The sequence below is a fragment of the Silurus aristotelis genome, assembly GCF_946808225.1.
Source record: "Silurus aristotelis genome assembly, chromosome: 2".
Taxonomy (NCBI): Eukaryota; Metazoa; Chordata; class Actinopteri; order Siluriformes; family Siluridae; genus Silurus; species Silurus aristotelis.
The window spans coordinates 4,409,996-4,647,495 of record NC_139575.1 but is presented as its reverse complement, the minus strand read 5'-3'; the positions used below and the strand labels follow the sequence as shown (position 1 = coordinate 4,647,495).

At 39.9% G+C, this 237,500-nt stretch overlaps 4 protein-coding genes across 7 annotated transcripts in view; all 4 read left to right on the top strand.

Annotated features, from left to right (window-relative positions):
• The first annotated feature begins 2,247 nt into the window (after positions 1-2,247).
• On the top strand, positions 2,248-18,971 carry ttll3 (tubulin tyrosine ligase-like family, member 3). Of its 2 annotated transcripts, XM_083562895.1 has the most exons (13): positions 2,248-2,343; positions 3,251-3,304; positions 3,422-3,525; positions 8,181-8,340; positions 8,930-8,979; positions 9,884-10,012; positions 10,104-10,218; positions 10,306-10,419; positions 11,800-11,992; positions 12,360-12,508; positions 13,436-13,679; positions 16,586-17,021; positions 18,122-18,971. In XM_083562895.1, the coding sequence occupies exons 1-13, from the start codon at positions 2,301-2,303 to the stop codon at positions 18,827-18,829; spliced, it is 2,499 nt and encodes an 832-aa protein (XP_083419021.1). In that variant the 5' UTR covers positions 2,248-2,300; the 3' UTR covers positions 18,830-18,971. The 2 variants fall into 2 exon arrangements, with proteins under 2 accessions (XP_083419021.1, XP_083419022.1); XM_083562896.1 differs by lacking the exons at positions 2,248-2,343; positions 3,251-3,304; positions 8,930-8,979.
• Positions 18,972-33,691: 14,720 nt separating this feature from the next.
• On the top strand, positions 33,692-167,767 carry col7a1 (collagen, type VII, alpha 1). 3 transcript variants are annotated; one of them, XM_083562324.1, is made up of 120 exons: positions 33,693-33,990; positions 50,208-50,278; positions 52,685-52,865; positions 58,141-58,297; positions 59,028-59,121; positions 60,059-60,217; positions 60,301-60,458; positions 65,794-65,923; positions 66,060-66,179; positions 69,151-69,306; positions 70,060-70,179; positions 71,902-72,051; positions 74,885-75,004; positions 76,156-76,284; positions 76,528-76,653; positions 78,301-78,447; positions 79,219-79,353; positions 79,644-79,910; positions 80,013-80,156; positions 80,686-80,814; positions 81,895-82,041; positions 82,124-82,249; positions 82,777-82,923; positions 83,055-83,174; positions 83,258-83,407; positions 89,814-89,950; positions 90,094-90,220; positions 90,306-90,449; positions 93,032-93,207; positions 96,866-96,895; positions 97,037-97,063; positions 99,252-99,296; positions 99,421-99,516; positions 101,358-101,429; positions 103,693-103,728; positions 103,832-103,885; positions 104,090-104,158; positions 104,368-104,481; positions 105,404-105,430; positions 105,530-105,583; positions 106,066-106,137; positions 107,271-107,330; positions 107,620-107,655; positions 107,742-107,786; positions 109,743-109,778; positions 109,953-109,997; positions 110,083-110,118; positions 110,205-110,237; positions 110,324-110,356; positions 110,979-111,050; positions 111,177-111,236; positions 112,807-112,842; positions 112,931-113,011; positions 113,179-113,214; positions 114,393-114,437; positions 114,526-114,597; positions 115,120-115,164; positions 115,261-115,296; positions 115,791-115,832; positions 115,958-116,038; positions 116,130-116,165; positions 117,169-117,204; positions 117,320-117,400; positions 120,844-120,879; positions 121,006-121,077; positions 121,327-121,371; positions 122,151-122,186; positions 122,275-122,310; positions 125,882-125,986; positions 126,124-126,189; positions 126,801-126,836; positions 126,924-126,959; positions 127,074-127,121; positions 127,437-127,472; positions 127,550-127,663; positions 128,247-128,456; positions 129,397-129,432; positions 129,522-129,566; positions 129,686-129,793; positions 131,105-131,176; positions 131,255-131,299; positions 133,144-133,179; positions 134,681-134,716; positions 137,027-137,071; positions 137,250-137,282; positions 137,404-137,466; positions 140,845-140,880; positions 140,961-141,041; positions 141,135-141,203; positions 142,466-142,501; positions 142,629-142,688; positions 144,076-144,120; positions 144,240-144,275; positions 144,363-144,398; positions 144,492-144,551; positions 146,544-146,669; positions 146,916-146,987; positions 147,098-147,133; positions 147,247-147,306; positions 147,985-148,029; positions 150,293-150,328; positions 150,412-150,447; positions 150,544-150,600; positions 151,689-151,760; positions 151,849-151,920; positions 154,189-154,224; positions 154,370-154,450; positions 156,765-156,818; positions 156,899-156,952; positions 157,069-157,131; positions 157,989-158,051; positions 158,170-158,286; positions 161,262-161,339; positions 161,429-161,482; positions 162,453-162,501; positions 163,640-163,723; positions 165,260-165,388; positions 165,540-165,569; positions 166,912-167,085; positions 167,171-167,767. In XM_083562324.1, exons 2-120 carry the CDS (start codon positions 50,215-50,217, stop codon positions 167,200-167,202), a joined length of 9,303 nt encoding a protein of 3,100 aa, XP_083418450.1. In that variant the 5' UTR covers positions 33,693-33,990; positions 50,208-50,214; the 3' UTR covers positions 167,203-167,767. The 3 variants fall into 3 exon arrangements, 2 of the variants coding, with proteins under 2 accessions (XP_083418450.1, XP_083418451.1); XM_083562325.1 differs by lacking the exons at positions 133,144-133,179; positions 163,640-163,723; positions 165,260-165,388; ... (1 more) ...; positions 166,912-167,085; positions 167,171-167,767 and adding exons at positions 132,778-132,813; positions 162,648-163,563; XR_014536885.1 differs by lacking the exons at positions 133,144-133,179; positions 150,293-150,328; positions 150,412-150,447; ... (16 more) ...; positions 166,912-167,085; positions 167,171-167,767 and adding exons at positions 132,778-132,813; positions 149,227-149,318 and having other exon boundaries at positions 33,692-33,990; positions 147,985-149,036.
• Positions 167,768-172,366: 4,599 nt separating this feature from the next.
• LOC310718365 (G-protein coupled receptor 22) lies at positions 172,367-179,749 on the top strand. Its single transcript, XM_083527135.1, has 2 exons — positions 172,367-172,552; positions 176,025-179,749. Exon 2 carries the CDS (start codon positions 176,100-176,102, stop codon positions 178,221-178,223), a length of 2,124 nt encoding a protein of 707 aa, XP_083383261.1. The 5' UTR covers positions 172,367-172,552; positions 176,025-176,099; the 3' UTR covers positions 178,224-179,749.
• Positions 179,750-237,299: 57,550 nt separating this feature from the next.
• The window catches only part of ip6k2b (inositol hexakisphosphate kinase 2b), an 8,524-nt gene continuing 8,323 nt past the window's right edge, over positions 237,300-237,500 (top strand). The window contains exon 1 of the mRNA XM_083563556.1: positions 237,300-237,500. This exon is cut by the window's right edge and continues 519 nt beyond it. The gene's annotated coding sequence lies outside the window, so the exon portion shown is untranslated.

The following is a 237,500-nucleotide window of genomic DNA, read 5'->3' as shown; positions in this document are numbered from 1 at the left end:
TACCGGGGCTTGAACCCCAGACCTTCCGATCGGCAACCCAGCGCCTTAACCTGTGTATATATATATATATATATATATATATATATATATATATATATATATATATATATATATATATATATATATATATATATATATATATATATATATATATAAATGACCATTTTGCATTCAATGACTCACACACTGAACTGATGCTGAGATGTTTTTGGGGGTTCAAACTATTCAGGTGAAACCAGTAGAATATACTTTGATCAACATGAACATAAACAACTGATAATGTAGGAAACAGCAGACACTCATACACAATCCATTAAATGATGTACAAAAGCGTTCGCGATTTGATCAAAGCGAGTAATTTTGAGAATTTCATTTCTCTCTCCAAAGCACCTGAGAAAAACTGTATCATCAAAATCTTCTGAAAATCAGGAAAACACGTGTGTTAGTGAATCTTTTTTATCTTGATGGGGTCTCTGGGGAAGTGGTTAAGACTCTGGGTTACAGACCAGAAGGTCAGGGGTTTAATCCCTAGTATCACCAAGCTGCTACTGTTGGGCCCTTGAGCAAGGCCCTTAACTCTCTCTGCTCCGGGGGGTCAGCTGTATTAGGGCTGACCCAGTGTGTATTTGCTGATTATTTCCACTCAGAAATCTTTACATGCATGAGTGTGTTGTGGGTTCGGTGCACGTCTCATGCCTACACACAGAGGACAGGATTTGAATAGGAAAATGTGCAGGTCTGCAGATTTGTGTGCATGTGTATGAGCTTTCCGTGGAAATAAACCAACCTGCAGTGATTTGAATACGAGTTTCGGCTTCGAAATCAGTGTTTCAGTCCAACAACAAACCAAACTACACATGAGCATAAGAATAATGTGTGCTTTCCTTTTAAATATATAATATTCCACATTTAATTCCTACAGTATGTAGCGCGTTATAATGCACTCCACTCGAAGATGTTCCACTGGATTTTGGAGTGTGTTTGTGGAGATTTGTGTGAGATTTATTCAGTCACAAGGATAAAGTCATGTACTGATGAAGGTGAAGAGGCCTGGGGGTGCAGTCAGCGTTCACATCCATCCCAAAGGTGTTCAATAGGGATGAGGTCAGAGCTCCATAGCAGATCTTCATGGAGCTGGCTTCCTGTTCCACCCCATCCATAAACCTTCTCCTTGGTCTTCCTCTTTTCCTCCTACCTGGTGTCTCCATCCTCAGCATTCTCCTACTGATATACCCCATGTCCCTCCTCTGCACATGTCCAAACCATCTCAATCTCACCTTCCTCACCTTGTCTCCAAAACGTCCTACATGTGCTGTCCCTCTAATAAACTCTTTTATAATCCTGTCCATCGTCGTCACTCCCAATGAACATCTCAAGATCTTCAGCTTGCTACCTCCAGCTCCACCTCCTGTCTTTTACTCAATGCCACTGTCTCTAAACCATACAACATCTCAGGTCTCACCACAGTCCTATAAACTTTCCCTTTCACTCTCACAAATACTCTTCTATCACAAATCACTCCTGCTATCACTCTTCTCCACCCACTCCACCCTGCCTGCACTCTTTTCTTCACTTCTCTAACACACTCTCCATTACTTTACACTGTTGACCCCAGGTTCCTGAACTCCTCCACCTTCTCCACCTCTTCTCCCTGCAACCGCACCACTCCACTGCCCTCCCTCTCATTCACACACATGTACTCTGTCTTACTCCTACTGACTTTCATTCCTCTTCTCTCCATCATGTACCTCCACCTCTCCAGACTCTTCTCCACCTGCTCACTACTCTCACCACAAATCACAATATCATCCGCAAACATCACGGTCCAGGGAGACTCCTGTCTATATATTTCTCTATATATAGATATATATTTATTTATATTTTTAATTATTGTGTACATTATATAATAATAATAATTATTATAATAATAATTATAATTATAATAATAATAATAATAATAACAATAATAATAATAACAACAACAACAATAATAATAATAATAATAATAACAATAACAATAACAATAACAATAACAATAATAATAATAAAAATAATAATAATAATAATAATAATAATAATAATAATAATAATAATATATCATAAAGTGCCATTTTTATTCTTGTTTCCTGGTTGGGGAGCGACACCCGGAAGTGTAAATCGTTTGCACGACGTCTGAAATCGAATGGCGTCTGCGTTGCTTGGAGATCGTTGCCACAGCAACGCTTAAACAAGCCAAGCGCGAGCCTTGCAGCAGGTAAGAGAGGCAGAGTATAAAAGCGGATCCCGGAGTGAAGAAGGGCATGAAAGTAGGGCGAAAACCTGGAGAGGATCCGGTAATGAGAAGTGAGTCAGGTGTGTGTGTGTGTGTGTGTGTGTGTGTGTGTGTGTGTGTGTGTGTGTGTGTGTGTGTGTGAGTTCTAATAACAGAAACACGTGGCTTTGTTTAGTCTTTGCAGATTCAGGAATAAATCATTTCACCTGTGGGCTTTGCATTGATTAGTGCATGAATTGATTGATTGATCTCTTGATAGTGTGGTGTTTGCACGTGAAGCTCCACACGTGCAGCATTACGTTCCTGATGTTCCACAACCACATTGTTTAAGCTTTGCCTCCCTGTACTGATTCTTAGGTGACACCCAATCACAGGTACACGTGTCCTCTGGGTCAGATGTGTTCCGCAGATCCGATTACTCCAACCAAATCTGTTCACCGAGCGCGTCCACCAGAACCTGTTTATTCATTTTTAATTACCATCTCCACCTTCAACCTGCTCTGTCCTGAAGTCTGAACGCTTTTCCAGACTCTGAGGTTCTGACTCTGGAGACTCCTTCCATCCTAGAAATCTATTAAACTATTCATTTAGTTGTGTTTTATTTGCAGAGCTCCTTCAACATCTTGTCCCAAAGAAGCAGAGATAAAGGGGTTATAAAATATGAATTCATGTGTTGATCTGTATAAGATCTTCTACTCCAACACATCATGTCTTTCTGGAGCAGGGGACGAATTCGCAAACCATGCGACTAAGCAAACCATGTCAATCGTCAGCTTTGTTTATGTAAATCTCTAAAACCCCGACCAGGAAGTTCTCAGGAGGAAGCAATTATTGTTGCATTTTCAAACGTGGTCTTCGGCCCTGACCGCTCACTTGCATCGACTCACACCGAAACCTCACATTCACGTGACTCGTCCACATGTATAATAAACAACACGCTACGTTTGTGCTCTGACACGTTTTTTTTAATTGGTACAGAACTGAAGGATGATGCGGATCCTCGGCACGTGAGCGTACAGCAGCACACACCGGGTAAAACACAACACACACCTGCAAAGCACAATTTACACACTGCATACAGACGTGTGTGTTAATCAGGTGTGTGTGTGTGTGTGTGTGTGTGTGTGTGTGTGTGTGTGTGTGAGATAGGGTCTCCTCAGCAGGCCAGGGTACGAGGAAGCCGTGTAAGATTTCCTTCGATACACATCGAAAGACTGAGAACAGCCAAAGCTCTAGTGGCCAAAGCTGTAAAGGTCAGTGTTTATATTTCATTATAATTCTTTATTTAGATATAAATCTTTTTTTTTTTAGAACATAATTCGATACATTTCTATTGAAATCCTGTTTAGGAAATGAGCAGCATTTCAGTGTCATTTATACAAAAGGTTTGATCCATTTGCTCGACGTTATTTATTTTACCGTGGTGCCTCCGAAAGCTCGATTCTGATTGGCTGGAAGGAAGGTGTGAGTACACAGTTAGTTAGTTTATATTTGTCAATTTTTTGTTTTATTTATTTTGTATCTTTAACAATGGACATTGTCCTAAAGCTTTACAGACCTAAAGAGGTTACAAAGTTCAAATTTATACGTTTTGCTCCTTGAGTTATTCAGTGAAAAAAAAATCCTTGAGATGTTAGAAACCTTCAGAGGAACCAGACAGATTCCCTCAGATTCCTCATCCTCATCAGTCTCCGCGATGAATAAGCCATTGCTTGAAACCCTAACGCTTTACCACAATTAAAAACGATTCCTCGTTTGCTTCTTACAAGCGCAAATATCAGCATTCAGATTTCAGTACGAAGTGGGCGGAGCCATTTGTCTTTGACAGTTCCTCGACCTCAGCTACATCAGCTTACCATAGTAACATCTAGTTTCAGTTCCATGCACAGTGAGACAAATTCCTTTCGACCTTACTGAGATACGTGCATGTGGATGAAGTGGGAGAAAGTGGAAGCAGAAGAAAATGTTGAAATATAAAAAAACAACAACAACAATAAGAAACAGAACAGCTTCATTCTGAAGGAGGGATTCAGTCGAGTCAATGATTTCATAGCACTAATTTATCTCTGGATGCGATTTTAAGCGTCAGCATTCCAGATCTAATCATTCGTATTTAAATAAATAAGGAAAATTTTACTTTAACTGGTCAGTGCTGAGAAGTGAGTGACCATGGTGTAATAGTGTATGGTCATTACATCATTGTAATCATCTCTGCTTCATCTCAGGTTATTCTTCAACTCCACATCGTGCAGTGAAACGAAATGTTTATTCTGAGGAATATGAATGAAAATTAAAGTCGTTTTGAATTTGATCAGAGGTCTAGTACACATCCTTCACTCCAGTAGAAGTGCAGATACTCATGTTTTAAAAGACTCTGGTGAATGTTGAAGTTCTGACTACATTTTTACCCTCAAGTTATAGTAAAGAAGTTTGTGCTCTGACATGTTCTTCAGTAAAAAGTAGTGATTATTACTACCTGTATTAGTGTCACGCTGGAGACTGAACCTCACATCGTATTATTATATTAATACAAAATCATTTCAAACGTTGTTCACTAATGAATATATATAGTCTGAAGATCCACCATGTAGAACACAAGCAGAGAAAAGATGATGATGATGATGATGATGATCAGGTGATCAGGAACGTCTCTGTTTTCAGTCATGTTTTCATCACTGACTCCCTCTGTCTCATCCACGTTAACCACACGTTAACGCTCATTGTAAGCTTGGTAAACTAGTCTGGTTTAGAAATGTGAGAAGTACAAAGTACAGATATTTGTGTAAAAATGTAATGAAGTAAAAAGTTGTCCAAAAAATTTTAAAAGTCCACCTCTAAAATTTTATGAATGCAACACATCTGAAAAAATCAGGACAGGAAAAAAGTAAGTGTTAATACAAAGCAACAGCTGGAGGAATATTTTAGTTACTAATTAGGTTAATTGGAAACCGTTCATATACAGTTACTATAGTTACAGTTATACAGTCCTAGTTTTTTTTCACCACAAAGACTGCATAAGACTGTAGAAAGAACATCACTTATAATCTTATACACCAGTACTCATGTTAGGGGGAGTGGTAGCTCCAGCAGTTAAGGCGCTGGGTTACCGATCAGAAGGTCGGGGGTTCAAGCCCCGGTATTGCCAAGCTTCCACTCCTGGGCCCTTGAGCAAGGCCCTTAACCCTCTATGCTCCAGGGGCGCCGTATCATGGCCGGCCCTGCGCTCTGACCCCAGCTTCTAAGCAAGCTGGGATATGCGAAGAACACATTTCACTGTGCTGTAATGTATATGTGACAAATAAAGGCTATTCTATTCTAGTTCTCACTCTCCAGTGTTCTGTATTGTTGAAAGATTTATGATCAAACTCTTGGTGTCACCCAAATGAGGATGGGTTCCCCTTTTGAGTCTGGTTCCTCTCAAGGTTTCTTCCTCATTACATCTAAGGGATTTTTTCCTTGCCACAGTCGCCACGGCTGCTCATCAGGGATGAATACACACCATTCACCTTAACTGTTGATTTCTGTAAAGCTGCTTTGAGACAATGTCTGTTGTGAAAAGCGCTATAGAAATAAACTTGACTTGACTTGACCATGGAGATGCGTTCCGATGATCCCATTGTAACTTGAAAATATATTGTAAGTCGAGACATGGCCTAACCTACCCAGGAGTCTTATAGAATGGGGATCAGTATGGCGTAGTATACTGTTAAATCATAATAATTCAACCTCGGCCTCCATAGAACGTATATTGTAATCTACACTATATAAATGCTCTGTCAGTGCTGTGACTTGAACCCTAGTTGCAAATGAGAGAGTCAGTAAACAACAGAACGGGATGAATTTGAGTGCGAAGACGAACTCGAATGTTGTTGGAATCCAAAAAAATGTAAACATTAGGAGAACATGATCCAGATGTTATTCATTCAAATGACAGAAAATATTCAACTAATAATGCAGAGGTTCTCCTCATAAAATTGCAAACATCTATCAAAAAGACGGAAAAAGGGGAAAAAAAATCACAAAACTCTCCAGAGGCACTGGGGAACAGGGCAACTTTTATTATATATACGAAAATTTACACACACTTGGAGAACACGAACACGAGACATATATAATGGGAGAACACTGCCCTCTGGTGGTTAAAACACATTATAACACAATATCTATAGTAACAGCTCTATCACAGGGATTATTTTTTTTCATGTCGTACTCTACACATAAAGAGATTAAAAAAGATATGGTGAGTTTTTCTTAAAGGACATGTTTATTAGACATTTATAAAAGGAGACTCCAGTGTCAGTGCTTTTTTGCTCTTTTTCAAAAGGCTGTAAAGAGAAGGATAAACATATACAGTGAGGAAAATAAGTATTTGAACACCCTGCTATTTTGCAAGTTCTCTCACTTAGAAATCATGGAGGGGTCTGAAATTTTCATCGTAGGTGCATGTCCACTGTGAGAGACATAATCTAAAAAAAAAAATCCAGAAATCACAATATATGATTTTTTAACAATTTATTTGTATGATACAGCTGCAAATAAGTATTTGAACATCTGTCTATCAGCTAGAATTCTGACCCTCAAAGACCTGTTAGTCTGCCTTTAAAATGTCCACCTCCACTACATTTATTATCCTAAATTAGATGCACCTGTTTGAGGTCGTTAGCTGCATAAAGACACCTGTCCACCCCATACAATCAGTAAGAATCCAACTACTAACGTGGCCAAGACCAAAGAGCTGTCCAAAGACACTAGAGACAAAATTGTACACCTCCACAAGGCTGGAAAGGGCTACGGGGAAATTGCCAAGCAGCTCGGTGAAAAAAGGTCCACTGTTGGAGCAATCATTGGAAAATGGAAAAAGCTAAACATGACTGTCAATCTCCCTCGGACTGGGGCTCCATGCAAGATCTCACCTCGTGGGGTCTCAATGATCCTAAGGAAGGTGAGAAATCAACCAGAACTACACGGGAGGAGCTGGTCAATGACCTGAAAAGAGCTGAGACCACCGTTTCCAAGGTTACTGATGGTAATACACTAAGACGTCATGGTTTGAAATCATGCATGGCACGGAAGGTTCCCCTGCTTAAACCAGCACATGTCCAGGCACGTCTTAAGTTTGCCAATGACCATTTGGATGATCCAGAGGAGTCATGGGAGAAAGTCATGTGGTCAGATGCGACCAAAATAGAACTTTTGGGTCATAATTTCACTAAACGTGTTTGGAGGAAGAAGAATGATGAGTACCATCCCAAGAACACCATCACTACTGTGAAGCATGGGGGTGGTAGCATCATGCTTTGGGGGTGTTTTTCTGCACATGGGACAGGGCGACTGCACTGTATTAAGGAGAGGATGACCGGGGCCATGTATTGCGAGATTTTGGGGAACAACCTCCTTCCCTCAGTTAAAGCATTGAAGATGGGGCAAGGCTGGGTCTTCCAACATGACAATGACCCGAAGCACACAGCCAGGATAACCAAGGAGTGGCTCTGTAAGAAGCATATCAAGGTTCTGGCGTGGCCTAGCCAGTCTCCAGACCTAAACCCAATAGAGAATCTTTGGAGGGAGCTCAAACTCCGTGTTTCTCAGCGACAGGCCAGAAACCTGACTGATCTAGAGAAGATCTGTGTGGAGGAGTGGGCCAAAATCCCTGTACTTCTCTATTATTCATTTCAGGACAGAGAAAAAAAACAAAACAAAGACACTGGAAAATGTCATGGCAGGTCGATCACCCCACCTTGTTGTGGATTATTTTTCTAAAACAACACACCGCTCATAGTTATAATAAATAGTAGTCTAGCACCTGCTGGTCTAGGGTCTGTTCTTCTCGTTAATTAGATATAAGGAATAAAGAAATAATGTTAGGAGAAGTTTGACATGAAGGTCATGCTTCGTTATGATTCCACAGGAAAAGAAAGTGTTCTCGGTGCAGGGGCCCTATCCTGTAATCCGCGCCGCTCTCAGGGCTCGGGGCTGGGTGGAGCGACGGATGCCTCTGCAGTCCTCATGGGGTCATCAGCATGGAAACCAAGAAGCCACTGAAGATACTGACAGCAGCAATGATGACGGTAAGAGATCATCTGTTGGTGTGTGTATGTGTGTGCGGGTGTGTATCAAAAAGTTCAGAAACCAGCTCTGTTTACATTTAAGTACTTTATTTATACACTATCACCAAAATAGTGCCCTTGCACAGCAAGACAGTGCTCCCAGAATTCCTGCGTTCATCTTAAGGGAATGGCCGAAGTCCACAGGAGCTGACGATCATCATGCACAAGTTGCCGAATAGTTCCGATATTTTCCGGGGGGGGGGTTGAGTTCTTCGAAGGTCTTCCTGATCTCTTAAAGCGCGCGACACCTTAAACACCTTGAACGACTCGACTCGTCGCAGCGTCAAACGCACGTCAACGTCTCTGTGGCAGATTTTTCCTGGTTTTACACAGAAGTTCACGTTTGCTCTTCGTTCTAAATCGCTGATGAAATCGGAGACGTGGTCACGCACGCAGTCAGAATAGCATCAGTTACACCATTGGTCTCAAAACTTTTTGGTACCACCTCGTGTGTGTTATTGGCCTTTTTATTAATTAATGGTCTCAGGCTCCCTACAGAGAGTATGTCATCATCGGTGTCTTTTTTTTTTTAATCTCTGTGCATGTCCAGACCAAGGACAGGAGAGAGACAATAACACTGATGACTTGTACAACCTCATGGTGAGTTTCAGAGGCTTTGAGCACCTCGGTGACACCCTACAATTATTCACTTCACCTCTAAAGCAAAATACAGCTCCTTCATCTACCAGCTTTTTAGCCTATTTTAATATCTTATCATTGATTCTAGATACTTTATGAACATTGGAATATCGTAATATTCTCAATTTAACACGATGTAAGTCTCTTTTCTTGCTTGCCCTGGACTGATTGGTCAAGAAGTAAGAAATGCGTGTGTTTTTTTAGCATAGTGACGCAAATGAAACATTACAGAAGTCAGGGTTCCATATTCACGACTAATAGGTCACATGATCACGCACAGGTCAGAGTACCAACGAAGACAAAGCAGGAAACTAGAAACTGGAGGCTGTTAATGTATGGTAAATGTGATGGGATGGGATGTTGGACCTGAAAAGTTTGTGGACACCTGACCATTAGATTGGTCCTCCATTTAAAATGAACTTCCACTCATCTGGGAAGATGTTCCACTAGATTTTGGAGTGTGCTTGTAGAAATTTGTGTTCATCAACCACAATGGTGTTAGTGAAGTCAGATACTGATGTAGGTGAGATGAGGCCCGGGGTGCACTGTTCAATAGAGCTCTATAGCAGGAGATCTTCCACTCCAACCCATGTAGCTTTGTGTACAAGCGCATTGTCAAGCTGGAGCAGGTTTTGATCTCTTCAAAGTTCAAACGAAGGGAAACATTTGAAAAAAAATGAGAAAACGTCCCATACAATTGTGTGGTAACAGTTTGTTGAAGAACCATGGCTGGAAAAGACCACCAGAGACTGAGCTAAATATTTCAGCATTCTGAGTTAAACATGCAATACAAAAGCCTATAAATTAATAAACAAATACAAATTCTCATTCAGGTCTGTTTTTATTACCCCCCCCCCCCCCCCAGTCTCGTCTAGCACAAAACGAAGTGACCTATTTCTACTGGACTACAAAGAGAGACACAGTCGACAATCTGTTATTACAAAAAGACCAGATGACTAATCACTACACAAAAGCAGAGTCCTTCACCACCAAGGTTCCTCATTCAGTTCCTCTCATACCCATTCAACCTGAATCGGATTCACTGCGTACATGACATGAAGCCAGATTGTGTTCTTCTGTCTCAGGTGGGCTTGTGCGTGAGTTTGAGGAACCTGCAGTGGTTCGACCCGACGGACCCCGACACCTTCTTTCCACGCTGCTACAAGCTCGGAGCAGTGGACGAAAAGCAAGCATTCACTGGTCAGCACCTTTGATATTGCTCGTGAGCTACATCATGCAGAATGCAGCCCCGGTGCAGGTCATTAAACTCTGTTCTGTTCTCCGCAGATGACTTTAGACGTACTGCATGCACAAGCTTGCTACGGTATGTTGTCGAGAGAGCCGCAGGGCAGGTGGAGGATGACAGAACGGGCGAAATCCATCATGTCCAACAGCCTCAGGGTAGGACACTCACCATCAAAACCACACACATGGGGTGGGTCAGGGCATTGGTAACTATAGGGGATGGGGTAGATCAGGGGTCAAGGCTCTGGGTTACTCAGCAGAAGGTCAGGGGTTCATGCCCCTGTATCACCAAGCTGCCACTCTTATGGCCCTTGAGCAGAAGAGTAAAGTACATGTGACAGGTATAAAGCACCTTTCTTTCCCTAAAAAAGATTTACAGATGTTCTGGCTGTAGATTAAAGTAGACCAACAACCTTGAGAGGAGTCAGAATGTCAGGAACAGTTCTGGGATGAAAGTCTTCATCAGCAGCAGCTCTTTGATTAGAATCTATTTAAAATAAATACTTGTCACATGTACTTTTCAGCACAGTGAAATTCATTCTTCGCATATCCCTGCGATGTTAGGAATGTGACAGTGCAATTGGCGATTGGCGATTTCGACCTCCATTCAGTAACCCAGAGCGTTAACCACTGAGCTACCACTTCCCCCATAGTATCTAAAATATAATAAAATATGCCTAGCTGTAAGAAAAGTCTGAAAATCAGTGCTGTCATGACAAAAAAAATAACTAATAAATAGTGTTTATTGTGTTAAAGCTATCAGCTGTAAGATTATCTAGCTAATGATAGGCTAGTCATGTTCGGTGTCACAATGTAGCAAATAAATGGCTAATGCTGAATTAGCCTAGCGTATCACTAGCTGATACTAAGATACAACATTTGACCAGTATTTAGAGGAAAACAAACTCTCAGTGTCAAATGGTTAAAGTAAGGGTAAATGCTAATCATTTATAAGAAAGCGGTAGCTTGGTGGTTAAGGCTCTGGGTTGCTGATAGGAAGGTCAGGTGTTGAAGCCCTGGTATTGCCAAGCTGCCACTTTTGGGGCCCCTGAGCAAGGCCCTTAACTCTATGTGCTCCAGAGGCACCATAACATGTCTGACCCCAGCTTCCAAATATCACTTAGATATGCGAAGATTGAATTTCACCTTGCTGTAAAGTACATGTGAAGAGTTTAAAGAATCTTTCTTTCTTTAATTGGTTCCAAAACTGGAGAACCTAAACGCCTGGTCCTGATTCTCTTGTCCCCATCCTGATTCTGTTTTCTGAACCTGAACCTCCTGAACTTTAAAAATGATAAATCTATAATGAATAGATATTTTGGGTCACCCAGATGAGGACAGGTTCCAATTTAAGTCTGGTTCCTCTCAAGGTTTCTTCCTCATACCATCTCTGCTCACCACTATTGCCACTGACTCACTTATTAGGGATAAACTGATCTGCACTAAAATATAAATATATATTATATAACCTATTAAACCCTGTAAAGGAACAGTGTCCATTGTTAAAAGCGCTAAAATTCTTTCGTGTGTGTAAAGATCTGGACAAGCAACATAAACCGCAGACTAGGCAGAAGGTCGGAGTCGGACTGATCGAGACGGCACTGCGGGTGTGTCAGGAATATCTTAACAGCCTGGAACACAGCGACATAGACGTATCCTTGGAAACCCCGCCAATTCTCTCAGAGCAACAGTGGACAGAACTTATCAACAGCTACTACCTGGTCATTCAGTAAGTACAATATTAGAGGCAACGGTATCATAAAACTATCATAATTAACTATCGTAGAGATGTTTTATTCCATTGGGCATTTGGTGCACCAAGTTCTAATAAAGCTTCATTGGGGCAGGATTTCCGCTGCCAGAGTGGAAAACCTTTCTGTCGTCCATTTCTACCAAAATCTATAGACATGAGCATTTTTAGAGCTGTGTTTTAATGAATAATGAGCAATCTATAGGATGAAAGTGGCTAAAATGTTGACCTATTTGGCAGACATATTATCCAACATCTGCATCTCAGACTTTAAGCTAAGGATGGGAAGTGGGATGTGGTAACTCAACTCCATTCTCTTTTTTCTCCCTCGTTTCTGTTTCTGTAGCAAAGGCGTGAAAATACAGGAATGTACCCGGTACGCAGAGCGCTGTCAGTCCATGCTAGCGCAAATGCAAAAGATCTGTTCACAGCTGGAGATAGATGGAGTTAATAACATCTGGATCATTAAACCAGGGGCGAAATCAAGAGGCAGGGGTGAGTGAAGAGAATGTGTGTGAGATTGAATTTTTTTCCTGATTGAAAAGGTCAGAGTTGAGGTCGGAGCTCTGTGACAGGAGATCTTCCACAAATTCCAACCAATGTAAAGCATATCTTCTTGGAGCTAGATTTGTGCACAGGAGCATTGTCATGTGGAACAGGTTTGGGTCTTTTGGGGAAAACTTTCAGAGATGTCCTATACAGTTGTGTGCCTCTAATGTTGTGGTAGATGTTTAAGGAAGAACCACATATGGCTGGAAAAGTCAGGGGTCCCAATACTTATCATTTTTAGCACACCAATAGAATGATATTAATGACTCACTGAGTGATATCTATTAAAATGATCATGAGCCCACAATCTTCTTTTTGTGCAAAAAATTGCACAAATAAGGCCAAGAGTTTCTTCATCATTTATTCCTCTCTAAATGGAGTTTTGACCATAAAGCGCCAATCGAAAGAAGTTTAAAACAGAGCGAGCGCTCGACACTTCTAACCTTTCTCTCGCTCCTTTACATTCAAAGCACTTTTAGCAGACTGGCATTAGCGTTAGCAAGGTTTCCCAGTCTGGGCTTCACCTGTAACAAGGCGAGTTTTGACATCTTGTCTAATCCATGTCAAATAATTTTGCTTAATTATCTTCATTATAATGCAGATAAGTATTCTTGCTTAATTATCCGTAGTTAAGTAAAAAGGAAATTATTTGACTATAAAATGTAGTGAATTTAAAGTAAAAGTCTCCATAAATAGAAACACTTCATTAAAGTACAGATACACAAAAAAGCAACAGTATAGTATAAGAATTCACTGCTGTTTTCGAGTTTATTTGGATTTCCCTAATGCTAATCAAAACTGTAGATCTAACACACTGTGTGTGTGTGTGTGTGTGTGTGTGTGTGTGTGTGTGTGTGTGTGTGTGTGTTGTAGGTATCGTATGTATGAACAGGCTAGATGAGATCCTGGATTTAGTAGACAGCGACCCAACTCTGATTAAAGACAGTAAGTGGGTGGTGCAGAAGTACGTAGAGCGCCCCCTGCTGATTCACGGTACCAAGTTCGACCTGCGCCAGTGGTTCCTGGTGACGGACTGGAACCCTCTGACAGTGTGGTTCTACCGCGAGTGCTACCTGCGTTTCTCCACCCAGCTCTACTCCACACACAGACTGGACAGGTAAGAGAGACACACACATAAGGGTGTAGGAGAAAATCAATACACGTGAGTATCGTGATATTTTGCTTGGCGATACTGTATCAATTCTGAAATATCGTAAAAAAAAATTCGCAAAAGATTCATGGCAGTTGTTTAGTTTTGAGTTTATATCTTACATATTCTTATTCTTATTCATTTTTATCACCACATTATCTGTGTAAAGCTGCTTTGAGACAATGTTCATTGTTGAAAGTGCAATACAAATAAAAAATTTTTGAATTGAACTTCTGCCAGAAGAAGAAGAAATTAAACACTAGTTAGCACCCAGATCGTGCTTCTACTACTAGTCTGTGTATACAGTGAGGAAAATAAGTATTTGAACACCCTGCTATTTTGCAAGTTCTTCCATTAGAAATCATGGAGGGGTCTGAAATTGTCATCGTAGGTGCATGTCCACTGTGAGAGACATAATCTAAAAAAAAAAATCCAGAAATCACAATGTATGATTTTTTAACTATTTATTTGTATGATACAGCTGCAAATAAGTATTTGAACACCTGAGAAAGTCAATGTTAATATTTGGTACAGGAGCCTTTGTTTGCAATTACAGAGGTCAAACATTTCCTGTAGTTTTTCACCAGGTTTGCACACACTGCAGGAGGGATTTTGGCCCACTCCTCCACACAGATCTTCTCTAGATCAGTCAGGTTTCTGGCCTGTCGCTGAGAAACACGGAGTTTAAGCTCCCTCCAAAGATTCTCTATTGGGTTTAGGTCTGGAGACTGGCTAGGCCACGCCAGAACCTTGATATGCATCTTACAGAGCCACTCCTTGGTTATCCTGGCTGTGTGCTTCAGGTCATTGTCATGTTGGAAGACCCAGCCTCGACCCATCTTCAATGCTCTAACTGAGGGAAGGAAGTTGTTCCCCAAAATCTCACAATACATGGCCCCGGTCATCCTCTCCTTAATACAGTGCAGTCGCCCCGTCCCATGTGCAGAAAAACACCCCCAAAGCATGATGCTACCACCCCTATGCTTCACAGTAGGGATGGTGTTTTTGGGATGGTACTCGTCATTCTTCTTCCTCCAAACACGTTTAGTGGAATTATGACCCAAAAGTTATATTTTGGTCTCATCTGACCACATGACTTTTTCCCATGACTCCTCTGGATCATCCAAATGATCATTGGCAAACTTAAGACGTGCCTGGACATGTGCTGGTTTAAGCAGGGGAACCTTCCGTGCCATGCATGATTTCAAACCATGACGTCTTAGTGTATTACCAACAGTAACCTTGGAAACGGTGGTCCCAGCTCTTTTCAGGTCATTGACCAGCTCCTTCTGTGTAGTTCTGGGCTGATTTCTCACCTTTCTTAGGATCATTGAGACTCCACGAGGTGAGATCTTGCATGGAGCTCCAGTCCGAGGGTGATTGACAGTCATGTTTAGCTTCTTCCATTTTCTAATGATTGCTCCAACAGTGGACCTTTTTTCACCAAGCTGCTTGGCAATTTCCCCGTAGCCCTTTCCAGCCTTGTGGAGGTGTACAATTTTGTCTCTAGTGTCTTTGGACAGCTCTTTGGTCTTGGCCATGTTAGTAGTTGGATTCTTACTGATTGTATGGGGTGGACAGGTGTCTTTATGCAGCTAACGACCTCAAACAGGTGCATCTAATTTAGGATAATAAATGTAGTGGAGGTGGACATTTTAAAGGCAGACTAACAGGTCTTTGAGGGTCAGAATTCTAGCTGATAGACAGGTGTTCAAATACTTATTTGCAGCTGTATCATACAAATAAATAGTTTAAAAATCATATATTGTAATTTCTGGATTTTTATTTTTAGATTATGTCTCTCACAGTGGACATGCACCTACGATGACAATTTCAGACCTCTTTATGATTTCTAAGTGGGAGAACTTGCAAAATAGCAGGGTGTTCAAATACTTATTTTCCTCACTGTATATGTTTAAAAAATAATTAAAAAAATGACCATGTCAGGTACAATGATACTAATTGTGTTGTACTGCAATACACTTGATGCCACTGAGGTGTGGTGGGTAATGCTGGCACAGGTTTCATGGTATGGGCAGGTGTTAGGGTTAGCAGTGGCGGCGCTATAATATGTTTTGTGTATCTGTCCCACACTGTCATTTGTTGACTGTTTGCACTACAACTTACTTTAATGTTTAGCTCTGTGTTTTGTTATGTAACTCTATGTTGTGTGATGTAGCTCTATTTTGTTTAATGTAGCACCAGGGCTCTGGACAAAAACGTCTCATTTCACTGTGTACTGCGTCAGCTATATATGGTTCAAATGACAGTAAAATCTTCTTGACTTGACTCAACAGTGTCATTTTTTAGATGCAATTCATGCCAATGTAGATCTCACTGTGTTTAATTTTATTTTTTTTGCAAAGGTTTGCATGCGATTTTGTGTTTTTAATGACAGATTTCCCAAAATTATATCCTATTCCTAAAATACAAAAATATCCCAATATATATTGCCTTGCTACCAGTATCACAAAATATCGTATCGCAACCCCCCGTATCGTGATGCGTATCGTATCGCCAGATTCTTGCCGATACACAGCTCTTATCTGTGCCTGAATCACAGCGCTATAGTGATTTTTTTGCAGTCATTTCAAGCTTAAAACATTTGATCATGTATTTTGAAATACATGATCAAAATTTGTAAAAATCTTCTGCCAATAGCATAAGACTAGTAAATAAATTCTGCCGTTGATCTGTGTTTGCGAATTCATTGAATCTAGAATCTAGTTTCTTCATTTCAGTTTTCTATCATTAGGCTCCGCCCCTGTTTTTTCCCTCCAAAAAAAGACCAAAGTCCAGGTTTAAATTGTTTCATTCACTGGCTGCAAATGATCCAGTGCTAATCCATGATCTCCTTCTTCCTCGTCTCTCAGCTCTGTCCATCTCTGCAACAACTCTATTCAGAAATATCTCCAGCCGAGCGCAGGTCGTGACCCATCGTTGCCTGCCGAAAGCATGTGGTCGTGCGGCGAGTTCCGCTCCTGGCTCACGGCTTCGGGTCGAGGAGGTCTGTGGGAGGAAGTGGTGCTTCCGGGCATGAGAAGTGCCGTGATCCAGACTCTCCTCACTGCGCAAGACAGCGTGGAGCCACGCAAGGCCAGCTTCGAGCTCTACGGCGCAGACTTTCTCCTGGGGCGTGACCTCCATCCCTGGCTGCTGGAGGTGAACGTCAGCCCCACCATGTCCTGCTCCACAGCCGTCACTGCCCGACTCTGCCCCGCTGTCCAGGAGGACACACTGCGAGTGGTGCTGGACCGACGCTACGACCGCAACACAGACACTGGAGGCTTCCAACTCATATACAAGCAGGTGAATGATTACACACGTTATACGCAAACCGAGTGACATAGAGCATTACTGAGCAAGTCAAAGCTCAGTGAATAGACAAGGATGACAAGTGTGAAATCAGGATTAGCTAATCCTTTCTATCCACTTATAGTTTCACTTACAGGATGTTCAAGACGACACGAGCCAATGTGAATATAAAGGCAAATGGTTTGTGTCAACTCTAATGTATTATATGGATAAAATATTGGGTGACCTGATTTTTTCAGCCATTTGTGCTTCTTTCACAAACTCCTACCACAAGGGAAGAAATGTTCAATAGGAGGGAACTAAGAGACTCAAACCCAGGTCTCTTCTACAGAGCTCTGACCCTACTGAACATCTTTGGGATAAATGTGAATGCTGACTGCACCCCAGGCCTCCTCACCTCACCTACATCATCAGTACCTGACTCTACTAACACACTTGTGGCTGAAAGAAATCTCACACAAATCAAATCAAAGCAAAACTAATATTATTTGTCACATACACAGTCATACAGAGTGCAACGACATAGAATATAAAAAAAGTATAACGAAATATAAGAGTAGAAAGTAGAACTATGAAGTATAAAATATAAGAATTAAAAAACAAATATATATATATATATATATTTATATATATATATATATATATATATATATATATATATATATATATATATATATATATATATATATATATATATATATATAATACTTTAAAATATATACACTATATTTCCAAAAGTATTGGGTCACCACATCTAGTCCCAATTTGCTCTTATATTTCCCTCCACACTTCTAGGAAGATGTTCCACTTAATTTTGGTGTGTGTTTATAGATATTTGTGTTATGGATATGGATAAGTGTATTACGAAAGTCAGGTGCTGATGTAGGTGAGGAGACCTGGGGTGCAGATTTTTGCCGATTTCTTCGGACGACACGTTTTTACGCACAATTTTATTTACAAATGATGATGATTTATTATTAAAGGATCCTTTACTCGAATAGAAATACATGCAGTGTGTGTATACGATGTGCATTGTATGGTTTGAAATCATTATAAAAGGGCACTCTTTGTATGTTCTCCTCATGTTCCTCCAGGCCGCAGTGGAAGTTCCTCAGAGCTTGGGCATCAACCTTCTGGTGGAAGGAGCTCAAATCAGACGTCCATGTTCATCTCGAACTAGAAAATTTAACAGGTCTCGGTACGAATCTCTGCACAAATCCAGACGTGTTCCCCAATCTCACAAGTGTCCTTCAGGTAAGAAGAACCAGTGTGAGGAAAAGAAGGAAGAAGAGGAAGAGGAGGAGGAGAAGAAGATGATGAAGAAGACCTGGCCACCCGTCTCCGCCCGAAAGGTCACAATGCCGAGATCATTAACTTTACAGCCTGTGATTGAGAAAAGACCCCCGAGACATGCTTTACCTTCGCCATCACGTCCTTCTAATCTGTCTAACCATCATCAGCTTCACACTCCACACACACATCATACACACGTGCGCACCGAGCCGACACACACCTACATTTGCACTTCCAGGACCCAGAGACGTGTGCTTTCTCTGAAACGACTTGAACTTTCGCTGGAGATAGTCAGTATGCAACCCGGGACCTACTGCGAGGGCTTTTCCCACCAGAACGCAAGCACACACACTGCTCGTCATGCAGCTCAGCCTGTCCTACACCTGAACCAGTACTTCTCACCGCTCCAGCGACAACAAGCAGAGGTGCACAGGAACAAAGCTCACGTGGCCTTAAGAGACTGTACACGCCAAAGCCCGAAAAATAAAGGTGCAATTTCAAAAACGTGATCAACCAAACATTATTGGACTTCACAGAATTAAAATAGTAACATAATCTGAGACGTCTACGGTTTAGGAGGAATTTTATGGTCTGTGTTCATGTTGCATTCATTCGTTTTTTTTATTTATTTTTATTTTTTAAAATAAACAATTGAGGAAACCGTGCACAAAATATATCAAATTCGCCTTATTTATATTTTCTTGCCATTTTGTGTTGTGACTTTGAGTTATTTGGGTTTGTGGGACAATTGTGGGATGTCAAATATCCTATCAATTTATTTCAATTTAATTCATTTTAAATTGTGGAGCACTTTAAACAACAAACATGGTCTCAAAGCAGCTTTACAGAGATGAAACAGTTGAAAAAAATGTGTCCCTAATGAGCGAGCCAGTGGTGATTGTGACCAGGAAAAACTACCTGAGGAAAAAACCTGGAGATGAACCAGACTTTAAAGAAAACCCATCCTCATCTGGGTGGCATCGAATGTCTATTCATTACAGTTCCATCATTATCGATGAGGGATTAAATGCAACCTATGGTCCTGAGCAATATTGATCATATTTAGTATTGTGAGATTTTAATGATGATTACACTTCGTGATATTACAGTTTTTACCAATTGCTTACACACATTTTCAAACCCAAGTCTCCCTTTTTCAAAACTCTACACACAATTCTCAAAACTGCACACACAAAATGCAAAATAGCTCACATCTCCTTCAAAATGCAACACTGCGTTCAAAATGCCATAAACACGTGTCAGAATGAAGCATTTGAATCAAATGGCAAACACTTCTTTCATAATAATACATTTCTGGATATACCATGTAAACACTGCTGTTCTAAATCTAAAGCTCTTTGGTCTTTCATAGACTTATATCTACATTTAAATACGATGTTCTACAGTGAAAGTAACCTGCTGAGAGGGGTAACTAGTACACTGGAAACGCCAATGCAATGTAGAAACAGAAAATATTTATTAGGCCAATAATTACTGTCGTATACATTAGCATTCAACAAAACAATAAGCATGTAAACCAAAAGTATATTCTTTACAGTAGAATACAGTAAATTGTGTGTGGGGTCCTGGTCCAGGAATTGGCAGGGGGGAGGGGGGGTGCAGTCCCCAGTGCTAAGCTTCATCTCTTCTCCGAGCTGGGTCTGGCCACAATACTTCGTCCACATCACAAGCTACATTTTCTCTTGCCAAACATCGAGGGGAAGTATCTCCTAGCATGGCGCATCCAACCTTGAACAGAGGCAACCTCTATGTCCCCACATGTGTCCTCCATTGCCTGGAGAAGTGGCATGCGGGCCAAGGGTTGGCGATCATACACTTTCCAGCGCCAGGCTGAGAAGAATTTCTCTATGGGATTTAGAAAAGGTGAATACGGGGGTAGGTACAAAATTACAAATTGTGGATGGGTGGCAAACCAGTTTTGGACCAGAACAGCCCGGTGAAAACTAACATTGTCCCATATAACCACGAACCTAGCAGGCGCCTGATCTGGATCAGGGACAAGCATTGTGTAAATTGCATCCAGAAAAGTGAGTATATGGCCGGTGTTGTATGGACCCAGTGTGGCATTGTGGCATTGTGATTTTGAGTAATGGCAGCACACATGGTTATATTACCCCCACGCTGTCCAGGGACATTGGTAATTGCCCTCTGTCCTATTACATTTCGTCCACGGCGCCTGGTTTTGGTGAGGTTGAAGCCAACCTCATCCACATAAATAAGTTCATGACGAATTACATGGGCATCCATCTCCAATACTCTCTGTAACAGACAAAATTATATACAGATGAGTAAATATGGCATGTCTGAAGTACTGGAAGTAGTGTTGCATACATACCTTTACAAAGTCATATCGCAGATTCTTAACTCTGTCAGAGTTTCTCTCAAATGGCACCTTGTAAAGTTGTTTAATCGTCACTTGGTGCCGTTGGAGGATGCGTTGTAGTGTCGACAGGCTTACAGCATTGATGTTGTTGAATATGGTGTCATTACTCAAGATATGCTCTCTTATCTCTCGAATCCTAATTGCATTGTTGGCCAAAACCATATTTATAATTGCAGTCTCTTGTACATCTGTAAACATGCGTCCTCGTCCTCGATGATGTCTTAGCCACTCTGTACAGAATTCAAACACAGTATGTGTCCAGCATAGGAACTGTAAGACAGCATGATAACCAACCTCATTCATTCAATGCAGTGTAGTAAAATATTTTTGGATTGCTTACACACTAAAATTAAAAGTAGTACACTATTAGCAATACCTTACACTCAAGAGGCAAAACATCAGCCCATATTTGCACAACTATAAGCACAATGTCAACCTCACACTTGTTGCAAAACTCTACACACAGTGATTTGCAAAACACTAAACACATTTAACATACATTACACACAAAAATCTATCATGAAGTCACCTCCTTGCAATACCAAAGCACTGACTGTCAAATTACTGCACCGTCCAACCAATTGGTTCAACACAGTCATCAGGTGTGCAAACACTTGTTTGCTTAATTGCAGACACACCAATCAGGTGTATAAGCACTATAAAAAGCAGCAGATGAGTTCATCGGTCTTCAAGCACAATGGAAAGAGTCAGAGAAAGAGTAAGACGAGGAGGAGAACAGGGAGGAAGGGGAGGAAGAGGAGTCAACAGAGGAGGAAGAGGAGTCAACAGAGGAGGAATCAACAGAGGAAGAGGAAGAGATGAAGGCCATGCTGGAGGTAGAGGTAGAGGAAAAGGAAGACAAGAAGGTGCTCAAAGAGGACCGAATCTGACAAATGAGATCCGCGCAACACTGGTTGACCACGTTGTCAACCACGGCCTGACGCTGAGGGAGGCTGGACTGCGAGTACAGCCAAATCTAAGCCGATACACAGTGGCAAGTGTGATAAGAACATTTTGACTGGAAAATAGGTATTGTAAAAATATCATCATATCAAAATCATCTGCACGGTTTCAGTAACTGCTCACAGTAATGTATTCTATGCACTATCAGCACTTCTGTTACCTTTTCCTGTGAAATTACTGTACTATTGTATACTGTTTTCTTTTGCTACATAGGATTGAGGGTCAGGAACGACAAGGGGGAAGGCCTCCTATGTTCACAGAACAGCAAGAGCAGGAGATAGTGAACATGGTTTTGTCCAACAATGCTATAACACTCAATCAGCTCCAAGCTAACATTGTCAATAACCATGCCAGTTTCAACGATATCCATCAGGTCTCAACATCAACACTGGCACGCATCCTAAAAAAAAGACATCTTCAAATAAAGCAAATTTATCGAGTGCCTTTCGAGCGCAATTCCGAAAGGGTGAAACGACTGCGGCATGATTATGCAGAGGTATGTATTCACTTTAGCAGTGTGTTCTTGCATACTGTCTCATAATCTTTTACTGTACTGTAATATGTATACTAGATCTACACTAAACTACACAAATTTGCATGACACTGTTTTTCAGATAGTTTTACAAATGGATGGAGAGGAGATTCAGCATGAGTTCATTTACGTAGATGAGGCTGGGTTCAACCTGTAGAGAACACGAAGGAGGGGAAGAAACATTATTGGCCACAGGGCTATAGTCAATGTCTCAGGGCAACGTGGGGGTAATATAACACTCTGTGCAGCCATTACACAGAATGGGGTCCTCCACCGCCATGCCCATATGGGCCCTTACAACTCAGCACTCATACTTACATTCTTGGACCAATTGCATGACATAACAGCAGCAAATCAAAACGATCATATGCAATACATTGTTGTCTGGGACAATGTGTCTTTCCACCGCTCTGCTCTGGTTCAGAACTGGTTTCAGCAACATCCACATTTCACCGTCCTATATCTTCCACCATACTCTCCATTCCTCAACCCTATAGAAGAGTTTTTCTCGGCATGGCGGTGGAAGGTAGATGATCTTCATCTCCAGGCTGAGGTACCCCTCATCCAAGCCATGGAGGAGGCCTGTGACCAGATGGAGGTAGCAGCAATGCAAGGATGGATTCGTCATTCAAAACGTTTCTTTCCAAGGTGTCTTGCTAATGACAACATTGACTGGGATGTTGATGAGATTCTTTGGCCAGATCCAGCTAGGCGAAGAGACAATGTCTAGTTCGTTTTTTTTTTTTTACAGTGAACTTACAGTACAATACGTGAAGTGACGTTTTGTTACAGTATTATGAATCTACATGCCAACAATTTGGGCATGTTGACAAATAAATGAGTTTCTTCAGTCTGCAACATTGGTCTTGTGCAGTGTTTGGTTTATTTTTTATTATATTTGTACTTTATTGATGGTAGCCTATTTAATCATAGGGAAGTAGAAGTGCTAAAAGTGTTTTAGGTTTATCACAGCAGAGTGTAACTCGTGCAAACAGAGTATAGTAATGTGAAACGTGTGTGTTTCATATGATAACAAAGTGTGGTTTTTACACAGAAGTGTATAGTTTTTACAAGAGTGTTTAATTATGCAAGGGATCTGTAGTGTTTTGCTAATTGGGTGTGTGGTTGTGCTAATTGTGTGTAGTGTTTTAAAAACACGGGCCCTGTTTTGAAAATCGTGCTTAAGCAATCCAAAAAAAACTGTAAATGAATGGCTTAGAGTTAAAAATGTTTATGCAATACTGTGCAGTCATACGTATTTTACAGTACATTACTATAATGCTTAAATAGTCATTACATAGTTGCATACCTGTTCTCATTTCTGAAGGTTCGAATTATGGACGCCACTGTAAATCGACTCAAGTTGGGCTGGACTCTCAGTCCAGCCTCTCTCATGGTCAAACCATGGTTGATTACATGATCAACAAGTGTTGCCCTAATCTCATCAGAGATGGCTCTCCTTCCTTCTCTTATTTGCCCTCGTCCTCTTCTTCCTCTTCCCCTTCCCCTTCCTCCTCCTCCTCCTACTCCTCTTGCTCTCTGTTCATTGTTAGCATCCATTGTTCAAAACAGGTAATCTGATCTTTGACCTATTTATATTAGGCCTATCTATACTACTGTAAAGTAAAGCAGTGATTGGTTAGTGATCAATTAAGCAATTAGTGTTTGCAGATGTGTCTTTGTGACCTGGTGACTAAGTGTAGCATTTTGATTGGTTGTGTTTGGAAAAGGAAAGCAAGTTACTTCCTGATAGATCTTTGTGTTTTAGATAGAGAATTGTGTGTAGTGTTTTGAAAAAAGTGTTTTATGCAATTGAAGGCTGAGTCAAAGGCTGAGAAATAGCTTATGGTTTTGAAGATTTGGCTTTTAGTTTTGCACTTTGAGGGAGAGGTTTCAAAAATCGTGTGACATGAAAAGATTTTGTGTGTAAGCAATTTGAAAAAACTGTAAACGAGTGGAGAAAATGAACAAATAAGTAATTTTCTCTTTTTACCGCTTTCAATGCTAAATCAGACAAACGAATTAAGGTGGCATTAGTAAAGATAAAGTTTTTATTGTGAATAAAAAAAACTAATGAACACAACGGATCTTTTAGTGCAATGCTCAGTGTTTAATTTGTATTATTTCTTTTTTATTTATAAATGTTTTCCTATTTCTATAAAAAAAATTTGCAGTTTATTTTATTGATCTATTTATTTATATATATATTTTAAAACATCAGCTTACATTAAGTACCGCTTTCAATGCTAAATCAGACAAACGAATAAAGGCATCATTAAATTTTTTTTATTGTGAATTAAAAAAAACGAATGAACACAAAAACGGATTGTTTAGTGCAATGTTCAGTAATGAATTTTTTTTCTTGTTATTTCTGTTAAAAACAATTGCAGACATTCTTTTTTAATTTTTTTATTGATCAATTTATATATATATATATATATATATATATATATACACACAATTTTCATAGTCATGAAAATAAAGAAAACTCTTTGAATGAGAAGGTGTGTCCAAACTTTTGGTCTGTACTGTATGTATATATATATATATATATATATATATATATATATATATATATATGTAGAGAGAGAGAGAGAGAGAGAGAGAGAGAGAGAAAGATTCACAGTCCATAAACTGTGTGTTTCTTTTTGAGAAAATGAAAAACAGAAAGCCCCACTCATCCTTTCTTTTCATCCTTCTTTCATGTTTACCAAGTCAATAACTATTTAGCATCCTTTTCAATGCAGCAGTGTGTGTGTGTGTGTGTGTGTGTGTGTGTGTGTGTGTGTGTGTGTGTGTGTGTGTGTTTGAGGTGTGAGAGAGAGAGAGAAAGAGAGAGAGAGAGAGAGAGGATCATTATGAGATCTTTGTATTTGTCTTCTCGTGTTCTCACGACTTTCTAATCCCTTGTTCTAAGATTTGTCTTATCCTTCCTCCTGACAGGAGCTTACACAGCTTGTGTGTGTGTGTGTGTGTGTGTGTGTGTGTGTGTGTGTGTGTGTGTGTGTGTGTGTGAGAGTTTGTGTGTGTGCTCTAAAGCACACGACTCCCCAGTGTCTTTTTAAAATAAAGAACAGAATGTGTGATCTCTGTCTCGATTAGTTTTTTTATAAGTTAAAAGATATCTAAAGATTTTTAAAGGCGATCCAGCGGCCGAGCTCACATTCGGAACGCCGGATCCAGAACATCCTAAAACCAGAAAACAAGTGATGAAGAAAAGCTTGAAGGAGTGAAGAGAAGGAGGAAAAGGATGGAACATATTTGATTTAAGGGTCTAAAATAAGCCCTTAAGCCTCAGACACACCCCTAAATACCTACCTGTCCGAGTGATGAATAACAGCCTGACCTCTGATTGTGTGTGTGTGTGTGTGTGTGTGTGTGTGTGTGTGTGTGTGTGTGTGTGTGTGCGTTTGTGTGTGTGGTGAGAGGTAGTATGAATGCAACACACAGGTAATAATCTTGTAGGCATAGTGTGTTATAAATCAGACACAATGTTTACAGCATTATTTAGTGTTACTCTGAGTGCTGGAAGGGCAAAACGATTGACCTGCGAGGGGTTTGAACGTGGCAGGATGTGTGAGTGTGCGCACTTGTGTGTGTGTGTGTGTGTGTGTGTATATGTTTGTGTGTGTGTGTGTGTGTGTGTGTGTGTGTGTGTGTGTGTGTGTGTGTCAGACATTCCGCTTTCTGACTCATCCTAAATAAAATTCCACGCTTTCCAGGGTTTATAGAGAACAAATAGAAAAATAGACAGACAGACGGACAGACGGACAGACGAACAGACAGACAGACAGACAGACAGACAGACAGACAGACAGATAGATAGATAGACATCACAGCATTACAGTCTGTTTCTCTGCTTCCTGATTTATCACTTATTCTTCTTGTCTCTATCAACATCTGCCTCACTGCTGCCTGCTCACGCACAACAGAATGCAGCCATGTGTGTGTGTGTGTGTGTGTGTGTGTGTGTGTGTGTATACACTACAGTTTATTCTGCAATAAACTATTGATTTTTTCTCACATTTTATTCAAAACCGATTAAATGAAATCAACACTGCATAATAATAGTAATTATACCAATAACAATAATTATTATTAATTATAAATAATTAAAAATGATACATAATACATTTAAATTATCTATCTATCTATCTATCTATCTATCTATCTGTCTGTCTGTCTGTCTGTCTGTCTGTCTGTCTGTCTGTCTGTCTGTCTGTCTGTCCGTCTGTCCGTCTGATTTGATGCTGAAATTATTCGTATTGTCCCAGAATTCTGAATTCTGAATTCCGCCGAACTTCTTCTCACACACATCCAACAGCCTCAACATCTCTTCACACAGGAACATTCTTGCAGACATTCTGTCAGTATCAGATCCACACTTTCTGCTTAAGTATTTTGCAGAATGTTTTTTCAGTGAAATTTCATCCCGCAGCACAGGCACGTCCAAACTAGTCGAGTTAAAGCTTAAGTAGTCTGATGAATGCCTTACATGTGAGATGGGGAGGAATGGCCTCCAGGCCTGGATTCCTGATGAGTTCAGATGCTTGGGTGTGGTGCAAAGGTGTGACTCTGTATCAGATTCAGGGAGTCTATCAAGTTTTCATGGATCACCAGGAGGCATAATTGTTCATGAGTGTAGACAATCATTACTGTTTATCTAATGTTGCTTAAAGGTGATTGATTTAAAGGTGGAATTTTATTTAAAAAACTGTTTTTATTTATTTGATGAAAACAGACTTGGCATTTTCATATTTTTTGTGTTGTTTATAACTAAACATTTTTCGTAATATTAGTAAACTTTGTTCATAAATATGCATCATGTAATACTGCTGCAACAAATACAAATATTAATAATTATATGTATGATATAATGTATTTTTCTTTCTATTCTTTCTATTCTTCCTCTTCTTCCTCTTCTTCTTATTATCATTATTATTGTTATTATTGTTGTTGATAGTGGTAGTAGTTAAAGTGTATGTAGTGGTATAGGAATAACACATGCACATGCGTTACAGTTTTTCCCAGTCGCTTTTGGAGCGTTTCTCAGATCTGAAATGAAATTCTCAAAACTACTTGTTCAACCTCCACTTCATTTAGTCACTCGTGCTCATCATAAGAACATTTCTTGTTGCTTTGATCAAATTGCGAATGCTTTTGTACATCATTTAATCGATTGTGTACGAGTGTCTGATTTTTCCTACATTATCAGTTGTTTATGGTCATGTTGATCAAAATGTATTATACTGGTTTCACCTAAATGGTCTTAACCCCATCCATCCATCCATCCATCTTCTCCCGCTTATCCGATGCCGGGTCGCGGGGGCAGCAGTCTAAGCAAAGATGCCCAGACTTCCCTCTCCCTAGACACTTCTTCCAGCTCTTCCGGAGGGACACCAAGGCGTTCCCAGGCCAGCCGGGAGACATAGTCTCTCCAGCGTGTCCTAGGTCTTCCCCGGGGTCTCCTCCCAGTGGGACACGCCCGGAACACCTTCCCAGGAAGGCGTCCAGGAGGCATCCTGGACAGATGCCCGAGCCACCTCAGCTGACCCCTCTCGATGTGGAGGAGCAGCGGATCTACTCCGAGCTCCTCCCGAGTGACTAAGCTTCTCACCCTATCTCTAAGGGATCGCCCAGCCACCCTGCGGAGGAAGCACATTTCGGCCGCCTGTATCCGGGATCTTGTCCTTTCGGTCATGACCCAGAGCTCATGACCATAGGTGAGAGTAGGAACGTAGATTGACCGGTAAATCGAAAGTTTCGCCTTGCGGCTCAGCTCCTTCTTCACCACGACAGACCGGTACATCGACCGCATTACTGCAGAAGCTGCACCGATCCGTCTGTCAATCTCCCGTTCCACCCTTCCCTCACTCGTGAACAAAACCCCAAGATACTTAAACTCCTCCACTTGCGGCAGGAACTCCCCACCAACCTGAAGTGGGCAAGCCACCCTTTTCCGACTGAGGACCATGGCCTCGGATTTGGAGGTGCTGATTCTCATCCCAGCCACTTCACACTCGGCTGCAAACCGTCCCAGTGCATGCTGAAGGTCCTGGTCTGATGAAGCCAACACGACAACATCATCTGCAAAGAGCAAAGACGAAATCGTGTCGTCACCAAACCGGACACCCTCCGACCCCTGGCTGCGCCTAGAAATTCTGTCCATAAAAATTATGAACAGAACCGGTGACAAAGGGCAGCCCTGCCGGAGTCCAACATGCACCGGGAACAAGTCTGACTTACTGCCGGCAATGCGAACCAAGCTCCTGCTTCGGTCATACAGGGACCGGACAGCCCTTAGTAAAGGGCCCCCGACCCCATACTCCCGGAGCACCCTCCACAGGCCGCCGCGAGGGACACAGTCGAATGCCTTTTCCAAATCCACAAAGCACATGTGGACTGGTTGGGCAAACTCCCATGAACCCTCCAGCACCCTGTAGAGGGTATAGAGCTGGTCCAGTGTTCCACGGCCTGGACGAAAACCACATTGTTCCTCCTGAATCCGAGGTTCTACTATCGGCCGTATTCTCCTCTCCAGTACCCTGGCATAGACTTTCCCAGGTAGGCTGAGAAGTGTGATCCCCCTATAGTTGGAACACACCCTCTGGTCCCCCTTCTTAAAAAGAGGGACCACACCCCGGTCTGCCATTCCAGAGGCACTGTCCCCGACCGCCACGCGATGCTGCAGAGGCGTGTCAGCCAAGACAGCCCCACAACATCCAGAGACTTGAGGTACTCAGGGCGGATCTCATCCACCCCCGGTGCCCTGCCACCGAGGAGTTTCTTTACTACCTCGGTGACTTCAGCTTGGGTGATGGACGAGTCCGCCTCTGAGCCCTCAGCCTCTGCTTCCTCAATGGAAGATGTGACGGCGGGATTGAGGAGATCCTCGAAGTATTCCTTCCACCGTCCAACGACATCCCCAGTTGAGGTCAACAGCTCCCCACCTCTACTGTAAACAGCATTGGTGGGGCACTGCTTTCCCCTCCTGAGGCGCCGGACGGTTTGCCAGAATCTCTTCGAGGCCAGCCGATAGTCCTTCTCCATGGCCTCACCGAGCTCCTCCCAGGCCCGAGTTTTTGCCTCGATAACCACCCGGGCTGCAGTTCGCTTGGCCTGCCGGTACCCGTCAGCTGCCTCAGGAGTCCCACAAGCCAACCAGGCCAGGTAGGACTCCTTCTTCAGCTTGACGGCATCCCTTACTTCCGGTTTCCACCACCGGGTTCGGGGATTGCCGCCTCGACAGGCACCGGAGACCTTACTGCCACAGCTCCGAGCGGCCGCTTCGACAATGGAGGTGGAGAACATGGTCCACTCGGACTCAATATCTCCGGCCTCCCTCGGGATCTGGTCAAAGCTCCGCCGGAGGTGGGAGTTGAAGATCTCTCTGACAGGAGGCTCGGCCAAACGTTCCCAGCAGACCCTCACAGTACGCTTGGGTCTGCCGAGTCTGTCCAGCTTCCTCCCCCGCCATCGGATCCAACTCACCACCAGGTGGTGATCAGTTGACAGCTCCGCCCCTCTCTTTACCCGAGTGTCCAAGACATACGGCCGCAGGTCAGATGAAACGACCACAAAGTCGATCATCGACCTGCGGCCTAGGGTGTCCTGGTGCCACGTGTACTGATGGACACCCTTATGCTTGAACATGGTGTTCGTTATGGACAAACTGTAACTAGCACAGAAGTCCAATAACTGAACACCGCTCGGGTTCAGAACAGGGGGGCCGTTCCTCCCAATCACGCCCCTCCAGGTGTCACTGTCGCTGCCCACGTGTGCATTGAAGTCTCCTAGTAGAACGACGGAGTCCCCAGTCGGAGCACTGTCCAGCACCCCTCCCAGAGACCCCAAGAAGGCCGGGTACTCTATACTGCCGTTTGGCCCGTAGGCACACACGACAGTGAGAGACCTATCCCCGACCCGTAGGCGCAGGGAAACGACCCTCTCGTTCACCGGGGTAAACTCCAACACATGGCGGCTGAGCTGGGGGGCTATAAGCAAACCCACACCAGCCCGACGCCTTTCACCATGGGCAGCTCCAGAGTTGTAAAGAGTCCATCCTCTCTCGAGGAGTGTGGTTCCAGAGCCCAGGCCGTGCGTAGAGGTGATCCCGACTATCTCTAGTCGGAACCTCTCAACCTCACGCACAATCTCAGGCTCCTTCCCCGCCAGCGAGGTGACATTCCACGTCCCTAGAGCTAGCTTCCGTGTCCAGGGATCGGGTTGTCGAGGCCTCCACCTTCGACTGCTGCCCGATCCTCTTAGCACCGGCCCCTTACGGTCCCTCCTGCAGGTGGTGAGCCCACTGGAAGGCGGCCCCACGTCGCTCCTTCGGGCTGAGCCCGGCCGGACCCTGTGGGGGAAGGCCCGGCCACCAGGCGCTCGCATACGAGCCCCAACCCCGGGCCTGGCTCCAGGGTGGGGCCCCGGCTGCGCCATACCGGGCGACGTCACGGTCCCTGATGTAGTATCTCTCATAAGGGGTTTTGAACCGCTCTTAGTCTGACCCGTCGCCCAGGACCTGTTTGCCTTGGGAGACCCTACCAGGGGCATATAGTCCCGGACAACATAGCTCCTAGGGTCATTCGAGTACTCAAACCCCTCCACCACGTTAAGGTGGCAGTTCAAGGAGAGGGGTCTTAACCCCAATTAAACTGGTTTAAACATTTTGCATTTAATTGGTCTTAACCCCAATTAAATGCAAAATGTTTAAACCAGTTGTCAAAATTTGTCGAGCTCTTCTTCTTCACAGTTCTATTAAAATTTTTTGGTAAATGTGTCTTGAGTTGATGAATTGTGCAGATTGAACCTTGAATGTCAATAATGAAGGGGCGTGTTCACTTTCAGGTCAACCGATAATCAACTAGTTCTCTAAAATAGGTCAAGACTGAATCTTTTGAAATTCTACTGTAATTGGTAAATGTATATAAAAAAGCAAAACACAGATTTACAATTGTTGAAAATGGATGAACAACTAGGAAACGAACATGCTCAAGAGCCAAGAATAAGGATGCAGCTGGAAGGGTAAGGAGGCAAAATAGAGGAAGAGGAAGAAGAGGCCAGAGACACATTTCAGATGAAATTAGAGCCACTATTGTGGACCATGTTGTCAATCATGGCCTCACAGACTCAAATCTGTGCCCCGACAGACTGGGACGTCAGGGGGTATAGTAAGATTGCACTGTATAGTGCGGCATGCACAGTTCTGCTTAAGTAAGAAGTGTTTCCTATGTTAACCTTTTTGAATTTTTCATTTGTGTCTTTTTATTTTCTATCACAATGACATTTTCATGTTTAACCCTCAATTGCTAGTTGTATAAAATGAGATTCTAGTAAGTCACTCTGGATAAGTACATCTGCCAAATGCCGAGAAACTCTCCTTTGTTCAAATGTAGAGATTTTCAACAGACAAAAACATCTCAAGGTTATATAAGTGATATTTGTCCACGAAGGAGAGTGATGGAGTGTGGCATCAGATGACGTAGCTTCCATAATCACCCAATCTACATCCAGTTGGGATAATGTGGGACAAGTTGGACCTGAGAGTGAAGAAAAAGCAGCCAACAAGCACTCAAACAATCCGGGAAATCTTTACAAACTTGAATTTGATGAGAACGTGAACTGTCATCAAAGCTAAAGGTGGCTTTGAAGAATGAAATACAGGTAGTCGTTTACTTACGATGGAGATACGTTACGACGATCCCATCGTAAGTCAACAATATCGTATGTTGAAGATGGTGCTATGACAGTGACAGTGACAGCCTGATTTATAATTTTCATTTTCTGCTCTAAAATAAAAGAGATTTTGGGTTGTTTAACACGTTTTAGTTTACTACTTAATTCCAGATGTGTTTTATAGTTTGGATGCCTTCAGTATTAATGTACAGTGTTAGAAAATAAAGAAAAAACTGTGAAGGACAAGGTAATATATTTATATATTAGGGCTGTCAAAATTAAAGTCAAGTCAAGTTTATTTCCATTGCGCTTTTCACAACCGACATTGTCTCAAAGCAACTTTACAGAAATGAACAGTGAAGATGAATGGTGTGCATTTATCCCTAATGAGCAGCCGTGGAAAAACTCTCTTAGATGAAATGAGGAAGAAACCTTGAGAGGAACCAGACTCAAAAGTGGAACCAATCCTCATTTGGTTGACATCAAGAGTTTGATCATAAATCTTTAAACAATACAGCAACTCATAAAATAGCTGAACATTTGTGATCATCACAGATCCAGCATCAGCTTCTCCATGCCAGAGCCTTTAAACACTCCAGGAGGTCCAATGTCAAAACTCCACACATGTAGTGGGATCCAATTGGCACTGGTACGTCTCTAGGTGGTTCAGGAAGTATGCGAGTTCGGCATCTACTTCTTCAAAGGTCCATGATCTTCATGAGGTGGGACGTGACTGGAGCTGGGCAACCTCAGGAAGCCTCGGGATGGGGAGAGAAAGAGAAGCAGTGGAGAGGAATTAGCGTAGCTGCTGTTCATGATATTAACAGCACAAGTTGATAATGTGCATGTGATCAGATGTTCTGGAGCACAAGGTTATGATGTGATGTGTGTTATGTGTAGGCTTTGCTAAAAAGATACGTTTTTAATCTGCACTTAAACTGGGAGAGTGTGTCTGAGCCCCGAACACTGACAGGAAGACTATTCCAAAAAATGAAAGTGTTAATCACGCGTTAAAGCAAATTCATTTTAACGGCACCAATTTTACTGACGTGCGATTAATGCAGTGTGGATTTCTGTTAGACATTTTTATTAAATATCATTAAATAAATATAAAATAAAAACCTTCAACGCAACACACATTTATTCACAATGTCCTTTCTTTACTCAGATATGAAATAAATTAACTCCACCGTAAAAAATATTTAAATCACTAAACATCTGTTTTATTGATGCACCGTCACAAATCAAGCACCAAAATCAAGAACAAATCCGGCGATTAAAACCGTCCGTGTGGAAACATAGCAAAAGTTCGGTTTGGTGTCCTGATGATTTACGTAATTTACTGTAAAACACCATAATTACTTTAAAACATGTACAAGAACATTTAGTCTTCATGGTTTATGTTGAGTTCGGTTTCACTAATAATAAACACATTTGCATAAAGCGATCAATATTTGTCACATGTTGATTAGAGCATTAAAAACTTAAAAGTATTCATTTAAGGAACATTAGGAACAGATACAAATGTGCGATTAATTTGCGATGAATCACGAGTTAACACACTCACAAACACAAAAACACACACACACACACACACACACACACACACACACACACACACACACACACACACACACACACACACAATAAGAATGTAAGCTAAAGGTTTAATGAAAGGTGATTTTTTTTTTACCTGAGTGAAAAAAGGCGGGAGTGCGACGTCATCGTCTTTCCAGCCACCGGATTGGCTGAAGGGTAATTAAGGCACGCGGCGTCCTCAGGGACTCAGAAATGATCCCCATAAGGGAAAGAGAAGAAAAGAGGAGGAGAAGGAGGCTTAGCTGAAGGCACCCGGACAAGTCTGGGCTTCAGTCCCTGAAAGAGCAGCAGCAGTGCAGCTGAAATATCCGTGTATATGAGCCTGAAGTTTCTGCAAAGAAAAAAAAAAAAGGAAAGAAAAAAAGAACCCTTACCTGGATGAAGGTGCGCGCGCAGCACTCTCAGCGCTCACCTGTGTGAGAAGCTCGGCTCTGTGAGAGGATTATTGTTATTATGCTTCAGGACAGCTGAGGTCGAGTTTACACCTTTCACAGGTAAGTTCCAGCTTCAGGTGAAAGTTTGTGGAAGGAAAGTGCAGTAAAAGACAGAAGACAAGTCGCTTCCACACCTTTAATTAGAGGGGCATGTGTGGGGTAATAGGGGGCAGTTGGAGTTCAGCCAAGTCAGATGATTTATGAGGGTAAATTTATGAAACCGTAGGCTATATATTTATTTATATATAATACACACACACACACACACACACACACACACACACACACACATATATATATATATATATATATATATATATATATATATATATATATATATATATATATAATTTTTATATTACAATAATTAGGGGCAGTTAAGTAAGCTGTAAGCTTCAGACTCCAGAATGCACAAAAATATATAATTAGTATCTATCTATCTATCTATCTATCTATCTATCTATCTATCTATCTATCTATCTATCTATCTATCTATCTATCTATCTATCTATCTATCTATCTAAAATGGGTTTAAACTTTTACCAGGTTGTATAAGTAATCATTTATATTTGCCCAGTAATTCACACAGTAAAGTTAATCAGGGGCAATTAATCTAACTTCAGACTCCAGAACTTTCCCCTCAGATGCACACACACAGAATCAGCATGATCTTTTGTTCACACAGTTGAATCCACGGTGCATCGTTCATACAATTGTTAATGATTTAGGCATCAAAAGTAACAAGTTGATTTGTTTCACTTCGACGACTGTGTTTTTCTGTTGATTATATATTCTATTCATTATCATAAAACCAGGTTTCCATTTACGTTTATTCAATTCAGTTTTATTTGTACGTAAACATTGTTTCCAAGCTGCTTTACAGAATTATATCGAGTGCTAATACTATGTTATTGTTATAAATATGTCCCTAATGAGCCAGTGGTGATAGTGGCAAGGAAAAACTCCCTGAGAAGACATGAGGAATTATGGTTTCATTATAGTTGGTTTAAAGACTTTTGAATGCAAAAGAGTTAATGCTAATTTTGATCCACTGTAGCAGACTGTTGATATTAATTACAGTCCAAATCTAGCTTATGTCCGAAGAAAAACCTTTTAGGCTGGTCATGAGGAACTGTTCTTGGCTGCACAGAGTGGTCTCCAAGTTTTGGCACAAAACCCAGAGTGGTTACATTTATTCATCTAATCTTTAGCAATTTAGGGTTAAGGGCTATGTAAGGTTGGTTGTGCTGGGATCTAAACTCACAACCTTCCAATTAGAAGTCTAACATTTTTTGCACCAAGCTACCACTTCCCTGTGCGAGCTCACATGGTCAACCTTCATCCAAACGTACATGATATTCTAAGACAGATTAAACCCACATGTCCTGGTCATATTCCAAACAGAAACAATATTTAGGTTTATTTTTTCACCCTAACCCAGTAATGGCTTTGTTTGGTGTGAGAGAAGATGATGTATAAATATCTAAAGGTAAAGAACATACTTTTGCAGAAAAAAGGAGAATGCTTTTATAGTGGAAGTCACTTAAAACTTTATTTACATTGTCATCATGGCTCAAGTTACCTAATCATTTTCCTAAAAAATGTTGTAGCCTTTGAGACCCTTTAATGATTGTTTTTGTTGATTTGATAGTTGATCGTGTTGAAATTGGAATTAACGAGTATAAAAAGAGGAAAACAACACTTCAGTGTTTGAGCCACAAAACAATTTCTATGTACACTGCTTTAATTAAAGAAATGTACTAAATTAGTAAGTTAAATTACTATACTGATTATTAGTATTATTTTACAGTAAAATGAGAACAGTATGTTTGGATTCTGATTAGTCAGAAGGCGTTGATTTGTTTATATCATATTACATTATAATGCACTTGTTCTAATGAAGAACATTACATTATGTTACAATTTCTTGTAACAACATCATCTTAGCATTTATGGAAGGAGTCTCCAGTGTCGTTGTTTTCTGTTTGGGCTGAATCACGTCCTGTTATCCAATCACGTGATTTGTTGAGGCAAAGTCACATGACTGTTAATGCCCATTTTGTTAATATGCATCGCTACTTATCGAATAAAAAAAAAATGTACGTATATGTTTTTATGCAGAAGTTTTTATGCATTTTATGCATTCATACAGCATTTTTGTTTTAAAGGTGATATCACAGAAACATAGCTACAGTAAGTGGTAGCTCAGTGGTTACAATTTGTAAGATGTTTTGTAATTTGTACTCATGAGTAGGGCTGCAACTAACGATTATTTTGATAATTGATAAATTGGATGATTACGTTTGAATAATCAATTATTTAAATAAAAAATACTAACATTTAAAAGAATTTTGCTTAGTATAACTACATATGAAACTGTAAGTCAAGGAATTCAGAAAAATGCAAAAGCTATTAATGGTAATTGCAGATGGCAAGTTGACAACCATGATTAAAAAAAACCCAATATTTTTCCGACAATTGTTGTAAAAAATATATATTGGTGTGCAAATGCATAGGCATTCGCTGAAAACAAGAACAGTGACTAAAATGTGATTGTTTACTGCTGTTGTTATTTGCTGCTTTTAGATCTAGTGTTTAATTGAATCATTACGACGTCGTGAGCGAACTGTTAGTTCAATCTGATGCTCACAGCAGAACAGATCCAGTGCGATTTCCCCAAAGTTACAAACAGTTTACACAATAGCGCTTCATTACACCATTTTCACATGATGAGAATTAAACAGTTTCTGCTCACCGTGCTGATGTTTCACTTTCATCCGTCACACCAGTTTTCTATTCACGTGCTCATGCATCACTGTGGTTATTCCATCCCACACAAACTCAGGTTTGCATAACTTGCAGGTTACAGTTTTCTTTGTTGCGTTCACTATAAAATGCACTCATATAAATTAAACTCATGACCTTCTGATCAGAAGTTCAATGTCTTATCTACTGAGCTACCACTTTCCTTTTATTCATTTTTGCTGCCAGTTTTTTTTAACCTTAGCTACACTTTGACTCAAATCAGACTCGAACCCACATACCTTAGCTCTGAAAGCACATACAGTAACAGTAAATTTTTGCTTAGAGTTCAACTAAGAATTTCACCCACATATAATTGCTTACCCAAGTATTTTCCCATGATCCCCCTCCCCAAGTTTGTGTACTATTTGTGCTCTTTAGCTAATTACCACTTCGTTATGAAGTTGCATTAGAAGAGCGAAAACAGGAATGTGCCGAGTCTCAGTCAGACCACAGAGTCTGTTTGTCTCAGATCCATGTGGTTTGTGGGTTTTAGGATCAGGAATGGGGGTAATAAATGTTTATACAGTACAATGCAACGTGATGCTCTCCTGAAGGATTCTGCAAAATTCACAAACTAGCACTTTATTTTGATTATACTGACATTTATTTTTTAAAAGCTGACATTTGGGAGCACTTTGTGTTCTGTAAGTTTCTATTATTTGCAGGTCCTGATAAACAAAGATGGAATACTTTGGCAACATATCGGAGAACGATACTTCTGATACGGCAAAATAAAAAAATATATATATTTCTAGAAACCTTTTGGTTACATCCTGTCCTACTGCGCCTGATCAGATAGTAGGCGGTGGATGTAAGTAGGGCAGTGGGTTGGAGGTTATTACTTCTACCGATTGTCCAACAAACAAAATAATGATTGGCACATACAGGAAGTGAGGACACAGGACTGAAATCCACTTAGAAAGGAGAAAATGGACAGTTCCAAAGGAATAAATCAAAGCACCAACGCAAAACTAGCCAACTATACAAAGTAATAACAAAAGGCATAATACAGGAGGTGGCTTTTTATCTGCCTTTTTAAATACTGTGTCTTCAATTTAACTGTGTTCGACAATACATAATAAAATGAAGATAAAGGCACAAACTTAACTCTTCTCAGGAAGAAAGGAAGGAAGAGAGAACGGTTTCGTTTTGACAATATTTTTAGACTTTCTGGTTTGTTTGTTTTAGGGCTGCTGCTATTGATTATTTTAGTAATCAAGTTTTCTAACGATTTTTCCATCAATTAATCAAGTGATCAGATAAGTGTTTCTTTATTAAAGAGCAACACTAAATAAGAGAGAGAAAATTAGACGGGTCTCTTAAAATGAACGTCATTTGTTTTTGTTTTTAGAAGAATTTACATTTTTGTTGCTGCAATTGCATACAATAACATCTGTGAAAACTGAACACTTTTAGTGCATTTAATAGCCATAATTCAAAATATATATCAAAATACAACCACAGTTGTGTTCAAAAAGTCCCTCCACGTAGAGAAGTTTATAGGAAACAATTATTTTCATGAAGTTAATAATTATTCTCACTTACGTATTTATTTATTAAAACTCGCATAGTATCGCAATGGGGTTTTCTTGTCTACGGAAAAGCTGCTTGAAATTTTCCACGTACAAAATCCGTGTATTTATCGCCAGCTTACCTGCTTCATGACATTAAGAACAGTAACCGCACTGCGTGTTGCATGTTTTAGTTTGAAATGATCCCAAACTTTGAAAACTTTCTTGCATTTTCTGGGCCAAATTAATTTGATTCTATGAATTTCTGTTAAGTTACTCGAGGAAACGTCACAGCCCTTGTTTGTTTTTAGGGGTTATTTGTGCCATATGTAAATTTGGGGAGGTGATTGTGGTAGTGGTTAAGACTCTGGGTTACTGATTGGAGGGTTGAGGGTTTAAGCTGCCACTCATGGGGCCCTTGACAAGGCCCTTAACCCTCTGTGCTCTAGCTGTGCTATAACATGGCAGACCCTGCGCTTTAAACCCAGCTTCCTACATTGCGATATAAAAGGGCAAAAACCCTATAAATAATACAAAATCATATCTATTGCTATTTTCTCCAGAACGTCCTTGTGTCCTGCTAGCAACTCTTCCTCGGCTCGGTACTGGGTCATGACCCGATGGTTCGGTACTTCTGTACTTAAATAATGTGTAAGGGAGAACCCGGGAGGCAAAGGGGCTTCCACAAGGGCTTCATTATACTGCTATTAATCTGAAGGCTGTGTTTTTGTTTTCTTGTCCTCCAATTGGACAACTACTGCCAACTAGTTAATGATGATTGGCACATGGTACGGCCTACAGCAGCACAGCCAGAGACAGAAGAGCAACAAACTGAAGAAGAAGATCAGAGGGTGGACACAATGGCAGGCACGCTGACATGAATGTGAATATGGGTGTTGAAAGATTATAGATTTTGAGATCCTGAAAGTGTCTGCTTCATGCTTCTTTCACTTCCATGAAGAAAACATTCACAAACTACTGTAGATTATTAAATTATTATTGTACTGGCTCGTATTGCGGTCGAGGCATGCCTGGACGTATAATACATCGGCATTCGTGTTGCCGTCCATATGACGAGGATGAAGTGCACATGAAGAGAAGTGTGTGTTTATCCAGCTTACTGTCTCACTGTTATGTGACAACTTGATATTAAGACATATAAAACATTGGATGATATAAATGCTTCTGCATTCGAATTGAGTTGTATTTAGACTACAATTATTATAGATTACAATTATCTTAATTGCCTCATACCCACCAATGGTGCACTATATGGACAACAGTATAAGGACACATGACTTTTCCTGCCATATGTGGTTTTTTCCCCCAAAATGTTTTCCTTCACTTGAAGTAGGAGACCCAAACCTGTTTCCGCACGACAATGCCACTGTGCACAAAGCTCTATTAACATCTGCTTTACATGGGTTGGAGAGGAAGATCTCCTGATTTAGAGCTCCAATTTTTTTGAACACCTTTAGGGTGAATGTGCTCACCTACATCAGCACCTGACTTAACACCCATGTAGCTGAATGAGCACAGATCTCCACAAAACCAAATGGACAAACTGCCCAGATGAGTAGAGGTTTTGTCTCATATAGCCAAACAAAACAAGTCCAACAACTGGAATTTACACAGAAATCTAAACCCTGCTCCATTAGAAAACATTATTTAAAAGCAGTCTATATTTAGAGCAAATCCAGTGTGGAACAGAGTTGAACTGTGTCTCCAGGCCACATTCTGCTCTTGTGATCTTCATTGTCTAAATGTCCAGCAGCTGTTGTTCAGTCTCTCTGACTCTTCTGGTTCTGTGCGTTAGCCTCGTATTGTCTCTGTCCTTATTTATTCACTTCCTCGATTCATTACTCTTCTCACTCCCACACTTACTCGTAGAAATATGTACAGCAGATGCAGTTCTGCAGCAGAGGAAATGCCGCCTCCTCTCGCGCTCTCTGTAAGCTGTACACAATGATCTGCTGTTCATTTACACTCCTTTGCTAAGGACCATCGGCTTCCTGAGGTCAGTTGAATCTGTGTTGTGGGTTTATACAGTATAATAACGCTAAGTACGTTTCCTGTTTGTGACAGTCCCGCTAATATTCAGCTGCTGTCTCAAAGAAGACGTCTGTGATCCTTATGAATGAATGCATGCCGAAATACGAAAGCTGTTTTGCCAGACGTGCATGCACACAAACACACTTTCAGTTGAATACCTCATGAACAAACCTGATCAGAGTTACATTATAGTACGATCATTACATTCACAATTGCACATGCACGGACCGACGTGCAGCTAAATTCTGGTATTTATGAAATGTATACACACTAGAGAACCATGTTTTTCAAGATGACCACGTGGAACAAAAAAAAAGAGAGATCCCTTAGAGTGATTACTGTAGCAATCATGATTATAGGTAAGACACAAAGGTGATATTTATATCCAGATAGGCCAAGTGTTATTTATACATTAAAAGCTTTAGTCTTGAGGATTCTCCTAATCATTTGTTAGCTTTAACTCAACCATAGGCAGAGAGAACTGAATCAGAATATTTTATTGATATCACAGAGAAAGGGTTGGGTTGCAGTTGCACACAGTAAAATTAAAGATACAGTATATATAAATAAAATATAAGAAATGTTAAATTAAATCTACATAACAGATTATAAGTATAGATGCTGGTATTTCCATTATTATTAAGATATACTAGGGATGCACCGAAATGAAAATTCTTGGCCGAAACCGAAAACCGAAAAAGAGGAAAGCAAGGCCGAAAACCAAAAACCGAAACACCGAAAGAATTATGCCAATTATTATTACCATTGCATTTATGGCTATGACCGTGTACTAAACTTACTAAAATCAAAGCATTTCAATTGCATAAATTAAATATTAAAGTTTCAAAGAATATATCAATTACAAATTATGAAAATATTGATTTATAGCACATTGCAACAATGCACAAGATAAAAATAAATCAAAATTCAAACTTAAATGTTGAACTTAAATGCACTGATGTGTACATTAAATAATAATGTACCGGCCCTCTGGCCTGCTGAAAGGTTGTAAAATTAAATATGTTCTTTCATAAAAACAAAGTGCATTCAGAACAAGTGCAACTGTTTAAAGATACAACAATACAACACTATCACTGGGAAACTTCCTGCCTTTTCAAAAACGTCCACCACAGACGGAGTGCGCATGCTCGGAGGGGTTTTGCTTTTCTGTGCGTTTGCGTTCCTCTCATATTCAGCATGGCGATTGGATGTTTGGATTTCAGGTGATAAATTAAACCCGACGTGGAGAAGGTTTTTGCAGACGCACCCCCTCTTGAAATTTCGGCATCACGTTTTGCAAATCGCTATCCGTGGATCTTTCTCAGATATACTGAAATACGTCCACACCGCAGACATGTTGTTTTAGACAGGCACGTGCAGGCAGCGGTTTCTGTTTGCGTCATCACAACAAACTGAAAATGCACTTTTGGGCGATTTTCGTCCGAAAATTTTCGGTGGCCGAATATTCGGTGCATCCCTAATATATACTGTATCAAATGTGTAGCAGCAGTGAGACAGATTGTAGAAAAGTCAGACTACAATGATGCATTTACAGTTACTGCAGAAAAATGTGCACAAAAACACAAAAGTGCTTTGAGTATCAATGTAAAAAATCAACATTGAAACCAACAATTTATTAACAAATGATTAATCAATTATACAGTATGTTACCACATATATACACAAGTATTGGGTCACCTGGTCATAAGTACGGTATGTGATTTTTGAGTATTGCATTCCACATTTAGTACCAGTTTCCTCTTCTCTATTTCCCTCCACTCTTTTATAAAGATGTTCCTCTTTATTTTGGAGTGTGCTTATGGATATTTGTGTTCATCAGCCATAATGGTGTTAGTAAAGGCATTTACTGATGTAGGTGAGGTGAGGAGACCTGGGGTGCAGTCAGCATTCACAATCATCCCAAAGGTGTTCAGTAGGGATGAGATCAGAGCTCTATAGCAGCCACTCAAGATCTTCCTCTCCAAACCATGTAAACCAGATCTTCAGCTCTCTTTGTGAACAGGGGCTTCCAGGGGTGCAACCAGATCTTCAGCTCCCTTTGTGGAGAGGGGCTTTGCCATGCTGGAACAGGTTTGGGTTTCCAAGTTCAAGTGAAGGCAAAATTTTATTATAAAGACGTCCTGTACAATTCAGTGCCTCCGGCTTTGTGGTAACAGTTTGGAAAAAAAACATATATAGCAGGAAAGGTCAGGTGACCCAATACTTTTGGAAATATAGTGTATACACTACTTTATATCTTAAATTTTACTGACACACACACACACACATATATATATATATATATATATATATATATATATATATATATATATATATATATATATATATATATATATATATATATATATATATATGTCAGTAAATGTAAAGTGACCATAAACTTGGAGGAGTTCAGAGTGGGGAGACTTAAACCTTGAAAGGATGTAGAAACTCTTTTTATTGCTGGGCTCCAAACTGGTGACCAACAACCGTAAAACTGACATAGAAAGTTGTCAAAACAGAGTGAAATAGAAAAAAGCAGATTTAAAATATTCAGGACTCACCACCATCACATACTTCTGACAAATGTTTATCATTATTTCTTTGTAATGTGTTTAAATGTTTCTGTTGACTGAAAAGAGGTTGCCATTTATAAGCCGGTTTAGGAGTCATTGTGTTATTGTGTCCCCTAACTATCAGTAATCCATTACAAACACCATATTTTACCATTTAGTCTCCATATGCTTTTCTTATAACTTCCATACCTCTGTTCCACTGAATGGACATAGTCAAGTCAGGAACTGATGTCGGTGAGGTGAGGAGGCCTGGGGTGCTTGTGCATCACTGTGGTATTTCCATCCCACACAAACTCAGGTTTGCATAACTTCCAGGTTGCAGTTTTCTTTGTTGCGTTTACTATAAAATGTTCTTAAGCCTTGGATGACTTGGGCTGCACACTTTTTTCCTGCTGCTGGTTGACTCTGCAGTCTCTGCCATTTTTGCTAGCGGCGGTGTTGTCTTACCGTCACGCTAAACCGTAACTAATCCATAACGGCTTTCATTTACAACGAATTTCATTATCGATTATTATTCATTTTATTGATGAGTTGTTGCAGCTTTGGTGGTTTTCCAAATTATTTCAAAGGTGTTCAATATGGTTGGGGGCTGGAGATCTTTAGCAGGAGATCTTTCACTCGAACAAGTGCAAAGTATTCCTCATGGAGTTCTGTTCCTGCACAGGGGCATCGTCATGCTGAAAAAGGTTTCGGTCTTCTAGTCCAGAGACATCCTATACAATTGTGAACCTCTACCTTTGTGGCAATAGTTTGAGGAAGAATAGAGGGTCTAAAATGAGACCAAGTTAGATTGGTGTCTCTAGCCGAATGAGGGCACAGGATTTGAGAGGACACAGTGCCAAGAACGTTCACATAAATTGTGAAGGACACTGTGTTTCAGTTTCGAATGCCTTTAAAGGTAAATAAAACGGACATACATCCATTGTTTCTCTCAGACTAACTTTGTGAGCTAGAGATTCAGAGTTAAGACCCATCAGCTGAAAGACGTGACTATTTCCATGTATTTTTCTGTAAACCCTGTCTGATTGTCTTGCCCCTGTTTACTGAAGATACACAATTACATCACTGACATTTATTTATTTACTCATGCTCAGTTACGTAGCTCCAGGTGGAAAGATATTTGGGGCTAACAAAAAAAATCTTAATTTTCATCCCGTTGTATTACAATTGTACATTATAAAAAAAAAAAATTCATAATATTAAATGACTTGAATGGTTGAGTTGCCATCACTCTCTTTATTCCTCCAGAAATTCTTTTATACTTATTTCAAAGTCTACACAAATCCCCCCTTTTCTTTTCTTTCCTTTATCTTTCTTCTTGGTTTTTTTTCCAAACTTGGACAGTTGATGCGTAAAAAAGCTTCAGGTTGTTCGCTCCATGTACCAGCTGTCCTTTTTCTTTACATTGTGTTCATTCTATTTTGTCGAAATATCTTTTGTATGTTAAAAAAAAGTACAGTGTGTTTATGGTGAAGCTTTTTTCTGTAAAAGGACGCTTGTAAATACAAGACAACAGTGCACGGTTGAATATCAGAGATTGCGTAGGGAGACTCAGGTGTTTTACATGTCCTTCACTATAGAGAACAGGTTTAGCATCAGATCAGGGATTACGATGTGCAGTTCTGTTGTTATTGTCACCCAGTTTAAATGTGCATTTCGTTCACACACAGCATACTGCATATTTTATTTGCATATACTAAATAACATACATGGCTGCGTCTCTACTAACAATAATCTGTTTTTTACGTTTTTTTGTCCTGAAAATGAAATGAAGGCCACGCTGTGATTACGGCAGTGATTACAGTAGTGATACAGCAGTGATTACAGGAGTGATACAGCAGTGATTACAGTAGTGATACAGCAGTGATTACAGGAGTGATACAGCAGTGATTACAGTAGTGATACAGCAGTGATTACAGGAGTGATACAGCTGTGATTACAGTAGTGATACAGCAGTGATTACAGGAGTGATACAGCAGTGATTACAGTAGTGATACAGCAGTGATTACAGGAGTGATACAGCTGTGATTACAGTAGTGATACAGCAGTGATTACAGGAGTGATACAGCAGTGATTACAGTAGTGATACAGCAGTGATTACAGGAGTGATACAGCAGTGATTACAGTAGTGATACAGCAGTGATTACAGGAGTGATACAGCTGTGATTACAGTAGTGATACAGCAGTGATTTCAGTAGTGATACAGCAGTGATTACAGGAGTGATACAGCAGTGATTACAGTAGTGATACAGCAGTGATTACAGGAGTGATACAGCAGTGATTACAGTAGTGATACAGCAGTGATTACAGGAGTGATACAGCTGTGATTACAGTAGTGATACAGCAGTGATTACAGTAGTGATACAGCAGTGATTTCAGTAGTGATACAGCAGTGATTACAGGAGTGATACAGCTGTGATTACAGTAGTGATACAGCAGTGATTACAGTAGTGATAAAGCAGTGATTACAGGAGTGATACAGCTGTGATTACAGTAGTGATACAGCAGTGATTACAGTAGTGATAAAGCAGTGATTACAGGAGTGATACAGCTGTGATTACAGTAGTGATACAGCTGTGATTACAGTAGTGATACAGCAGTGATTACAGGAGTGATACAGCAGTGATTACAGTAGTGATACAGCAGTGATTACAGGAGTGATACAGCAGTGATTACAGTAGTGATACAGCAGTGATTACAGGAGTGATACAGCAGTGATTACAGTAGTGATACAGCTGTGATTACAGTAGTGATACAGCAGTGATTACAGTAGTGATAAAGCAGTGATTACAGGAGTGATACAGCTGTGATTACAGTAGTGATACAGCAGTGATTACAGTAGTGATACAGCAGTGATTACAGGAGTGATACAGCAGTGATTACAGTAGTGATACAGCTGTGATTACAGGAGTGATACAGCAGTGATTACAGGAGTGATACAGTAGCCGATTTCTGGCGGTCCTTATTTTGACCGGCGCTTAAACTTCCTATAACCTCTATTTTTCCATGAGAATATGCATTGGTGCTGGAATGGAAATACAAGTACAACAAGCAAACAATAAACAAACAAAAGATGCAGAAGTCCTCTGAATTATTTATTTCTATGTACAGTATCTCACAAAAGTGAGTGCACCCCTACCATTTTATAATATGTTCTTAAGGGACAATACTATAAAAATGAAATTAGGATATATTTTATAGTCAATGTGCAGCTTGTATAGCAGTGCAGATTTATTTAAAAAACAATGTACACCTTCATGTCAGTCATTCGAGGTCACTGTATATCTGTCTCAGGCATTGAACTCTGTTGCCCTCTACTATGAGTTTCACCGAACTTTAAATATAAAAAATAGGGCATTAGTTAAGCAGATTACAGAGTCATGGTTTCTATTTATTACATTTTTCTTTTAAATGATAAAATAATCAACGAGAGTAATCATAACAACTTTTATTTCAATATAATGTTTGGTTTAATGCATCATTTATTTTTGTCTCTCAATTAAAACATACTGTTTTAAAACATATATTTAAGATGAGGCACTTAATTTAGGTCACATTACATTCACATTTATGGCATTTGGCAGATGCAGTTACTCATTCATGCAACTGAGCAGCTATTGGGTTAAGGGCCTTGCTCAGGGGCCCACGGGTGATAGCTTGATGTCCCTGGGAACACTTTCCTCACTTTCCTCACTTTCCTCACTATTCTCGAATTAAACACAAACCCCATAAAAACAATATCAAAACTCTTTCTGCCCTTTAAAACCGACTGCAATAAAAACTAAATAAAGTCTTTAAGACTTTAATAATCCTGATTTCTATTATAGTCTAAAGAATCTGAGCTGAAAGAGGAGGAGCTAAATCACAGGTGTGTATCCTGTGGAGCATCAAATGTAAAGCCTCAGAATTATTGGCACCCTTTGTTAAAAATGAGCAAGAAGGTTATGCATTAGTAATTAGCTTCATTGTATACTAACCATCTGAGAGAGAAACTTCAGTAAGTTCTTTTCTTTTCTTCTCTTTTCTTTTTTTCCTTTTCTTTCCTTTTCTTTTTGGTCTGAAAGAGGCAGATGTAGAGGACAGGATGGTATGGAGACGGTAGCAGCTGAAAGAAGAAGATGACTTTACTTTACTTCACTACACAATTCCATTTGCCAAATAATACACTTGAAGTCACTTGAAGAAAATGGAGAACACAGATTTGGCTTGAGATATCGCATTATACATTACATGAGCAAAAGTTTGTGGACACCTGAGCATAATATTGATGTGTGCAATTTAATCTCCATTTGCTGTTATTATAACCTTCACTCTCCTGGGAAGATGTTCCACTAGATTAAGATTTTGGGTTTTGGGGTGTGTTTGTGGAGATTTGTGCTCAATTAGTAATACAAGTGTGTGCGTAAATTCAGGAACTGATGAAGGTGAGGTGAGGAGGCCTGGGTTGCAGTCAGTGTTCACTAGGATTGGAGCTCTATAGCAGGTGATCTTTCACTTCAATCTAAGGAAAGGATATCTTCATGGAGCTGGTTTTATGAGGAATGGCCTGCTAGAGTATTGGGTTTCCTAGTTCAACTGAAGGGAAAATGTGGACGATGCATGATAGAAATGGTCAAACACTTTGTGTAGGTCCTGCTGTGTTTGGCAAAAGAATCTACAGATATAAAGATATTCAGTCCAGATGTGGGTTTACCAGATGCATTCCATACCTTGTGTGCTTCCAGCTATGAGAAAGAATCTGATACATGAAGTGCATACATTTATGATTTATATGATTGACAGATAACCTTTAACATACACAGAAGCAAGCTTTATAGATTGACACACACACACACACACACACACACACACACACACACACACACACACACACACACACACCTACACACACACACACCTATGCTCTTACATACTTTCATACTCATGTCATGTCTTGCCATGGCCGTGGTGTTTGTGGGTACAGTGCTCAGCTCCTGACCCCAGGTGTATTGAGACGCAGCCCTCAGCAAAATCGTGTTCAAACCGCAGGTGCAAAAGGAAGGGCAAAGATGGTAGTACATTGTAGAACATTATTAAGTCGAGGATAAACTAACAATTTTCTGAATATTATTATAAAAAAACAAAAAGCAAGTACCAATACAAGACTAGGGAAACTGGGCACCAGGTGGTAATACACCCTGGTTGGGATGCCAGTTTATAAAAAAGCCAGCATGCACACACACTTACTGTATATTCACACACTCTTTTACAGCCAGATGCATTTTAGAGGAGCAAATCAGTCTTGTGGCATGTTTTTGGGAGGTCTGAGGGAACCGGAAAACCTCAAAGAGTCCCCACAAGGGCATAAATACATAAATACTCCACACAGTCATTACAGACGGTATGAGCCTCTGTTATATTTGGTTTAGGTCCACGAGTAAACAAGAATGCTGCTGAGTGTATCCTGTACTCATTTGAACTGGCGTATGTGATGTAATAACAAATGAAGTAGCGGCAGTAGTACAGCTGGTACTGAAATCACATCTCTGGGTGCTATTTAAGACCCTAATTAAATATTAGCATCAGTCTTTATCTTTTAAAGGAGACATAACACACAGTTTCGGCCAATCTCATGGTAATCTTGAGTACTTACAGAGTAGTGTTTAGAAGTCAACCGATAATGACCACGTGAAAGAAGTTTGTTTGAAATCTTTGCAAATTTATTACAAATAATAAAACAAACAAACAAAAAATCCTATGTACATTATCACAAGCATGTCAGAGCACAAACCGAGACATGAAGTCCAAGGAAATGTCTGTAGACCTCCAAGACGCCCTTTATGACATCACGAAGGGCCATACTTGAAAAAAACTTTCCGAAAAGTATATGAACTGTGTATTTGGCACATAAATACTCCCTCGTACATCTAAATAGCTCAGAATGCATGAAATAGCATTAGACCCCTCCCCTCTTCGTTTTGAAATAAAGCCCCCGTCTACAATCACGACGACATCCTGGTGTGTGGAGAAATTATTCATCCAGGTGAACATAATATACATAGTGTGTGTGTGTGTGTGTGTGTGTGTGTGTGTGTGTGTGTGTGTGTGTGTGTGAACAATACTGCTTACACTGCAACTGTATAAACTCAGGATCAAACCACTGAGCTTGAAGCTCTGAGGTGGCAGTGTGTGTATGTGTATAGGTGTGTGTGCATAGGTGTGTCAATATCATTGGGGATAATGGTTGTTGTAACCCGACTATTATGCTACAGGTTCAGACTTCTTGATCACCTTGAGGGCATCAAACCAAATCAAACACTCCAGACTTATTAGGAGTTTCTGTACATCAAAGGTCATGGAGTTTCTCTCCAGACATACGAGTCATAGGAAAAAGATTCCAAGTTACTCATTATACGTCTCAGAATCCGGTCTTTGAAGGTTTGATGACACGTTTATGTACGTGCACGTCTGTCGGAAACTATCCTCCTTTCACTGCACCGGGAAACAACAGGATATTGTTCATCTCAGCCTGTTATTTCTTTACGAGCTTGTGTTTGTTTCAGACTTAGTCTAATCTTTGTTTTGACTTTAAGGCAAAAAAAAATCACAAGAGAGCACATGCTTCTGAGACCTGACAGCCTGTAAGGCATGGTATACAATCATGACAATGGCAAATGTTCATCTATGTGCTAAAATATTGCCATATTTGTTTATAGTGAATTCTGTATGTGTTGATTTTTATTCCCAAATTGATCATTGTCTCAATGTACATACCCTGCACAAACTGTACAGTTATTCTCTTCATCTTAATTTATTATTCTTTTATTTTTCTAGTTTTTTTTAATAGTTTTTCATATTTTCTATTGCACCAGCACACCATGACAAATTCCTTGTACATGCAAACCATGTACTTGGCAATAAAGATGACACAAATCACTCCTGCTATCACTTTTCTCCACCCACTCCACCCCGCCTGCACTCTTCTCTTCACTTCTGTAACACACTCTCCATTACTTTGCACTGTTGACCGCAGGTACCTTGGGCTTGGGACACTAAGAGTGCACTGGCTTGTGCAACACTAATGGCTGGGTTGGTAAATTAACTAATAATTTTTTTATTTAGAACAGTCGCTTTACTTATACTAAGCTACACCATTGGGACAAATGTTTGTGGACACTTGACCATTCCAGAAGAGTGGAGGTTATTATAACAGCAAAGAAGGACTAAATGTTGAATAGGATTTTCAGTTATTCTTTACAGGCCCTGTGAAGAGCTTCGAAAACGTAATCTGTATCTGTAATCTGGAAGTACGGGAATCTTACGATATACTAATCCTGTGTGTGTGTTTGTGCAGAGAAAAGATGTGGCACCGGACGTTGGTGGCCGTAGTGTTGCTGTCCCTCCCAAACAGATCTACAGCACAAGGTAACGACTTTCGAAGTTCGCCAGCTGTATTTGTATTACATGATACCATGGAAAAGCTGTGTACATGTGCTTCTCGTTTTCAGCCTTTCATTTGAACTCCTTTAGTCACATTTTACAAAAACATGTTCTCAACGTCTTTTATATTATCCTTCGCTAATCACGTTACATTTATTACTGATTACACACAAGCCACTTTTATACATGTTACAGTAAATACAAGCAAATTAGTATTAATTTATAGTAGTGGTGTAACCTTATAACATAATTCACGGCTCGTTACGTGCTTTGGTTTTTAAATCACAGTTTGCTTTAATTAAGGTATGGTTGGTGGGAAAAAATGCAAAACACAAAAATTGCTTAGCATTTTTTATTAAAACAACTTTATTATTATTATTAACATTTGTGAACATCAACAGTTGAATTTTTTTTTTAAAGCAGTTGTAAATAAAATGCCTGCTTGGTTTAAATAAATCATTAACATTATTACAATGACTAAATTGAGTAATCGATTAAATAGACACAAATAAAATTGATTAAATACATTTTAATAAATGAAAAAATTTATTAAAGCTGTTTAAATTTGTTGGGCCCCATTTGGATAATACAGATGTTTCTAAAAGTGTGTGCATGTGGATGTTTGTGTTTTACATTTAATATTGAATTTTCTAAAGATATGATCTACTTAACTGTTTTTATTTCAGCATTCTTTAACAAATGTCTTCTTGTAAGATAGTTATTTATTTATTTAATGTATCATTTTGTAAATGAATTAATTCCTTCTGTCCTTCATTTATTTATTGATTTATTTACTCCCTTGATATTTGGGATTTTTAGGAATTTGTCCTTTTAAAAGAAATTCATGAAGCTGGACATAAAACACAAAACAATCCATATCTCCAGGCTGTCGAAAAAACATTGGCGATGCCAGAACATTTCACACATGCGCAGAACAAAACCTGAGTTTTCACATTTTTTGAAGTACAAATTATGTTTACTGTACAGATTGAGTAGCCACTGACACAACGTGCGAGGTGGAGACTAAAACAAACTTGTGGTCCACCACTTAATATCTTCATTCAGGCACAAGGGTGTTAGAAAGGTCAGGTAGGTCAGGTGAGAAGGCCTGGGGTTTCAGTTAATCCCAAAGTTGTTCAGTAGCATTTAGGTCAGAGTTCTATAGCAGGCCACATAAAGCAGATCTTCATGGAGCTGGCTTTGTGCACAGAGGCATTATCATGTTAACACAGGTTTGGCTCTCCAAGTTCGATTACTATATTCTTCTATATTCAAAGACATCATATATTCAATTCAATTCAATTGATTTTTATTTGTAATGCGCTTTTAACAATAAATATTGTCTCAAAGCAGCTTTACACAGATAATGTGGTGATTAAAAGTGAATATGTTCTTTATAAGTAAGTTTGTCCCTGATGAGTGAGCTGGTGGCGACTGTGGTGAAGGAAAAACTCCCCGAGATGGCATAAGGAAGAAACCTTAAGAAGAACCCGACTCAAGAGGGAACCCATCCTCATCTGAGTTGCACCGAATGTCCATTTATAGCAGATATACGATGTTGCGGGGTACAGTGATGATGATCAGAAGCGAAAAGTAGTCCTGAGTCAATGTAGCAGACTGTTGACATTAACTCCAAAACCATCCTCAAAGCTCCCGTTCTTACTCTGGAATTTCATGGAATCACCCATGGTGTTGATAAGAAACCGTCCCAAGCTGCACAGAGTGGCCTCCAGTCGAAGAGAACACTATCCAGAGGCAGACCTGGACGAAGTGGGAAGATCCACGGAGGGGAGAGGGGCAGGAACAGTGGTCACTGGAGCCTCAGGAGCATGTTTAACTTGACCGAGAGAGAGAGAGAGAGAGAGAGAGAGAGAGAGAGAGAGAGAGAGAGAGAGAGAGAGAGAAGAGGGTGACAGGAAGAGATGGATATGGATTATTAAGTGTCCTTATTGTTGTATGAAAGTTAATGTCACTGTGCAGTTTGGACTCCGGCAAGACTCGCTATGGCAGCATAACTAAAAGGGAGAAACAGAAGGTAACACAGACATGAGGGATCTCTGGGATAAGAGACGACCCACCACACCACCGTCAACAAACCTGAGTGAACGTGTGAATGTGAGGAGACGACAGCGTACAAATATCCCAGTTCACCAAACACTCTATATCAATGTTCCCTTCAGATCTAAACCTTTACCTAAGAAGAAATCTACTGATCAAAGGCTTGACTGAATAAATATGTTTTCAACCTCGAATTGTGTGTCTCCTATTGTATATTGTTTTTTCTCCTACAGTTTGGGGAAAAAACACATACAACTGGAAATGTCAGGTGTCACAAAACTTTAGTCCATATAGTGTATGTGTTGTCGATGTGGCTTCTTTCTCCGCATGCAGGAACGTGTAATAATGTCGGTGCTGCGGATATCGTGTTCCTGGTGGACGGGTCATCCAGTATCGGACGTACCAACTTTGCCCTCGTGAGGAGTTTCATGGCAGGGATTATCAGACCCTACGCCACAGCAGTGGGAGCCACTGGTGTCCGAGTCGGAGCTGTACAGTACAGCGACACTGCAAGGTCTGTGTGTGGATAAATATTTTACTTCGTTTACTTCTCTCTCACATGTGCTTTCATTTTGACTTACATTACAATCCAGACCTGGTACCATACAGTTAATAATAAATATGCCTTGTATGTCCCGTGTTTAAGTGATCTGATTACACAAACCACAATTTTTAAACATACATTCATCTCATTAAATAGTAAAAAGAATGTTGTTTTTTTTTACAGTGGGACTTTAGTTATTAGGCTAAAACTACGCCTCTATTAACCTTTTTTCTAGAGGTAATAAAAGAGATTGGCATTGAAACACACTACAGAAATGCCTCATCTTACATCATTAATGTGTTCCAAGACTCAAAGTACTTAGACCCCAAAAACTCTACAAACACCCCATAATGCTTTTACTACAATCAATAGCTTATACAGAAGCATATGCTCTGACTTTTCACCCATTTCACTTTATTCATGGTGTTTTATGATGGCCACCTTATCTTCCAATGATACAGCATGATGCTTAGTAGCACCAGCACGAGCAGTAGGAACTTTCATCATAGCCACGTTAATAAATAAGTCCAAATAACACCTACACAAACCAACGTGCTGGTACTGTAGGGCCTGACTGTTTAGGTGATTTATTCTTATTTTTATTCATTATTATTCATTATTTTGTATACAGTATATGTGACAAATTTGTCATTGTCATTTTTTTTCTTCTTCCATTTGATGCATAATACATTCATGTTTAATTAGCAGAAGTTAAGAGGGCCAATGATCACACACCTCATTTTATATTTCAGCAAATATACAGGAGATTAATACGTAGATTATATATTAGGTTTGTATTATCATTGTGATTTTCTGAAGCCTGAAAGTTACTAATCATAAGAGACTATTTGTTTGCTCTGAGTTGCAGCCCATGACTGTGGAGAAAGAGATCCTGGTACTTGAGAAATGTCGGTGGCTGCAGCTACCCCAAACCCAATACGGTGGTTTAACTCAGACTTCACATAGACAGGCAGTTGGAAGGGCCCGGTCCAACTAATTGGCAAGTCAAGTCTTGCCCTGGATAGGGTTGGCTTAGGGTCAGACAAATGATATGTACTTCTAGTTTTATTTTGCCAAGTATATAAACCCTGTATCCTTGGTGCATAACCAAAGGGTTTCCATGGGTCTGTGCGTCCCCTTGTTGGACTCAGAGGTGGGTGGGGAGCAGAAGTGATAAAAAATAATCAACATAAATATGATAGAAAAAACCTAAACAAAGGATGTTGGATCAAAACCAGGATGACGACTAGCACTGTCTGTGTGTCCTCTCGAAAAAACAAGACAAAGTGAAGTTTTATACTTCTGGAATTCCTCTTGCCTGACATGTCCCTGACATTTACAATACAAAAAGGTGTATCCGGCATTTCAGGTACAGTGAAAGATGTAAAAAGTTACAGTAGAAATTACCAGGAAAATCCATGCCAAGAATCTGATGTGTGTAATCATTCTAGCAAATATTCCTATTAAGGCCTATTGCCATTCTTAACTAAACAGTAGTAAAGGTGTGAGCCAAACTAGGCAAACCCCAGCATTTATATGGATAAATTCGAAATTACATCTGAACTGAAACAACAAGATGTAACACATATTAAAAAAATAAAAAAGAGGAACACCAAAACAGGCATTGAAATGACAGAAAATACAATCTATCTCAGGCATAGCTTATTTCCAACTTCAGAACTTCCCCCCTTGTTTTTACCAACCCTGATAATGAGCTTTAATACCACCCAGTACAACTGTAATGGAATAAAAGTGAATTTTGCAGAACTACAACACTTAAAATCTGTCTTAAACCCGACTGCCTTTTGCCTTAAAGAGAACCACCTTTTCTCAGATAGCTGATTCTCCCCAAAAAATTACATAACCTTTAAGTTGCATGGCCCACCTAAGGTATTATAGGAAGACGAAACCTTGAGAGGAACCAGACTCAAAATATAACTCATCTTTATTTGGGTGACACCAGGAGTGGGTTTATAAATCATAAAAACATTGCAAACACCGGAGAGTAAGAAATATCATGAGCACCAGAGTATGTCATTATGAGTAATGTTCTTTCTACAGTCTTATACAGTCACTTGAAGTTGTGGAACCAGGTGCTCCTGGGGAGCTCATAAATTAGCTTAACTTTTGAGATTCTAGATTCAACACCACCTCCTCCATGCCATTAAATGTTCAGTGATGGAATTGTGAGTTGTCAATAAAATGGGTTTAAATGATCTAAAACAAAGACTGTATGCATGCACTTCTGCTTCCTGCAAACTCTCCACCCAGATCCAGAGCTCTTTATCGAAAAATAACCCATCAAAGTCCTTTATGAAATACATTTTCAGGACTTTATTTTGATAAACTATCGTTCATTCCACTGTTAAGAAAAAATCGACACAAAAAATTGACTACTGTCAAAAATAAAATGGGCTTCAGACTATACTACTGTTTTGCCCCTCTACAAAACTTTTTACCGATCCCAGCTGGATTACAGAAGTGTAGTCTATGCCTCTGCCAGGAAATTCTACACCAAAACATTGGATATAGTTTAACTCCCTTGGAGTTAGTTGTCCCTTCAGGAAACTCACCTTGCACTTTGTAATTAAACTGAAGACAAAATAAAATAATCCAGTTTATACTTTAATTTGCTATTCTCACTACCTACAACTGTACGAAGCCAGACCTACGTTCATTAGACCAATTTGGATACAAAAATAACACATCTATAAACATCTCTAGGTTATGTATGTAACCCTGATCCCTCTGGGAATCAGGGTTACATACATAACCTAGAGATGTTTATAGATGTGTTATTTTTGTATCCAAATTTAACATTTGTGTATTAATTAAACATTCTGGCATCAACATCAAAAACGCTTTAAATCACGTGTGTAATCTGTCCAATGAAACAGTGCGGCATTCTAAAAGGTACAAAGGGAGACAAGAGGACTCATAAGAGGATAAGATAGCATCCACAATCCACCTGTTGAGGTCTGCTTTTTTGCAGGAAGTCCCTTTTTTATAGGGACTGTAGTAGACGAACAGCTGCTATGACTTTCTCCACAGCTCCGTTCTGTGGATGTAGCTCTGGACACAGCCGGTTAAGATTCCCTGATCTGGGGCCTGAAATGGAGAAGGATAGAATGCCAGAAGCACAACGGGTTGTGGGGGAACCGAGGGCACCTTGGAACAAACCCTGGTCTGGGGTAGAGAAAGATACTGGCCATGCCTTGGATACATTCCAGGAGAGATGGGGCCATATCTTTACTGTAAGAAATTTACAAGGGCACCTTGGGCAAGGGTTTAAAGGAAGACTTGGACATGGCCTCCAAAACAACAGACAGGTCCCACACAGGCACTTTAGGTCGCACCCGAGGCCCCAGCCTCCGAGTGCCATGGAGGAAAAGTTTTACTAACAGTATCAGGGTTAACGAGCCAACCTCTTGGGTGCGCACAGGAAGGATGGCACTGTGTACTAAGGTGCATGCTGCCCTCCACAACAAAGTCCCCTGACCCTGGCAGTGAAAGTGGCGATGCTCTGTCTCTGGGCAAGCAGCCCCGTGAGAGCGTGCGAGGGAGGAAGTGCTGGAACGCCACCGACTGCCTTTTTGCTTCCTGGAACCTGTTAATGACCATATTCACAGCATCGCCGAAAGGCCAGTAGGTCCTAGGGGGGCATCCAGCAGAAAGGCTCTGTCCCTGTCAGGAAGATCTGAGCCAAAGGGTGAGCCAAAGGTGCCTCTCAGTGGCTACCAGGGCTGACATTGACCGGCCATTGGCCCTAGCGGTCTCTTTAGTGGCCCCGAGAGCCAGGTCTGTGGCACGACGCAGCTCTCAGACATTGTCAGCGCTCGTAATATCTTCCTTGTCCAAATCAACCTGATAAGCCTGATAAGGCCGAGGAAGTCCAAAGGGGCGTGGTGGCCAGTGCCTGGGTCTTAAGGGAAGATGCAGCACCCAGGGAGAGAATGCCAGCATTCTATTTAAAGTAGACTCCCCAAAGAGACAGAATTATAACATTGTTTTTTTTTTTGCTGGACACCAAGCCAATTGTAACTGTATAGCAATGAACAGGCAGAGATTCTATAATGTACATTTCCATGTGTAATGTTTTTTCTTTAGCGGTTTGTCATGTACAACAATCTTATCATCAACCACAAGAGTGTTAATTACCATCTCAGTTCTGTCGATGTGCATGTGTATTATTACTTATCTATTGGCAACAACATGTAGTGTTACTTATTTAAACATTGTGCAATATTATATATTTACTTTTACTTCCTTTCATAATGTATATTTATAGATATTTTATTATATCGAAACTCTATTTGTGTATTCTATTTCGTGTAAATATTTTGTAAACCATTTGTGACTAAAGTTGACTCTGAGAAACAGTCAAGAATTCCAGGGTCTGTGTACTGCAATGTACCTGTGAAAATGGCAATAAACTGGAAGCGTAAAATTACTGCTAAAAAAGAACTTAAAATGGGAGTCCCAGAGTGTAAAATCCCACCATACAACCACAAACTCATAACCATGGAACCGGTGCACACACAGCAAGCCACATCGAATCAATCTATAAATGAAAGATGATTCCCTAAATTTTATTTGTAATTCAGACATGACCAGATTATATACACAATATACCGCAATTGACTTTCCAGGCTCACACTTGAGCCAAGAAAGTTTAGAAGAACCACACCCATGTGACCACTGCAAAACAAACGGCCATCAAACATACTGTATATTGATAGACTGCAATGCTTAATAACAGAAGACAGCATTTTTACTTAGAAAGGAAATATATATAGGAAATTTCAATTTGTATCACCAAAGAAAATACTAGAATTTCTAGAGTATTAAAAAGAACTCCAAATAACTACTGATTTGCAATAATTCCCCTTCGTTTACTTACTTTGATTCGGGAAAATAGCTATTGATGCTGGCATGGCATGAAAACAACAAACCATTTCTATCTCTATTGGAACGAGTATATGTATATATATAAGTAACACACTATACATCTTTTTGGGAACTTGATTATGAAACTGCACATATTTTTTCGCACATTTTTTCCATGTCTGTGTGTACATGATTCTGACTCTGAAAAACATCATGTTGTTTGTTTATGTAGCAACTTCTCATTTTCTACCTGATTCAATCATTCAGCAACGTGAGAATGAAAAATTCAGTAAAAAAATACATTTTAGTTCAGCGTTACTCTGTGCTGGTGAAATATCTGTTGCTCTTTTGTTCTCAGGGTGGAGTTTACATTCACTACGTATCTGCGTGGCACAGAGCTGCTGAGTGCTATCGAGAACCTCAACTATAAAGGAGGAAACACTCGCACTGGAGCCGGGCTTAAGTACATAGCAGATAACTTCTTCAACCCCAGAACCACCAGAGATGTGCCTAAGGTGAGCCGAAGATCTCTTTCTTTCTCTCGCGTTCTAAATAATGTTTATAGAAATACATAGTTTATTTTTTTAACGCGTGTTTTTTGAACTAATATCTTTTACCCTAATTACCATTATTTATGTATGTAGTATGTAATATCACTGTCACATTGCATGTGTCATATATCAATATTTTAGGGCTGTAAATCAATTTAAATATTTAATTGCAATTAATCGCATGATTGTTATGAGTTAACTCGTGATTAATCGTAACTTAATCACACATTTTTATCTGTTTTAAATGTACCTTAAATTAATACTTTACAAGTTTTAAATATTTTAATCAACATGGACATGGACAAATATTGAGCCTTTATGCAAATGTATGGTTATTATTAGTGAAACCAAACTAATTATGGTGTTTTAAATTGCGTAAATCATCAGGACACCAAAATCAATAATGCATTAATCGTCTGCTAATAAAATTAGCATCCATATTTGTCCATGCCAATGTTGATTAGAGTATAAAAAACTTAAAAAGTATTAATTTAAAGTACATTTATTATGTACCTTAGATTAAAAGATGCGATTAAGTTGCGTTAAATAATGACAATCGTGCGATTAATCGTGATTAAATACTGTAACCGATTGCCATAATTGCTGATATAATTCATAACTTGCGACATAGTGCGACATAATTTATCATTTTTATTAACATTTTTTTCTTCTTTTTTCTTTTCTTTTTTTCAAGCTTGCGATTCTCATCACAGATGGGAAATCCCAGGACAATGTTCAGGATCCTGCTGAGAAACTGCGCCGCTTAGGAGTCAAGATCTTTGCTGTCGGTGAGAACTGCAACTCAAATGGGTTTTTATCAATCTGATACTAAAACTATGCATATAAAACAACAATTTATTTATTTATTTATTTTTTACAAATCTGTTCAAATTTAACATGCTAGAAAATCGCTTACAAATAAAATAAAATATAAAGTCTATACCTATAACACTTTATTAATTTATTATTATTATTTATGAATTAATTCTGCAATTAAAATTTGTTTTATATTTGTGACAAGATCGGACCTGGCTTGGTCATTTTTATTCTCTAATATATATATATATATATATATATATATATATATATATATATATATATATGCTTTGCATATTAATTTTTTTGTTTTGAAAATGTAAAATAATAAATGATGCAATAAAAAACATTTTTTATTCCAAATGTAAAATATTTAAGATTCACCTCTTTCATGGTTTCTTGTCATCCTCTTTTGTGATTTTGAGTTATTTGGGTTTGTGGGACTCCTGAACAACCTGGATATAAAATATCTGATCAACCATCAGCCCATAATTTATTTGTGGCTTCATCTCACATTCTGGATTTAGTTTAGTTAAATTTCCTTTTACTTTCAGGTTAGAATTGGATGATATTATTGGTTTGGAAATATTGTGTAATTTTGACCATATTTCTTATTGTGAGATTGTGATTACTATTAAACCAAAAGAGAAAATTAATAAATAAGACATTTTCTCCTTTGTTTGTTGCTCGTATTTTTTTTGTTTCTCTTTTAAATATTAAACCACAAAGGAATGAAGATGTTTGAATTGATCTTTATTTTCAATTGCGAATTAAAAAAAGGAACGAATGCAATGCACATACTGTATCTTTGTTTATCAGCTTTGATCAGATCATTACTATCTCTACTTTTTCAATCTTTTTACATTTTCTTGTTTTGATTTCCTTATTGTTGTTGATGATCTGCTTCAGGTATAAAGAGTGCAGATCAAAGAGAACTCGAGCTCATCTCCTCACCTCCTCAGAGTGAATTCACCTCCTTTATTGAGAAGTTTAGGGATCTCAGCTCTCTGCTGCCCAATCTGTCTCCACGTGTCTGTTCGGCGTCTGGAGGCTCCTATTCCAGTGACGGTATTCAGAAACAAACCCTGTCATTCTTTATGCTTTTAAACACATAATAAAAAACTCACATCGGTGTCTGCTTTTATTCTCAGATGTCTTCATCGGCCCGACTGACTTGAAGGTTGCAGAAGTGACCTTCAATTCGATCAGGTTCGAGTGGACGGCTGCAGGAGGACCTGTTAACAATTATTTGGTCCAGTACACACCACTGTCAGGTCTGGGTCAGCCTTTAACTGCAGAGCTAAGACAGGTAAGAGTGGGTTGGGACTGATGCATGAGAAATACAGGTTACATTTAATTTCCTTGTCATTGGATTTGTTTCCTGAATGAAGGACTGAAGGGTTTTCTGGGCCTTGAGCTGCCATGTGATTAATGCTTCTTGTCGTGTGTGTGTGTGTGTGTGTGTGTGTGTGTGTGTGTGTTACTCTCAGTAATGGCTAAGATGATTTCTCCTTTTTACACTTTTTGGAACTTTCTGACCCATTTTCCAGTGTATAAATAGGATCAGGACACGCCCACTTCTGATTTAAATCAGTAAGAATAGATAAAAAAAAAATAATTGAGTTTTCATCTCTTTCAAATGCAAACAGTTTAAACCATGTCTACTTATAAATATATTCCAAATATAAATATAAAAAAAATGGCTTAAGCTACGCCTTCTACTGGGTCAAATTATTGTAGAAAAGATTTTAGAAGATTTAATTGATTCAGCCCATGTCCACTTCTGTGGCAGGTTTGGTTATAGATTAAAAAATATAAAATAGGTTTAAGCCACGGCCACTTATGATTTAAATCTGAATATAGATTTCAAAAAATTGTATTATCGTAGGCCATGCCTTCAACTGGGTCAAACTGTAAAAGAGATTTTGAAAAATTCTTTTGGTTCAGACCATTCCTACTTTTAGACCAGATTTGTTTAAAGATTAAAACAGTTCAAAAAGGTTTAAGCCACGCCCATTTCTGATTTAAATCCAAATCTAAAAAAAAATGCCCTTAGGGCACACCTGCTACTGGGCCAATTGTAAAAGAGATTTTTAAAATAGTCACACCCACTTCTGGATCATATTTGGTTAAAGATTTACAATTGGTTAAAGTAAACAATTACAGTAAATTACAGTATCCCACAAAAGTTAGTACACCCCTCACATTTCAGCAATCATTTTAGTATATTTTTTCAAAGGATCTTCTTATTTTTCTTTCGGCTGCTCCCATTAGGGGTCGCCACAGCGGATCATCCGTCTCCATACCACCCTGTCCTCTATATCTGCCTCTTTTACACCAACTACCTGCATGTCTTCCCTCACCACATCCATGAACCTCCTCCTTGGCCTTCCTCTTTTCCTCCTACCTGGTGGCTCCATCTTCAGCATTTTTCTACCAATATAATTCATGTCCCTTCTCTGCACATGTCCAAACCATCTCAATCTCGCCTCCCTCACCTTGTCACCACAACATCCTACATGTGCTGTCCCTCTAATAAACTCATTTCTAATCTTGTCCATCCTCGTCACTCCCAACGAAAACCTCAACATCTTCAGCTCTGCTACCTCCAGCTCCACCTCCTGTCTTTTACTCAATGCCACTGTCTCTAATCCATACAACATCGCAGGTCTCACCACAGTCCTATAAACTTTCCCTTTCATTCTTGCAGATACTCTTCTATCACAAATCACTCCTGTCACTCTTCTCCACCCACTCCACCCTGCCTGCACTCTTTTCTTTACTTCCCTAACACACTCTCCATTACTTTGCACTGTTGACCCCAGGTACCTGAACTCCTCCACCTTCTTCACCTCTTCACCCTGCAACCGCATCACTCCACTGCCCTCCCTCACATTCACACACATGTACTCTGTCTTACTCCTACTGACTTTCATTTCCCTTCTCTCCAGCGCATATCTCCACCTCTCCAGGCTCTTCTCAACCTGCTCTCTACTCTCACCACAAATCACAATATCATCTGCAAACATCATAGTCCAGGGAGACTCCTGTCTGACCTCGTCCGTCAACCTGTCCATCACCACTGCAAACAGGAAAGGGCTCAGGGCCGATCCTTGATGTAGTCCAACCTTCACCCTGAACCAGTCTGTCGTACCTACTGCACACTTTACTGCCGTCACACTGTCCTCATACATGTCCTGCACCACCCTCAAATACTTCTCTGACACACCTGACTTCCTCATACAATACCACAACTCCTCTCTCGGCACCCTGTCGTACGCTTTCTCTAAATCCACAAATACACAATGCAGCTCCTTCTGTCCTTCTCTATACTTCTCCATCAACATCCTCAAAGCAAATAAGGCATCTGTGGTGCTCTTCCTCGGCATGAAACCATACTGTTGCTCACAGATGGTCACCTCTTCTCTCAGCCTGGCTTCCACTACTCTTTCCCATAACTTCATGGTGTGACTGATCAACTTAATTCCCCTGTAGTTACTGCAGGTTTGCACATCTCCCTTATGCTTAAAGATCGGTACCAGCACACTCCTTCTCCATTCCTCAGGCATCCTCTCCCCTTCCAGAATCCTGTTAAACAATCTGGTTAAAAACTCCACTGCCATCTCTCCTAAACATCTCCACGCTTCTACCGGTATGTCATCTGGTCCAACCGACTTTCCATTCTTCATCCTCTTAATCGCTGCTCTCACTTCCTCCTTACTAATCCTATCTACATCCTGCTTCACCAACTCCACATCCTCCAACCTTCTCTCTCTCTGATTTTCCTCATTCATCAGCTGCTCAAAATACTCCCTCCATCTTCTCAACACACTCTCCTTACTAGTCAACACATTTCCCTCTCCATCCTTTATTGCTCTAACTTGCAGTACATCCTTCCCAGCTCGGTCCCTCTGCTTGGCCAATCGGTATAAATCCTTTTCTCCTTCCTTAGTGTCCAACCTCTTATACAGTTCCTCATATGCCTTTTCCTTGGCTTTCGCCACATCCCTTTTAACCTGCTGCCGCATCTCCTTGTACTCCTGCCTACTTTTCTCATCACTCTGTCGATCCCACTTCTGTTTTGCCAATCTCTTTCCCCTAATGCTCTCCTGCACTTCCTCATTCCACCACCACGTCTCCTTGTCTTGCTTTCTATTTCCAGATGTCACACCAAGTACTTTTCTAGCTGCCTCCCTCATCACTCCTGCGGTAGTTGCCCAATCATCCGGCACCTCTTCACCACCACCAAGCCCCTGTCTGACCTCTTCCCTGAACCTCACACTACACTCTTCCTCCTTCAGTTTCCACCATCTTATTCTTCTTTCAAACCTTACTTTCCTCCTCTTCTTCTTCGCCTCCAAAACCATCCTACAGACCACCATTCGATGCTGTCTAGCTACACTGTCCCCCGCCAACACCTTACAGTCTCCAATCTCCTTCAGGTTGCATCTCCTACACAGAAGATAATCCACCTGTGTGCACCTTCCTCCACTCTTATATGTCACCCTATGATCCTCCTTCTTCTTAAAATACGTGTTCACCACTGCCATTTCCATCCTTTTAGCAAAATCTACCACCATCTGCCCTTCCACATTCCTCTCCTTAAAACCATACCTACCCATCACCTCCTCATCACCTCTGTTCCCTTCACCTACATGCCCATTAAAGTCTGCCCCAATCACCAATCGTTCTTTCCTAGGTACACCATCTACCACTTCATCTAATTCACTCCAGAATCTTTCCTTCTCCTCCATCTCACAGCCAACTTGTGGAGCATAGGCACTGATGACATTTATCATCATCCCTTCAACTTCCACCTTCACGATCATCACCCTATCAGAAACTCTCTTCACCTCCACTACACTCTTACTGTACTCTTCCTTCAGAATCACCCCTACACCATTTCTCTTCCCATCCACACCATGATAAAACAGTTTAAACCCACCTCCAATGTTCCTGGCCTTACTCCCTTTCCACTTGGTCTCCTGAACACACAACACATCTACCTTTCTCCTCTCCATCATATCAGCTATCTCTCTCCCTTTACCCATCATAGTACCAACATTTAAAGTACCAACCCGAACCTCTACTCTCCTACACTGCTCCTTTTCCTGCCGTCTCTGTAGACGCCTTCCTCCTCTCCTTCTCCTCCTTCGGCCAACAGTAGCCCAATTTCCACCGGTACCCTGTCGGCTAACGATACCTGTGGCGGTCGTTGTTAACCCGGGCCTCGACCGATCCGGTATGAAATTCTCATTTGTGATCCGCATATTTGATTTGGCACATGTTTTACGCTGGATGCCCTTCCTAACGCAACCCTCCCCATTTACCCGGGCTTGGGACCGGCACTAAGAGTACACTGGCTTGTGCCCCCCTAATGGCTGGGTTTATTTTTTTTTTCAAAGGATAATACTATAGAAATGAATTTTGGATATATTTATTTTTTCAAAGGATAATACTATAGAAATGAATTTTGGATATATTTTAGTGTAGTCAATGTGCAGTTTGTATATCAGTACAGATTTATTGTCCTCTAAAAATAACTCATCATACAACCTTTTTGTCTAAATAACTGGCAATAAAAGTAAGTACACCCTCAGTGATAACAACTGTACGTCGTGTAACCGTGCAAAGCCACATTCTGCACATTCTGCAATGTCGTCTGATCTCGATTAGATCTCAGGAAAGTTTGGACGCAGAGTGGCGTCGTAGGGAACGGATGTTGCACAATGCTCCCAGTGAAGAACAGCGGCTGGTTTTGAGGCAGAGGAGAAGGCTTGCTGCTAGGACAGCCGAACTGACACAGTATCTCATGGCAGAAATCTGGATAACTGGAGGAACAGGGGGTCTGGAGCTCCCAGACCAGCCTAGCCCACATGCGGGTTTTTCAGAAAGGTGGAGGACCACATTAGCAATCCTCTTGCTATCGGTGAAAAACTGGTGTGGGAGAAGTGGCAAAAATGAGCTCACACTGTTACAGGAACAGGTTTTAGAAGTACAGGTCTCCAGAAAAGTGCTGGGATGGGGGGCTTGGGGGTTTGATTGGGGCTGTGGTGGAGGCTTGAGCTGGTGATTGTTGTGGAACCTGCCTCAGTTCCTCAGTTCAGGTTAGTGTCAGAACCTGTTGCTCACGAGAAGCAGCGAGCTGACCTAAATAGGTGGGCAAGATCGCAAGTCCTCTGGGTCCATGACTGGCCAGATTATTCTGTCAGAGAATTGGCAGGGACAGGAAAAGGTGAAATGTGAGGGGTGTACTCACTTTTGTAAGATACTATATGTCAGCTCAGACCTAAAAGCCAAAAAAAAGATTTATTAACGTGAATAGATTATAGATAGTTTTACATCATTGAGTTTTTTATGTAGCCTGAAAGTTACTTCAGAAACAGAGATTGTGTGAGCAAATGAATAGGGCTGAAGGGCAAGTATTATTCTTATGGAAGTCGATTTCTATAGCAGTTATTCTGAATTCAATGTGGCTCTCACTCATACGTACACAGTAGATAGACGCAAAGTGAACTTTGAAGTTTGAACTTTGTCAATGCCACAGATTTCATTGATTTCAAAATTGAGTAGGATATGATGTACAGGTCTGCAAAAAAGTACTCTATAACGTTTTTTTTTAAATATGTGTTTCTACCTCTTAGGATACAGTGTCAGCCAATGAGCAGACCTACTTGGCACGAGACTTGCGCTCAGGCACGGACTATTTGGTGTCGGTTATCGCCCAGTACCCCAACAGCGTGGGCGAGTCCGTGTCTGCCAAGGCTCGAACTAGTAAGAGAAACAGCATGCAGCTGAAGAACATGCACACCCTGATTTACATGCCCATGCTTGAACTTACAATAGCACAAATACTACTACAAGAGAGAGTTTTATAAAAACATAATCAGCTTTAATTCCACATTCTCAGGGTCCGTGCAGGGCGTGGCTGCTCTGCGGTTGGTACAGGCGGGATTCTTTACTTTAGCTTTGTCATGGGACCCTCCTTCTGGCTCCATACAGGGCTACAGGATTACCTATGGACCCAGAGGTAACACACACACACACACACACACACACACACACACACACACACACACACACACACACACACACGCACACATATCCAGCATACACAAGGCAACTGTAGCATTTTTTTTATTTGACCCCATTGAACTAAAAACACCTGAACACTATGCTTTCCTTTTATGCAATAGTGTTCTAACACCAGATTTCACTATATGTTTGAAAAGTGTGGGAGGATGATTAATGGCTTAAACAATAAAAAAAAAAAAAAAACATTTTTAGGGTGGCGTCCATTTATCGCGGAAATTCGTTTTCCGCGGCCGGTTTTGGCACATAACTACCACGATAAACGGGGGAGGGGTGACTGTATTTAGTTCAGCGCCACCATCTGACAATTTGAAGCATAAACACTTTGGGCTGAAACACACTAGCAATGTGTCGGTGCGTCGGCATAAATGTTAACGATGTGATGCATCGATTTAAAAAAGTGTGCATCAGATACAAGTTAGCATTTTAGCGTCGGTAAAAAACGATTATCTTTAATAGAATTATTGGTGTATATGCAAAACATTTATTATTCAGAAAGTGACCATTTTTGACCAATATTTTATATGTAGATTGATGTTTCTCACGTGCATTCTCTCAGCACCACTGTTGCGATGTAAATATGATGCATTACAACATTACGGAGACCGAGGCGTGTCCTAAAAGTCACATAGAATACAAATTAACATGGCAGAGGTAGAGCTGCATCTTTCTGGGGACAGAACAGGAAAATAACTTTTAGTTTTATTTAATCTTTTTGTTTTTGCACTACAAAGGCGTGTTAAATAAAAGCGAATTATCTGTACCATATTAAATTGCAGAGCATCATATTTTTTCCATTGCATTGAATCGCATTGTGTTTGATTGAATTGAGATCGGATCGCAGTGAATCGTAATGGGGTGAATCGAATCGGTAGCTGCTTCATATGAATCTTTGGCTATGCATTAAGATGCGAATTGCATTGGCATCAGTTATGGAGGTGCACATCCCTAATAAATGTAATACGATGGCAAATATTGAATACCTTAATATGAGACTCTTAATTAATTATTATTAATTAAGAGGTTTCATTTCTAAGTTTTTCTATTCATCTAAATTAAAAATGTGATAATTTAATCAATTAAGTACTATTTAAATTTTTTTGACACCACATACTGTAGTAGAATGTGTTGGTTTATAAGCTTCTAAACGATAAGGCTTATCATATTTTCTCATATTATTTTACGTCAATTTTAGACGGCATTAAACAACCAGTGTGTTTTAAACCCAATTCTGATTTATAACTGAATGTGACCCTTTAATGTTTGGGTAAAGATTTTTATTCAAATCTCCAGGAAGTGATTGAGCTCAGAGCGCATTGTTCTGCCTTGAATAGAGCTGCTAAGGCATTATTCATCTGCTGTATGTGTATCCTGCAGGCACTGTATAAGTTGCCAGCTCTTTATAGGTCAAATTAGGTGTGTCTCTATATTTAGTCAGGTCTGTGGGTTTTATAGAAGTGTTGAGAAATGTCTTATCTGATCCAGGAGACTGACATTCGAGCATGTGGCTGATGTATCTATGGGTGGTTCACTGGATAATCCTGCAGCACGGTTCTGGTGAAAGTGCAGGACTCATTTTTCATGTCCACACCTGCACGGGTTTATCCCCAGCCTACTCGTCTATGTGCGGCTTTGATCATCCGTCACTAAAAAATGTTAGAAGATGAGAATTCATGGGTATTTTTAAGGCCATCAGGGGCAGATTTAGACTATATGGAGAAAGATTTTGTGGACATCCAGTTAGTAGGAGCTTAGTGATTAAAGAATTTGACTTAGGATTGACTGAAGGTCATGAGTTCAAATCCCAGCCACACCATGCTGCTACTCCTGGGCCTCAAAACAAAGACCTCATAGGTGCTTAATTTTTTTAATGAGACAAATGTAAGTTGCTCTGTATATGAACATCTGCCAAATGCTATAAATGTAAATGTATTCCAGATTTAATCCCCATTTATTTTTATAATAATGACTTAAGCCACAAGGGCATGAGTAAAGTCAGGTAGTGATGTAGGTGAGAAGGTGAGGAGGTCTGGGGTGCAGTCAGCATTTACCTTCTACCCAAAGCTGTTCAATAGGATTGAAGCTTTATAGCAGGAGAACCTCCACTCCAACCCATGTAAAGCACATCTTCATGGTGCGCCAAAGATGTGCAATTACAGTGCATAATGTGCTGCAGAACGAACTCGCAAGATGTCTGGGACCACAAAATTGGACCAGGGACCACCTAGGAAAAATCTCTGCTTGAGGCAGGATTGTGGTTTAAAAGCTAAAGTGAAACCTGAAGTGATGAAAGAGACACGAGCAGCTCAAGACAGTGCATGATCAGGAACATAGACGTACATAAATGAGTTTGTTAAAACGTCTTACTATTTTATTACTCATATATTTTTAGTATAAAAACAGTACTACATATAAACAGTTGCAGTTAGACAGTATTACATTATTTTCTTTGTGCCAAATTCCTTTTCTGTACCTTCTGGAAAATGTGTAGAATCACAAAAGTTCTTTTAAATGTGTTGAACTTCTAAATGAGATGAATGTCTTCCTGCTCTGACCCACAGTTAACAGGTATATTAACCATATTAACAATATTTGCCTAACAATACGGAAACATGTTGCTTGTAATTGTAATGTGTTTTTTTTAATCCTATCTAAAATATTCTATGTTGTTTCGAATATTTTCTGTTTCCCCTGAATTATATTTACTCACTATAGTGTAGATTTACATATCCAACACAGTGAAGCACAATTTTCTGCAGAAAGCTCACGTGTCGAATTGTTGCTTTTAAGAGATTAAAAGCGATTGTGGATTCTTTTTGTTTTTGAATACAAGGAGGTTATTTCAAGGTTTGCCTGACTGTCTGATGCGATCTGATCTAATCTGATTACTGGGGAACCTTGTCGTTTAGGCGAGCCCGAGTCCTTGCTGCGGGAGAAGACGCTTGGAGCCGAGGCCACATCTGTAACACTGGACAGTCTCCAGGCGGACACTGAATACATTATCAAGCTGTATCCTCTCTACCCTCGTACTAACGTCGCACCCACTACCCTCACAGCCAGCACATGTAAGTACACCCAAACCGAGAGTTGAGAAAACGTGTTAGTGTGTTATCTTTTTGACTATCAGTGAAATCTATAGTAATAGTCATGTACAAGTCTCTCATTTGTCCTGAGTGTGAAAAGATTGATCTTATAGCTGCTGTTGGAAAGAGCTCAAATAATTTGCAGTACCTGGAAGTAGAAGCTCATTGATGAAGATGTTGGACTTTTTACGAGAAGGTCACTAGTTCAAATCCCAACACCACCAAGCTGCCGCTGCTGAAATGCTGTCAAAATGCTATAAGTGTAATAAAGATGATCAGAAGACTTTAGGAAACAACATCAAGAATCTTTCATCTACTTATTATTATAAATATCGCCACTTTGCGAGGATTCCACAAGACCTCTGATGCTCTCCATTAATATTGGCACCCCTTTGGTAAATACAGGGTGGCGCAGGCAGACTTTTTGGAACTAGGAGTTGGCGAACCTCCCTTTGTTCCACAACACGCATCATCGATGAACTTATTCAGAGTGAAGGCATGTGAAATCAGACATTGAGCACCCCCATATAACAAAAATGATATGATCCTCTTCTGCAAAGATTCGACTGGGAGATTGGTAGTCGAATCAGACGCCTCCTATTGAAACTTCGTATCTTCAATTATTCAGCATCATTCCTTTCATACATAATGTCATGCTCTATGGTGATTCATTTATGCTGTATTGATACACATGTGTGTTTGTGTGTGTGTGTGTGTGTGTGTGTGTGTGTGTAGTGAGTTTACAAGGAGTGCAGCAGCTCTCTGTTGTTACGATCTCAAACAGCAGTGTTGAAGTTCGTTGGCAAGGAGTGCAAGGCGCCAGAGGATACAGGGTGGTCTGGGGCCCGTTCGTGGGTAAGCATTCAACCACACATAACAAATGCTAACAAACGGCAGTGTAGCAAAAGCGTGTTTCGGAGTGTAACCTAGCTGCTGTCGGAGAATTTTCTTTATTCCTGAAATAAAACCGGCAGTCAATCCTGTATATACAAAGCACAGAAGATTCTTCTTCTTCTTCTTCTGCATAACTTCAGCTGCAGGAAAGAATTAAGCCCCTGGTCTAACAAAAGAATAATTTCTTAAAGGTTACAAATAGTTCTAATCGAATAGAAAGTGTAACGTATTTCAATTCAATTTGTTTATATTTGTATAGCGTTTTTAACAATAGACATTGTCGCAATGCAGCTTTACAGAGATAAAGTTATGTAATGTCTAAATATATTGCCTATAAATGTGTTCCTTATAATTGCAAGTTTATTCCTACTGCGTGAGCCAGTGGTGACTAAAGCAAGAAAAAATCTCCATGAGACTTCAGGAGAAAGGAACCTTCAGAGGAACCCATCCAGTTCCAGTTCCATCATTGTTGAGGTGTATTGTTCAGTGATAGGAGCTTAAATGCAGACGGTTCATGCAAACTATAGTCCTAAGCCTCTGTAGCAGATGCTTGGTATTAATTACAGTCCAAATCCATCTTTAAAGTTCTTAAGTTGCTCAGTAATTTCATGACTCTTTAGGCCGTTGATGTGGAAGTGTCCAAAGAGATTTCTTTAGCTAGGTTCAGAAAATTAAACTTTTTAAATTATGGAGGTAAAAAGTGTGTTTGTATGTCATACAGTCTGACATTTTGACAATTACGGTGTGACATGGGGCTCATGTTGGTACAGTCTGACAAGCAACAATCACAAAAGACTATAAAATTGTCTGTGTGAATTCAAAACTATTCGAGGTGACGTGCTCGTGAACGGGGCAGATCTGAAGAGATTTCCTTACCTAGCTATGCTTTCGGAGCCATCAGAGTGACGAGTCTCAGTCGAGCATCAGGACTGGTTGATCACACCAGAGATTCTTAGCACTTAAATGGCATAGATAGTTAAGAACAGTAAAACGTTACAACATGACGAATTGTGTAGAAATGCTGATATTACAGTGCAACAGTATACTACAAAGCACAGCAGGAAGTACATTCAGTTCTAGTTTTTGTGTCTGAATGCTACTTTGAATATATACTCATCTACTGGGTGTATGTATTCATATTTACAGACGATCCCCGACTTACGTACGAGTTACGTTCCGAAAGGCCGTTCGTACCATGAATTTGTTTGAAAGTTGTTACTGTGTTCGTTATTAATTATGCATATCTCCTAATGATGTAAGAGCTATAAATATTATCAAATAAACAATAAGATATACGAAAAACGAATCGAAATAATTAAAATACTGTATACAATATTTTGTATTAAGTAATAAAAAAAAAATAATTCATTAAAAAAAAATTCATTCGCCCTAGTCCAGTGCGCATCATGTACTCGTTATGGTCGCTGACTAGCTAATTTCACTTTGAGGACAGCTTTGTTCATATCCGCGAAAGTTCATGAAAGTGGATGTTCGTAAACTGGGGAGCGTCTGTATTCGGTTCAATCCGGATCATATTTTATAATCCATTATACGTATATATATAATGCCTCAGGGCAGCTTTTTAATAGGAAAAAGAAACATCTTTCTTTGTATGTGTGTGTGTGTGTGTGTGTGTGTGTGTGTGTGTGTGTGTGTGTGTGTGTGTGTGTGTGTGTGTTGCAGGAAGTGATATAGAGACTGTAGAGGTGAGCGGTGACAGTGAGGCTCACACTCTGGTGAATCTGCGACCGGACACGGAGTACATCATCACAGTCATTGCTCTGTATAATGGAGAAACAGAAGGGCCAGCAGCAAATGCACGCTTTAAGATAGGTATATATACACACACACACACACACACACACACACACACACACACACACACACTAGTCTGAGTTATAGAGCTTTGGGTCCTAATGCGTGGATTCGGATGCACGTTTGCTTGACTGCATGATAATTTTTTTTTATTTGATCTGCATTATTATTAATTATTATTAATCTACAGCAGAGTTCCCTAACCACCGGGTCTCAACCCGGTACCGGGCCGAGAAAGGGAGCCTACCGGGTCACAAAAATGTTCTTGGTCTAAAATGTCTATAATAATGCATTATGTATTGTGGGCTTTGCAATCGGTATGCAGATGCTATGGAGACGCATTTTGCTGATTTCAGTTCAATTGAATTTTATATAAGCAAATGAATGATTAATCTAAAATATAAAAACATATTCTGTGCTGTGAAAAGAATTAAAATTAAGAAAATAAAAATTGAGAAAACGAATGAAACCAGGTTTAATAAATAAAAAATAAATAAAATCCAAGTTTGTAATCCAGTGTATCAGTGTAGATTTATTCATTGATAGAGACTCAAAGCATTTTTGTACGTCGCTCTGGACGAGGGCGTCTGCTAAATGCCGTAAATGGACATATATTGTAGGTTCATTTCCAATCACAATTTTGGACATACCTTCTTTATTTTCATCTTTTTTAACATTGTGCATTAATTCTGAAACCTTCTAAACTATAAAATAACACATTGAATATGATTCATCACTATTATCCAAAGTAGCTACATTTAGCTGTAGATTGTGCTACATTTGCTGTTGTTGTAGGCGTCTCAGAAAAAAAGGAAACCCGAGAGCTACCTCTGCTGCAGAGGATCAGAAACTGCCGATTCACAGAAATGCTTCTCAGGGTTCAAGTGGCAGACATATTACAACATGAGACTATGTGGGGCAGGTTTTCATGGTCGAATTGTACCAACAAAAAACACCCCAGTAGTTTTAGAAGTATTAACAGGGCTAATGAGTCCGTACCCGCCCTTTTCTCTTCTCACGACAACTGGTAGTCTAAAGCACTTCATAAACGCAAGACGTGCCACAAAATGACTCTTGAAAAGACACAATTATGAAAAAAAAACCATTCTAGGTTACCACCTCATGAAACTGTCATCAAAGCTAAATATAGCTACTTTGGACCATCAAAAATATGAAACATATTGTTGAACATGTTTTCTTGTGTTTTCTCCATAATTATATACCATATTTTTCGGACTATAAGCCGCTACTTTTTTCCCACGTTTTGAACCCCGCGGCTTAAACAACGAAGCGGCTTATTTAGGAATTTTTCCTGGGTTTTCCCGGTTTCACAAACTTCAAGCCAAAAAACTGAGCGACATAATATTAGACCAATGAAATTTCCGAACGGAAACGAAAAAATGCACCTCACCTGTGTTCTGAGCTGCACGGCATCGGGAGAAAAAACTTTTTTTTTTTTAAATGCACGACGATGCCAAAAGATAAACTCCCGAGAGAAATAGTTGTGAAAGGAACTTTCTTGGTCGGCTACTGTTTAGATACAAGCCGTTGTAACACGTTGAGTCTGGGTGAAGGGAGGAGCTCACTAACTCCAGTTCCAACAGAAATCATATAAGCACAGACAGGTTTCCAAAGCTCATGCTTTTTTATTTTTTTAGTCAAAGAAACTTAAAAATGAGCATCAGAAAATAATAAGGACATAATCCTCAGTCTTACACACATGCAGTAATAGCAGAAAAATGCAGTGCAGCATGCTATTCCCAAAATACCGCTATGCTCCTAATGGAAGCACAACATATTTCACCCGTTACACCGTGTGTAACGTGTCTTGCGTTAAAGCCTGTGTAAAATTCATTAGTTTCAATGTAGATTCAGTGTATTTCAGTGGGTGCGGCTTATATTTGGGTGCACTTTATAGTCCGGAAATTACGGTACTTGTTCTTTATTGTTTGAATGTCTTCAATAATAACAATGTTAAAAAGTATAAAGATGTGTAAGTAAACACACAGGACCCACAGGAATACATATTTGTATATATTCCTAATAACTTATTAGGAATTTGGAGACCTTCCTAATCAACAGGTCAAAAAGTTATCTAGATTTGGTTCCATCCAATTATCCATCCACAGATTCACTATCAGAGGGGTCTGGACTTTTTTACTGGGCTGTTTTCAAGTCTCCAGCATAGTTTTGGGACTATGTTTAATATTGTTGTCCTGTTAGAAGATACAATTCCAGCACAGTTTCATGTTTCAACTAGGGTTATACTGGATTTGGTTCCATCCAATCACATTTCATGGTTCCTGATGATAAAAATACGGTGGCTGAGAAGTGCAAAACACAATAACAAATCAGAAAACAAATCAAGAAATACAAAAACAAAATAGGAATTCCGAAAACAGAAGATGAAGATATGGGTTGGACTAGAAGATCTTGAGTGGTCTGCTATAGATCTCTCAACCCTCTTAAACACCTTTGAAATGAATTGGAGTGTGGATTGCTGTCCATGCCTCCTCACCTCCCCCACCTAGTCCATGAGGGTATTAGGATGGGATCAGTCAAGTCCAAAGTATAGGTGACTGAAAATACCAAATCATAAATGAAAAATAAAACATTAATGTGTTATTATTATATATAAGGGTGATGAGGAAAGAAAACACTTCCTATTATATCAGGTGGGTATATTCACTGTAGGTCCTGTGTGTTTCCACACTCTCACACTAAAATGCTAAATGTTTTGTTCAGACTGTGACTCACTGTCTGGTGACTAAACATCTGAGTCACAGACGGGTTGCGTGCAAATGTGTCGGGCGAAGGAAAAAATATTTGTAATGTTGTGTTTGCACTTTAGAGCGAGCAGAGCAGCAGGTTTTGAGAGCCGAAACGACGGGACCTTCCAGCATCCAGCTGACCTGGAAGTTCATAGCAGCAGCCAGGGGCTATCGACTGGAGTGGAGGAAAGAGGGAGAGAGTGAGTCACGTACTCGAGAACATAGACACACTGTGCATTCAGAAAGGATTCAGATCTCTAGTGATGCTGCAGCTTTATGATCATAATTGTGCATCAATCTACACTCCACATCCCATAATGCTAATAAAAAGAGGTTTGTGATCATTTATTGAAAATAAAACAGAACAAACAAAAAAAAAAGTTAAACTGAGGTAATTATGTAATTTTTTTTATGTCAAAAGAATCAAGAAACAAAACCAAATTATAAAATGATATAAAAAAATACATTTCATTCAACTGATTCATAACTATATATAGTGAGATATATATATATATATATATATATATATATATATATATATATATATATATATTAGTAACTTTGCACAGTTTTAAGGTTAGATTTACAATATTAAACTCTCTAAATTTCTTTCCACTGTCTCCATAAAATACATTTTTATTATAACAAATGATAAGAGTTCCATCTTATATATTTCAATTGCAATTTCTTTTCAGTCTTATAAAGAGGGAGAAATAAGTTTAAATAAGGTAAGTAAATAAAAAAATAAAAATAGTTTTGGTATTTAAATTTCCCCAAATAAACAACATCGCAATAATAAAAAAATATATAAAAAAAACTAACTATGCAAACAGTATCTTAAAAAAGAATACTGTGTAATAGTTTTTACAATATCGATATTCAAAACGATTTATCACCCAGGCCAATATCAGAGCAGAGCAATAATTCTTAGATGAAACAAGTTTGGGACAACCAGGACACAAGAGGGGTCTAATGATGGTCATTCTGGTTGAACTTTAGACATTATGTGTGTAGAACCTTCCTTGAAGGTGGTCATTCATCACTGCAACACTCCCCCCATCTAGGCTTTAGAGCATAACGACCAGGTGGAAACCTTTCCTCTGTGAAAGACACCTGAGATGTTAGTGATCTTTCACATGATTCTTACATCTCCATTGTATTATACAGATGGGAGATTACTGGGAATTTTTTTTGCCTTGAAGAACCAAAATGTGGGCGTGGCTTATCTGTCAATTCAGTCACAGTTGTGTTATTTACATGTATAAGCGTTTTTCAGTTATGGATTTTTTTTTTGGTCAATATTCACAATGAAGCAGGAGCTGAAATGATCCTTTTTCCTCTCTATTTACAGGCAGCAGGGTTCAAAGACAGACCTTTCCCCAGAGTACTACACAATATGAGATAACAGGTCTTCAGCCCAGTACCGATTACATCATAACTCTGTACACGCTGTACGATGGACGGGAGGAATCCACACCAGGTAAAAAAAAAACATTATTGATAATATTCCATTTTTGTATCTTTTAATTAGGAAGTGCAAGTTATTTAATGTAAAAATTGGTTAACGTTATATTATTTTCAGTGATATAATATTGCATCACTGAACAGAATCGCATTGCTAGTCAATTTTTACCCCTGATATCTAGTTTGTATTGAAACAAATATGCATGTGTATGTATTGTATTTGACACCAAGTTGCTGAATATGTGCATGTTATGTGTAGCGATACCTTTGGTTAATAAAGTCACCAACCTGCGAGTGGTGGAGACAAGAGGACGCATTGTACGGCTGGCGTGGACTGGAGTCGCCGGTGCGACGAAGTACAACATCCTTATTATCAACAAACAGTGTAAGAACTTTGGGGTTCACAAAAAAGTGGGATTAAGACAGACAGACAGACAGACAGACAGACAGACAGACAGACAGACAGACAGACAGACAGACAGACAGACAGATAGATAGATAGAGAGATAGATAGATAGATAGATAGATAGATAGATAGATAGATAGAGAGATAGACAGACAGACAGACAGACAGACAGACAGACAGACAGACAGACAGACAGATAGATAGATAGATAGATAGATAGATAGACTTGCAACATTATCATTATAGACTGTATACAAACAAAGATAATGCACAACATATATACAGGTATATAAAGGTAAGCGGAGATTCGCTATGATTTAGGGCTGAAACGATTCCCTGAGTAACTCTAGTAGTTCGATTACAAAATTATCTGCCTCGATGCTTCGTTTAGTACATTTAACTACTGTGTTTCCCCACGGACCATTATTACTGACGCACCACCTGGACCGCTCTAGGGTCTCATTTATAAACTTGGCGTACGCACAAAACTGGGCTGGCCAATCTGTGTTGCCAATTCCCCTTCTGTCCTTCTGTGTTTCTACGCTGTGTGCAAGCGGGGCTCAGGTGTGCACTTACTTCTGTCAAGTTTGTTTTTTTACAAACCACAACCTTGGCGTTGAAAGTGGCGTACGTATGTTTATGAATGAGACCCTTGAACAGGTAAACGCACAGAAGATGCTGCAGAATGAAAACAGTGAGATGTGAGGAGAAGATTCAGGTCAAAGAACACAACAGAATTTTCCAAAGTTTGGGATCATTTCAAACTAAAACATATAAAAAAAAAAATCTTACAGTGCATTTACCCTTTTCTTTACCTAATTAGAAATGTATATATATATATATATATATATATATTGTTATTTATGATTTGTTTTTATTGATATGTTTGTATTTGCATTTTGATGCAATTTGGCAATTAAATGCATTATAAATGCCAAACCCATGCTTGTAAAAAAATTATTAATTGTTATCCCCTCCAGGAATACATAAGAAATATTCTGCTGGTCACATGACCACTGAACTAAAATCCCCCCTGGAATTATCTAGAAATCTGTCCTGAACCAACCAAAGCAATTATCTGGAACATCGTAGTTACCAATCAGAAGTAACTGAATGGCAACCAAATGGAAAATTGATAGCAAGCACTTGGATACACTCTATTAAATATGAATTAAAGGTAGTTGTTTTTTATATTTAAATATTAATTTATTAGAAATTGTCTTAAAAAAAAATAAAAGAAAAATTACTTACATAAAAAAATCAAGCCTAAAAATGGTAAAAAACAAAACAAAAATGTTTAATAAAAATCCTAATTAATGACTATTCTATTGAAATAGATTTTAAAATTAATATCAATAATAAATTAAAATTGTTTAAATTATGAATGTGAATGTTTTATTAGCCAATGATCTTATATTTGTGATGTTTCTTGCTTTCGTATTTCTGTAAACATTTCTGTGTGTGTGTGTGTGTGTGTGTGTGTGTGTGTGTGTGTGTCTGTGTGTGTGTCTGTGTGTGTGTGTGTGTCTGTGTGTGTGTCTGTGTGTGTCTGTGTGTGTGTGTGTGTGTGTGTGTGTGTGTGTGTGTGTGTGTGTGTGTTTTGTTGCCATGTATCATTCTCTCCAGCTGGGTCGGAGGTGAAACGTTCCGTTTATGGAAATCAGACGACGTTTGACCTTGTTAACCTTGTAGGAGGTGTATCTTATACTGTGAGAGTGGCTGCCTTGGTGGGCTACACTGAGGGACATCCCACTGCCATCACCATCACACCAGGTGTGTGTGTGTGTGTGTGTGTGTGTGTGTGTGTGTGTGTGTGTGTGTGTATATATATATATATGTGTTTTTTCTTGTCTGTCTGCTTGTGTGTCTTCAGTCATGTAACATTACAGAGGGTAAACAGGATAAAACCCTAAATAAATAAACATCTGGCCTAGAGTTTTCCGTCTTCTGCTTTTCGTTAACTTTTAAATCTGAAAAAAATCTCTGCCTCAGTCTTTATTCTAATAATGGCTGTATGTTAAGGTTTTTTTTTTTTTCAGAGGACAGAAAATCTGTGCTGCTACACAAGCTGCACATTAACTACACTAAAATCTATCCAAGTTTCATTTTCAGTGTGCTTGTGGAGATTCCTTCGGCCGTAAAAGTGTTAGTAAAGTCAGATACCGATGTTTTTGAGGCGAGGAGGCCTGGGATGCATTTATTACAAGAAAGGTTACAGCAAGGAAATGCTCCCATACATGCGATTTGAATGATGCGGGAGGCTTTTCGAGCTCTTCTGCTTCTCCGCTCTCTTTTGTTGACTAATTAACATGTCCAGTTCACGTGAAAACATGACTGTTCTGTGTAGTTACAAAATTATTTATCAGATTTTTTAAAAAAAAGGAAAAACAACTGCCTTTTGCTCTGTGATCTTTAAATAATGAAACGAAATTAGCAATTACTGTATTTAAAGATTTGCATACAGCAGGTTTTGAAACATTGATGGATCACTTGATGAATGAATAATCAATAATTGGTTTTCTGCTTGCTGTGTTTCTATGTCAGAGTTTACATCAGCACAAGTTCCAGACAAGGTGAAGAACCTGCGTCTTGTGAATGTGAACAGTCGGCGGATCAGGATTGGATGGGATGCTATCAGTGAGGCCACGGGTTACAGAGTCACCTGGAGACAAGGCAACAGTAAGTATGAAATCTATTTAATATCCAAAAAAAAGCACCACTTTGTCATGTTACAGAGAAATATCCAAGCAGCTTTACCTCAATGACACTGGAGACTCCTTCTATAAATCTTCTCATTGGAAAATGTATTTAAAGGAGGACATTAAGGACATTCCTAATGGCCACAGCAAGATTACTGTCTCCCAGTGAGAAGATCTCTCTCTCTCTCTTTCTCTCTCTCTCTCTCTCTCTCTCTCTCTCTCTCTCTCTCTCTCTCTCTCTCTCTCTCTGTCTTTCTTTCTCTCATTCAGGTCAAGAGCAGTTCCAGGAACTTGGTGCAGGAATCACTTCCTACACTATAGAGCGACTACAACCTGACGAATCTGTGGTTGTGGGTGTGGCCGCTTTGATTAATGGTCAGATCGGGGACGTGGTGACACTCTCCACCAGGACAAACGGCCACATTGGGACAGTCACAGGTTTGCAGATTACTGACATTGGTTCCACGTGGATTCGCGTATCCTGGGATTCAGTATCCAGAGCAACCGGATACAAAATCACCTGGCGGCGAAATGACGGTAGGCAGGAAATCAGGTCATAATGTTAAATTTGTAGCAGATTAATTTATTTAAGCCTGAAGACCGGATGTGACTGAAGTGATCTGTCTTTTTCCCCTGCAGGAACGGAAGACTTTCAGACGGTACATTCTGATGTCAGGTCCTACACCATCAGTGGGCTACAGCAAAGCTCTGCCTACAGAATATCTGTCTCTGCCCTGGCAGGCTCTCGTGAGGGACCAGCAGCCACTCAGAACATTCAGACTGGTACAAACACACACTCATCTCTAATTAAAGATCACAGTAGAAGATCTTCTTCTTTCGTCTTCTCCCATTAGGGGGCGCCACAGCGGATTATCCGTCTCCATACCCCCCTGTCCTCTACATCTGCTTCTTTCAAACCAACTACCTGCATGTCTTCCCTCACCACACCCATAAACCTTTTCCTTGGTCTTCCTCTTTTCCTCCTTCCTGGTGGCTCCAACCTCAGCATTCTCCTTTTATGCCTCATGTCCCTCCTCTGCACATGTCCAAACCATCTCAATTAAACCTCTCACCTTGTCTTCAAAGCGTCCTACATGTGCGGTGCCACCTATGAACGCATTCCGAATCCTTTCCATCCTCATAACTCCAGATAAAAATCGCATAGTCTTGGCCATCTCCAGCTCCACCTACTGTCTTTTTGTCTTTAGACTTACAACATAGCGGATCTCACCACATTCTTCACTCGTTTCTTCACCTCTCTAACACTGTCACGGATAGACCAGGCGTTACACACTTTGCTTTATTCCTTCAGTTACAGACGAAGTCGTGGTCGGACCTGTTACAAAATTACAGCACGAGGCTCGAGGAGAAGTGGTGAGGATCACCTGGGTTGGAGTTCAGGGCGCAACAGCATACAGGGTGATCTGGAAGAGATCTGACGGTGAGAATCACAAAATTAGGGCCTTCTTACAATGTAGATGATCCACTCACATAATATGTTTCCACTTCACTCAGAGGTTCCACCTGAACATTAATGTGTGTGATGTAAAGGTTTCCCATTTGAGATTTTTCAAAAATTTGAATAGAAACTGGTTGATAAAGCAGCAATATGTGTTTATTCATGCACTTAAGGTCTCAGACTCTCTGTTGTTTATAGGGGCAGATCTAGCGGGGTGGCACAGGGTGTCAATTTCCATTCTAATAAAAAGCATTGCCACCACATCTGCTACTCCAGGACCGGTATCCCAATGTATAAAATATGTTTCCTTGACCGAATTTTTAGCAAAGACACGTGATGACAATAAAAAAAACATATACCCGTAAATAATGCCAAGAAATCCCATCTTTCCATTAGAGCATAGTCCAAACAAACGACTCTTATTAACTGCTTAATGAATCAAACACATTCAATGCAACCAGTCTGATTACTGATCACAAACAAATTATTCTATTTGGCTTTTTTAACTATTTGAAGCATTTGTATAAATAAATATAAATATATAAATTAAGCTTAAGTCTAAACTACTTTCAATGTTGTTTAGTAGCTTGAATATTCAGGATCGTATGTTTCAATTCATGTATAATTAATTAGTGATTAACTACAGTGATGTTAATTAAAATGAACAAAATGAAAAATCAGTGAATTAATCAATATTATGTATGTTCGAGACATTTTTTTCGCTTTTATAAAATATATTCTATAACAATAATCTTTTAATAATAATAATTGTTAATCTTAACAATATCCGACATTTGCGTCAATTTTTTCACAATCAATTCTAAGTAATAATCAATCATTCATATAATTAATAAGTAATAATTGTTTGTTTGTTTGATGTATTAATTATTTGATTTATTATATTTAATATTTTATTAAAGCTGGATCTTATTGTCACAAACTATTGTGACAAACTGTATATAATGTGTTTCGGTCAGAAAAAAGCACAAGGACTTTCTGCGTGTACTTGAATCAGTTCTGATTGTTATTGATGTGATGTGTGTGTCTGTGTATGTACTGTAGGTGGACAGGAACAGTCTCAGCTGGTTGGTGGAAATATAACATCAGTGGATCTGAGGCAACTTGAAGGTGGAGCTCAGTATGATGTTCAGGTTGTGGCTCTGGTCCAGAATAGAGAAGGACCCCCTGTTTCTGTCAAGGTCACTACAGGTCAGTGTGTGTACATAACCATACCTGCAACAAACCTAAAAAAAAATAAAGCATTTTGATGACGTGTGTGTTTGTGTTCCAGGACCCCTGTATGATGAACGACCAAAGGATGTGCATGTTGAGCAGTTATCTTTAGGATCACTGCGTATATCTTGGAGAGCAGTGAGAGGAGCCGATGGATACCGAATCTACTGGAGATCCTCACAAGGTATACAAGTGTGCATTTACATTCACAGCAGAAAAACAACAAGGTACACTATATGGAGGTGCTGGATATTTGGACACCAAGGTACTGGGACATTTTCCAGCCATACGTGGTTCTCTCAACAACTGTTACCATGATCCAATTCAATCTTGGGGCCCTTGAGCAAGGCCCTTAACCCTCTGTGCTTTAGTGGTGCTGTAACATGGCTGAGCCTGCATTCTAACTGCTGGGAAATGTGAAGAAAGAATTTCACAAGCATAAAAGCACCGTTTCTTTTATTTCTACAACAATACCTGACTTCACTAACACCCTAGTAGCACAAATCTTCACAAACACTCTCCAGAATTTAGTGGAACATCTTCTCAGAAGAGTGGAGCGTATTATGATTAAATGGGGACTAAAAGCACATTCCACGCTTATGAACAGGTGTCCACAAACTATTGTCCTTCATATAGTCTACAGTATATCAGGAATATTTTCACCCCACTGGCAAGTTCTCCAGTTCACCATGCGTGCTTTTCTCTTCTTAGGCGAAAGTGAGACGAGTCGTCTGATAGGCCGAGACTTGACTTCGTACACGCTGGAAGGACTCCGCCCCGGTCTGACTTACACCATCCGATTGGCTGCTGTGTTGAGTGGAAGAGAAGGTCCACATTATGTTATCTCACAGTCTACTGGTATTGAGTACAAACAGAAACACACATTTTACAGGTCACTCCTCAGACTTTACTCTCAGTTCCTTACTTAATAAACTTGTGTGTGTGTGTGTGTGTGTGTGTGTGTGTGCCTTTACACATCACTCTGTCAGCTCCACAGTCATCTGTAACGAACTTCAGGGTAGTAGACGTTACCCAGAATTCCGTATTGCTGGCATGGAACCCCGCACCAGGTGCCACCAGATACACACTTCGTTGGCAGGATGAAAGAGGTGCGACACACTTTTTCCAAACACATCTAAATTGTGTTGGAGTGTGTATGCAACAAGCGTTTGTTGTTGTTTTTTTTTTCTAGATTCAGGTAGCATCCAGACGCTCAATCTGCCTGAAACGACCAGCTCGTTTCGTGTGACGAACCTGAGACTGGGTCGCCTGTACCGGTTCACTGTACAGCCCATCTTCTACGATTCTCCTGGGCTCGAGGCTGATGTGGAAGAGCGCACAGGTTAGACGGTTTAATTCTGACCTTCTGTGTGTTCCTCTTCAGGTTCTTGTTGCAATGGAGTTACACTTTTTTGTGCAAGAGGCAGTGGTAAGGTAATACACAGCTCTTTGGCTGCTGAATGGGAGAATGTAAGTTCAAGTCCCAACACTGCAAAGCTGCCATTTCTGGGCGCCTTTAACAAGACCCTCAACCATCTATAACTCAGTAGTATAAAAAAACTTTCTTTCGGCTTCTCCCGTTAGGGGGCGCCACAGCGGATCCTCCGCATGTTTGATTTGGCACATGTTTTTACGCTGGATGCCCTTCCTAACGCAACCCTCCCCAATTTATCCGGGCTTGGGACCGGCACTGAGAGTGGCTGGGGTTGGTTCCCTGACCGGGGATCGAACCCGGACCGCAGCACTGAGAGCTCAGTTGTATAAATGAGATAATTGTAAGTTGCTCTTGATAAATTCTGTTGCCAAATGCTGTGACTGTAATGGTATGTACAGTCCAAATACTCAAATGAGGGAACAGAATCATTAAGCAGAACAGAAAGTCTAAATAAAGAAAGTGTTAAAGAATCAATTACATTTTATTTCTATAATGTGTTTCACAATTCTTCATTGTCTTAAAGCAGCTTAACAGAATGTAAGAATTATAGAACAAAATTCACGTATATTCCCGTGCTAAAAGGGAACCCATACTCATCTGGGTGGCACCAAGAGTGTGATTATAAACCAATAAAACATTACAAACATTGGAGAGTGAGAAATATCATGAGCACCGGAGTGTGTGATTATGAGTAATGACCTTTCAACAATCTTATGCAGTCACTTGGAGTTGTGGAACCAGAAGCTCCTGAGATGTTGAAAATACATTATATTGGATAACGGAATTCAACCCAAATTTATTTGTATGGCTCTTTTAACAATGGACATAGTCTTAAAGCAGCTCAAAACCCCTGAGGGAGAAACCCGAGAGGAACCAGACTCCAAAGGAAACCCATCCTTATCTGGGTGACACCAAAATGTTCATTCATTTATAGTTCCATCATTCCTGAGGTTGAATCCACTGTTCACTGATGGACACCTGAGCACAAAGCTCTTCATGGCATTTGTAGCCCTGAGCCGTTATAGCAGACTGTAAATATTAATTACAGCCCAAATCCATCTTCATAGTTCTTTAACCCTCCACAGTAGGGCTGGTAAGATTCAACTAATTCGCATCAGTGCATCGGCTTTAAAGTTAATGATGTGACGCCTCAATTTTGTATCAAAGTTGGGATTTGCATCGTTTTAAACATATTTGCATCGGTAAAAAACTATTTATTTATATATAATTATTAGTAGATGTGCTATGCTTTATTATTTAGAAAGTGACCCATAATTTGTGTCCAATATTTTATATGTGATTTCTCCTCATTAAACTGTTTCTCACGTGCGTTCTCTCAGCACCACTGCTGCTACGTGAATTGAATACAGATTAACATGGCAGAGGTAGAGCTGCATCTTCCTGGAGACACAACGGGAAAACAACTGGTGTCTGGTGTTATTTAATCTTTTTTTTTTTTTTTTTTTTACTACAAAGGCGTGAAAGGGGCCATACGTTGGAATTCAGAAGGCACTTAAGTAAATTGATGATTTGCTGTCTGTCTGAACCAAAGAAATAAAATTGTACCATTGAAAAGCATCCCATATATTCCATTGTGTTGAATCGAATCGAAATCGTGGGAAACAGTGGTGAATCGGATCGTATTGGTAGCCGCTTCATATGTATCTTTAATGTATCGTTTTTTTAATGATACATTGAGATATGAATCGCATCGGCATCAGTTATAGAGATGCACATCGCTAATCCACAATAATTTTATGGATCTGTCGGCTGTTCATATGGAAACATTCTTAGTTGCAATGTGTGGTCTCCAACTGAAGAGAACTCCATCCAGCGTGAAGGCATGAGGATGAATCAGGCAGTTCTGATAGAAGAAACAAGAGTATTGATGTAGCATGTAATTAAAAACAGGAGCAAGTAAACAGGACACATGAGGAAGACAACTGATGACAGGATATGGCAGGAGGCTAGATGTTGATTAGACAAAGACGTGGCAAAGTAACAGACACATGACACCATGGAGGATCGCTCCTCCTTGAACGGCCATTTTAGATGTAATGCCATGTAATGAGTTTGGAGCGGAAACATATGTGGACACTTCACACTTCATTGGATACCAACCAAACCTGAGCATGCCCAGAATCAATCCTTATAATTACCCTGAAAAGTAATTATTGTGAATAAGAAACGTGGAAAGTTGTGTGACCCATTGCATTTGCAGTTATAGTAACCTCCACTCTTCTGGGAAAATGATGTACTTGTGGAGATTTGTGTGAGATTCATTCAGCCACAAGAGTGTTAGTAAAGTCAGGTACTGATGTAGGTGAAGTGAGGAGGCCGGGACTGCAGTCAGCATGAAAAATCCATCCCAAAGATGTTGAGATCAGAGCTCTATAGCAGGAGATCTTTCACCCCAACCCACATAAAGCACGTCATTTTTTTTGCCTGTTCCCATTAGGGGTCGCCACAGCGGATCATCTGTCTCCATACCCCCCTGCCTCTTTCACACCAACCACCAGCATGTCTTTCCTCGCCACATCCATATACCTTCTCCTTGGTCTTCCAGCTTTTCCTCCTTCCTGGTGGCTCCATCCTCAGCATTCTCCTACTGATATACCCCATGTCCCTCCTCTGCACATGTCCCAACCATCTCAATCCTATCCAACGTCAACACTCCCAATAAACAGCTCAGCATCTTCAGCTCTGCTACCTCCAGCTCCACTTCCTGTTTTTTTACTTAATGCCACTGTCTCTAATCCATACAACATCTCAGGTCTCACCACAGTCCTATAAACATTCCCTTTTACTCTTCTATCACAAATCACTCCTGCCACGTTTTTTCCTTCTCTTTCCCATAACTTAATTGTGTGACTGATCAACTTAATTCCCCTGTAGTTACTGCAGGTCTGCACATCTCCCTTATTCTTTAAAGATCAGTACCAGCACACTCCTTCTCCATTCCTCAGGCATCTTCCCACCTTCCAGAATCTTGTTAAACAATCTGGTTAAAAACGCCACTGCATCTCTCCTAAACATCTCCATGCTTCTACTGGTATGTCATCTGGTCCAACCGACTTTCCATTCTTCATCCTCTTAATCACTGCTCTCACTTTCTCCTTACTAATCCTATCCAATTCCTGCTTCACCAACTCCACACCATCCAACCTTCTCTCTCTCTCTCATTTTCTTCATTAATCAGATGCTCAAAATACTCCCTCCATCTTCTCAACACACTCTCCTCACTAGTCAACACATTTCCATCTCCATCCTTTATTGCTCTAATTATTGCTCTATTGCAGCACATCCTTCCCAGCTCGGTCCCTCTGCCTGGACAATCTGTACAAATCCTTTTCTGCTGCCGCATCTCCTTGTACTCCTGTCTACTTTTCTCATCACTCTGTCGATCCAAATCCTGTTTCTCCAACCTCCTTCTCCTGATGCTCTCCTGCACTTCCTCATTCCACCACCACGTCTCTTTGTCTTGCTTTCTATTTCCAGATGTCACATCAAGTACTTTTCTAGCTGCCTCCCTCATCACTCCTGCAGTAGTTGCTCAATCATCCAGCACCTCTTCACCACCTTCAAACCCCTGTCTGACCTCTTCCCTGAATTATACACTACACTCTTCCTCCTTCAGTTTCCACCATCTTATTCTTCTTTCAGTCCTCACTAAACCTCCTCTTCTTCTTCACCTCCAAAACCATACTACAGACCACCATCTGATGCTGTCTAGCTACACTGTCCCCTGCCATCACCTTACAGTCTCCAATCTCCTTCAGGTTGCATCTCCTACATAGAACATAGTCCACCTGTGTGCACCTTCCTCCACTTTTATACGTCACCCTATGATCCACCTTTTTTTTTTTTTTTTAATAAGTGTCATCACTGCCATTTCCATCTTTTTAGCAAAATCTACCACCATCTGCCCTTCCACATTCCTCTCCTTAAGACCATACCTACCATCACTTCATCATCACCTCTGTTCCCTTCACCTACATGCCCATTAAAGTCTGCCCCAATCACCAATCTTTTATTCCTAGGTACACCTTCTACCACTTCATTCAACTCACTCCAGAATTTTTCCTTCTCCTCCATCTCACAGCCCACTTGTGGAGCATAAGCACTGATGACATTTATCACCATCCCTTCAACTTCCACCTTCACGATCATCACCCTATCAGAAACTCTCTTCACCTCCACTACATTCTTACTGTACTCTTCCTTCAGAATCACCCCTACACCATTTCTCTCTCCATCCACACCATGATACAACAGTTTAAACACCTCCAATGTTCCTGGTCTTACTCTCTTTCCACTTGGTCTCCTGAACACACAACATCTCTACCTTTCTCCTCTCCATCATATCAGCTACCCCTCTCCCTTTACCAGTCATAGTACCAACATTTAATGTACCAACCTGAACCTCCACTTCTCCTACACTTCTCCTTTTCCTGCAGTCTCTGTAGACGTCTTCCTCCTCTCCTTCTCCTCCTTCAGCCAACAGTAGCTCAATTTACACGGGTACCCTGTTGGCTAACGATACCTGTGGTGGTTGTTTGGTAACCCGGGCCTCGACCGATCCGGTATGAAATTCTGATTCGTGATCTGCATTTTTAATTTTAATTTTGCTTTTGATTTGGTTTTACGCTGGATGCCCTTTCTAACGCATCTCTCCTCATTTATCAGGGCTTGGAACCAGCACTACTGCACTGGCTTGTGCAACACTAATGGCTGGGTTGCATAGAATATTTTATACTTTTATTATTTCGATTATGCAAATGATCTCCTGTGTACAGTAATTTCTATGCTAATTTGTTATTTTTTTAATCTATTTCCTCGATTAATTTATAACCTTACTCCTGATATTAATAAACAAATATCAAATAGAAAATTACTCAACACTTTCTGGCCAATCAGAATCCAGCATTAAAGAGTGCAGTGGAGTAATAGAAATCAGGAACTGACAGAATAGATCGTTTTATTGTTTATCAAAGTTGTTCAAGGTTTCTTAGAATAAGAATAAGTCAAATTTGGTATACTGGAATAACTACAGGGTGGCGCAAGGAAACGGTATATTTTGGATCTTGGAGCCATTAGTTATAATGGAAAAGTGCAGAGGTGCACAATGAGCGTTCACTGTAAAGCCTTTTTTAAAAGTGGTGATAGTGTGAGTGCTGCATCATTACCAGTTTCCCATTTGATCATGTAATTACAACATGGGTCATTCCGAAGAAACAAGTTTAGCCCTAAAAGAAATAAAAATAAAACTGAGAGGGTGCTACATAGAGTGCACATGGAAAGTATTCACAGCCCTTTATTTTTTTCCACATTTTATGTTAAAACTTCATTTCCAAAATGGATTCAATTCATTATTGTCCTCAAAATTCTACAAACAAAACTGCATAATGACAACGTGTAAGAAGTTTGTTTAAAAAAATTGAAAAAGTTACAAATTTATTAAAAATAAAAAATGAAAAAAATTCACATGTACAGTCAGGTGCCTCCTGTTTCCACTGATCTTTCTTGAGATGTTTCTACAACTTTATTAGAGAATTTTCCACCTGTGGTAAATAAAGTTGATGGGACATGATTTGTAAAGGCACATACCTGTCTATAGAATGTCCCACAGTTAACAGTGCATGTCAGAGCACAAACCAAGCCTTGACGTCCAAGGAATTGTCTGTAGACCCCTGAGACAGGATTGTATCAAGGCACAGATCTGGGGAAGGGGACAGAAACATTTCTTTAGCATTGAAGGTCCCAATGAGCATAGTGACCTCCATCCCTACAGTGAATCATGGTGGTGGTAGCATCATGCTGTGGGGATGTTTTTCAGTGTCAGGAACTGGGAGACTGAAATGAATTTAGCAAAATACTAAGACATTCTTGAAGAAAACCTGCTGAAGAGCACTCTGGACCTCAGACTGGGGTGACAGTTGATCTCCCAACAGGACAACAACCCTAAGCACAGGCAAGATAACAAAGGAGTGGCTCTATGACGACTCTGTGAAGGTCCTTCAGTGGCCCAGCCAGAGGCCAGATTTGAACCCGATTAAACGTTTCTGGAGAGATCTGAAAGTGGCTGTGAACCAACGCTCTCCATTAAACCTAATAGAGCGCAAGAGGTTCTGCAAAGAAGAATTGGAGAAACTACCCAAAAATAGGTGTTGACTTAAAGGTTTAATAGGGTGTAATTGGGGTTTTGTTTGTAGGATTTTGTGGAAAATATTGAATGTAATCTATTTTGGAATAAGGCTGTAACATAACAAAATGTGCTTTAGAGTTGTTGAATGATCCCCTTGTTGTTTTTCAGTGTGTGTGGATGGGCGTTTGGACGTGGTGTTCCTGGTCCCCGCCACTCGTGATCGCTCTGCTTTAGAGGAACCCGTTTTGTCCCTGCTTGCAAGTGCAGCTGGATCTCTGCCCTCCATCGGAGTCCGAGACTCACAGGTTGGTCTGTTAGCATGCAGCTTGAGAAGTAACTACCAGCAGCCAATCAGAATCAAATATTTATACAGACAAACAACATAGTGCATGTTACTGTTAGGTACACTGTTCTGTTTACTGCTGTATCTCCTGCTTTCTTTTTCCAGGTGTCTGTAGTGGTCTACGGCTATGAGCCTAAAGCGCGATTCCTTCTCAGTCGGCATAGCAACAGCGATACCCTTCTCAGGGAGATTGTCTCCATCCCATTTACCGAACAATCAGGAAATAACATAGGTGTGTGTGCGAGGAGAAAAATACGTATACACTTTTATTTTTGTGTTGTTTTTAACTTCTTGTTTTTTGTTTTGTGTGTCTTTAGGTCAGGCTTTGTCGTACACAAAACAGTTTGTGCTTAGAGAGAGTGCGGGTCGAAGATCTGGTTTTCCTGGCGTGGTCGTTATCATTGCTGATAGGAAATCTGAAGATGATATCCGCCGCCTTGTGACTGAACTTAAAGGGACGGGTGAGCCACATTTCTTAGCATTTCTCAACATTTCTTAACAACCACAGGTCTGGTCTTTGCTAACATTAGATAAGTAAGTTCTAGGCTCTAGAGGCGGTTTCTTGGATCTTCAAAAAACAGGCTGTCGTTGTCTGGCTTAAATATGGAATCGTGCAATCGTTACAGCAATGTGCATTCATTAATAGTTAGTTTATACAGTGAGGAAAATAAGTATTTGAACACCCTGCTATTTTGCAAGTTCTCCCACTTAGAAATCATGGAGGGGTCTGAAATTGTCATCGTAGGTGCATGTCCACTGTGAGAGACATAATCTAAAAAAAAAATCCAGAAATCACAATGTATGATTTTTAAACTATTTATTTCTATGATAAAGCTGCAAATAAGTATTTGAACACCTGTCTATTAGCTAGAATTCTGACCCTCAAAGACCTGTTAGTCTGCCTTTAAAATGTCCACCTCCACTACATTTATTATCCTAAATTACATGCACCTGTTTGAGGTCGTTAGCTGCATAAAGACACCTGTCCACCCCATACAATCAGTAAGAATCCAACTACTAACATGGCCAAGACCAAAGAGCTGTCCAAAGACACTAGAGACAAAATTGTACACCTCCACAAGGCTGGAAAGGGCTACGGGGAAATTGCCAAGCAGCTTGGTGAAAAAAGGTCCACTGTTGGAGCAATCATTAGAAAATGGAAGAAGCTAAACATGACTGTCAATCTCCCTCAGACTGGGGCTCCATGCAAGATCTCACCTCGTGGGGTCTTAATGATCCTTAGGAAGGTGAGAAATCAGCCCAGAACTACACAGGAGGAGCTGGTCAATGACCTGAAAAGAGCTGGGACCACCGTTTCCAAGGTTACTGTTGGTAATACACTAAGACGTCATGGTTTGAAATCATGCATGGCACGGAAGGTTCCCCTGCTTAAACCAGCACATGTCCAGGCACGTCTTAAGTTTGCCAATGACCATTTGGATGATCCAGAGGAGTCATGGGAGAAAGTCATGTGGTCAGATGAGACCAAAATAGAACTTTTGGGTCATAATTCCACTAAACGTGTTTGGAGGAAGAAGAATGATGAGTACCATCCCAAGAACACCATCCCTACTGTAAAGCATGGGGGTGGTAGCATCATGCTTTGGGGGTGTTTTTCTGCACATGGGACAGGGCGACTTCACTGTATTAAGGAGAGGATGACCGGGGCCATGTATTGCGAGGTTTTGGGGAACAACCTCCTTCCCTCAGTTAGAGCATTGAAGATGGGTCGAGGCTGGGTCTTCCAACATGACAATGACCCGAAGCACACAGCCAGGATAACCAAGGAGTGGCTCTGTAAGAAGCATATCAAGGTTCTGGCGTGGCCTAGCCAGTCTCCAGACCTAAACCCAATAGAGAATCTTTGGAGGGAGCTCAAACTCCGTGTTTCTCAGCGACAGGCCAGAAACCTGACTGATCTAGAGAAGATCTGTGTGGAGGAGTGGGCCAAAATCCCTCCTGCAGTGTGTGCAAACCTGGTGAAAAACTACAGGAAACATTTGACCTCTGTAATTGCAAACAAAGGCTACTGTACAAAATATTAACATTGACTTTCTCAGGTGTTCAAATACTTATTTGCAGCTGTATCATACAAATAAATAGTTTAAAAAAATCATACATTGTGATTTCTGGATTTTTTTTTTTTAGATTATGTCTCTCACAGTGGACATGCACCTACGATGACAATTTCAGACCCCTCCATGATTTCTAAGTGGGAGAACTTGCAAAATAGCAGGGTGTTCAAATACTTATTTTCCTCACTGAAGTTAAGAGAGTTCAAAGTGTTTAAACAGTTTTCCAAGTTTTGGGATCAAAGGAATAACTAATTGGTGAAAAGATTGGAATATGAATTGAAAATGTATATGTGTGTGTGTGTGTGTGTGTTATATATATACACAGTGGTACCTTGACCTACGAGTGCATAAATATACAAGTTTTCTGAGGTACGAGCGGTCACTCAGTCGATTTTTTGCTTTGTTACACAAGCAATAAATTGAGGTACGAGCTCGAGACGCCGCTGCTAGATGGCGAAGCAAAGCCAGAAAGCGAAAAATTGTGACGAAAATTAAGATAAGCAAAAAAGAAAAAGTAAAAAATTTTAGGGATACGTAGTGTACAGTAGTGATAGTGAAAAAACAAGTTTTCCCTCCCCCTCCACCTTGTGATTAAATGGTTGTTCAAATCCAGGCACCAGTTTCTCAGTTCTATAAATAAAATTGTAAGTTATCCTGGATAATGTCATCTCCCAAATCCCATAAATGCAAATGTAATACGAACATAGTAAGAAAACGTAAAATCTGCCATTAATGTAAATGTAATAGGGACTTAGTAAGAAAATGTAAATTCAACTACCATCGAGAGGGGTTTATTCCCAGAGGTGTAAATCTCAGCTCTTTTACATAATGCTATACAACAGTTATGTAATATTTTATATCGTTTTATTAAGATATAAAGTTTTATATTCAATACCGTGATTAAGGTCTTCTCGTCATTTGAATTTGTCCATTGCACTCGTGTGTAATACTCTGTTTTTGTGTCTCAGGTGTCGCCGTGCTGGCTGTCGGAGTCGGGCGAGCAAACACGGAGGAGCTACTGCTGGCGGTTACAGACAGCAGCCCTCAGAATCTGCTGCAGGCTCGGGATGCAGAAGATCTCTATAGGCTCCAGGCTGATCTTGCTGATCTGCTCTGTGGCCTTGCAAGAGGAACTGTTGTACTGGTTAGACACAATCTGTATTCATCCACTACATTTATCCCTCCGTGCTGAAGAGAATAATAAAAGAACAGCTTTCCTATTAAACTATAAGGCAATATTATGAAGAGTAGGGAGCAGACTGAGATGAAGGCTGGAGAAGTGGATGTAGGAGCAAGACAGAGTACAGGTGCAGTAATGAGGAGGGCAGTGGAGTGGTGCAGTTGCAAGGAGTCGAGGTCAAGTCAAGTCAAGTTTATTTGTATAGCGCTTTTCACAACAGACATTGTCTCAAAGCAGCTTTACAGAAAACAACAGTGAAGGTGAATGGTGTGCGTTTGTCCCTGATGAGCAGCCGTGGCGACAGTGGCAAGGAAAAACTCCCTTAGATGATATGAGGAAGAAACCTTGAGAGGAACCAGACTCAAAGGGGAACCCATCCTCATATGGGTGACATCAAAAGTTTGGTCATAAATCTTTCAACAATACAGAACAATTTGTGATCATCATAGATCCAGCATCAGCTTCTCCATGCCAGGGCCTTTAAACACTCGGCATCTACTTCTCCATGATCATCCATAGGTCCATAATCTTCACGAGGTGGGACGTGACTGGAGCTGGCCAAACCTCAGGAAGCCTCGGGATGGGGAGAGAAAGAGAAGCAGTGGAGAGGAATTAGCGTAGCTGCTGTTCATGATATTAACAGCACAAGTTGATAATGTGCATGTGATCAGATGTTCTGGAGCACAAGGTTATGATGTGATGTGTGTGATGTGTGTTATGTGTAGGCTTTGCTAAAAAGATATGTTTTTAATCTGCACTTAAACTGGGAGAGTGTATCTGAACCCCGAACACTGTCAGGAAGACTATTCCAGAGTTTAGGAGCTAAATGTGAAAATGCTCTACCGCCTTTAGTGGACTTTGCTATTCTAGGAACTACTAGAAGCCCAGAGTTTTGAGATCTCAGGGAGCGTGACGGATTGTAGCGTGTTAAGAGACTGAATAGATACATGGGAGCCAAACCATTTAGTGCTTTATAAGTGAGTAGCAGTAGTTTGTAGTCTATTCGAAACTTAATAGGAAGCCAATGTAGGGACAATAAGATTGGGGTTATATGATCGTATTTTCTTGACCTAGTAAGAACTCTTGCTGCTGCATTCTGAACTAACTGAAGCTTGTTTATTAATGATGCAGGACATCCACCTAGTAATGCATTACAGTAGTCTATTCTAGAGGTCATAAACGCATGGACGAGCTTCTCTGCATCAGATATAGATAACATATTTCTTAGCTTAGAAATATTTCTAAGGTGAAAGAAGGCTGTTTTTGTAACTTGATTGATGTGATTTTTAAAAGATAAGTTGCTGTCTAAAATAACTCCCAGGTCTTTTACCGTTGAACTAGTAGTTACAGAACAACCGTCTAAATGCAGGCTGAGATGCTGGAGCTTCTGTGTACTATTTTTTGGGCCGATGAGCAAAATCTCCGTTTTATCAGGATTTAATAGCAGAAAGTTATGGGTCATCCAATCTCTTATTTCTTCAACACACTCAGTTATGCGAGCTAATAGTTATGAGTTATGCGAGGTGGTGAAGATAAATGAGTTTAAGTACCTGAGGTCAACTGTACAAAGTATTAGAGAGTGTGTTAGAGACGTGAAGAAAAGAGTATTGATGTATCAGTTAATTAATAGATGTTGAATGGTTGCATTACTGCCTGATGTGATTTTATGACAGATTTTATATCGACAAACTTTCTAGTTTCTCTTCCTGATTTCGTATTTTTTTGCATGTTTGTCACACTTTAACCTTTCAGATCATCAAACTAATTTAAATATTAGTAAAAGATAACAAACATGAACACAACATGCAGTTTTTAAATGAAGGTTTTTATTACTGAGGAAAAACAAAATCCAAATCTACATGGCCCCTGTTAAAACTGTGGTTTATCACACCTGAGTTCAATTTCTCTCACCACACCCAGGCCTGAATACTGCCACACCTGTTCACAATCAAGAAGTCTTTTAAATAGGACCTGCCTGACAAAGTGAAGTAGACCAAAAGATCCTTCTAAAGCTAGACAGCATGCCGAGATCCAAATAAATTCAGAAACAAATGAGAAAGAAAGAAAGTAATTAAGATCAATCAGACTGAAAGAAGTTATAAAGACATTTCTGAAGCTTTGGGACTCCAGTAAACCACAATGAGAGCCATTATTCACAAATACCAAAAACATGGAACAGTGGAGAACCTTCCCAGGAGTGGCCGGCCGACCAAAATTACCCCAAGAGCACAGCAACGACTCATCCAAGAGGTCACAAAAGACCCCACAACAACATCCAAAGAACTGCAGGCCTCACTTGCCTCAGTTAAGGTCAGTGTTCAGGACTCCACCATAAGAAAGACACTGGGCAAAAATGGTCTTCATGGCAGAGTTCCAAGACGAAAACTGCTGCTGAGCAAAACGAACATAAAGATTCATTTCAGATTTGTCAGAAAACATCTTGATGATCCCCAAGACTTTTGGAAAAATACTCTGTGGACTGACGAGACAAAAGTTGAACTTTTTGGAAGGTGTGTGTCTCATTACTTCTGGCGTAAAAGTAACATTGCAGTTCAGAAAAAGAACATCATACCAACAGTATAATATGGTGGTGGTAGTGTGATGGTCTGGGGCTGTTTTGTTTCTTCAGGACCTGGAAGATTGCTGAAGGAGAATATCCGGACTGTTCGTGACCTCAAGCTAAAGCGATTTTGGGTTCTGCAGCAGGACAATGATCCAAAACACACCAGCAAGTCCAACTCTAAATGGCTGAAGAAAAACAAAATGAAGATTTTGGAGTGGCCTAGTCGAAGTCCTGACCTGAATTCTACTGAGATGCTGTGGCATGACCTTAAAAAGGCGGTTCATGTTTAAAAACCCTCCAATGTGGCTAAATTACAACAATTTTGCATAGATGAGTGGAGCAAAATTTCTCCACAGCGCTGTAACAGACTTCCTGCAAATGCTTGATTGCAGTTGTTGCTGCTAAGGGCGGTCCAACCAGTTATTCAGTTTAGGGGGCAAACACTTTTTCACACAGGGCCATGTAGTGTCGGATTTTGTGTCCCCTCGATAATAAAAACCTCATTTAAAAACTGCATGTTGTGTTTCACTTGTGTTATTTTTTACTAATATTTATATTAGTTTGATGATCTGAAACATTAAAGTGTGACAAACATGCAAAAAAAAATACGAAATCAGCACTTTTTCACACAATAAATACAAAAGAGAAAAACAACAATAATAATAGTAGTTACACTCTCAAACATACAAATTGCACTAGTAATATTGCACAGTTTCAAAAAAAGTATTAACAGTGAGCATTATAGTGACCGGTTCACTGGGAGCAGCTCCGATTGTAAAGTCTAATAGCAGCCGGAAAGAAAAGACCTTCAGTATCTAGAAAACAAAATATGGAAAATTGCAGTAAAAAGGTGTATTGATCCTGAATGTACCCACTTACCAGGCGATAAGTAAATAAGGTAGAGCTGCTGAATGAGCTGAAATGTGAGGTGAGAAAATGTGAGAATTAGACTGATGACCTGTGGTGTTTCCCACAATGCACTTCACCAGGAGTCTAAATGATATAGTGAAGACCAAACACAAATAAATCATTTGCTTTTTTTTCTGTATTTTTGTATAGGGTTCTGGTTGTACTGTTCAGTGCCCTCCGGTAAGTGACCACACACACACACACACACACACACACACACACACATTTACACTCATTTACACTCATTTACACTCATTATCACAAGTAATGAAGTTTCATGTATCCTGTTGTGATCATTGTCCCTTTCTTTTTTTTTTCAAGGGTCAGAAAGGGGAACTAGGACAAAAGGTAATGTGTGTAACATGTATTAATGTGAGTCTTTGTTGCAGTGTTGATCAGACATATACTCAATGTCCACTTTATTAGGAACACTGTACTAATACGGACAGCTGTTTTTTCATGTTGCTTTCAAAACAGCCTCAAATGTTGTGTTGAAATTTGCTAACTGTTGAGATGATTGAAATCTCAAATTACACCAAATTCCAGTTTTGGAAGTCTACTGGATTCAGATCAGGAACTCATTGTTATTACCATTTCAGAAAGCTTCGTGACATGGTGCTTTTTTATTAGAAGAGGAGTAAATTGTGGTTATAAAAAGATGCACATGCTCATTGAATTCAATAAATTTTTTATTTGATTTGTTTTTAGCTGTTCATATTTTTATTTCAGCTTTACAGAGATGCAAAGGTTTACTACATGTTTGTTCCATATAATTATAAGTTTATCCTAAATGAGTGAACCAGTGGCGAAGAAGAACCTCATCCTCATCATCATTCATTACAGTTTCATCATTGTTACGGTGAACTGATGGATGATTAAATGCAGAACTGTTCATGCAAAAACATTCCTGAGTCGTTGTAGTCGACTGTTTGTATTATTACAGTCCAAATCCATACTCATAGTTTTGGAGTTGCTCAGGAACTTTATAGATCTTTAGGCTGTTGAGGTGGAACCATCCCCAGTTGCACAGAGTGGTCAATAAATGATGAGAACTACATTACATCCAGGGGTAGTGCATCGGGATTAACCGGGCAGGTTCGAAGAGAAGAACGGACAGGAACCCTGGTTACTGGTTCCTTTAGAAGATCATCAACAAAATGTAAACATGCTGTGGTGTTCAAGCAATGATTGGTATTTAATGTACCAAGTAAACCTTCTCCACACCATTACACATTCTCTGCCAGCCTGGATTATTACCACAAGGCAGATTGGGTCCATGGGTTTTGTGCACATTGCAAACTTCTCTTCTTGTTTTTTGATGCTGACAGGAGTAGAATGTGGCATAGGTTTCTGCTCCTGTAGCTCATCCATCTCAAGGTCTGCTGTGTTTCACCATCTGCTCACTGCAATTGTACAGAGAGGTTATCTGAGTTAGCCTTTTTGTCAGTGTAATCAGTCTGACCGTTCTCTGTTAAGAAAATATCTATTCTATTAGCAAGTTTTTTGACTTGCAAAAATGATGTTTAGAGGATGTCTTTTCTTTTTGTGTAACATTCTGTAGTGTGTAAAATTCCCAGAGTGGCTCGTCAGGCTCTATCTATCATGCCAAGGTCAAAACCACACAGGACACTATTTTCCCCCATTCTCAGTAGAGAACGAGCGATAGTGGATTTTACAGATACCGATATTCAAAGCGTGCAAACTTAGCCATCCAGCAACGTGCACTACCTGGAAAAACTATCAGTATGGATTTTTGCTGATAGCGGATAGTTCCTGCAATCAACTATCGGTGACAATTAATCGGCAAAAATCCCGATTCTGTAGGTACTCAAGATTAACATGAGATTGGCCGAAACTGTGCATTATGTGACCAGTTAACGCTAGTACTGAATAAGGGCCTTAAAAAGCACCCAGAGGTGTGATTTTAGTACCAGCTGTACCACTTCCGCTATTTCATTTGCTAAAACATCACAAGGACACGTCACATTCGCCAGTCCAACTGAACACAGGATTTCCCCTAGTGTTGCAATACTCCGGGAATTTGCACGACTGGACGATTTCCAGGGGAATTAATGGGAATATATTTTGGAATGAACAAAAATAATGGGAATTAACTGTGAATATACAAAATAGCAGGTTGGTCTATAACAAGGAACTTAATTAAATCATGCAGGATAATCTTGTTTAAAACAACCAGATTTAATCCAATTTCAGTTAAAATTTCTACCCTGCATGTCTATCAGTCAGCCTCTAATTTTGCTGTGAACATTACTAGAAGTTCCTGACTAGAATCTGCACGTGCTATTATGCACGTCTGCCATCTGACTGGCTGATTAGGTAACTGCAGGGATGACTGTGTGTACAGGTGTTCCTAATAAAATGCTCAGTGAGTTGTGTGAGTATGTCAATGGCAATATGGCAGTAAATATCTAGTAGAACTCACCATCAACATTTCGCCTGAGTAGAAGTGTTTTAACCAGGCAGATTTTAATATTGTTATAAAAATGACATTCAATTTATTCCACAAATTGTTCAGGGTGAGAGAGGCAGTGATGGAGTGCCTGGGAGGAAAGGAGAGCCTGTAAGTTATCCAGATATATCCATTTTTCTCAGACTCTTTTTAGCCTTCGTGATTGTAATGTGTGTGTGTGTGTGTGTGTGTGTGTGTGTGTGTGTGTATGTGTGTGTGTGTGTGTGTGTGTCAGGGTCGTGACGGCACACCTGGGCGTGAGGGCACCAGGGGACCCGAGGGACCCGCTGGCCCTCCAGGACCATCGTTTAGAGGAGAAAAAGGAGAAAGTGTGAGTATCTGTGTGTAGATTGTTCACGGTTCTCATATTACCTTTACATTTACTCTGACACACCTTTTAAAGGGGGAGTGGAAAAGCATGGGAGTTAAAATGAGAGAAATTAATCACTGACAGGGTGCTTATACTTCTTATACTTTTTAAAGTAAAAAGCAGAACATTATCCATTTATTGTTATATTGCATAGTGAGGTTGTGCATAGGTTGTGGTATAAGTTGTTGCCATTACAAAACATATACTGCATTAGATGCATCCTGTTATGCAGGCTGGCGTCGGGAAACGGGAAATTTTTGAAGGAGTTGGCGACTCTGGGGTGTCAGTTTGTAACCAGTGGGAGCTCGTTTCTAAACCCCTTGGCTGTAAGCATCCTTTTAAAAGAATGGTGAAAGTGTAAGCGCTGCACAAAGGGAATTTCAGCGTCATTACCAGTTCGGACGTCACAATCGTGTCCCGTCTGCTTATTTCGAGTTCAGCTTTAAAAAAAAAAAAAAAACGTTCCCAGATGATGTTGAACTGCCCGCACACAAGAGAATTTTCAGGCTCTGCCCATCTGTGTTGAGCCGTTTCTACAAAATAATGCACCCATGTTGCAATCGCAGGAGCAGACGGGACAAAATTCCCTTTTCACATCACTATCCTGTATAAGGAACGCTAAGGGGTTTGCCGACGCCCCCAGAGTTACCAAATTCTAGTTCTAAAATTTCCCGTTTCCCTGCGTCATCCTGTGGAAAAAGAAACTCTCACCTTCTGACCAATTAGAATCAAGAACTCGAAGGAAATGCAGTATTAACTAGATTTTCCATCCAAAACACATCATATTAGACCGTTTGTAATTTGTAGTGTGGACCTTTTGGTCAACGTTATAAAGCTCTATAGATTAGAAAATTGACAAGAGAAAATTAGCAAAAACAGCGTCCATGAAAAATTACAGCCACAAAATGGCGGCAATATACTAACGTGCTTGAAATTTCTTTATGTACATGATGTGCGCTAATAAATGAGAATGTGCATGCACGTGTTTTTGGAGGTTTTTTACACAACAGCGTTGCCGCGATTTGTTTGATGAAGTCATGCTATAAAAATACATACAGTACATGTTTATCTGTCAGGAATCCACCTGCCACGCCCCCTTCAGCCCCCTTCAGCGTGTTAGGTGTTTTCTCGGCCGCTTTCTCTGAAGCTCCCGGCTTCAATCGCGCACATATGGTGCTCGTTTATCATCATCACCAGCTCCTATTTGAACTTCCACACTCTCACTGTCCGTTATTGGTGGTATATGTTGGTTCACGGCGGTCGTTGTTATCGCGCATGCGTATCCCGGTACGTGTCTTCCCACCGACACTCTCTCACCGGCTGCTCTTTTCTTCCCAAAGCGCATCCCGGATTCCCCCCCGATCCTGCCGGTGTTCATTCTATGCTTTTGCTGCTCATCCCACGTTCTCCCGTGTGCTGTTCAGCGCCGCGCTTCTACTTTCGCCTCCCGTTCATCGCATAACATTTAACAACAAAAGGCATATGTGCACTAACTAACAGCAGAGATTCACCAGTATACAATACAACACCTGGAGCAGCTGGAAGGGTTGATTTTTCCGCCACTTCCGCGAGTTCTTCTGCGGCTGCACAGCGCGAGATAACCGACGTTAAATAGCAAATTTTCCCCCCTTGTGCTCGAGATATCAGGGTTCGGCGACATAAAAAAGTCGACATAACCGATAAAAAATGCTTAGACAAAGTGAGAATTTGGCGGTTCCACTTCAAAAACGTCGACTTAATAGGGTTGTCGAGGTAACCGAGGTCATGATAACCAGGTTCCACTGTATTTATTTGTTCGACAGGGAGTTCCAGGTTTGCAGGGGAATCCCGGACTTCCTGGTCGCCCAGGAAACCCCGGCGCTGCAGGACCTACTGTGAGTAACAGCTTCACAGATGATCATGATTAAACAGAAAGTTTTATTAAATATTATGTTTTTTCACTTCGGTCTCCTGCTTATTTTATGCATCAGTTAATAAAAATACATATTAAAGGAAATTTTGTCTGTCTGCTTTTTAATCTGCCTGTCTGTTTTTGTCTGTATGTCTGTATAACTTTCTGTATGTTTGTCTGTATGTCTCTTCATCTGACTATATGCCTGTCTGTATGTCTCTTTTTCAGTCTGTCTCTCTTTGTCTTTCTGTCTCTACGTCTTCATCATTTACTGTATGTCTCTTTTTGTTTCTGTCTGGTTTTTGTCTGTATGCATGTTTATCTGCATTCCTACTTCTCTTTTTGTCTGTCTGTCTGTCTGTCTGTCTGTCTGTCTGTCTGTCTGTCTGTCTGTCTGTCTGTCTGTCTGTCTGTTATTCTGCTTATATGTATTTTGAATATCTCTTTTTCTGCACGTCTGTCTGTCTTTCTTTTTACATATCTGTCTGTTTCCTTCATGCATATCTTTCTCTTTCTATATGCCACTTTGTCATTAGTATTTTTCTTACTGCATATCATTCAGTCTTACTATTTGAATATCTTACTTTATTGATGTCTGTCTGTCTCTCTTTCTGCATATCTTTTAGTCTTTCTTTTTCAATATTTTTTTCCTGCATGCCTGTATATCTCTCTTTTTCAGTGTCAGTTTGTATCTTTTTCTGTTTGCTTGTCTTTTTGTATGTATTTGTCTCTTTTTGTCTATATACGTGTTTTTTCTGTCTCTTTTTCTCTCTTTCTGTCAGTCCGTCTCTTTTTGCATGCAGTTTGTCTCTTATGTGTATTTTTGTCTTTCTTTCTGTCTGTCTGTCTGTCTGTCTGTCTGTCTTTTTACTATCTGTCTGTCTTTCTTTCTTCCTGCATCTCTTTTTCTGTTATTTTGCATATAAGTTTTTTATGAAAATCTCTCTGTCTTTCCTGCATTCCTTTCTCTTTTTGTCAGTCTGTCTTTTATTGTCTGTATGACTCTATGTTTGCACCTCTTACTGTATCTTTGTCTGTCTCTCTTTTTCTCTGTCGGTCTTTCTGTCTGTCTGTCTGTCTGTCTGTCTGTCTGTCTGTCTGTCTGTCTGTCTGTGTCTGAATGCCAGTTTGTCTCTTTTTTGTGTATTTGTCTTTCTTTATTTTTTTCCACACATCTCTGTATAGTAGTTTGTTTGTTTTTCAGTCTGTCTGCTTCTCTTTCTGTTTGTCTGCCTGTCGCTTTTTCTGTATATTATTCAGTCTCTCTTTTTAAAGATCTCTTTTCCTGCATGTCAGTCTGTCTTTCAGGTTTGTCTTGTATTATCTTGTCCCTATATTTGCATCTCTTACTGTATGTGTGCATGTCCCACTGTCTGTATGTATCTGTGTCTCTTTGTCTATATGCATGTTAATCTGACTCTTTCTCTCTATTGTTGCCTGGTCATTTTGTCTCTCGTTCTGCATATCTCTCTTTCTGTGTGAGTCTGTCTACCTGTCTCTCTCTCTCTCTCTCTCTCTCTCTCTCTCTCTCTCTCTCTCTCTCTCTCTCTGCATAACTTTAAGTCTATTTTTTTTTTATATCTCTCATTCTGCCAGTTTGTCTTCTCTGCATATCTGATTGTCTCCTTTTTGCAGTATGTCCATCTTCTTTTTGTACTGCACATCAGTCAGTCTCTCTATTTAAAATATTTTTTCTTCATGTCCGTCTGTCTCTCTTTCTGCATATTTTTCAGTCTCTCTTTATAAAGATCTCTTTTTCTTTGTGTAATTTCTTTGTCTCTTTTTTGTCTAATTTTTTTTTGCCTCTTCTTGCATATCTGTCTGTCTTTACTCCTTCATATCTCCTTCTGTATGTCTGTTTATCAGGCTCAAAAAAGAGATATAAAAAACAAAAAGACAGATAGATCTTTAAATAGATCTTTGATAGATAAACATGCAGGCGGATAGACACATAGAGAGAAACAGATATGCAGACAGAAAAACAGACAAAAAAACAAAGAGATGTAGAAATCAAGTCAGTTAGACAAACAAAGAGACAGTTTTTTTTTACTTTTTTTTTTTATTACGTCATTCATTTATTTATTTATTTGTTTGTTTGCACCTTGACTTTTTACCCTGTGTTTGTTGGGAAAATAGTCATATTTGTTTTTAACTGTCGTCGAGATGTTTTTAAAAAATCTTTCTTTAATAAATTATATATATTTTGTAAAGAAATGACTTTTAATTGTATGTTTCCTTAATTATAGGGTGTGCAGGGATTACCTGGAGTCAGAGGAGATCCTGTGAGCACACACACACACACACACACACACACACACACACACACACACACACACACAGGTATTAATATGTTTTTGGTTATTTAATATGTTTTCTTGTTAATAGGGCGAGCCTGGTAGTGCTGGTTTGTCCGGCTCAAAGGGACAGAAAGGTGATCGGGTAAGAGCTTCTTCAGTGTTCAGGATGTGTGTATTTGTTTACACAGGAACATTAAATGCTTTATGTGTGTGCCAGTCACTGGTATTTGAATATCACCCTGGTTTAATGAGAGAAAGCCTCGGCCTATAATGGCATGCTGGCAGCGCAGAGCCGGGTGCGGAGCCGTGTTTCTGTCAGACTCAAGAGAAATGTGTTTTATTACAGGGTGAGCCTGGATCTGCCACCGGAGTCGTACCAGGACGTAAAGGAGAGCCAGGTCTATCTGGGCTACCTGTAAGCAGCTCACACACTCAACACTGGCGATGGGAGATATGACAAAAAGATATTGATCATGATACATCACAAAATACCTATCGTGCTGTAAAAATGCCTTTATGAATCTTTTTATGATGTTTTATTTCATATTAATCGTCTCTAAATAACATGCATAGACACATAGACATCTTATTTTTTTTGAGAACACTTTGTTTTCTTGTTTGCAGGGTACTCCAGGAAGACCGGGCATAGACGGGGCAAAGGGAGAATCGGGAGTTCCTGGGGTGCCGGGGAAAGATGGCCGCCCTGGAATAGCGGGAACGACCGGGCTCTCGATAAAGGTGAACTCGTAGTAGAGTCGTTAAAGAGAGAGTGGCGTGAGCGCAAAACAAATGTTTCTATACATTCATTTATTGTTTATTTTTTCAAACTAAAAGTCATAGGTGAAGAATAAATATTAGACTCATTTAGTTTGAGTAATTGGTGTATACAATTTATGTCATTATTATATTATTTAGCTGTGTGTGTGTGTGTGTGTGTGTGTGTGTGTGTGTGTGTGTGTGTGTGTGTGTGCGTGTGCGTGTATATTTCGAGGATGGAATTAACCATTAAAAACAGCATTAAAATTAAAAGGTTAATCGACAGTAAAAAAATTTAAATGCCATATTATTTCTGTTTTCTTCAATTCTATATATATATACACCATCTTTGGATGTGGTAGCATGAAATTTTCCCTTCACTTGAAGCCGGAGACCCAAATCTGTTTCAGCATGCCAATGCCCCTGTGCACAAAGCCACCTCAATGATGTGTTTTATGTTTCCCAATATGAATAATAACAGCCTAATATAAGTGATAACTGTTAAATAAAGTCAAGTAATATGTTTAAAATTATAATTTTTTTTAAGTGCACTTGGAAAGTATTCAGACCTCCTTCACCCTCCGGTCCATATGTAAAAAGTTTGTTGCGTCATACCCAAAAAGACTTGAGGCTGTAATTGCTGCCAAAGTGGCTTCAACTAATGTTTACGTTTACATTGGGCTTTCCACAGCACGGGTGCTGAGGGGGCGCTGTCCGTTCAGCACCGGTCTTTTTTAAAAAATTATTATTAGATTACTTGTTTTAGTGAATTTATATTTAAACATGTATTTAATCATATTTATTGTTTGTTTATTTATTGAGTCATTATGTAACAATTATTTTCTCTCTCTCTCTCTCTCTCTCTCTCTCTATCTCTCTCTCTCTCTCTCTCTTTCTCTCATAGGGTGAAAAAGGAAGTCGTGGCGAACCAGTGAGTAATAAAAATTTTAATTATAACAGTATTGTGGAAATGTTTAACCCTGAGCACTTCTTGTTAACTGAGACATGTGTCCTGTGTGCTGATAAACAGGGCATTCCTGGAGGGGGCAGTGGGCCAGCAATTAGAGGAGAAAAGGGAGAACCAGTAAGGCTTTCATTTTCAAATTCATTCATTATCATGTGCGTGTGTGTGGGTGTATATATGTGTGTGTGTGTGTGTGTGTGTGTGTGTGTGTGTGTGTGTGTGTGTGTGTGTGTGTGTGTGTGTGTGTGTGTGTGTGTTTTTAAAGTAATTTCATAATCAATCCTAATAAAGAGTCATGGCATGCGGTTCTCCCACTCAATGAAATGGGAATCTAAATGTTTTTTTTTTTTTTTATGATTTTTATGCGACAGTAATAAACTATAGCAGCAGTGTCAACTCAGAGTTAAGGAGAGCGTCCAGAGTTCTCCTGGTGTTTTCTTGGGGTTTTCCTGCATGCTTGAATATTTGGTCTCTGATTGGTCACATCACAGCCAATCAGCTTGTCTCATTCAGGCCTATTACAATACAGAAGAGTTTGTGTTAAGTGGCATTGTGTATTCTAGATGGAGTGTTTAATTAGAGGAATGTGTGTATTTCTGTAGGGACGTCTTGGACTTACAGGTCCTCAAGGCCCTACTGGATTGACTGGACAGAAGGGAGCCAAAGGAGACTCTGTAAGTTTGTGTATATTTACTGCTCATGTGCTGAGTGTATATTTTAAATGCTGTCAGTGTAATTCAATGAATACAGTAACAGCAGCTCTGATGGTAGGCTACAGGGACTGTAGGGACATGAATGCACTCATTCTAACGTAGTTCTTAGTAACAACTTATAGATGAAAAGAAACATGATGATAGAATGCGCTTAAGAAATAGTCTATCTTCAAAATAATAAAAGTTATAGCGCATCCACTAATATGTAAATAAATCGTTTTTTACCGATGCAAATATGTTAAAAATGATGCATTGCGATACAAATGTCCACTTGTATCCGAATCACTTTTTTAAATACGTACCTTATGTATGCCAATGCACAGATATGGATCGTTGAATCTTTCTATCCCAATAAAACTGTTACAGGATTATTATTTTATTCAGTTTTGCACCCTTCATTATATTTCTTTTTGTGAAAGAGAAACATTTTGAGTGTGTGTGTGTGTGTGTGTGTGTGTTCTTTTTTTTGCATTTGTATCCCACTACAGTAAAACCCCGTTGGACGAGCATAATTCGTTCTTGAAAATTGCTCGTATGTCCATTTGCTCGTACGTTCGAACAAATTTTCCCCGTAAGAATGAATATAAAAGTGTTCCGAGATCTCATCCGATCGCTTATTTCTGCACTTAAAAAGTATTTGTAGCCTATTTTAACAAACAAATACACCGCAAATGACCGTGATGTAAACATAATTTAACACTTACTCATGTGGTAGTGGTTGATCGCGAGTGTGAGACGCACACATCACGCTCTTAAACTTTATGGTTTCCATGGTAATTCTATTTACTTTTGTTTTTACAGCACCATCACTGATTGTCTTGGGAGACATTTTTCAAGATTTCTAGTGAAATAAAAATGTTTTTGTTTTCGCTGCACTGAACAACGAGAGCGACCGAGCGACACGTCATCAACTAAGTGACTGATGCTTTTGCTCGTGCCTTCGAAATTTGCTCGTGAATTAGGGTAAACGTTTGCGAGCAAGGTTGCTCGTATCTCCGTTTGCTCGTACTATTAGTTGCTCGTACAACAGGGTTTTACTGTATTGGGAATGTGATGTTTGTGTATTGTTATATGTATTAATCTTTGTATTTCAGGGAGAGAGCGTTAAGGGCAGTCCAGGAACCCCAGGAGCAGCAGGAGAGCCGGGCGACCGGGTTTGTCAGCACACACACACACACACACACACACACACACACACACACACACACACACACACACACACTAACCTATTGCACATCAATTTTCTTACTTCTTACTTAGCAGTCGAACTAATTATTATATCAATTAGTTGTTGCAGCTCAAATTAAAACATAGAGACTGTTAGAATGATGCACTGTGTTTTAAAATAATAAAACACTTAATAAAAAACCTGGTTTATTCTTGTTTATGTTGATGTGTGTGTGTGTGTGTGTGTGTGTGTGTGTGTGTGTGTGTGTGTCTTAGGGTCCAAGAGGTCCTCCTGGTGAAATTGGAAGCAAGGTTATTAAACATTTTCAATTTTATTTAACTAATGTTTTATGCTACATTTTTTTTAAAAACCTCGTAATCCTCATTCTCTTGCGTAGGGAGACCGTGGACAGGCTGGAGAGCCCGGCTCACAGGGTGACAGGGTGAGTGAGTGTGTCTTATGCAGTATATACAGGAGGTTTTAAGGAAATAAGGTAATAATTATAATTACTCTTGACATTTTAACACTGTAATTAATGACATGGCGACACTTCAGATCTGGACGATTCTTCCCTTTCGTTCTTATTTTCTATATATTTTATATTGTAGTATTTATTTTTTACGTATACAGTGAAACCTCGGTTCACGAACGGCCTATAGTGTGTATGTATGTTTTGTTATACGAACAAAAATATCTGTTACATTTTGTCTCGTTATACATATGAGGCTTTGTTATACGAACGTATATATATATATTTTTTTTTTTGTTTGTTTTTTTTTTGTTGTTATATGTTCTCAAATATTACAAACCCGATTCCAAAAAAGTTGGGACACTGTACAAATTGTGAATAAAAAAGGAATGCAATAATTTACAAATCTCATAAATGTATATTTTATTCACAATGGAATATGGATAACACATATAATTGTTGAAAGTGAGACATTTTGAAATGTAATGCCAAATATTAGCTCATTTTGGATTTCATGAGAGCTACACATTCCAAAAAAGTTGGGACAGGTAGCAATAAGAGGCCGGAAAAGTTAAATGTACATATAAGGAACAACTGGAGGACCAATTTGCAACTTATTAGGTCAATTGGCAACATGATTGGGTATAAAAAAAGAAGATGGGCAGAGGATCACCAATTCCCCCAATGCAGCGGTGAAAGATAGTGTAGCAATATCAGAAAGGAGTTTCTCAGAGAAAAATTGCAAAGAGTTTGAAGTTCTCATCATCTACAGTGCATAATATCATCCACAGATTCAAAAAATTTTGCGTAAGGGTCAAGGCCAGAAAGCCCATACTGGATGCCCGTGATCTTCAGACCCTTAGACGGCACTGCATCACATACAGGAATGCTACTGTAATGGAAATCACAACATGGGATCAGGCCATTCGCCGTCGCCGACTAAAACTCTATAGGTCAAAAAAGAAGCCATATCTAAACATGATCCAGAAGCGCAGGCGGACTGTGGACTGTGGCAAAGTGGAAAACTGTTCTGTGGTCAGACGAATCAAAATTTAAAGTTATTTTTGGAAAACTCGGACGCCATGTCATCCGGACTAAGGAGATAAGGACAAGGCAAGTTATTATCAGCGCTCAGTTCAGAAGCCTGCATCTCTGATGGTATGGGGTTGCATGAGTGCGTGTGGCATGGGCAGCTTACACATCTGGAAAGGCACCATCAATGCTGAAAGGTATATCCAAGTTCTAGAACAACAAATGCTCCCCTTCAGACGTCGTCTCTTTCAGGGAAGACCTTGCATTTTCCAACATGAAAATGCCAGACCACATACTGCATCAATTACAACATCATGGCTGTGTAGAAGAAGGATCCGGGTACTGAAATGGCCAGCCTGCAGCCCAGATCTTTCACCCAGAGAAAACATTTGGCACATTATAAAAAGGAAGATGCGACAAAGAAGACCCAAGACGGTTGAGCAACTAGAAGCCTGTATTAGACAAGAATGGGACAACATTCCTATTCCTAAACTTGAGCAACTTGTCTCCTCCGTCCCCAGATGTTTGCAGACTGTTATAAAAAGAAGAGGGGACGCCACACAGTGGTACACATGGCCTTGTCCCAACTTTTCTGAGATGTGTTGATGCCATGAAATTTAAAATCAACTTATTTTTCCCTTAGAAATATACATTTTCCCAGTTTAAACATTTGATATGTTGTATTCTGAATAAAATATTGAAATTTGAAACTCCCACATCATTGCATTCTGTTTTCATTCACAATTTGTACAGTGTTCCAACTTTTTTGGAATCGGGTTTGTAGTTAAAAGACAATAAATGCACGTGTAGTCTTTTCAAGATCTAAAAGGATTTAAAAAAAAAAAGCTTCACTTCTGAAAGTAATTTAATTTTAAAGAACCTGTTTGGTTTTTTCAGGGTGAAAGAGGACCACCTGGTCCACCAGGGGATAAGGTGTGTATCACTTATACATATTTTCCTCTGTATTTGTATTGTAAAATAATTCCAGATGTACATATAACGTGTGTGTGTGTGTGTGTGTGTGTGTGTGTGTGTGTGTGTGTGTGTGTGTGTGTGTGTGTGTGTGTGTGTGTGTGTGTGTGTGTGTGTGTCTTGTCTATGGTTTAGGGTGATGTTGGTAGACCAGGGCTCATGGGACCACAAGGCCCTCGGGTTCGTATTCAGAGAGTTAGTGATTTATTTCATTTGAAGGATGTGTGTGTGTGTGAGAGCAGTTTGTGAAATTGTGTCTTTTCAGGGTTTGTCAGGGGCGAATGGTCTTCCGGGGGAAAAGGTAAGGATTTTTTCTTTTATTTAAAATTTTTTTTGAGGAATGCGGCGTAGAGTGTGTGTTCATCTTTCCTGTGTGTTTGTGTGTAGGGAGCTGATGGAGCAAAAGGAGAACCGGGTGGTGTGAGTTAAAACCTGACATTATGACATGACATTAAATTTCGCTCGTTCGGCACAAAGTGATAATATTGACTCTTTTTTTAATCCAGGGCGCAGGTTCACTTGGAAAGAAAGGAGAGCAGGTAAGAGAAGTGGTTGTTTCCACACACATGACAGATTATTGCACCACTCTTGGGGCCCTTGAGCAAGGCTCTTCTAACCCTCAGTGCTCCAAGGGTGTTGATTTTTATGACTGTAAGATCTGTGAATACCATCAAACAGATATTATAGGGGAAGGTGGTATCTTAGTGCTTAAAGCATTGAAGATCTTTAGATCTGAAGTTCATGTGATTTAAACCCCAGCTCCACCAATCTGCCACTCCTGGGCCCCTGAGCAAGGCCCTTAACCCCAGGTGCTCAGTTGTATGAATGAGTTAACTATCTGGATAAGAGCATCTGCCAAATGACACAAATGTAAATGATATGTCTCAATTAAATATTTCCTGGTTTGTCTTCTTGTCCAAGTTCATGTTTAGTAGTTGTATTTACATCGCAAATACAAAATAATATTACAATATAATTAAACAAAAAATAATAATAAATTGAGCAAACATCCACCACCACCCCCCTGTTTATATTGTAACCAAATCCATTTCTAATATTTTTCATTGGTTATGAGGGCCATGTTTTCTTACATAGTTTTTTCTCTGATGTCTGATCCACCAGTTTTGTTGTTAGTATCGTTACTTTCTGTTTATCTTTCAGGGTCAGAAAGGAGCTCCAGGTCCTGAGGGTCCTCTAGGTGAAAAGGGAGACATGGGGCAGAAAGGAGATAGGGTATGTTTTGTGATCTTGTAGATGCTACTAATAAATTACCACATTGTCTTTAATTATTCTATTTTAATCTCTCTCTCTCTCTCTCTCTCTCTCTCTCTCTCTCTCTTTTTTTTTTTTCCTTGTCAGGGTCTTCCTGGAGTAGGACTACCTGGTCTGCTTGGACCTAAAGGGGAACCGGGTGATCGGGTCAGTATACTAAATTCAGTTCAGTTTTATTTGCATCGGTCTTTTTGAACAATGTCACTAAGTAGCATTACCAAAATGCATCGGTGGATCCAAAGGTTGTGAGTTCTAATCCCAGCTGACTATAGCTGACTGTATAACAGTATGAATGAGAAAAATGCAAGATGCTCTGGATAAGAGCGTCTGCCAAAATGCTTTAAAAAATCTAAATGTAAATGGGTCAGTGTTTAAGGCTCTGGGTTACTGATCAATAGGTTGGAGGTTCAAGGCCCAGTATCAATAAGTTGCCACTCTTTGGCAATTAAGCTAGGCCCTTAACCCTCTGTGCTCAAGGGGGCACTATTTCATGTCTGATCGTGCTCTGACTTGAGATTCCTAACGTTGCTGGGAAATGCGAAGGAAGAATGTCATTGTGCTGTAATGTCTATGTGACAAGTAAAAAAAGCTCCCATTTACATAGATTCAGGACATTTAAATACAACACATACATTTCTGATGCATATACTAATGAATAAGCTTGGAGTGACAATGGTGGAGGATAAAGAAACTCACTCACATCTGATTTATGTCCTAAATAAAGCGGCTGCACTGCAGACTTGCCAAATGAAATAATTTATGGGTAATCTCACCGTCAACATTTCTTGTTGCTCAAACATCAAAAGCTTTTGTTTTTCAACAAGTTTATTTGCTTATATAACAAATTCAATGAATTTAGTAATAATGAAAATAAATATCAGTCAGCGCTCGAGAAACAGTTCTCTGATACCACCGAGTGTCTAATACCACACAGCTGTTAAACTCTCTGACCCTCACAATATCTGACCCAGTGGTTAAGGGAAGGTTGGGGGTTGAAGTCCCGGTATGCCGCTGTTGGGGCCCCTAATCGTGGCCCTTAACCGTCTGTACTCCATGGGAGCTGTTTTATGTACAAGTGACAAGTATAAAAGCCCTTTTCACCTGTCTTTCCACAATACAGTTAACTCTTTGTGATCTGGTGTTTGGAGATGTGGGCGAGTGCACTCTGCACAACCACTTCCAGACGCTACATCATCTTTCACCTGGAGAAATCTCTCCACCCCAAGTGTTCCTCATCCATTATTCCTGCTTTTCTCATGAAAATAAACACGAGAGAGAGACGTCCTGCAGCTTAGTAACTATTTCAGTTACAGAGGAAAAAAGAGCAAAACGAAATAAGTGAACGCACGCCTTTTGTTTGTGTTTATTTATTTATTTGGGTTTTACAAGCCCAGGAATTTCTTGTAAAAATATTTATGACATTTATCAGACACACTTGCACAGAAATAAACAGATTTTTGGAATCTGCTGTGCCTGAGTGCAGATGAATTTGATTTCCTCTCAGACTCCCACTGGCTGTTTCTCATTGCAGTCTTTTGCACTAGTCTCAGAGGGGTCTCTGGTCAAGCATGCTTAAAAATATTGGTGCATTTGCCATTACTCTTAGGTTGAAAAAAATCAAGAAAGTCTCTGGATGGTCCACACTACAGAAGCATGCATTCAAATGTCTTTGTCCTATTTTGATTAATGATTCATAAATGTTATTGCACTCCAACAGGGGCTTCCTGGACTTGCTGGACGATTTGGTGCAAAGGTTTGGACCATTTCCTTTGTAAACCATATAAACAGTATTGACACCTTTGTAGTTTCATGCACTGATTATATGCTCTGTGGTGCTGCAGGGAAACCAGGGTGAATCAGGAGAGCGAGGAGAGGCGGGCAATCCCGGGCCTGCAGGTCCGGCTGGACCCAAAGGGAAAGATGTGAGAGACTGTCAACTATTTTATAACCATTATAAAACCATTTTATTTATTTAATTATATATATATATATATATATAAAATGTTTGTATATATGTTTTGATGCCCTGGATTTCTAGTTTTTTATTTATTTATTTGCTTGTTTGTTTGTTTGATTGTTTGAAATTTAGGGCCTAAAAGGTGACAGAGGAGAAGACGGAATTCCGGTAAAATTAATTACTTAAATCTGTGTGCATATATACTGGCTTGCATAAGTATTTACCCCCCTGGAACATTTCAGCGTTTTTTCGTGTTACAAAGATGGTTTCAGACAGTGCAGTTTGGGCAGGTTTTAATGTAAAGTAGGCAAACAAATACCAATTCATCATATAACATTCGAGAACATGGTCCAGTAAGAGTATTCATGATAAACCGTATAATCTAAAATATGTGAGTGCAAATAGGGCTAGACTTACAGACAGTGGAACATAAGAGAGAAGAGTGTTGCATAATGGGAGAACAGTTCAATAGCGAGTATATATATCAGATGTACATGTATGTGAACAAATGTAGATTCAGAACTTCAGACAACAATACAAAATGTCCAACACCTGATACATTGCAGCAGATTCGCTTTCAGACTAATGAGGGTTGTAAAGGGTGAGGCTTAATGGATAAATAATGAGTGATGTGACCCAGACATGTGAAGGTACAGTGGCCATCTCCATACCAATCTGTCCTCTACATCTGCCTTTTTTCAACCCAACCACCTGCACGTCTTCCCTCACCACATCCATTAACCTATAACCTATAAACATCCAAGAAACCTACCTGGCTTTACTCCTGTTCTCTCTCCTGGTGGCTTCGGCATTCTTCTACAGATATACCCCAATGTCTATCCTCTGCACATGAACAAACCATCTCAATCACAACTTTAACCTTATCTCCAAAGTGCCCTACCTGTACGCTCTCTTTAATAAACTGTTCATCCTCATCACTGATCTCAGCATCTTCAATTCTGCCACCTCCAGCTCTCCACCTGCACTCTTTTCTTCACTTCTCTAGCACCCTCTCCATTACTTTTTTTACAGTTGACCTCAAGTCCAGAGCTTTAATTCCCTTCAAAAGTAACATATTATGCAGGACGCCACCATTTCCAACATAAAAGATAAAACTGAGAGTTCTACTCTTCAGGATTTCTCTGGCAGGTTTTTATGAACAATTAGAAAAACTGAGCGACCGATTTCCTGATACAAACTCACAAATTCAACCAAAGACGGTTAATGAATTTTTAATGGCAAACATGCCACATCATATCTTTAGAATACTATTTCACAATATATTTTTCTATAGACAGATTGATGAGGTTAAAAGTGAATAAATGTTTCCTGTGGTGTGCTCTCAGGGGGAAGCCGGCTTGTCCGGGAAGCCAGGAGAACGTGGACTCAGGGTGAGTCTAATTTTTCCACGCATCCGGGAACATGTTATATCAGTAAAAATTTCTGACCTCGGGCGTTTTTTTTTTCTTTTCTTTCCAGGGTGTTCCAGGACTCCAAGGCCAACCTGGAGAAAAGGGGGACATGGGTGATCCTGGAGAGCATGGACGAAATGTAAGGCGAAAGCTCATGATCATCATCTGCTTTCAGAGTTCAAAGTTTCCGAGTCTAAAGTTGATTATAAGTTATAATTTTAGATTATATATATATCAAGTATCATATAAAGTAGAATGAAAATTATGATACCAAAAAAGACAATGTTAACTGCCTACTGCATCTATTACAATAGCATGACTTCATTGTAGATGAGACGACATAGTAGAAGAGTTTGAGAACACTTTTTATGTAATGAAATGAAAAATACAACAAAGAACACCCAGAACTGTTAAACAGCTCGAATCCTGTATCAGACACATATGGTACAGCATTTTGCTCACAGCAGAACGACAACTGGTCTCCGCAGTTACCAAATGTATATGGACAGAAGACATATTGCTACACAACTTTTTAAAATGTGTTACAGCCATCAAATTCAAAATTTTTATCAAATTTGATACTTTACATTTAAATTTTACATATTTTACACAGTGTCCCAACTTTATTGTAATTGGGGTTTTATAATATTTACATCTATAGGGTTCTCCAGGTCCCATTGGACCACGAGGACAAAAGGGAGATCAGGTAAGAAATCACACACACTTTTTATAATCTTTGTAAATCCCGTTACACAAATACAATGCACAAACACCACACGTCACTATGTACTTTTTATTTTAGGGAATCCAAGGTCCCCCAGGACCCCCTGGAGATGCGGTGAGCCCACTTTTTTTTTTATACAAAACGATGTACATTTTGAAGACTTTGTTATAGAATAGTGCTCAATAGTGGGGTTTAGTTATTGTGGAAAAAAAAGACTATCTAATTTTTCTATTTAATTTATCCAGAGTCTAAATAATGTGTGTGATATTCACTAAGGTCAATAGACAAAGTATATGACAAAAAAAAAACACATGGTATTTTTTTTCCCCTCCAGAAAATTGTAAACCAATATTCAGAAAGCAGACAAAAAAAATAATGTTAATGATAATAATTATTATAATTATATATATATATAGTTATAATTTTAAATCATAGAATAAATAATTATATTAATAATAAGTAATGTATTAAGTAATTGATTGGTTGGTTGATTAATTAAATGAATTACCTTTTATAGCCATTTATTTGTCCTCTTTAGGGACTGTTTTTTTTTTTTTTTTGTATATGTTCAGCTCATTTATCTGATTATTTTTTTTTTTGTATTTCAGGGAGATGGGGTTACTTTTCACAAAGGAGACAAAGGAGACAAGGCACGGTATCTTATCCGTGTTAACGTGCACATTTCCCTGCACTCACTCACATGGATTTTCCTTTTTTTAAGACAGCACTGTGTTCATTTCCAAACGCTGTTAATGCTGTCTGTGTACTGATACAGGGTGAGTCTGGTGACCCTGGGGAACATGGAAGTAAAGGTCTACAGGGAGAAGCAGGAACACCGGGCACACCAGGATTACGGGTAAAAACAGCACTAGGTTCACTCTGTTTATTCGATTTTTCTTTATGGTGAACGCCTCATTTGTTTGACACAAAATATCTTGTTATTTCAGGGAGCTGAGGGTCAGCGTGGACCAGTAGGAGCCAGAGTAAGTCAATTATTGTTCCACTCAATGTTTTTATTTTTCTAATCAGACAACAAAAATCCAAAAAAGTAGGCTTTTTTTTTTTTTTATAAGGTTTCTACCGACATATGGACAAAATATTTGTGGATACCATATGATTTGTATGTGCTTTTTAGAATAACCTCCAGTCTTCTGGGAAGACTTTCTCCTAGATTCTGGAGTGTGCTTATATTGTGCAAATGTACAGCATGTAACATGTGTGTGTGTGTGTGTGTGTGTGTGTGTGTGTGTGTGTGTGTGTGTGTGTATATAGACATATGTACAGTAAGTACATATGCCAGGTACATACATACACCAAGAGCAGATTGTGTAATATTATTATTATTGTTTTAATATTATTTAGCTTTTTTTTTTTTTTTTTAATTAGTTAAGCTAAAGGTTACCCAAAAAATGTTAATGCTCATTTGAAGACATTTTGTTCTTTTCAAAAGCATAGATATGTTTCCTTTTTTTTTTTTTTAAGGAATCTTACCAATTATCTTACAGATCATTGGACTTGTTTTTAGTGTTTCCCAGTTGTGTTTGAACTGCACCCAAGAGAATATTGAGGAACTGCCATTGTCACGCATCATCACTGTGTTGAGACGTTTCCTTAAAAAGATGCACCCGTGTTGTAATCGCACGAGCAAACGGGACACGATCATGAAATTCCCTTTGCGCAGCACTCACGCTATCACCACTCTTATAAAAGCTTTTACAGTGCACGCGTTTGCGCACCAGCGCACTACTCCACCATAACTAATGGCAGTGGTTTGAAATGAGGTCAACACAGGACCAGAACACAGGACTGAGCAGGACACTGGAGCTGTTACTTTCTCATAACACATATTAAACATGTCCACTCCTGAACATCCTGTGCACAGAAAGCGAACGATGTAACGTTACTCTGAAAACCTGCATCCACATGAATGTAGTAGATTAGGAAACGATGAATCAAGCATTAACCACATCTCGTATTGTTCTGTAGGGAGATCCAGGAGAAAGAGGAAGTCCAGGAGAGAAGGTAAGATTTTTTAAATGTAAAGAAATATTTAGGGTTGTTTGCATGAAAACTTTGCATGAAAAATGTGTAACTTGTGTGTGTGTGTGTGTGTGTGTGTGTGTGTGTACACACACAGGGAGAAAGAGGAGCTGCTGGATTGGATGGACGTTCTGGTCAGGATGGGAAACCTGGGCCACCTGGATCACCTGGTTTAAGGGTCAGAATACAAAAATAAATCAAGATTGCATCTTTTATTTCTAATTCGTCTGCAGCATGGAGGATTGTTTAATGATACAGTGATACAGGAGACATATTTGCACATTCTCTGATTCACCTGGAGAGAAAAGGATGCAAGATTTCAAAGAATAAGACAAATGCCAGGGTTTAATGTAGGAATTTATTGTTAGGGTGGACCCTGAGTATGTAGTGGGGAACCGGTAGCTCAGTGGCTCTGGGTTGTTAATCGGAAGGTAATGTGCACGTGACAAGTATAAAGCACTTTTATTGTGCATTAGGATAATTGACAACTTCTTTATGAAAACATGCAGCTTTTAAATCTGCAAATAAATGTAATGCAGAAAGGGGTTTTGGTGTGACATTAATCATAAACACGTAGAAGTTTATTATTCTTCATTAGGAAGCAGATGATGAGCTGATTGTTTGAACATGGCAAGAGTCAAAACGTCCAGGGGGATGGTTTGGGAGTCAAAATGAGCCACAGGAGAGCATGTGATCTAAAGCCCAGAGACAGACTTAAGATGTTTGAAAGTTTGAAGTTTTTTTTATTGAAGCCTAAAACAATGAGAAAAGAGAAACAATATTAAGAATCTACAAAAATACCAAAAGTTGAAATTCAAAAAGTCTTCTCAAAAACAAACAAACTAAAAAAACAGGAGTCACAGGGAACCATCACTTACATTACGTTTACATTTATGGCATTTGGCATAAATCCTTATCCGGAGCGACTTACAACGTGCCTCGAGGTCTGGTTCATTAGGACACTGAGTAAAAATACCACTAGTCTATAACTCTGTTTGGAGAAAAATAAATAGTAAGGAAATTTGCTAATGTAAAGTCTGTATTGAAGACTGCTAGAGGCTCAGCTTCTCAAGTGAAAATGTGTTCAATCACCGAGGTTGGAGAACAGAGACGAGTCTAGAAACTAACCTTCAATGTATCCTGAGAGATTGTCATGGAGAGGTTGAGGATGGGGGAAGTAGAGGCACAGTGGTGTAGGACGGAGGGATCAGTGGTACAGTGGTAGAGGATGGATGAATTATGGTGCAGTGGTAGAGGATGGAGGGATCAGTGGTACAGTGGTAGAGGATGGAGGAAGCATGGTGCAGTGGTAGAGGATGGAGGAAGCATGGTGCAGTGGTAGAGGATGGAGGAAGCATGGTGCAGTGGTAGAGGATGGAGGAAGCATGGTGCAGTGGTAGAGGATGGAGGAAGCATGGTGCAGTGGTAGAGGATGGAGGAAGCATGGGGCAGTGGTAGAGGATGGAGGGATCAGTGGTACAGTGGTAGAGGACGGAGGGATCAGTGGTACAGTGGTAGAGGATGGAGTAATCAGTGGTACAGTGGTAGAGGATGGAGGAAGCATGGTGCAGTGGTAGAGGATGGAGGAAGCATGGTGCAGTGGTAGAGGATGGAGGAAGCATGGTGCAGTGGTAGAGGATGGAGGAAGCATGGTGCAGTGGTAGAGGATGGAGGAAGCATGGTGCAGTGGTAGAGGATGGAGGAAGCATGGGGCAGTGGTAGAGGATGGAGGAAGCATGGGGCAGTGGTAGAGGATGGAGGAAGCATGGTGCAATGGTAGAGGATGGAGTAATCAGTGGTGCAGTGATAGAGGATGGAGGAAGCACGGTGCAGTGGTAGAGGATGGAGGAAGCATGGTGCAGTGGTAGAGGATGGAGGAAGCATGGTGCAGTGGTAGAGGATGAAGGAAGCATGGTGCAGTGGTAGAGGATGGAGGAAGCATGGTGCAGTGGTAAAGGATGGAGGAAGCATGGTGCAGTGGTAGAGGATGGAGTGATCAGTGGTGCAGTGGTAGAGGATGGAGTGATCAGTGGTGCAGTGGTAGAGGTTGAGTGATTAGTGGTGCAGTGGTAGAGGATGGAGGAAGCATGGTGCAATGGTAGAGGATGGAGTAATCAGTGGTGCAGTGATAGAGGATGGAGGAAGCACGGTGCAGTGGTAGAGGATGGAGGAAGCACGGTGCAGTGGTAGAGGATGGAGGAAGCATGGTGCAGTGGTAGAGGATGAAGGAAGCATGGTGCAGTGGTAGAGGATGGAGGAAGCATGGTGCAGTGGTAAAGGATGGAGGAAGCATGGTGCAGTGGTAGAGGATGGAGTGATCAGTGGTGCAGTGGTAGAGGATGGAGTGATCAGTGGTGCAGTGGTAGAGGTTGAGTGATTAGTGGTGCAGTGGTAGAGGATGGAGAAAGCATGGTGCAGTGGTAGAGGATGGAGGAAGCATGGTGCAGTGGTAGAGGATGGAGGAAGCATGGTGCAGTGGTAGAGGATGGAGTGATCAGTGGTGCAGTGGTAGAGGATGGAGGGATCGGTGGTGCAGTGGTAGAGGATGGAGTGATCAGTGGTGCAGTGGTAGAGGATTAAGGGATCAAGGAGTGGATATGGTGTGTGGGTGAGAATTAAGTGCGTCTGTGACTCGTCCACTAAAAATGAAGCTGTTGTTGTTTTGCCATTTTTATCACTGGAATTCTCGGCTATCAACATAAATCCATAGTTTTTCCGGCTTTCGGTCTGCTGACATTACAAGAGCGACCTCTAGGGGCGAATTGCTATCTCCGCGTGTATAGTTTTTATTTAGAGTTTATTAATTATAGATTTATATTTATTAATTCATACATTCAAATGTATTTCCTTTAGAAAATTTTCATGATTAAGTATTGTTTGTTTTTTTTTTATAATAAACTTTAGTACTATTTTATATGGAGTCTTATGTTTGTTTGTTTTGTATTTTTTATCCTGTATCGGTTATTGGCAAGTACGGTTCATCCTAGCTATCGGTAAAATTGGTCGACCTCCAGTTGTTAACATAGTATAATTATTTGTTAGATTCACTCACCAACTATATGCATAAGTAAATCAATATTTTGATTCCAAAAGCAATGATTATGAAAAAAGTCATTATAATAGTAATCGTGCTCTTTTAATAGGCGATATATTTATTAAAAAGTAATACTCATTTTCTGTACAGTGCAGAAATTAAACTAGCATTAGGAGGCAAAATAAATACATTTAAAATCATTATAAAATCTCTATAATAATACTGGTAGTCACTCCGGCCCATGTCGTTTTCAGTTAGAGACCGAACCGGTCTGTGAGACAAAATTATGTGGCCTCACAGAAAAAAGTTTAGGGACATAACGCAAACCACCAGTGTTGAATGCTCTAAACTCACACCTTCTAGGCAGACAGAAGGGAGTATTTAGACAGATTATTGTATAATAGGAAATAATTGTTGTGTAAGAGTGTAAACTAAGTGATTGTTGATATGTACAGTATTCTGAGATGAATAGACACTTAACACCTCTAATTTAACATGCACACAACAGAGTTTTATTCCTGATTGTATTCTTAGTCTACGTCCAAATAACCCTGTAGATTCAACTATGATGTCTACATTTTTTACAGGGTGATCCTGGGAAAACGGGAGACCCTGGTAGAGATGTGAGTATTTTTGTCTTTCAGTTGACCACTAGGTGGAGACGATGTCTTCCTATTTTTCTTTTCCTGCCAAACATAAATTCAAAAGTGCAAGAATGTGTAGTTTTTCTTTTTTATTCTTTTCTTTAGGGCTTAGCAGGACTTCGAGGACCTCAGGGGCCTCCAGGACCTGTAGGACCTCCAGGGGCTGCAGGCACAAACGTTAGAGATGACACATTCTCTCTCTCTCTCTCTCACACACACACACACACACACACACACACACACCTGCTCAGATTAAAAGATCTATACGCATGCAAACACACAGAGATACGCGCTTTAATATCGTTATCGTGCCTGTACAGGATCTGCACATAGAGATATTATAAATGCAGATCTGCAGTGCAGTAAAATGTGTGTGCAACCAGACATTTATTCACTGACAGTAACACTTTTTTGGGTTGGTTTCAGGGAAAACCAGGAGAGGACGGAAAAGCTGGATCTACAGGAAAACCTGTAAGTGTTGACATTTGGACACATTTGGAGCTTTAATCCTGAACAATTCATCATAGACAGACAGACAGACAGACAGACAGACAGACAGACAGACAGACAGACTGACTGACTGACTGACTGACTGACTGACTGAGACAGACAGGCTGACTGACTGAGACAGACAGACAGACAGACAGACAGACAGACTGACTGACTGACTGACTGAGACAGACAGGCTGACTGACTGAGACAGACAGGCTGACTGACTGAGACAGACAGGCTGACTGACTGACTGACTGACAGACAGACAGACAGACAGGGACATATGAAATGTATATGTGTGGGCAAAGAGGCAGTATGAGGTGGTGGTGTTCTGCATGTGAGTCTCTGGTCCTTGGTGTTCTCCTGGTTAAAGGCCTGAATTACCAATAAGAAGAAACTCCTCCTCATCGTCTCTGTGTTGGCCTTCAGGGAGAGGAAATGTTTCCCTGACATCAACCAATGGTTCTATGGAAGACAAAATCTTTCACAAAATTGCTAATCATTTTCAGTCCACCAGACTTTTTTAACGTCGAACACGGATACCAAATTATTTTAATGATCTCGATCAGCACTTTTAACTGAGCTTCTGTATTTATATTTTATTTAAAGCATCAAATATTATAAAGACTTTGTAGTCAATTTGGAGCTTGAATAGGAATAAGAATTCATTATGAGTTTTAAATGGTAGCAAATTTTATCTTTTAATGGGATTATGTATGTACTTTAATGATTTCCCTTTGTGGAAAAAAAAAATCTAGGGTGAAGATGGCGTCCCTGGTGAAGATGGCAGAAAGGTAAAAAAAGAGAAAAAACTTTAAGTTCAAAGTGCAGTGAAGTTTAAAGCTTTGACAGATTGTGTTTTGTCTCTGATTAATTGCACAGGGTGAAAAAGGAGATTCAGGACCTCCAGGAAGAAATGTAAGACAGTTATAATACATTTGTCTTTCAGTCCTTTTCATTTTATCCCGCAACATATTATAATGTATTGACAAGAACCAAGTTTTGATTTGACGCACTGTACCCCAGACACGAAGCAAAAGCAGCTTTACACAGATAATGCGGTAAGAAAGAATGAATAATGAACAAGCAGGTGCCGACTATTGTGAAGGAAAAACTCCCCGAGATGGCAAAAGGAAGAAACCTTGAGAGGAACCAAACTCAAGAAGGAACATCATTCTCAACTGGGTTCCACCGAATGTCCATTTATTACAGATGAACGATGTAGTCCTGAGTCAGTGTAGCAGACTGTTGACATTAACTACAGTACAAATCCAAATCCTCAAAGCTCCTGTTCTAAATCCGTAATTTCATGGATCTCCAGGGCTTTGATGAGAAAACAATCGAAAAAAACCACCATCCAAAGGCAGGGCTGGACGAAGTGGGCAGATTAGAGAAGAGTAGAGGAGAGGGGCAGGGACAGTGGTCAATGGGACCTCAGGAGCATGTTTAACTCAAACCGAGAGAGAGAGAGAGAGAGAGAGAGAGAGAGAGAGAGAGAGAGAGAGAGAGAGAGAGAGAGAGAATATGGATTATTATGTGTATTTATTGTTGTATGAAAGTTAAGGATACTCTGCAGTTGGGACTCCAGCAAGACTCGCTATGGCAGCGGAACTAAATAGAAGAACCAGAAGGTAACACAGACATGAGGGATCTCTGGGATAAGAGACCTAAAATAGTGCAGATGGATAGAAGATGTAACTGTGATGAAGCACAGTTTGTGTCTGAGTGTGACAGAGAGAAGAACCAGAAGTTGAAGTTCTTAGAAGGAACGTTATTGAAGCGTCAGAAGATTCTGAAATATGATGTGTGCTCTATGGGAAGGGCCATAAACATTTTTTAAAGCTTAATTCTTATTTCTAAGATCGTGCACACCATCCATTAGGGATTGTAAGATTCACATATTCGCAAAGGTTCATCGACATGAAAGTTAAAGAAGTGATGCATCGATTTAAAAACATGTGCATCAGATGCAAATTGGTATTTGTGTCCAAGTGCAGCATTTTTTACATTTTTGCATCAGTAAAAAATGATTTATTTATATACTATTAGTAGTAGATGCGATAGACTTATTATTTAGAAAGTGACCAATAATTTGTGACCAATATTTGCTATATAGATACATTTTTTTGTTTGCTAAACTGTTTCTCGAGCACATCCTCTCAGCACCTCTGCTGCTAAGTGAATATGACGTTATCACAACACTACGGAGACCAAAGCGTATCCTGAGAGTCCCATCTTCTTCTTCTTCTTCTTCATTCGGCTGCGGATCATCCGTGTCCACACCCCCCTGTCCTCTACATCTGCCTCTTTAAAACCAACTACCTGCGTGTCTTCACTCACCACATCCATAAACTTCCTACTTGATATTCCTCTTTTCCTCCTTCCTGGTGGCTCCATCCTCAGCAGTCTCCTACCGATATACCCCAAGTGCCTCCTCTGCACATGTCCAAACCATCTCAATCTCACCTCCCTCACCTTGTCTCCAAAATGTCCTACATGTGCTTCCCGTTTAATAAAATAGTTTCTAAATCAGTCCATCTTCATCACTCTTTATGAACATCTTAACATCTTCAGCTCTGCTACCTCCAGCTCCACCTCCTGTCTTTTACTCAATGCCACTGTCTCTAATCCATACAACATCTCAGGTCTCACCACAGTCCTATAAACTTTCCCTTTCACTCTCACAGATACTCTTCTTTCACAAATCACTCCTGCTATCACTCTTCTCCACGCACTCCACCCTGCCTGCACTCTTTTCTTCACTTCTCTAACACACTCTCCATTACTCTGCACTGTTGACCCCAGGTACCTGAAATCCTCCACCTTCTCCACCTCTTCTCCCTGCAACCGCACCCCTCCACTGCCCTCCCTCTCATTCACACACATGTACTCTGTCTTACTCCTACTGACTTTCATTCCCCTTCTCTCCAGCGTGTACCTTCACCTCTCCAGGCTCTTCTCAACCTGCTCCCTACTCTCACCACAAGTCAATCTGCAAACATCATAGTCCATGAAAACTCCTGTCTGACCTCGTCCTTCAAACTGTCCATCATCACTGCAAACAGGAAAGAGCTCAGGCTCGATCCTTGATGCAGCCCAACCACCACCTTGAACCAGTCTGTTGTTCTTACTGCACACTTCACTGCTGTCACACTGTCCTCATGCATGTCCTGCACCACCCTCACTTACTTCTCTGACACACCTGACTTCCTCATACAATACCACAACTCCTCTCTCCACCCTGTCGTACGCTTTCTCTAAATCCACACACACACAATGCAACTGCTTTTGTTCCCACTCTATGCTTCTCCATCAACATTCTCAAAGCAAATAATGCATCTATGGTGCTCTTCCTCAGCAAGAAACCATACTGTAGCTTTCACCACATCCCTCTTTACCTGCTGTTGCAGCTCCTTGTACTCCTGCCTACTTTTCTCATCACTCTGTCAATTCTGTTTCTTCAACCTCTTTCTCCTTATGCTCTCCTGTACTTCCTCATTCCATCACCACGTCTCTTTGTCTTCCTTTCTATTTTCAGATGTCACACCAAGCACCTTTCTATCTCTCTTCCTTATCACTCCTGCAGTAGTTTCCCAATCATCCAGCACCTCTTCACCACCACCGAGCCCCTGTCTGACCTCTTGCCTGAACCTCACACTACACTCTTCCTCCTTCAGCTTCCACCATCTTATTCTTCTTTCAGTCCTCACTCTCCTCCTCTTCTTCTTCACCTCCAAAACCATCCTACAGACCACCATGCTGTCTATCTACACTGTCACTCAGGACATTCAGCAAAAGCAACCGGATCTGTGGCGTCTTCGTCTTGAAACTTTTTACCACCTCATATCTGAGGTCTTTCATTAATTCTTAACCCCCTAAACAAAGCCTTCCATTCCCACATGTCCAGTTTCTCTAAGAAATCTATCCTTGATCTACTGTATGCATTACCACAGTTTGTTCACAGACAGCTTCTTGGAGTTCATAGCTCACATTTTGACCTATAGGAAATCTCTTACAAAGTTCCATTGTGAGCGATCAAATGTGGATTGATGAGTAAAAATAGTCAATTCTATTTATTCCTACATGGTCTGAATCCTATCTGCCATCTAACATAAAAAAACCCTCTTTCTTTATCTTTTGTTGGTTGGTCATGAGACAGCTATAGATGATTAAGTAAAGATGGTATAGTACAGATGTGTAGTAAATGAAGCCTCGTTAGTGTTATTAATGGGTTATCAGGCTGCACTGTAGCATCGCAAATGTCTCCACGTCATTTATTTCTTTTATTGACTCGTAATGAGTTTGCCTTCACGCCTCAGAGGGTAGTTTTTGTGTGGTTTAAAATGTCACGTGCATTTACACAGATGTAAAAATGCCTCGGTGTAGCAATTGTTCAAACTGTAATCTAATTAATATCATTCAATTTACATTAAATTCGCATTTATGCCTGTTATTTAAAGAAATGGTTTGTTCTTCCTTTTTCTCTCAGGGTCAGGATGGGATCAAAGGGGATCGGGGCATTGCAGGGCCCACTGGCCCCTCTGGTCCTGCTGGATCACCAGGGGTTCCTGGAAACATTGGACCTCCAGGACAGGTGTGTGTATGTGTGCAATTGTGCAATTGTGAGGGCAGAGGTTTTATCAAAATGCAGGTGTTTTCAGGTTTATTCTTAATGTTTCACTGGGTCTATGTTGTGACTCTCTCTCTCAAACAATTTTCATGATTTCACAGGTGATATATGTTAAAGGAGCTGATATATCACCTATCCCTGGACCTCGAGGACCACCAGGACCACCTGTGAGTTACACCAGTTTACTAACCGGTTGCTTGTAAACACACTTTGATATCATTTACCTGGTTGTTTGATATGATTTTTTTAATTTATGTCTTGTTAAAAAATCTCATTGTTGAAACACTCAACTTCTAAATTACACTCTAAAGTATTGGGACACCAGTCCAGTTCCAGCCAAACGTGGTTTCGTCTCTAAAATGTTGCGTAGGACATCTTTGGAAACAGTAGCATTAAAATATTCCTTTGACTCGAACTAGGAGACCCAAACCCGTTCCAGCATGATGGTGCCCCTGTGCACAAAGCCAGCTCCATGAAGATCTTCTTTATATGGGTTGAAGTGAAAAATCTCCTGCTAAAGAGCTCAACGTTATTGAACACAATGCTGAATGAGCATAAAATCTCCATAAGCACACTGATAATAAGAGCAAATGGGGACTAAATGGGGAATGAAATGTAAAAAAAATAATTATAATAAATCGCTCTTGATAAGTGTGTGGGCCAAATTGCACAGGTGTATTAAAACTCCATCTTATAATATGTTATTAATGTTATTAACAATGAAAAAAAAAAAATCTACCAAAAAGATTTTTGTCCAAGTAATATCTTTGTCTTTTAGGGACAACCTGGCATTCCAGGAGATGCAGGTACCAGGGTGAGTGGAGTCTCAGTTTCATTTGCAAGAGCCTTTCATTTCCATGTTTCACTGTGAAAAAAATCTTCACTAAATGATATTTTCTAGGGTGAAAGAGGACCACAAGGAACAAAAGGAGAACATGTATGTGCTTTAACATATGGACAAATATCTGTTCTTCACGTTTTTTTTGTATATTGTAAATTGCGTACGATCTTAAGACATTTTTCATATATTTTTGATAAAAAATTTTATCAGGGAGATCCAGGAGAAGATGGTTCACCTGGAAAACCAGGGACTTCAGTGGTAAGTGTTGTGTTGTGTGATATCATGAAGTCAATATCAGTAATATTGAGCACCAGAAATTCAGGATGTTTAGTGGAGCCAGTGTCTGTATGAGGTGTTTAGATGCATCTGTAATCAGATAAAACCGGAAGTGGCCGGGTTTATGTTTGCCAAATTAGGTCCATTAGAAGTCCGTTTTAAATGCAATTCTATTTCTTTCATATATTCTATCTAGAACAATAATTCTAAATGTAAATCTAGGGTTAGGGTTTGCTTGTTGAACACAAACTTGTACACCGCGAGAAAACAAACGTATATTTTCCTTTTCTGTTTCAGGATGTGAAGAGAGCACTTTCTGACTTTGGCATCGAGGTACTCCGAGGTGTAACACTGAACACGACATGTGAGTTTTAACCGAGCAGGTGTGAGACATTCTCGTTTGTCTACAGATCAGAGATCTACAGATGGTGATGGAAAAGAAAGATGTTCTGATCAAGGAAACAGATAAAGGAGCCAAAGGGGATAAAGGAGATTCAGGACCCCAAGGCCCACCTGGTGCAGATGTAAGTTAGTGAGATTGTGTGTGTGTATGTATGTGGGGGTTGATATATATATATATATATATATATATATATATATATATATATATGATTTTGGGATGTAGTAATAGTAACTCCACTGTCATCATCGTCATGAAGGGGAGATTCCAAAGCATGACATCATCAGTACTCACACAGGTGTACACATTAGCATTGATGCTCATTCTCCATGACTCTCCATTCAGAAGCTGATTCTTAATCACACCCCCTCTGAACAATGCTGTTCATTTAAAAAAAAAAAAAAAAAAAAGGGATGTGCTGGTTGTCTGATTGCTGTAACGTGAGAGGAACTAAACCCTACAGGATGTGTTGTTAGAGGAGAATAAACTATTGATTAGCTTCTCATAACAATATACACTGTGAGGATCAACTAAATCACACTTTATATTATCCAACCACTGAGTGTTTCTCGTCTGGTTTGTTAACGCTGCATGTGTCCTGGTGTCATTTCAAAGCAATTCAAGTAAGTATGCGAAATATCAGCATAGAGCTGCTTCAGACGGTGCAAACATTTATTTTCTAATTCTGTTTTCCTGAACTCCTGAAGGGTGCTCGAGGGTTTCCGGGAGAGCGAGGACAAAAGGGTGATCATGGTCAAAAGGGAGAGACGGGCCCTCAGGGCCCAACAGGTCGAGCAATTGGAGAAAGAGGACCAGAGGGTCCTCCTGGACAAGCAGGTGAGCCTGGAAAACCTGGCATACCTGGAGTTCCAGGTCGAGCTGGTGAACTTGGAGAGTCTGGCAAATCAGGAGATAAGGTAGGCTCTTATTTACTCGACCTTTCAAGCTTTTTCTTTAACTTATCTGATCTGAGTAGTACTTTAAACACCAGTCTTTGGTGTATTAGCTCGTAGCTGCTAAGGTGCATCATGAGAGGACAGTAAAGCTCATTTGAAACAAACCGGTATCTACTAGAGATGGTAAGATTCACTGATGTGCATCGGCATAAAAGTTATGGATGTGATGCATCGGATACAAGTTGGCATTGGTATCGTGATGCATCGCTTCTAACGTATTTGTAATTTATTTATGTATTATTATTGGTAGATGCACTATACTTTTACCAAAAATGTGTGACCATTATTTTATATGTATATGTAAACTTTTTCCCGAGCCCATTCTTTCAGCACCACTGCTGCTACGTAAATATGACGAATACGTGAATAACATTACGGAGACAGAGGCGTGTCCTGAAAGTCACATACATAGAGATTAACATGGCAGAGGTAGAGCTGCATCTTCCTGGAAACACAACAGTATCACAGTACACAACATCGGTAGCTGCTGCATATGTATGTTTAATGTATTGTATCGTTGGCTATGCATCGAGATGGAGATGCACATTCCTAATATCTACAGCCTGCTTGTGTGCTCCTATGTTAATCCGTGTAGCTTTCAAATGAGCTGAAACAGCAGTTAAACACACTCAGTGTGTGTATGATTTTGCATTGTTTTTGTTGCTTTTTGCAGGTACAGTGTCCTTGGCAGTAAACATAATCTGCGCTGGCTGAATGCTAATCACAAAGCGTTTTTCTTTTTTAATTTTGCACACCTGATTCAACTGAGAAGGTCCAGATGATTAACTGATTAGATGTAAAACTCCAGGGATAATGCAGGACTGGAGCTACAAAATAACATTAGATGAGAGAAGATGAATAGCAGGCCATATCAATTTTGTCTTGATCTCCATTTTTACAGGGAGAGAGAGGCGAGAAGGGAGAGAAAGGCGAGACGGTGAGCATCAATGCCATTAATAGGTTTACTTAGAAAGATCTGTCTAAATATATATAGTAAACTTCACCATTTGATCTGTTCATCTTCAGGGTAAGCCTGGGGTAAATGGTGGAGTAGGACCTCCTGGACCTAAGGTAAATAAAGAAGGATAAAAAAGTGTAGCACTTTATTGGTTTGGTCTGTTCTCCTTCAGTCATACTACATATGACAGTGTTGATGATTATGATGATGATGATGGTGTTGTGTGGTCTAGGGTGACTCCATAGTTCAGTCTGTTACTGGGCCACGGGGTTTGCAAGGACCACAAGGTATTAAAGGAGAGGATGGTGCTCAAGGACCTCCTGGAACTAAAGGTGAACGGGTAAGTGCTGTATGCTTACTTTGGGGTTGGGGTTGTTGGGATTGAGGTTAGGGTTTATGATGGTAGGTTTGGGGTTGTTGGGATTGAGGTTATGGTTTATGATGGTAGGTTTGGGGTTGTTGGGATTGAGGTTATGGTTTATGATGGTAGGGTTGGTGTTGTTGGGATTAGGGTTAGAGTTTATGATGGTAGGGTTGGGGTTGTTGAGATTGAGGTTAGGGTGTGTGAGGGTAGGGTTGGGGTTGTTGGGGTTGAGGCTTGGGTTTATGATGGTAGGTTTGGGGTTGTTTGGATTGAGGTTAGGGTTCATGATGGTAGGGTTGGGGTTGTTGGGATTAAGGTTAGGGTTCATGATGGTAGGGTTGGGGTTGTTGAGATTGAGGTTAGGGTTCATGATGGTAGGGTTGGGGTTGTTGGGGTTGAGGCTTGGGTTTATGATGGTAGGTTTGGGGTGGTTGGGATTGAGGTTAGGGTTCATGATGATAGGGTTGGGGTTGTTGGGATTGAGGTTATGGTTCATAATGGTAGGGTTGGGGTTGTTGGGATTGGGGTTAGGGTTCATGAGGGTAGGTTTGGGGTTGTTGGGATTGAGGTTAGAGTGTGTGATGGTAGGTTTGGGGTTGTTGGGATTGAGGTTAGGGTTCATGATTGTAGGTTTGGGGTTGTTGGGATTGAGGTTAGGGTTCATGAGAGTAGGTTTGGGGTTGTTGGGATTGAGGTTAGGGTTCATGATTGTAGGTTTGGGGTTGTTGGGATTGAGGTTAGAGTGTGTTGTGGTAGGTTTGGGGTTGTTGGGATTGAGGTTAGGGTTCATGATGGTAGGGTTTGAGTTGTTGGGATTAAGGTTAGGGTTCATGAGGGTAGGTTTGGGGTTGTTGGTATTGAGGTTAGGGTTTATGATTGTAGGTTTGGGGTTGTTGGGATTGAGGTTAGAGTGTGTTGTGGTAGGTTTGGGGTTAATGGGATTGAGGTTAGGGTGTGTGATGGTAGGGTTGGGGTTGTTGGGATTAGGGTTAGGGTTTATAATGGTAGGTTTGAGGTTTTTAAAAAATTAGGGTTAAATATCCTGAGGGTGGGGTAAAGGTTTTTGGAATTAGACTAGTTTTTTAGGGGTAGGGTTGGAAATGTTTGGGTTACTGATGGAAAGATTGGGATTGTTGCATTAGTTATAGGGTTGGGCCTAATAGGGTTACAGTATATACACTGAATGTATCTGTATACAACCTAAATGATGATGTAAAAAAGTGTCTATATGCTTATTTTACTTGCTTTAGTACTGAAAGTGTCTGTGTGTTTTTCTCCAACATATAGGGAGTAGCCGGTTTCCGTGGAGATAAGGGGGAAAGAGGAGAAGTAGGAGAAAAGGGCAGAGATGGCCTCCCTGTAAGTGTCATATTTCTCAATCCAACTCTGAGGCCAATTTTACTTCACACATCATATTGAAAAGGTTCTCTTTTTTAGGGTTTAGCTGGGGAACCTGGGAAACAGGGACAGGATGGAAAGCCGGTAAGAAAGCAGCTGTCCTTGTAACTTTGAAAATGATAATGCTTTATAGTGTATGTTTATACAGTTATTCTGAAGTACTGAGTGTTTTTGTGTTGTGGTACAGTGGTGACTGTTATGCTGCTAAAAATAGCAAAGGCATAAATATTAGATTACTCAGTGTAACCCTCAGTATAGCAAGATGACCTGAAATTCTGAAAGCGAATCACAGAAATCTGTTCTCTTTAGGGAAATCTTAAAAGCGATGGTGTTTCAGTGCTTCCAGGAGTGTAGCTTTATATAAACTTTATTATATCTGACAGCACATGCACTTCAGATAAAAAGACTGTATATGAGGGAGGTGGTAAATCAGTGGTTAAGGCATTGGACCAGAGGCATAAAGCATCACAAGTTAGAATCCCAGCTACACCAATATGCCACTGATGGGCCCTTGAGCAAGGCCCTTAACCCTCAACCACTCGGTTGTAAGTCAATCTGGATAAGGGCATCTACCGAATGCTGTAAATGTATACGAGCTGGTATCAGAAAGCTTCAAGACTTGCTTAGTTTGCAAGAAAGTACTTAATTTATCTGTTTTTACACTATCACCTTCAAAATAGTCCCCTTGCAAAGTAATACAGTACTCACAGTGTTCCTGCCACTTCTGGAATGTGTCCTGGAAGTCTTCTTTTCGAAATGTGTGTCAAGCATCTTCTGCGATTCATGCTGGATCTCAGCAATGGTGTCAAAATGGCGACCTTTGAGACGAATCTTCATCTTCGCGTCCCCAGGAGCCAAATCGGGCGAGTAGGTTGTGTGCAGAAGTGAGATCATGTTTCTGGCGAGAAACTAACATGTTAGGAGCGCTCTGTGACGGGGTGTTCTAACTTGCTGTCCATGATTACATGATCACAGACGTGGTAACGGACATGGTCAGAAAAGCACCAGTTGCAAAGTTCCTGTTGTACGCAGGATGTCTTCTGGCACACTGACTTATGAAGGTCGGTGCTCCCTGTGACTGTGCGTGCAGCCTTGTGCTGCCATCTGTTGCGTGTTACAAAACTAATCTCTAAACTTTTTGATACCGCCTCGTATTGACGTATGATTAATTCTTAAAATTTTTCCAATTACAGGTAGTCCCCGGGTCACGATGGTTAGACTTATGATTTTTCAATCTCACAGGTGCAAATTGCTTTGTTTTGCCTAATTATGTATACTATAGTATACTATCCCATACTGATCACTAAGACAGCTCTTTAAGACTCCTGGGGAGCCTTGAGTAATCGGAACTCATCTCCATCATAACTTGGGGGTTACCTGTGTATGTATTACAAGTGAAAGTGCTCTGGAATTTCTAAATAAATCTTTGTTGTAGATATGAAGCGTTGACCTCAGGTATGTAAAAATGAATAATGATTAAAGAATGGTGATTGAAAAAAAGCAATAAGGGCAAGTGGGTAAAGACTCACACTCATACATGTATTTATTCCCCTCTGGAGCAGGGTTTAAAGGGCTCATCTGGTGTCCCAGGTCCACCTGTGAGTAACGTTAGCCCACCATGACAGCCCCTCGTTGGTTTGTCATTGGCTGTAGGAGCTGCACTAGGCTGCTGGAGCTCTGTGGCTGAGGCTCCACAGAACACACTGTAGAAAGTAACCAATGCAGCACTGCTATTAACAGCTCAACTTCCTGTCTCCCCACCCCACCCCACCACTACTTATCTGTCTGTCTTCTTCTTTCCTCTCTTTATCTCACTGTCTTCTTGTCTATGATTTATCTGTCCTGTCCTTTCACTCTTCACTGGACTGTCACATCTCCTCACTTTTTTCTCTCCTATACATCCTGTGCCTCTCTTTTCTTTCCTTTAGGGCTTGCCTGGGTTCCCAGGAGTCTTGGGCAGACCGGTAGGTTTTCTGTGGCTGTGAATGTTGGCTGCAATGCTTTATGATGGGGGATTGGGAGGGAGGAAGGGGGTGATGTCTGTGTCTGTGTGTCTGTGTGTCTTCAGTGTTGTCCAGTAGTGTCAACCTCTCAGGTGTCAAACTCAATTTCTGTATTTGTCATTTGAATATATTTGTATTTGCTGATTATTGCATTCTGATTGGTCAGACAGCAGGTCTTTATTTTCCCAGTTGTATACCAATATGCTTGTTGTAATATGTTATCATTTCTATGGTAACTATTTACATATTAGATGACGTTTTTCAAAAGTTATAGAATTGTTGATATAAGGATTTATTTATGTTTATGGCCTTATGGGTAACAATTAGGCGTCTGGATGTGTTTTATATCTTAAGTATAATATATATAAAACACTGCATTGTAGGAGAAATGTATTATCCTGATTCATGCATACACTGTATGGACAAAAGTATTGGGACACCTGAATTTTCCAGCCATATGTGGTTCTTCCCCAACTGTTACCACAGAGCTGGAGGCACACAATTGGACATCTTCGGATGAGGTAGAATTAAATTTTCCCTTCACTTGATCTAGGAGACCCAAACCTGTCCCATCATGACAGTGCCCCCTGTGCAAGAAGGCAGCTCCATGAACATATGGTTTACATGGTCAAAGATGTTGCATGCTGTAGAGCTCTGAGCTTAACCCTAATGAACACCTTTGGGAAGAGTTGGAATGCTGACCACCACAAATCTCCACAAACTTCAAAATCTACACTCCACAATCTAGTGGAGCATCTTCCTAGAAGAGTGGAGGTTATTATAACAGGACTAACTTAAAAAGTTTGACTTGAAAAGCTTCTTGAGTTAAATGTTGAAGAGCAAATTCCAATGTTATGGTCAAGTCACAAACTTCCGTCCATACAGTGTACAGAAACATTTAAATCGCAGTCAGATTCGTATATGATCAGATACATCAGATCAGATACGTATATGATGTTGGTATAAAAATGTGAACACGAGTCCTCAATTATTTATAAATCGCTTTTAACAATATTTATCGTCCCATTGCAGCTTTATGGAGATAAATAGGTTATAAAGGTTTAGTGCCTAAAGGTTTATCCCTGGAGTGGTTTTCTGGATTTAGAGAGCACATCACACAAATCCCGCTGATAAGTGAACCTGCTTTGAGTTTGACACCTGTGCTTGTTTATATTAACGAGTGTGTTACAAAGTACTCACAAAAATGTTATATATGTGTGTCAGTGTATATCTGTGTGTTTGTGTGTGTGTGTGTGTGTGTGTGTGTGTGTGTGTGTGTGTGTGTGTGTGTGTGTAACCCAGGCTGTATAAATGCAGTAAATGCCATATATACAGTAAAAGCACTAGAGGGTTATGTGTGCATGCATATGTGCAGTTCTGTTCTGTTTACATGTATGTGTATGTGTGTGTGCGGCTGAAAGCTTGTGCTTTGTGTTAGTGACATCACATGTCTGTTGCACAGGGAAACCCGGGAGAGCCAGGAATTCGAGGACCAACTGTAAGTATGAGCTTTTTTTTTATTCTCATGGTTCGACCCCAGATGGACGGATCTGAAGTTGTGGAGTGCAGTTGTTTAGTTTTTGTTAAGATAATTCAGCGATTCAAGTAAAGCGACTTTAAATAAGACGTTTATGGTTATTATTCATGTTATATATTATGTTATTAAATAATTTATTGCCATAGAATGAAGTGAAAACAATTTCTAGCTTTGTAAAAAGATTGATAAATGAGGCCTGTTTTATTTGCATCGTGAGGATGTACAGTGAACTGAAGAGTAAAGGGTTTGAAATAGTAACTCACTGACACATATAAAGTGCCTGTTAAAAGTGTGGAAACACTTAGTCTTTTATGTTATTTGAGGCAAATGCATGTTTCTATGCAACAAAATAGGTCACCGTCAAAAAAGCACAAGTATTGGAGAGTGAAAGTTGTGTGGAGTTCACAGAATGAGACATTTTTTTATCTCTAACAGAAGATCTTGTGTAAGACAGAGAACAAGAGAGAAGATATGATCAGACTGCCTCACCCCCACAGTCAAACATTGAGGTGGAAGCTTAGTGGTTTGGGGTTGTTTTAGAGCAGACAAAGCTGGAGACTTATTTCGGGTGAAAGGAACATGGCAACCATTCCCTAATTCAGCATCATGCAATTCCGTCTGGACTGCGGCTCATTGGAACCGACTTCACCGTACAACAAGGCAGTCAGCTGAAGCGTACGTCTGAGCTCCAGTAAGCGATATTTAGAGAGCAAAAAAATCCTTTTGAACTGCTCTGAGTTGAACTGGATCACAAGAAAATCTCCAACTAGTGAAGAAAAACTTTGAAAGTTTTACTAGAGGAATAGCAAATAATTTTAGATGCAGTACACAGTAAAATGAGACATCGTTTCTCCAGGACCCTGGAGAGCTACATCACATAACATAGAGCTGCATAACAGAACACAGAGCTGATGATTAAAGTAAGTGCCCTCACCACATTAAGTGCATCATGTGCAACTGAGTGTAAACAGACAGTCCAAAGCAGATACTCAAAGCATATAATAGCACCGACCAGTAAACCTGCAGTATAATGTTATATTGTACAATATGCAAAAGAGAGAACAATAAATAAGAGTGTACTTGTAAACATGAACACAATGTTGTGCAAAAAAGCAAGAGCAGCAATTGGGAGGTGCAAAACAGCTTTTAAACAGTTATAATATGATAATAATGTGGGTGGTGCTGTAGACATGGATGTGTATGAGTAGGAGAGTGAAGTATGTGTGTGTGAGGGGGGTATATGGAGTTGTCCACAATGCTGTTGGTTTTGCGGGTGTAAATTTCTGTGATAGAGGTGAGAGAGACTACATTGATCTTCTCATCCCTCCTCTGTTGGTTCTTGCATGCAGTTCCCAAACCAGACAATGATGCAGCTGCTTAGGATGCTCTCAATGGTCCCTCTGTAGAACATAGTCAGGATGGGGGTGAGGGGTTGGGGGGGAGATGGGCTTTCCTTAGCCTTCTTAGAATGTAGAGATGCTGCTGGGCTTTCTTGCTGATGAAGCTCGTGTTGAATGACCAGGTGAAGTTCTGCGCCAGATGAACACCAAGGAATTTGGTGCTCTTGAGGATCTCCACTGAGGATTCTTTAAATAATCAGTGGAGAATGGCCGCTCTGTGCTCTCCTAAAGTCAACAACTATTTCTTTAGTTTTGTCAACATTCAGAGACAGGTTGATGGCTCAACACAAGGTTGTTGAATCCTGCACCTCCTCGACTCGTCGTTCTTGCTGATGAGACCCACCATTGCATTGCTACACAGTCGTGAGTCAGCAGAGTGAACAGCAGTGGGCTGAGCACGCAGCCCTGAGGGGCCCCATTGTGGTGGTGCTAGAGATGTTTTTTCTGAACCGGACTGACTGAGGTCTTTCTGACTTGTAGACGTCAGTCAGTCACGATCATTTAACACAATCATCCCTTAGCAGCTGATTGTGTTGAATGCTGAATTGAAGTCTGAACAGCATTTGTACATATGTCCTTATTGTCCAGATGGGTGAGGGCCAGGTGTAGGGTCGTGGACATGGCATCATCCATGGAATGGTTTGGACAATACGCAAACTGCATGGGGTCAAGCTTGGTCTTGATGTGACTTGCATGTTCCTCTCAAAAACAAAGACTTGGTGTTTCCACTCCACACTTTTGACAACCACTGTACATAATGTACACAGAGCATAATGTACATTAGACTATATATATATATACTTTATTATTATGTACGTTCTGTACTTATAATCATACAAAAACAAAGATCTGATTCTGAGTCTCACTTTAGGGACCGACCGGTTCGAATGGATCTCCAGGACAACCAGGTGTGAAGGTCAGTGTACTGTATAGGAGTGTTGCTCGTTCATACCAGTGACTGACTTTAAATTTCATAATAATAATAAAAAGTGTGTGTGTGTGTGTGTGTGTGTGTGTGTGTGTGTGTGTGTGTGTGTGTGTGTGTGTGTGTGTGTGTGTGTGTGTGTGTGCGTGCGTGCGTGCAAAACCTACAGGGTGACCAAGGAGAGGCAGGAGTAGGAGTTCAAGTAAGTTTGATTATTTAAAACATTTATTCCATTAAACAACAATGCAACAATGTGCATTGTAACAGAGTGTAACATTACAGACGGTTTGATTCAGTCATGCATTTTTATATTTTTTATACAGGGCCCCCCAGGACCACAAGGCATCCGAGGATTGCCCGGACTTACAGGCACTCCAGGAGCTATTGTAAGATCAATTTTACTTTTCAGTTAATTTCAGTTTTTCCGTCTAGGGAAAGTGAGTTTGCTGCTGATAAATTTGATTAAAAATAACCACTCTAGCTGACCATCGGTTACCACTAGAGGGAGACGAATTTAAGAATTAAATCGCCTGGTCCGATCTAACAGATGCTACTGTAGCTCAAATTGCTGAAGAAGATCATGCTGTTTATGCTCGATGGGTTATAACGGGTTTAGCAGCAAAAAGAAGACCAACACAATTTTAGGCAGGTGGTCATAATGTTATGCTTGGTTAGTGTTAGTGTAAGGGGAAAAACCCACTAGCTTAACTAGATTAATTAATTATTGGTTTGGAGTCAGTTATCCATTTCAGTACCTAGAAGATGTTTAAAGTGGCCTCCAATTTGACTGCACAGCCCTTAGAGCGGTCTGTATGCAGTCAAGTTTCTTTCTTTGTTGTTTTTCCAACAGAATTCTGAACCCATGGTAGATCTGGTGGTCCAGGTAGTTAATCTGCTTGTCCTGGATTTATCTGCTCGTCAGAGATCGAAATTTTGAACACACCACCTACAGCATAACCTACTGCACTATTTCAACTGCAGGCTTTTTCTATTTCCTATTTCTTCTTTTCATTCACAGACTGATGGAACTGTAATAAATGGACATTCAGTGGCACCCAGATAAGGAAGGGTTCCTTCTTGAGTTTGGTTTCTCTGAGGTTTCTCCCTCGTACCATCTCAGATTTTCCTTGCTCTAGTCACCACTGGCTCACGCATTAGGGATAAACTTATAAGGAACGAATTTAGAGCGCTAAAATTATTGATTTCAACTTTATAATCTCTATCATACTCTCTGTAAAGCTGCTTTGGGACAATGTCCTTTGTTAAACAAATCAAGCTGAATTGAATTGCAGTTGGAGGGCAGGATCTGTTGAGGAACATGGACATTGCTGCATCTTTCTCAGTTTCTGTTGGAGCTTTAAGCGAGACAATAAAACCCTGCATTCGACAGAGCAGCCCAATAAACCTGAATGAGACACAGTGTGTAACCCTACTGATTCAGCTATTCAGTTATTGACGTTTCTGGCTGTACTGTATCATAATTGATGGCTTTTGTCACATTAATGCCTGGTGTTATCTGTCATGCAGCTCTTTATAATCCGTTTTGTGTGGGATGTTGCTCCTTGAGCTGTCTCACAAAAATACTTGTTTTTCTGCAAAAACTGAGGAAGCACATGCACCATCTAGCAAGCAGTGGTGGAAGAAGTACTCAAACCATGTACTTGACATGTAGTATGTATATGTATAGATAAGAAGGTAAAATGTGACTCTAATAAAAGTGTCTCTTTAAACTTTCACTTGAGTAAAAGTACAAACGTTTTTGCCTTCAAATGTACTTAAGTATCCAAATCACTATGATTTATTGTAACTATAATGTTCCTATTATCATTTTTATCACAAGATTCTTCACTTAATCACCTCAGTTTATGTGAAAAGACTCGAATGTGACTCTCAGCACACTGATCTATTAATAGAATGATATTAACGACTCAAACACTGATTTCTATTATAATGATCATGAACCCAAAACCTTTTCAACTACTTAAAAAGATAACACCATGTGTGTTGTGGCGAGTTCGAGTCTAGAGTTTCTTCATCATTTATTCCTCTCTAAATGTTCTGCTTGATGTTGAACTGATGCTGAACTGCATGTTGATCAGTAGATACACCGAGCGCCAATCAGAACACGTGTAAAACAGAGCGTGCGCTCGACCCTGATTGGTGACTCGATGCGTGTTTCACCAGTTACGTTTTTATTCACATAAATAAAAAGAAGCGTAGGTGTAAGCAGTTAGCACAAAGTTGGAGGTGTGAGCATGAAATTTTCCCTTCACTTGAACTAGGAGTCTGAAACCTGTTCCAGCCATGACACAAAGCCAGCTACATGAAGATGTGCTTTACGTGGGTTGAAGGGGAAGATCCCATGCTATTGAGCTCCAACCCTAGTGAACACCTTTGGGATGAATGTGAATGCTGACTGCACCCCAGACCTCCTCACCTTCTCACATACATCAGTGCCAGACTTTACAACACAAATTTCCACAATCACACTCCAGAATCTAGTTGGAACATCTTGAGCAAGGCTCTGAATCCTCACCTGCTCAGTTGTAAGTCGCTCTGGATGAGGGCGTCTGCTGAATGCCCTAAATGTAAATGTGGAATCTTCAAAAAGCATGAACCAGTCTTGTGATCAGGTGTCCACAAACATTTGGCTATATTGTAAAACACCCTGAATTGCAACCTGGTGCTGTTTAAGTAAACAAGTAGTGTGTATTAATCCAGCTTTTTAGTTCAAAAGAATCAATTACAAAAGGAAATTCTTGGCCTTGCACCTTGTGTGTGTGTGTGTGTGTGTGTGTGTGTGTGTGTGTGTGTGTGTGTGTGTGTGTGTGTATGTGTATGTGTGTGTGTGTGTGTGTGAGTCTTGTTAAAAAGCACTCAATGCAGAAACGGGAGACTCAGCTGTCCTATTAGAGCCAAATTATGCTTCTTTTTTTAGAAAGTGTTAATGGATTGCTGGAACATTCACTTCTGCATGTGTTCTCTCACCAGCCTCGCTTTATAACTCTATATTTAATCTTTCAAAAGGTCAATGTTTAACATGTTCCTATGGATCACCTGACAGAGTGTGGTCTCATAAATATTCCAAAGACCCCCAAAAACTGTTCGACCAAATCCTGTAGCTGACAAATAATCAACACTGAAACGTTTTAAACTTAAATCATTATTTAGCTGATCGTCGGGCTGGAGCTTAAGATTAGTATGTGCTTTTTGAGTATCCCATTCCACATTTTGTCCCCATTCGCTGTTCTAAAAAGCTCCGCTCTTCTGCGAAGATGTTCCACTAGATTTTGTGTGAGATCCATTCAGCCACAAGGGTGTTAGTAAAGTCAGGTACTGATGTAGGTGAGGTGAGGAGGCCTGGGGTGCAGACAGTATGATAAAAAAAAATCCTAAAAATGTTCAATAGTGGTGACGTCAGAGCTCTGTAGCAGGAGATCTTCCACTCCAACCCACGTAAAGCATTTCTTCATGGAGCTGGCTTTGTGCACAGGAGCATCGTCATGCTGGAACGTGTTTGAGTCTCCTAGTTCAAGTGAAGAGAAACTATAATGCTACCGCATCCAAACACGTCGTATGTAGAATTGTAAGGGAAGAACCACACACGGCTGGAAAAGTCAGGTGTCCTGATACTTTTGTCCATATCGTGTGAAGCATCAGTAAGAAACAACACACCAGAACATCTCGCTGTCAGTTCATCATTAAAAAAATCAGTGAAATAAATATATAATCGCTTTAAGTTGTTGTTGTGTGATTTCTTATAGGGGCCTCAAGGACCTCCAGGCCTGTCAGGACAAACGGTGAGACCCAAGTAACACACACTATACAGATGATTTCACTGAAACGACATGGTCTTCCTCACACTCGATGTTGTCCACAGGGAGAAGGAGGAAAACCTGGGGTTCCTGGTAGAGATGGCGTACCTGGAAAAGAAGGAACGCCCGGCTTACCAGGAAAGCAGGCAGGAAAGCTCATTGAATTCCATATCATTTGTTTGTGTTGAAACTATTTTCTGAATTATTCTTTTTTTTACATCCCCACAAATCTCTCACAGGGAATTGCTGGACCGGTGGGACCCCCAGGGACGAAAGGCGAGCAAGGTGACAGCGGGCCACCTGGAAAAGTATGTACGAATATCTAAAAGTCTAAAACACAGGCGTAGCTCTTTTATACCGATGCTACACAGGCGGCCCTGATCACACACTCGCCTGTGGGCGATCTCATGAGGATTGAAAGCGATTTCCATATCTCCAGACATCAGGTTTTCATTTTGGCCTAGAAAATGGGACGGACCTACAGCCTTGTTGCTATAGAGGTGTTCTACAAAGCATTTTGTACCACAGCACTGCTGGATTCTAGATTCTGATTGGTCAGGAGTTTACATTCAACAGCAGTTGATAAACTGTTGAATGTTTAATGAGAAAAGCTAATGAACATTAAAGTTATGGAACATCCATACGTTTATTTTACATTTTAAGGAAGGAGTCTCCAGTGTCAGAGCTTTTTTTTTCCACTTTGGAGAACATAGTGCTATAAGATAAGCAGTAACAGGAATAAATAGTTTAAAGAAAAATAAATAAAAGGAATGTTATACATTAAACACACTGTATGGACAAAGGTTTCTGGGCACTTGAGCATAAGATTGGTATGTTCTTGGTATGTTTTTAAACATCCAATTACACATTTAGTTTCAATTTGCAGTTATAATAAGCTCCACTCTTCTGGGAAGATGTTCCACTAGATTTCAGAGTGTGTTTGTGGAGATTTGTGTGCGATTCATTCGGCCACAAGGGTGTTAATAAAGTCAGGTACTGATGTAGGTGAGGTTAGGAGGCTCCTGGGGTTCAGTCAGAGTTCACATTTATCTCAATGATGTTCAGTAGGGTTGAGATCCAAGCTTTATACTAGGACACTTAAGATGTTCCACACACATCCAACCCATTGAAAACATATCTTCATGGAGTTGGCTTTGGGCACATGGGCATTCTCATGCTAGATTGGGTTTGGGTTAATTTCATGCTACTGCATTTAGAGACACTTGAAACTGTACACTGCAAGTTTGTGGTTACAGTTTAGGGAGGAACAGCATAAGGCTGGAAAATTCAGTTGTAGATTGATAGATTCTTTAGATTCTGATAGACTATCATTTAACTATTTAAATTTTTTTACATAGAAAGCATGTGATGTAGCGTGTATAAAGGTATGATGGGGAATTATATTTAAATGAGGTGCAGTTATAGTTATTTTCAGTCTTCTGTGCCTCTTGTACGTGCAGTGAAATTCAAGTATCATGTGTATACACACCTACTTGATATCCTTATGCTCATTATTTGTCTCCTGCTCTATCAAGTGCTCTCCTTTTCATGTCTCTGCTTCTCTCTGCAGTCGGTAGCCGGACCCCCTGGGGTGAAGGGTGAGCGGGTGAGTCACTGCTTACTGCTCAGGATGCGAGTCATCATCTGCATTCCACGATGGCAAAACATAACAAAGTCACAGTGACTCATAACCATTTCTGATTGTACTTATTATTTTCTTTGAATTATTAAAGGGTCCTCCTGGTGAAACATTGCCTGGAGTAGCAGGAGATAGGGGCTTACCTGGACTGCAGGTGATTCTCACACCATAGTTTCCATTTATATAAATGTTAATATGTATTAACTTGTAATATTATTTTTAATATAATATCATTTTAAAAGGGATATTATGTAAAAGAAAGAGATGCATGAAGAATGGTTGTGTATCATGGTGAAATGGAAGCTGTTTAACTTGATGTTAAACTTCTGATTAGAAGGTCATGGGTTAAAATCCCAACACCACCAAGCTGCCCTCGCCTGGTCCTTGAGCAGGGCTCTTAACCCTCAGTTGCTCAGCTGTGAAAGATAACTAAAAGGGGCGTCTGCCAAATGGCATTAAAATAAATGTAAAAACTTTACCCTCATTTACATTTATGGTGTTTTAGCCCTTATCCAGATCTTTTTTATTCATTTTCAATGCATGTTTTATTTTCCCTAAATATTTATAGATATAATTTGATTTGTGATAGAAGAGTATCTGTGAGAGTAAAAGGAAAAGTTTATAGGACTGTGGTGAGACCTGAGATGTTGTATGAATTAGAGACAGTGGCAATGAGTAAAAGACAGGAGGTGGAGCTGGAGGTAGCAGAGCTGAAGATGTTGAGGTTTTCGTTGGGAGTGACGACGATGGACAGGATTAGAAATAAGCTTATTATAGGGACAATGCATGTAGGACGTTTTGGAGACAAGGTGAGGGAGGTGAAATTGAGATGGTTTGGACATGTGCAGAGGAGGGACACGGGGTATATCAGTAGGAGAATGCTGAATATGGAGCCACCAGGAAGAAGGAAAAGAGGAAGGCCAAGGAGGAGGTTTATGGATGTGGTGAGGGAAGACATGCAGGGAGTTGGTGTGAAAGAGGCAGATGTAGAGGACAGGGGGGGGTGGAGACGGATGATCCGCTGTGGCGCCCCCTAATGGGAGAAGCCGAAAGAAGAAGAAGAAGATATATAAATATAATTAATATGGTCATATTTAGCACATTTTCATGATTCAGTACTGGTTTTTTTGTAATAACACTTCTTGTAAATTAATACTGAACTTTATGTTTATGGTTTTTAATGCAGTATCCATCTTAAAACCCTGTTCGATCAATCGGTTATCGTCAAATCAGTCCATCCTAGCTATCGGTAAAATCCCAACACTCTACCGCTACATACATCAGACCGAGTTTTCATACTGGACAATAAAAGGATCTTCAATTTGGGGATTGAATCACATTTACCAGTGGTTTAATCAAGCAGAGTTCTTAATGTGATTTCCTGTAATGTGTAAAAAGTAGTGTACAGTGGCTTATACTGTAGGTGTTGCATGCAGATTTCAAAGCACTGAAATCACTGGCTGTTTGAAATTGTGTTAGTTACACGTGTTGAACCTGGACAGATTTGGTGTTTTTGAATCATCGTGAATCGTTTTTTTTAGGGTATTAAAGGAGATAAGGGACCAGCTGGAATCAAAGGTGACAAAGTGAGTATTGAAACCATACATAAGCAGCCACAACACACACACACACACACACACACACACACACACACACACACACAGACGCTACATTGATGATATTATGCCATCTTTTTGTCCTGTAGGGTGGAAGCGGTGACCCGGGGGAACCTGGTGAAAGTGTGAGTATCTACTTACAAACAGGAAACAATGTTCCATTCATCTGGTGTGATTTTAATGAATTTTCATGTCTCATTCTTTATTATCAGGGACAAAGAGGACCACTGGGGCCAAAAGGAGCCAAAGTAGGGCCTTTTTTCTGCTCCTGCTATTGAGATGGATTCTCTCTGCAGTGTTCGTTTAGTGATTTTGCTGTTTTTTTTGTTTGTGTATATCAGGGTGAAGCAGGTGTCGGTATGGTTGGTCCTCCAGGACAATCTGGACCTGCAGGCTTGAAGGTATTAAACGTAATAACACACACACACACACACACACAAATTCGGACGTAAACATTTTTAACACATTTAATGCACCAGTGGCCGCTGGGAGTCGGAGTCCGTGTCAGCCATGTTTGTTATTTACCACTTTCTCCCACTTTCTTCTGAAATTGATGCTGAAAATCTGCTGCATACGTGACCATCCTCTGTTAAATGCCAACGTTGTTACTCCTGACCCCATTCTGAAAATGTTAACAAGCACGAAGTGCCGTTTCATGTGCTGAGAGTTTAACATACAAAAAGAACAGGTGCGAGAAAATCGACATCTTCGCTTCTTTAAGTTTGTTGCCGTTTCAGTTCCCTGTTCGCTTCCGTGACCTTTTTATCTTCGAGTGAAAAACCCCTATTTGTGTTTGGATACAACGCATGAAACAATTCCCTGCACTACGCCTACAGCATGAGCAAGGATTTGATGATACTAGCTAGTCTTCTAAAGTGTATAGCAGACTGTCACTGCTTATACTACATGTTGAGCCAAGGAAGCTTTTTAACACACGCTCACACACACACACACACACACACACACACATGCAGCATCTAAATAATTTTAACCAGGATTAACCTTCTTCCAGGGCTGAGCGATATGTCTTAAAAAATAAATCCCTGATTTTTCCACAAAAAATCCGATTTGTGATTTAAATAGATTTTTTTTCCTCCCTAAAATCAATCTGCATATGACAAAGAAAAAGTTTTAACTTTATTAAATAAAGTTTATTTACCCTTCTGGGATTATAACCCACTTTGGGTTAAAGTGCAATCAGAAACAACAAGCCAAAAATACAAGATGGCGGCCCTGGCATTGTAAATTGTGAAAATAGAACGTAACAATATAAAATAAGCAAACCTACAGAGAAAAATGTTTTATGAGTGTTTAAATGTGGCATATGATTGAATAAGGTTTTGAGTGATTTTGCCTTTATTTTTCTCCAAAACTCCACAGTAAAACGAGTTGAAATTTGAAATAAGAATATAAAAGACAGGGAGATTCTAAATAAGAATTATTTGAAAGATTGAGCAAAACTCAAAAAAAATGTTTTATGAGTGTTTGAATATGGTGATTTAAACGCTCTGATTGTTCTATTTCTTAACGGAAACGCCGTTCTGAAGCGTCTATACATGTATTTTGACCCCTCCCACCACCCATACTGTAAGTGTACGATTAGACGCGCAACACTAAACAAAGTGTGGCTGCTTAACCGTGTATTTTCAAGATGCGTCTGGTTTAACCGCAGTCTTGTGCTGCCGCTGTCTGGTTCATGTCGTAGGGTCCTACATCTCTCCCACTCGACAGCATGCCTCTGTTTGAGGTGCTGCAGTAAATTGGTGCTACTGCTACCTTTGCTTGCAACAGCCTTCAAACACACTTTGCAGCGGGGTGTGTGTGTGTGTGTGTGTGTGTGTGTGTGTGTGTGTGTGTGTGTGTGTGTGTGTGTGTGTGTGTGTGCGTGCTGCGTCTGACGCGGCAAAACCGAACCAATTCCAAATTACAGATGACACTGTGCCTTTCTTGGGAACGAGTACTTCTCTGCTCTCCGCCATGTTGTTTGTGTATCTCTATGGCAAACGCGCGGGGGGAGGGCTGAGTTCGTTCGAAACTATGGAAGCCCAGAGGGGAGCGTCGGCGATATTAAAGAGAAACCCGATTTTTATAAAAACAGATCGATGTAAACTACACATTTGAGTTAATCGATAAAATCGATTTATCGCCCAGCCCTACCTTCTTCCTTTTTTCAGATTTAGATGCTCCACCTATGACTTGATAAGAGTTTGGTCTCTGTTGTACACTTTTCTGGCGCTAAGCTTTAGAAGCTTTACGGCTTTATAATCTCACTGTACTGCAATGAGCAAAATCTAGTCACTGGATAACAGTTTGGGGAAGAACTGCATCTGGCATGTCATATAGCGTATATCAGATTTGCTGTAAATATAAACATGATCTGTGTTTTATGTCAGGGTGATTCTGGACTCCCAGGCTCTCCAGGTCCACCTGGATCTCAAGGTATATCAGGAACACCAGGACTCCCTGGCCAAAGAGGAGAAGCAGGCCAGCCAGGAAATCCAGGACCTTCAGGAGAGAGGGTTAGTGTTTACACAACATCTGATTGGTCATTTTAAATCTCACATTTGACTGAACTGAAGGTTAAGATGTCCACTGTATTGCTAGTAAAGAAAAAGATCTGTTGCCCTCTACTACCTAGAAATTAGTGGCCAGTTTGAAGGCCTCTAATCAGATATGCAGCTGTACACTGGGTGTTGGTTAATGATCTATTTATAGATTTGCATTATCCGAAGTGGTTGATATATTCGTTTTGGATCATCTTAAAGGGACTGCAAGGCTTTGCAGGAAAAGCAGGAAACCCAGGGATTGCCGGTAATCCTGGACCGCCTGGACCTCCGGTGAGTGTCAGAAGTAGTAATGAGTTTCACAAGGTATTGAGGAATATTTATATGGGTGTAAGAGCTTTTTTTTCTTTCTTTCTTTTTTTCTTTCAATTTGTTTTTATTAGGGGAGTGCAGGTACACCTGGGCTTAAAGGGGATAAAGTAAGTGTTTTATTATATTACAACTAAAAAGTCATATGCATTTGGTGAGTTTTTATCTGCTGAAATACCCAATTTGTGATGAATAACTCTTCTGATTTCTCTCTTTCTCTCAGGGTGAGGTTGCTGTTGGAGTTCCAGGACAGAGAGGAGAGAGAGGAGATCCTGGGCCTCGGGTATATTGTAGAAACCTCCCATTTTTTAAACAAGATTTTTATTGTCATTGCACAGGCATCAATCCAGCCAACATGCAGTTACACTGATATGCCACGTACACCATTATTGCCAAAAGTTTGCGGACACCTGGTCATAAGTACGGTATGTGCTTTTTGAGTGTCGTATTCCGCGTTTAGTCCCAATTTGCTCTTATAATTCCTTCCACTCATCTGGCAAGATGTTCCACTAGATTTTAAAGTGTAATTGTAAAGATTTGTGCTTATTCAGACAAATGGGAGTAAGTAAATTCAGGTAGTGATGTAGGTGAGAAGGTGAGGAGGCCTGGGGTGCAGTCAGCATTCACATTCATCCCGAAGGTGTTCAATAGGGTCGGAGATCTATAGCAGAACTTCCACTCAAAGCCATGCAAAGCATTTTCTTCCGGGTCTCCTAGTTCAAGTGAAGGGAAGATGTCATGCTACTGCATTTGAAGATGTACAATACACTTGTGTGCCTTCCAGTTTGTGGTAACCGCATATGGCTGGAAGAGTCAGGTGTCCCAATACTTTTGTCCATATAGTGTATATAACATACATTTTCCAATAATATCATTAAGTCACTAAAGGTATACGGTTACATTTTAGTACAGAATAAGAACGCAGACACGTTTTGTATGTAACACTGATTTGTTCCTCCAGGGAGAAGAGGGACGACCTGGAATGGACGGAGAGAGAGGACCTCCGGTAATTACCAGTGCATTTCCAGTTCTCCTCCTGTCTACATTGCTTGTTTATCTTATTTTCTGTAGCCAGTCCGTCCCATCCATCGCACCGCTCCGGCACCAGTGTCTGTGCCTTCAGCTCTGTCTTATTCATCTTCATCAAGCTGTGCCCAGAAAAAGCTCTAAAGGTTCTGTCTCTGTCACATCACGATGACTGATCTCGCCTTCCAGATAGAGAGCTGAGTGTCTCAGTGTGTTTAAGGGAACAAGCAGCAGATTGAGGTGGATGTAACAGGATGTAACTCATATATTATCATACACACTCACTGTGTCCACTCACTGTCATAGATTCTTAATACGGTGTGTATGAATTAAGATGCAAAAACTGCAGGATTTCACCCAATCGTTTATGGGTTACCTGTTTATCTTTTTCTGATCTCATGCTCTGATCTCAATATAATAACATTTTCCTTAATTTTTATTAGGGCTGATTAAAATATTTAATTTATGGTGGTTTTTTGGTCTGGGGAATAGGGATATAAGTCTCTGATCCATTACCACAGTGGATAGGGGTAACCTTCTACTTAAGAATGCGAACCACCAATAAAGAATGATTGATTTAAAACTTGGCGCATCAGTAAAAAAAATGTGTATTGATTAAAAATCATTTGAAGGAAGCCGTAATAAATTATGCAAAGGTTGTAATTTCGGCCTCTTTGATATTTATTTATTTATATCTTTTTTATAAAAATAGTCAAACGCAATGCGTCAAACGCAGGTTAATAAAATTAGTTCAGGTAAAATGAGTTTGTGTTCACGCGTTATTAATGCTTTCATTTGTACAGCCCTGTTTTTTTTATACATTTTGCTGGCCCTAAAGTCAGCCAGATGAGGGTCTCTGGGGCTTCCTCTAGCCGTACAGTGTAAAATTATTACGTGATCAATACTCTACAAAAAGTCAAATAATGTTCACCTCCACTCTCCCTGACAGCTGTTCTCTCAACAGCTGGCATCATATAAGAAAGAACTGTAATGTTGTCTTATTCTCATAGTAGTAAACAGTTCCAGGAATTTTACAAACATACTGTAATTTATGTACAGAATACATGTTTGCGGTGAAATGTAAACCTGACCGGCTGCTCAGAAAATTGTGCTTTAAATTAAAAGAGCTATAAATATAATATATATTAGATGAAGATAAAGAAGTAGTTAAAAATAGTAAAAATGTTTGAAACCGCAAAAAAGAGAATAATAATGAAATGGATCTCTAAGAAGAGTTTAATATAATCTCTGTGGATGTGGGAATAAAATAAGAGTATGTCTTATGTCATATAATAAAAAGTGATAGAAAATTACACTGTAGTAGTACAACATGGGGGTGGGGGGGATGGGGGGGGGTAAAGTTGACATACCCTATGTAATGCAGTGTATAGTGGTAAAATTGCTAATGTTTATAACACACACCAAACAGGCAAATAATCCAATCCCTGGCCATGTGACCGACATTATCGCACTTCCGGGGTTTTAATTCCAACTTCATTTAGCCACATATGTTTTTATTTGCATTAATTTCATCTCCGCCTCATCTCCACCCCTGTCTCCACCCCTGTCTCCAACCGTTTCTTGTCATTGGTTATTTCCTCATGCACATCTATTTTATACACTCCTATCCACCCGTATTGCCAAGCTGCTGCTCTTGGGCCATTAAGCATGGCTCTTAACCCTGTGTGGTCCAAGGGTGCTGTATCATGGCTGACCCTGCGATCCGACCACAACTTCCTAACACTGAAAGACTTTAACTGTGCTGTAATGTACATTTACCTACACCTTTACCTTCGTTCCATGTGTACATTTCAGTTTGTAGGTTTTTCGTTTTTAGCAGTAATTTTTTTGAGTTAATTGCGATTGCCTGACCCTTTGCGCTGTTCTACGTGCAGGATTTTGCCTCGCAAAGTGGATTTTTTTTTTGGCTTTTATAATAATAAAACCTCCTTTTCCTGCATTCCGGCTGTACCTCTCTTACATGACCATGTAGAGAACTGGTGTGAAAAATATACTGTTTGAATTGGATAAATTGGTTCAGCAATCCAGGACAAAAAGTGTGGGTTGAACTGAAAAGAAAAACTCGATATATAGGTGTGTGATGTGTGTTATGTGTGTTATCCAGACCGTTTTATACCGAATACAAGGAAAGAAGGTACAAAGAGATGATTCACACATTGAATTTTATACACACAAATTCATATAATTTACTCTATTATAATACACAACTCTGGTGTGTGCAGGGATTTCCAGGTGGAAAAGGAGGCAGAGGAGAAAAGGTAAAACTTGCAGACTTTTATTAACGGTTTTGTTCGGATTAATGTTCAGGAGCGATAACAAACCACTGTGTTCATATCTTCAGGGTGAAGCAGGACCTTCTGGAGATAAAGGAGAGAAGGTACATTCAGTTGGTGTTCAATAGATAAACGTTTGTTCTGGCAGTATGAGCAACTTCTCATGTTAATTTAACGTTTTTATTATTTGTCTTTTGTAGGGAGAAACTCTGTTGGTGGGTGGGCCTTCTGGGGAGAAAGGAAACAAGGGTGAAACGGTGAGTTGGTATTTCTCACTATATTGTACAGCTTGTAAAAGATAGATACCATGAAATTATTCAATAAAGATTAATACAGAATAAAAAATTTGAATCGTACAAAAAATTTAAGCAAATATTTGAAGGTGAGTCAAAAATGGCACATATTTGAAACATTTATTTTTCAAACAAAGCATAAAAAAGGTTTATACTTAACCCTCATATTTAATATTGACTTTTGTAGCAAATGTATGATGCTGTTTTAGGGCCAATATGGGATTAAAAAAAACAAAATAAAAACGAGTTGGAATTGGAGGAGTGGGGAATTTCCGATTTGAAACCTCAGAATATTGCGAGAAAAAAAATTTACATTCATGAGAGATTTTCAAGTTTAAAACTAAAAGATTACAAGAAAAAAAACACAAATTGACGAGAAGAAAATAGAAATGTTCAAGTTAAAAATTCCAGTATGATGATCTGGTGATTCTGGGCTAAAATAACAACTATTTCCTTGTTGCTAAATCCAAGGGAAAAGTCAAGTTTGATTAGATCTTCCACTCCAGGCATAATGCAAAACAAGGGATATCTGAGGAGCATGACTTTGTATTTATGTGAAATGTTAATGCTTTAAAGTAAGATTCCATTTATAACTGAAGTTAATAGATGCTTTTGAAGTGTTGTTTATTGCTTGTTTGTTTCAACATTTACTAATACATTTTTAGATTAAGTTCATTTTTATTTTAACTGCTATTAACTGACATGAATGAGGTACAGAGCACAGTCTCACGTGGACCTTCTCAGTCGTTCCTGCTTAGACGCAACCCGGAAAAACTATCAGTATGTATTTTTGCTGATAGCCGATAGTTCAAGCCGATAGTTGAATCAACTATCGGCTGATATTAATTGACAAAACCCATGAATCAGTTGATCTTTAACACATACACATGTATAATCCAGAACTTTGAAGCTTTCATAGCTAGTGTTGCTTGTTTGTTACTTAGTAAGGATGGTTGTGTATTCCCTATACCGCTGGATTTTTTTAATATACAGTATTATCTTCCTGTCCTGGATGTTAATTTGAGGAGTAAAAGGCAGACATGTTTTCACAGGGAGAACGAGGTGCAAAGGGATTACAAGGTGAAAAGGGCACTAAAGGTCAAGAGGGACCACCAGGGGTACAGGTAAAACACGTCTGTGTACATATATGCTTAAAAAAACAGTGGGTATTTATATATTTTGTGGTGTAATATTTCTTCTGGCTGTGTGTAGGGTCTGCGTGGAGAGGCCGGTGAGAGGGGGGCACCTGGGTTTCAGGGTGCCCGTGGTCCAGGAGGACAGAAGGTATGATCTGAGCAATTATCAATAATGAATAATTCAATTAATAATAAAATGTAAATCACTGGACAGAAGGTCTGTGTATCCGAAAGAGCAAAGTCATCAGCGGGTCTATCCATTGTCTGAAAAATGGTGCTGTATGAGAGCGATGGTACAACATGGGCACGTTGTATAAGGTTTTAAAAGTTCAAATAAAATAACAGTAAATCACAGGTTCACATTCAATGCACTGTAATATAATATAATAATGCAGATATGCTGCATTTTTTGTAAGGAGATGTTTACTGAACATCAAAAGAAGGAGTCGTCTGCATCCGTAACCGTGACGATTATATGAGGAAATGACGAGCTGTTTTTCCTTACACTAATTTTCAAACGAAGAACAGCTGCTATATTGTAAGGGATGACAGGATAGACAGAAAAAATGTGTGAAATATAATGATTAAGTAATATATAGATAGAGAACTACACTATATGGACAAAGTATTAGGGACACCAGAATTTCCAGCCATAGGATGTCATTGGGTGCAGTAGCATGACTTTTTTCGCTTGAACTAGGAGAACCAAACCTGTTCCAACATACACAAAAGCCAGCTCCATGAAGATCTGCTTTACAACTCTACTGAACACCTTTGGGATGAATGTAAACGCTGACTGTACCCCAGGCCTCCTCACCTTACCTACATCACCACCTGAATTTACTCACATTGAATAAGCACAAATCTCCACAACCCCTTTCCAGAAGAGTGGAGGTTATTATAACAGCATTTATCTCTTAAATGTTGGGTGAGATGTTCAAAAAGCTCATATAAATCTTATGCTCATGTGTCCACAAACGTTTCCATATAGTGTGTATTATCCATTAATGCTTTCCCTTAGCTAAAACATGAGATTTCACACATAAGGACACAAAGGAGCTGTTCTAAAGTGCATAAAACGTCCCCGCAGTGGAGATTTAAATTAATGTGACATTCAGGTGCCCATGAACTCTCACCAGAGAGCGTATATTCTCCATGGCTTTAAGTACACGTCGCGTACAGAAGCTTGTCAAAGTCACTAAAGAGAAATCTTTAAAAATGTGCTCCGCTTTTCCGCCTGTTAAAAACCTCATTAATCTTCAGGAAGACGCAGCCCCAGTGCTTTTGCTGTAATTACTTCTGCCACACTGACAGCCCTGGACTGTTTTCATTTTTCCTGTTTTTAACCCAATAAAAGACAAGTAATAAATCGATGTGCAAATTGGTGCTGTATAAAAGGAATAAAAGATGTGCGGCTGGACGAAGTTGGTTCTTTTGTGATTAAAGCCACTCTGTTGATGAGTATTACACAGTCCATGCAGTTTTACTCAGTATAAAAATATACAATCTGTTATAAATAAAATAGCCTTGGATTCAGTCTGTGTAGTTCGCCTTCATTCGTCTGCTGTTTGATTCGTAATTCTTCTTCTTCTTTCGGCTGCTCCCATCAGGGGGGCGCCACAGCAGATCATCCGTCTCCATACCCCCCTGTCCTCTACATCTGCTTCTTTTAAACCAACTACCTGCATGTCTTCCCTCACCACATCCATAAACCTCCTCCTTGGTCTTCCTCTTTTCCTCCTTCCTGGAGGCTCCATCTTCAGCATTCTCCTACTGATATACCTCGTGTCCCTCCTCTGCACATGTCCAAACCATCTCACTCTCTCATCCCTCACCTTGTCTCCAAAACATCCCACATGCGCTGTCCCTCTAATAAACTCATTTCTAATCTTGTCCATCGTCGTCACTCCCAACGAACATCTCAACATCTTCAGCTCTGCTACCTCCAGCTCCACCTCCTGTCTTTTACTCAATGCCACTGTCTCTAATCCATACAACATCTCAGGTTTCACCACAGTCCTATAAACTTTCCCTTTCACTCTCACAGATACTCTTCTATCACAAATCACTCCTGCTATCACTCTTCTCCACCCACTCCACCATGCCTGCACTCTTTTCTTCACTTCTCTAACACACACTCCATTACTTACTGTCTGATTCGTAAATAAATAAACAAAATGTTGATTGCGACGCTTTCGTTCCCCTTTAGATTTTTGGACTTTTTTATCGTTTCTGAGCCACACAATAGAGAAAATTACAGTTAAGACCTTGATATTGTTTGTGAGACACAGCTATCCTTTTGATCCAACACCACACACACACACACATACACACACACACACACACACACACACACACACACACACACACACACTGTGTATACATTTCTGGCCTGATACAGTGTTGATGTTTTCAGGGAGAAGCAGGAATGCCAGGAGTTCCAGGAGAATCTGTAAGTGTTGTTCATTTCCAATTTCTTTCTCAATAAACCTCTGATCTCACTTACACCTTCTATTTTATGTGTGTGTGTGTGTGTGTATGTGTGTGTGTGTGTGTGTGTGTGTGTGTGTGTGTGTGTGTGTGTGTGTGTTCTCCAGGGCACACCTGGAAAAGATGGGCTCTCTGGCATGAGAGGTGAGAAGGGAGAGATCGGATTCACCGGCATGCGAGGACCCAAGGTGTGTGATCACTTCAGCGCCTGTATTACTGCTTCAGTGTGTGTGTGTCGTTTAACAGACACTAAAACAGATAGTAGGCATATGGATTGCAGAGCATGTGTGTGTGAGGGTGTGCGTGTCTGGGGTGGGGGTGGTGTGTGTGTGTGTGTGTGTGTGGATGCATTGCATGGAAACACAGTTTCTAAAAGACTTTCAGCAGTGTATCACAGTGTCACTTCACTCCATATGGCAGTATATCACAGCTTCCCATTTCACCTAAATAAACACACACTCGGCACACGGACACACACTCAGATACACATTCAGATACACACTCAGATAAACTCTCACATACACACTCACATACACACTTACATACACACTTACATACACATACACACTCAGATACACACTCAGATACACACTCACATACAAACTCAGATACACACTCAGATACACACTTAGATACACACTCATATACACTCTGATACACACTCGCATACAAACTCAGATACACACTCACATACAAACTCAGATGCACACATTCAGATACACATTCAGATACACACTCAGATACACACTCAGATACACATTCAGATACACACTCAGATACATACTCACATACATACTCGGATCTCCAAATCTATTGAACCTTGATGAATGTAAACACTGATTGCACTCCAGGCCTCCTCACCTCACCTACATCAGTACCTGACTTAACTAACACCCTTGAATGAATCTCCACAAATCTCTATAATCACACACCAAAAAATATAGTGGAACATCTTTGAGAAGATTGGAGGAACTGGATGTTTAAAAATTAGCACAAACTATTTAATGGTCGGGTTTCGAACAGAATTATTGGTCATATAATGTAATATTGTGTGTTCATATTCTTTTAGACACAGGGTCCCTGGTGGTCTAGTGGTTAGGATGCGGCGCTCTCACTGCTGCGGTCCGGGTTCGTTCCCCGGTCAGGAAACCAACCCCAGCCACTCTTAGTGCCGGTCCCAAGCCCGAATAAATGGGGAGGGTTGCGTTAGGAAGGGCATCCAGTGTAAAACATGTGCCAAATTGAACATGCAGAGGATCCGCTGTGGCGACCCCTAACGGGAGAAGCCAAAAGAAATTTTTTTAATATTCTTTTAAACACAATTACGCTTTTTCTTTTCTTAAATTGATATCAACATATCAGATATTTCTGATTTCTTTTTCAAATTTTAATTCTAATGTTTGTGTTTTTTAGTTTGCAGACAGATGTACATATTATACCGTATTCTTCACCTCACAGAGAAGATCGTATGTGTGAAGAGTTTACTAGGGTTTATCTGCATATTCAAAACACACACACGCGTGCGCGCATACACACACACACAAACACTATTCTCACACACATTCTGACACTCACACACACTCTCACTTTTATTCACACACAAACACACACACACACACACACACACACACACACAAACTATTTTTTCAAACCCTCACTTTCATTCACACACAGACACACATACACACACACACACACACACACACACACACATACACACACACTCTCCTGTCTCTGTCTCCCTCACACACACACACACACACACACACACACTCTCTCTCTCTCTCTCTCTCTCTCTCTCTCTCTCTCGCTCTCTCTCTCACACCCACACACACTCTCTTTTATTTGCACACACACATGCACACACGCACACAAACTCATTCTCACACTCTTTCTGACACATACTCACACACACTCTCACTTTTATTCACACACACACACACACACACACACACACACTCTAACTTTTTCACACCCTCACTTTCATTCACACACATACACACACACATACACACACACACACACACACACACACACACACACACTCTCTCTTACTGTTTTTCACAGACACACACACACAAACACACACACACACACACACACACTCTCCTGTCTCTATCTCTCACACACACACACACACACAGTCTGACTCAGTATCCAGTCCTGATTGAACCCAACTCATTTGCGTAAATCCCACGGTGGACAGACAGTGATTGAGGTGCACTGGAGTTATTTGTAAGTGTGAGTGAGTGAGTGAGTTGAGTGAGTGAGTTGAGTGAGTGAGTGAGTGAGTGAGTGAGTGAGTGAGTGAGTGAGTGAGTGAGTGAGTGAGTGAGTGAGTGAGAGAGAGAGAGAGAAAGAGAGAGAGAGACTGACATTTAAATAGAGGTTTAGTCTAGAGAGACATTTATAGAGCTCTCCTGTGACTTGGTACACACTTTCATTATTTTCTGTCACACTGAGTTCACAGCAGTTTGACTGACAGCCTGGTCGCTTTTACAGGGAGACCGTGGATCCAAGGGTGCGTGTGGACCAGAGGGACCAAAAGGAGAAAGAGTGAGTCTGTGTGTGTGTGTGTGTGTGTGTGTGTGTGTGTGTTTGATGGGTCTCTTTAATAACAGTGACTGTGTTCTCAGGGGGATCCTGGAATGAACGGAAGATCAGGTTTACCTGGAAGAAAGGGAGAGGCGGTACAGACTAACACACACACACACTCACACACACACTAACACTAACACTACATACACACTAACATACACACATAACGTAGACAGTTTGTCACAAGTCGGTGGTGTTTGTGTTGCAGGGTGATGTGGGATCTCCAGGAGCTTCAGGGAGTCCAGGAAAAGAGGGTCTCGTCGGCCCTAAAGTATGAACACACATAAGCTCACCGCCTTTACACACTTTACTTCCCCAAAACACCCTGTAAATCTTTTACACTTACAATCCGAAAGAAAATGCTCCATATAAACACCTCATTTAGAAAAAATTTGACTGAATGAAATTGTAATTAGTTTGAGAGTGGTGGGATAAACCTTTCTAGAACCCGAACTGAATAAAAATCCTGCCATGTAAACGCACTAAACTGATTACTGCAGTTGATAAGACCCATTACTTTAGAGTGCAAAATGTGCTTCCTCTTCACCTGGCATCAGTATCAGATCTCGTACCGGCCCGTTCATCATTCCCTTGCAGAAGATATACACAAACCTTTTTAACACGGTTTTCCGCACAGCTTCTTACTTTGTATAAAACAACAGTGACGCACATGATTAGGGGAATTGGATTTCAATAAGGTCTTTTTTTCTGGGCCCATAAATCCCTCTACCAGTCCACACACACTTGCGAGTGACCAGCGATTCATGCGAAAGTTTAGTTTCCTTTCCAGTTCCAGCAATACAACTTTCTCCCACGGAGAACTCCCACTATCTCCAAGGGCCTTTCTACAGACCTTCATCCACACGCTTCTGCTTCACGGAGGAGGGAGGGGTGGAATTGAGATGCTCCTTAGAGATGCAGAAACAACAAAAAGTTCCCGTCTTTTCCTCACACCTTCCAGCAGTAGTGCCTACAAATTCACGCTGTTGCTTGATTAAGGGAAACACTTAACAAAAAAATAGAGCGCATAAGAAATAGTGGAATATGTGACACAAATTGTGTGTGTGTGTGTGTGTGTGTGTGTGTGTGTGTGTGTGTGTGTGTGTGTGTGTGTGTGTGTGTTCTCAGGGTGATCGAGGTTTTGATGGTGTGATGGGACCGAAGGGAGAACAAGGAGAAAAAGGTGAACGGGTAAGTTATTCTTTTTTTCTATACTGTGGGTATATTTATTTATTGACATCTTTCTCTCAAATAATCTCTCTCTCTCTCTCTCTCTCTCTCTCTCTCTCTCTCCTCTTTCTCTGTCAAGGGCCCCCATGGAATCCCTGGATCACCTGGTTCCCGAGGTGTTGATGGACCCCCAGGCCTGACTGGTCCTCAGGGACCTGCTGGAGTTAAAGGTCCTGAAGGACTTCAGGGGCAGAAGGTATGCAAAAACAAGTTGGTAAATTTGTGTGTGTGTGTGTGTGTGTGTGTGTGTGTGTGTGTGTGTGTGTGTGTGTGTGTGTGTGTGTGTGTGTGTGTGTGTGTGTGTGTGTGTGTGTGTGTGTAGATGAACAAGGAGTATGCTGACTTGCTGACTAACCAATTAACTTCTAAAACACACACTTCTAAATCTTTGACATCCTTCAAAAATCCAATCTCTCTCAATAATTCTCTGCACCAGGTGATGCATGCTCGTACATTCTGTTATTGCAACAACAACAAAACTTTGTGGACACCTGACCATATTTGTAAATAGCAGTCCGTGTGTTTTTTTTTTTTTAAACATCCCATTCCACGTTGAGTCCACATTTCCTATTATAATAACCTCCACTCTTCTGGGAAGATGTTCCACTAGATTTTGGTGTGTGCTTGTGGAGATTTGGACTAAAGATCCATAAAGTTACTGAGCAACACAAGAACTTTGAGGATGGATTTGGACTGTAATCAGTATCAGTCTACTACAATGGCTCAGGACCACAGGCTACATTTAAGCTCCTATCACTTCACACCTTAATAATGATGAACTGTAACAAACTGACATTCAGTGTTGAGGATGAGGATGAGTTTCCTTTAGAACCTGGTTCCTCTCACGGTTTCTTCCCCATGCCATTTCAGGAAATTTTTAATTACATGCTTACCGATTAGGGACGAACTTAAAATAATAATGATCAAACGTATATACACTATTATTACAGCTTTATCTATGTAAAGCTGCTTTGAGACAATGTCCCTTGTTAAAAGGTTCTATACAAATAACATTGCAATAGAATCCAAATGAATTGGTGTTACTAAAGTCAGGTAGTGATGTAGGTGAGAAGGTGAGAAGGCCTGGGGTTCATTCACATTCATCCCAAAGGTGTTCAATAATGTTGAGAACCGAGATTTACAACAGGAGATCTTTCACACACTTCCAACTCATGTATAGTAGATCTTCATGGATCTGGCTTTGTGCACAGGAGCATTGTCATGCTGGAACAGGTTTGGGTCTCCTAATTCATAGCTATAATGTAATATATAGTGTAAGCTACACAGGTACATATGTGAATTATCAGATGCAATAAAATAACTTTTTATATATTTATGTATATAAGGATAATTTGGGGTCACTATCAGTTCTGCATTGCTTTACCTTTTCTCTAATGCCGACCTCCAGATCTTTGTCTTAAGATTCATTCAGGCATCATACACCCCCCAGCACTACTTTATTCTAGACGCTCAGCACTACAGTGTGTATTTAAAATTTTGCAGGTGTCCACCTCAACTCTGCAGTGAACTAAATGTACCCATAAACCCTTTCACGGTGTCTCAGCAGAAGCCTCTTTCTTTACCTTCATCTCCTCAGGAATATTAATCAGCCCTTCCTCTGAAACGACTGTCCATCATTGGTGTAGCCTCAGTAGACTGCGTAATAAAGCTATTATCCCTGTAACCACGCCGACTGTTCAGTGTTACAGCTCTTCTTTTGCTGGAAGATTGTACTGTAAGTCTTGCACAGTTATAAAAAACAAAAAAAGAAGAAATAATGTGTTGGTGATTGATTACTGAAAATGAAAGTCTCAGGAGAAAATTAGTAGTTACTAATTAATTCAGTAGTTACTAGTTACTGAAATAAAACCGAGATATACTACAGCTGCTTTAATGTTGAGTTGCACCTTTCTATGGACTAAAAAATACAGTAATCCCCCGTTTTTTATGGGGGATTTTTCACACCACCCCAAAAATGCTATTTTATGTATACAGTGCTGTACTGTATTAACATTTTACTTCATTTTGTAATTAATAATTATATTTTTATTAATTAATGTCATTATTTTAATATAAAACTCCATAAAAACAATTTCCTATTGGTGTTTTAGTCTATCGTGCTCTCCGATAGAGGCCGGGAAAATCAGCCAAACTAATTAGTTATGTGGCAAACGCAATTCCACGATAAACCGGGGGCGCCAGATTCCAACCGCGGTAACGTGGGGATTACTGTATTCTGACACCCGAATTTTTTAGCTCTATGTAGTTTTTAAAATTAGCAAACAGTGTGGTAAAATGAACACATGTAATGTTACAGCCATTCAATTTCTCAGCCATGTCTAATACCGTCTAGTACCATCCTCATGTACTGTTTTTTTTCAGGTGTTTCTCCACGGGATTTACCAGTGTATACCTGCATATTCCAGGCATAGCATATTTTTATTATCATTATTATTATTATATTCATATTTATGTGGCTGGTTTGCTTGGCATGTATTGTCTATAGTAACAGCACCTACAAAATGGAACCAGACCACTTGGACTATATGGACTAAAGAGTCTTTTGGACACCCGTGTTCCCAGCCATTTATGGTTCTTCTTCACAAAGTTGAAGGCATACAACTGCAGCAGGAAATGAACTAGGAGACCCAAAACCTTGCACGATAATGCGTCAAAGCTAGCTCCATAAAGATATGGTTTACATGGGCATCTGGAGTTGAAGATCTCCTGCTCTTTAGCTCCACCCCTGTTGAACACCATTGGGATAAAGGTGAATGCTGACTGCACCCCCAGGCCTCCTCAACTTACCTACATCTGTACCTACATCAGTAGCCACAATGAATGCGACAAACCTCCACAACATCTATTGGAACATCTTCTCATAAGAGTGGAGCTTATTATCAGGGCAAATGGGGACTAAATATGGTACGTTCAAAAAGGAAGCACCAAATTTTATGGTCAGGTGTCTAAAACTGTTAGTGTAGTTTATATCATGAATATAGTAGGTGGGCAGGTACCATACCTCATTGGTCGAGAGAAAGTGTGAGAGAGAGAGAGATTGTTTTGTTTTTCATGCTGTTTAAAGTATTTCTATCCTCATCACCTCTATACGAGAGTGTACTTGAGTTCTCGTGCACATTATCACTGTTGTATATATGCTGTGTTCCTCAGGGTGAACGAGGTCCTCCAGGCCCTACTTCGGTCGGCCCTCGTGGTATCCCAGGGATCCCAGGAGAAAGAGGAGAGCAGGTCAGTGTGTGTGCACACACACCTCTGCGTACTCTGTCTCTCGTTTCAACGATGTTTTCTTTCTCACATTTTGCTCTCTTATGCATCAGGGAGAAATTGGTCTTGATGGAGCGAAGGGAGATAAAGGAGAAACCAGCATGACGGTCTGAGCACAGAATTTCACACACTTATACACACGTTCTTTCACACAAGGGGGCTTGAGGCAGGAATTCATTTGGAGAGGTGACGAGGAAATATGCTAAATAAAATCACAGCGTGATCTGTTTATTAAGACGTGTGAGGCATGTTAGTATTTTTACGGGGCGGGGTCTGGTGGTGGAAAGAGCCATGATGATATTAATTTACATTAATAATCTACTGTCTAAAGTCGTCTTCATTTTTTTTCTTTTTCAGTTGTACTGTAAATGATCAAAATGTCATGCTAATATTAATAGGGGAAATGATACAAGCTTATAATAGCAGATCTCCAGTTGCAGCAAATCTTATTTGAAACCCTGATTCCCAAAAAAAAAAGGTGGGACACAAAATGTAAATAAAAACAGACTGCAACGATTAACAAATCCACATTCTATTCACAAAAAAACAAAACATAAAAAAAACACGTCAAATGTTTAGGAACTTTGAGGAATATTATTCAGAATTATTTCCACAATTTGTAGGTGTTCTTTCACAGATCGGTGAAGCGCTGCCATCTTTACTTCTGAGAGACTCTGCCTCTCTATGATACACTATTTAAACCCAGTCAGAATACTGACCTGCTGTCAATTAACAGCATTAGTTGCAAAAAGCTTCACCAACTGTTTCATTTTAACAACACTTGTCTCAACTTGTGTGCAGCCTTCAAATTCAAAACGACCTTATTTTTTTCTTTCAAATGGTAAAAGACAATTACGTTTAAACAATCGACGTGTTTTCTGTGTTTCATTGTGAATAAAATGTGGGTGTTTTTTTTGCAAATTTTTCTGGTTTTATTGATATTTTTCACGGTGTTCCAACTTTTTTGTAACTTGGGGTTGTATTTTGTTGAACTCTAAAATTCACCCTCTGTATCATGACTACACATATAAAACCTCTCCAGCCCAAATGTTCTCTTATTGGTTCTGTTGTGTGTAGGAGGACGAGATCCGGGCGTATGTTCGCTCTGAGATGAGTCAGCACTGTGGTGAGCGATTATTTCATTACTTATCATTTCCGACATGTACTTATGTTCTAATATCCTTAAATTCCTTGAGTAAAGTAACACAGTACCATACCGTAATTTTTTTTTTCCTTATTTTTTTCCATCTCCATGTTATTCCTTTTGTGAAGCCTGTGGAGGTAAGTGACCTTAAGCTTTCATAAACGTGCCATCGTTAACCTTTTTTACGAATTCACTGTAGCACTAGCTTAGCGTTGAAAAGGTTAAGTAGTGTCGCTCGAACCATCGCGGATCACAGGATTGTCATTACTGCATGCTTTAATGACTATATTTCACTTGAGGAAAAAAAAATCTGATCTGACCTTTCAAAACACAATGTACATTCTCTGTAATGAAAAGAGGCACTCATAGTCTATTTAAAAGTGTATTTTTATTTTTTTATTTTTTTTTTATATCTAAATATCGTTTACAATCGAAAAAGTTCTAAAATACTTTATATTAAAAAATTGAACCGTTTAAATATTTTTTATTTTGGAGATTTTTTTTTTGTTTGTTTTCATTGTATTGTAGTGTATTTTTTATTTCAATCCATACTTTTTATATGCTGTTTTATACACTATATGGGCAAAAGTTTGCGGACAACAAACCATAACATCCGTATGTGCATTTTTTTGAACATCCCATTCTACATTTGGTTCTCATTTGCTGGTATAATACGCTCCACTCTTCTGGGAAGATGAGCCACTAGAGTTTGGAGCGTGATTGTGAAGATTTGTGCACAGTCAACCACAAGGGTGGAGATCTAGCATGCAGTCAGTGTTTCAATTCATTCCAAAGGTGTTCAATAGTATTGGAGCTCTATAGCTAAATACTCCAACCCATGTAAAGCAGTTCTTCATGGAGCTGGCTTTGTGCACATGGGTCTTGTCATGCTGGAACAGGTGAGTGCCTCCAAGTTTCTGCTAACAGTTTCGGAAAGAACCAGATATGGCTGGAAAATCATTGTCCTAGGTTTACTTTTGTCCTTATAATGTGGTGATGTTAATAAATGCTCGACAGCTGGGTAATGGTGTATAATGCGACCTTGGATACAAGTGTGTGTGTGTGTTTGGTGATTGTGCTAGAGAGTACTTATGTAATTGTATTCTGTACATGTTGCCAGGTGTTGGAGAAATTCCGACGCGTTCGGCAGTGCAGGCTTTCCGTAGTCGCTCGTCTGCCGAGCGCTCACTAGCCGACGATTCGGGTGAGTGTGCTGTCCACCTCTTTGTGTTCACACGTAGCTTCCTGTGCTTGTATACAGTAGCCTGTGATGATCATGGTGCCTTGTTATTTGTGTTGGTTTTATACACACTGGAAAAGAAATTCAGGGCCGTTGAGTAGATCTGAGAGGTACACGATTTCTTTTCGTTTTATTTTCTGTGCATGTACAAATCTATTAGTTATAACCAAAGTCTCAAACAACAGCTCAACATTCACTAATGTGTATTATTGTGTTGGGATTGTTCTTTGTTATTCTGTTTCAATGCTATTAAGCTTACAACGACACCTCTAAAGTGCTTCCAGTAATTACAGTAAGGAGCTGTAAAATATTAATTACCTTTATCCTGTCATCTGTCACCTTAACCTCTCATTAAAGGAAATTACTACACTTTCATCCTAATCCCTATTCACCTCTCGTGTGTGTGTTCACGGGTGTGTGTGTGTGTGTGTGTGTGTGTGTGTGTGCATGGGTGTGCGCATGTGTGTGTGCGTGTTTTGAGAAAACGAACAGAAAACCAATTTCCCATTAAACACACCTATAAGGCAAGACTCAGGGCATATAGACTTAGACTTAGATATACTTTATTGATCCCATGTGGAAGATTATTGCGTTACAGCAGCAGGTTACACAAACAGTAGCTGTTTGTGTAACCTGCTGTTTCATGCTACAGCATCCATGTATTGATGTATTGAATAAAAAAAAAATTGGATACGTTCGGCCTTCGCAAAAAAAATTTCTTAGGAATGTCTTTTGGACATTATGTTAAGTTCAATTCAATTCATTTTTATTTGTGTAGCGCTTTTAACAGTGAACATTGTCTCAAAGCAGCTTTAATAATGTTTTTAATAATGCTTTTAATCACCAATAATGTGGTGAATAAAATTGAATATGTTCTTTATAAGTATGTTTGTCCCTGATGAGTGAGCTGGTGGCGACTGTTGTGAAGGAAAAACTCCCCGAGATGGCATAAGGAAGAAACCTTGAGAGGAACCAGACTCGAAAAGAACCCCATCCTCATCTGGGTTGCACCGAATGTCCATTTGAAGCAGATAAACGATGTTGCGGGTACAGTGATGATGATCAGAAGCGAAAAGTAGTCCTGAGTCAGTGTAGGAGACTGTTGACATTAACTACAGTCCAAAACCATCCTCAAAGCTCCCGTTCTTACTCCGGAATGTCATGGAACCACCCAAGGTGTTGATGAGAAACCGTCCCAGGCTGCACAGAGTGACCTCCAGTCGAAGAGAACACTATCCAGAGGCAGACCTGGACGAAGTGGGAAGATCCACGGAGGGAGGAGGGGCAGAAACAGTGGTCACTGGAGCCTCAGGAGCATGTTTAACTCGACAGAGAGAGAGAGAGAGAGAGAGAGAGAGAGAGAGAGAGAGAGAGAGAGAGATGGATTATTATGTGTCTGTATTGTTGTATGAAAGTTAATGTCACTGTGCAGTTAAGTGAAACTCATGACTGGAGTATTTTCTCTGTATTTGTGTTTGTTGGTTTGTGTGTGTATTTCAGGTCACGGGCTGCGTGTTCTGGTAAACACAAACGACCCAGATTACGATGAGAATGTTTACTCTTTGGAGAACTACGATGATCCTGAGGAGGAGACCGTTGACTTTGTGCCCTCGACCAATCAGAGCCAAGGTATGAGGGCACTTTTATACTGAAATTAATGACTGCAAAGAAAATTCAGCTGCTCGTTGTTGGGTCGAAATGTGTTAAGTTTAGTATTCTGTACATTTCTCCACATGCACACAGAGACTAACACGGTATAAATATGTTTTGGTTTTTGCAGTGAGAAAGAAGAGAGAGGTTAAAGGTGAAGGTAAGATAGTGTTCTGTGTTCCTGTGCTTGTTATGCAGTATAAAGTTTTTAGCGTTTTAGCTTTATTATTATTATCTCCCATTCCTTCATCAGTCCTCATTAAAGGGCATTGAACTTGCTTTAGAGAGCAAATTAATTCTAGACTAGTATGAGCACAGAACTGCCCGCGTTCACCCACATTAAGCTACAAGCTACAATAGCAAACAAAGGGTTTTTAATTAACTTCTACAAGTCACTCTTTTGTTTTGTCTCAATTTGAGACATGAGGAGTGCTTATTTCTCCTCCTGTTCTTACGTTTATTCATATTTAATACAATCTATCAGTATACTATGTATGCACTATATGGACAAAGGTTTGTGAAATCTTATACTTATTAACCATAAGAATGGTATATGCTTTCTGTACATCCCATTTCAAATTTAGTCCTTAATTGCTGTTATAATAACCTCCACTCTTATCTCAAATTATCTCATTTACACAACAGAGCAGTTGAGGGTCCAGCAGTGGCAGCTTGGTGGTGCTGGGATTTTAACCCCTGACCTTCCGATCAGTAACCCAGAACCTTAACCACTGAGCTAACACTTTTCCAGTCTGATGTAGGTGAGGTGAGAAGGCCTGGGGTGCGGTCAGCGTTCCAATTTATCCCAGTAGGGTTGAGGTCAGAGCTCTATAGCAGAAGATCTTCCAATCCAACACATGTTAAGCATATCTTCGTGGTGCTGGCTTTGTGCACAGGGGCATCGTCATGCAGGTTTGAGTCTCCAAGTTCAACTGAAGGGCAAATTTAATGCTACCACATCTCTAGACATCCTATAAAACTGTGCCTGCAACAGAACCACATATGGTGAAACAAGTCAGGTGTCCCAATACTTATGTCCATACAGTCCAGGTATTCAGTGTAGAAACTGCAGTGTGTGTGTGTGTGTGTGTGTGTGTGTGTGTGTGTGTGTGTGTGTGTGTGTGTGTGTGTATGCAGGGTTTAATAAATTGGAGGATTTATAAAAAGCATGTCATTATTCTGTGACCTAATAAACCAGTATCAGAATGTATATGTAAGTCACTCTGGAATAAGGCCTTATATACAGCATATGTCTTTATGTAGAGAATAAATAGAGAGTACATTTCAAGTATATATTTTTCTTAAATGAAAAATGTCTAATAGACAAACCATGATTGTATAAAGTGATAGTAAGTGCGTCAGTGTTCCTGAATTTAATATAAAGCGTTTTTTAACTGTAGCGCTCTGCTGCTGTTCATCTGCTGCTGTGCCCTCTATTATTTTGATTGAGTGTGTGTGTGTGTGTGTGTGTGTGTGTGTGTGTGTGTGTGTGTGTGTGTTAGACCCGTGCGTCTTGCCGCTGGATGAGGGTGGGTGCTCCAGATACACTCTGCGCTGGTACTTTAATTCTCAGGAGGGTGAGTGCAGACCCTTCATCTACAGCGGCTGTGGAGGAAACGCTAACCGCTACGAACACAAAGAGAAGTGTGAACAAAGCTGCCTACAACAAAGCAGAGGTACACACACAGACACACACACACACACACACATTCACTGAATTTCTTTTTTTTACTGACATTTGCTGTCTCGTGTTTGTTCCAGGTGCTCTGGGGTCGAATAGTGAACGCTCATGACGGGACCACACACACACACACACACACACACACACACACACACACACACACACACACAGCACCAGTGTTCAGTGTTCTGACGTTTACACTCATCTTAAGGTTCTCATATGATGCGACTGTTCTCAATTGTGCACATTTTTTATGCAGTTTATAATCCATTACTACTTTTTTTTGTATTTATTTTGTTTAAGAAGTTCACCATATTCATTTTGTTTCATTTCATTCATTAATAACTCGTTTTTTTTCACAACGGGATTAAGGACGTATATTTTTCGAAATGTATATTTTCTCTTTTTGTTCACACAGAAACTTTTTTTTTTTTTTTTTTTTAATGGATGAGTGCAATCCCCGACACTCTCTATTAACTTTAATTAGAAAAAAACTGCACACCTGTTTATTTATACCCAATCAACCAATCATGTGGTTGATGATGCCCTATACTACCCTATAAGATCTTGCCCTATACTGTATGTGCACGATTCTGTGCAGCTGCCACGTGATTGGCTGATCGGATACCTGCATAAGAACAGGTGTTCCTAATAAAGTGGACAACGAGTCTATAGTATGATATGTCCATGGTTTTAATTCTGAATTTCGCCCTCTCTTCCACTTATTGTAAAGCTCTTTGGGTTATTCTCGAGACATTAACGTTTATGAAATAGCACTCTGACAAACATTTCCAAATTGTTCTTGTGTGGACGGAGATTTCTTTTCGAGAGCACAAGTACATTTCTGTGGATAAGTCCCACTTCCCTGTGGTCTATATATAGAAATAGTACACTGAAACAATAGACCTGATACTCAGTTAAAAAGAAGCATTATGATGTAAACTATATGGACAAAGTATTGGAACACGTGATTTTTCCAGCCATACGTGGTTCTTAACCAAACTGTTACCACCATTGTATAGGACGTCTTTGGATGCAGTAGAATTTAATTCCCCCTTCAGTTGAATTCGGAAAGCCAAACCTATTCCAGCTCCATGAAGATGTGCTTTACATGGGACGGTGTGGAAGATCTCCTGCTACACAGTTCCAACCATATTGAACACCATTGGGATGAATGTGAATCCTGATTGCTCACCAGGAACCTCCTCACCCTCACCTACGTCAGAACCTGACTTTACACACCCTTGTGGCTGAAGAAGCACAAATCTCCACAAGCACCTTCTAAAATCTAGTGGAACATCTTCCCAAAGGAGTGGAGGCACTTAGTGTGTCCACAAGCTTTTGTCCATATAGTATACGTGTTTAAAGGTTAAAAGCTGAACTGCAGTTTTCTTTTTTTTTTTTTTTTTATTCCTTTTTATCGACTCCACAAAGTCATGTGATTAACTGGGACTAGTTTTCCCTCGGAAATGATGCGTTTCTGTTTTTTTTCCGTTGTTGCTCTGGTGCTAATAAAAGGCCGGACCTGTAGTCCATACAGCCACATCAGGTTTCTGCTCACATATCAAATTTATCACATGCTTTAAAATAAACCGTTTAGCAGTAGCTGCTTTTATACAGTGGGATCGGTATGTTTTGTCGGCGTGGGCTGAGGATCGACGAACGCGCCGGCGGTTGCGATGACATTAGAGAAGCGATGATACGCCTGCTTACATGTGTAAAAAACACTGCCATATTAGCAGCTGCCATTTTTAGTACACAGTCAGTCTCTGCTGTATAGAGAAGCTGTAAGTGTAAATATAGAACTGTGTTTTTATTTTCAGCCTGCGATCCAAAAAAACCCCAATGTTTTCTTGAATTGCATGTTCACTTTGCTCACGAAAAAAAATGAAATTTAGAGAAATGGTGCTATTTTTCAGACATATTTATAATGTGGATTGTACTTGATAATGTCATTTTGTATGTGGTCGAATGAATAAAATTTTCAATTTGTTCACTTTTTCTCGACTCGGAAATGTTTTGTTCGGTTCCTAAGACGTTTCAGGTCGAGTCACATAGGCTTTATTGATATTTCAACCATCTACAGTGCAGTTTCAACAAAACCATAATGCTACATCAAACAACATGAATGAACCAACGCAACACAGAACTACACAGAAATATAAATATACAGTGTGTCACAAAAGTAAGTGCACCCCTCACATTTTACAAAACTTTTAATTCTATTTTTTAAAGGGACAATAAAATAGAACTGAAACTTGGGTATATTTTAGTCAATGTACAGTACAGATTTACTGTCCTCTAAAAATAACTCAACATACAGCCATTATTGTCTAAATAACTGCCAAAAGTAATTGCACCCTAAAAGAACATTTCAAAACTGTCCAAAGTGTGAATATTGTGTGTGAACACCATTGTTGTAACACGGCTTTAATCCTCCTGGGTGTGGAATTCATCAGAGCTGCAGATTGTTTCTGGGATCCTCTTCCACTCCTCCATAATGACATCATGGAGCTGCTGGATGTTGGACACATGGCACTTCTCCACCTTCCGCTTAAGGAGCCCACAGGTGCTCATTAGGGTTCAGGTCTGGAGACATACTTGGCCACTCCATCACCTTCACCTTCCCCAGCAAGGCAGTTGCCATCTTGGTGTGAGTTTGGGGTTGTTATTATGTTGGAAAGCTGCTGTTCGGTTTAGTTTCTAAAGGAAGAGCATCATGTACTGCTTTAGAATGTCACAGTACATGTCCATGTTTCCCTTAATGAACCGCAGATCCCCAGTACCAGCAGCACTCATGCAGCTCCAGACCATGATGTTACCACCACCATGCTTGACTGTATGCAAGACAGTTTTCTTGGTTCTTTTCACCAGGGTGTCACCACACATGCTGGACACCATCTGAGCCAAACAAGTTTATCTTCATCAGACCACAGGACAACGTTCCAGTAATTCATTCTCTTGGACAGGTCAATTGAAACTCTAATTTCCTGAAGACTGACACTGGAGACTCCTTCCCTTGATTTTTTTTTTTTTTTATGAACAATTTCACATAATAACAAAAGCATGCATTGTTACTAGAGCATCTATAACGCTGATTTGCAGCTGCACTACTCTCCGAGCTGATAATTAATTTATAAACACCTTCTGACCAATCGGAATCAAGGTATAATTACTAATATTCCACCGGATCCCATTCCAACTGCTAGTATAAAATTTCTTTGCCATATTATTCAGTTCGTTTTTTTTAATAATTGGTGCCAACAATCTGTTTCCATAATGCATTCTGTGTCTCAGTGTGTGTGTGTGTGTGTGTGTGTGTGTGCGTGTGTGTGTGTGTGTGTGTGTGTGTGTGTGTATTTTCCACTCTGCCTTCTAAATATGTCACAAATCACGGTGCCGCATCTCATTGCAATGCGTCGAGAGTAATTAGGCCGACAATCCAGATCTGTCACTCAGGTACCGTCTTCACATTCACAACGTCTCATATATATTCATATGTTTATGTTTCTTCGCATTTCACTCTCACGTTTTTTTTCCCCCAGTGTTTTTGTCATTGTCGTGTCTGCTTTGGTTCCACTGACTGACTTTTTCCGTATCGCTGTTGCATGTTTTTCGCCTGTTCAAATGATCGTACCTCGGAAATGGAGTCATCGTGGACGTCTGTCGTTTCTCTGTTGTATTAAAATAACTTTGAACTGCCTGGGAGAATTGTCTGGGAAATGTAGGACAGAAAGTTAAAGGAATACTTCAGCCATTCTTCTAACTAACCCTCGATCCGATGCGTCCGTGTCTTTTGTGTGTGATTTGATTCCATGGTGAGGAACCAGACAAACCAGGAAACCAAACACCACACAAGTAAAGACAGTAGGAAACAAAGCAGTGATGAGATGGTGGTGGAGGCCAGAAGATTCATATGTGCTTTTTTTTTAACATCCGATTTCCCATTTTCTCTTATAATATCCTCCACTCTTCTGGGAAGATGTTCCACTGGATCATGTGAAGATTTATGCTCATTCAGCCACAAGGTTGTTAGTAAAGTCAGGTATTGATGTAGGTGAGAAGGTGAGGAGGCCTGGGGTGCACTCAGTGTTCACATTCATTCCAAAGGTGTTCAGTAGGGTTAGAGCTCTACAGCAGGAGAACTTCCACACACACTTCCAGCCCATGCAAAGCAGATCCTTATGGAGCTGGCTTTGTGCATTATCCTGCTTGAACAGGTTTGGATCTTCTAGTTTAAATGAAGGGAAAATTCAATGCAACCACATGCAAAATATCCATTGTTCCTCGAACTTTGTGGAAGAACCTCACATGGCTGGAAAAGTCAGCTGATGAGTGTGAAATGAACAGCTTGAATTGGTAATTTGGAGATTATCTCCATTCCTTTCTTCTTTTGACATTCTTATAGAGGTTCTAGAAGCTGAGTGCATCTTCTCAATAATCTTGATCTTCATGGCTTTCCCCATACAACAGCAATTATTCATTAGACTGTGCTTCTTAAAGCAGAAACTGAATCACACTGTGCAGGGTTTCATTTATAGAGTCCTATTTGCCGGTGTTCTCTGGTTTCCTTCTACCTCCAGTAAAAGCATGCTAGTATGATGTTCCATTTGAATTGTTCCCAGGAACATGAGATGTGAGTGTGTAAGAGTGTGTGTAAGAGTGTTTGGGATATTCGGTTTGTTTTGCAGGTTTTTTCCTCTTGTGTTACTGTTTTTTTTTTATCCAGGTTCTTTGGTTTCCTCCAAAATCCTTTTACTATAACTGATGTTTACGTTTGTTTGTTTTTCTGTGTTTTTATCCATATTTAATCCACCGTGGTTTCCTCCTACCTCCAAAAAAAATAAAAAAATAAAAAAAAAACATACAAGGATGTCGTGGTGACTTTGAATTGCCACTAAGGTTTATTTTTTGTTCAGTTATTATAAAAAGCGTGCGTTGCGCGTGCGCTAATTGGCTTTGCGCATTGACTAGCGCGCGCGTGTGTGTGTTTGTGTCTTGCGCGTGCCTAATCGACAGTGGGGGTACTTGCAACCCCAGTTATGTATTTAAATGAAACAATCAAACAAACCATTCGAACAAACAAATAAACCCACACGGAGCGCGCGCAAACGCGGACGCATGCACGCGCGCGCCTCCCGTGCCGTGGGGCGTAAGTGCCCCGGCTGGTGTAGCTCGCGCGACGTGATGCGCGAGATCGTGACACGAGGGCTTCGCGTCACGTCACGTCACGCGCGCGCGGACGGGCTGGAGCGCAGAGCGGGCGCGAGGAGGAGCGCCGGCGCGCCGCAGTGCCATGTAAAAACCCAGCCGCGCGTGCATGGGGCAGGGGGTTGGGGTAAAAAAAAAAAGAAAGAGAGAGAGAGAGAGAGAGAGAGAGAGAGAGAGAGAGAGAGAGAGAGAGAGAGAGAGAGAGAGAGACCCTGGCGCGTGACCACGCGACTACTTGCACGCGGGACGAGGTGAGTAGCAATGTATATGTGTGTATGTAAATATAAAGAGATTTATGTGCATTTGCATCATGATAAAGACAGCACAGCTGTGTGGACTGCTGGATCAGAACCTCATGGTGATGGTGCCTGTGGAGCTGCAGGACTGGAGGAAAAGCAGAGGATTAGTTTTAATGTATCTATAGACTGCATGAATCTGAGTCCCGGTACAGAGTGCCAATACTTCTTCTCCTTCTCTCACTCCTCTTTGTTGTTTGTGCCCTAGATTTTTATTATTTACCGACTCATTTTTCCCATGTAATTATTTTGTTTTTAAACGAATGCAAAGTTGGCTTTCGTAATCATGCATCGTTATCACCATCATCATCATCATCATCATCATCATCATCATCATTATCATCAGCAGCAGTAGCATCAGGACCATCATGCATATTCATACCCTAATTCCCCTCTCAAGCATGTAATATACTCCATTAGGAGTGACCTGCTCTTGTTTTTGTGTGTTTTGAGGAAACTTTTGGCTGATATTCTGACGAGGTTAAATCAGAGAGCCGTCATAGAGTATGTTTAAAAGTGCTCTAACACAAAAACACCAGCCACAGTTCGGAGTAAAAATTTCCGTGCTGGAATTAGCACGGAATTAGCCGTGTGGGTTTTCCTTCAGGTTCCTCACATCATCTAGGGACATCCTGGCAGGAGGACCTGCTACATGAATGAGTGTGTAATTATGTGTGTGTGTGTGTATTCCCACTTCACGCCTGGTGTTCCTAGATTTCATAACTCTGGATTGTGGACCAGGAAAAATTTTAGGAAGGAATGAATGAAAAATCTGAATTTGGTCTCATTTGACCAGGTTCTTTTTTTCTTGAAAAAAAATCCACAGATGCTTTGAAGGAGTTTATAGATGATGATAGATGAAAAAATGTTCACAAGGTAATTAATAACATTGGTTATTCTGAATAATTCCTATAATTGGTATCGTATTTTTTTGAGGCATCATGTGGTGTCCCAGGGAAGCTGTAGCTCAGCGGTTAGAACTTTGGCTTCTGACCAGAACCTTGTAAGTGCATATCCCAACACCTCCAAGCTGCCACTGCTGGGCCCCTGAACAAGGAAATCAACCTCTGTTTTGCTCAGATGTATAAATGAAATCTTTGTATGTTGTGGAGAACAGCGTCCTACAAATCCCATAGATGTAAAAAAAAAAAAATCTCATTCGCGTTTTGGCACAAAAGACGTGAGGCTACAAATACATGTGATTCTGATTCTCTCTGAACATTACATACATGTTATTTACCAGCATATGAATGAAAGACTTCATCCTTGTTCTCAGAACCTCTCCGACTTATTCAGAAAACGTAAGCAGATAATCCTCCTCTGAGTCACGGACACTTGGGACACTACCAAACTATATCATATTTTCAGCACATCTACGATATCATTATTTTTAGCCACACCACATATTGAGCAATGTGCGGTTTTAGGATGAAACCCTGATTTCTCCGAGTGTTTCTTCCTTTAGCACTGTGAGATCCTCTGCAAGCAATTGTCCAGAAAGAGGGGAGAAAAAAACAGATCTAACATCCTGTAGCGTATTGAGAAATGATGAGAGAGGACCGAGTTGTGCAGGATAGCATGGAAGGAAGGAAAAGATGATGGATGGAGAGATGGAGATGTAAACATATGCCTCCTGTGAATTTACAACTCAGCATGCTTCCTGCACCTTCTGTTTCTCAGCAGCTCCTGCCCAATTCGCTGACAGTTTCTCACATCTGACAGCCATCCATCATGTTTTTTTTTGCCATCTGTAGAACAGGTTGACATTATCCCCTGAACTGCAGATTAAAAATGTAAAAATACAACATATATATACACGAGTGCCAACTGTTGTGAAGTTCTGATCTGTTTCCGTTTCTCCCACAATAAAACTCACACTCAGGGACATGCAGATGGGCTCTTTTTTATTGCTTTTTTTTTTGCTTTCTATCTTTTCCTTTTTTTTTTTTTTTACATTTCTTTCGATTGCACGGTTAAACCTGCAGACCAGTTGCCATAGTAACAGCCATCATAGAAATGGGATCAGCCCCCAGTCAAACTTATTTATTTATTTATTTATTTATTTGTTTAAGGAGTCGTTTTCGGAATGGTGCCGTGAACCGCTGTGGTTTTAAAACCCGTAATGTTCTCGCATGATTCCTGCTCCCAAGATGCTTCCTGTCCCCAGGACTGTCGTTGAAACTGCTATATCGTTTCAGTGATCTTCGTGCTAGGATCAAATGCAAATCAATATGATTACTAGAAACCTGCATGGCTCTGAAGTGAATTCAGAATGACTTTTTTTTGGTGGCATCATAGAGACCTGATAAAACAGATGCCCTGGTCATCAAGAGGTTTTGTATAACTGCTTCAAAAAGATTTATATCATTATCAATGCCAAATCAATACTTTATTGTCGAATCGAATTGAACGCTGCTCCTACTGGTGATCCATCCTCCCAATTGTGTGTTTACGTTTACGCCATTTGGCAGAGGCCTTTATCCAGAGCGTCTTATATTTATCTCATTCACTCAACTCAGCAGCTATGGGCTTAAGGGCCTTGCTCAGGGGCCCAGCAGTTTGGTGTAGCTGGGATTTTAACTCATGGCCTGTATGGGGACTGTGTTTGTTCACGTGACCATACAACTGGTATGTGCTTTATGAACATCCCATTCCACATTGAGTCCCCCTTTTACTGTTATATTAACCAACCTTCACTCTTCTGGGAAGATGTTCCATTAGATTTTGTGGAGATTTTTGTGAGATTCATTTAGCTACAAGGGTGTTGGTAAAGTCAGGTAGTGATAAAGGTGAGGTGAGGAGGCCTGGGGTGCAGTCACATTCACATTCATGCCATGGCAGACTCCCTTATACAGGGTTAAGGGCCTTGCTCAAGGGCCCAGCTGTGGCAGCTTGGTGGTGCTTGGATTTGAACTTGTGACCTTCCGATTTCAGAGTCCAAAGCTTTAACCACTGAGCTACTACATCTATGAGCTACGTATATAATTTTATATATACAATAGAATTTTCTATTCAAGAATTATGTTAAAAGTAAAAAATATAAAATTAATTTTTTATTTAATTTTTTTATAAATAATAAAGCACCCACATGCACAAAAACCTTTTTTTTTTTTTTTTTTTTTATTCTTTCATTTTTTTGTTTTAGTTTTATGTTAATACTTAATAGAGCATATTTTTCTATATCACAAAAAAAAAAATATGGTCATCGGGTTCATGGTTAATTATCTGTTACAAATAACCGAGAATCTTTGACATTTATGACTGTAGTGACGTTCATTATTATTCCGGGTTTTAATAAACTCACGCACCATAACATCCACGCAAGAAAAGCTTCATTAACGACAATGTCACACTTTCAGCGACCACAGTTGATGTTCCTTGAAATCATGTTATAATAGCTATCATTTTCTCTCTCTTTTTTTCCCAGGCCTGTCAATCACTCAATGATATGAGGGGGTCAAGCGTGACAGATGGGTGTGGCTTGCAATGAGTTTGACAGTGCATGATTGTTTCCATGGAGACAGATGGCAGCTTTTCTGAGAGCCCCAAACTCACACTTATACAGTCTAATGACGGTGTGGGTTTGGGGCTTGTTGAGCCCGAGGAGGAGTGGCTCGGCTTCCGGGCCACAGTGAGTGCTGTGCTGTTTCTGGAGTTTCTGCTCGGTGTGGGCGGGAACCTGACGGTGTTGGTGTTGTACTGTGGCCACTGCAACCTTCTCGAGTCGGTCAGCCATGCTGTAACTCTCAGCCTGCACACGCTTGACCTGCTGCTCTGTCTGCTCTGCCTGCCCATCACTGCGATTCTCCTCCTTCTGGGTGGAACCTCCAGCCCTCATCACGTCCTGCTCTGCTGTCTCCATGAATCAGCAGCCACATTCGCCAGTGTAGGAACTGCACTGAACCTTCTGCTCATTAGCCTCGATCGCTATGATATCAGTGTCCGTCCTGCCAATCGTCTGCTCACCCCAAGGAGAGCGGCGTTTTTGCTAGCTGGAGTGTGGGTAGTATCTTTAACCTTGCCAGTCTTGCCATTTGTGGAGGCAGGGCTTGGTGCTGAGACAACTGATGGAGCACCTGTTTACTCAAATAGCACTTTGTTGTGTTCCCAACTGGTAGGGACCCTGCAAGCTCATCTTTTTTTGCAGGCTCCTATCTTTTTGTGCTCACTGGCTGTAATGCTGTTTACTTACTCACGCATCATGAGGGCCCTGCGCATTCGCATCGGACATCCAGCAAGAGTGCAAAAAGGCACCACGCAACTTGTCCAGCGCCCCTGGCAGTGTCGCAATAGGTCTGCAAGGTCACCAGATCACATAGCAAAGACTGTATCTGCCTCCCCTCCTCCACTTTCCACTGGACCTCTTGTGGCCTCAGACACCATAACCACAGTGACTATGAACACAGAGACTAACACTCCATCAGTGAACACTCCACTGAGTCCAACCCCAACCACATCCACTGCAACCACACCCTTTTCACTGACCTCAAATGTAGGCTTATCATCCGGAGCAACACCTTTGAATCCTAGGTCAAGACTATCCACCTCAACCACAACTCTAAACCAGAATCCAAATGCTTCCACCTTCAACACCCATCTATACCCTAACATATCCACAATAACCACTCATCAAAAACATACCTTAAACACATCCAGCATAATCACACACCTAAACCCTAACCCCAATACATCCACCATATCCTTTCCTCTAAACCATAACTTAGCAGAATCGACCACAACCAACTACCAAAACTCTAACCCCCATACATCCCCCATAACCACCCATATAAACTGCAACCCCACAATATCCAGTATATCTCTCTCTTTGAACCCTATGCCGACTATATCCACCATATTTGTGTCTCCAAATTGCAGTCCATCTACTTCCACCTCAACTATCATTTTAAGCCATGTCCCAGTGGTATCCACTATAACACTACCTCCAAACTCCAGTTCCTTAAAATCCACCATACCCTTACCTCCAAACTCCAGCCCCTCTATATCCACCATTACCCTACCACCAAACCCCAGCCCCGCCACATCCACCAACCCCCTACCTACAAACCCAGGTCCCTCCACCATAACCACACCTCTTAAACACACTGCCTCATCAACAGTCTTGCCACTTAATCCCAGTCCAGCAATATCCACCACTCCATTGGGTCCCACAGCTACTCCTGCTCCACCCAGTGTTGGTGTGGGGGCCTCGGTGTCAGCCATCTTGGCTCTTCGGCGAGCTGTCAGACGCCACCGAGACCGAAGGGAACGTCAAAAACGTGTCTTCCGCATGTCCGTCATAATTGTCCTCTCGTTCCTCCTGTGCTGGGCTCCTCTGTCTATTACACCTTTTTTACATCTGGCCATCGGACCCTCTGATTGGCTGGAGCGCCTCAGGGTCTGTTTCCTAGTGCTTGCTTACTGGACAGTGGTGCTTCATCCGCTGCTGTACGCGTTCACACGGCAGAAACTGCGCAAAGTCCTGCACACACGTCTACGCAAGCTGCATAACAGAAACAACAACACGCAGCACACCGTGGCCCAAATAAAGCAGAGGAATCGCCGCAAGCACAGGGCAACCTGCAGCGATGCTACTGACCGCTGCCTAATGGACGCAGTCCGTGAGTGACAACCTGCGCTGTGTGGTGTGTGTGTGTGTGTGTGTGTGTGTGTGTGTGTGTGTGTGTGTGTGTGTGTGTGTAAGAGTGTGAGAGTGTGAGAGTGTGTGTGTGAGGTGTGGAGAACAAGGTGGGAATATCATCTCACATTGCATGTCAACAGTTTCTTCTGTACAGCGATAATAAGAAGCACATGTTCCAAAGCACAGCGAGCTCAGAGAGAAAAACACAGGGCGATGTCTAATTAACCATAGCCACAGATCAGATGGCAATAATTTCATAAACCAGGGCATGCATGAAAGGATTTTCATGTGGAGGAATTCTTCTAACACTGGCATTATATACCGTGAGATGCGTAGCATTTATTTACATGATTTTACAAACCTGCGTCTGTGTAATAGATCTACATCTAGTACAGATGGTCCCCGCATTACGATGGTTTGATAGGGATATAACAAATTTGTACAAATATATAGTTTCGAGTGGCAGGCAACCGTAGCAGTGTATGTTCCACCCTCCACTGGCGAACCAGCGCTCGTCCATGTGCCCACTGCCACGTACATATAATATTCTGTATCATTTATAGTCTTTTAGTAATCAAGTATTCTACTGATTATTTCATCAATTAATCGAGTAATAAGTACTTTTTCTTCATTAAACAACTATATTAAATATACAAGAAAAAATACGATGGCTCTCTCCTTTTTTTAGAAAAATTAAATTTTTATTGCTGAAATTGCACACAAGAATATCTGTGAAAACTAAACCCATTTAATTGCCATGTTACATCAAAATGCTAATACAAATATGTAAATAAAAAATATATATAAAAATTATTTTCAAATGATTTTTAAAAGGGTAAATGGACTGTACTGTCCTGCACTGTACTGCACTGTCCATTTTTCATTCTGCAGCATCTTGTGTTTGCCTGTCCAGAGCGCTCCAGAGTTTAGTGAGTGGTGCGTCAGTAATAACGGTCCGTGGGGAAACACAGTGCGCCATGTGGAGTTAAATGGACTTAAATGAAGCATTGAGGCAAATAAATTGCTCCGATGCAGTTTTGTATTCTAATTACTTGAGTTGTTCGAGGAATCGTTTCAGTTCTAGTATAATTTATCCAATACGGTACTGAAAAGTGCTCTGTTCTGCCAAGTTATATAATGTAATTTAAATTAATAAGAAATTACAGTACACTTCCCCATACTGATCACCATTCTTTAAGACACCTACCCAGGAGATGGGGTCATTGTAACGCATCTCTATCGTAACTCTGGGACTACCTGTACTTTTGTTCCTGATAGAGTGCAATAGATTTATTATTGATGTTCATGATCAGGGATGTAAATATAAACGACGATCCGATTCTAACGACTGACTTCAAGCTGAATTTGTAAAACAAATGCAACAGGGTCTATGTGTACTTGTGTATATACATGTATAACAGCATTCAATGATTTCCATTCATTTGTGATTACTGTGGATTTTGCAGTAGATCAGCAATAATGTTGAATTCTATAAATAAAGTTATATACTTCTTTGGTTGTCGCTGTTTACACTTTAATTCATTAAAGACGCTGGGCTGCTTTTACCCAACATCAACACACTTGTTAAAATCATTATTTTATTTTTATTTTTTTTACCTATTATTTATCCATAACAGTATCATGTGTGTTTACAGCAGAGAAGAATTACAGCACTTTTACATGTACTGAGAAAAGAATAAAAATTCTATTGACTTCATAACCACTTACAATGAAAATAGGGTGGAACATCTGGACATTTATATATTTGTTTGGTCAGAGTAGATCTTCATACAGTTACATGACTGAGTTTGTTACGTAGAAACAAAAGGAACATACAGTATCTCACAAAAGTGAGTACACCCCCTCAAATTTCAGCAGCCATTGTAGTATATGTTCTTAAGGGACAATACTATAGAAATGAATCTTGGATATATTTTAGTGTGTCGAGAAAAATATTCGAATCAACTTTATTTAGAGTGTGCGCTCAGAAATGGGTTCTGAGTTTCGACCGTAGTCAATGTGCAGTTTGTACAACAGTACAAATTTACTGTCCTCTAAAAATAACTCAACATTCAGCCTTTATGGTCAGTTATTGAGCAGTGCTAGATATGAATGGTGCTTACACAAAATATTGACACAGTTTTGACATGTTCACTGAGGGTGCACTCACTTTTGTTGCCAGTTATTTATACAATAATGGCTGTATGATGTTATTTTAGAGGACAGTAAATCTGTACTGCTACACAAATTGCACATTGAATACACTAAAATATATACAAGTTTGATTTTTATGCTATTGTCCCTTGAAAACATATAATAAAATGGTTGCTGAAATGTTAGGAGTGTATTTACTTCTGTGAAATACAGTACATGTGTCTCGGAAAAATCATTAAAGTGATATAATAAATGCTTAACTTTTTTATTTTTAAATAGAAACTTAATCTCTACAATTAATACCTTTTGCAAGTCTCCTCAGCATTCTCTAAGAACCCAGATGTTTGCATCGCATGGGCCTATGACTATGTATTCACAACATCCAAGCATCCAAGTGTCCACAGAAACCCTGGAGTGGAGTTTTCAGTTTGGAGAGATGCAGCGTTCCAGCGACAGTATGAAGAAAAAAATGCAAGGTCACTGGACTAAATAAACAAAGCAGCGCCAGAATATTTAATTTCCAGTATTAAGTGGCATCTGCATAGAAAAGTACAGAGGTGTATCTGATCCCAACAGGACAAAAACGATCAGACATCTGCTGATTTGGGAATAAAGCAGGTCATTCATCCAGCCTGTAATTTTCTCAAAAGAGGATGGAGGAAAAACACCGACACGGCAGATCTGGACAGATACAAGGTCACAGACAAGTGCTTATAAAATATAAAAAAAAAACAGGACCCTGTGTAAATGTAATTTCAAAGCTAAAAAGATATTTACTGAATTGTTTACTATTAAATCTGCCCCCTGTTGCTTTAATAAAAGCGTGCACATGAGCTGGTGTGAACTCCAAAAGTCTGTGTAAAACCACCTTTAAATTGTAGCTCAGTAGTAAAAGCATTGGACATTCATGAGGGAAGGTGATTAGTTTAAATCCCAACACTACCAAGCCACCACTTATGGGCCCTTGAGCAAGGCCCTTAGCCAGTTGTATAACGGAGATAATTAAAAATGGCTCTGGAGGAAGGCACTTGCCAAATGGTGCCAAATGTAAACCAAGGCTTTGGGTTACTGATCGGAAGGTCGGGTTAGGGTTAGGGCTCCTTTGGGGAACTTGAGAAAGACGCTTAACCCTTTGTTCTCCAGGGGCGCTGTAACATAGCTGACCCTTCCCACATTGCCGGGATTCTTAAATAAAAATATCACAGGTGTCTTATGTAAGTGCTTGCTTTGTGTGAGCTGTGCTGCTTTGTGGCTCACCATAAGTGTGAAAGGTGCAGTTTAATTGGCGTATTTGATCTGTTCCTTCACCATTACACTGACAGTTGATTAAGTAACAATGTTTAATAGCAACAAATTTTCTCTGGCAGAGTCACACAATAAATCTGACATATAAACACAGTTAACAGATCAAATATTCACATACCATATCCCTGTGATTTCCCAGATAAAGGTCAGTTTTAAAGTAACCAACAGTTTAATGTTCAGCAGTTTGCGATTGACTGATAATTGCATGAAAATTACAAACAAGTCATAAAAAGACGACTGATGGCACCTGCATTCATAGCAACTAGTTTCTAACTGATTATTCATTTGATTGTTAATCATAAATAAATTTGTATATTATGTGTCAGACAGTCATTCATGCAATGGTGTGCAAATGGTAACCCAACAAAAAAGCTACTTCAATTAGGGGACAGTATTCAGCAAACAAGCTTGCTCCATTAGATTTGTGGAGATACATTCAGCCACAAGGTGTGTTAGAAGAAGCCAAGTACTGATGTAGGTGAGGTGAGGTGAGGTGAGGTGAGGTGAGGTGAGGTGAGGAGGCCTGGGGTGCAATTAGTGTGAAAAATTTATCTAGAAGATGTTCAATAGGCTTGAAGATCTACAGCAGGAGATCCTTCACTCCAGCCTATGTAAAGCATATTTTCATGGAGCTGGCTTTGTGCACATGGGCATTGTCATGCTGAAACAGGTTTGGATCTCCTAGTTTAAGTGATGGAAGTATCCAAAGACATCTAACACAATTGTGTGCCAACATTGTTTGAGGAAGAACCACATACGGCTGGAGAATCAGGTGTCCCAATCATTTTTGTCCATAACGTTTTCTTCAGAAATAGAGAAGTCACATGCTTTCACTTGAAGTTCAAGAGTCAAGTCAAAAGTCAAAACGCTTTTAATTGTCATTTCTACTATACACAGTGGTACACACTACACAGTAAAAACGAGACAATGTTCCTCCAGAACCCTGGTGCTACACTAAACAACATAGAGCTACAACACAACACAAAGCTACATAAAGTGCAAGTTTTAAGTATAACTGGGGCAAATAATTGGAAGCGTTTTGCTGACATACACACAAAAATAGTTGCATTTGCTCCATTTAGATTTAATGACAAAACTATCCATTTTTTATATATATATATATATATAAAAATATATCAAAATCAAGATTTATTGTAAAGATGGATCTTCAGTGGCAAAATGAACATATAAGATACAGTTTCAAGATTTGCTCTGTTAACATGAAAGTACTTGATTTACCTACGTTTAAACACTATCACCTCCCAGCATTTCTGCCACTTTTATGTGTCCTGGAAGTCTTCCCTTTTGAAGTGTGTCAAGCACCTTCTGCGTTTCACACTGGATCTCTGCAATGGTGTCAAAACGGCAACCTTTCAGCTGGATCTTCATCTTCAGGAGGTCCACAGGAGTCAAATCTGGCGAGTAGGGTGGGTGTGGAAGTGAGATCATGTGGATTGTTCTCTGACGTTCATCGTGCACAAGTTGCTGAATGGTTTTGACATTTTCGGGGGGGGGGGGGGGGGGGTGAGCTCATTGGAGGTCTTCCTGATCTCTTGCCATCTTTCAGTGATGTTCTCTGCTCTTGAAGCACACTTGCCGATCAAAACACATTGCAGCATCGCCGTATGCCAAACGTGTGTCATCTCGAATGTCTCTGTGGAGGATTTGCTTAGTTTCACCCAGAATTTCACGTTTTTTTTTTGTTCAAACTCGCCTTCCTTGATGAGAAAAGCACCAGTTAGCACCATTAGTCTCGAACATTTTTATACCACCTCTTATTTTCTTTCTGTATAAAAAATTACATTTTGCTACTGAAGATCTTTTGTTCAGAATTGATGCTTATATGTTTGTAGTTACAGTTGAGGAGTCAGTTTTTTAACGCTGTTCTCAGATTCATTCAACTAATTAGAGCCAATTACATTTTTTTAACTGCTCAGTCAAAGGGGCCACTGAAGTCCCTCCTGTGTTCCAGTTCAACACCAATGCCTTCACAAAGCTGATTGAATTCGGTGACTGAGCCCCTCAGTAGGACGTCTCTTTAATTAGTAAAATGGTTAGCTATGTAATCTCTCCGTTAGAGGTGTGTTTTAATCTTCGAAGCGTTATTATCGCTGTGACTGTAACAAAGTCACTGTGCAGAGTAAAGTGCAGGTCCTCACTTATCCTCGTTATCAGTAATGATGGAGGCACTCCACGGGTGCACTTTAATAACCTTAACATATATTAATGTTTGATGACATGCTCTGACATTTACCAGAGACCTGTTTGAGACACAGTGATGAAGGTGCTAAAAGCATCAAAGGACATCACTAGGCAAGGGAAAGTCATTTTCTTTTCATTTTTTTACAAATCAAAATCCTTTCATTACTGACATCCATCAGTTGAAGTTACATACTGGTGCACATTTACTGTACTGGCCAAGGGAAGTTTTTATTGCCTCATAGTGGTGTTTTTTTTTTGCCCTGATTGCTGTTTGCACAGGTGTGTTCTTGTTAGTTTTGTTTTTTGCATCATTTTGTGTACATTTTTGTCGTTTTATGTAGCACCTTGGTCGTGGAGGAACGTTGTTTTCTCTCTACTGTGTACTGTAGTGTATAAGATGCTACTGAGGTACCAGTGATTCTGTCACTTTCTTCTTTCTGGACCTTCTGGATACATCTAAAAGGAGTTATCGTTAATTGGACACCACTCTGTGCAGCTGAAGATGTTCTCCACATGAATAGCCTTAAAGATGCATGAGGTTATTTTGGAGGTTAAACTCAAGAACCAGGAAGATGGATTTGGTCTGTAATTAATATAAACAGTTTCCTACAATGACTCATGGCTGCAATTGCCATGAACAGTTTCACATTCAAGTGTCCATCAGTAAACAGCTGATAACCTCAACAATAATACTATAATGAATGGACATTCGATGTCAATCAGATCAGGATGGGTTCCCTACTAAATCCTGGTTCCTCTCATACTCTGGTTTCTTCCTCATATTATCTCAGGGAGTTTTTCTTTGCCACAGACTCCACTAGCTCGCTCATTATATATAAACTTATAGGGGACTAATTTATGAAAGCTAACATTACTGGCTGGGAGATTGGGGGTTTAGCGCCAGCATCACCAAGCTGCGACTGTTGGGCCCTTGAGCAAGGCCCCTAACTCTCTCTGCTCCATTTATGCAGTGCTTTATCATAGCTGGCCCTGAGCTTTATCACGGTGCTTTATCATAGCTGGCCCGAGCTCTGAAACCAACTTCCAGACAAGCTGGCTTATGAGAAGAGAGAATTTCACTCTGCTGTAATGTATATGTGACAAGTGAAAGCCTTGGAAAAGCCTTGAAGGAGTCTCCAGTTTTCCAGAGAAAAAGCCGTAAATTTTCAAACTAATGAATAAACAATATGAAGGTGCAGCTGTAAACGGTCAAAAGTCAGTTCAGGAAAATGCTGTCCATCACTTTAACACCACAGCGTGGACTCTGTCCCTGTCACATCTCCATATGGACGAGGTGGGTTTAAAATGAATATTATGAAGCAGTGAGGTTATTGTTGTAATACATGAAACTGTGATCAATTCGCTCCTCTTATTCTTATTGATAAGACGTTTGTGCAAAGCAGCAACATATTCACAATAATCTGATTAGGTTTCATTTCTAGATGTCCTGTGGCCATTTAATGACAGAAATAAACCCCTGAATGACAGATTCAATTGATTATTTCTGGTTTGCTTTGGTGGGTCACTTGGATATGTGAATCCTGGACACTGTGTTCTGTGCTACTCCATGTGTAATGTAGTAATGAGGACCACAGTGAGTTTTCAGTGAGTCAGAGCCCTCGGCTGAGTCATCAAGAACAGCTGGCTCACTGCCAAGGTCACTGTAGTGTGTCTGCAAATGTTCACCAGGTGCTAGATATGTATATAATAATAATAATAATAATAATAATAATAATAATTATAAATAATAATAATAATAATGAAAAGAAGAAGAAGAAGAAAAGAAGAAGAAGAAGAATGAAACGAAGAAGTATAAGTGGTAAAAATGCAATAAGTTATATATATATATATATATATATATATATATATATATATATATATATATATATATATATATATATATATATATATAATAAAAATGTTAGAAAAAATATAAAATGAAAATGGATCGAATAATAGAATAAAAACGAATAAATAATGCACAAGTCATTTGAAAGTTCCGTGAGCAATCGAATAATAATAAAAAGCAGGTAATAATAGCAATTTAATAATAGCAGGTTCCTGTCCTACTAACACACACACACACACACACACACACACACACACACACACACACACACACACACACACACACACACACACACAGTGCAGTCAAACCTTCAGACTGTGTCAATCATTTAAACAGTCTGTGTAACATTCTCAATGGCTTTAAAGGTTTATTTTCCACCCTGAACAGCTCAGATATAGAGTTTTACTGAATACATTTCAGTCACGGCCTGTATGTGATTAAATGTGTGTGCCAAAAAACAAACACAGAATACAGAGGAACATTCAGCAGGAGTTGGAGGCACACAATGGTATATGGTGTTTTTTAATGAAATTTTCGGCTCTGAAAACCTCTGTATGACCCTGACCACTGTACTGTAACTCAGGTTCAGGGTGATACTGATCTTCTTACAGCCTCGGCATCTTAGTGGAGGGCAACAATTCTAATTCTCAAATCCTCAGAGAGTCTCTACCATAAGGTGCATGTTGAACATCCAGCGATCAGTATGAGAAACACCACATTATAACTCAAAGCAGCACATTATAACTGCTCTAATACAAGATACACAAATTTGTCCTGTCAAGCAGACATGGCTTTGCATGTTTACACTACCTACAGCTGTTATCACTGAGGGTGTACTTACTTTTGTTGGCAGTTATTTGACAATGATGGCTGTATGTTAAGTTATTTTTAGAGGACAGTAAATCTGTACTGCTGCACAACCTGCACATTGACTCCTCTAAAATATATTTAAGTTTTATTTCAATATTATTGTCCGTTCAGAAGATACACTACAATGGTTGAAATGTCAGGGGTGTAGTCACTGTTTTGAGATACTGCAGTTCCCTCAGGAACGTATTAAGTGGTGGACAGAAAGTACATAGACAATGGCAGGGTTATCAAAAAGAAACCAGAGGCAGCACATCATTACTGTGGCTGCTCACTCAGTCCTGTATATAAGATTTGTTTTAAACATTGAAAACACTAAAGAAACCACAGCACTAGCGTTAGCTGCTATCCAGGCAGTGGCTAACAGTCACTAACAGCGTTTAAGGTCCAGCTTTAAGAATTTCTCTTAAAAGGAGAAAATCCTGACAATTTCACATATCGAGGGAGTGAATGAATGAAGGATGGAAGGAATGAAGTGTGGTAAAATAAATAGAACAGTTAAGTGGATTATATCTTTCGAAAATTAAATATTAAATGTAAAACACACACACACACACACACTTACACACACATCTGTATTACCCAAATGGGGTCTTACAAATGTTAATTATTTAACTGAATTTTTCCATTTATTTACTTATTTAATTAGTTTAGTTTGTGCCAATTTAATTTATTACTAAATTTTATCAATATAATAAAAAAAGTGTATTGCATTTATTTGATTTATTCTATTTTCTATTTATAAAATATTATATATTATTATTTCTGTATGTAACTTTAGACTTTTTTATATTAAACTTATTTAAAATATGCTATTTGCAAACAAAAATTGTACAACCTTTCATTTAAATTTTTGTATTTATTTATTTAAATTATGCATTTATATTAGGATGCATTACAATTCATTTAAATCTTTTGTACAGGGTTTGTAAAAGCTGCGCTTGGATTCAGAAAATGACCATTTTGATCTTGAACATCTGATAACTTGAGGTCTCAGCTGAGGGTAATATTTTCACCTCACACTTCATCCACTTCAGTGCCTTCTCAAATCATCTCTGACCAAAAAAATAGCACAAGGACAAAATAAAGGCAAGAAAACACAAACATTTTGCCATACATGAAAATAAATCGCCAAAATGGCAGCTTTATAATAGTAAATGATGCCGGATGTGTCTGTGGGCATGATGGCATGATGACATGATGACAGCTGCATCCTGAATGTTTGATTAGCGAAGCTTAAAATACATCTTCACCCACGGTGAGGGAATGAAGACGTTTCACTGAGGACATTACATCATTCTATATATACAAACACCTGCAGGATGGGCATGAGCACTCTTCTCTCACCTCCCTCACCTCCTGTCTATCCCTCCCAGATTGCTGAGCCATGACATGGAAAGTAAACGAGAGTCAGGAGACAGAAATCAGAGATGATTACTCGATGGATCTGATCTAAATATTACCCCAGACTTCATTCAAACGGTTCAAACTCTCACGAATGGCGTTTTTCGATATCATCCTTTCCATTTCCTGTCATCTTTCTCCTCGTTTCTTTAATGTAGCCCTCCCTCTCTCTCTCTTCGTTCATCTGCCTCTGTGGGAGAAAGTCACCTTGAAGGAAAGAGCGAGAGAGAGAGAGAGAAGAGAGATGCTGTGGGGGTGGTGGAATGAGGAACCATGTGGTGCTCTAAAGCATCAAAAAACAGGATAAGCTCCAATTGTGGGCAGAATTTCTGCAGGCAAAACAATTATGTTACATTACAAACCCTATAATACAGGAAATTGCGCACTGACAGGTATGATAAGTGGAGGTATAACACATCCTGCTAAAATGATATAAATGCTCCTCTGACTATTTCTTCTCCTCTCTCCAGGCTACAAAAATCCTTCCTTGCAAAGCTTTTGTTTTATTTATTCATCGCTTTCAACAGCGGACTTTGCCACAAGGCGGCTTTACAGAAAAACAGATTTATATTTACATCTGTGTACATCACTGAGACCTACTTGAGAGGAGCCAGACTGAAAAGGAACCAAGTGGACAAGAGCAAAGATATTTGAAATGCTGAGTATCTTCACAGGATGTTCAGTGTAAGCAGATTATAAATAAGACCCTTGGGACAAGCAGGGCATACTTTTATGATTACAGAAGCAGCTTATTTGTAGCATTTTGCATTATACAGATGAGCTGAAGCACTAGAGGTCCATGCCGATAGTTTTTCCGGCTCTCGCTGTCATAATGAGAGCGGCCTCTAGAGGCAAATCACTGACACCACACGCTGTTTGTTTTTACACGTGAAGATGCCAGAAAAGATACAGTATCTGAAATAAACACTTTTTACAACTGTGGTGATCAGAAAAGCATCTCAGATCACACAAACCATCAAACCTTGTGGTGGATGGGCTACAACAGCAAAAGACCACATCGGGATCCACTCCAGTGAGCCAACAGTGGAATGCGAAACCGAAGGAAAATAGATCAGTTGAGAGAGCGTTAGATTGAAGATATAAAAGTCCCTGGTTCGATTCTTGGTTTCGGCAGCTGCTTAGAAGCATTAAGAGAAAATTACATACAGGTTCCTGACCATCAAACGAATTCAAAAGCAGCTTTCTAAGCCAGGCGCAGAAGCCATTATCTGAACCTGAATAGCTCTACCAAAATCTGCTATTTATACAGAAGTTTATATTTATACACACTGGCACTGTAATCACATTATTTATTTTAACATATATTTTATTTATGTTCAACTCACCTTAATTCTGGATAGATCAACTATGTTCATGCTCTACTGCACTCCCACATCCACATCACACGGTTTCCTTATTTTTATATATTTGCCTATATATCGATTTCTTCTTATGTTTAGTTTATTGTGCATTACTCTGTGCTCATGTAAAAATGTGAATTTCCTTGAGGTGAATAAAGTGACCCATCCATCTATCATATACTTCCTTCTTGCTTCTGCAATACATTTACATTCACCACAAGAGGGCGCCGTTTCACAGTAAGCAACAAACGTGCCAAAAGAAAGCGCGTTAGAGTGAATATGTAATGGTCACTGTTTTGATTTTAGATTTCGGCAGCTAAGGAACAAAATACTACTAAATATTCCACAGTTAATTGTTAGTGGTTCTATAACAATGTGGAAGCGATGAGGCACAGCAGCAGCTCAGCCACGTCAAGTCGCAGAGCGGCTCAGTGGCACACCGCCGAAATAGCTCAGTTGGGAGAGCGTTAGACTGAAGATCTAAAGGTCCCTGGTTCGATCCCGGGTTTCGGCAGCTGGTTATAACGGATATTTTTTGTTTGTTTTTACAAATTCATTTTATCCTAAAGCTTCAAAAACTTCAAAAACACCACTACTTTATTCATAATAAGTTTGCCTTTCCACCGCCAATTTTTTTATGACGACACACAACGCCCCCTACAATTACATAAAAGTGGGTTTCCTACTAGAAAAATACATTATTTCTTATTTACTATAAAATTCAGCACTTAAAACTGCAAACCACAACAACTACATTCTAATATATATATATACGTTCAGTGTTTCAGTTCATCCCAAACATGTTCAGTGAGGTCAAGGAGCTCAGGGCTGAAATTTTGTGAAGGTTTCTTGTTATTTTATTTCCAATGAGGGGAAATGTTCATGCTACAGCATACAAACAGATTCTTTACAATCATGTATTTAACCCCAGATCCCACAGGGAAATTGTTATTTCTTCGCATTTCCCAGCGATGTAGGAAGCCGGGGTCAGAGCGCATGTTACATGCCATGACTTGGTGATACTGGAGATTAAACCCATGACCTTTTAAACAGTAAAACTTTCTTTCAGCTTCTCCCATTAGGAGTCGCCACAGCGGATCATCCGTGTTCGATTTGGCCCATGTTTTTACGCTGGATGCCCTTCCTAACACAACGCTCCCCATTTACCCGGGCTTGGGCCCAGCACTAAGAGTTCACTGGCTTGTGCAACACTAATGGCTGGGGATGACCTTTGTCCGTTCAAACAGTAACCCAGAGAATTGAGCAACAGCTTCCTATGTAGGTGTATATCCCTTCATAGCTGTACATATGGCTTTTAACATATATTCAACATCCATACACCTGTACAGTTATGCAGCTATCTAATTACCCAATCATGTGACAGCAGTGCAAAGCACAACAGAAAAGCTCAAACTTTCTGGAAACTTTCTGTCATTTTCTTTGGCCTGAATCTTCTCCTCGCCCCTCGCTGATTTCTCTCCGTTCCTCCATTTGTCTTCTGTACTGTACACAACGCCGCCACTTTACAAAAATGTTCATAACGCTGCAGTTTGATGGCAAAACTCCAGACTGAGGGACCACCGCACACCGCCGAAATAGCTCAGTTGGGAGAGCGTTAGACTGAAGATCTAAAGGTCCCTGGTTCGATCCCGGGTTTCGGCAGCTGGTGATAACGGATATTTTTTCTTAATATTATTTGAAATTATAATTTAAAATAAAAAAAAATATATATATTATTTATATAATTATTAGTTAAAAAAAACTTCACGAACACAACTACTTTATTTCTAATGCATTAAATGCATTTTTTAAATGAAGACACTCGACGCCCCCTGAAGAGACGTAAATTAAGCACAGTTTGCACGCCGAAATAGCTCAGTTGGGAGAGCGTTAGACTGAAGATCTAAAGGTCCCTGGTTCGATCCCGGGTTTCGGCAGCTGAAAAGCCCCATATAGGTACGGGTTTCTTTTTTGGGTCTGGTTCTTCTACCAAAATCCGTTATTTATATTTATACACACTGGTACTTTAATCCCATTATTCTTGTTACGCGTTTTATTAATGTTCAACTCACCACAATTCTGGATAGATCAAATACGTTCATGCTATACTGCACTCCCACATCCACGTCACACAGTTTCCTTCTTTATATATATATATATATATATATATATATATATATATATATATATATATATATATATATATATATATATATATATATATGATATGTGAATTTCCTTTTAGGATGAATAAAGTGACCATTCCATCCTAGACTTCTTTATTTTTTCTGTAATACATTTACATTAACCACACGAGGGCGCTGTTACACAGTAAGCAACAAACGTGCCTTTGCATGACTGTCTAATAGTGTGCATGCAAAACCTTTTTTTCTGCTTCATTTTAGTTTCTTGAATTGCTTCATTAAAAAGGTGTTTGTTCATAATGCATCTGTGTAATTGCTTTAAGGCTGCACACGAAGCACGTTTTCTTTATTAGACACGACTTAATTCAACATTCATGTTGATCCATTTCTTCTTGTATGCAAATGCATCAACTACTTCATTATTTTGTATTATTACTATTTTACATGCATTCTAATTTGTGTAAATGGAAAATTTTTTCTAAAAGGTGAAATCAAGGGACACTATATGCAAATACGCATCCACAACTGCTTTACAGAATATCACAGAATTTCACTGGTATTTATATTATTTTCTATATACATGCCTTATGCTATATGAGAGAGAGAACACTTCAAACAAGTAATTTGTCCCCTTTTTATATTTTATTTAAATTTTTATTGCTAAAAATGCATGCAAGAATATTTGTGAAAACTAAACTCATTTAATTGCTATATTACATTAAAATGCAAATCCATGTCTTCAGTACCACCCGCATTATATTCTTCTATTATCACATAATGTTTACATGCAGTTCTCTGCACATCCATTTGATTGCTGCTATTTCTGTTTTGTATAGCCTTTTGTGTTCACGTTTTGTCTTTATTTACAAGCACACTCCTGTATACAGTTCTCTGTTGCACACTGTTCTGTATAATACATTTACATTTGTGGCATTTAGCAGACGTTCGTGTCCAGAGCGACATACAAAAGTTATTTGAGTCTCTAGCAATGAATAAATCTACACTGGTACGCCAGATTATGAACTTAAGATAAATCAAGCTAAAACTCGAGATTTTTTTTTTTTTAAACAAAGCAAACTTGGAAAGTGCTAATTTAAGTGTTTCAGGAAGATGAAGGTTTTCAACTGTTGCTTAAAGACTCCAGGGGCTCCGCTGTACAGACATCTAGGGGGAGTTCATTCCACCACCTTGGTGCCAGAACAGCGAAGAGCCTTGAAGTGTACTTACCTCTCATTCTGAGAGAAGGTGATACCAGTCGAGCAGTGCTGGAGGATCTTAGACAGCGTGGTGCAGTGCGAGATGTGATGAGTTAAGACAGCGCTGATCCATTTTTGGCCTTGTAGGAGAGCATCAGTGTTTTGAATCTAATACATGAAGCTACTGGAAGCCAGTGAAGGGAGCGCAGCAGTGGGGTGGTGTGGGAGAACTTGATCAGATTGAAAACAAATCGTGCAGCTACGTTTTGGATAATTTGCAGTGGACGAATAGCATTCAGGGGAAGACCTGCCAGCAGAGAGTTGCAGTAGTCAAGTCTTGAAATGACAAGAAACTGATCAAGCACCTGAACAGCCTGTGTGGACAGAAATGGTTGAATCCTTCAGATGTTGTAGAGAAGAAATCGACAAGAATGAGATGCATTAGCAACATCCAGGGAGAAGAACAGTTGATAGTCAATAGTTACCCCAAGGTTGCAAGCATCATCCATAAAGATATGTCCGTCAAGCATTCTGAGATCTTAGCAGGAGCTGTGGTATCTAAGGCAGGGAAAGAAAAGATGTATTAACGTGGGTATAGAGGGAGAAAAGGAGGGGACCAAGTACCGAGCCTTGTACATATACAGTAGGTTAATAATATACAGAAGGTTTACTGGCAACACTGTTTTGTGTATCTGTCCTACACTGTTTTGTGCTGTCTGTTTGCACCAGGTTGTACAGTTTATGTGACTAGGACAGCTTACTTTAGTCCTTAGCTCTGTGTTCTGTTATGTGGCTTTATGTTGTTTTATGTAGCACCAGGGTTCTGGAGGAACGCTGTCTCATTCTACTGTGTGCTGCGTCAGCTGTATAAGGTTAAAATAACAATAAAAGCTTCTTGAATTGACTTCAAAATACAAACATAAAAATACATATATATAAAAATATCAAAAATTAATTCCAAATAACTTTAAACTGTAAGATTTTTTCTTTAAGTTTTAGTTTGAAATTATGCCAAACTTTTCTCCTCGCCCTTCGCTGATTTCTCTCTGTTCCTCAATTTTTGGACAGGTAACACAGAAAACGCTGCATAATAAAAAAAGTCCAATCATCTGAATTTACCACAGGTGGACTCCAATCAAGTTGTAGAAACATCTCAGGGATGATCAGATGAAACAGGATGCAGCTGAGCTTAATAATGAGTGTCATGGAAAAGGCTTTGAATACTTACGTACGTGATTTTTTTGTTGTTTTTGTTTTTAGTTTGTAATAAATTTGCAAAAATTTCAATCTTCTTTCACGTTGTGATTACAGGGTATTGTTTGTAGAATTGTGAGGTAAATAATGAATAGAATCCATTTTTTAATAAATGTGGAAAAAAGTGAAGCTTACGAATTAAAAGATGATAGCTGAAAGAAAAAAAAAAAAAAGAAAAATGATTAATTTATTTTTAATTTGGGTTTAGCAGCAATTCAGCAAACTAGAAGGAAACTAGAGAACCCAGAGGAAACCCACAATACGAGGGGGGAAAAATATATATTTATTTTCTGTTTCTTATAAATCAGATAGGTCTTAAATGATCAGATGAGCGCTGATATCAAAGAACCCAAAATAAACATACAGTGTTTGTTATTTATTACACTTTCTCCTGTGCCAGTAGTACTTTATTAACCAGCTCGTTCTGAGTGTAAATGCGCATGCGCGTCATGTTGACCGTAATCGTACTTCTAATAAATTGCCGCCAGAGGACGCATCTGAGTAAACAAAAACATATTTATCCGCCTTTTGCAGCGCCGAAATAGCTCAGTTGGGAGAGCGTTAGACTGAAGATCTAAAGGTCCCTGGTTCGATCCCGGGTTTCGGCAGCTGGGGAATCAAATTATTTATTTAATTTACTATAAACTTCGCCACTTAAAACTGCAAAACACAACAAATACATGCTATATATATTTCCATTTTCCATCCAAGGTTTCTTGTTATTTTATTTCCAATGAGGGGAAATGTTCATGCTACAGCATACAAACAGATTCTTTACAATCGTGTATTTAACCCCAAATCACACAGGGAAATTGTTATTTCTTCGCATATCCCAGTGTTGTAGAAAGCCGGGGTCAGAGCGCCTGTTACATGCCATGGCTTGGTGATACTGGATTTTGAACCCATGACCTTTCAAACAGTAACCCATAAAATTGAGCTACACCTTCCCCTATGTAGGTGTACATCCCTTCATAGCTGTATATGACTTTTAACATATACTCACCATCCAGATGTAACTGGTATAAAAGGTACTTTGACTAGATTTTTGTTTTGAGTTTTCCTTTTATTTATATATTTCTGTATTAATGTTTTTTTTTATTATTATTATTATTATTATTATTATTATATATATATTATTATTTATTTATTTTTATTATTATTTTTTCTTTCTTCTCAAATTATTATTCTTTTTTTTTATTAATGTTATACCTTCCATATGTGTATATTCATGCTGAAGTAATGAACTTCACGATATTTCGTTTGAATCATTTTTGTTTAAATATCTAAAAATATAGAGGAACTTTTCTTTGAGTGCTTGTTTGGGGGGGGGGGGGGGGGGGGGGAGTGTCATCAGCGGGGTACATCCGGGGTTTCTCATCGTGCGTTTTGCGTTGGCCTCAGGTTCACTGCATGAGGCTGGTGGACGCATGCACTGTGCGGTCCTCCCTATAAACAATACTGAATGTATCAGAGTGGGAGGAGCTGCTACCCCGTTTTGAACTGATAATTTCTCCTTATCAACAGATTAAAAATACCAGATCTCATCACTAAGTGGTTGTGTGGTCCTTGTGGGTGAGGTTGTCCATTCCAGACATGCTACACATACACCTGTACACCAGTTATCTAATCAACCAATCAAGTCAAGTTAAGTTTATTTCTATAGCGCTTTTCACAACAGACATTGTCTCAAAGCAGCTTTACAGAATTTAACTGTTAAGGTGAACAATGTGTATTTATCCCTGATGAGCAGTCATGGTAACTGGGGCAAGGAAAAACTCAAAAGGGGAACCCATCCTCATTTGGGCGACATCCAGTGTGTGATTATACATCATGTGACAGCAGTGCAAAGCACAACGACATGCAGATACAAGTCAAGAGTTTCAGGTAATGTTCACATTAAGCATAGAATGAAAAATAAGATCACAAGACGGTGACTTCTTTGTGTCATTGATGCTGATGCAGACTATGAGTATTTCAGATTCTGTTGATCTCCCATTAATGTTAAGGCGAAAAAAATATACTGATCAGATGACTGGAATGATCTGAGCTACCGGGAAGTCTATGATAACTCCAATAATCACTCTTTACAACAACGATGAGCTATAAAGCATCTCAGTACACAGAAAACATCAAACCTAGAGATGGACAAGCTACAACATCAGATTCCTTCCCTGTAAGCCAATAACAGGAATCTGAGGCTGTCATGGGCACAGATGTGCCCAAACCTGGACAGAATGAAACTAGAAAATACTTGTTTGTGCTTTAGCAGTTATAAAATGCTGTAGACTCACTCACATTTCCTCAAACACCATAAACTACTTCAGATGTACCATGAACTAATCACCAGCAGAGGACAACATGATGCCTCTTATTTATTTACACAAACAAGTATCTCTCTCTCTCTCTCTCTCTCTCTCTCTCTCTCTCTCTCTCTCTCTCTCTCTCTCTCTCTTTCTCTCTCACACACACACACACACACACACACACACACACACACACACACACACACACACACACACACACACACACACACACACACACAGACACACATTATATCAGGACAGTCAGGACATGACTGGACTGGACTGGAAGTCACCCCAGTTCAAGTTCAGTAATGCTTCACTGGCACCAGTGGTAGATTACATTAACAGCAAAGCAAATGTATGGTTCATAAAAGATACATGTAATATAATTAATTATAAAGAAATGGAAAAAAATATGTATAATAACATATAACTGAGGAAAAATATGTGGAAAATGTATAGAACATCAATCTCAATATGAATAGACAGGATACTAAATGAGAATAGGGTTAGGGTATTTACATCTATATATAGACAGTATACTGAATTAAACTCTCTCTCTCTCTCTCTCTCTCTCTCTCTCTCTCTCTCTCTCTCTCTCTCTCTCACACACACACACACACAGACACACATTATATCAGGACATGACTGGACTGAACTGGAAGTCACCCCCTCAACCAGTTCAAGTTCAGTAATGCTTCACTGGCACCAGTGGTAGATTACATTAACAGCAAAGCAAATGTATGGTTCATAAAAGATAAATATAATATCATTAATTATAAAGAAATGGAAAAAAATATGTATAATAACTGAGGAAAAATATGTGGAAAATGTATAGAACATCAATCTCAATATGAATAGACAGGATACTAAATGAGAATAGGGTTAGGGTATTTACATCTATATATAGACAGTATACTGAATTAAACTCTCTCTCTCTCTCTCTCTCTCTCTCTCTCTCTCTCTCTCTCTCTCTCTCTCTCTCTCTCTCTCTCTCTCTCTAATGTCAAGACCAAGCAAATGTTTTTACTATCTATAAAAATAATTAGTACAGTTACAGAATAAATGTCCAATAAAATCCCAGAGTTCATTACAAAATGAAACATTGCAATCCAGCTTTTATTAATTACACAATTTTATCAACGTTTCAAAGCCATACTGCCATCCCACCATTTGCATCAACACCACAAACATCTCAACCCCAACACCACAATCTTAAACCCAAACACTACCATCGCACCACTAACACCACCAACACCACTATCTCTCTGCTATCACCCTAATCGTATCAAGTTAAGTAGGATTTATTGTCATTTGAACCATATAAAGTGCAGTACACAGTGAAACAAAACAACAACACAAAGTGCACACGTGCAATATTCAGTGCTAAAAAAAAAAAGACAAAAGGACAACGTGAGACAAGAAGAAAAACAGTAACATAGAAGCACAGACCGGTACGGTAGGTTGTGCAAGATATATTTGTCCATATACAAATAAAAAATAAATACTGTACATGTAAACATTATCACCATATCACCACCACCACTACTACCATCCCACCACTAACATCACCACCACCACCATCGAAACCCCATCCCACCACCAGTACTATCATCCCACCACTAACACCATCACCACCACCACCATCAAAACCCCAACCCAAAACCAATACTACCATCCCACCACTAACATCACCACCACCACCAACACCACCACCACCACCACCACCATCTCAACCCCAACCCACCACCAATACTACCATCCCACCACTTAAATCACCACCACCACCATCTCAATCCCAACCCACCATCAATACTACCATCTCACCACTAACATCACCACCACCACCATCTCAACCTCAACCGACCACCAATACTACCATCTCACCACTAACATCACCACCACCACCATCTCAACCTCAACCGACCACCAATACTACCATCCAACCACTAACATCACCACCATCACCATCTCAACCCCAAACCACCATGAATAATACCATCCCACCACTAACATCACCACCATCACCATCTCAACCCCAAACGACCACCAATACTACCATCTCACCACTAACATCACCACCACCACCATCTCAACCTCAACCCACCACCAATACTACCATTCCACCACTAACATCACCACCACCACCACCACCACCACCATCTCAAACCACCACCCTTCTACCACTAACATCACCATCTCATTGCCATCAGATAACCATTACTACCATCACCACCATCTTCATTCCTTGTAAAGAAAGCATGTTTTATTTATTTCACATTTTTAATCCAGAAATGTTAAATATCCAAAATAATGACAGTCACAATACAAATGTCCCACAACATCCTGGTGTTCAAATGAACCACTGTCTTTATCATCATCATCTTCTTCTTCTAGGCTGGTTATCAGTCCTAGAGAGCTTTACTGATATTTCTTTACTTCAGCTGTGTCATTCTTACAATCTGTAATTAATAAATGTGTACATTTTAAAGATTATTTAGATGCCTACAGAACAAAAATGCAAGTTGATGCAACTGCTTGAGCCAGTAATCTTCGCTAAAGCACTAGAAGAAGCCACAAATCCTTACACCCTCACCACTCCCCTGACTAAATTCACTGTGGTAAAACATGATCTGTGGCCAAAAACTGCCACCCTATAACTCTCCTTTTACACCCTGTACTTTACACCCAAGCTGTAATTAGGATAATCATGTGATGTGGCAACATGCCCAGAGACACTACAGGGGAATTAGCTGTTTAATATCCCTCAAGTCATAAGTCATTCGCAAAGGAGTTGGCTCTTTAACTCTGCTTTTAGATTCTTTTAGGAAGCAAAATGCATATGAAAACTGATCACACCACCATGCCTTCACCATTCCATCTACAACATACTACCACCAACACAAACATCTTACAACTGTCACACCACCATCCAACCACCATCATCACCTAACACCAACACGATCACCTCACAACCATCCTTACACCATCCCATCACCAGCATCCTACCACCAACATAATCATCTCACAACTCTCCCACCACCATCTAATTACCAACATCTGCTCACCAACACCACCATCTCACAACTGTCCACCATCATCCCATCAACAACATTGTCCCACCAACACCATCATTTCAAAGCTGTCCTACCACCATCCCATAACCAACATGCAACCACCAACAGAACATCTCACAGCCTTTCTACAACCATCTTACCAAAATGATCACCTCACAACCGTCCCACCACAATCCTATTAACATCTTATCAACAACAGCATCATCTCATATCATACTACAATCCCATCACCAACAGTCTACCACCAACATTATCTCACAGCCGTCCTACTACCATCCCACCACCATCCCATTACCAACATTCTACCACCGACACCATTATCTTACAACCATCCCACCATCTCACAACCATCCCACCAACATTCTATCACCAACACCATTGTCTCACAACCATCCCACCAACATTTTACCACCAACACCATTATCTTACAACCATCCCACCACCATTCCATCACCAACATTCTACAACCAACACCATCATCTCACAACCATCCCACCAACATTTTACCACCAACACCATTATCTCACAACCATCCCACCACCATCCCACCACCAACATTTTACCACCAACACCATCATCTCACAACCATCCCACCACCAACACTATCATTTCACAATCATCCTACCACCTATCACCAACATTCTACCACCAACATAATATCATAATATGATATCAATTATATAACTTTATTCGAGTTTATAAAAAATTCTATATATGGACAAAAGTTTGAAGACCACTGACCATAAGATTTGTACTGGAACATCTCAGTGCACATTTAGTTTCCATTTGCTGTAAGCCTCCACTCTTCTGGGAGTGTGTTTGTGGAGATTTTGAGCTCATTCAGCTACAGGGGTGCAGTCAGCGTTCTAATTCGGCCCAATATTGTTCAGTAGGGTTGAGGTCAGAGATCAATAGCAGGAGATCTTTTATTCTAACCCATGTGAAGCATACTGTATGGAGCTGACTTTGTGCACTGTCATGCTGGAACAAGTTTGGGTCTCCTAGTTCAAGTGAAGGGAAAATGTCTTTCAATCACATCCAAAGTTTGTGTGCCTCCAACTTTGTGATAACAGTTTGGTTGAAGAAGCACATATGCTGAAAAAGTCAAGTGTCCTTAATGCTAGAAAGCAATGCATTATAATTATTTTAAATTTTTCTTGTTTTCTCGTGATCACAATTTAATAATCGTAACCATTGAATCCATAACAGGAGCAAATTAAGGTGTGATCACAAAAAAAATGATCTCGATATAACAAAATGCTTATTATTCATCTAGAACATGCTCTTATGTCGAATACACAGAAAACCATCAGAAATCGAGAAGACAACATTTGTTATGCCGAGTTCAGGGGAAAATAAAGTTGTGATCACAAGTAAACAAAAATTATAATACATGTATTTTGTTAATCATTAGCCATGTCTAACCAGCAGCAGGTTGTATATGATGTCTTATCTCTGTGTTAATAACTGTACTCATCATATGTTCATGAGTCAGTTTACTTTCTGCAGGATGGAGGTTCCAGCTGAACCATAATCACATGGGATCTGCCCTGCATTATTACATGTCTTCCATGTCACATGCACAGCTGTGTAACAAAGTGCTTACACTCATTAGTGTGTTTCGGTGTTAAGGCTCTGTGTTGCACAACATACTGAGTAAGAATGTTATTGTTTTTTTTTTTTGTTCTTTTTTTTCATCTTCTCCCGCTTATCCGTAATTCGGGTCGCGGGGGCAGCAGTCTAAGCAGATTCCCCAGACACTTCTCCGTGTCCAGGGTTTGGGCTGTCAAGGCCCCTGCCTTCGACTGCTGCCCAATCCTCTCAGCACCGGTCCCTTACGGTCCCTCCTGCAGGTGGTGAGCCCACGGGAAGGCGGCCCCACGTCGCTCTGACGTCACGGTCCTTGATTTATTTTTCTCGTAAGGGTCCCTGGAGCATAGAGGGTTAAGGGCCTTGCTCAAGGGCCCAAGAGTGGCAGCTTGGCGATACCGGGGCTTGAACCCCCGACCTTCCGATCGGTAACCCAGCGCCTTAACTGCTGGAGCCACCGCTTACGGCCATACCACTCTGAGAACGCTCGATCTTGTCTGATCTCAAATGTTATCGTATTTCATAAAATACTTTTTTTTATGTACCTATAACAATTATCTCTTAAATGTGATTTAAGTAATTAAGTAATTAAGTAATTGCAATATTGGTCTTTTGCAGATACAGATATTGCAGAAGTGATACATTTTAGTGTTTTAAAATAAGTTTAATCGAAGGGCTTTTAGATAGATAGATAGATAGATAGATAGATAGATAGATAGATAGATAGATAGATAGATAGATAGATAGATAGATAGATAGATAGATAGATAGATTTTAGGTAAATTGACGGACGGACGGACGGACGGACGGACGGACGGACGGACGGACGGACAGACAGACAGACAGATAGATAGATAGATAGATAGATAGATAGATAGATAGATAGATAGATTTTAGGTAAATTGACAGACAGACAGACAGACAGACAGATAGACAGATAGATAGATAGATAGATAGATAGATAGATAGATAGATAGATAGATAGATAGATAGATAGATAGATAGATAGATAGATAGGTTTCAGGTAAATTGATTGGTAGACAGACAGACAGACAGACAGACAGACAGACAGACAGACAGACAGACAGACAGACAGACAGATAGATAGATAGATAGATTTTAGGTAAATTGACAGACAGACAGGCAGACAGACGGACGGACGGACGGACGGACGGACGGACAGACAGACAGACAGACAGACAGACAGACAGACAGACAGACAGACAGATAGATAGATAGATAGATAGATAGATAGATAGATAGATAGATAGATAGATTTTAGGTAAATTGACAGACAGACAGACAGACAGATAGATAGATAGATAGATAGATAGATAGATAGATAGATAGATAGATAGATAGATAGATAGATAGATAGATAGATAGATAGATAGATAGATAGATAGATAGATAGATAGATAGATAGGTTTCAGGTAAATTGATTGGTAGACAGACAGACAGACAGATAGATAGATAGATAGATAGATAGATAGATAGATAGATAGATAGATAGATAGATAGATAGATAGATAGATAGATAGATAGATAGATAGATAGATAGATAGATAGATAGGTTTCAGGTAAATTGATTGGCAGACAGACAGACAGACAGACAGACAGACAGACAGACAGACAGACAGACAGACAGACAGACAGACAGATAGATAGATAGATAGATAGATAGATAGATAGATAGATAGATAGATAGATAGATAGATAGATAGATAGATAGATAGATAGATAGATAGATGTAGGTTTCAGGTAAATTGATTGGTAGATAGATAGAACTCTCAGAAGGTTGATCAAAAAGGGACTAAACATAGAATGCAAGTTCCTTTTGTTTATATTTTTTGGCTCTAACAGAAGAACTTACAATACCAATAGGAACTTCATAGCCATATGGGCAAATATTACAGTCACAAATTCAGCATACTGTAAATGATACACTGTGAATAATTTCTACACAAACACAAGTGTCAATAAACTGCCATGAACCAGAAGGCTGGAGCTATGGGGATCGATCCTCATGTACAGAGCCTGTCAAAAGTTTGGAGTCTTTTATGTTTTTTGAGACCCATGCATGTTCCTTATGTTTCTATGCAATAAACAAAAGGCAAAGCCACACAAGAATTGGACATTGAATGAGTGGAAGAAAGTTCTGTGGAGTCCAAATTGGATATTTTTGTCTCTAACAGAAGAACTTGTGTAAGATGGAGGAGAACAGGAGAGAAGATGCTTTCAGACTGCCTCACCCCCACAGTCAAAAATGGAGGTGAAAGCTTAATGGTTTGGGTGTGTTTTAGAGCAGGGAATGTTGGAGAATTATTCTGGGTGAAAGGAACCAACATGACTCCCATTACATACTTTAACACCATGCAATTCCATCTGGACTGCAGCTCATTGGAACCGAATTCACCGTACAACAAGACAATGAGCCGACGCGTACGTCCGAGCTCTGTAAACATTATTTAGAGTCTGGACTTCCAGCTATAATGGAATGACCTGCCCAGTCACCGCACCTATTGAACTGCTTCGGGATGAACTGGATCACAATAAAGCAATTTTCAACTAGTGAAGAACATCTGCGGAAAGTTTTTAAAAAATGCACAGCAAAGTATTTCAGCTGAATGTTTGGAGAAATAAACTAACCTGATGCCGAGTGTGTAAAGCTTTTCTTCATGCTAAGGGAGGATTTTTTTTTCAATGCAAGAAAAGTTGAACATCTGAACGTTTACATATTTGTTTGGTCAGAGTAAATCTTCATACTGTTACATAAATTTGTTTAATGTATAGAAAAGGAGTATGCACGTCACATGATAAGTATTCAAGGCTAAACAAAAGAAAATCCAAAACGTGCATTAGCTGTTGAGGTGTAAAAACTTATAATTATCTCCATAAAAATATGTGCAAAATATGTGAAGTTTAAATAACGTATATAAACAATTTAACAGAGAGAAAACCGTCTAAAAATGTGTAATAATCGCAAGATGCTTATCGACTACTGCAAAAAAAAGAATGAATTTTAGAAGTTAAAAATGTATCATAACATAAATACAACAAACATGTTAAAACCATAAAAACTGGAACAACACTGAACGAAAACAAAGGATTTCCTGCAAAGTGTGAGAAATCCCATAGCATTAATCTTCGATGCCTCCTGTAGGAGGATATGTGCAGATACTCTTCCTAGAAATAGGTGTGTGCTCGGTTTCCTGGAGAAGCTTGTACCCTGTGGTCCTTTAGCCTTGTGTGTGTGTGTGTGTGTGTGTGTGTGTGTGTGTGTGTGTGTGTGTGTGTGTGTGTGTGTGTGTGTGTGTGTGTGTGTGTGTGTGTGTGTGTGTGTGCGTATGTGTATGTGTGTGTGTGTGTAGACCAGATAGGCACAGAGTATGTGACAGAAGAAATGTACACTTCATGTCATTTTGCAAAAGAGGGAATATAATGTTCGGTCTAGGAAAATGAAATTCAAAAGAGCAAGCTGTTTTTCAGTGCAGATTGTACAAGTACACATAGAAAGCAAGTCTTCAGCAGAGAGACTGGTGGGTTTCTTTAATAAACATGGGCAAGAGCTGAGTACTTTTACACGCAATGCATTATTTATTCTTCGCTAAGCATGGGAATTTAGTTGAGCCTTTTCCACAGAAACCTTAAAAAGTCTATATGTTACTTTTCTAGAATTTTCTATGTTTATAGCATTTGTCAGACACTCTAATCAAGAGCAACCTACAACTGAGCAGTCAAGGGTTAAGGGCCTTGCTCAGGGGCCAAGGATTGGCAGCTTGCTAGTCCTGGGATTTGAATTTATGACCTACCTATCCAGATTCCAATGCCTCACCCTTAGAGCTACTACCTACCCCTGTTTTTAATGCAAAGCAGCTCAAGTGATGTTTTTCCTTCGAGCTAGTTTCCTATTTAACCTAGCAAGCAAAGTTTTATTTAGATTTCAAATCATTATTTATAAACCAATACTATTTTTCCTTAACGTTGCTTTCTACACGACTTCGTCCTAAACAGTCAGTATGCTTATTCTCAGTACTTTACTACATGATCCATGACTCAGCAGTTGTGTGTGTGTATGGTGTCTCATATCAGTAATTCCACTAAGCTTTGCGTGTTTTATTGCACAACATACACTTTTTTCCTGAAAGGATGTCCTCAGAGTGCAGAAGTGTTTACATGAATGTGCTGAGCTCAGCAAGTAACATGTGTTTCTCAGCTCTATAATGGGGTTTATGGTTATGTGGCTGCTGTTGATGGGCCGTTCCCAATGACAAACACATCAACATAAACACACACTTATACACAAACACATAGGATATATATATAAACAGTAATCTTGCCAGACAATATTGTTGATGATGTTCATGTCCGAGTTGTACTTTCTACTTATTTTCTGGAGTATGTCTGGGGAAAATAAACAAAACACACTCCAAGTCTGCTGACACAGTGAAAGTGGGTAAGAGGTTTAATGTCCTCAAGGTGGGTAAAGTCTAAAGTTAGCCTCTCAAATTACACATATTTACCTTGGGAAAAAGCGTGGGAGGAAAACTAACATTCCCTCTGATGACTTCAGCTTTATTTTTGTCACTCCCACGTCCTGAGAGAAGATTGAAAGAAAAGATCCCTTACAGGTAGAAACAACACATTCGGTTATGTCACTCATTTCTCCTTGAATTGTTGGTATCGGTTTTCTCTTATATGATGGTAACACAAAGTATCAAATTTGTCAAAATTATATTGTCAAAATATCAAAATTGTCAAAGTTTGACAGTCTACTGCATTATCTCCAACTTTGCAACTTTAAAGGATGTAAGCTACAAACTCTTCGTGCACTTCACACTCGTTAGAATAAAATTTCCGATCCTCGTTCATATCCCGGTACATATTAAAGAATTCCCAAATTGTTGATCATTAAAATTCGCTTTTTACTTGTACATCACAGCATAGTGCAAGCTTGAGTCAGTAGTCATTTTCCATCATTTCTTCCTCTCTAAATGTTCTGCTTGTTGTTGAACTGATGCTAAACTGTATGTTGGTGCTAAGTAGATACACCAAGCGCCAATAGTGGTTCTAGCTTGAATGATGCTGTGGGTGAACCACGCCATGACCCAAAGTCTCCCCCATTAATTATTTTCAGCTTTAAAAAACTCCTTTCTGCTTTAGTTACCATCACTGGATGAGTAAGAACATATTCTCAGAGAAGTCCACAAATTTAGAGACATTTCTGAGCTCCATTTCTTATAGAAACATCACCCTAAATGCATTTATTGCACAATTCAATTCACGTCATTGTGCACATTTTATCAAACTCTCAGAAACCAAAAGAACCAAAACAACTCCGTGGCTAATTGTAGCCATAAGATACATACAACATCTATACCCTTATAATACATAAGGTGTGTTTGATTTTAATGTGCGTGTTCGCTTCGCTTGAGTTCAATACGGTATTTTTAAGACTTAAATGAGCTTAGCCCCTACTGGGAAACTTTGCGGTTTATCAGACCTGGGCAAACCACGTACACCCGGCCCTTTGTACGTCCCTGTCCGGACCGCATGAGGCCAATCATAAATTACAGGGATGCACCGAAAGTTTTCGGCCGAAATACCTAAATCACCGAAACAACACGGCAGAAACACAATTGTAACGACGCAATAAAAAAGCGCAGCAGCACACGTTATCTGGATAAGAGCAACATGTCTGCGGTGTGCGGAGAGCGATGTGCAAAACATGCAATGCTGAAATTTCAAGAGGGGGTGTATCTGCAAAGAGTGTCTCCAAGTCGGGTTTAATTTATCACCTGAAATCCAAACATCCCGATTGCCTTCTAAATATGAGAAGAACGCGGCGCAGAAAAGTAAAGTCAATCCGAGCATGCGCATTCCGTCTGTAGAGGACGTTTTTGAAAGGGCATGTAAGTTTTCCAGTGATGGTGCCAAGGCAAAAGGCATAACACAAAAAAATATGGATTTTATTGCCTTTTGAATTGAATTTTCATTTCGGTGCATCCCTAAAATATTATCGTTGGTGTGGCCCTCTGACACAATTTAGGTTTCTCATGTGGCCCCTTGTAAAAATGAATTGCCCACCCCTGTGGTATATTCATCTCACGCACCGTATTGAACTCAAGCAAAGTGAACATGCACATAAAAAAAAAAAAAAACACAAAGTCTGTGTTTTCTACCCTGATACACGTGAAATCAAAGCACCGATCTGTTCTGACTGACACCCATGTGAAAGAATTGCTTCGAGTGGCAACAACGGAATACTTGGCAGATTTGAAGGGGATTGTTCAAGGCAAGGAATGCCAAAAGTCCCACTAAGTAACACGCATAGTAAAAGAAAAACGCTATTGTAAATTATAATATTTTTGTTTGTGGACTTGGTTAAACTAAGAGTTTGTGTGTGTGAGTGCACACAATGTTCATTGTTGAAAATGACTGTCCTGTGGTCTTAGAATTGTAGGAGTCAATTTCTGTCATTATGTTGGTGTGTGACATTTACAATAAATCTGGCTGAGCAGAGGTGTGTGTGTGTGTGTGTGTGTGTGTGTGTGTGTGTGTGTGTGTGTGTGTGTGTAAGAGGAAGGAATGGTTGATGTTCATGTGTGCCCATGTGTATGATGTAGCTCTTTGCAGTAACACAGTAAAAAATGTGACTCTCGGTCTCTGACTGGTTGGCCACCCCTGCATTAGTCTTTACTATCCTCATAACAAGGGGAGTGAGAGAGCTGCATACACACCTTTATCTTTTGCATGTTTCCCCTGTACTTCTTTTCTCTTTTTTCTAATTTGGGCTCCTGAGGGTTTAGACCTTATTTTGTCATCCATCATTTTAATTTGGGTTCAGCTCTCTTTACTGACGTGACGTCACGCAACCCCCTGCCTCTCCTTTCTGAGTGTATGAATGAGAAAACTCCTCCTCCTATAATAATTGACATCGTGCAAATAAACGGTTAAAAAAAACGAATGAAAATAATAAAAGCTCTATTTTCTGTGTGGACACTCGTAAATCCGCAAGCTTAGAAAAGCTCTGTTTATGAGTTTTTATCCTCATAAATAAAAACAGATTTTTGCTAAATGTAGTTGAGGAAAATTTGAGATATTTGACTTTTAGATGTAGTGAAGTTACAGTAAAAGTCTCCCCAAACGGAAATACTTGAGTAAAGTACAGATTTAGGAAAAAACTACTTAAGTACAGTACCGAATTACATTTACTTCATTACAGTCCACCACTGCTCTTCATAGACATTAACATTTCTAATATCAGCAATAACCGGATGAACAAATTATACTCATAATGTACCTCTAATAATAGCTCCAGTTTCTCAGTCCTGTATTTTTGGTTGTCTCATTTGGAAAACTTAGCAACAAGGTGTTAGCTAACAACTGTTAGAATAGTTCCCACAGGAGGCAAGGGCCTAGGGCAGTGCAGGAACAAAAACAATTTAATATTGTGAGTTGTTTGGAGAGAAAAAGGTTGTGTGTGTATAAGTAAAATAGTAGCAGGAGGTTGGAGGCATAGTTCTTCCTTTTAATGAACAAAACATGAAAATATGACTGACAAAGACAAGTAAGACACGTTAAACCAGTAGTTTCAGTTACCTCTTCAATCAACCTCTTCTTTATCATCGTCATCTACCACCCTCCTGGTCCACTTGAAAACTTCCAAGAAGAGATGAACACACTTCTCAGTACTTTCTCATTTGACAGCACCCCTCTGACAGTTCTTAGTGACTTAAACCTCCCATCTTACAAACTTCAGTCATCCTGCCTTTCTGAAACTTTCTTTCGGCTTCTCCCATTAGGGGTCGCCACAGCGGATCATCTGCATGTTTTGATTTGGCACATGTTTTTACACTGGTTGCCCTTTCTAACGCAACCCTCCCCATTTATCCGGGCTTGGGACCGGCACTAAGGCTTGTGCAACCCTAATGGCTGGGGTTGGTACCCTGACCGGGGATTGAACCCGGGCCGCAGCGTTGAGAGTGCCGCAGCCTAACCACTAGACCACCCCTAACTTTTCTGTATTCCTTCTCCTTGACATTTAACAGCTGCCCTCCCGCACACAAAGGAGGAAATGCCCTGGACCTGGCTTTTACTCGTCCTACCCCAGCTACAGACATGACTTCTCCCCCACTTCAAATTTCTGATCACCACCTGGTTTCCTTTACAATCACTCTTTCTATCCTACCTAAAACCATTTCCAATATCTTATTTCTTCTTTCTTTTATCCGCTGTAACCTTCAGTCTATTTTTCCCTCCTTGCTCAGTGAGTTTGGTCTTAGTTAAATGTAAAGTCACTTTATTCTTGTCATATGTACATCAAAACACAGTGAAATTCTTTCACTTACATATCCCAGTGAAGTTAGGAAGCTGTGTTCGGAGCAGAGTGGCAGCCTTGAACAATAGGCCCTGGAGCAGAGAGGTTAAGGCATTGCTTAATGGCCCCAAGAGTGGTCACTAGGGCTTGAATACCCACCTTTCTTATTAGTAACCGAGAGCATTAACCACTGAGCTACCACCTCCTAGCTGCCAACTAACCAACCAACCAACTGCAGCATGACCCATTTAAAACCCTTCTCTTATTCATTGTGTCCAACATCTCTCTCTTATCTGTTGTAACCTCCACTGTATCTCTCCCTCCTCGGTAGCTTTCTGAGCTCTTTTATCTCTTCCTGACCCTGACTCATTTTTCTCTCTACCCTTAGACTCTGCCACTGACACTTTCATCTCCGCTCTTTCCTCAACCATAGACCTCCATTGCACCCTGACTACTAAACCTAAGAAGACTTCTTGTCCTGCCCCCTGGCTGTCAGAAGTTTTGTGCAGCAATTGCAAAAAAAAAAAAAAAGTTCAGCGGAGAGGAAGTGGAAAAAAAAAAAATCACAATTATACGGAGACCTCGCTTCTTACCATGCACTCCTGACCACATTTTTTCCAGATGTGACCTGCTAAGACTGCCTTTGACAAGGAAAAACTTAAGGCCTCTGCACAAGATCCTTATAAGCTCCACAACCTCTCTTCACTACTCAACCCTCTTGCTCTGCCTGCTTTATTCTCCATGACTGGCCAAGGCTTTGCCTTAAGAAGAAGATTGAAGAAATCTGCCAGACCTTCACTTTCTCGACGACTATGCCTACGCTATACAGCCAGGAATCCATTAATTCTACAGCACTCTGACACACAACACAATATAATACGATTCGCTAGTGAAGTGTATGAATACAGACACAAACAAGTGCGATCGATTCTCACACTTAATTACATGATCATGTGGAATGACGTGCACATGATCCTGTAAATAAGAAAAGGGAAAGAATTGAAACTAGCTTGCATAACAGCCTATAAATTTAAAACTAATAGCCCATTAAATCAAACACTTTTTTTCATCCCTGAGTACAATGATGGTCATATAATGATGGAAAAGCAATGATGTTATGTTGTTGGAAATGTTGTCTTCATTAAAATACAAATATTAACATACACACACACACAAACTTGTAGTCAGATAGAAGACATGGTAGTAAGGCATACATGCTGTACTGTAATTTATTGTCTGTCCTAATAGAAACCCTGTCATTGATTACACACTTATAATTACCCAGCACACACATGCACATGCACTCAGAAACACACCCTTTGCCTGTAGTTGTTTTGATTGGACTTTGCTCTTTCCTTGAGGACACATGAGCAAAACCGTGAGACACTGAAACACACAAAGGTTGATCTTACAGTCAAACAGATGAAATATGTGTTTAGAAGGTCAGGGGGTTCAATTTCCAAGCACCCCCAGGCTGCCCCTGCTGGGCCTTTGAAGGTCCGAAAACTCTTCTGCTCCAGGAGGCTCTGTATTATGACTGACTTTGCACTCTTCCTGCAACTTTCTAACAAGCTGCAATATGTGAAGAAAGAAAAGTCTACATTTATATATGTGAAACTTTTGTGGAGAGGAAGTCAAAAGAGCGAAACAATCTAGCTGGCATACTAGCCTATGAATTCAAAGCTTTACGTTTCTGTGAAATGTATTACTACATGATCACATTTTTTTAATTGTGAGAGAGAAGGATCTTTTGATATCTGACTCTGATAACAGAAGCACACAGTGTTACAGTGTACAGTGTTATTTCTGGTGCTTGAGATCGTGCCAGACTCCTTTTTCAGGCCAATCACTGAACATCTGCTTTGGCAAGCGCAGTCTTGACTGCTGGGTTCGTTGAGTTCACGCAGTAATCGAACAGGTTTTGCTTGTTATGGTGGTTATTGGAGGAAAGCCAACATAATTAAAGTGAGAAGTGACTAAATACTGTACACAGGCTGTTCTTCACATGTCAAATGTACTATTTGTGTTGCAATCTCGTGAGATGGATTTTTTCAAGCGTGTCTGTGTCTTGCTGGAGAATAATCTCTCTGCTGAACTCTTCTATTATTAACAATTCATTTATAATGGTTCCTCTAGCTGCTATCCTCTGTCCACTAATCTGATGTTTTTTCCATCTTCTACCACTCGACCACTGATCTCTCTATTCTATACCACTGCTCAACTGATCTCTTCAAACTTTACCACTGCACCACTGATTCCATCAACTTCTTCCATTTCACCACTGATCAATCCATTCTCCACAACTGCTCTACTGATCTCTTCATCCTCTACCACTGCTCCCATTCGAAGACGTCCTATACAATTTTGTGCCTCCAACTTTATGGTAACAGTTTGGGAAAGAACCACATCTAGCTTAAGAAGTCAGGTGTCCTCATTTTGTCTATAAAGAGTGTATTTTTCTATATTTTATGTGTCTGTCTGTCTGTCTGTCTGTCTGTCTGTCTGTCTGTCTGTCTGTCTGTCTGTCTGTCCGCCTAACTATCTAAATCTTTTGCAGTGGAACTCGGGTGCTGTAGGATTTCTGGAACATTCTAAACATTTCTTTCATGCATGATGCACAAAACTGATAAATTTCACTGTTTCGATTCTCTCTCTCTCTCTCTCTCTCTCTCTCTCTCTCTCTCTCTCTCTCTCTCTCTCTCTCTATCTCTCTCTCTCTTTTCATCTGTATTAATAGTTTTCATGTTTTCTTTTGTTGCCTTCTTGGTCAGCTCAGATTTATCTCAGTGAGTTTGATCCTGGTTAATTGTAAAGGCACTTTATACTTGTCATATGTACATTAAACCACAGTGAAATGCTTTTACTTACATATCCCAGTGAAGTTAGGAAGCTGTGGTCAGAGCACAGTGGCAGCTATGAAACATAGGCCCCGGAGCAGAGGGGTTAAGGGCATTGCCTAATGGCCCCAAGAGTGGTCACTTGGTAATAATGGGGCTTGAATACCCAACCTTCTGATCAGTAACCGAGAGTTTAACCACCTCCTAGCTGCCACCAACCAACCAACCAACCAACTGCACCATTTAAAACCCTTCTCTTATTCATTGTGTCTTAATGTCAAGTAAAGAAAAGGGAAAGGGGGAAACAAGACCATGATTGATGTCTTTAGTAGTACAGAGAGAAAGTTCTATGGTGATTGTAGAGGTGTTCTAGTGTGTGTGTGTGTGTGTGTGTGTGTGTGTGTGTGTGTGTGTGTGTTACAGGCTGACTTTTCGTATAAACTGCAGTGGAAATTTACTGAGTCCCCAAATGTAATGTGCTGCATTTTCTTTCTTTTTGTTTCTTTTCTTTTCACAAAAAAATAGCAGAGACCAAAGGTTCCCTTGTACTTGGTGTCATTAAGCAAAGGTGTGTGTGTGTGTGTGTGTGTGTGTGTGTGTGTGTGTGTGTGTGTGTGTGTGTGTGTGTTTGTGTGTTTGTTTGAAACAAGCATTTATTGGTTGAAGTGTTTTAGGTCACAGTGGTATTGGGTCTTTCTGGAAGAGTGTGAGCATTGAGTGTGAGGACACACACTATGCTGTGAGACATCATTCAGGCATTCTGAGTCAGATTATCCCACCTCTGTAAATCCAGTTAGTCGTCTCATCCCTCATTTGTGCCTGAACTCTGTTATTACTGCAGTGTGCTGTTCTTTGTCTCTAAATCTGTGGCCTTAGTGGGTCAGCATTGGACATTATGTAACCCTGACCCTGAGTCACTGTTTCACACACACACACACACACACACACACACACACACACACACACACACACACACACACTCAGATACTCATGTTAGGAGTTTGGGTTCTGACATTTTATTAAGCAAAACGTAGCCATTTCTACTTCCTGTTTTAGTGTCATGTACTAGTGAAGTGTACAAATAAAAATTTAGTGTGTACAAATAAAAGTACACCCTTTATAGATTCGGATGATGTATTGCTTTTATCTGTACAATCAAAAAAGACGCCGTTATGAGGAATACATGCCACAAAACATGCCAGTGCGTTTGTCGACCCCAGAGGGTTAAATGTGTACATCATGGCGGATTTTCGTGCTGATTTGAGACTTGGCACATCAGTAAAACAAATAAATATATATATATATATATATATATATATATATATATATATATATATATATATATATATATATATATATATATATATATATATATATACTTCCCGTGGGCTCACCACCTGCAGGAGGGACCGTAAGGGACGGTGCTGTGAGGATTGGGCAGCAGGCGGGGGCCTGCTTAGACTGCTGCCCCCGTGACCCAAATTACGGATAAGCGGGAGAGAATGGATGAATGAATGAATGAATGAATATATATATATATACACACACACACACACACACACACACACACACACACACACACACACACACACACACACAGATGCATCTCAATAAATTCAAATCTTGTGAAAAAGTTCATTTATTTCAGTAATTCAACCCAAATTGTGAAACTCGTGTATTAAATAAATGAAGTAGTTTAAGTCTTTGCTTATTATTAGAATACTTCATAAGACCAATAAAAAAAACCATTTTTAGTAAATTATTGGCCTTCTGTGTGTTCATATGTGAAAGTATGTTAATTTACTGTAAATGTACTCAGTACTTGGTAGGGGCTCCTTTTGCTTGAATTACTGCCTCAATTGGACAGGGCATGGAGGTGAACAGTCTGTGGCACTACTGAGGTGGTATGGAAGCCGAGTTTTTTTTTGACAGTGGCCTTCAGCTCATCTGCATGTTTTGGTCTCTTGTTTCTCCTTTTCCTCTGGACAATACCACAGAGATTCTCTATGGGGTTCAGGACTTGTGAGTTTGCTGCCGTTCAGGCAGACCAACACCATGGTCATTTCACCAACCTTTGATGCTTTTGGCAGTGTGGGCAGGTGCCAAGTCCTGCTGGAAAATGAAATCAGCATTTTTAAAAAGTTGGTCAGCAGAAAAAAGCATGAAGTTCTACAAACTTATTGGTAAACTGGTGCAGTGACTTTGGTTTTCAAAAAACACAGTGGACGAACACCAGCAGATGACATTGCACCCCAAATCATCACATACTGTGGAAACTTAACACTGGACTTCAAGAAACCTGGGCTATGAGCCTCTAGGACCTTGGTTTCCAAATGAGATACAAAACTTGCTCTCATCTGAAAAGAGGACTTTGGACCACTGGGCAACAGTCCAGTTCTTCTTCTCTTTAGACCAGGTTTAGCCCTCTGACGTTGTCTGTGGTTCAGGAGTGGCTTAACAAGAGGAGTATGACAACTGTAGCCAAATTCCTTGACACGTCTGTTTGTGGTGGCTATTCATGCCTTGACCCCAGCCTCAGTCCGTTCCTTGTTTCTTTGGATTGGTTGTGCATCCTTTTCTTCCATACTTTTTCTTTCCACTCAACTTTCTGTTAACATGCTCGGATACAGCACTCTGTAAACAGCACCTTCTTCAGCAATGAATGTTTCTGGCTTCATCTCCTTGTGAAGGGTGTCAATGATTGTCTTCTGGACAACTGTCAGATCAGCAGTCTTCCTCATGATTGTGATGCCAAGTGAACCACCTGAGAGACCATTTTGAAGGCTCAGGAAACCATTGTTGGTGTTTTGAGTTGATAAGCTGATTGGCATGTCACTATACTTACATTTTTTGAGAGAGTGAATTGGTGGGTTTTTAGAAAGAGTCCAAACTTCTTCCATTTACGCATGATGGAGGCCACTGTGCGCATTGGGAACGTAAATTCTAAAGAAAATTTTCTGTCACTTTCCCCTGATCTGTGCCCTGATGCAATCCTGTCTCTGAGGTCTACAGACAATTCCTTGGACTTTCTGGCTTGGTTTGTGCTCTGACATGCAATGTTAACTGTGGGACCTTCTATAGATCAGGTGTGTGCCTTTCCATAATCATGTCCAATCAACTGAATTTACCACAGGTGGATTTCAATCAAGTTGCAGAAACATCTCAAGGATGATCAGTGGAAACAGGAGGCACCTGAGCTCAATTTTGAGTGTCATGGCAAAGACTGTAAATACTTATAAATGTACATGTGATTTTTCCTTAGTTTTTCTATTTGTAATAAATTTGCAAAGGTTTCGAACAAACTTCTTTCACGTTGTCATTATGGGGTTTTGTTTGTAGAATTTTGAGGACAATAATACATTTAATACATTTTGGAAATAAGGCTGTAACATAACAAAATGTGGAAAAAGTAAAGCGCTGTGAATACTTTCTAAATGCACTTATGACACTGAATGTAGGTAGCACATTTATTATGTGTTGAGAAGTGACACTGTGTGTGCGCGTGTGTGTGTGTGTGTATGTGTGTGTGTGTGTGAGTATATGCATATTTGCCACTAATGACACTGACAGTAGGTAGCATGCCTCTGAATATATGCACTGAGAAGTCACAGTGTGTGTGTGTGTGTGTGACATTGCAGCACAGCCACCTAACGTCAGTGCGAATCTTCAAGCTGACGCACTTCGTGTGAGTGCAGTAATGATTCAGACTGCATGCTTTCTGAGCATTCTGTATATGCAAAGGACAATAGGATACTGAGTCTTCAAAAGCCACTGCACACACACACACACACACACACACACACACACACACACACACACACACACACACACAGGATGGCTATTTTAGTCCATATCAAAACAGTTTCCCTTCACTAGATACAGTCTGCTCAGTGCACAGTCTATAGTAGTGTCCTTAAAAAATCAGCAGAACTCCATACAGTGGTAACTAACATAATATAATAATCAGTAACAGGCCATGCATTTTACACCCAGGCCTTCAGAGGTGTCCTACCTGAATCAATTCACCTCTTAATATCATCATGATGCCACAGCTCTAGAAACCATCAATATTATAGAGAAATGCAGTATAACAGAGCGCTGCCTCACACACAGTGTCTCATACAGGGAGAATGAATGTCATCACTAAAGCAAGAAACCCAATAAACACAATTCAACACGTCTCCTTTCACTGTAGCCACAACTGCACCTCCCACGTACATCATCTATAACAGAAGCATCGATATTAACCCCCGATTTATATGTATTATGGTTTTCCTGGGTATTTGAAATGAAGGCAAATTATGTGCTTCTATAAAAACTCTATAGCAAAGAAAATGCAAAAGTATGAAAGTCCTCATGACGTCCAGCTTCTTTTTTTTTTTTTTTTTTTTTTTTTTTTAAGAAAAGTCCGTCTTGTAAATGTCCTTGTAAGTGTATCTGCAACCAAATAAATTTCTTCTCCCCTGTCAGTCATTGTGGAATAAAAACAACAGCTATTAAATCCACACCAATATATTTGAGCTTGTGCAGTTTGCAGTTTCCCAGAAGCGGTTTGAGAGCTCTGACTCTTACCATCCAATCAAAGGATGTGAAGGCAGAAGTAATGACCAAATCACAGTCTAAATGGTAAAACTTCAAGCAACATACAGTTTATGATAAAAACAAAGCCTGTGGTGCTCCCAGGTTCGGGATCAGTTTCATGTTTAGGTTCAGGTTCAGTCTTATGCTTAGGTTCTGGTTTAAGCTTAGATTTAAGGTTGGGTAAAGGTGCAAGTTTAGCTTTGGGTTTAATTTAACTTGGACTTTAAGTTCAGGTTTAGGATCAGGTTTGGTTTTAGGCCGAGGTTTAGAATATGGTATCTTGTTTATGTTTTATGTTATTTAGTGTTTTCTTTCCTTTTTTCTATATTTTTATTAGAATTCTTTTTCTAATGATTTGTAATTAATTTTTTATTGATTTGTAATGGCACTTGCTTTCTGCTCCTCATACAGCAGACATTTTATTTTTGCCAGTGATTTCCACAGACAGTAAAGTACTGTATAATCAAGTATACAGTTGGTTTACTGGTCGGCGCTATATTGGGTTTTGTGTCTTGTCTTGTGTCGTCTGTCTGCACTGTCTGTCTGCACTGTTTGCACCAGGTTGCACTCGATGCACTTTATGTAGCTTGTGTTGTAGCTCTATGTTGTTTTGTTTGTTGTTGTTTAGTGTAGCACCAGGGTTCCGGAGGAACGTTGTCTCGTTTTTACTGTGTACTGTGTACCACTGTGTATAGTAGAAATGGCAATAAAAGCCTCTTGACTTGACTTGACTTGACTTGACACCAGGTCCTGATTATCTTTGTAAAGCTGCTTTGAGACAATGTTCATTGTTAAAAGCGCTACACAAATAAAAATGAATTGAATTGAATTGAATTGGACTGAGATACCACTTCCCATGCGTTCATGCATTAGGGAGAAGTTTATAGGAACTAATTCCTGATGCTGATATCGATAGTTTCAAACTATTTAGTTCTGTAAAGCTGCTTTGAGACAATGTTGATTGTTAAAAGCGAAACAAAAATACAATATAATTGAATTATAGGTAAAGAAATTCTATATATAGATGAAAAATTAACCATCAGACAAATAAATCCTGAAAGCAATATTTTTAGTGTGCAGCAGAAATGAGCACATTTGATTAAAGGAACTCCTCCATGTAAAAAACAAGTATTAGTGATGCAGCTCTTCCGAAATGAGTCTTCTAGTCATTAGATAGATAGATAGATAGATAGATAGATAGATAGATAGATAGATAGATAGATAGATAGATAGATAGATAGATAGATAGATAGATAGATAGATAGATAGATAGATAGATAGATAGATAGATAGATAGATACAACTTTATTGTCATTGCATAGTACAGGTACATAGCAACGAAATGCAGTTTGGCATCTACCAGAAGTGCAAAATGTAGCAGTCGTGCAAAAGTGCAAATAAATATATGGCATATTTACAGCAAGTTATAGTGATAATATGTAAACATATGTAAAGTAAATAAATACAAAGGCAGTAACAGTGCAGAGATGTGTGGACATTAATTTAGAGTACAAGTCGAATAAACAGTCTACTATATATAAATATATATACACGCATGTGTATATATATGCATGACGAATGCAGTTTATGTGGTATTTCTACAGGTAAAAAGTTAATAGATAAGAATGTAATGGTATAAGGAATAATAATAAAAAACAATGCAGCCACGACCCTGGGAATGTTAAAAGTGTGGTATGCATTGATGACAACCAAACACAAAACTAATACATCCAAATGCACTAGTGATTTTAGCCTAAAGCTAAAATACCTAAAGCTTTTATCAAAAAATTTAATTTCACTAACATTCACTAAATGATTAACTGCTGAATAGTCCTGGGTCTTCTTTGTGGTATTTTTCATTTCATGATGCACTAAATGTTTTTAACCGGTGAAAGGTCTAGACCAGTTCAGCACTCGTTCAGCCTTCCCTTAAAAAAGACATCTGGATGAAAGCATATGTTTCTCCACAACCTGTATAAATCTTTCAGCATTGATATTGCCTTTCCAGATGTGAACGCTGCCCATTCTATTAGCACTAATGCACCCCATACTATTAAAAATGCAGATTTTTTAATTGAGCACTGATTGTCCTTCTCCTTGTAGTCCGGAGGACGCAGCGTTTGTAGTTTCCAAAAAGAATATCACATTTCGATAAGTCTGACCACAGAAGTTTTCCACTTTGCAGCAGTATATTTTAAATGAGCTTCAGTCTAAAGGAGACAGAATTATTTCTGGATCATGTTCACGCATACTTTCCATGCATGCAAATGATTTCTGAAGCCCATGGAGTGATTTCCATTCCACTCCAGATTTATTCAGCCACAAGGGTATTAGCAGTATATGCATGTATAAATATACTTAGTGTTATAGACTTATTAATCATAAATTGTACATGACTTTTAATTAAGATAAAGAGGAAAAACAAGGAAGTCTAAAAATATAAATGTCAATGTTTTAAAAAATTTGCTTTTTTTTTTTTTCTGCTGAATGAACAAATCAGGGAGTGTTTAGTAGTAAATCATGTTATTTTTTTCTCCTTGTCTAACAAGTGAAAATGTTTGTTGGCTATTAAACCAGGAGTGGATTCTTGGATGTAGGAAGATGCAGTTTGCCTGGCAGATATTGGTGTGAGATGAGAACTAAAGGACAGTGTTAATTACACATTTTTGTGTGAATGCACATGATGTATGTGTGAAGTGTGCAATTCAGGCCTTCTGTTCTGAATTTCTACATTGCAGAATTATGATTGTGTGTGTTTGTGTTTTGCATTCGTCATCACTCTGTGTGCGTTTTTGTATGATTCATGTGATGTAGCAACATAAAATAGTGCAATGTGATGGGGGAGAGCATAATATCGTGTGGGATGAAGTCTGAGCTTCATGAATTTAGACACAAGTGTGTGGACGAAGCACTTTTTCACAGGATTAATCAGAGCGCGATGATGAGACTGATGAGGAAACACACGCAAAAGAAACACACGGATTTGCAGAAATGAGACACGAATAAAGCCACACTTAAGAATGACATCTGTTATACCCGCTGGGGAAACACGATGAAAAACACATACTCGGTTTATACACATATGTTAACAAGGAGTCTATTTAGGAACAGGCGAAAATTAATGAAGGATATTTACATTTCTTTACCGCATTATCCAGAGCGATTTACATTTATCACCTTTATACAACTGAGCAGCTATGGGGTTAAGGTCCTTGGTGTGGTGGGGATTTAAACTCACAACCATTGGGACAATCGGGAATGGAATACAAGAGCAGGGACCATTGACTGTATAAGAAAAGTGATGCAAAATTGGGTATTTTTTTCTGTATATGCAAAATTATTGAACATTTTATCTGTTTTATTTAATAAAACAATCGAATACTGTTTATCGAAGATTCAATTTTTTGAATGATTTCTAATAAACTCAAAGTGTATATTATAGAGTTTGTGGACACCTGTCCATACAATTTGTGCTTTTTAACCTCTCATTCCACATTCAGTCCCAAATTTCCTATTATAATATCCTCCACTCTTTTGAAGATGTTGGTTTTTGGAGTCTGCTGGTGAAGATCTGTGTGAGATTCATTCAGCCACAAAGGTGTTAGTAAAGTCAGGTACTGATGACTGGCTTTGTGCACAGGGGAATTTTCATGCTGGAACAGGTTTGTAACAGGCTCTGCAATCCAAATACATTCTATTAAATTTTATTTGTACAGCCAGCAGTAACAGTGGCAAGGAAAAACTCCCTGAGAAGGTATAAGAAAGAAATTCTGACAGGAAGCAGACTCAGAACAGAACCCAGCCTCATCTGGGTTACACAGAAAGTCCATTTATTAGTTCAATCCTTGTTGGTTATCAAATGTTCACTCATGGATACTGCAATGCAAAATTGAGCAACACAAAAACTTTGAGGATGGATTTGGATTGTAATTAATATCAACACTAAAACAATGGACCACAGGCTAGATATAAGCGCCCACCAATGCACACTTTAACAATGATGGAACTATAATGAATGGACATTCAGTGCCACCCGGATGAGGATGAGGTTCCCATTTGAGTCTGGTTTCTCACAAGTTTTCTTCCTCATGCCATCTCAGGGAGTTTTTTTTTTTTTTTTTTGCGACAGTCACCACTGACTCACTCTTTTGGCACAAACTAACAATTTTAGGGAACAAACATATAGGTACTACACTTATACACTCTTTGATACCTCTTTATCTCTGTACAGCTACTTTGAGACAATGCCCATTGTTAAAAGCACCACACCAATAAGAATGCATTGAACTGAAATTCAATTGAAAGTCATTGTAGCAGCCTGTTTATATTAATTACAGTCTAAATCCATCTCCTAGGTCAAGTAAAGGGAAATTTTAATGCTGACACATTTAAAGCCGTCCGATTAAAATTGTGTGCCTCCATCTTTGTGAACAATTTAAGAAAACAACACATCTGGCTGGAAAACTATGGTGTCGCAATAGTTCCTTCTATTGTGTGATTTCAATTGTTTTGTGTAAGATATAGGAATATTTCAAAACCAGAATTATTCTTTTTTACAGATATGAGAGTCTTGGGGTGGCTTGGGAGCAGGAGCATAGAGTGAAAGCTTTGAAAAGTGAAGCGTGGTTAAATTTAGACTAGACTTTATTACAGACCTCATATTTACCTTCAGAGCTTTCATGCCAAAGACTTCTGTGTGTGTGTGTGTGCGTGTGTGTTTGTGTGTTTGTGTGTGTGTGCGAGATGTGTGCATGTGCCCCAGTGCTAATTTATCATTCATGTCACGCTCTCATTTGACTCTGTGGTGAACCGACACTCCAGCCTTGTGGGATTGTGGGTATATTCAGAGTGAAACATAATGTGCTCTTAAGTTTTGGCTCGGAGCAAAAGACTTCAGACTCCAGACTCGGGTGACGGATATTTGACTCCCCTCCTGTTCTCCGTCGCTAAATTATTTCTTGCTGTCATTTTCATGAGCGCTGTTTGAAATGATTGGTAGTGGTGGAGAAGTATATTCTAGGTCAGGTCAAATGGAAGAGGTGTCTTACTTTTTGGAAAATAGAATTCTTTATGATTAAAAATGTACATTTGCTTTTTTGAAAGAGCATTGGATGCTGAACCCATGGAGTGTCATAAAAAATCCTACTGGGTTTAGAAATCATGACTTGGAGTTGACCTGTGATGTAATTAACACATGCTTGCATACACAGCAAAATGTATACAAGCACTCATACGCCCACAAGATAACCCATGCTCAAGGTTTTCCAGGAACACTAGGAACTTTTGAAACATCTGTTAAAAACACACTCCCTTCCAGCTGGCTCATCAGAATGAAAAAGAGAGAGAGAGCAAAAGAGAAATAGACAGTGGACACACTCGCTCGCTGGAATAAAACCCACATTTTTCCCCCTTTCTTCGCTTCCTCAGGACACTTTGTCCACATTTGCAGCTTGTCTGAACGTCTTTGTTTTTTTTAATGATCTTCCCATGACCCCTTGTCTCTCAGAATTCTCCGAAAGAGATGCACACGGGGTCCGTGATTCGTCCCTCACGTTCTCCCCATGTTTTCATGACTGTGGGCCATGTGTGGATCCAGTTAATGTACAGTTCCACAAAACAGCCAGAACGATTATCGAGCCGACAAAGCTGCGAGTTAAAGAGGTCACTGGAGACACATGAGGGAAATGCATGAGGCACAGATGTCTGGGATTATTCGAGTAGGTAGATGCAAAAAAAAAAAAAAAAAAAAAAAGGATGTATAGATGTATGTATATAAAATGAATATTAATAGTATTATTATAATTGTTATTCTTATTATTATTATTTATTTATATATTTATTTAATACGTTTGCCAGAAAAGTTATATACAAATATGGGAATGGCTTGCGAAAGTATTCAACCACCCGTGATATGTCTAAATAATAGGGATGTGCGTCTTCATAATTGAGGCAGATGCAATTTGCATCATGATGCATATGCAACGATACGATACATTAAAGATACATATAAAGCAGCTGCTGATGCAATACGATTCACTCCTATTACGATGCCGTGCGATCCGATTTCAATTCCACACAATGCAATGCAAAAAATAGGATGCTCTGCAATTCAATATGGTACAGATAATTTACTTCAATTTCTTCAATTCAGACGGACAGAAAGTCATCAATCAGTGCCTTCTGACTTCTAACACATGGTCCTCTCACAAACACGCCTTTATTAAAGATAAAAAAAAGATATTAAAAAACAGACGTTCTTTTCCTGTTCTGTATACAGGAAGATGCAGCTCTACCTCTGCCATGTTAATCTGTATTCTATGTGACTCTCAGGACACGTCTCGGTCTCCATAGTGTTGTGATACGTCATGTTCACGTAGAAGAAGCAGCACTGAGAGAAGGTGCTCGAGAAACTGTTTAGCGAAGCGAAATCAATCTACATATCAAATTTTTGTCACAAATTATTGCCACATCTACTAATAATTATATATAGATAAATCAGTTTTTACTGGTGCAAATTTGTTTAAAGACGATGCATCACGCTACAAATGCACCTTATTCAATCGATGCATCACATCTTGACCTTTTATGCCAAGTCAGCAGTAAGTAATTTGATGAGTTGCTGTTTTTCTAAACCAAAGAAATAAAAGTGAATTATCTGCAAATGTTGAATTGCACAGCATTATGTTTTATCCATGGCATTGAATTGAATCGCGTTGTGTTGAATCAAATCGAAATCGAATCGCACTGCATTGTAATGGGGGGGGGGGGTCGAATCATATCGTATCGGTAGTTGCTTAATATGTATTTTTAATGTGTATCATTGGCTATGCATCGGGATGCGAATCGCATTGACCTCAGTTATGGAGGCGCACATCCCTAACATCATCAGAACCTTAGCTTCTTGCCGAAATTGAAGGGAAAATATATGGAGCGAAACATAGGAGAATATTACAAGAGATAATAATAATAATAATAATAATAATAATAATAATAATAATAATAATAATAATAATAATAATAATAACCCTAATGTTTTAGAGAAACTTTTATCAGGACCACTGTGTAATGTCAAAGGTTAAAGCAATGTCAATATGAAACTGTTTTAGGAAGAACATGCAAAAGAGATTGGCATTGCATTACATCCAAATATTAGACAAAAGTCAAGAAATGAAGATAGACAAAAGTTTAGATCTAATATATATTTTATTCTCCAAAGTCATTTTTCCCACGATATTTTCACATTTTGCAGCAACCTCACTATGAGGTTTTCAAGGCACTTCACTTCACTCCACTCTCTTTCAGGCAGTCCTACACCCTGTTCCCCACACCATAAACCAGTGTGTCATTTCCCATTAATGTCTCCACATAAATCACACTGGGTCCAACCACTTCTCCGAGCTGTTTAGCATTTGTTTAACATCGCCAGTAATAACATAAAAGACAAATGAACTTGACATGCACACTCCGGTCCTGCTCAGTAAAAACTGTCCTTCTACTGTCCAAAATTCGAGTTTTCTGAAGTATCAGCTTCCATTTTGTAGGTGTGTCTTTCACGACGAGTAAATATTAAATGTCTTGGCAGTACTCACGTTGGCTTTCTATATAAAGTATTTGCACATGCATACTCCTTAGCAATTCATATCTGATAAACAGTTAGTAACCTGGTAGCTCTTTTATGACCAGTAGATATCTATACCAACTTAACACCCAACATGATCATAGCAAAGAAGAAAACAAGCATGGCTGCTAAGCAACAACCAACACACACTCACACACACACACTCACACACACAGCTCCAAAGCTTTAAAAACCATTATTAAACATCACTATATGTAAACAATGACACACATTTATAACCAAATAACAATCCAGTCAGATGAATCATTCCATTTAACACACCTTCATTTCAGTAAATGGTGTCAGTTCAATACAGTACAATAAACCAGACTATATTATCATCATCATCATCATCATCATCCTCATAGGTGCTTTTAATGTACCAAACCATTGGCCTTTGCAGAAATAGATACAGCAAGAAGTTTATCAAATTGTGGCAGCTTTGTCTTGTCTAATTCATACAATTCAGTTCTAATTCCTTGCTCTAATACATATTTGTATACTAGACATAATAAAAAGGCATGACTGGGTAAACCTCTAGGTTAACTGGTCCAAGGTTCAAGCTCTAGCATTTCCAGGCTGCCACAGCCGGGGGCACTTATGCAAAGCCTTTAACCTGATCTGCTCCATGGGTGACGTACAGGGGCTGACCCTGTACCCTGGTCTTCGACTTCATAACAAGCTGAGATATGAGAAAACAAGAATTACTCACAGTACTGAGAAGGCTATGTGAAAAATAAAGTAGCAGAAAGAACATTCTGTAACTTTTTCCTCATTAGTTAGTGTGCAAGTGAAAATAAAAAGAAGTTCTACAGTAGAAAAAGTTCGCTTAGTGATTACAATTCTGGACTTCTGGTCAGAACTTCAAATCCTATTACCACCAATTTGCTACCCTCCTGAGCAAGGCCCTTTGGCTCAGAGTGGTTTGCAAATGACAAAAATTTAAATGTACTATAATTACCAGCTTCTAATGTTCTAGGATGGTCAAGAAAATCACAAATACAAATACTGCAACATTTTATTTATGGCATTTGGCAGACATGCTCATCCAGAGCAACTTACAATGATCTTATTTATATAACTGTAAAGTTGAGGATTAATAGACTTGCTCAAGGGTCCAGCAATGGCTTGATCTATGGTCCAACATCTTAAGAACTTGAAGTCTTTAGATATTAAGTTTTTCAGACAAGCTTACGCTTTTGGGTTTCATAAATATCAATTTGATTTCTTTGGCTTTCATTAATTCTTTCTAAACTATTTGAAGTACATCTAAAGGTATGGTATATTGACATCTATGGTGCCTGGCAGACATCCTTATCCAGAGAGAATTTTAAAAGTGCTTTTACTGTAAATCTCTATCAATGAATACATTTTAATACTGGTTCATTGGAATGTATTGTGGGCCATGTGTTTCACACCCAGGCCTTTAGTGGTGTCTTTCCTGAATCGATCCACCAATTAATACAATCATTATAATGCCACGGATATGGAAAACATCAATATTATAGAGAAACGCAGTAGAAAAAGCACTGCATCACAGACAGGAATCTCATGCACTGTGAATAAATGTCATTACTAAAGCAAGAAACCCAATGAACCCAATTCCACACGACTCCTTTCACTGTAGCCACAACTGCGCCTCCCGTATACATCATCTGTAACAGAACCATCGATATTCACCTCATTTCTAGTGCAAATTTTCTAGCACCTTTTGAGTTCTCTGACAACGGAAAATCCGAAGATTACAGATTTCCTGGGGATTTGAAATTGTTAGTATATCTGTAGGAAAGCCTTTCCCTTTAGTTGTATTTCCATGCTTCACCACTAGAGGGAAATTTACAGTGACCTCATGATAAGTTATCTATGTGACATCACAGTGGGCTGCTCTTGGCCTCATGCTTAAAAGCCAGAAGGCAGATGATACACAACCTATCGAGCATCAAACTTCTCGATTACGCAACCAACAGCGATTTATTTAATCTACTGTAAAATCACACCAGCGTGACCACACTCACTCATTGTACCCTAATCAGTATAGCCAACTTATCAATAAAGATTCGAGCTTTTACTCTCTAACCAGTCACCAGTTTTCAAGGATTATCAGAATATTTCTGAAGTAACACTTCTTTTTCAGTATCTGCAACCTAATCAAATTCTTCTCCGCTGTCAGCCATTAATACATTTTAGCATGCGCAGTTTGCTACAGAAGCGGTTTGCTACTCTCTCCACCCCATTCAATCAAAGTACGTGAAAATGCAGACGTTACTCTAGATGTCCATGGTGTTGACAACTCAAAATCTGATTGTTTAGAGCAACAGTTTACATTTACATTTACATTTGCGGCATTTAGCAGCCATCCGTGTCCAGAGCGACGTACAAAAGTGTTTTGAGTCTCTCGCAATGAATAAATCTACACTGGTACACCAGATTACAAATTTAAGATAAATCAGACTACACCTCTTGATTTTTACAAAGCAAACTTGGAAAGTGCTAATTTAAGTGTTTCAGGAAGATGAGGGTCTTTCACCATCGCTTAAAGATGCCAGGGGCTGTTCGGACATCTCTGAGAAGTTTATTCCACCACCTCGGTGCCAGAACAGCGAAGAGCCTTGAAGTGTACTTATCTTCTCATCCTGAGAGAAGGTGGTACCAGTCGAGCAGTGCTGGAGGATCTCAGACAGCATAGTGCAGTGCAAGGTGTGATGAGTTCTCTGATGTAAGACAGTGCTGGTCCATTTTTGGCCTTGTAGGCAGGCATCAATGTTAAGAATCTGATACGTGCAGCTACTGGAAGGCAGTGAAGGGAGCGCAGCAGTGAGGTGGTGTGGGAGAACTTGATCAGATTGAAAACAAGTCGTGCAGCTGCGTTTTGGATCATTTGCAGTGAATGAATAGTGTTCAGAGGAAGACCTGCCAACTGAGACTTGCAGTAGTCGAGTCTCGAAATAACAAGAGACTGAACATGCAACTGGGCAGCCTGTGTGGACAGAAATGGTCAAATCTTTCGGATGTTGTAGATAAGAAATTGAGAAGAATGAGATAGAGGGAGAAAAGGAGGGGACCAAGTACCGAGACTTGTGGGACCCTAGTGGTGAGTCTGCACGGGGCAGATGTGGATGAGTGAAATTCCAGGTAGGAAGTAAACCATTCCCATGCTGTTCCGCAGATACTGAGGCTCCTGAGGGTTACTGTACTGTACTGTACTTTACTGGGTCACTAAAACTGTAACAGTTTCAGTTACAATGTCAAGTATCAGTTGATTCAAAAGGCCTCAAGGCAAATTTTTTTAGAACTCGTGATGAATCAAATATGACTGGATAGAAACTGTAACATAAACATGCACTACTGCAAGCATTGTGACCAAGTGAAAAGCTATGAAAAGAAGAAACTAGACTTTTGTGAATGTTATTTTAAATATTTATGGGGAAAATGTATTCTGATTGGACCACAGAATAAAAATACCATCAGTGGGAGAAAATAAAGTTATAAAAGCAAGGTAGATTATTTTCTCCTGAAAGAGGTAGGTGTTTCAATGTTTGAACACAGCCAGTGTCTCACTGAGGTGCCAGAACAGAGATATGGTATATGGCAGTGGTAAACAGTAAGGAAGTAAAGGTAATTCCTTACTGTAGTTAAGTAGCTTTTTGCTGCACTTTATCTGTTGTTTGCTTCACTAGATTTCAAAATCAAATATTTTACTTTATTCCCGACTACATTTTGTGAAATCAGTCGTTCCTTTTTATTTATGAGGATAAAAACGTAACTGGTCAAAGACACAGCAAGTCACCGATCAGGGTCGAGCGCACGCTGTTTTAAACTTGTTTTGATTGGTGCGTGGCGACATACAGTTCAGCATCAGTTCAACAGAACATTTAGAGAGGAATAAATGATTCAATTCAGTTCAATTCATTTTTATTTGTGTAGCGCTTTTAACAATGAACATTGTCTCAAAGCAGCGTTACACAGATAATGTGGTGATTAAAAGTGAATATGTTCTTTATAAGTAAGTTTGTCCCTGATGAGCAACTATGGTGAAAGAAAAACTCCCCGAGATGGCGATAGGAAGAAGCCTTGAGAGGAACCAGACTCAAGAGGGAACCTATCCTCATCTGGGTTGTACTGAATGTCACTTTGTAGCAGATATACGGTGTTGCGGGGTACAGTGATGATGATCAGAAGCGAAAAGTAGTCCTGAGTCAGTGTAGGAGACTGTTGACATTAACTACAGTCCAAATCCATCCTTAAAGCGCCCGTTCTTACTCCATGGAACCACCCAAGGCGTTGATGAGAAACCGTCCCAAGCTGCACAGAGTGACCTCCAGTCGAAGAGAACACTATATATAGTTATATATATAGTTATATAGTTACACCACATATCGGTGGTGGAAGTTGCACACAAACTACGTAGTTGAGTTAAAGTAGAGATAAACGACAGTAGGTAAAATAACTCATTATTTAAAAAAATATCTCATTCTGGATTGGAAATTATGATTGCAAAATTAAAGATGAATCTATACCTGGACTATAGGAAATTTGGAGTTTGTGTACGAGTCTAGGTTTTTTGTTGATCATAGTGAGTTTTCACAAACACACACACACACACACACACACACACACACACACACACACACACACACACACACATCAGTGGAAAAACAGTCACAAGGAGCAATAGACCTACTGTAACTGACACTTCAGCTGTGACCCTTCACCCTTTGAGCAAGTGGAGCACAAGGTGCTTGTGTATGTAACTGAATAAGACGTTTTTTTTCTTTCTAACACTACAGCATTCCAGCTTAATTCAACAATTACCAGCTCATCTCGTTTGAAATCTTTAACCTTGCATAAAAACATAAGAAACATGCATTATGTCTATTAAAAACCATAAACGACAAGGTGTTTCCACACTTTTCATAGACACATGGAATCTGATTGGTCAAAAGGTGTTATTGCATTTTATTGTATCAAATATTAACAGCAGCACTGACAGTAGTGTAGCTATTAGGCTAATAAATAAAGTGAATGAAAGAGATATAAAGTCAAATTATCGATATTGTCATATAAGTTTCCTGGAAGGAGAAGTAAAGCTGTAGCTTTACGTTTTCTGACACGTAGAGTCTGCAGGACTGAGGTTGTTATGCTTGCATTGTTTTTTGTTCAGGTTTTTTTGCTGGTACCTTCAAGGTAAAGAAAAATGAGAATAAAAAGAGGTTGGTGAACCAAACAACAGCTTATATCTGCTATTAGTCGTGCTCACTTTTATTTTATCGAGGTTCCACAAAAAAGACGTATCTATAATCGCATAAAATTTATGAATTTCTATTGAATGTGTTAGCTGAGGCTGGTGCAGAGAACATATGCACGTGGAGCTCGTTTCACAGGAAGAAACACGAGAACACTGTGAAATACTGAGAATTATGAAGGAATCTGAAGGCTTCACACTAAAGTTGTATGGGTGATAATAATACAGTATGTTAGGGCCTTGAGTCGGGGAGCGCTGTAAAAGTGGTTTCCAGGAATAACGCCACTGATCTTAGGTCAAGAAAAGCACAATTCCAGGAACAGCGGGAATACTTTACTTCATGTGTAAACTCGCAGAGCTTTTCTAGTTAACCTGAGTGCAAAGCAGAGACAGAGAGACTGAAGTATATTCAGATAATTAATGGTTGGAGTGGTTTGTATTTACATGTACAACTGAAATACACTCCCACTGGTAACAGGAAATGGCTGCTTGAGAAATTATATAGGCAGCTGTGCATATCTGAAGCATATCCTAGAAAAACGAGAACTTCACGTTGAAAGGTTTGTGGACTCGTTCGTTGTCATCACACTTTAGCATGTGATTTTGATCTGCGTGCTTTTAGGTAAACAGACTTTGGAACGGAACGATTCGACACGTTCTACTGATTTTGAGACAAACACAAGACTGTGAGAACAAGGTCCTACCGTAAACAGAGGTGCTTTGTTGGGGTGTGTGTGTGTATGTGTGCTTCTGGATAAAGGGTTTCCCAGATGATATCACTTTTTTCCTCATTTCCAAATATGACATCTGTTTTCTATTTTTCGATCTCTTTCATGCAGGTCCCGTTAAATGGTAGATTGTGATCATGAGAGAAATACAAGGTCAGCGTCAGAGGTGGAAAAAGGGATAAATTATTCTACTTAAGTGGAAATATACTGTTACTACAATGAAATCTTATGACAAAAAAAAAAACAAGGAGATATAAATCTCAAACTAGTTTGGAGTAATTGAATGAACGCCTTTGAGAAAAAGAAAAATCGAATGTATGTTATGCACGTTCTAGCAAAACAATAAAATAAAATCCTGTTATTATGATGATAAGAGAAATCGCAAAAGCAGATTCAGAATTCGGACGCATTGGTCGATTGCTGGATCCTCATCATTGGTGTCAGTCTTGTCTCCATCTTTCTTTCTTGTGAGTTTAACTCATTTTTTCTCATTAATTAATCAATCAATCAATCAATTATTCAATCAATCAATCAGTGTGGTAAATTCCAGGGCAATTTCAAATGTAAACTTTAAAAAGGTAGAAGAACACAAAAAAACTACTCAATTACAGTAACACAAGTAAATGGAATTTGTTACTTTCCATCTGTCAGCATGATGCATTTGGTCAAATCCAAATTCAGATTTGTCAGCATTCCAATTCATTCCTCTTCTTCTTTCGGCTGTTCTTTTCAGGGGTCTCCACAGCAGATGATCGGTCTCCATACCACTCTGTCCTCTACATCTGCCTCTTTCAAACCAATCACTTGCATGTCTTCCCTCACCACATTCATCAACCTCCTCATTGGCCTTCCTCTTTTCCTCCTGCATGGTGGCTCCATCCTCAGGATTCTTCAATAGAATGTCCTACCTGTTCCTCTAATAATGTCTCATTTCTAATCCTGTCCATCCTTGTCCACTCCTGATGAAAATCAGATTGGCAACTCTACAACCTCCAGCTGTCTTTTACTCAATGCCACTAACTATAAACCATACAACATCACAGGTCTCACCACTATCTTATAAACTTTCCATTTCACTCTTGCGGATACCCTTCTATCTCAAATCACTCCTCAATCTTCTCCACCCACTTCACACTTTTTCTTTACTTTTCTAAAACACACTCCATTACTTTGCACAGTAGACTCCTGGTATTTAAACTCAAGCGTTTCAATTTATACCAAAGATGTCATTAGAGTAGAGGTCAGATCTCTATAGCAAGCTAATCAAGATCTTCCACTCCAACACAATTAAAGCATATCTTCATGGAGCTGGCTTTGTTCACATGGGTATGGTCATGCTGGAACAGGTTTGGGTCTCCTACTTCAAGTGAAGGGAAAGTGCAATGCTTGCACATCCAGAGCTGTCCGATACAATTGTGTGCCTCCAAATTTCTGATCATTTGTGCATTTGGCTGAAGAAGTCAGGAGTTCCCTTATAGTTTACTTAGTGTGTGTGTGCAATTAAGAAGTCAGTAGCAGGAAGAATCAGGGTAGGAAAAAGTGTGTGCGCTCTGGGAGCTGGAGTCTATGGCAGCCATATTTGAAAGCTTGGGTGGTTTCTGGGTACTGGCTAAGGATCTGACACTAACATTATTAAATGTAGAAACATTCAAGAGGAGGTAAAAATGTATGGAAGATCAAATAAAATAACGTTTGTGGGACGCAGATTTGTTTTATAGCCGTTATGTAAATATATATCTTTGGAGGACATTTGCACATTACAATTTCTAGTCTATTACAATGCAACAAGGAAGTTCTTTTATTACAGTGTTTTCCAGAACAAGTACGTGGTTGTGTGTCACCACACACCACACATCACTACCACAACGCTTTAATAACAGGACTGGAATTGTGTTACACTGTATGTGGATGTATATGGACAAACAGTACCTGTGGGTACTGTGGAGGGCGTCTCCAGGAAAAACACACCAAAATAACACAATGCTAAAGGTTATCTGTGGGTCAGAAACATGCACGCTGGTCTTTTCCTCCTTCTGGTTATGTTTTAGGTTGTCCTACATGAAGATCCGTTTGTTCTAGTGAAAAGATAAAGTGTTAGCATGATTTTGAAAAAAATCATTCCGCTAGTGTAGATTAGATGGAAAGGAAAGTAGTAGTGGAGTGTAGCTACTGTGGGCAGGATGATGTTTATTTGCTATGGTAGACATATTCATAAAAATGTTGGCTTTCTGATTAGAAGGTTTTGAGTTCATATCCCAGCACCACCATGTAAAGTTACTATCATCTTCCTGTCAGACTAAAGCAGTCTGGCTGTACTCCTCTGGCTTCAGCAAGGTGTTTCCACCATTCAATGTAAAATCTACAGTGTGAAACTTCCTGTAGATCAACAGACTCAAATGCTCAAATCAAAGTGTCAACGTCACTCAGGTGCCATTTTGTCCCTTCTGATGTCTTGATATATTTTAGAATTCATACAGTCCATTGGCTTCCTATCAGGGTTCAAGTTGACTTTAAAGTTCTTATGTGTAGATAGCCACAAGACATAACCCTGTTTTCAGTCCGTTTTTTTAGTTGTTCTTCACACTCGTTTAGGGAACATAAGCAAAAGGGTTTTTCAACTTGTGCTTCTGAACTATAGAACTAATGGAATTGACCACAGTTTGAATAAACAGTTCTGCATCTAAGCACCTATTACTCAACAGAACACCTCAGCAATGATGGGACTGTAATGAATGAACATTCGGTGACACCCATATAGGGATGGGTTCTCTTTTAAGTCTGGTTCCTCTCAAGGTTTCTTCCTCATACGACATGTTTTTCCTTACCACAGTCGCCCCACCTCATTAGGTACAAACTTACTTATAGGCATTAAACTTATACACTCCAACCTTATAACCTCTTTATCTCTGTAAAGCTGCTTCGGGACAATGTCGATTGTGAAAAAAGATATACAAATAAAACTTTTGATTGAAATTCTAATCAATTGTTTAAAATGCATGCTTGCTTTTTGTAAATTGTGTGTAGACTAAAGATGTGCATATCGATCCATAGCCGACGATGCAATACATTAAAGATATAAATGAAGCAGCTACGGATGTGATATGATCTTCTTCTTCTTCTTCTTTCGGCTGCTCCCATTAGGGGTCGCCACAGCGGATCATCCGTCTCCATAACACCCTGTCCTCTATATCTGCCTCTTTTACACCAACTACCTGCATGTCTTCCCTCACCACATCCATGAACCTCCTCCTTGGCCTTCCTCTTTTCCTCCTACCTGGTGGCTCCATCTTCAGCATTTTTCTACCAATATAATTCATGTCCCTTCTCTGCACATGTCCAAACCATCTCAATCTCGCCTCCCTCACCTTGTCACCAAAACATCCTACATGTGCTGTCCCTCTAATAAACTAATTTCTAATCTTGTCCATCCTCGTCACTCCCAACGAAAACCTCAACGTCTTCAGCTCTGCTACCTCCAGCTCCACCTCCTGTCTTTTACTCAATGCCACTGTCTCTAATCCATACAACATCGCAGGTCTCACCACAATCCTATAAACTTTCCCTTTCATTCTTGCAGATACTCTTCTATCACAAATCACTCCTGTCACTCTTCTCCACCCACTCCACCCTGCCTGCACTCTTTTCTTTACTTCCCTAACACACTCTCCATTACTTTGCACTGTTGACCCCAGGTACCTGAACTCCTCCACCTTCTCCACCTCTTCTCCCTGCAACCGCATCACTCCACTGCCCTCCCTCTCATTCACACACATGTACTCTGTCTTACTCCTACTGACTTTCATTCCCCTTCTCTCCAGCGCATATCTCCACCTCTCCAGGCTCTTCTCAACCTGCTCTCTACTCTCACCACAAATCACAATATCATCTGCAAACATCATAGTCCAGGGAGACTCCTGTCTGACCTCGTCCGTCAACCTGTCTATCACCACTGCAAACAGGAAAGGGCTCAGGGCCGATCCTTGATGCAGTCCAACCTTTACCCTGAACCAGTCTGTCGTACCTACTGCACACTTTACTGCCGTCACACTGTCCTCATACATGTCCTGCACCACCCTCACATACTTCTCTGACACACCTGACTTCCTCATACAATACCACAACTCCTCTCTCGGCACCCTGTCGTACGCTTTCTCTAAATCCACAAATACACAATGCAGCTCCTTCTGTCCTTCTCTATACTTCTCCATCAACATCCTCAAAGCAAATAAGGCGTCTGTGGTGCTCTTCCTCGGCATGAAACCATACTGTTGCTCACAGATGGTCACCTCTTCTCTCAGCCTGGCTTCCACTACTCTTTCCCATAACTTCATGGTGTGACTGATCAACTTAATTCCACTGTAGTTACTGCAGGTCTGCACATCTCCCTTATGCTTAAAGATCGGTACCAGCACACTCCTTCTCCATTCCTCAGGCATCCTCTCCCCTTCCAGAATCCTGTTAAACAATCTGGTTAAAAACTCCACTGCCATCTCTCCTAAACATCTCCACGCTTCTACCGGTATGTCATCTGGCCCAACCGACTTTCCATTCTGCATCCTCTTAATCGCTGCTCTCACTTCCTCCTTACTAATCCTATCTACATCCTGCTTCACCAACTCCACATCCTCCAACCTTCTCTCTCTCTGATTTTCCTCATTTATCAGCTGCTCAAAATATTCCCTCCATCTTCTCAACACACTCTCCTCACTAGTCAACACATTTCCCTCTCCATCCTTTATTGCTCTAACTTGCAGTACATCCTTCCCAGCTCGGTCCCTCTGCTTGGCCAATCGGTATAAATCCTTTTCTCCTTCCTTAGTGTCCAACCTCTTATACAGTTCCTCATATGCCTTTCCTTGGCTTTCGCCACATCCCTTTTAACCTGCTGCCGCATCTCCTTGTACTCCTGCCTACTTTTCTCATCACTCTGTCGATCCCACTTCTGTTTTGCCAACCTCTTTCCCCTAATGCTCTTCTGCACTTCCTCATTCCACCACCACGTCTCCTTGTCTTGCTTTCTATTTCCAGATGACACACCAAGTACTTTTCTAGCTGCCTCCCTCATCACTCCTGCAGTAGTTGCCCAATCATCCGGCACCTCTTCACCACCACCAAGCCCCTGTCTGACCTCTTCCCTGAACCTCACACTACACTCTTCCTCCTTCAGTTTCCACCATCTTATTCTTCTTTCAAACCTTACTTTCCTCCTCTTCTTCTTCGCCTCCAAAACCATCCTACAGACCACCATCCGATGCTGTCTAGCTACACTGTCCCCCGCCAACACCTTACAGTCTCCAATCTCCTTCAGGTTGCATCTCCTACACAGAAGATAATCCACCTGTGTGCACCTTCCTCCACTCTTATACGTCACCCTATGATCCTCCTTCTTCTTAAAATACGTGTTCACCACTGCCATTTCCATCCTTTTAGCAAAATCTACCACCATCTGCCCTTCCACATTCCTCTCCTTAAAAACATACCTAACCATCACCTCCTCATCACCTCTGTTCCCTTCACCTACATGCCCATTAAAGTCTGCCCCAATCACCAATCGTTCTTTCCTAGGTACACCATCTACCACTTCATCTAATTCACTTCAGAATCTTTCTTTCTCCTCCATCTCACAGCCAACTTGTGGAGCATAGGCACTGATGACATTTATCATCATCCCTTCAACTTCCACCTTCACGATCATCACCCTATCAGAAACTCTCTTCACCTCCACTACACTCTTACTGTATGCTTCCTTCAGAATCACCCCTACACTATTTCTCTTCCCATCCACACCATGATAAAACAGTTTAAACCCACCTCCAATGTTCCTGGCCTTACTCCCTTTCCACTTGGTCTCCTGAACACACAACACACCTACCTTTCTCCTCTCCATCATATCAGCTATTTCTCTCCCTTTACCCGTCATAGTACCAACATTTAAAGTACCAACCCGAACCTCTACTCTCCTACACTGCTCCTTTTCCTGCCGTCTCTGTAGACGCCTTCCTCCTCTCCTTCTCCTCCTTCGGCCAACAGTAGCCCAATTTCCACCGGTACCCTGTCGGCTAACGATACCTGTGGCGGTCGTTGTTAACCCGGGCCTCGACCGATCCGGTATGAAATTCTCATTTGTGATCCGCATATTTGATTTGGCACATGTTTTACGCTGGATGCCCTTCCTAACGCAACCCTCCCCATTTACCCGGGCTTGGGACCGGCACTAAGAGTACACTGGCTTGTGCCCCCCTAATGGCTGGGTTACGGATGTGATATGATACGATTCATATATGGTGCAATGGAAACTTATGATGCTATGCTAATCAATAAGGTACAGATATTTCATAGACAACAAATTAAATATAATTAACTTAAGTGTCTTCTGACTTCTAAAACATGGTCCTTTCACAAACAGGCCTTTGTAGTGCAAAAAAGAAAAAATAAATAAATAAAACAATACAATCTTTTCTAATTCTGTCTCGTGGAAGATGCAGCTCTACCTCTGCCATGTTAATCTGTATTGTATGTGACTCTCAGGACACGCCTCGGTCTCCGTAGTGTTGTCATAAAAACAAAAAAATTGTCAAAAATGATTGTTTACTTTTTAAATAATAAAAGTATAGCGCATCTTCCAATAATGACATATAAATAATTTTTTTTATCAATTTAATATGACCAAAACGATGCATCACGCTAGAAATGCAAACTGGAATCCGATGCACAATGTTTTACTTTTAACGTTAACTTTTATGCCAAATGTAGCCGATTTAAAGATGCTTAATAAAATGATGTTTTATTAGTAGTAGTATACGTAGTATGCTGTCTGCTTTGTGTTTCTGCCTCATTAGATCGATAAGAACTGATTATTGAGTTCTCTGTAGAATTCATTAATCACAATCTCACCCATGTGACTCATATTAACTGGAAATGTTTTCAATGTTTAACAGAAGGCTCGGTTTTAGTTGTAGGTGACACCTTTTTTGTCATTTGGAGTCTTCTCCCACCTCTTTCTGTTTCCTGACTAACGGGAAGCCCCGTCATGGACAGAAACTAGCCGAGAACAGCTGTGCACTTTCTCTTTCCTTCCTTTGCTTTGTTTGTGCTTTCCTCTCACTTGGTCTCTCTGTCCCTCCTCCCATTCCTTGCCTTTTGTTTGTTCGGTTTCCTTTTCTCTTGGATCCCCCACCCGAACCTAACAACAGCTGCTTGACTCTGATTGGATGGAAGCAGAGAGGCGGGTGG

Bases quoted from the DNA above. Each gene is read 5' to 3' on its own strand.
- ttll3 (XM_083562895.1), top strand. From the start codon at position 2,301: ATGAAAGTAGGGCGAAAACCTGGAGAGGATCCGGTAATGAGAA. The intron at 3,526-8,180 runs GTCAGTGTTTAT...ATGATTCCACAG, and splicing joins TAGTGGCCAAAGCTGTAAAG to GAAAAGAAAGTGTTCTCGGT. The intron at 8,341-8,929 runs GTAAGAGATCAT...GTGCATGTCCAG, and splicing joins TGACAGCAGCAATGATGACG to ACCAAGGACAGGAGAGAGAC.
- col7a1 (XM_083562324.1), top strand. From the start codon at position 50,215: ATGTGGCACCGGACGTTGGTGGCCGTAGTGTTGCTGTCCCTCCCAAAC. The intron at 109,779-109,952 runs GTGTGTATCACT...TCTATGGTTTAG, and splicing joins CTGGTCCACCAGGGGATAAG to GGTGATGTTGGTAGACCAGG. The intron at 122,187-122,274 runs GTAAAAAAAGAG...TTAATTGCACAG, and splicing joins CTGGTGAAGATGGCAGAAAG to GGTGAAAAAGGAGATTCAGG.
- LOC310718365 (XM_083527135.1), top strand. From the start codon at position 176,100: ATGATTGTTTCCATGGAGACAGATGGCAGCTTTTCTGAGAGCCCCAAA.